Source organism: Antechinus flavipes, chromosome X, assembly GCF_016432865.1.
Source record: "Antechinus flavipes isolate AdamAnt ecotype Samford, QLD, Australia chromosome X, AdamAnt_v2, whole genome shotgun sequence".
Classification (NCBI taxonomy): Eukaryota; Metazoa; Chordata; class Mammalia; order Dasyuromorphia; family Dasyuridae; genus Antechinus; species Antechinus flavipes.
In genome coordinates this window covers 81,481,040-81,764,260 of record NC_067404.1, presented here as the reverse complement: position 1 = coordinate 81,764,260, position 283,221 = coordinate 81,481,040, and the positions used below count along the sequence as shown (strand labels likewise).

Genomic DNA, 283,221 nt, shown 5'->3' with positions numbered 1-283,221 from the left:
TGAGAGGAAGGGGGGGAAAAACTTGGAACACAAGGTTTTGCAAGGGTGAATGTTGAGAACTATTTTTGCATGGATTTTGAAAATAAAAAGCTATTATTTTAAAAAAATACTAAATCTTCCATGGGCAGAGAACAAACAAACAGAGTAGGGCTTCCATTGATTCTGTGACAGCTCAGAGTTACTCTGTAGCTTCTGTATTCGAAATCTGTTTGGTTAAGCAATTTTGGTGCCTCAGAGCTGCTACACAGTTGCTACCTAATAAATCCTTGTGGAATGAATGAATAAATGAATGAATGACTGAATGAGTCACTGATTGTCTCCTAAGCTCAGCTTTGAGCTTAGTATTCCCAACACTGCTTTTATAGGACTGTGCCATGTTTTTATATCCCTTCTGCATTCTCTGGGATCCAGGAGAAAATCTTGGTTATGAGGACTGGGTCTCTGAAGTGAGGGGTTTAGGGGGAGAAGGATGAGGAGGAATACAGGAGAAAGTTTGGGTGATGTAAAAGCAGATTGTAGCAATAAAAATAATTTTAAAATGCCTTGAATAAATGGATTAATGAATGGTGGGAAAACTTATTTATTGAGCACTTATTCCATGCTGAGTATTGGAGAGGATATAAATGTAAAAAACAAATATTCTGGTTTTTAATATTATATCCTAGTGGGGGAGTCGGTGCACAGTGGGGAGTGGTGGCCAGAAAGGAGCCCTTTGGTCTGGAAAGGAACGGTGAGTGGGGCAGAGGGTTACGGTAAATTGATACGTCCCATCCAGGGACAGTGGCAGAGTGGATATGATTATGACTGATCGTTCCAGGAAAATGGGGTAGGAAGGGAGAAGGAGAGGGTGCTATGGAGGAGGTTGCCATGGTTCTTGGAATTGATATGAGGCTTTTGCTGAAATAGCAATTAGGATATAAGCTTCATCTTTTGGGCGCCTGCACATCTCCTCCCTTTAAGAGCATCTGGTTGGACTTTGGGACAATCCAAAGCTTCCTCTGGGCCCTGCAGGCACTTGCATCTTCCCCAGTGAGTGCCACCTAGTGAGGAAAGGCTGCCGGAACATCATCTGTGGCTAACCTTAGACCCGTTGTTCCCTTTGCCCCTGGGAAGATGTCGCTGCCCTTCCTGTTACTGGGCAGCTTGGGATCGGGTCCAGGCTGGAGGTAACCAGTAAGAGGAGTTCGAGCCGTGGAATATATGGTGTTAGAGGTGGACTCGGCATCCTTGGAAATCGCGGGCCTGCCCCCTCATTTTACCAAGCTGGGATAAGAGCCCCTAGAGTTCTTCATTGAGTCCAGACTCGTCTCCCTTTTACAGAGATGGTAACCGAGCCCCAGAGCGAGGGGGCAATATTCTTTCTTGCTCGTTCACACCCGCTGACTTCCTCGTTGTGGTCTGGTCTGATAGATGTTGGACAAATGAGCTCGCTGGTCGCTGGCCACAGTAGAAGTCCGGGGTTCTTGGCTTTGATTAATACAGCAAATACCTCCCCGGTTCCTAAAGCTGCCTCTGGGTATGTGGGCTGGTGGTTGGCCCAGAGGTTCCAGAGAGGAAAAACGATCTGGCCTTTTTCCTCAAGGAGGGTGTGCGTGTGTGATACGATATGGGTCCAATTTATCTGTATTTGTATCCCAGCAGGAAGAACTCGAGTTGCCCAGTTCCCATATTCCATTCCTAGAAACCTCTCCATGTCCACAGCCATCTTCTGCTCATCCCTCCAGTCCCGGAGATCCTTGTGCTCGCCAAAGAGAACCCTTTCACCTTTCTCCCCTCCCATCTCCTCTAGGAGTGACCTCCATCAGTTAGCCCCACTTCCCTTGTGCATCTCACTTTCCTTCCCTTCTCTTATAGACGTTCTCAAGTCTTCACAATGTTGAACCTTCTCTCCAGGTCTGGCCATTAGAAACTGCCCTCTGTCTCATGTGGCTGATAGACTTTGATCTGGCCAGCCTTTAAATCTATCACCCCCTCTCCAGTCCTTCTTGCAGTTAGCCTTGCAGAAAGTCTTCTTCATTTGATGCCCTCGCTTTGTATTTCTTTCCTAACCCCACACAACCCAGCTTCCATGAACCAACAAGCACTCATTAAGCATCTGCTGTGTTCTGGGTACTTCGCTAGGGATCGGAGGTGCCAAGACAAACAAAATGGTCCCTGCCCAATAGAACTGGTGAATTATTGAACTGCTCTGGCAAAGGTCACTAAGTACCTCAGCCAGTGGCCTTTTTTCAGATCCTCTCTGACCCTTGGCAGCATTTGCCGAGATCGCCCATCCTCTCTCTCCCTTCTTTTCTTTTCCCTTGGCAGCCATGATGTTCTACCCTCCTGTTTTTCTCCCTTTCTGCCTTATGATGCTTTCTGTGTCTCCTCTGCCGGCTCACGGGCATCTCCCGAACCTCTGTCCTGGGTCCTCGAGATCTTATCTAGTCCCACTGGTATCGAATACTCCCAAATTACCATCTCCAGGACTGTCTTTTCTCCATTGCTTTTTCCTATATTTCCACGTGCCTACTTCGTCGGTCTCTGTTACAGGCCCCTCACACGTAAGCTCACTTTCCCTACAAAATCTGCTCCCGCCTAACTTCTCTTTGTGTTGTTGAAGCCATGATTCTCCCAGTTAACAAGCCTTGGGAACCAGTCCCTTGACTTCTCTCTTCTTCCTCCCACCTCTTCGAGTGGCCAAACCCGTTTATTTCTCTAGAACAGTGGTATCCAACTGAAATAGAAACAATGGTCATTAAGCCGCAACATAGAGACACCCACAGGTGGCATATTAGCTTAGAAAACCACGTAATGATATGATCTAGATTTTATTGTAATTTTATTTATTTCATTAAGTTTTCCCAGTGACATTTTCATCTGGTTTTGGCCCCTTACAGAAGGGGGCCCCAGTTCTGAGCCTTATGAGATCTGCCGACCATGTGCTCGACCCTACCTCTGGTCCCGATTGGTTAGGGGACCGTGAACAAGCTGTGGAATTGAAACCTTGGTTAGCCCATTTGTAAAACGGGAATCGTCGTACCTGTCCTAGGTACTCCCTCACGGGCCTCTGGAGAGACTTGAATGAGCTCATGTTTTAGGAGGACCTTTACAAATGTTAAAGCACTCTATAAATGTTGAGTGCTTTTCAGCCTCTTAAATCTGTCCTTTTTCAACTTCACCTTTAGAATCCTCAATTGGTGAATATTGATAAACATTTAGTAAGAAGCTACTGTGTGCCAGACACCGTGGGAAGCACCAGGGATACAAAAAGAGGCAAAAGGCAGTCCCTGCCCTCGAGGAGCTTATAATCTAATGGGAAAGATGGCATGCAAATAGATACAAGAAAAACCCTATACGGGATAAATAGGAAATCGGAAACAGAGGGAAAGTGCTAGAATGCAGCGAGCTTGGGGAGGGCTTCCTGGAGAATGAGGAACTTGAAATGGGAATTAAAGGAAGCCAGGGAGGTCTGTAGTCAGAGCAGAAGAGCAAGAGTGCTCCAGGCCTGGGGGACAGCCACAAAGAGTGGCCAGAGCCCAGAGGTGGAGGGGCTCATTCTGGAACTGGGCAGGAGACCGATGACGTGAGGGAATCAAAGAGTGGTGGCCAGGGAATGGGGGCAAGAAGAGGAGAAAGGGAAGGGGAGGAAGGAAATTGACTGCTAAAAGCACATCCTTCATATTCTCTGCTGTGGCCCAAGTCTTCCGGGGGTTTGTAGGGCAAACTGTCACCCAAGCCTCCCCATAGAATACTGGATGATTCCAAGACAGAAGTGCCCGGAGTTGTGCCATTCTGATGTTGAGAGTTTGTAAGTCCAGCCAGTTTTCCAGGGTGATAGCCTGTGTAAGAAACACTAGCCTGAAAAAGCTGTTCATTCATTCTGTCTCTCTGTCTCTCTTTTTCTCTCCGACTCTGTCTTTCTCTTTCTCTCCTACTCTCTTTCTCTTTCTCTCCGACTGTCTTTCTCTTTCTCTCCGACTCTCTCTTTCTCTTTCTCTCCGACTCTCTTTCTCTTTCTCTCCAACTCTCTGTCTTTCTCTTTCTCTCTGACACTGTCTCTCTCTCTCCTTTTGGGGGATGTCTATGGATGGCCTTGGAGAAGGAGAGAGGCTGCTGGCCTCTTGGGGGGGGGGGGTTCTGAACAGTAACTATTGCTTTCTTTTCCCCTACCTCCCTCATTGGGGTTTTGTTGTCCTTCAGTCATGTCGGACTCTTTGGGACCCCATTTGGGGTTTTGACATGGGTTCTTTTTCCTGTAATCTGCCATCTAGTCACGCCCTTTCCATCCGTGCACTCGTGTGGTTTAGTTTCTTGAACCCAGGAGCAGGACTTTCTATTTATTCCCTTCCAACATCATCTTGGTGGATTTGGCTCAGGATTCCAGTTGAACTAGCTTTGTATCCTGATTTATTCAAAGAATAAATGAAGCCCGTTTGTGTCGTGTCCATCCCAGATTGGGTACGTACACCAGAGACATCATTGCCCAACTCTTGGGTCAGAGGGCATCGGTCTGATACTGCCTATGGCTCCCATTCGCTATGTGGGCCAAAGTTTCCTCGTGTGTGAACTCGGAGAGCGACCGGCCTCGATGGCCCACCAAGTCCCTTCCAGATCTAGGTCTAGATGAGCTTTTGCCATCATCCAAATCGTTGATAAAAGGAGCAGGGACAGCATCATGGAGCCCTCCACCGGAGACCTCTGTCCACATTGTCAAAGGTCCATTATCCACGTTCTTTCCAGATGTGCTTATCCAACCACTTAGCCGCTGACCTCGATGGGCTCTTCTCCAGCTCACATCTGTCCGGCTCATCCACTAGGATATCGCTAGAGATTCTGTTAAACTCGGGTCGTGCTGGGCCTCCAGCTGATTGAAAGTGGAAGCTCCTCAAGGACAGAGACCATTTTGTCTCTTTTTGTTTTCTCTGATATAAATAAATAAAAATATATTTATAAATATATAATTATATAAGTAAATATAAATAAACTTAGCCCGGTGTCTGATACATAGTAGGTACTTAATAAATGCTTATTGGTGGATTGCGTGATTTATCAGTCCCTCCTTCCTTTCAAAATCAAAATAAAATTCGTGTGTCTTTGGCACTTTAAGGTTGACTGAGCATTTTCCTCATATGAGCTCTGTGACAGAGATGGTCTTAAGATATTTAACATGGATGGGACTGCCTGCCAGCTAGGGGAGGGGGTACGGGGAAGGAGGGGAAAAGTTGGAACAGAAGTGTTTGCAAGGGACAGTGTTGAAAAATTACCCATGCCTATGTTCTGTCAATAAAAAGCTATAATAATAATAATAATAATTTTTTTAAAAGATATATAAAGTAAAGCTCAGGCTGTGATACCCGTGGCCACACTGCTAGCAAGGTCACGAGATTTAGGGGTAAAAAGATACCCTGGAGATCACGAGACCTAGTGCTGGTGCTAGAAGGGACCATGGGGACCATTTAAGTCTAGCCCCTTACTTTACAGATTAGGAAACTGAGGCCTCTTGAGTTAAAGGGACTTGTTCAAATGACACAGCATCTCTCTTCCACTCATGGCAGGTACACACTCCTAGCAGAAACTCCTGCTGACATTTCTTCCCTCCACTTAGCCCTTTGTTACTGTCGGAGCTGACGCTCGAACCCAAGGTTTCTGACTACCATGAGTGCATTTTTCACTAGACGTAAAGGAAAGAAATAAGAGCGGCCTTAGTAGGTACTGGTAGATGCCCTCTGGTCTTGGTTCCAGTCAGACCCTCGATTTCTGGAGGCCAGAGACCTCGTCTTTGGAAGATGAAGTTGCCGCCACCGGCACCTCCTGTTCTTGTTAACTCTGCCCAAGCCTTTGGAGATGTTCCCCTTGGGCTCCCACTCCTTCCCAAGCTTCTGCCTCTCTCCCCGTCCCCACATTAGTGACCACGGCTCTCTCGGGTTTCCTTCCGGTTTGGTTCTCGAGCCCGGATCCCATGCCCACCTTTCCCCTCTCCTCAGCCCTTCTCTTTTCAACCTCTTCTTTATCCCTTTTGCAGCTGGCTCCGTTTCCTTTTGCATTTTGCTTAGGCTCCCGGGGCCCCTGAGCCTGGAGCTCAATAGGGTGTTTGAGGCACCGGGTGCGAGCCTCTGATTTTCCAGGTGAGGGGTCGGAGGCTCACTGGGCCAGGGGACTTGGCTAGACTCTCATGGGCAATGTGTGTGAGCTGGGCCTGGGCCCCAGCCCCTCTGACCCGCCCTTTCCCATGTACAGAGTTCTGCCTTCACGACTCTTATCTTGGGAAAATAACCATAAGCAAACCCAACCAAACAAGCTATTTCCTCACCCCCTCCTGAGTTCTAATCCAATTTCCTTTCTCCCTTTTGCTTCTAAGCTTGTCCAATAAGTGACCTCTGACCCCGATGACGGTTCCTTTCTCCCACTCCTCCTTCCCCCTCCATCTGGCCTCTCTTCCTGACCTTCTCAGTGGCCCCCTCCTCCCCAACGGAGGTGGTGGACTTGGCTTTTCCTCTGCAAAACCCTCCCATCTTGCTTGGGAGACGCCACCATTCCCTTCCTCGGAGGTCTCCGGCTGCTCGCTCTTTGTGCTGTGGGAGGCCTCTCCCTCCCTCCGGATCCTGAAGATGAACCCTCCCCGAGTCTTTTTCCTTTCTCTTCTGCTCTCCTGATAAACTCTCTGTCTCGTTTCTGAAGGACTCGCCACTCTGACTCCAGTGCAGTCCCCAATTCCCAACGGTCTGCTGGACAGCTCCTCCTGAATACTTTCCCATCACCTCCGACACCAAATTGCCCAGACCAGACCCATCTCCCTCTCCCGGATTTCCAGTTTTAACACTCGGGAGTTCACTTGGATTCTCTCTCCCTGCCCCTCAGCCAGTCCCTAAGATGGGGTGACGTTTCTTCTGCAGACTCAGATCCATTTCTTTCTTTCCGAACCTAGTTCTAGTCGTCATCGCTTCTTACCTAATTTAGGAACATTAGGAAAATTAGGAACGTGGGATGTTGGAGCTCTGATTTTGTAGAGAAGGAAACTGAGGCACAGAGAAAAAAGCCCTTGCCAAGTGAAGCAAAAATAACGGCCAAGCCCTCCTCCTTGGTTTCCCAGGCTCCAGTTTTATCCCTGCTCTAACCCACCGCACATATCCAACCAGACTCCTAATTAAAACATCACTTTTTTAAAAAATAGTTTTTTAGTTTTCTAAATACATACAAAGATAGTTTTCTTTGAAAAATCTGGGGTTCCAAATTTTCCCCTCTCTCTTTCCCTCTCCTCCCTTCCCTTGCAGGGAAGCAGGGAAGACACCACCTTTTCAAAAAGACTTAAAAACTTGCAGTTAAAATAGATTCAGCCAAAAGAGAAAAAGAAGGAAACTACAGGGTACGTCAGTGGCATTCATTAGCATTAGAATGTGGCTGTGGTGAAGGAAATGATGTAGAAAAATATGGAAAGACTTAAGAAGGAAGATGCTCGGGCAGCTAGGTGGCGCAGTGGATAGAGCACCAGCCCTGAAGTCAGGAGGACCTGAGTTCAAATCTGACCTCAGACACTTAACACTTCCTAGCTCTGTGACCCGGGGCCAGTCACTTAACCCCAATTGTGTCAGCAAAAAAAAAGAAAAGAAAAGAAAAGAAAAGAGAAAGAAAGAAGGATGATGTTATCTACCTTCAGAGTAATGGAGGAGAAGCAAGCATCTGTATACCCACGTCTATATGAATATATACATGTAGCTATGTATATGATTATAGATTTCTGTGTATATGTATGTGTATGTCCCTAGTTCTATGTATCTCCCTTCTCCGTGCCTCAGTACCCTTGAATTCCCCGGCCAATCTGAAGAGAAGCAAGAGAGGAAGGACGGGATTGAAAAACAAGTCAACTCGACGGGAATAAGAGCCTCCACTGCTCACCGCCCTGTAGCAGGTTTGGGGGGACAGCAGCATGTGGAAGTCACTGAACCCCCAACACACACACGTGCACACCACGAGCATCTTCAGGCACACACATGTGCACACGAGAGCACACACAAGCCCCCTTTACCCCTTGCGTTCCTGCCTGGCCTTTAAAGTACCTCCATTTAAGTCTAGTGTTAGCCTCTAAATCCCTGCCCCTGCCCCCCATGAGCATGACTCCGGCTTTCCCTCCGGCCTCACAGAGTGCCCACGGGAAGGGCCACCATGAGGCCTTTCCTGCTCCTCTCTCCTGGTGACGCTCTCTCCGGCGCAACAACTCTCATTTTGCTTTATCCATGCTGGCGCCTCCCTCCGTAGAGAGGAGGCACTCTCCCCTTTTCTGTGTCCCCATAGGAGGTATTTTTAGAAATCTCTGTTGACTTGAAGCAAAACCATGTGGGAAATGAGATTTCTTCTCCTGGTCCTAGGACAGACTGTGGCTTAGGAGAAGGCTGGCTTTAGAGTCCCAGACTCTGGATTTGAATCTCATTTCTCACTTGATCCAAGTTTCCTCCTCTGTGAAATGGGAGCATTGGGCTCCATGACCTCAGAGGGCCTATGCTCATCAACTTTGTGGGCCCCCACCTTGGGATACGCAGTTCGTGCTTAATTGGCATTTGTCAGGTGGCGGTTCCAAACGTCCACACGTGTGAACGGAGCTGGAAAAGATGGCGGCCCTTCCTGTGGAGGCCACGACCTTCCATTGGGCAATGAACTCCGCATCCCTAGCATGGGGCATTTCTCAGGATTGCTGGGGCCGGGAGCCCAGCCGCAGTGAGGCTGCAGTGGCCCAGTCCCTCTCCCAGCCTCCTTGTCCTTTGCCCGTCTCTCCCGGTGTCTGGCAGGAGCCACCGTGGCGGGGGCCAGCAATTTGGACCTTAGTGCAAATGCAAGTAAAGTCTGACTTGCCAAATAAGCAAAGGCGAATGCCGGCTTTTTGATCAATGGCCCTGCTGCTCCCGGGTGGCACCTGGGAACTTTGGCCAAGCAGGGGGTGAAAAAGTGTCCTCAGATGCCTCGGACACCAAGAGGCAGTTTGAATGGGGGAGGGGCTGGAAATCTCCCCTTTGGCAAGAAGGGACTTACCTCAGAGGTACCCCTTGGCAGAGGAGAGGTGGGCCTTCTTGCAGCTTTCTCCCTGGGTCTTCTCTGCAGTCAGTCAAATGGAAATTGCCAGCAGCCAATGAAGTGATTCAGTGAGCGTTGCTTCGCTCGGACCCTCGGATACCATTAGGGAGTGTCACGGTCGGCCCGTTAGACGGGCGGTCTCAGAGCAAGGGATGAACATCTAGCTACACCTGCCGTTACCCTGAGGACGCTCATTCACACGAGCTGTGTCAATTTCAAGTTCCCAGGAATACCCTGATCCCCGACGTCTCTCTGGGCTTGTTCCTTGCTCTGGAGCCCAGGTTAGAAGCATATTCTCATTCTCTTTGGGGCTGCTAGAGAGACCCCGTGGAGAAGTAGATAAGAGCTGGATTTAGAAAGACCCCGGCTCCCAAATACTAACTCAAGACTCCAACCAGCTGCCTGACCCCAGTCGGTTACACAACCTTGGTCAGCCTTAACTTTCTGACCTGTAAAAGGGGGCCGATCGTTAATCAGATCGTTGTGAGAAGCAAACGAGATGATATGTAGAAAGATATGTCTGCAAACCATGAAGATTGCGAATAATGACCGATACAGCCGGGAAATGGGAAACTGAGGAACAATTTGTACAACCAGTGTTTCTGATAAAGGCCTCGTTTCCAAAATATAGAGAGAATTGACTCAAATTTAGAAGAAATCAAGCCATTCGCCAATTGATAAATGGTCAAAGGATATGAACAGACCATTCTCAGATGAAGAAATTAAAGCCATTTCTACTCATATGAAAAAGTGCTCTAGATCACCATTGATCAGAGAAATGCAAATTAAGGCAACTCGAAGGTACCATTTCAGGGCTAAGATGACAGGAAAAGATGATAAACGTCAGAGGGGATGCGGGAAAACTGGAACACCGATGCATTGTCGGTGGAGTTGTGAATAGATCCAGCGATTCTGGACAGCAATATGGAACCGTGTCCAAAGAACTATTAAACTGAGTATACTTTTAGATCCAGTAGTCTCACTCCTGGGACTGTATCTCAAAGAGAGAGTAAAAGAGGGGAAAAGACCCATGTGTACAAAACCATTTGTGGCAGCCCTTTTTGTAATGGTGAGGAACTGGAAACTGAGGGGACGCCCCTCAGTTGGAGAATGGTTGGGTAAATGGTGGTATATGAATGTTATGGAATATTATTGTTCTGTAAGAAATGACCGGCAGGAGGATTTCAGAAAGGCCTGGGGAGACCGACAGGAACTGATGCTGAGGGAAGTGACTGTAGCCAGGAGATGATCGTACACGGCAACGACAAGATCATGAGGTGACTGACTGACGGACTTGGTTCTTTCCAACGATACGGTGATCTAAGACAATTCCGCTAGAGGGCCATATGGACTCCAGGATAAAATCCTGACTCTTCAGTCGGGCATGAGAAGCCTTTCCCGGTCGGGCCTCAGATGCCTCTCAGACTCGTTACACATTAATTCTCTTCACGCACTATGTGACATCCAGCCTGGCCTTGAACTCAACAATCCACCTCCTGCTGCTATGCCTTAAAGGTATATTTTGTGTCCTATGCCTGCGATGCCCTCCCACCCTCACCTCTGCCTCTCAGGATCCCTTGTTTGGTCATTTTCAGTTCCTTCTGACTCTTCACGACCCCACTTGGGGTTTTCTTGGTGGAGATACTGGAGTGTTCTGCCATCTCCTTCTCCAGATTACTTTACAGATGAGGAAACTGAGGCAAGCAGAGGGAAGTGACTTGCCCAGGGTCACATACCCAGTGTCTTGAGACCAGATTTGAACTTGGGGCTTCCTGACTCCAGGCCCAGGATTCTCTCACTGTAGCACCTTCTTATCTCCCCTCTACTCCCCTAAGCGGGGTGCCACCTTCAACAAGAAGTCTTTCCTGCTCCCCCTGGTTCAGGGGTTCTTCACCTGGGGTCTGGGCACTTGGTTTTCATTCTTTTGCTGATGGCATTAGTATATAAGTGGCTTCCTTTGTGCTCTTGCGTATGATTCTGAGAAGAGGGCCAGAGTTTGTTTAAGCAGAAGGCGAGCGAAGCCCTGGACCAGTCGCCAGTGGACCGGTCAACCTCCAAAATCACGCGTGTGCTTATTTATGTCAATCTCTACCACTTACTAATTGGGTGACCTCGGGTAAGTCACTAACACTCCACTTTCCTCCCTGTCAAATGAGGGAAGGAGGGAATTGAACTTAACCACCTTGAAAGTCCCTTTGGGCTCCAGATTCAGGATCCCATCTTGGGTTTCCCCGGGAGAGCGTAAGCCCTTTGAGCGCAGCCTTAAGAAGCAGCGGCGTTCAGGCCCTTCCCGCCCCGTCGCCCCCGCCGGCCGCCGGCCAGGAGGGTGGGCGGCCGAGGAAAGCCGCCTGCTCTCGGGATCCCGCCTCGCTTCTGGAGAAGATGGCAGGCCCCGAGTCGCAGCCTGTCTTCCATCTGGTTGACAGACGGGGCCACCGCCAGCCGACGGAATCAGCGGCCCCAGTCGACACCCTTCAGAGCTGTCAGCCTGCCAGGCTGCGTTACGAGGCACGGAACGGATGGGGGCCCTTCCTAGAAAAAGGCTCTCCTCTCGTGCTCCCGGCCCCTGCCAGCCTGTCCTGAAGGTGGAACCTAGAGGAGGAAAGGAAGGAAAAACGGCCCTCCCGGGATCACGTGGCAGGGGGACTCAGGCTGCCGGTAGCCGGGAAGGGGGATAGGAAGGCGGGGCTCCCGGGATCATGGAATCCGGATTGAGGTGCTCTGGCGTCTGTTTAACAGAGCAGAACATCAAGGCACAGTGTGTCCTACAGCACTAGGTGGTGGAGCTGAGATTGGAACCCGGGCCCAGACACGGTTTTTCTAGGGTACCATGTCCTCCCCCAAGCTCTGTGGGTAAACTCTCCCTTCGTCACTGTTGGATTTGGATTTCTTGGCTTTGCTCTAAAAAAGAATGAGAACGAGAACAAGAAGAGTTCCTTTTGAAACATTCCAACCTTGTCTCAGTTGATCCAAGGGGAGAAAAAGGGATTTGTTCTCCCAGAGACAGGCTGGGGGGGGGGGGGAGAGGGGGAGGAGAGCCTAGTCCAGGACCAGGAGTCTGAGGGAGGGAGAGAGCCCAGGGCTAGATCCCAAGTGGGACAGCCAGAGCAGCGGCCTAGAGCGGGGAAATTTAGAGGGCCCTGAAAGCACACAGGGAAGCAACTAAGTTTGTGATGGGAAGCTTCCTTTCTGGGTATGTCCTGTCTGCAGCGGGCAGGGAGTTTCTTTTTTGTCTTGTCCCGTGGTGCTGAGGGAGGGAGAGAGGGGCAGAGGAGGCTCCCCAGAAGCTCTCCCACCTGATGGCGGCTCCCAGTTCTCTCCCCATTGCTCTCTGCCCCGGACACCTCTTGCAAACGGAGGCTTTCTCCAAAGCTGTCAGACTCCTGTAGTATTTGGTTCCCCCATGAGCCTTGTCTTTGAACCCCTCCGTGAAAGGTCACTCGCTTACACTGGCCCTGGCCCTCCCCCTTTCCACGGATGGTTCTCCTCAGCCAGAATTAATGCCTACTCCCTGCACAAGGGCCTGGAGCCTCCCCCTCCTCTCCACCCCTCCAGAATCCCTCCCATGGAGCTCTCCCAGGGTACCGTGTTGTCGGGCCAGGAGTCGCCTTGCTTAGAGCTCTGGTGCCCTCCAAACCCCCGCCTGGACCTTAGTTTAACTAAGTACCAAACTTTGTTGTGTATACAGAGAAAACTGAAGGGGGTCTCAGAGGCCACTGAGTTCCACCTCATTTGTGTGTGGTTTTGTTTGTTTTTGCTGAGACAGTTGGGGTTAAGTGGCTTGCTAGGCGGTGTCAAGTGTCGGAGAAGATTTGAACTCGGGTCCTTCGGACTTCAGAGCTGGTGCCCTATCCACTGCACCACTTAGCTGCCCCTAAGATGCCCTTTTGAAACAAACTGACCTTATAATGGGAGCTTCAGGGTCTCCCAAGGTTGCCCCTGCCCCTACCAAGGCTGACGTCCCCCTAAGGAGCCCAGGTAGGAGTTCCCTTGTAGGCCGGGGATCTGGAGCATCAGCCCACATGTGGCCTCCGAGCCAGAAGAGCTTCTGACTGGGCTACCTGGTGCTTCCTGGCAGGCCGGGCACCTACATGAATCTTTCCTTAGAAAGCTCAGGGCTGCCTATCTCTGGCAACTGAGCCGCTTGAGAGGGACCCAGGGGAGCAGAGGGGTCCCGGGGCCCTTCCCAGGCCCGGCAGGATTGCTCCCCTGCATAATAGGGAGAGCACCCGGCCCCCCAGGAAGGCCTAAGGGAGTCGCCACTTCTCTCCAACGACTAACCTATGGATCAGCTTTGTCCAAAGCAATCTCTCCCCTAGGCAAACCGCCTCCTTCGGGGCTGGGTCTCTCACCCCCGCCCTGGCTCAGGGGCCCTCTCCCCGGCTCAGGGGCCCTCTCCCCATTGTCATTCAGCAGACAGCTCTCAGAACTCTAAGGTCGGCAGAGCTCCACCACTTGAGAGATGGGGCCCACAGCCATCATTAACCCCATTTTACAGATGAGAAAGGTTCATTAGAGCTAAAGTGCCCATGTCCCTGGCAGGACTTGGAAGCTGGTCTTTCACCGCGTGTTCCATTAGGTTGTGCTGCCTCTTCAATCATAGCTCATTAAAGCTCCCACATTTTACAGGGGAGGAAATTGAGTCTCAGGGAGGGGAAGAGTCTTGTCCAAGGTCACAGAGCAAGCTAATGTCATCATTATTTACCACTTCATTTGGCTGACTGCTTTCGGACTTGAATTTATTACGGTGCTCTCCAATAGAGAGCCGAGTAGGACCTTCGCCGCAATACCTCAGGGGCGCGTTTCCCAACCAGCGCCTGGCCGGCCCATCACCCACGGACATCTATCACAGCCCCCTCCCCTTGGAGGCACCAAGGCCCCCCCCCCCCGAATGCTCTCCCTGGAAGGAAAGAGATAGGATACAAAGCCAAAGCCTGTGCTTGGGTTTATGTACCGGAAGATTTTCCGACCTCTCTAAGGAGTGTGACCCCCATCTGCCAGGAGTACCAGTTCCGCCTCGGTCCTCCTGGGGCACCCAGAGCCTTCCCTCCACACGACGGACCCCGAGATCTGCCGAGTGGAAGCCCCCGCTGCCGCTCCCCTACGATAATGACGTTGCAATTGGCCCTGGGACATAAGCCCCCCTTTTGCACCCTGGAAACCTCCCGGTACCTAATAGGATATTCCCTCTGATCTTTCCAGTCCCGATTCTCCAGTTTTAGCTGCTCCCTTTGCTCTCGCAGGGACACCATAAAGATGAAGTGTTTTTCCCCCGGGCCGCCGAACCAGCCAGAAGTGAATAAGGAATTGGATTGCATCGAGTTTCCAATCTCTTCCTTCTTAATCCACTGCACCCCAGGGTCTTGCAGGGCAGTATATAAGAACTTGGCTGGAACAGCTCCAGGAGCCCCGCCATTCTTTCCCAGCCTTTGTCAGCGGCGGACTTAATTACATCTTTAATTAAATCAATGCACAGTCGCCTCCTTAGCTGGGCTGGGGGAGAGCGAGGGGGGTGCCTGTGCAAAAGCTCAGAAGGCCGCCCTCTTGGGGCAGGGGGGAAAAGCTGCCCGAAGGAGATACTGCTACAACCGCAAAGAGGGGTTGGGGGGGGGTCTGATCAAGTCCCCGGGGACCTACAGAAGCGGGTACCCCGCCCGCAGAGGGGGGAATGGGATCCGTATTTCTCTCGCCGGCATCCCCTTCCAGCGCCTCGGTGAGTGACGGCTGTGGCTGAGCGAGGAAAGAGTAGACAGGACCTAGGAGGGAAGGAATTAATGGCTGCAAAAGAGAAGGAGGAGGGGGAGGAGGGAATTAAAAAACCCAAGCAGGGGAGGAGGAGGAGGAGGAGAGGGAGGATGGGGAGCAGGGAGCTTGGGGGAGAGGCAGGAGGCAAGACCCCCAGGGCAGAAGGAAGCGGCGGCAGCCGTTCTAATGGTGATTTGCTGTCAAGACTGGCTGCCCAGTGATATAAGTAAATATTCTCCCAGACTATGTGGCGGGAGTATTAATAATTCATTCAGCGGGGATGGTTCCCAGGGATCTCTTTGCAGTGATTCAAATCTCAGGCAGGAAAGAATTGGATGTTAAGTGTTATGAATGGGGCCCGCTCCTGGAGATCATGGATTTCAGGAGTAAGCCGGGGAAGGAAGGCAGATGACTGCAGGAGAAGCCCTTCTCCTAAAGGGGCCGGGGAGGAAAGATGCGGAGGAGCTCGTTAGAAATGAGGCAGGGTGGAGAAAAACCATGGACGAGGGCCCAGCTGGGCCCTGGGACCTCAGCTATCGATCGAGCCGTCAGTCAGTCAATTAAAAGGTCTTTATTAAGTGCCTACTATGCAGACTCCGATTGAAACACCACCTCCCCTTCCAAGCCTCTCTCGGCCCCCTCTCCAGACTCCCCCCGCCACCCCATAATCACCTCCCTCCTCGGCCTCTGCCTTTTTATAGTTTGGGTCTTTCCTGATGCGCTCGTCAAATGTTAGTGCAGATCCTCGGCTCTAGGGACCGGAGGCTCATCGGGCCTGCCAGCTCCCTGAGGAGGGGCGGGATCCCGTCTCGGCTGACCCTTGAATTTATCCCAGAACCCTAGCCCAGTGCTCTGTGGGTATTGACACAGTGGCCAGAGCAGTGACTCAGAGTCCAAAGGACCGAAGTTTGCATCCCATCTTACTAGCTGCGTAACCGTGAGCATGTCTCGGCCTCAGTTTCCTCATCTGTTAACTGGGAGGATCACAATAGTCCCTACCTAACTGGCTTGTTGTAAAGATCAAATAATCTGTATGAAACCCAGTGCCGATCTTCAAGTTAAGTGCTATAAAACTGTCAGCCTTTACTGCCCACAGTAGGTGCTTAATCAGCTCTCCTGCACTCTAGTCCCACTTCGCTTTTCCAGAGGATGCCTCAAACTGAACTCATTCTTGCCCCGCCCCCGCACCGGCCCATTTTCCTGTTTTTTTGTGTCAGGGGTGTCCTCCCAGTCTGCCGGGTTCTCAACCTCCCCGTGATCCTCACCAGTTACTTGGAGCCGTCACCTTCCCTCCACTCACAGGCCGGCCCCTCTCCTAGACTATCACGGTAGCCTTTGAATTGGCCTCCGTGCCTCCAGTTTCTCTCCTCTCCAAGTGATCTTCCCTCTAGCCTGCATTGGCATTTTCCCCCATTCGAGAACTTCCAATGGCTCTCTTGTGTCTCTATCAAGGGACGAACTTCAGGCTCCTTCGTGACCTGCCTCCATTCTACCTTGCCCACCTTGTCACGTATCACCCCCTCCAGATGTTCTGGAATCCAGCCAAATTGCCCTTCTTACTGTTGTTCCCCATGGATGCTTCATCTCCCACCTCCACACCTTTGCACTGGCTGTCTTGTACGAATGCTCTCCCTTTTCACGTACTTTTGGGATCTTTGGGGTTGCCTCCAAGACTCCATTCAGGAGCCTCCTTTTTGCAGCAAGTTCTTCTTTCCCTCCCTCCCTCTCTCTCTCCTCCCTCGTATGTGCCTACCACGTGTTTTGGACATCCGATGATGGGATTCGATTTGGGAAGTGCTTAGTGCAGGACCCAGCACCTAAGAGGGGTTTAATAAATGAGCCAAGACCCATGAGATGAGAAATTAAAGAGGACGTTGTTCGGGGACATTCGTGCCATTGGAGCTCTGAGAAAGGAGATCTCGGTCTCTCCCCAGTTCATCTGTTGTTCTGTAGTTCCACTGCCATCTTTCCCTCATCACCAGATTATTGCTGTAGGGAGCTTGCCACTCCATCCATCCTGCGTGGCCCCAACAGTCCCAACTCCATCAGGCCACTCTCCAGCTCCAGCTCCTTCAATAACTCTGCTCCCCACCCAGCAAGTCTCTCTTTTATTAAAGCTTTTTATTTTCAAAACATAAGCGTGGATAATTTTTCACCATTAACCCTTGCAAAACCTTGTGTTCCATTTTCTCCCCCTCCACCCCTTCCCCTAGCTGGCAGGTAGTCCAGTATGTTAAACATGGTAAAAAACTATACGTTAAATCCAATCTATGTATACAGATTTCTACAATTATCTTGCCGTAGAAGGAAAATCAAATCAAAAAGGAAAAAAGGAGAGAGAAAATAAAATGCAAGCGAACAACAAGAGAGAGAGTGAGAATGTTCTGTTGTGGTCTGCCCTCAGTGCCCACAGGCCTCTCTCTGGGTGCAGATGGCTCTCTCCGTCACAAGATCATTGGAACTGGCCTTGTTGGAGAGACACACATCTATCAGAATGGATCATCATAGAGTCTTGTTGTTGAAGTCTATAATGATCTCCTGGTCCTGCTCACTTCCCTCAGTATCAGCTCCTGTCAGTCTCTCCAGGCCTCTCTGAAGTCCTCCTGCTGGTCGTTTCTTACAGAACAGGAATATTCCATAACATTCATCTCCCATCACTTATTCAGCCATTCTCTAACTGATGGGCGTCCCCTGGTTTCCAGTTTCTCCAGCAAATCTCTTTGAAAAATTTGTAGCAAGAGGTTTTTTTGTTTTTACATCTAACTCTACCCTAACCTGCATCTACATCGAATCCTCAATTTCTCCCTCTTCCTCCCCTCCCAGGGTAATTTCACTAACAAAATAAAGAGGATCAGAAAACAGCATCAAAACTAATATATCCCCCCTCGAATCCAACAATATATGTAATTTCCCACACAACTTCCCGCCTATGCAAAACAGTGACGAAAGGTGGCTTCTCACATCGCTTCTTCAGGATCGAGTTTCGATGAGTATTTATTGAGCACCTATTGTATATCTGGCATTGTGTTGTGACCATCATTCCCGCCCCCAATAATAGTAGATAGAAAATAATATATAAATTAAATGCAAAGATGGTTTGGGGGACAGGAATGCTAATCATTAGGGGGAGATGTCGGGAAAGGCGACACTTGAGCTAGATCTCAAATGGAACTAGAGTTCAAGGGGCAGAGGTGAGGAAGAAGTGCATTTCCAGCATGGGGGACGGCCTGTGCAAAAGCCTGGAGGCCCGAAATGAAATGTTGGCTCTATGGAGCAGTAAGAAGGTCAGTTTGCCCAGAATGTAGTAATGGGAAATATTTCTGGCAAAGGTGGCTTGGAGGGAGATTGTCAAGGGTTTTAAATGTCTATTTAAAATGCCCTTCAAATGAGAAGTTTGTATTTTCTTCCTAGAGGCCATAGGGGACCACTGAAGCTTCTGGAGTTAAACAGAATGGGATAAATGCTTGATGAATGAATGAATGAATGAATGAATGAATCTAGAAAAAGGTTCTGTGAGATCTTAGTACATAATGTCAGTTCTGACTCCGTTGGTGCCTCAGGAAATAGAGCCATTTACAAGTTGAGCCCCATGAAGTCTCAAGTCATCTGCCTGACTTTCAAGATCTTTTGTAATCTAGCCTGATCTGGCTTTTTTCTTCCAGTCACCCTCCACGCCACCCAGGCTGCTCTCTTCCCTGTTTCCCAAATACACTGTACCCTTTTTTACTGCCATTATTCCACTCCCATAGACGGCCTTCGCGTAACTAGAGTGTTGCGATCAGGACGTTGTCCCAGGGCAGCAAATTCGAAAGGGGACTAAAATTCAACACGTGCCTTCCTCCCTCACTGGGGAAGTCACTGTACTAAATAACTGCCCTTTCTGCTTGACTGAGTTTACCTTAATTCATTCTTGTCACATGATAGATTAGGACATTGACACGCTGGTGCAATCTCTAGCTCAGCAGATTAAAATCCTGCCGCTGGATGTGGTCGCGTTTGTGTCATTGCCCAAGGAGGCACAATCTCGCGGGCGTGCCCTGTCTGGGGGCCAGTCTGAAGGGCTACCATCTCCTTTGCTTGTGAATCTGCTTCCGTCCGTTTAGCTACGGACCTTTTGGCTTCTTTGGCCACGGGGCTGGCCCCGGCGTGGCAGCCTGTCTGGCCCTCCAACCCCCGGATCTTTTGTTACGAGCCCGGCTTCCTTGGTGCAATAAATGGTGTGAAGCCCGATGAGATCCTTCCTGGATTCCCTGTTCAGTTTCCAGCTTGACGAGAGCATTGTGCATTTTACTTCTGATTTTCTGTCATCTGCAAATTAGACTCAGGCATTTTTTAGAGCTAGAAAGGTCTTTAGAAGGTCAAGTTTACAGAGGAGGAAACTGAGGTTCGGAGAGGTCGAATGACCTAAGGTCATGAGGTAGTTGGTGACAGAGCCAAACTTTGAATCCTGAGCCTTTGACGCCAACTCCTGGGCTCTTCCCTCTTTATCCTGACCTTCTATCAGCTCCAGCCTTGAAACCGTGTGGATTACAATGAAAGGTGAGCACGTATAAAAAACAAACAAGTGAAAATCCAGAGGTGACCTAGCTGCCGGTTACAAGGGAACAGAGGCTAGAAATGGTTCTAAATTCTGGGATTGCTCTCACAGTTATTGTTGAGGCTCCCTTGATTCAAATTCTACTTCGAATGCATACCAGCTGTGTGACCCTGGGTAAGTCACTTCACCTTTAAAGGAGAAGCAGCTTATACCAGAGAGATCAGTCTTAGAGGGAGGAAGACCTGGCTTCAGGGAACGGTACTCTCACTGTGTGACCCCGGACAAGTCATTTAAGCCTCAGTTTTTCAGAAGGTTCTTATAGATTACAAGTGTGCAAGGGTCACCGTCTCCCATCCCAGGTCTGGAGGAAAAGGGAAATTAATCAATTGATGCAGGTGAGTCAGAGGATCAAGGAAGACTTCCTGGTAGAGAGGCCTTTGGGCAGAGCATTGGGAAGGCTTTTCATTGGAGGAAAAAAAGCCAGAATAAAGATATTGCGGCAGGATGACAAGCGTGGTATATGGCGTGATTTGAACTCGTTTCCAGATCTTGTCTAGCTTTGAAGTCTGAGCTGAGGAATTGAGCTGGGAAGTGGAACTGAGGCAGGAGGAGACTGAGCTAACATGTCCTCATGGGACTGGAGCACCTGAGGTTAAATTTCCATCCGTCATGAACTGTGTGACCTTGAGCAGGACCCTTGACCTCCCTATTTCTTCTGAAACACGCTTTGAGAGCCAGGACAGCCTTTGGGACCGACTGACCTCGGAGCCTCCCATCTCCAAGGTTAGGCTTGCCTTAGCCAAGTTCTCAGGGCCAGATTTTTGGCCGGTCCTTTCCCAGGGCCTCCCCTAGAACTGGTTGGAATCAGGCACTCTCCCCGGCTCCTTTCCCCGCTCTTACCGGTCACCGGAGGTCGTGCAGTGGTTAGGTTTCGTCCCCAGGCCCTGCCGCCGAGGATGCCCGTGACCAGATACCCCAAGGGACGTTTGCATTCGTGTGTGAACTGACATATGTCAAAATTGTGGGGGGGCCTGGGGGAGGACAGAGGATGGGGGGGTCCACATTGGAACCACCCCTTACTAGCGGTCAAATGAGAGGGGCTGGGCTAGGTGATCTCCCAGGGTCCTCCCAGGCTAGATCTGTGGCAGAAAAACTAATGGATCACTGGGGTCTGTGATTTTCTAATGGATTTTATTTTTAATGAAGAGTTTAAGAAAGGGGGCTGGCCCCCTGGGACGCCGCAGAGCTCTTAGAACCATGGACAGCTCCCGAAGCTCCTTCCACCTGGCTCGGGGCAGGCTACAGTCATTGACGTCCCTTCTAGTCTTGCTTATAAATATTTGTTGACTGGCTGGCTGGCTGATCTCGAGCAATTTTCTAGTCCCAAGGTGCCCCTCCTCCTCTTACCCAGCATGCTTCTGGGCCACCTCCCAGGCCTCCTCCCCTTCCCACCAGTCCCTGTGTGCTCAGGGACTGCAAACTCATCCTAATATTGACCCAAGCAAAACAGAATTAGGAAGGGAAACAGCTATAAAACAAATCATATTATGCATCTCCAGGCCAAACAAGAAGGATTTAGGGATTATCAGGAGTCCTGCTGCTCTGTCAGGGCAGATCAGCAAAGGGGGACTTGATTATCCAAAGGCAAGAATGGGGCACAAGACGAGAAGAGACTCTGATGCAATTTATGCGGAAAAGAAAAAAAAAGGCAGAATCTAACTGCTGATGTTTGTACTCTCCCTCCCTCCCTTCCTCTATTTTTCTGTCTCTCTCTGTCTGTGTCTCTCTGTCTCTGCCTCTGTCTCTCTTTCTGTCTCTGTCTCTGTGTCTGTCTCTCTTCCTCCTTCCCTCCCTTTTTTCCTCTGTGCTCCCTCTCCCTTTCTCACCCCTCCCTTCCTTGATCTTTTCTTTTCCTCCTCCCCTCTCCTTTCCTCTCTCCCTTCCTTCCCGTCTCTGCATCTGTCTCTGTGTACACACACACACACACACACACACACACACACACACACACCTCTGTCTCTCTGTCAAGAGAAAGCTACAGAAGAAATAGGGTCAGAGAGAGGGGGCGCCCCGGCCAGAAGAGAAGCCAAGAAGCCCGCTAGCCCATAGCCAGGTACGAGGCACAGGCACAGTGTGGAGTGAGATCCCAGGAATCGCAGGAAAAGCACATTGTGAAAGCTGGAGAACGTAAAAGAGCGCAAGGAAATGGAGAGGGGGAAGATGGACAAGATGATGTATGTTAGTCAGTGAGGAAGAGAAGGACTGAAACCCTGTGGGGCCCCTGCCTAACAGGAGAGGGCAAGTGAAGGCTGAGCCAGGGCCTAGGCTAGCTCAGCACACTGGGGCTTGGCCGGAGGCCTGCCCCCACACCTTTGCTCAGGCTGTGCCCCTTACCCAGAATGCCCTTCTGTGGAATTCTTGCTCCTTTGTTTTAGTTCTTCTCTCTCTAGGGCCTGGTACAGGGCCTGACCCTCAGTAGTTTAATAAAAGCTTGTTCTACCCCAGGTCTACCCCACCCCCACCCCAACACATGCCTTGTTGAACAAAGTGGAGCTCTGGGGTTGATCTCCAAAACTTTTCCCAGATCCCCAAGGCAGCCACTAGAAGAGTTGGCATCAGAACCATGCTCCTCTGCCTCTGAGCCCAGACTCTGTTTACCCCCCCACTGGGCTACGGCCTTCAGCGGCCTTTCCCATGGAGAGGCAGACTGCTGGACGTGGCACTGTGGTGCAGGGGGTGTTTCGCTGAGCCTTAGAGGAAGCCACATGGGAATGGAAGTAAATTCTGGGCTCCATCAAGGCAGAGGCCTTCCACCTCCCTTCCCTCCCCAACTTGGCGCAAACGCTCATTATTATCCGTCCCCTTGGTCGCAGGAGCCCGTCCGGTGCCCTGAGCCCTCGCCGGTGCCCTCTGCCTCTCCCTCTCTGGCTCTGTAAACGTTGGATTAGGCCATCTGTGTCTGTGTAGCTTCTTCTCAATCAAGTGGAAGCATGTGGAGGGTAGGGAGGCCCTTGATCACCCGCCATTTGTCCCCTAAGGGTCTCGTGTGTCCCCACTTGTTTGTGTGTCATCCCTCCCTTTGATGATGAGCTCCCCGAGGGCAGGGACGGCTCCGGCCCGGCTTCGTATCCCTGGCGCTTTATGCCCCGGTGCTTACCACGGCAGCCAGCACACAGTAGATGCTTAATCAATACTGGTTGGCCCAGCTTCGTTTTTGTGGCTGTTTCCTCGGTGCTTGGCACATAGGATGTACTTAATCAATGCTTATTAAATAAATCCAGAAGAGGGATGGCAGCGTGTCGGGCTCTCTTGGGCATTCTTACCACCTGACGTGGTGCTTCTGGGGATCTGCGGGTGGCGCCCATGATAGAGGGCAGCCACTAGACAGCGGGGGCTTGCTCAGGGTCTGTCAAACTTCAGGAAGGTGGGCAGAGAGCACGGAGAACAAAGGGACCTGGCAGAAGGAGGCCTGATATCAGCGGGGCCCCGAGAGGCAGGGAGCCACGGTGGCTCCTGAGGGCCTCTGACCTCCGCCTCTTTCTCCCCATCTCCTGCCGAGGCCCCGGACAGAGGGAGCGGTAGCAGGCCGACCAAGGCGGCAGAGACTGGCGACAGCATCTCGATCCGTGAGGGGTCAGGGACCAAAGGGCAGGGTGGCGATTGAGGGGCTGAGGGACTCGTCTGCTATCCAACCGGAGAATTAGAGGAAGAAAGACAGTGGCCTATGGGTGGGGCTCCAAGGAAGAGGCCAGAAGCAGTTTGTGGTCGGGTCAGAGATCAAAGCCATGGAGGGGGGCAAATGGAGAGTGCTCTGGTACAGTGCAGAGCGAGCTGGCTTTAGTGGCAGTGGCACCCCATTCAGCAGCTCCAGAGCTGAGCTTGAGCCGAGAGAGCATCTGGACCGACCTCTTCGTTTCGCCTGTGATAAGCCCTCAAATCTGCTATCATTGGAACCCAGATCTTCTGACACAAGCTCATTCCTCACCAGGAACCAGGGGAGGCTGGGACACGGAATCAATGACTGGGAAGAGGCCCAGAGTCGGAGGCCAGTCTCAGAGAAACAGACTGGAATAGGGATGGGGAGATTTGGAAGGGATGAGGGAGGCAGGGAAAAGGAACGGAGACAGGGAGGCCCATTACGGGAAGGGAGACCAGCACAACAGAAGACTGGTAAGGGCATGGCTTCGGGGCCTCGGAGCAGGCCTAGAATGTCAGGCCGAAGAATTGGGGATTTCTCTCGTGGCCATTGGAGAGCTGGTAGAGTTTCTTGGGGAGGGCAAGGCTGCGCTAAAAGCAGTGTTTTAGGAAGATTAATCTGGCAGCCGAGACAGGAAAGATTGGGCAGAGGATCCGTGGATGTGTCACCGCCAAGGCGCTGGGCCAACTCCTTCTGCCGGGGAGGGATGGCATCCTGGGAAGGGGAGGGCTGGCAAGGGGGGTCAGGAAGCAGGTGGGGGGAGATGGAGGCGAGGGAGCGTACTGGCCTCTTGGGATTGTTGGAAAGCGGCTCTTCTCCCACCTGGGGGTGGGCACAAGGCACCCCGAAGGAGAGCTGGGCGGGGGGCCTGGACCGGTTCCACTGGGAGAAGGGCAGTTCACGGGAAAATGGCAAAGGAGGGAGCACTTGGCCCTTTCTGTGTTCCTTTGCTCCCTCTCCCTTGCTCTTCAGCCCTTGGCCATTCATTCATTCATTCCCTTCCTGGTTGCCCCATGGTACCAAGTTAGCTTCTTTTAGCCCTCGTTCTGCTCACAGCTCGGGCCAGCCAGTACGATGGTCAGGGGAAGGAACAGATTCAGCCACTGGTCTGAACGAGGCAGGCCCTCTCCAGGCTCCGTCCGCTTTCTTGTTGGACCCCAGAGAGGCTCCTGCCTTGGTCTTCCTCCTTTTAAAAGCCTCGGCGTTTTTCAGGGCCTCCTGTGGGAGGCCACCATTGGTGTTCTCTGGCTCCCACTTACCTCATATTTTCTCTGCACATCTCTGGTGTTGGGGAGCATATGGTTTTCTCTTGGTAAACTGGGAACTCCTGAAATCTAAAAGTACTGGCCGTTACATCTCCTGTGCTCCAGGCCCATGCTAGGAACTGGGGTACAAAGACCAAAAACTGGAGCAGGCCCTACCCTTGAGGAGCGTCTGTTCCACAGAACTGGGAGTAAAAGCTGCCACACATATGTAGAGTGAGGGGGTGGGGAGAAGATCCAATAGGTGATCCTGAGCTTCAGCCTCCAAGGAGGGAGGGATTCCAAGACCTGGGGCCGGGAAGAGCATCCCAGGTAGGAGGGACAGCCCATGCAAAGGCACAGAGGTGGGAGATGGAACAAGGAATGTCTTTTTTTGTTATTTATTTATTCATTTATCATTTATTTATTGATTGATTGATTGATAAGGAATGACATTCGCAGGGAACAGGAAGTTGGCCAGCTTGGCTGGAACATGGTGTGAATGGGGGGGGGGGGAGATTGGAGTAATGATTCTCTAATCTGGAAAGTCAGGCTGGAGCCAGAGTGGGAAGGACTTTAAACACCAAAAAGACTTTGCCCTTTGACGCTTGAGGCAAAAATGGAGCCAGCCATTGAAGCTTCTTGGGCAGGAAAAGACCCCCTTCTCTCTGACTCCCTGCAACTGCTCCCTCCATCCTCTCTCAAGCACTGAGTCATTGTCCAAGGTGGGCCCGGGTCCTCCCCTGGGATAGACTGGAGCAGGGTCTTGCCTCCAGCTCCCTTCCACTGAGTCATCCGGAGCTCCTAAAGAATAGTCTTTGGTCATCCCTTCCCACTGCCCATGGCCCCGGCCAGTGCCCAGCACATCCCGGGCCCTGATTCAGCCCTCATTGATTGAGGTGTGCGACGGGAGGGGAAGTGACCACAGCAGGGAGGAGACAAGCTCCGAGTCATCAGCCTCTGCTGGCTGTCAACAAAGCGGGATGGAGGCAGAGGCGAGGCCCCGTCACCATGGCAACCTGCCAACAGGAACCCTGGGAGAAGTGCGTGGGTCTCCTGGCCCTTCTCCTGACCAATTTCCCACATTGAGGAGGCTTGAGGGAAGAAGGAGAGGGGCGGATTCCTCCTGTGCAGCAAGCTCACTACCTCCCCCCCCCCCGGCACTGTGCACCGCCTCCCACTCCCAGGAGGTGTTCCCTTGGGGGCTACCTGAGTCACTGCGGGGGATGAGTTTCCATGGCGAGGGTTGGCTTCCCTCAGCTCCATTAGGCTGGATTGTGGCCTCTTCTCGGGGCTGCTGCCTCAGTGGGCTGTTCTCTTAGGTCCGGGGGCCAGGCCAGGTCTACTGCTGGAGTGCTAAGGAGTACCTCAGGCCCTCCTCCTCCTCCTTGGGGTCCCCATCCCCGGGCCCACCAGCTCTCCCAGCCTCCCTTGAGACCCCACCCTGAGACACTTCTACTCCAAGAGCCGTTCAGGGCTTGAGGGATTGGGAGGGGGAGCTGGAGTGAGCAGGGCTTGGCTCCCCTGATGGTCCCAGGCCAGGGGCAGAGTCTCGGTGGTCCCCCCGGATCCATCATTGTGGAGATCAGCCGGGCTGATGGCCACTTGTGAGGAAGGTTTGGGGCTTTCCGGCCAGGCCGGGACAAAGCTGTTTGTCCTTGGATGGGGGGGGGTCACTGGGGGGGCCTATAGCTTTGACTCAGAAGGGCATTAACTTGGAGGGGCTCTTCACCACCCACTGCAGTGCCTTCCCTTCACCTCTCCGCCAGTAAGGGCGCCAGGGATTGGCTTAGAACTATGGGTATAGCTTCCGGCCCTGTCCCATCCGCAGCCCAGCAGTGGCCTCTGGGGCCCAATCCTTAAGTCCGTGACCTAACTCTGTTCCAAAGGTCGTTTCCAGGACCTGGTGGGCCCAGAGGACATGACCCTGTGACAGCCTTGGAGTTTTGGTAATACTCGTCTAACACTTGCCCCATCAAAGATTCCCGGAGGATCCCAAAGCGTCCCTGGCAGGAATCCTGTTTAAGATATCCTTCACGAGGGGACCTCTGGCCTCTGCTTAGAACCTTCTGAGGATGGGACGCTCCCAATGCCCCCGAAGATTCCCCTTCCTCGCCACACGTGTCCATCTGCATGGTACAGAGATTGGGCCTGGAGTCAGGAATGACCGAGTTAAGCTCCGATCTCGGATTCTAGTTGTGTTACCTTGGGCAAACGGTTGCCTCGGTTTTCTCACCTGCAAAATGGGGGATACAAATAGCACCCACCTCGCAAGGTTGTTGTGAAAATGAAATGAGATCCTGTGTTTAAAAGTGCTGGACGCATAGTAGGGCTATGTAAATGCTTATTCCTCTAGAGGGAAGCTTTCTATAGCATCCCTGCCATGTGGTCATTCATCCTCCACTCAGAGACCGGTAGTGATGGGCAGCTCATTATCTCCTAAGGCCACTCATCCCTTTGTTGCTCAGGCCACACTACCACAAAGTCCCTCTTTCCTTCTCATTTCCCATCATTCAAATGCCCTCTTCCACTATTTCCTCCTTCACCCCGTCTCCCATAAAGAGTTTGACCTTCTTCATCTGCACAAGTCGGGACACAGTACCTAGCACATAGTAGGTACTTAATAAATGTTCCAGGAGACTTCCATCATTTCTAGTCTCTCATTAAGGTTGCTTCTCTAATGCATATGAATGCAGCCTCAAAAAGCTACCACTGGATCCGTCCATCCGGATCCTCCTTTTTGTGGCTAAACCGGAGAAGACCAATTCCAAGAGATGCTACTTTCTCTGCTGTCCTTAACTTTCAGCCATTTGAGTCTATCCAAAGTTCCCAGGGATCTCCTCCCTGCCGAATCCAGGGGCCTTTTCCCAACCCTCATCCCTCTGGACCTCTCTGCAGCCTTCCACACGGCTCATCTCCCTCTTCTCCCTTGGTAGTTTCTAGGTTTCTGGGCCGCTGCTTAATTCCAGCTCTCCTTCTGCCTTTCTCAGTCTCCTTTGCTGAGATCTCGCTCCAGATCCCACACTTACTGTGAGCGTCCCAACAAAGCTCTTTTCCAGGCTCTTTTCTCTTTTCTCTTCCAGGCTCTCTTTTCTCTTCTCCAGGCTCTCTTCTCTTTTTTCTAATCTCTCTTTTCTCTTCTGGGCTCTCTTTTCTCTTCCAGGTTCCTTTCTCTCTGTTCTGGGCTCTCTTCTCTCTGTTCTGGGCTCTCTTCTCTCTGTTCCAGGCTCTCTTCTCTCTTTTTTTTGGGCTCTCTTCCCTCTTTTCCAGGCTCTCTTCTCTCTTTTCTGGGTTCTCTTTTCTTTTCCTTCAAGCCTCTCTGACTGGATGATTTTATTGGCTCCCTGCACTCTTTTACCATCTCTATGCTGATCATTCTCTGATCCATTTGCCCATTTTTATCCTTTCTCCTGACTTCCAACAACCTATTGGACATATCAAACTGGATGTCCCATGAACATCTTCGACGTAACGTGTCCCAAACTGAACTCACTATCTTTTTCCCAAACCCTGCTCCCTTCTTCCCAACTTTCCAATCGCAGTCGAGGGTACCACTACCTTCCCAGTTATTCTGGTGCCCAACTTGGGTGTCATCTTCAATGTCTCTGATCTACGGCCAAGTCCAGTCTCTCACAGAACCTCCCCGCCTTGAGTCTCTCCGTTTCTCTTCCCAGAGGACATCTCTGGACACATTACTCCCATCCAAAGAAACTCCAGTGGCTCCAGCTTCCATCAGCAGCCTCTTCTTCCCTTTCCAGTCTTTCCATATTCCTGATCACATACTCTGTGAACATTGTCATCATTCCCTTGTCTGTCCGGGTCCAACTCTTCTCGGCCTCATTTGGGGTTTTCTTGGTGGAGATGCTAGAATGGCCCCTTTGCCCTTTCCATCACCTAAATCTGGGCATTTGTCCTGACTGGAATTCTCTTCCTCTTTGTCTCCTCCTCCTGCTCTTCCTGGATCTCTTCAAGTACTAAATAAAATCCTATCTTCTACAAGAAGTTTTTTCCTATCTCCCATAATCTTAGTGCCTCCCTAGGTCAATATCTCCCATAAACCCGGCCCATAGTTTGTTTGTACGTAGCTGTTGCACGTTGTCCCTCCCACTGGATGGTATCCCCAACGCTCGGCACAGTACCTAGCACGTAGTAGGTACTTAATAGATGCTCATTGACCATTGACCATCGGAATACCATGAGAATATCACCTAGGTCATCCTGGACACGGGACTGCTCTCTAAGTGCTGCCCGAGGAAGTCGGGGTCATCGTGTCGCCCCATTGGTGCGTACAGAATCGGACGCTTCCCCGAAGTGCTGGCGAACCAAGTCTCCCCCTTCCTGAAGTTCTCATGTAATTGAGCTGTGGATGTTTGTTTTGGCCTTTCTGTTGATGCTGGTGACATTTCCACTTGTGACATTCAGCCCCTCCTCTCCAGAGCCTGCTAGATGTAGGTCCTTTTCATAAGATGACATCTCTTAGCTGTCCCCCTCTGCTCTGTGGGTTGGCCGGGATACTAACGGCCAATGGGGTTATGCTGTGGTTGAGCATCAGGGTGGGTCAGGTAGGTGGCCAGAGCATGCCGTGGACCTCTAGAAAGGTAATGCAGTTCAGTGGTTAGAGGATAGGGCCCAGAGTTGGGAGAGAGCTTCATTTGATCTCGCTTCAGATGCTTATTCGCTATAGAACCCTGGGTTAGTCCCTCCGACCTGTGGGAGCCCCACTCTCCTCATCTGGATTCCCGGCAGTGATCGCCTCTCAGTTGTTTGGAGCATCCGGGGAGATGATTGATGCATTTAAAGGGCTTTGCTGACCTTCAAGCCAAGCTCTGGTGGCAGAGCAGAGCCCATTTCAGTCCCCCATGGGGGTCCTGACAGGAAATGGGCTCAAGTGCTCTAACACAACATGAGAGCGGCAGTGCACACGTGTGTATGTGTGTGTGTGTGTGTGTGTGTGTGTGTGTGTGTGTAACAAACTGCACAGCTTTGGTTATTCCCTCCCTAGAAGCTACCTGGACTCCAGGAGAACAGGGCCAAGGAAATAGTCTGTCCATGCTGGGAGTTCCCTGCCCATTTGGTGTCGCAGACCCCTTTGGCAGTCTGCCGGAGCTCCAGGCCCCTTCTTGGAATCGTGGGTCTGGATGCGTACGAGAAAATCGATAAGATCACTTGAGGGAACACAATTATATTGAAATAGTTATCTGTCTGTTTATGTCTATCTGTCTGTCAGTCTAGTCATTTATCCATCCATCCATCCATTTGTCTATCAATCTATCTCCCGGTCCTTCTTTCTGTTTCTATCCATCTATCTATCTGTAGCTATCCATTTATCTGTCTGTCAATCTATCTACACGTTTGTCCATCTATATCTATTCATTTATCCAGCCATCTATCAATCCGTTAAACAGTATATCTTAGTGTCTCTCTACCTCTCTTGTGTCTGTCTGTCTCTCTCTCTCTCTCTCTCTCTCTCTCTTTCTCTCTCTGTATCTATCTCTTATCTCGCCATCTGTCTGTCTGCCTATCAATCTATCTACATGTCTGTCCATCTATATCTATTCATTTGTCTAGCCATCTGTCAATCTATTTACCAGTATGTCTTATGGTTTCTATCTACCTGTCTTGTCTCTCTGTATCCATCTGTATCTCTCCATCTGTCTGTCTGCCTGTCAGTCTATCTACAAGTCTGTTCATCTATATCTATTCATTTATCCAGCCATCTATCAATCCGTTTAACGGTATGTCTTATTGTTTCTATCTACCTTTCTTGTCTAGCTGTATCTATCTGTCATCTATCGTATCTCTCCATCTGTCTGTCTGTCAGTCTATCTCTATCTGTTTATTTACCACTCTGTCTTTCTGTTTCTATCTACTTCGCTGTCTGCCAATCTGTATCTATCCATCTGTCTACCTGCCTATCACTCTGTCTCCTGGTCCTTCTTTCTGTTTCTATCTCTATACCTGTCTATCCGTATCAGCTATCTATCTGTATCTTTATCTGTCTTTCTATCAGTCTATTTACCAGTCTGTATCTGTCTATCTGTATCATCTGTCTGTCTGTCTCTATATGTCTGTCTGTATCATTTATCTGTCTGTAGCAATCAATCATTTTTCAAGATCACAGATGCCAGAGCGAGAAGCCCCTGCTTAGTTAAGGGGCCTGTCCTTGAGCTAAGGTGACCCATGAGCCTCCATCCGAGGGAAGATTTGGGCTGCTGCCCCAGTGTGCCAGTGAAGGGGCACCTTCCTAGGCTCTTTTGGGGATTCAGGGCAGCTGGAGACAGGGAAGAGGGGAGGGAGAGGTGGACGGGCTGCTCTCTCTGAAAGGTATTGTGTAATTGGCCCAAGTTCCTCTACGCCTCCCCCTCCTGCTGCAACCAATTAAGGAAAGTGGATTCTGGCCTTGGCCAGGCTCCCCAGAAGCAGTGCTGGAATGCTGGGGACTCATCCCCCGGGCAGTGTTTCCTTCCTTCCCTGCGCTACTGTTGCATGGCTAAGCCTCCATTTCCCAGGCCTGCCTGCTGGGCTGGGTGCATGTTTCCCCTCCTCCGCCCACTCATTTCCACCTGCCGTCCCTAACTGTCCTTTGGTTGTCCACAAGCCAGATCTCGGCTGTCCCAAAGCCAGTCCTTCCTTCAACCAACACGGTCTCCTACTGTCTGATGGCCCGGCCCTTTTCTGGAATCTTGTGGGCCTGGAACTTTCCAGCCTTTAGACCTCCCGAGTCCTGCTGGTTGAGCCACCAAACCAGATTGGGGCGGCCCGAACGGGGCTCCAGATCTTTCTGGTAAATGTGGAGCTGCCCCGATGCAGGGACTTGAGGTGGAGGGGCTAGGATGGGGCTGTTGACTTGGTGCTCCCCAGAGACTCTCTGCTTGCAGTCTGATGCTTTGGAGCAAAGGGAGGATGCTGCCCTAAGACCCTCCCCTCTGCTCCCCCTTCCTCTTCCATCCCCAGAGAAGACACCCAGTCTTCCCTTTAACTTGCCAAAGAGAAAAAGAAAAGGCCAGTTGCCCAAAGGTGCCAGCAGTGGCAGCAAGACTCAAAGCCGTACAAGTGCCCACCTAAAGTCCCCAAAGTGCCTCAGGGTAGTCCGAATTTGCCAAGAAAGCCACCAAAGTGGCTCAGAGTGGTCCGAGGCCAGTGGCTGGTATCCTGTTGTCAGAGAAGCTTTCTCACTTGCCTGCACACAAAGCCTCATGGGAGGAGCTCAAAGGCCAGGGCTTTAAGTCCCCACTCCACTCGCCTCCTTCACCTGCCAAGCCCTCTGGCTCTCAGCCCTTGGGAGGGGCGTGAGCAGCTTCCAGCCCCATTTTGGGCTCCATTTCTTTCCCTCCCAAATAAGGGGTTTTCCAGATTCTCCCTGATGTCCAAGCTCTCTGAACACAAAACCTAGGATGTTTCGAAAGAATGCTTGTTACATGTTGGGGGCCCTGGGTTCTGATCCTGGCAGTCGTGAGAGCCTGGACAGGTGGACACTGCTCTCTGGCCCTCCATTTTCTTCTTTACAGAATGATGAGGTGAGCCAGGATGGGCTCAGAGGGCCCCAATTCCAACTCAAAATGCATCGCCCTAGGTCCCAAACCATAAAATCCAGCAAATTCCCAGGAGCAAAGGAGCTAAGGAGGGACAGCTGGCAGTGGGAAGGAGAAGATTCGGTTCCTAGCTTGTTGAAGTTAATAGACACCTTCCTAAATGAACTGTAAATAATTGAGTGTACAGTTACACGCGCGATCATTTTTTATCCCTGTTTGTGGATTTCATCGTCCGCTCTTCCCGATGCGTGCTCCGAGGATCAATTTTTGGAAGCAATTAAATAAATAAATGGGAGCCATCATTTCTCTTCCTCCCTTCAAGCCCTTCAAATGCTCCTGTGTGCTGAGGCTCTGATGGCTTGGCGGGCCCAGTCCCCGCCCCTCACCCCAGCATCATGCAAATGGATTCTGGCTGGCTGTGCCCTAGCTGGCTCCATTGGCATAGCTGGAGAGTGCAGCAAAAGGCTCAGACTTGGGGCCTGGTGGGGGGAGGCAGAGGAAGCAAAGGGGAGCCCAGGGAGGAGAGAGCCATCGTTCTTGGGGACCTCGAGTCCCCGCACGTGAAGGAGGCTCTCTGGTGGTTTGGGGTTCTTGGCAGATAGCTCGAGTGGGAACTGAATTTGCCAAGAAAGGCTTGGCAAGCCGCCCACCTGGGGCTCTTAGGAGCCCCAGGATCTTCCTTGTGCCATCATCTTTGGAGTGTCATTCATCAAGTCGGGCTGGGCCTTCAACTTCCTGGCATGATCTCCGTCTTTGTCCCTCATGCAAGGGCAAGGATGGAGAGGCAGTGGATTTGGAGTTAGGGGGCCTTGGTCTTAAGCCCGCCAGTGTGGAGCAGTGAAAGGAGCCCTGGCTTTGGGATCTGAGGACCTGGGCTCAAATTCTGAGTGACTTGAAGCAAGATCTTTCGTCTCTCTCTGCCTCGGTTTCCTCCTCTGTAAAATGAGAAGATGACCTCTAAGGTCCCTTAAATCTATGATACTGTGTACCTCTCTGTGTTTCCTCCTCTGTAAAATGAGAGGATGACCTCTGAGGTCTCTTTTAGCCTCTGGTTCAGTGGATGAGTTTGTGATTCATGTACAAGGTGTTACCAATACATCCACTTGATGAAGTTGGATTAAATTTAGACACCAACAAAAGCCAGTCACTCTGGCCCACATTGATTAGCCAACAGTGGGTCCCAAGTGGTCATCGATTGGGCCCTCATTGACTCAGAGTGAATATAAATAGCAATCATTTATTTTTCTTTTTAAAAAGTATTAATTATTTTAATATATGTTGCTTTATGAATCATGTTGGAAAAGTCAGAATAAGAGGGAAAAAACCATGGGAGAAAAAACAAACAGAAAAAAGACGTGAACATAGCATCTGTTGATTCCCATTCAATCTCCATTGTTCTTTTTTCTGGATGCAGATGGCGTTTTCTATCCAAAGTTTATTAGGATTGCCTTGGAAATCATTTCTTTTTGGCTAGAAAGCACGAGGGGCTTGCCCTCCCTGATTCATTGATTTATTTATTTATTCCTGACTAGGTGGAAGAGGCCATTCTCAGCTTCGTTTCTGACTTAGCCCTGATCACTGAATGGGTGTTGCCTCAGTCAAACGGACCCGTTGAAGACCTTTGCTTAAAAAGGCCGAGGGCTCCCACTGCATTCTGGACCATCTCCAGTCATCCTGATCTCTCTCTGGTCACTTTGAAAATGAAGGACAAATAATAACTGACTAGTTTAGGGCAAATAAGGCTTTGCCCTAGGACACCAAATGAAGGTGTGTGTGTGTGTGTGGAGGTATGCGTGATGGAAATACGACCTACTCCCACATGCTGAATCCAACCAGAGGACGAAGATCTCAACTGTTGACGAAGCTTCCTGAGAATAAAAGCCCGATGCACGAGATACCAGGGGTTCGTCAGGCTTGACACACGCTACTGGTGGGTACGCGGCGGTGGCAAATGTAAAGGTAGGGAACCTGCATCAATTGAATCAGTGCTGTGTCTTTGCTGAATAACTTCTCTATGCTATGGTTAAGACCTCCTTTTGGTCGATGTTATATGGCTACAAGTGTTTTGTTTGGTTCTGATCCTAGCCTTATATATACTAAGATGCAACTTGATTGAAGACTTTGGGCTTATTTTTTCCAAATCCCATGAACACTAGCAGGGTAGGTTTCCAAATAGCAGCTACTATACCTCCGGATCCTGGGGTTGCCTCTGAGGGGTTGAGAGAGAGAGGTCTGTCTTTTAAAATAAATTTTTATTGATCTTTGGGGTTTTTTATATTACCATAATTTCCTCCAGTATCCTTCCCTCTTCTCTACCAAAGAGCTATCCCATGTAAAAACATTTTTACGGATCAGAAAAAGAAGAGGAAAAAAATGAGCACAGATGATCAATACATTGAAAAAGTCTGAAAATATATGCAATGTTCCATATCCATTCATCTCCCACTTCTGCAAAAGGGATGGGGCAAGAAGATCTTCTCTATCTCTTCTCCCGCCAAGCTTGTTCTTTGTAATTTTGATGTATTCATTTTTGATTTTTTTTGTCCATTTTTTTTTCCATTGACACTGTTGTAATCATTGTGCGTCTCGTTTTCTTGGCTCTGCGCGGTTCCCTCTGAATTAGTTCATGGAGATCTTTCCATATTTCTCTGTAATCAACACTTTTCTAATATTTATATGATCATATATTAAATATATATTATATAATATAATCAGATATATAAAATATCATAAGTATTTATTCTTATATATACAATGTAACAAGAAATGATCATTTCTTTTTATATTTATATATACTATATTATATAATATAACAAATATATTATAATCATTTCTTATAATACTATAACATCATATCACATTCACATACATACTACAACTGGCCATCAATCCACGAAAGAATGTCGGCTATTTGCAGTCTCTTGATTTCACCAAAAGTGCTGCCATAAATATCTTGATCTATGTGGGGACTTTCTTCTCAGTGGCCTTCTGTCTCTAGGTCCAAGAGTGTGGACGTCTTAATCACTTTCCAAAACAGTTATCCGACTCCACAGTTCTATCAGCAACACACACTAAAGTGTCTGTCTTCCCGCAACCTTGTCAACGTGGTTTATTCCCATTCTTTTATCATCTCGATAGAGCTTTAGAGCAGGAGGTGAATCTTTAGGTTTGTTTTGATTGGCGTTTTTCTTATTTTTAAAGATCCGGAGCATTCTTTCATGTGACTGTTAATAGTTTGCAGTTCTTGTTTGGGGGGCTGTTGGAACGAGAAGCGTCTTTCTAATATCATGGGCTCACCCCCCCCCATTTTGAGCCATTCTTCCTCACATCAATCACCAGTTAGCATCCATCTTCTGCTGTTAATGGACCCCACAATTAATGGCCCAAGCTCATTTGGCCAATTATCATCAGTTTCCACTAAGTAAAACCGGCAAGACCGGTATGGCCATACCCCTGAATGGCACACACTCGTTCTCTGGGGAGAACGGATTCACATTTAAAATATTCACGTGGGCCCCACCAAGTCTGCTGCCTGATATGGATAGACAGAGTCACCACCTGGCTTGCCAAGATAGACGTCGTGGTGTCCATTTGCTGGCTCTGATTCGACCCGACTCCGCTCCCTGCCCTCCCCTGGTGCTTTCCCAATCTCTTCCAGCTCACAAACCCGGTCTGATTTGTCTCCAGAACTCCATCCCTAAAGGCAAGAAAGAATAGCCATAACAGAGCCAGGAGCACCAGAAAGATCGTGCCTTTATAGCTTCATGTCCACAGCGGGGAGAGGGTAGACTTTGCTTCCTCACTTGAACCCGGCCAGGCGGGAATAGAGAATGAGGCCGAACAGCTGTGTCTCGCTGCACGGTAAGCCAACTGGACGCAGTCGCAGAATACTTGCACATGCTACAAAGTCCAAGTCACAGAGCAAGGTCTTACGATAATTTATCATCGGGTGTTTCTGGAAACGGGCTCCCTGGCTTCCATGTGAGTGGGCGGCAGGCAGAGCATGCTGCTCGTTCTCCGAGGACGGGGCTCCCGCTGACCAGAGTCCACTCTTTTTGTTCAGTCTCACACGGTTTATTAACGTCCTGCTCAGTTCCACGGTCAGACCCGGCCCAGGATGGGGCAGGAACAAACTTGGCGATTCTTCCTTCTTCTGCTGTCCCCTTCATCCCCTATCAGCCTCTTCTTCCCTCCCAGCACTCTGGCTTCGGCTGAAACCGTTATCTCCAAAGTGACTCTCACCTGCCAAATCCAGCGGCCTTTCCTCAGACATCCTCATCCTTCATCTCTGCAGCCTTTGGCCCTGGCCATCACTCTTTCTTCCCTCTGGCTTTTCGGGACATCTTTCTCTTTGGTTCTCCTCCCACTTGGGTGGTTGATCCCGAGTCTCCTTTGCACTATCTTTGATCCAGGTCACTGATACGAACAGTATTTGGGCGGGGGGAAGTGTAAGAAAACTTTAAAAAGGAAGGCAGGTTATGAAGGACTTTCAATGGCAAACAGAGGGTTTTCTATTTCATCTTGGAAATGATAGGGAGCCCCTGGAGTTTACTGAGTTGGGGGAGCAGAGAGTAACAAGGTCAGACCTGTGCTTTAGAAAATTCACTTTGACATCTGAGGGAGGATGGACTGCAAAGGGGAGAGAATGCTGCCAGTCAGAAGAACCAGCAGCTATTGTGATGGTCGGGGGGTGAGGAGACGAGAGTCTGCGACAGGGGGATGGCAGTGTCAGGGGAGACAAGGGGATGTATGGAAGAGATGCTACAGATGAGATGATGGCACCATTTTTGGTGAACTCAGGACGGGGGGGATCATGGGCAACAGGAGAGGTGTCAGAAACCCAGAATGGGCCAATACCCCTATTTTCTAAAAGGTGGAAATCCATAAACTTTAGGACAAGTTCCAGAGTGAACAAAGTGGTTAAGGGAAAAGGACCCCAGTCCCAGAGTCTATAGATGAGACCAGGTATGGACAGAAGGCAGTGAGATGGTACAGTGGATAGAGCCTCAGGACAACCCGAGTTCAAAGCCAGTCTCAGATGCTTCTCTCAGCAAGTCACTTGATCCTGTATTTGCCTTAGTTTCCTCATCTGGAAAATGAGCCGGAGAAGGAAATGACAAACCATTTTAGAATCTCTGCCGAGAAAACCTCAACTGGGGTCACGGAGAATGGGATGTGACTGAAAAATGACTGAACGACAACAGACTGCTTTTCTAGGCTTCTGCTCTGAGATAGAAGTATCAGAGTCATATCTCTATGTGACAAAGACCCGAGGACTGTAGTGAGCCATTTGACAGCAGAAGGGATTTTGGGATTCGTTCACGGGCCAGTCGAAGCGCTTGTCCCACTGTGTTCATCGGCTCGAATCTAGAGGACTCTGATCATTTCTAGGAAGGCTGGGAACCAACCAGAGACATCCAGAGCTTGGGGACCAAGGCCGTGAAGATGTGTGGCAACCGAAGGAACCGGGACTACTTCCTTGGGAGGAAACACAATGGAAGCTTTCAGATATCTGAAAGTTGTCATGGGGCTTGCAGCTTAGCCTTGCTCTGATTGGCCTCTGCAAATGGACCCGGTCCAAATGACGAGACGTGCTGGCCTGGGGGCCAATATAAAGACGGTCTCTCTCGCAATCAGAGCTGTCCAATGAAAGATGAAGAGGATCACACTGTGAGTCTCCAGGCCTGTCACGGATGCCATGGAAGGGAGGCCGCAAGTGGAGGAGATTGAACTCTGTGACCTCTTTGAGCTCAGAAATTCTTAATTCTATATACCTCTTCATCCCCCTCTAATTAAACCTGCCTTTCTCAAGTGCCATCATTCAAGCGTAATTACAAAACCCGATAACAAGGTTTCCCAGCCTGGTTTATGGTCTCTCTGCAGTGAATGAGATGGGTGCCGATAGCTGGCCTCTCGCTCCTGGGCCCCCCTTTCACCAGCGGCCAAGGCGGAGGATGGGAGGTAGCAGACTACAGTAGAGAGAAAGCTAGATTTGCAGCCAAAAGACCCGAATTTGAATTCTGGATCTAGACTTTTTTATCGGGTGATACTGGGCCGTCACTGTCACCTCTGTGTACCTTCATTTCCCCATATAAAATGGGGGCTTGGCACAGACCAGTCTCAAGAAGGTTTTTTTTTTTAATCCAACTCCAGGTATAGAAGTCTATAAAATAAATATCCAAGTCAAGCATTTCCTGATAACAAATCATAATTTCAAGACCCCGCCCCATTTAGTTACATGACCCTATACGGGGTTGCGATCCATAGTTTAAGTTTTAGCCTAGGTGACACTGAGGTTCTGTGATCCCATGAGCCTCCAGAAGAAGGCAACAGAACAAAAGACCTTCTGATCCTCCAGAAGAGAAGATTTAAGGGGGTGTGAGAGCTCCCTTCCATCATCTGAAGGGCTGCCGTATAGAGGAGGGACCTGTTTTGTTCCGCCCGGCCCCAGTGGCAGGGGCGATGCCGTGCCGCGTTCCACTGCCATCTCGATTGGGTTGCCAGTCTAGTCAAGCCCCCAGATCTTTGAGGTAAACTATTGTCTAACCACATCACATCTATCTTTTACTTATGAACTTGATTTCTTGAATGTCCAGGACAGAAGAGGCTATTTTCTCTCCTGCCCCCTCCTCCCACTCCCCTTCCCTTCCTCCTCCTCTTCTTCTTCCTTGCCTTTTCTCTCCCTCTCTTTTCTGCTCCACACTTTAGCTTCCTGCAGCAAAAGATTGGGCATCCAGTGAGCATGATTCCAGCTGGGATAATAGATTCCAAGCTGGAACACCCCAAAAGCCTCCTTCTCTGCCCTCTTTGTTTTAGAGCGGAGGGAGTTGGGGTTCTGACCAGAAAAGAACAGTGGCTGAGAAGGGATTCTAGGCCAGGTCCTTTGAACCCGCAGGCAGGACTGTCCCACACTGAGTCTGGCTGTGCTCGTGGGGAACACGTTCTAGTCTCCATCTTGACTCCGTTACCTCCTGTGAGACTCTGAATGGGTCTGAACCTCCATAGGGGTCCTTCCCCTCCAAGAGTCGGGCTTTCCAGAGTCTTTGCAGCACTGATTGCTTGAGTGACAAGGCCGCGATATCCTTGGGAGTGAGGGTTCCTGGTCATAGGAATGATGACCTCCTCTTCTCGTAGCCCCCACGACCTAAGGAGAATGAGCCGGCAACCGAGTCTTGGTGTTTTTGACTCGTCCAGGACTGCCAGCTTGCTTGGCTATCCTATCTGAACCTTCTGGCCCTTCAAGGACAATAGGAGAGTGCTCCAGGATGCCCTTCCACTTTTGGTAAATCACCAGGCTTAAGGTCAACTTTACTGGAAGTAGGGGGTGTTTCTGATTGACCTCCACAGGACCTCTTCAGTCTTTGGGTTCCAGGACAAGGTGAAGACTCGGTCTGGAGGCAGAGGCCGCGGACTTGTGAGCCTCATGTTCTCGGCACGTGGTCCCCGCTGTCCCGTGATCTCCCTTCTTCAGCCCAGCAAGTTGGTCCCACATTTTCAAACCTGGCTGCTTCCCCTCCCCCAGCTCCTTTCCTGTGCCCAAGGAGCCAGAGAAGCTCTTCTCTTGGGAGGCCGATCGATGAGACTCCTCCTCATCACAGCATCGCCCCAGTGGCTCCTCTTGACGGACCTTAATATAGCACAGAGGAAAGTGAAAAGCCACCTCACACTGAGCAGAATGAGCGAACGGGGGAACCTGAAGAGAGCCGGAGCTGTGGAAGCTGCCACGGTGGAGGGAACCAGGCCAGATACTGGACCACGAATGTCATCCTTCTGCACCATCTCGGGCCGTGGGCTCCATGAGTCCTGGGTCCCCAGAACCTCTAACTGAGTGGGCCCTGAGTGAGACACGAATGCTTAAGGGGGAAGGGGAGATGATTTTGCGGGACCTCCACTTCAGTTCATGTCCAAGATCAGCCCTCGTTTCTCCTCAGCTCGGTTCTTGGACCCTCGAGTCATTCCAGTGGCCAAGCTCCAAGGGGCCCTCGGGCGCTCAGCCTTCTCAGTTTTTTGGTTTTCCACAAAGACTCTAGTGTCTCCAGATATGTCCGGCTGGATATCTTTTTCAAGTCTCTCTTTCCTCCTCTTGTGTGGAGGAAGAAGAAGAGCAGAGTCTCAAAAGTGATATGAGTGAGACGAGAGTGAAGAGAGCCATAGAAGGAGCCAGGAGCCGGAGATGACGAAGACAAGGGCTGATGGGCAAGCAGGCATCGTGGTGGAACGTCCTATGTGGGCACAAGTTGATTTGGGATGGTTTGAGGGAGCGCTGAGGGAGGTCAGGCATTGTGAGCATGGTTTCAAGTGGGGAGAGGAGAAAAAGAGATGACTGAGCACATTTTCTTTAGGAAGATCTAAGTCTCCCCTGTCACTCTTAGGGCTCTGCCCCACCCAGTCCCACTGGGTCGGCCCTTGGAGGGACTGGTCACAGAACTAGTTCTGGAAGGATCCCTGAGGTCACATGATCCAAGCTGTGGATTTTAGGAAGGAGGAATTTGACATTTAAAAGATGAAGGGACTTGGCCAAAGTCCTGCAGGTGGGGAATTGAGCTGGGATTGGAGCTGAGTCTCTGTCACCAAAATCGGGCTCTGTCCACTTCACCGCTTTGGTGGAAATGCCTTGTCCCCCTCCTTGGCCCATACCTTGCCAAACTCCTGGTAGACTTGGGGGAGGGGGACTGGCCTGAGATGATAGTTGTCTTGGTTAAATGCTGCTGAGAAAAGGAGAGGAAAAGAGGAAAGGAGGGAACTGGAGTCTGGAACCAAGAAGGGCAAACGGGGAGGCAGAGACAGAGCAGCTGACTTGATGGGTCCAGCAGCCCAGATCGGGGGAGATTAGAAGCCAGATCAGATAGAATGACAGAATGGTTCCTGATTCACAGGAATTTTGAGGACCGAGAATAAGAGAAGTCGGCTTTGGCCTAGCGTGGGGGAGGGCCAGCAGAGGCTGGTGAGCAAGCATTTCCAAGAGCCAGGCTGGCCTTCGAGTGGAAGGGCAGCCAGGGTCAGTAATGCTGGGACAAGGGCAACTGAATCGGGGACCTTCTGGGGTCCCTGTAGCTGTCTTTCAGGGAGCAAGAGACAAGGCTGGGAGTCAAAGAAGCCTGTTTTGGGTCCCATGACTGATTTCCCACTGGAAAGGCACCACTGAAAAGGGAGCTTGCAGAGCGGCCTTCTGGGAGGGGGGTTGCTCTGGTAGTGTGGCTGTGGGGTCTACAGTACTCCCATCCTTCATCTCCTTTTCCTCTTCCTCCCTTGGGGTCTAGAAGTTGCACTAGTGGGAAGGGTGGGTAGCACGCTAATTCTGGCCTAAGGTCTCGTCACTGTCTAGACAATTCCGATGGGCGTTTCTTTGCCCCACTTAGGCATTTAGTGGGTACCTGAAGGCTCTCCCTCCCTCCCTCCTGGGCCACTCTTGTCGGCCACTTTTGCTCCCGGCATCTGGAACCCACCTTGAGAGTACTTTGCCCTTTGCCCTTTCTATGTCAGAAGTCCTCCCGGGTCCTAGCATTTTGCCCCCATGGCAGGAGGAGCCCTCGGAGCTGGCCGGAGGTCCGGCCAGCGCCAGAGGGTGTGGAAAGGGCCCGATCCCAGAGACAAGCAGCTCCTCGAAGGCAGGACCGGCTCATCTGTGTCTCTCCAGCCACGGAGTCCAGCAGGGCTCTGGGCCCAGATCTTAACGCACGCTTGTTGGCAAATTCTGAAAGCTAGCCGTCTCTTGAGTTTGACAGGCTGTCATGGGGAAGAGGGATTAGCTGTGGTCAGCTGCAAATCAATAAACGGTTCTTGACTTGCCTCTATGGGTTGTGCTCAGATTGTTGGAGGGATTACCCATATCCATCAGTCCATCAATCAGTATTTATTAAGCACCTATTGTGCTCCAGGGGCTGGGCTGGGGGCTGGGGATGGGGTCCCTTTTCTCAAGTGGCTGGCGTCTACATGGATTTACAGATGAAGTAGCTGCAAATGTGTACGAGAGCAATCGGAGGCAATTTCGGGGTAGGGGAAGGCACTAGCAGTTGGGGAAGTCGAGCGGGCCTTCCCATAGGAAATGACATTTGGGTGAGCTTTGGAGGAAGCTAGAGATTCTGAGAGGGGGAGGAGGAGGGCGTTCCACAAATGGAAGACCACCTGGGCAAAGACACGGAGGTAGGAAATGGGGTCTCTCGTGTGAGCGGCAGCAAGCAGGACAGTGAGCTTGGCCGAACCGTGAAGAATATGAAGCGAGGGGCAGCTAGGTGGCACAGTGGATAAAGCACCAGCTCTGAAGTCAGGAGGGACCTGAGTTCAAATGCGACCTCTAACACCTAATACTTCTGGCTGTGTGACCCTGGGCAAGTTACTTCACCCCAATCGCCTCAGCAAAAAAAAAGAAGAAGAATATGAAGTGAGACAGAGTAAAACTGGAAAGCTAGTTTGGGGTAGGTTGAGAGAGACATGAAATGCCAAATGGAGAAGCTGGTGGTTCATCCTGGTGGCAAAAGGGAGTTTTTCAAGCAAGCGGGGGAGGCCTAAGCTCTAGGAAGATCACTTTGGCAAAGTGATCTTTGGCACCTGAGGTGAGGAGAAACCAGAGGCAGGGTGCCCGGGGTCAAGACTGTTGGAGTGAGGGAGGCAAGAGTACCTGCTAGGAGGAGGGCAGTGGGCCTGGAGGCAGAGGAGGGAGGGCACATTTTGCCTCGGTAGAAGGAAGAGCTTCCCGAGAGTTGCACCGCTGTGGCCTGGGCTGCTTTCGCTCATTACTGGCCTTCAGTCTATCGATGGCCCTTGGCTGGGGTAGGGGCCAAGACCTCCTTATCGGTCACAGGCCCAGCTGGGTTCCTACTGCTTCTGGGGAGCTTCTGGCTCTTCCCACGAGCCCCCGTCACCTCGTGTAGCTAGCCCTAGCCACCCTCTTTCCTTCTTTTCACCCTTCCTCCTCCTCTCCCCATGCGGGTCCTCTTCCATGGCTCTTTCACTCTTGTATTCATTCATCATCATCAGTTGGAATTTCGAATCAGGAATCCCATTAGCGTGGCAGTCTGGGGAAGCCAAACTCCCCATTATGGATGCCGGCCAAATGTCTCTGCAGGTGGCCGAGTGGGTTGGAACGGCGGCCTTGGCCCGCACCTGCCCGCTGCAGCCCTGAGTCTGGCACCGTGAGGGAGGCTTGCCCGGGTTCCCCCCGGCCTCGGGTCCCTGCCGGCCAGCGGAGCCGGCCTTTGACATTCCCAGAGTCGAGGGTGATGTTGGGGCCCCGAGTCCCTTTTCCTCACTTAAGCCCAAGGCAACTCTACCAACATTGAGCAGGTCCAAGGACCTGGACTGGACACAGGGAGGGGGGGATGGAAAAGGACGGTCTGCCACCGTTCCCAACAAAGGCACTTAGAGCCAAATTGAGGGACCACAGCATTTCAAATGAGAAGTAGGGAGTGATCAGAGAACCCCTGGCCAGGCCAGTGCCCTCAGAAACCATTTTACCTCATTTGACCAATGCCAAGTCAACAATAAGATGCCGAGCATTTACTATGTACCAGGCACTGGGGGTATAAACCAGGAGGAAATCCCAGTCTTGCCTTCAGGGAGCTCACAGCCTAGGATGGAGATGACGTGCAAATGAGAGCTCTTCAGGGCTGATGGGAGTTCACAGGGAGAAGGACTGGGAAAGGCCTCCCGGAGGTAGTGAGTAGAGCCTGCCGCCAAGGGGGCAGGAGGAATTAGGAGCGGGGTTGGCACTGGAGGATCCCAAAGCAATGCTGCACCGGGGTGCCAAACCCCAAGTCAGTGATGGGAAATCAGAAAGTCCTGCCTTACAGTCTCAGCTCAGCCAATCCCAAGGCTGGATTCCCAGCGTGGCTCCTCAGGCCCCCAGTAAATGCCACAAAGTTCTGTCAAAGTCCACCCCAGCTCCCTCAGAGGAGCAAATCTGGGTCACAAGGTCACACTGGTGCACTATCCACCAGGACCCGGGACAGGGGAGAGCTTTGCTGCCTCTTCGGCAGCCAGATGATTTGGGGGACAGTTCTGGGATTCTCCCAGGGTCCAGGAGGCTGCTCTAGCGCCTGTGCCAGACGGTAGCGAGATACAAGTGCGGCTCGTACGTTCTCCCAGACAGTGCTCACTCTGGCCTGGGGTGGGGCCGAGTTTTTTTAATTCACCAGGCACTTAATTTTCGTGTTTTATTTTTCAATTAAAAGCTATTAATTTTTTCTCTCTCCCACTCATCTGCTCCCTATTTAAAAGAAAAAACTGTGATGGAGATGACAATTATCATCCTGGACTGTCAGCCCTGAAAGTGAACTTAGACCATCTTGTCCAACTTCTTTACAGAGGAAGAAACTGAGATCCTGAGGCAAGGGGTCAATTAACCTGAAATCACACAAGTAGTAGAGGACAGAATGAGAGGGTGAACCAGGCTCCTGTTGGAAACCCAATATCGCTACCCAACACGAGCCCCTTCACCCGACAGACAGCCGGGCCAAAGGGCCTTGGGGGGAGTCCCCGTTCTGCCACCATTTCTCCCGTGACCTTGGACCGGTGATGTCGCTGGCCTGGGGCTCGGTTTTCTCACTTGGGAAACGAGGGGATGGGAGCAGGTGATGGCCAGACTCTCTTTTGGCTCCAAGCTTCTCCAATCAGTCAGCAGCTTGAGCTCCGGCCTGTATCCGAGGCAGGCAGAAGCAGCACATCTAGAATAGGGCGAGGCACCGAAAGGGGCCTCGAGTTGATCTGTGTTCCATTCACTTCACCTCCCTCCCAGAAGCTAGAAAGTGGGGGGGGAGAGAAATTAGCATTATTCCCAAAGAGAGAAGGTTCATTTAATCAGACCCCTTTCCTACTACAGATTTACCGAGGGTCCAGGCAAAGGAGGTCCCTGAAGTTGAGGACTTGGGAACCATTGTTTCTCACAAGGGCCTCTGGGAGGGAAAAACAGGGCTGCTTGACCGGCCCAATTAGAAAACATCTGGCATCAAGGACGGGGACTCGGAGCCGACCAGATGTCCCACACTGAGAAGCAGTACCCACTGACTTTGGCATCGAGATATCCAAGAGAGACCTTTGAGCTTGTGTGCCCGGGCCGGTCATTTTCCTTTCTAAGTTTCAATTCCCCATCTGCCACATGAGGAGCAGAGTACTTGCCTAAGTCACTAGACCAAAGCTAGAGTTAGAGTAGATAGTGTTTAGGAAGCTCAGAATGAGAAGCGATGTGGCCTAGTAGACAGAGTCCTGGACTTGGACCCGGGAAGAGTTGAATCCAAATCACATGTCGGACACTTAGAGCTCTGGGACGCTGGACAAGACACTTAAGCTCCGACTGCTTCAATTCCCTCACCTGTAAGGTGAGTGAGGGGGGTTGGATTTGATGGGCTCGAAGGACCCTTCCAGCTCTCCAGTCGCGATCCCATGAGTGTTAGCCATTAAAGGCCGGAGAGCTGGGTTCTCTCCCCGGTTCTACTACTTGACAAACCTGGGAATCTGAAAAATGGACTGGACTATTGATCTATAAACTAGGGAGAAAACATCTCTGTCCCGCCTGCGTCCTGGGCACAAGGGGGTGAGAAATTGGAACCCCAAGGCACTCGAGTTGGTGCTGCTCTTAGAATAGAGAGTGAAGAAATGCTGGGTCCCAGTTTGAATGCACAGCTCATCAAATTGGGTTCCATTAGCTGCAAGCCCATTTTCAAAAGTACATTGACAAACTGAAATGCATCAAGAAGAAAGTGATCGGTTTGGGGAGAGGAATGGAGACCGGGCAACATGAGTTTTGGTCAAATAAATTGGATATAGGAGCAGCTAGGTAGCGCAGTGGATAGCGCACCAGCCCTGAAGTCAGGAGGACCTGAGTTCAAATATGACCTCAGACACTTAACACTTCTTGGCTGGGTGACCCTGGGCAAGTTGCTTAACCCCAAATGCCTCAGGAAAAAAAAAGAAAAGAAACAGAAAAGAAATTGGATCTATCTTATGAGAAGAGAAGAGGGGGCAGGAGAACCAGAGATGGAGCTATGGTGATTTTGTTCAAGGACTGTCTTGAGGGGGTGAGATTAGCCTCGTTCATTGCACAGAATCAGGAGCAATTGAGGGGGGGGAGTTGGACAGAGTCCAGTGTAGAGCTTGCTAACAATCAGAGCTGCACTCAAGCAGAAAGGGCTCATTCCAGGCCTCCCCCCTTCAGGAACCTTTCAGCAAAAACTGAAGGACCATTTGTTGGAGACAATTCAAAGGGGGTTCTTGATTCTGTGCTTGGAACAAGTCTCTGCATCCGAAGGAGAACATAGAGCATGGAGAGGCTTGCAAAGCACTGCATACCCCAGCCCATCTGAGCCTCACAACAACCACGAGGCATAAGTGCAAGTCTTATTCCCTTTCTACGCATAGGTAAATTGAAGCTTAGAGAGGAGCAGTGACTTGGCCAGTGTCACCCAGCTAATGGGTGCATGAGGTGGGGTACGATGTCTGGGCCATCCCAGAATGCTTTACTTTAGCTCTTTGCTCCCCGCCGCTCAACCGTATGTCGCACTTTGTGTTGGCAATAAATTTAAGAGCACGCCGCTTTCTGCTAGTCACTGGCGCCAGAAGGAATGGGGCCGGGGGAAGGAGGGAGTAGGAGCAGGGACTTGGAGAAGACCCTAGTTATGAGGTACGGTTGACGAGGAGGAAGCCAGCTCTGCTCCCAACCGCCCCAGCTGAGACCCATTTGCTGGCAGTGTGTGTGCAGAAAGACTCAACTGGGATCTTCAAACTCTGCTATATCCCCTCTTTTTTTCTTTCCTAGAATTTTTTATTTTTATTTTTTAACAAAAATTTGCTTATTTTTAATTTTTAAATTTTTTTATTTTCTTTTTTTTTTTCTTTCCTGGGATTTCAAGCTGATTTGTTTATTATTTATTTATCTTATGTATTTGACTCAACCATCTCACTTTACAGATTTGGAAACTGAGGAGCAGGAAGGTAGAGCAATATCTGGCTCCAGATCACAGGAACTTGGTATTAGAGTTAGAAAGAACTTAGAGGCCACATAGTCCAACCTCCTAATTTTCTAGATGAAGAAATTGAGGCTCAGGGAGGTGGAGACGCTGACCTAATGTCACCCAGGTAAAAGGATTTGGATTGGAGTCCTCTGACTTGAAATTCATCACTTTTTCCGGGGAAGATCTGAGGTTTCAAGAGGAAGGAAACCTTAGAGATCATCCTTAACCCTTCCACCCTCTCTTTCGACAGGTGAGGAAATAGAGAAGGGAAGGGACTTGTGCAAGCTCACTTAACTCGGAAGCCCCAAACTGGGATTTCCAGACTAACTCCACATTGGGGGATTCACACCTCAGTTACTTGGAAAAGGAGAAGCTGCTGGGCCGGAGACAAGATATTAAAAGGCATTAAAAGGCCAGATCCAGCTGATACTGGGGGAGCGAGCATAAGGCTCAGATTTGGGGTCCGGGCTGCTGCCAGGGATCCCTCGGACTGGCTGCTGCATACAAAGTATCACATCAGACATCTGGGGACAAGGAGGACGTGTCACTGGCTCCAGTGAGCTGGTTTAAGGGCCCCCTCTCCTGAAGAAAGGCTGCACTGTTCTGACTGGTGTTCAGCGTAGGTTGATTATATCTACTCAGATTGAAATTGTGCTTGGGTGGATTTTTGGCCTCAGTCTCTGTCTTGTTCCATTAGAAAAAGCATCGATTATCCCAAATCCCGAATACCAAGCAGCCCGGTGGCTTCTAACATCTTAATTGGGGATCATGGCACCGTGGAGAGAGAGATTTCGAGCCAAAGGACTTGGGTTCCAATACTGATTCCCCCACTTAAAAACTCCATGTGTGACCAGTGGCCTCCTCTGTAAAATGGGAGAGACCTGAGCTATATTCCCCCTAAAGTATCTTCCACCTCAAATTGCATGAGACCTGCACCCAGGGGGAGGACTATGGGAACTGAGTGTGAATAGCAACATTGTATTTTCTTTCTTTTTTAAAAATTTGTTTATTTATTTACAAAGCAGGTGCATGGGTAATTTTTCAACACTGACCCTTACAAAGCCTTCTGGTTCAAATTTTTGCCTCCTTCCCCCCACTCCCTCCCCTAGATGGCACATAGTCCAATATATGTTAAATATGGTGAAATACATGTTAGATCCAATATATGTATACATATTTATACAGTTATCTGGTTGCACAAGAAAAATCGGATTTAGAAAGAAGGGAAAAATGACCTGAGAAGGAAAACAAAAATGCAAGCAAACAATAACAGAAAGAGTGCAAGTGCTATGTTGTGGTCCACACTCAGTTCCCACAGTCCTCTCTGTGGGTACAGACGGCTCTCTTCATCACTGAACAATTGGAACTGGTCTGAAACATCTCATTGTTGAAGAGGGCCACGTCCATCAGAATTGATCATCGTATAGTCTTGTTGCCGTGTACAATGACCTCCTGGTTCTGCTCACTTCCCTCAGCATCAGTTCCTGTAAGTCTCCCCAGGCCTCTCTGAAATCCTCCTGCCGATCGTTTTTCAGAACAATCATATTCCATAAGATTCATATCCCATCACTTACTCGGCCATTCCCCACCCCATGGGCAGCCACTCAGTTTCCAGTTTCTAGCCACTCCTAAAAGGATTGTCGCAAACATTCTTGCACATGTGGGTCCCTTTCCTTTCTTTAAGATCTCTGTGGGATATAAGCCCAGTGGAAACACTGATGGGTCAAAGGGTCTGCACAGTTTGATAGTCCTTTGGGCATAGTTCCAAATCGCTCTCCAGAATGGCTGGATCCGTCCACAACTCCACCAATAATGTGTCAGTGTTCCAGTTTTCCCACAATCCCTCCCACATGCGTCATTATCTTTCCCTTTCATCTTAGCCAATCGGACAGGTGTGTAGTGCTGTCTTCAAGTTGTCTTCATTGGCATTTCTCTGATCAATAGTGATTTAGAGCACATTTTCATATGACTAGAAATAGTTTCAATTTCTTCATCTGAAAATTGTCGGTTCATATCCTTTGACCATTTACCAATTGGAGACTGGCTTGAACTATTCTAAATTTGAGTTAATTCTCTCTACATATTTAGAAAGGAGGCCTTTATCAGATCCTTTGGATGTAAAAGTGTTTTCTCAGTTTATTGCTTCCCTTCTAATCTTGTCTGCATTGGTTTACAACATCATCTTTCACTCTTTTGTTGTTGTTTACTTGTATTTTGTTATCTTTCTCATTTTGTTTTTCCTTTTTGATTGCGTTTTTCTCTTGCGGCGTGATAATTGGGGAAATAGAGAGAGAAGAATTGCCCGTCTTCAATGTATATTGGATTGCTTGCCATCTAGGGCAAAAGTGGGGGAAGGGAGGAGGAAAAACTTTGGAACACAAGGTTTTGCAAGGGTGAATGTTGAAAACTCTCTCTGCATGTGTTTTGAAAAATAAAAAGCTTTAATAATAAAAAATGTATCAGGCCATGAAATTTACCCTCCCACACACATCACACACATCTGCTCGGACCATTTGCTTATTTGGATGCCTGACCCCATGCTAGGCTCTTCTGGGGGCGAGACCCAAGTTTACGGAGGATACTTTTCCTGCTCTTGGGAGTTTCCCATTTAGCTTGAGACAATGAGACACAGATGCTAATAATAGCTTCCGTGCCTCCCAGGGAAGGCAAGCAAGGGCTATCGCCCCCAAAGACTGCTACCCCTCGCTACAATGTCTCAATCGCTCGAACCCCGCCATCCGGCACCTAGAAAGCTTACTCCAACTGGGGCTTGGACTTCTTTCTGTTCTCTGCTTCTTTTCACCCAAGAAATTGTTCTGTGATCCCCAGGGATCAAATCAACCATTTAGTGATTTGAAAATCATAAAGAAATTGATTTTAATCAGATTTTGTTTTTTCAAGTCCATGCAAAGCCAGCTCTGAATGTTCACCTTTGCAAAAGCTTGGGCTCCCAAATTTTTCAGACCGAAGAAGGCATATTTAGGCCTCCTGTCAAGAGTTGGTGGGCCTGCTGGCTCAAGGGCTGCATGAAAGGATTTGGTCTAGGTGGGAAAAAGCTCTTACAGAGTCCGGGCCTGCCAACAGCTGAATAAGACAGACACCCAAGCAAGAGAGAGGGGCAAAGATGGCAAGACTCAGGAGGGGAGTGGGAAGCCAGGTGGGAATGGTTGGTTAAGTTCAGGAGCCGGTCATTTGCGTGCCTGCAGAGGGGAGGTCTACCTTCCAACTGCAGCTTGTGGGCAGCCAAATCCTGGCTCCCTGTCCGACTTTTCCTAGAGGTTTCTAGGCTTTGGTTTTCCAAGTTTCTAAAGACTTTTCCTTGAGGTTTCTACCTTTGGTTTTGTGGGTTTCTAGCCTTTGGTTTTGTGGGTTTCTGAAGACTTTTCCTAGAGGTTTCTGCCTTTGGTTTTGTGGGTTTCTAGCCTTTGGTTTTGTGGGTTTCTGAAGACTTTTCCTAGAGGTTTCTGCCTTTGGTTTTGTGGGTTTCTAGTCTTTGGGTTTGTGGGTTTGTAGCCTTTGGTTTTGTGGGTTTGTAGCCTTTGGTTTTGTGGGTTTCTGAAGACTTTTCCTAGGGGTTTCTACCTTTGATTTTGTGGGTTTCTAGTCTTTGGGTTTGTGGGTTTGTAGCCTTTGGTTTTGTGGGTTTCTGAAGACTTCCTAGAGGTTTTCTGGGTTTCTGAAGTATCTCCACGCCAACACTGGTGGCAGTTCTGTGCCACTGGTGCTGGTGGCCGTGGCTCTGGTGTCACGCAGCAAATGAAGCTGTTGAGGCTCCTTTGAAGGCCACCACTAGGTGTGTGGTGGCCAGATATGCCAGTTACCTTGGATACAGAAGGATTGCTGAAACACAGTCGAGGAATGGAGAACAGGAGAGAGAGAAGCCGGAGGTGTACAGGCAAGGGAAGTTTGGGGAAAGATGGAAGAAGGAAAGGAAAGAGTCCGGGAGGCTGGGGAAAAAGATAACCTCAGAGAGGTCCCGGAGCCATCCAGACAGCTGAGACAGAGCCGTGGGAAAAAGGGAAAAGAAATGGAGAGGAACACTAGAGGCAAAAGGAGAGTGAATAAAGTAAATGGAGAATTGGCTGTTGGCTAGCTGAGAGAAGGTATTGAGGTTATTTTCTCTGTCTTGAGGCCGGAGGGTCCAGCTGGGCCTCCCCCTGGCCAAGAAGGCCCAGCCCCGCCTCTGAGTCCCAGAGCTTCTAGCACACATTCAGAAGACTTAGGAGAACTTACTCCAGATAAAGGATAAAAACAAACTCCCAGCCTCCACCTCGTCCATACTGTTTTGCTCAAGCTACCCATACACCTGTTTATGAGGCAATTTACTGCAGCCTCTCCCCGGGGTGGAGGCCGAGGGTACTGCAGTGTCTGGGCTGCTCACCTGCTGCTGGATGGGCAGGGACACGTGTTCTGAGCGAAGAGAGGGCCGGGGAGGGGGGTGCATCCCCTGCACTGGCTCTCCAAGGCCAGCACCAAAAAGCTGTCAGAGAGGCTCTTCTTCATCTCCTCCTTCCCTTCTCACCTCTTACCTCTTCACCCTCTTGGTTTCCTCACTCCCTCTTCCCCCATACCCCTCACCCCTCAGCCCCTCTCACCTCCTTATTCCCTCCCTCTCTTTCCCCCTCTCCCCCTTGCCCCTCTTGCCCCTCATCGCCTTGGCCCTTTTCCCTACTCTGCTCCCCCTTGGGGGCCTGCCCCTCTACCCCAGGGAAGTCACCTGGATTGTTTAGTACCCTCCCAGGGTAGGGCGGGGGGAGGCTGCCGAGGGACCCCCAGGAGAAGGGGCAAGCAGTGCAGCCGTCCCATCCCCAAAGTGGCTTAGATTGCTTGGAAGGGAAGGAGGGAGGGAGCAAGCGAGCAGGCGGCGCCAGGCCAGTCTACCAGCCTACTGCTTGCCGGGCCCAGCCAGAGAGAGAAGGAAGGAGCATGAGAAGGGGGACGGGATAAAGAGAAAGGGGGGAGGGAAAGAGAGAGAGGAAGAGAGGAGGAGGGAGGAAGAGAGAGGAAGAGAGGAGGAGGGAGGGAGGGAGGGACAGAGGGAGAGTGAGAGAGGAGAGGAGAGAGAGGGAGGAAGGGAGAGAGGAAGGAAGGAAGAAAGGGAAAGGAGGGAGGGGAGAGAGAAGGGGAGAGAGAGAGAAGGGGAGAGAGAGAGAAGGAGAGAGAGAGAGAAAGAGAGAGAGAGAGAGAGAGAGAGAGAGAGAGAGAAGGAGAGCGAGAGAGGAGAGGGAGGGGAGAGGAGAGAAGAGAGGAGGAGAGGGGAGGGGACTACAAGCGCGGGCGTGAGCGCGCCAGCCTGTGGGGAGGGGGAAAGTTTGGCTGAGGCTCCTGGGGGCTGCTGCTTCAGCTAGCCCAGCGCGCCGTCGCCGCCAGAGCGCTCCTGGACTGCGCGCCCTCCGGACCTCCCTCCGAGGACAGTGCTCCAGAGCCCGAGGCCAGTGGCCGCCCGCAGCCACAACCGAGCCCAGTCGAGCCGAGCCCAGCCGAGGGAGCGGACCGGGGCTGCCTGCGCCTCGCGGCCAGCCGCAGGCCGGCTCCCCGACATGCGGCGCCGCCCGCCAGCTGCCCGGAGCCCCCGGGCCACTGACCCACCACCGTCCCCGGACAACGCCGCTGCCGACAGCCCGGCACCGTCGGGGAGAGGAGCCGAGGGAGGCGCGGTGGCCCGGCCGCACCCCGAGGTGGGACATGGGGTGAGCCAGCACGGCTGCGGAGGGGGCTGCGGCGGAGGCTGTGGGAGCGGGAGCTGGTGCGGGAGCCCTGGGAAGGAGCGGGGAGGGCGCGCTGGGCCTGGCCTCGAGCAAGCAGAGAGCAGTGCGCTGCGGCGACTGGGGACACGGAGTCCGGGCAGGCTTGGCAGGCAGGCGGCAGGAGCAACAAGTGCTCGAGCGAGCGCACCAGCCGGCCGGTGTGGGGGGCGCCGAGCTGCCGGTGTGTGGGGGAGGCGGTGATCTGCTGGGCTGGGAGAGGGGACCAGTGCCGGATGCTAAAGGTGTGTGGGGGGGGGGACCGGGGAAAGGCAGGGCGCGCCGGCTGGGAGCTCGGCTGGGCTACAGAGCTGAGATCAGAGATGGGAGGCGAGGGGACCGGAGAGTGGAGAGCGCCTCCAGGGAGCGCAAGAGACTGGAGGAGCTGAGAGCAGCGGGGCTGTCCCGGCTCTGCCCTGCACAGAGGCGGGTGCCTTAGCTCGGGGACCCACCTCCCTCTCCGGCTAGTGCCGCAGCGGCAGCACAAGCTGGGCTGGGCAGGGCCCCGGGCCGGAGAGCTAAAGCGGCAGCCGGCGGCAGCTCGGCTCCTCTAGGCGGCCAAGCTGGGAGGGAGCAAAACCAGGGGCCCCGGCTGCTTCTCGGGCTCCCCTTAGGGCCGCCTGCCCTCCTGGGTGCACGCCCGAGCCCCGGGGGGAGGCAGGAGGCAGGTGGTGGGCTCGGCTGGGCTCCCAAGCTCGTCTGTCTGTCTCTTTCTCTCTCTCTCTCTCCCTCTTTCCCTCTCTCCCTCTCTTCCTCTCTCCCTTTCTCCTTCTCTCCCCGTCTTTCTCCCTTTCTCCCTCTTTCCTTCTCTCGGTCTCTCCCTCCCTCTCTCTCGGTGTCTCTCGGTCTCCCTCTCTCTCGGTGTCTCTCGGTCTCCCTCTCTGTCGGTGTCTCTCGGTCTCCCTCTCTCTCGGTGTCTCTCGGTCTCCCTCTCTGTCTCTCTCTCTCTCACGCACACACACGCACTGCAGGAGCCGCGGACGCTCGTCTGCTGCCCGCCGCCTGGCCCGGCTGGGCCAGGTTCGGCGGCTTCTCTTTGATCGCGGCCGGCCGGGTTGGGGGAAAGGGACGGGACGGGTTCTGGGCGCCCACTGCCGCCTGGGCCAGGCTGCCACTCCTCGGGCTGCAGGATCTCCGGGCGGGCAGGTAAGCGCGCAGGCACGGGGCTGGGACTGAAAGCCGCCGGGGGCCCAGGCCGCAGGATGGCGTGGGGGCCGCCGACGGCCATCAGCGGGCTAGCTCCAAAGGCAGCCTGCTTTGGGGGCCGCTCGGTTGGGACCCCGCCCTCTCGAGCTCCCTCTCCGCAGTGTCATGGTCAGTATTTTGGCAGTTAGCCCTGAGAGGGGCAGGTGCTGGTTCAGGGCCAAGGGGGGAGCGGTGAGCCGAGGTGATTTAGGGGCTGAGATCTGCTGTTGTTACCTTTTACAAACCGTTTCTTATGCACTGGACTTAAGCCGAAGTCTCCGTGACATCTTTCTCTCCCCCTTACCCCCCCATCCCAGTGTGTCTGTCTGTCTGTGTCTGTCTGTCTGTCTCTCTCTCTCTCTCTTTCTCTCTCTCTCTCTCTCTCTCTCTCCCTCTCTTCCTCTCTCCCTCTCTCTCCCTCTCTCTCTCCCCCTCCCTTTCCCTCTCCCTCTCTCCCTCTCTCCCTCTTCCTGTCTTCCTTACGGTCCCCTCCCTCCCTCTGGGTCTCTCCTCCGTGTCTCTGTCTGGTCTCATCTGCATGTCTGTCTCTGGCTCTGTCCCCTCTCCCCCTTTCCCGACAGAAAGGGCTGGGGAGAATCTTGCTAGGGCGCCCGCTGCGCTCTCCCCCTCACACACCCAGACGTCCCCGCTCCCCCCTCCCCTGCTCGAAGCCCGTGAATCTTGGCCATCCCTATACCTGTAGAGCAGAATGCAGCTGAGCGGCGGCGGCGGCGGCGGCAGCGGCGGGGCGGGCGCAGGGGAGGCGAGGCAGACAGAAATGGAGCACTTCTTGCTTCCTGAGTCGCAATGAGGGAAGCTCGAGTTTGCAAAATAATCCCAGCCACAGGGAAGGGCCCGAGAGAGGCCGGCTCGAGCTAGTGGTCCCGCCGGGAGCGAGGGGGCAGAGGTTGGAGCGGCGAAATTGGCCCGCGATTCTTGGCGTGGGGCAAGAGGGAGGCTCGGCTCCCCAGCTCCAGTCCCCTGCAGGGGCCGCTTCCTGCCCAGCCCCTCTCCCCGGCGGAGCGGGAAGGCTGCGAGAGAGCCGCCGGCCGGCGGCGGCGGGGGCAAGGCTACCTAACGGGGGGCTCTGCTCTTGTCTTTTGCAAGGGTTGCATGAAGCTAGTGGGAGGGAGAAAAGCGGCTCAAGTCTCGGGAGCTCCCGGCCTGTGGCGCCCCTGAGCGAGGCCTGGGGACCATGGCCGAGCCGCCGCCACCTGGGGCCGCGGTGGCCGGGAAGTCCAGCGAGTCTGGCTCCGCACTGGACTTGGCCAGGCTGTCTCCGGCCGAGGGGCCGGGAGAGGAGTCCTCGGGCAGCGAGGGAGAGCGAGAAGGAAGCTCCCACAAGCTCGTCAGCAAAGTGTCCACATCGGGCCAGATGAGGAGCAAGGTAAGGGCATGGCTCGCTAGTCTCCTGTACGGGGCCGGGCCCTCGGACCCCGGCCTGGCCCCGGGCCCAGAGTTCGAGTCCTGCTTCCCTTCGCACTACAGCCAGGTGTTCATTTGATTTCCCCTCCCGAGATGGGCCGGCCTCTGGAGAGGACGGCTTAGACGGATGCTTCGGGGGCACTAGGATGCTTGGGAAGCGGCCGGGCACCTCCACCGAGGCTCCGGTTCGGGAGGCCAGCCGTGGCCGGCGCCTCTGCCACCTTGCATCTGGGTGGCCAGAGTCCCCTGCTTTCCAGCTTGGGGGAGGGGGGGGGCGGCGGCCGAAACACCGCCTCTTAGAGGTCTTTCTTAGACACAACAGGCATTGGAGGTGGGCAGTGGCCGCCAGGGCCTCGAAGATCGCAGCCCTCTTGCCCCTTCCGCCCAGGAAAGGAGCAGAGGGGCTTAGGTGGTGCTGGGAGCTGGCCCTCCGGGCTGGTGCAAATTAGACTGCCGACTCCTAGTGGAGGGCGGAGGGGCGGCCTGGGAGCCGAGCTCCTCGCCCTGGGCCTTGCGGCACTGTGATTGGGCTGAGGTCAGGTGCAGCCCGCGTGTGCTCCTGCGTGTGTGTATGGGAGAGACGGGCCCTCCCCCCCCAAACAGAGAGAGAAGTGGGGGGAGGCCGGTTTTCCGGTGGGTTAGCAGTCTATGAATGAGCCTGTCCGGGCCCCTCCCTTCTAAAATCTTCAGTTTCCAGGCAATGGACCAGGGTCCCCTACCTGGTGGCAAAAGGGACGAGTCCAAATGTGTGAATTGGTTTGGTTTTAGCCCTGATGTGACCCTCTAGGGGTTGATATTAAGTGAGCCACATTTGCCTGTCTCTGCTCAGCTTCTGTTGCAAATACGCTGGTGTCTCTGGGCCCTGAGATCCGACCTGCTAGGAAATCATTATAATTGTAGGACTGAGGAAAATGAGGTGAAAAAAAATCAGTGCCTCCCGGCTTTTCTCGGGGCTCGATTTGCACTTCCCCACTGACCAAGAACAAATCGGGAGCCCTTAGTGCTCCCTCACCTCCCCCCAAGCTCAGCCTTTCTCCTCTGCAGTTGGGGATGGACACACGCTGCCGCTGACACCTGGTTTGTCTGTTTCAGACCGTTTGATTGGAAGCTCCCCTGGGATAAGGACCTTGCCTTATGTGTCTCCTGCACGGTGCCTACCACAGTGCACGAGGGCATGCGCACGCACACACACATTGTTGGCTCCTACAATGTACAGATCATCCCCAGAAATGGAGACACATACTAAGCTGCCGGGTCTGAAGGAAGCTAGACGAGCCCCCCCCCTTCCTTGTCCCCCCTCCCTCATTTTTGGAAGCCCATCAGAGATGCAGAGTGAGAAGTAAATGCTCCTTTAAGTAGCCTGGGATCTATGGGCCCAGGGGGAAGTCCAGTAAATCTTTCCACTTTCAGAGTGGGTGTTAGAAGCATAATTAAGAAGTAAATTGAAAACTATTTTTAAAAAAATGGTCGGCAAGCATCCTTTTCCCATTCATTCCCGACAGCAGGCCGGCAATGATGCTTTTTTGTTTAGAGGGTAATAAATTCTTTTTCTAAGTGAACACAGCATCCGCAGTGCTATTAACAAGCACCAGAGCTGTTGATCCTAATACTTAACCTGTTGACGGTCGGGAAGAAATTGTCTCCTCTTCTCCCTCCCCCCAGCCCCTCTTCCTCCCGACTCCTCCTTCCCCCCCTTTCCTCCCTGTTCCTCCCCCCCCACTCCTTCCCTCCCTCCCCGGTAAGGTTCTAGTGCCTTCTGATTATTCTGGTGGACTGGGAGAGCTCTGGGGCTCTGGGGCTGGGCCCTCAGAGAAAGGAGAAGGGACTGTTTGGCTCCCTGGCTCTTGGCTCTCGTGTCTTTATTAAATGTAATCTATGACCTGCGTCTCTGCCGATCGGTAGCCCCCGAATGGGAAGCTAAGCTGTCCCCCCACGTCCCCCAATCCCCCGGGGGTCAGCAAGCAAACGACAGCTAATCAAATCCCCAAACTCTGACTCTGCTCAATCTGGCCATCTGTGTCTCACAAGGCTCCCATTTGTCCACAAACAATCTCTTGGCTGACATTTCATCAACGCTGATTTCCCCCAAACCAGGGATTGTTGATGCTATGGAGGCTGCCGAAGGGGGGGGAAGCGGGATGAGGTGGAAGCCAGCCCAGGTGGGAGAGTGCCCTGGGGAGGGGCGCCTCAGTTTCCCTGACTGTAAAGGTGACTCACACTACGTGGCCAATCTGTCCACCTCCCCGGGCCTTTTTGGGGAACAGACCCATATAGATGGGAGCTGATATTATTATTGATTCTTGCAGCTGAGTGGCTGGCGGTGGTGGTGGGGTGTCATTTACCCATTAATTTGAACAATTTCCTTGGATCTCTTTTATTCCCTCTCCTTTCTCAGATGAATAAAAGCAGATAAAATTAGCAATTGAGAGCCCTCGTTTAGAGGCGGCTCTCAATTAACCAGAGGGGCCTTATTGGTGACAAATGTTTAATCCCAGACCGGCTCCCTTTCTCCTCCCCCCCCCCCGCACCTCCCAGCCCCCACTTGAGCTGTGCTCAGTCAGGAAAGGCAAACTCATTAGTCTAAGCAAAACGGAATTAGGAAGGCAAATCTTCCAGGGGGAAAAAAAACAACAACAAAAACCCCACCAAGCATAGAGTGCTTTCCACGGCCCAAGAGAAATGATTTGGGGATTATCTGCATCACTGCTCCCCTCTATTACCACAGATAATTGAGAGTTGAGGATAAGCTAGCGAGCAGTGACTGTCTTTCCCACTGAAAGCCAGGGCCCCAGCCCGGGTGACTGTGGAGCTGATTCAATAATAGGGTGCCTAGACTGTCAGAGGATTCTGTTTGTTGGTATCCTTGATTGGTGAGACTGGGCTTGGATTTCAGAACGGGGGTGGGGGGGCACTCGAGAGAGATGTTCTATTGCCCAGTTCCCATGCTCCTTTCTGGTAGAATCCTAGGCAAGTCAGAGGGCACTATTGTGTGTGTGTGTGTGTGTGTGTGTGTGTGTGTGTGTGTGTGTGTGTGTGTGTGTGTCCTCTGTGAGTGTCTGTGTGAGTCGTGTGTTCTCTCTGAACAAGGGTCCTGTATCTGCATCCCATGAGTATGTCCGTGTGTATTGTGAGTGTGGGTTCTGTATGTATGAATGTCTACTGTGTGTGGATGAGTGTATCCTGCGTCTGGGTGTTGTGAGTCTGTTTCTGGCTGTGTGAGTGTCCCGTGTGTGTGTGTGTGTGTGTGTGTGTGTGTCTGTGCTGAATGTGTGTCCTATGTGGATGAGCGTATCCTGTGTCCGTGGGTGACCTGGGAGTGTGATCTCTAGGTTTGTGTGTCCTGTGTGTGTCACGAATGTGTGTTCTCTCTAGGTGTGTCCCGTGAGCGTGTGTGTATCCCGGGTGTCCTGTGGGTGTGGGATGAGCGTCCTCTGTTGTGTGTCTGTGGGTGTCGTGTGTGCTGTGTGTGTCCCATAGTGCGTGTGTGGGCCCCGTGTGTGCGTGTGCACACTGTGGAGGGGGTGAGCCCCATCTCTGGCCACCTGACCAGGGAAAATGCAGAGGCCCGAGCGGAAGGCCACCCTTTGGGGAGTGTCAGTTCCGAGCGAGGGCCCGCTTCACTTTGGGAGTTCTGGGCCCCCGCTCTGGGTACGTTTCAGATGGGATTGGATTTAGAAAAAGTTGATTGATGGACCCAGGCTCTTGTGTGTGCAGGGCAGGAGTGTGCATCCATAAACATGCATGCTGAGAACACATGCACACCCACACCCTGCACACATCCATCCATCTATCCATATGTGCAGTGCCATGCACATGCTCACACACACACACACACACACACACACACAGGTCTAGAGTGCAGCCTTTCCCAGGGACCAGAGCCACAATGCAGATGCAGCGCACGCCAAGTGGGGGCGTGGACACTGGGCGGCCGCGGGAGGCTCCCGCCGTCCACACCCACTGCTCCCAGCTCTCCCTCTGACCCTCGGGAGCCTCGCGGGCTCCGGCTCCTGCCTTTGCTCGTCATTGTCTCCCTTTGAATTTTGCGCACTGCGTGCAGAAGAGCGACAAAGCCGACCTGACCGAAATCCCCCTCCTGGCCCCTCCCCCCCTTCCCCAAAGGGGAGGCTCCTCAGAACCCCCCCTCCCCCCCAGGTCCCAGGGAGGTGGCCCGTCCCGGTCTGGGGCGCCATCTGGGTGAGCCTGGGGGGGGGGGGACGCTGAGTGTGAGTGAGGAAATTAACAGCAATTAAGGAGGCCGGGCTTTGCATTGATCCCGTTTGCACCGAGGCAGCGGCTGGGAAATGGGGCGCGTTAATCAAGTGGCTCGGATCAGATGGCGGCGGCCGGGCCCGAGCCAAGTGAGCCGCAATCTCGGCCGAGATCTTAATCTGGGCCTTGGGCGGAGGGCCGCGCTCCCTCCCGCCCCGCGCCGCTTTCCTATTCCAGAGGCGCAGCCACTTAAGCCTCTTTCGCTCCGGGAGAAGTGGTGGGTTTTTTCCCCAGCCAGACGCAGACAGGCAGCTTCCCTCAGGGCGGGGGCCTCGCTTTTCTCCCAGATTCTCTTTTCCCTCCTCTATGACACGCCCCCGATGGATGGGGGCTTAGCGGGCTCTTGCAAAGCGGGGAAACCGAGGCAGGGTGGCCCCGGGCTAGGGCAGTTTTATTGACAGGCAGGAGCCAGGTTTGCCTCCCCCACCCTTATCTGTTCCCCATCTAGCTAATATGAAGGTGGGAGGGCTCTCATTTCCTGCTGTGGGTTAGGGCTGGAGGCCTTATCTCCCGGCTCTGCTACCTGCCGCCACAGGGAGACCAAATCTGATGCTGCTGATCTCCCAGCCACCTCTGCTTCCAGGGGGAAGATGGGATTAGCGGTCTTTTCTGGATGGGGAAACTGAGGCACGAGAAATTCAGCCCTTCCGGCTTCAAGTGGGCACAGCGCAGGCATCCGGTGATAGAAGTAGAGGAGGGAAGGAAGGAAGGGGCAGCGAGCAAAAAGCCATGACCAAACAGAGGGGGCCAACCCTGCCAGCCCCCGGGCTCTCCTCCACGAAATATTTCCATCTTGCTCTTAATGGCCGCCATTTCTAGTGGGCTTTTAGATCATGTATCAGCCCACTTCAGGAAGGGCTCTTCCCCTTCCTATTTTCCGAATGAGCAAACCCAGCCCGATAGGGGTAGAATGACTTGCCCTGGATCACACGGCTAGGCTCTGTCAGACTCCCAGTCTGAGAATCCCTCTGGCTGAGAATCCCATCATGCATCTGCACACCTCAGAGCAGTGCAGGGAGTGTGGCCTGTGCTAGTCCGGACCGAACAGCACTGAATGGTTAGCTATACTGGGTTAAACAGCATGGCACAATGTCAGGACTGGAAAGGGTCTCAGAGGGTAACTGTTCTCTTTTCTGGAGGGGAAATGACTTGACCAGGGCCATTCTGGCAGGTTCTTGGTACCAAGGCTGCCGCTTGGAACTTTTTCCTCTACCTCCCTCCCTCCCTCTGGGCTCTGCTCTGTGCCCGGTACCTTTCTGAAAAGAGGGCAGCCCCAGCCCTAAGCTGGCCCGGCCTCGTGCTGCCTGGGAAGGGAGTGTGCTTTGGCTGAAGTCTCTCTCCCTGGAAACACATGGTCCAGTTGGAGAAGATGGACCGGGACCTGGGAAATTGATTAGTCTTTCCTGTGCCCTGTCCCTCCAGCTATTTCAGGAGGAAGCCGGTCTGTGTCTGTGGGCTCCAGAACAGTACGGTAATGGGGGGGGGTGGCTCCCTGGGGGCACGGCTCAGGGGACCCGGTTTGAATTTCACCTGCGTGCCACGCTGTTTGTGCTAGCTCCCTAGGCCCTCATCTCCACAATGGGACCATTTGACTCCAGATTCCCTAAAGTCCCTTCAAGCTCGCAGTCTCTGAGATTGAGGTTCTTATTCACAGGGATTGTAACAACTGCTGCCAAAAACCACTTTCCAGCGGAGAGGGCTTCATCATCTCACTGGAGCCTCCTGGAGTGGCTACTGTTGGTATTCCCATTTTGTAGAGGGAGAAATGGAGGTCCAGGTGAAATGACTCGCTCAGGATCACGGAGGGTTGAGGGTAGAGCCACGTCCAGGACACAGATAGGGTGCTGGGCCCCGATTCTGGAGGAGCCGGTCCAAATCCAGACTCGCTCAGGATTTCGAGCAAGATGTCGGCCTCTTTCGCTCATACTTTTCCCACGGGCAGGGAGCTCCCCGTGTGATGATGAATGGAAAGAGTGGCCAGTGTGGAAATGCCCTCTGATGGGCACTTTGGCAGCTGCTTTTCCCTTGCCCGAGGGCCCAAGGAAGTTTTCTGGCTTTTGTCTAAGTCTCCTCAAGTCCAAGCCTAGCCTTCAAGCCCCTCGGTTTGACTGTACCCAGCCAGAGAGAATGTGTCTCCATCTGGGGATGTCTCTAACCATCGTGTGGTCAGATAGGCGACATTTTATGCAAGTGCGCCCGATGTTGAGTGATTTTTGTCCTCTTGGGGGCGAGAGCAGCCCCCCGGTGCCCTGTAACCCCCTTTCCGTGACCCTACCCTTGACTCGAAACCAGAGCAGGTCACGTTAGTACCCGGCTGAGCCGGGAAGGGGACCAATGCCCAGGTGAGGGGTCCTCCAAAGGGCTACTCAAGAAGTAGCCGTATGGCTGGGGGCCCGGCCCCTCTGGGAGATGGTAGTCCAAAATGGTGGGGGCCAACATACGTCCCCTAGCTAGGCCGGCAGAATGTTGAAACCCTCAGAAAGTCCCATGGGCCTTTTGCACGGGGCCGAGGAGACTAGTGGTGAGTAGCAAAGTGGGGTGGGTGACCGGCCCGATTGGGGAACATTTGGGGAAGAGTCTCTTTGTTCTCATGCCCTCATTCGGCTCCGAGTGCTCGAGTGCCAGGCCCCGGTGACAGCTGGGGTTCTGGAGAAGCACACGGTCTGACCCTTCACCTCCTTGATCTCTCTCTGGGATCATTCAAACCAAAGAATCCTTTGTGTTTCTCTAGTGGTTTGGACCCAGAAAGACCTTTTTTTCAGTTTATCTCTGGTTGAGAATGGAAGGGCCGGTTTTTCTCTGCTATAACCACGAGGCTACCTGTCTGTTAACAGAACAGAGACGGGGAGGTCAAGGAGATGAATGGTAACAGATGGCACGTGCTCCTGCCACCCATGACCTAAAGGCCTGTCTTTTGCCGGGGCAGTAAGAGCTAGGGAAGGATGGGCAGCCCAGCCTGAACCACAGGAAAACAATTCTCTTGCCCTATAGACCCCAAGTCACTGCACAACTTAGGATTCGGTCACCCTCTTTCATTCGTTCATTCACTCACCTACCAAGCATTTCTTGAGCGCCTTCCGTAGGCCAGAAGCTGATGGGCCAAAACCCCAAAGAGCAAGAGCTACACTGCATATATGCACAAACATCGAGTCAGTACAAAGGAGTTTACGCCTCAGTATCCCTACTTGTAAAACACAGCTTCCAGAACTTCCCACCCAGGTTGCTCGGAAGTAGAACAACTTCTGGTAGGCGCTGTGTGGTCGGGGTGCCCGGAGAGCCTCTGGGCTGGACTCTGGTGGTGGCTGGCCCTCCCTGGTGACTTCTATTAGCAAGGTTCGTCCCTGGCAGGCGCCCCGAGGAGCCTTTCACTCTCTTTGCGCTGCATTTGTTGCTCTGCACAGATGCTATATTTAATCCCATCTCGGCGCGACAAGCTCTCTGGAGACTTCATTAGTGTCATTTCATTGTTGGATTTGGCCCTGACGCCTGCAGTTGGCTTCCCTCGCGTAATCAGACGCAGCCCGTGCCCCCCTGGGCCGTGAGCGTCTTCGGGGGGTCTGGTGACCCCTCCAGGAGGGTGGACTCCTGGACCGGCCTTACCGTTGATGACGAACGCCATTTTGGAAGTCTGTCTGCAGGGTGATGATAAGGGGGTGCTCGAATATCAAGGAGGGTCTGGAGAACATGGCAGGTGCCCTCTTTGTGAGCTCTAGGACTCGATCCTCATGACCCTCGGTTCTGATCTAAAAAGATCACGCATTGAATCGTCCAACCCCATCATCTGACGGAATAGGAAAAAGAGGATCCTTGCCTTACCCAATGTAGGTTCCAAACCCAGGTTCTGTGACATCAGAGAGGGCAGGCCACAGTTCATTTACTCCATTCCGCTCAACGTGATGAGGAGGCATTTCCTCACCAAGCTTGAGATACCGCAAACACACCTGGAGGTAGATCCAGCCAGGGTGGGAAAGACAGGGACTAGATAGAATTTCATCTCGGGATCAACCCTGGCCCTCTCAGGAACCCAGATGAGGTGGCTGGAGCACCCATGGCCAAGGGCCTCTGGCAGACCTCTGGTAGTTCAATTTAACAGCTAGGCTTGACCCACAGCATCTCATTTCTCAAGGTGGAGGGTCTCTGGTCCCCGTGCAGAGCCTGAAAATACATAGCCCCCAAAGAGAGTGCTATGGAGAGGTAGCGAGGGTGTTCCTATGAGGCTTGGAAAGTACTGGCTTGAGCAGAGCTACACGATGCTCTTGAGCTATGTGGGAATCCATCTTGTTGACGGCTTTATTTTTTTTAATCCGATTCAATTTTGTTCTTTTTCCAAATTCTGTCCCCTTCCCTGTTTCCCACCCATTGAGAATGCTCTGTGTGTGTGTATATATACATATATATTTTATATGATTATACATTTATATTTCAAAATGTACATATATAATATATAATTCATATATAAAAATAAATATAACTAATAACATATCTCTTTTTTCAAAATGAAAAACAAATTCCCTCATTAGCCATGTCCAAAAACAGAATGTGCCTCAGTCTGCCCTCTGAGCCCATCATCTCTCTAGATAGAGGTACACAACACGTTTCATCATGAGTGCTTTGAAGTGATGTTTGGTCATTGTGTTGCTCAGAAATCTTTCAATTATTTACAAGAGCCCTATTCTTATAAAAATTATTGGCCTGCTTCTGCTCATTTCACTTTGCCTCACTTCATGCAAGTCTTCCCAAGTTTCTTTGACACATTCCCTTCATCATTTCTTATAGCACAATATATCTTATATAATATATATTATAGCACAATAGTATTCCATCATAGATCTGAACTTGTTCAGCCATTCCCCAAATCATGTGCATTCCCTCAGTTTATGATTCTTAACTATTGTTTAAAAAAAAACTGCTGTAACTATTTTTGTCTATCTGGGTCCTTTTCCTCTTCTTTTGATCTCTTTGGGACTAGGCCTAGTAGTGGTATTGTTGGGTCAGAGGGTATATAGTTTAAGCTCTTTAGACATAGTTGAAAATTATTTTTGAGAATGGTTGGACTTGTCGATAATCCATTAATAATGCTTTGGTGTTTTCCCTTACCCTGTTTTCCTTAGCTTCTCTGGCATCTGTCATTTCCTTTCTCTGTCATCTTAGTCAATCTTATGGGTGTGAGGTAGTAGTAACTCAAAGTGACTCAATTACTCAGAATGGTTTTAATTGGCATTTCACTCATTATTAGTGATTTAAAGGATTGTTTGTTCCTATGGTTATTGATAGCTTGGATTTCTTCCTATGAAATCTACCAATTCATATCCTTTGACCATTTATCAACTGGGGAATGGTTTTGAGTTTTGCAAATTTGACTCAGTTCCCTATGTATTTTAGAAATGAGACCTTTATCTGAAAAACTTGATGTAAGGGTTTCTCCCCCTCCTCCCCACCTTAGTTTCCTGCTTTTCTTCTAATTATAGCTGTATTGCTTTTGTTTGTGCAAAACCTTTTTAATTTTATGTCATCAAAATTATCCATTTTACCTCCTATGTACCTTTTATTTAATCATGAACTATCCATACATCTGAGAGCTAATTTCTTTTATTCTCTCCTAATTTGCTTGTGATATCATCTTTTATATCTAAATCATGAACTCATTTGGAATTTATTTTGGTATATGTTGTGAGATCTATGCTGACAGAGGACTTTCTAGTTTTCTGAACCTTTTTTGGTGACTAGTAGCTGCAATCTTTGGGTTGATCAAACCCCAGGTTCCTGTGCTCATTTGCTTGTGTATACCTTGTGTACTTAATTGTCCTCCTGAGGAACGGCTCTAACCCAGTACCGAATTGTTTTGATGATTATAATTTTTAATATAGTGTGAGATCTGGTATTGCTAGTCCCCCTTTCTTATTTTTCCCCCCACCAGTTCCATTTAAGTTCTTGACCTTATGTTTCTCCAGATGAATATTGTTAGGATTGTTTTTGTTCTCTAAAGCATCTGGTAATTTGATTGGTACGGCACCGAATGAGTAAATTAATTTATGTAGCATTACCATTTCATTATATTGGTTTGAGATCCCCATGACCAATTAATATTCCTACATTTGTTTAGATGCGTATTTGTGTTTGCTCATTGTATTCATATAGTTTCTTTGTGTATCTTGTCAAGTAGACTCCTAAATATTTAATGCTGTCTGTAGTGTTTTAAATGGAATTTTTCTTGCTATTTCTGTCTGTTGGGTTTTGTTGGTAACATACAGAAATGCTGAGATTTGTGTGGGGTTTTTTTATATAATGTAATTTTTTATATACTGTAATTTTTAGTTAAATTGTTAACTGTTTCAATTAGATGTTACTTGTTTCCCTAAGTATGATCGTGTCATCTATAAAAGGTGATAGTTTAATTTCTCATTGTCTATGCCTATTCCTTCAATTTGTTTTTTTTTTTTGTCTTATTGCTAAAGCTGGTATTTCTAGAATAACATTGAATGAGAACGGTGATAATGAAGACACTTGCTTCGCTCTTGATATTACTGGAAAGGCTTCTACTCTTAGCCGCAGTACAGGTAATGGTTGCTCTTGGTTCTAGATAGCTACCATTTATTTGAAAGAAAGTTCCATTTATTCCCATCCCCTTTAGTGTTTTAAACAGGAATAAGTGTTGTATTTTGTCAACAGCTTCTGAATCTATTGAAATAATCATACAATTTTTGTGGTTTTGTCATAATATTTTTGATTCCATGATGATGACAATTTTCCTAATATCGAACAGGCTTTCCATTCCCGGTATAAATCCAGCCTGGTAAGTGTATGATCTGTGATACATTGCTGTCATTTCCTTGCTGATATTTTATTTAAAATGTCTGCATTGATTTTGGAAATTGGGGATTTGAGGAAATTGGTCGATAGTTTTCTTTTTCTCTTTTGACTCTCCCTGTTTTAGGTCTCAAGAGCCACATTTGTGTCATAGAAAAAAATTTGGTAGGATCTCTTCTTTATGTATTTTTTCAAGTTTATGCGGTAGATGAATGAATTGTTCTTTAAATGTTTATTAGAATTTGCTCCTATATTTATCTGGTCCTGGCTTGGTGCTGTTATTGTTTTGCTTTTCCCTTGGGGAGTTCATTTATTTTTTGTTCGATTTCTTTTTCAAAAGATTATTTAGATCTTCTATTTCCTGTTCTTGTCATCTGGGTAATTTACATTTTTGTGAAAATGCATCCACTTAATTTAGATCGTCAGCTCTATTGGTATATAGTTGGGACAAGATAGCAATCGTTGATAATTGCTTTTATTTCATCTTCACTGGCTGTGAATTTGCCTTTTTCATTTTTAATTCTGGCAATTTTTTCCCTTTTTAAAAATTAAATTTATCAATGATGTATCTATTTTATTGTATTTTTAAAAAACAGTTCCTACTTTTATTTATTAATTTAGTGCTTTTCTCACCTTCAATTTTGTTCATCTTTTTTTGGTTTTCAGAATTACTATTTCAGTGTTTAACTGGGGTTTTTAATATGTTATTTTTAATATGTTTTAATGTTATTTTTGGTTTCTTTCATGTGCCCAACTGATTGATCTGCTTTTTTTTCTCTTTTATTGATGTAAGCATTTAGACTCATGTATTGCTTTGATTGCATCCCACAAATTTTCTCCTTGTTGTCATGATTTTTAATGAACGTATTGATTGTTTCTATGATATGTTCATTGACCCATCTATTCTTCGGGATCTACTTAGTTTTCAATTAGTTTTTCATCTAAGTTTCAAAGACCCTTCGCTAAATATTTGTTTTATGGTCAGAAAAAGATGTAGTTAATATTTCTACTTTCCTACATTTGTTTATGATATTTTTACATCCTGATACATGGTCAATTTTTAGTGAAAGTGCCATGCACAGCTGAGAAATAGGTATCCCCCTTTCTATTTTCACTTGACATTCTCCAGAGATTTATCATCTATAGCTTTTCTAAAACTGTATTCATCTCCTGAATTTCTTTCTTGTTTATTTTATGGTTACTTATTTAGGTCTGAAAGGAGTCAATTGAGGTTCCCATTATTTTAGTTTTATTCTCTACTTCTTCCTGTAACTCATTTAACTTTTCCTTTAAAAATTTGGTATACATACATGCATACATACATACATACGTATGCACATGTGTGTGTATGTATATATATATATACATATATATATATATAAAGCACATACATATATACAAAGTTGGTATTCATTAGTTCATTCTTTGATACCTTTTAGAAAAATGTAATAAAAGTATCTCTTTAAATTAGATCTGTTTTTGCTTTTGCTTTGTCTGAGATCATGACTACCATTTCTGCCTCTTTTTTGAAACTTCAGCTGAAATATAAATTCTGCTCCAGCTATCTAACTCTTATTTGTAGCTTTCTTTTTCAAGCATGTTTCTTACAAGGAACATATTGCTGAATTCTGATTTCTAATCCATTGCATTTTCCTTTTCTATATTATGGATGAGTTCACCCCATTCCTATTCACAGTTATGATTGCTAGCTGTGTATTTCCCTCCATCCTGTTATCTCCTTTTTTTTTTTGACTCTGTCCCCTCCTTAAGAGATTATTTTGCTTCTGACCACTGCCACCCTTAGTCTACCCTCTTCTTCTCCCTCTTAACCCCTTTTCCTCCTTCCCTGTTGGGTAAGATGAATTTCAGTGTCCATTGATGTGTATGTATATCCTTCCCTTTTTGAACTAGTTCAGATTAGAGTGAGGCTGAAGTGTTGCCTGCTTCCTCTCTCCTCCCATTATATAAAAATTTTCCTTACATGCCCCATTTATGTGAGATAATTCTCCCCATTCTTCCTCCTCACCCCCACCCTTCACCCAATGCATTTCTCTTCCTTCCCTTCCATTCTTCTCTTGAGATCATCCAAACACAATCGAATCACACTCAGGCTTTTTACCTAATTAGATTCACTCTAAGACCCTGGGTGATAGAAAGTTCTGAGTGATTATAAGTATTATCTTCCCATATAAGAGTGTAAATAATTTAATCTTGCTTAATGCCTTATGATTTCTCACTCATGTTTACCTTTTTATTCTTCTCTTGAGTCCTGTGTTTAAATGTCAGATTATGTATTCAGCTCTGGTCTTTTCATCAGGAATGCTTGGAAGTCCTCTATTTGATTAAATAGCCATTTTCCCCCTGTGGCGTCATACTCAGTTTTCCTGAGTAGGTTGTAATCTTAGATCTTTTGTAACATATCTTACGCTTTATGGTTTTTTGTTTTTGTTTTTGTTTTTAGTGGCAGCTGCTAAATCTTATGTGAGTCCAACTGTAGCTCTGTGGTACTTGAATATTTCTTTTTGGCTGTTGAAAATATTTTTTCTTTGACCTTCTGGATTTTGGCTATAATATTCCTGCAAATTTTTATTTGGGGGTTTCTTTCAACAGATGAACTGTGGATTCTTTCCATTTTTACTTTGCCTTCTGGTTCTAAGATATCTGGGTAGTTTTCCCTTATAATTTCTTGCAATTTGATGTCTAGGCTTTTCATTGTTGTTAGCCGTGGTTTTCAGGTAGTCCAATGATTCTGAAATTATCTTCGTTTCTTTTTCAGGTCAGTTATTTTTCCGTGAGATATTTCACATTTCCTTCTTTATCCTTTTTTTACTTTGTTATTTGTTATATTTGTACTTTGTTATAAGGCTATTTCTCGATGTCTCATGGAATAGTTAGCTATCATTTGGCAGATTCTAATTTTTAAGAAGTTATTTTCTTCGAAGAGGTTTTGTACCTCTTTTAACTAAGTTATTAGTTCTCCTTCCCTAATTGCGCTCATTTCTTTTCCCATTTTTTCTTCTCCTGCTTTCATTTGATTTTTAAAATCTTTGTTTTACTTGGCTGAGAGAACGGTGGGAGGGGAAGCCACGGGAGGTTTGGACACAGCTCTAAATTGTTTCCCAGAGTGGCTGGAACAATGCTACCAATAGCAGCACATTAACGTGTCTGATTTCCTCACAACCTCTCCAACAATTGTCATTTTCCTCTCCAGTCTTATCAGCGTGAAGAGGAACCTCAGGGTAACTTTAATTTGTATTTTTCTAATTTTTAATGCTTTGGAGACTTTTTCCTGTAGCTCTTGAAAGCTTGGGTTGCTTCTTTTGGAACATGCTAGTTCAGAGCCTTTGACCACCTATCTACTGGGGAATGCCTCTTATTCTTGTAAGTTTGAATCCGTTCTTTAAGTATAGCAGGAATAAGATCCTTATTGGAGAAACTTGATGCAAAGGTTTTTTTTTTCCTGCACAGTGTTTTTCACATCCTTAACCAAGCTTCTCCCTGAAACAAAGGCTAGTCTTCTTAGCACCTATACTCTCTGACTCGTGCTATATGGCGACAAAGCACGGGATACAGTCATCACAAAAGCATCAGAATCGTAGATCACACAAAGGACGATCAATATATCTGAGGTGGGGGTAAATAGGATGTAGCATAGTAACACTGATGAATTGCATGCAAACAGTAGTATATGGTAGATCATTAGTGAACAGTGTCAGTCACAAGGGTGGCTGACCAGTCAGGCGGTAAGTGAAGGATAACAGTGGACTGCCTATGCACTCCCTTGGTAGCCATGGAAGGTTGAGAGGCCCAGAAGGAGTCCAGCATGCTGGGTGGAGCCCTGTGAAAAATGTGTGGGGAAAGACGGTCCTATTGTGAGTCACTTTGCCGGAGATAGCGTCCACATCCGTGAGATCCCAGATATGTTGAGACAAAAATTTCGTCTCATGTAGAGGGCTGAAACTCTCCAGTCATTACACTGAGGTCGGTTCAAGCACTTAGGGCTAATTACTGATTGGACAATACTCTATGGGCATATGCTTGGAAAATGGTCCTTCCCACTATCCTGTGCTGGCTCAATGATTGGTGTATACAGAGGATCGTAGGAGGGACGAGGGGTTGGAGTAAGACGAGCCAGACTCACTTTGGCCGTAGAGGAGGGAGAAGGCGGTGGTGGAGATTCTGCTTCCATCCTGTTCAATCCTGCATCTAAGGACCAAGAATAAAGCCTGAGGACTTTTGCTTATCCCGACTCTGGCTGATTCTGAGATATCCTGGGTGCTAGCGCGGTTGTCACAGTCTCATCACGTGTGACCCCTAGCTCTAGTCCATAGAGAGCTTTTTGGAGCCCAATACTGTCGCCGGGCACACTAGCTGATTCTCCCCTTTATGTATGTTATCCATTAATTAGACATGGAGCTACGTAGCCTTTGTCATGAATTAGCCGATAAAAAGCCATCCAACAGAACTGGGTCAAGGACACATCCCTGGGACCTCACTGAAGACCCCGCTTCAGGTAATGCTTCTCTTTGGGTTCAATTCTCCAACCATTCCTGGATTCTTTCAGGGCTTAGGATGTAGTTCATTCTGATTTCGTGATATGGGCTCATAGAGGAGAGAAGTAAGAGCATCTTTTTTTCCCCCACCTCTCTGGTACCATCTTTGTCCTTTCTCTCCCAGTTTGAAGATTATTCTTAATATAGCAAACAGAAACAAACTAAGAGGCTTAAACCTCTCCAATTTGAATTTGTACTGATCTGAAAAATGGGAATGCTAATAATAAACAAACAGAAAACAAAACGCGGGGTTCGGTAGTTTGAACTGCCATCTCATATCTGTTGTTCTCATCTACCTCAAATGAAGGTCCTACCCTTTCTTTCATCTCCCCCTCTTCTCCCTTTTTGTTGGCTTTAAGGCTCATCGCCAGACTGCTTGTTCTGGACTTTAGCAGCCGTCCATTGTTAGAATACGGGCTTTCTGAGAGCAGGGATCCTTTGATGCCTTTCTTTGTGTCTCCAGCTTGGCTCAATGGCTGGCCCATAGTAATGATAGTATGCTCCTTGGTGGAGTAACACTGTGCCTACAGGGCTTTGGGACCTTTGTATCCATCAGTGACTACCCGAGTTCGCTTTGCCCTTCCATAAATGTCTTGGAAAAATATTAGGGCATCCACACGGGGCTCTTTGGATAGCTCCTCTTTCTCAGCTTTTGGAATTATCCGGGCCCCATTCAGGCTTCTGAAGTGGAAATTTCTTTAGCAAAACTTTCTCCGTGGCTCTGATAAAACAGAACTCATTTGTTCAGAGAAGCATTTCCCCAAATCTGGCCTGCTTTCAAACCCCCTTTGGGTAGGAGTTAGCTTCCATGCTCACTTATGTCCAGCCAAAGGGGAACTAACTCATTCACGGGAAGAGAGTTGCAGGCTATCCCGTGTCCTAGATGGGGAATCCCAGTGAATTCTGCCATGACATGAAGGTAACTGGTCGGTGAAGTTGGGATACGAGATGTGTCCTGTACTAGGACTTGAGCTTAGGTCATTTCTTCATTGCAAAGGGCCATCCCCTCATACTTACACCTCGATGGAAGATGGAGGCTGAGAATGGAGAGGATGGAAAATGCAGGTAAAGAAGAGGAATGGAAGAAAAAGTCTTCTGGCTGTGAAATCAAATGCTAAGCAAGCCGTCGCCGAGCACCAGCCTTCTCTGTGGCTCAATTTCCCAGAGGAGCCCAGCCAGAGGAACACGTAGTATCGGTTACTCAATTGTTTAGTCATGTCCATCTCTTTGTAATTCCGTGTGGGGTTTTCTTGGCAGAGATACTGGAGTGGTCTGCCACTTTGTTCTCCATTGGGTTAAGGCAGACAGAGATTAGGTGACTTGCCCAGGGTCATACTGCTGATTAGTGTTTGTGACCAAGTCTTCCCCATTCCAGGTCTAGCTCTCTATCCACTGAGCCACCAAGCTGCCTCAAACATGTCATAAGTAAGGCCCTCAAGGTAACTGTGCCCCCTCGCAGCAGGATCCCTGCAGAAGAACTCACAGGACAATTACCCAGATACCCTAAGAAAAGCAGCTACAGCACATTCTGTACTAGTTCCAGTAATATAATTAAGTTCCTTTGGGCTAAGCTCTCCATCTCCCTTTTTCTTCAGACCCTGCCCATCTCTGGAACATATTCTGACTCAGAGTAATTATGGTTAAAGAGTCTTGGGAAGAGAGAGGACCTAGCCATGTGCTGGCATATGCTCGAGTTCGGTGACCCTGAGCGCCACTGTCTAGAGAGAGAACGGAGCAAACCCCCTCGCCCCCTCCTTCCTTCATTCCTTTCTGCATTTCTCATCATCTGGTCTGACTGTTTCGGTCCTGATGGCGTTCTAATATAGACTATTCAAAGACAGGCAGAGCCTGCTCTGGGAAAGAGCAGGAAGAAAAAAGGAAGGAAGGAAGGAAGGAAGAGAGGAAGGAGAGAGAAGGGGAAGGGAGGAGGGGAAAGAAGGAATGGGGAGAGAGAATAAGGAAGGGAAAGAGGGAGGGAGAGTATAAGGAAGAAAGGGAAGAAGGAAGGAAGGGAAGAGGAGGGAGGTGAAAAGGAAGGAAGGAGGGAGGGAGATGGGAAGAAAGGAAGAAAAGGAGGGAAGGTGGAAAGGAGGAGGAAGGAGGAAAGAAAGGAGGAGGGAGGGAGAAAGGAAGGAAGAGTTGTTTTCTGGATCCAAAATGACCAGTCTTTCCTCTGGAGAATGTAGCTCAGTGGTCAAACACGTCCTTTGATTCCATCCACCAGTTAGTTATTAAGGCATGTGCAAGGTACTCAGCTAGGTGAGGAGAATATAAAGACAATCCCTTCCCTTAAGGAGCCTACATTCTACTGGGGAGATAGTGTACTTTGCATACAGGAAACCTCAAGCTCTGTCCCCCAGCTCTCTGCTTTGAGAGAGGCAGCGTGGTCTGCTGGGAAGAGTATTGGACTTGAATGTGTCCTTATAACTGTCATTTCCTTGTCGTGTGAACTCGCTTAAACCTCTCCAATTTGACTTTGTACAGATCCGAAAAATGGGAATGCTAATAAGCGTCCCCCCTCCCTCACAGAGATTGTGTCATGATCATAGGAGACATAGAAATACGATCTATTCTTTTGAGGTTTTTTGCGTCTTGGAGGAAGGACTGAGTGGGAGGAAGTACAGAAAGAGTCAAGACTCCGGAAAGGTTCTCAAACTTGGGTTATCACATTATATCCAGGTTCTGAATCTATAATATATTATATAATACACATATAATATATAATATAAGAAAGGATACTTTCCTCCAGGCACAAATATCGTTAAAGCCTGTGCTTCTTTCCTTTTTGGAAGTCCAGCGGATCCCAGTCTGGAAGGAAAGAAACTAGCTTCCAGGATCATTTCTTTTGGCTCACCGGCATGGAAGCCACTGGGTCCGATATGGGTAGTGGAAAACTAACTGGATGAGAGCTTTTTCAGGTCACTTCCCTTTTTCGAGCCTCAGTTTATTTATTCCTCTGAAAAATAAAAGCTTGGACTAGATGGTTTCTAGGGTCCCTTTCAGTTTTAACAAGAACCATTGAGAAAACTCAAAAACAGGTGAGCAGAAATAAGGTTTAGATGGAGAACTTGTGCCGTATACCACGCTAAGCGCCAGTAGCTACTTAAGGTAAATATAAGAGGGCAGGTCACTTCATTCTAAAATCAGGGAAGAATGGAAGGAGGGACCTTTTGCAAAGATATTCCTTATCCCTCTGGCTTTGCTGTTCTACCATCTTACGATTCTATTTCGATTTGTGGCCGCCGTAATATGGCTGTTGAGAATTGTGCAATTCCACACTGTGACACTGTGTCTCTCCACAAGCCTTCTTCTCGCCCTCCCCTTGCCCCCAATCATTTTTCCCCGGGAGCGCTAAATGATACTTTGACAATCTCTCCGTGTTCTATAGCCAAATCTGCTTAGATCAGATCTGACTACCCTAGTTAGTATGGCTCGCGGGTGGCCTAGAGAAAGAGACCTGTACCGAAAGGGGACCCGCTAACAGTGTGCAGGAAAAAGGACATTCGAGCCCCCAGCTCCCGAGGAACCGAGGCGAATGTCGAATTGAAACATGAGGCGGCCGGAGTGTCCCGGGAGGCCGTCCGTTTGCCTTCTCCTTCTGAGCAATTCTTTGTTCAATCGTTTCTCAGTTGTCTCTGACCCCGTATGGGGTTTCCTTGGTAAAGATACTGCCATTTCCTTCGCCGGCTCATTTTTATAGATGAGGAAACTGAGGCAAACAGGGTAAAGTGACTTGGCCAGGGTCACATATCCAATAAATTGTCTGAAGCCGCATTTAAACTTGGGACTTGCTGACTAGAGGACCAGTGCTCTATCCACGGCAGTGCCACCTAGATACTACCCTTCTGGTTATAAATTTTAACCTGTTTTCTCCTGGGAAAATTAACTGATTGGGGCAGGAACCCAAGGACACTTGGTGAGGGAAAGAGTGGCTCACTTACCTAGCTGTTGGGGTCCAGGATCTAAATGAGAATCCACTCCAGTGCTTATTTTGGGGGAGGGGTTTCTTCACCCCTTAACCCCTGCCAGTTCCCTAACCCTGAAAATGGCCAAGTTAGCCTAGAGTCCTAAGTGCCCCCATCTGGGGCTTCCCAGCCAGTTTCTTCCTTCCCCATCTTCCCAGTTTTCCCCTCTTCTTTTGACTTCACTCCTAGTTCTGGCTCTTGCTGCCCATCATCCACATCCTTTCCTGTTAGTTTCATCTAAAGTAAGGACCGGGAAAGACCCACAGAGGTAGGAGGGTAGGGCGGTTAGAAGCTATTTCCATATTTGAAAGTCTGCCACATGGAAAACTAATTTGAATTGTAAACTAATAGATTGAAAGTTGGAGGGGTCCACCCCCTCCTCCCATTTTACAGATAAATGGACCGAGATAGGAAAAGAGTCACCTCGAGTCTTTTTGGAAGGGAAAGGGATGACCCAGCTGGTCTTATAACTATACCATCCTATGCCTCATTCCCCTTGGCCCCAGGGGGCACATCTGGTAGCAGTCGGTACAGGTTATAGATCTGAACTCAATGTAAGGGCAAGGCTGGCGGCAACCCTTGGAGGTATTGAGAGGCGCGGTGGGCGCCGGTGAGTTACCCTTAACGAAAAGCCCTCCAGTGGAAGCTGGGTGACCACCTGCCGGCCGCGTCCCATTCTGCCACGGCTCTCTTCCAATCTGGAGGTTCTGGAACTCGGCCTCCTCGGGCGGGACTTAGCCGGGGCTCAGGTGCCGAGACTCCAGCTTTCCATTTGTGACTCCATGCTTTTCGCCCCACTGGAGGAGAAAAGCTACCCAGCTTCTTGCAGCCTTAACTACACACAACCCACACGGTCTGGAGTGGCCTAGTTCCCAAGACCTGAGTTGTCAGCAGTTGCTGGCTGGCTCTCTGCCCGGTTTTAATAAGAATTAGCCCAGGTGGAGGCATCTAACATATTTGGGCTTTAAAGCTAATCTGTCTAGTACCCAAGAGAGGTGCTCCCCAGCTGCTAGGGCTGATGAGAAATCCTAGTGACTCCCCTGTCCTCGTCCCTCCCCTTCCCTTCCCCTTGGAGCTTCCCTCTGCCGGGCCGCCCATTACCCCCTTCCCCTGGGTCTGGCTCTTTCTCATTCTCTTCCCTCTGGTAATTCCCCATTCAGCAAGTGATGCCATGCGTTTCCCCTTGCAGCCCAAGGAGGAGCTAGTAGTGCTGGTGGAAAGGGCAGGCAAGTAGTGATGGAAGGGGGAGGAGTGGGTCCTGCCCCATGGCTTTCAGAAGGCCCGTGATGTTAGGAGGATGGAGAGGAGGAGCGGGAGAAAGTCTGGGGAACCAGTGGCTCTTGATTCTGGCAGCAACAAAAGCAAGGGCTGAGGCATGCTTGGGAGTCTGGGGAGGCTAGGCAGGTAGCATGTTGTTGAGGGGGGAATCATCCTATCCCCACTACCAGGACCTTTTGGAATTCATTATTTTCTTTCTTTTTTTCTTTCTCTCTCCTTTCCTTCCTTCCTTCCTTCCTTCCTTCCTTCCTTCCTCCTTCCTTCCTCCTTCCTTCCTTCCTTCCTCCCTTCCTTCCTTCCTTCCTCCCTTCCCTCCTTCTCTCCCTTCCTTCCTTCCTTCCTCCCCTCCCTCCCTCCCTCCCTTCTCTCCCTTCCTTCCTTCCTTCCTCCCCTTCCCTCCTTCCTTCCTTCCTTCCTTCCTTCCTTCCTTCCTTCCTTCCTTCCTTCCTTCTTTCCTTTCTTCCTGCCTCCCTTTCTGCCTCCTTCTTTCCTTTCCTCCTTCCTTCCTCCCTTCCTTCCTTCCTCTCTCCCTCCCTCCCTCCCTCCCTTCTCTCTCTTCCTTCCTTCCCTTCCTTTCCTCCCTCCCTCCCTCTCTCCCTCCCTCCCTCCCTTCCTTCCTTTCTCCCCTCCCTTCCCTCCTTCCTTCCTTCCTTCCTTCTTTCCTTTCTTCCTGCCTCCCTTTCTGCCTCCTTCTTTCCTTTCCTCTTTCCTCCTTCCTTCCTTCCTTCCTCCCTCCCTCCTTCCTTTCCTCCCTCCCTCCCTTCTCTCTCTTCCTTCCTTCCTTCCTTTCCTCCCTCCCTCCTTCCCTCTCTCCCTCCCTTCCTTCCTTCCTTCCTTCTTTCCTTCCTTCCTTCCTTCCTCCCTCCCTCCCTCCCTTCCTTCCTTTCTCCCCTCCCTTCCCTCCTTCCTTCCTTCCTTCCTTCCTTCCTCCCTCCCTCCTTCTCTCCCTTCCTTCCTTCCTTCCTCCCCTCCCTCCCTTCCTTCCTACTTTTCTTCCTTCCTTCCCTTCCTTCCCTCCCTTTCTTTCTTTCTTTCTTTGAGACAGTTGGGGTTAAGTGACTTGCCTAGGGTCACCCAGCTGGGAAGTAGTGGTAAGTGTCTGAGGATGGACACTTGAATTTAGGTCCTCCTGATTCCAGGGCCAGTGCTCTATCCACTGTGCGATCTAGCTGCCCTCCCCCCCTTGAACTTTTTCTGGAGCCCCATCCAAGGGCCAATCAGACTGTATCCTGGACCGGAGGCATCGGGCACACAACACTCCTCTGTGGCTTGAGCCAGATTCAGATGTCATTGGGAACTATTTCACCAAATAGAGCAAAATACTGTAAGATGGAGAGAGAATTGTATTTTTTCATTTAATCCCCATCCAGCCCACAAGGATTCTTCGGAACCCCTGTTTTGATTGAGTTTGAAGGAGGCTTCCCTGTTGTCAGGGCCAACGGGATCCTTCCCTTTCTTCAACAAATATTTGAGCAGGCAGCCTTGGAGCAGGCACTCGGAGTCTCCGGGGAAGGAAAAAGCCCTGTTGGAGAGCCTCCCCACTCTCGCCCACGGTGGGAGGGAGAGACCTGTTTATCTGGGCTTTCTCGGTGTGTCTCATTCTGGGGCAATGTCATCGCGAAGATTCTGTTCCAGTAGAAGTGGGAGCTTTGCGAGGAAAGGCACAGGAATGCAGTCTGGCTCCGTGCCCTTTCCAAAGCTGATGTCTGGAAGCCATTGCTAGGGGCATCTTGACCAGCCTCGCAGGTCACTTGCAGACAGATAGAGCCCAGAGCCCAGGAAATGTCAGGGACGAAGAGGATTTTTGATTAGAGGAATATTTGGACATTGAAATTGAATAGTTGGTTGCTCAGGGAGGGCTGGAGGCCCCTCCGGACCCACGAGCTCACTTCTTCATGCCTGCTCTCTGAAGGGCAGAGGAAGAACTGTGGGGAGTCAGAGCCACTGATTGCAGGCACAGAGGTCTGGGGGTCTTAGTTCCCTGCTAGGAGCCAGGACTGTCCCAAGCCCGGCTGCTGCAATGGGAGAGTACAGAGAGTACAAAGAATTCCGGACTCGGGGCCAAGAAGCTCTAGGCTCGTGTCTGGCCTCTTTTATTTACTAGCTCTGTGACCATGGGCAAGGCAGGGACTCTCACTGGATCACAGTTTCCTCATCTGTCATCTGGGAAGACTCATCCCTGTTGGAGCGATCTCAGGCCTGTGTCCAGGCTACAATGGGAGAGTATAGGAAAGTGTGGGAGAGCTGTCCATTGTGCTGATGAGTTCTCTGGCTAGATCCCTGGAGAAGGCACAGCTGGAGAACTAAGGAAACGCAGGCATGCACTGGAGGGGAAGGTGGTGGGGACCACTGGGCCTAGGGGATTCCTAGTGAGAGAACTCGAGCAGCACAAGGTAGCCACGGTGTACACCGGTGGCTCTCAAACTTTTGTTCTCAGTGTCTTCATGTTTTTAAAAAAAACTATCGAGGATCCGTTCAAAGTTTTTGTTCACGTGGGTTCTAGTTATAGCTATTTACTATATTAGAAATAAAAAATGAGTTTGAATTTGTAGACCCTCTGAAAGGGTTTCAGAGACCCCAACAATTCTTTGGACTACACTTTGAGGACCACTGGTCTACACCCTCTAGTTGTCGAAAGTCACGTAGGGCTCGGAGACTGGCTTGCTGCCCACTGTGCTTCGATGCCTCTCAGACACATGGAGCCAGATCTGGGATGGGGAGGTTCAAATAAGATAATGTTGGTCTCAGTCTGTGCTATTCACCTGACTCATACGGCCTCGCCCTCACGGTACGGAGCCAGTGGCTGAGCCATAGCTGCAGTGGGCCCACTCTTTCCAGTGGAGGAATCTGCCCATTGCAGACGCTGCCATCGCTGTCTTGTTGGTAGCCCGGGTTATCGTAGCAGGGACCTGCTGCTCCCAAAGCCTTGGTGAATTTCCCTTTCGTTGGCTAGGAAACCAGGAAGACCCCAGGGGGATTCAGAGACATTTCAAAGGACCCGTTGTCCTGTTGTCCCTACCCAGACGAGAACGGAGCGCTCCCTACCTCGGTGAACTTCTAGTCTATGTCGGGGAGACACCGGGTACAAAGATAATTAAGTGAAAAATGTAGACAAAACAAAGACAGAATCTGGGTGGGGGGAGCAGCTGTTGATTGGATGGTGCCCGATGGGTCTCACACGGGAGGTCGGGCAGAGAGGCAACAAACATAGACCAGGCCCTGTAATGGGGAATACAAAATGAGGCAAAACACAAAGGGCCCCTTGCCTTCGAGGAGCTCCCAGTCTGATGGGGGGAACATACAAACAAACGAGCTGTGGACGAGGCCGATGGCAGGCAAGGGGTGTTTAAACTTCCCGTTGAAGGAAACTCAGGATTCTGAGAGGCAGAGGTGAGGAAATGGGTACACTCCAGGTAAGGGGGTCTGCCGGTTCAAAGGCATGGAGCTGAGAGAGCCTGGGAAGGGCCCCAAAATGGCAGAACTGTGTGTTTGATCCCAGAGGCAATAGGGAGCCGCCGGAGCTTCTTGAGTAAGGGCAACTTGCTACTGTCAAACTTGGACTTTGGGGAGGATTGCTTGGCAGCAGGAAGTGTGTGGGCAGTTCTTAAAGAACTGCCCAAATCAATGCTCAGTCTTCCCTGACTAGGTGCTGTAACCCTCCAGGACTTCTTTGTTGTTGATTATGTGGAAGACTCCCCCAGCACAGACAAGGGGCCTGGCCCCTAAGCATTGTTTACGAATTGCTCATTGGTTGATTGATTGGCATCCTGTTTGACTCTAGCTGTCCCCTGACATCTCCTTCACATTGAGATTTTGTGATTCATCCCCCTTAATTCAAGATTTACCATTTTGATACCATTTCTCCCTCAGGAGGAAGGAGAGACCCAACTGCCTATGCTCCCAGACAACCTACAACCCAAAAGCCTTGGGGCCTGGGCTTTGTGTCCCCTGGCTCAGAGCAAGCTGAGCGGGAGGGGGTCGCACGGCAAGTGGGCTGCTTTCTTCTACTTCACAGAGAGCCATCTGAAGCTGGGCTCAGTCACATCTTGCCCTCACTAATTGCCATTACAATCTAAAATTGGTCTGCAGTTGATTGACCTTCCAAGTTGTTTCTTTCCAGAGCGATTGGGCAGTGAGAGGAAGCAGGCCTTGGCTAATCCACAAAGTGGCTAATCCTCTGGGAGGGCGGCAAACGAGTTTACAGGCAGGGCCCCCAATGTGTTCCTGGAAACCACATCATAAAGTGAATCCACCTAAAGCAGATTACACTTTCCCATAAGAACTGTGATAAATTGGGGGCTATGTTCCTGACCAAGGACTCGGCTTCAAATAAATCAGAGATATCATCAGCAAGATGTCATAAAAGCAAAGATAGAGGAACCAGCAACTCCTGGAATTATTGAAAACAGTCAAATTACCTCCTACGGCCTACCAAATGGGCCCAGAATGGACCAGAGGCCCAACGGGCATGCGAACTAGAGCAGTGGACCTCCATCATGTCCTCCGTCGAATCTCAACCGAACAGCCCCGGCTAATTCTAGGAGGTAGGCACTTAGTCTCTAAGGGATAAGAATAGAGGATTCCACGTTAAACTTGAGAAGGGCTTGGACACATGAGTTGGCTGATTTTGGCTTCTACCCTCCACAGTTTCTGGATGTGAGCGCTACCTTCCTACTGTCTTAGAAAAGTTACACTTGGAGGACTCGGGTCCCAGTGGCGGCCTTGCTCCTTCTCTTGAGCTTCCTCCTCAATTACACAAAGGTAGATGGGTAAATTTGCAGCCAACTTCCAATTCCGAATTCTGTGCTTCTCAATTTCCAAATCATTTTAATGACCTTAGAGCAGCCTCAGGCTGTTGTAGCAAGGGCTTAATGCGTGATCTTAGTTGACAAGAATGGGTTTTCCTACCGAAAAGCATGGGCAGAGACGTCGTACTTCTATTATTGTTGCTGTTCTTATCGTTTCTTTATGTTGTTGTTGTTAGTAATCGTAGTCGTCTGGGTCTGTGATTTCATTGGGGTACAGAAGGACAATAATGCTTCACATCTGTGGCATGTTTCTAGTCTGTGTCCAGGGTCACCATCCCAGCAGGGCCGTGATATGAGTCAGGTTGGAGGGTACCACAGGCTTTGGAGGCAGGAATAGCAATAGCCCGTGGATGATGCAGCAAACAGGAGCCTGAGTGGAGAATTGGCAAGGCTGCCCCTGCCACATACTTGGCCACGTGACCCCTTAGTCATTTGGCCTCCCAGTGCCCCCGGAAACTCTCTAACCCTCTGAGTCGCTGAGAAGGGATCAGTGTACACTTGGAGAGAGAGTTTCTTATGCCCCCGATATTATGGGTCTAGTCTCATCCCCTTACAGACTGGTCCTTTTCTCACTACTTTTCAGGAATTTTCACACCTTACCTTTAAGATTGACATTATTAGTAGGACTAGTAGCACTAGTATCCCTCCCTGTCACCAGTCACAGGTAGTATGCTTAGAAGACTCCCATTCTAATAATAATATTGAAAGTAAAAAAAACTATTGAACTAATAAATAAAACTGAAAAAAACAATAAAATGGATAAACCTTTGGTAAATCTGATTAGAAAAAGGAGAACGGAAAATCAAATTAGTAGTCCTAAAAATGAAAAGGGAGAACTTTCCACCAATGAAGAGGAAATTAAAGAAATAATAAAGAGTTACTTTGCCCAACTTTATGCCAACAAATTTGATAACCTAAGTGAAATGGATGACTACCTCCAAAAATATAGGCTTCCCAGATTATCAGAGGAGAAAGTAAATTGCTTAAATAGTCCCATTTCTTTTTCTTTTTTTTTTTTTGAGTTCAAATCAATCTTTATTTTTTTAATTAATTAATTAATTCATTTATTTTTTTAAATAAGTTTTTATTGATAGAACCCATGCCAGGGTAATTTTTTACAACATTATCCCTTGCACTCACTTCTGTTCCGATTTTTCCCCTCCCTCCCTTCATCCCCTGCCCCAGATGGCAAGCAGTCCTTTACATGTTGAATAGGTTGCAGTGAAATAGTCCCATTTCAGAAAAAGAAATAGAACAAGCTATTAATCAACTCCCTAAGAAAAAAATCCCCAGGACCAGATGGATTTGCATGTGAATTCTACCAAACATTTAAAGAACAATTAGCCCCAATGCTATATAAACTATTTGAAAAAATAGGGATTGAAGGAGTCCTACCAAACTCCTTTTACGACACAGACATGGCACTGATACCTAAACCAGGTAGGTTGAAAACAGAGAAAGAAAATTATGGACCAATCTCCCTAATGAATATTGATGCTAAAATCTTAAATAAGATATTAGCAAAAAGATGACAGAAAATCATCCCCAGGATCATACACCACGATCAAGTAGGATTTATACCAGGAATGCGGGGCTGGTTCAATATTAGGAAAACTATAAGTATAATTGGCCGTAGTAATGATCAAATTAACAAAAACCATATGATCATCTCAATAGATGCAGAAAAAGCATTTGAAAAAATCCAACATCCATTCCTATTAAAAAAAACACTTGAGAGGATAGGAATAAATGGACTTTTCTTAAAATAATCAGCAGCATCTATTTAAAACCAGCAGTAAGCATCATATGTAACGGGGACAAACTGCAACCATTCCCAATAAGATTCCCTTGAGTGAAACAAGGTTGCCCACTATCACTGTTACTATTTAATATTGTATTAGAAACACTAGCTTTGGCAATAAGAGTTGAGAAAGAGATTAAAGGAATAAGAATAGGCAATGAGGAAACCAAATTTGTCACTCTTTGCTGATGATATGGTGGTATGCTTAGAGAACTCCAGAGATTCTACTAAAAAGTTATCAGAAATAATCCACACCTTCAGCAAAGTTATAGGATACAAAATAAACCCACATAAGTCATCAGCTTTCTTATATATCACTAACAAACCCAACAGTTAGAGTTACAAAAAGAAATTCCATTTAAAGTAAACTACTGATAGTATAAAATATTTAGGAATCTATCTGCCAAGGGAAAATCAGAAACTTTATGAGCAAAACTATAAAACACTTGCCACCCAAATGAAGTCTGATCTAACCAACTGGAAAAATATTAAATGCTCTTGGATAGGGCGAACAAATATAATAAAGATGACAATACTCCCTAAATTAATCTATTTATTTAGCGCTATACCAATCAGACTCCCAAAAATCTATTTTAATGACCTAGAAAAAAAAACAACATAGTTCATATGGAAAAAACAAAAGGTCAAGAATTTCAAGGGAATTAATGAAAAAAAATCAAATGAAGGTGGCCTAGCTGTACCAGATCTAAAATTATATTATAAAGCAGCAGTTACCAAAACCATTTGGTATTGGCTAAGAAACAGACTAGTTGATCAGTGGAAGAGATTAGGTTCAAAAGACAAAACAGCCAATAACTTTAATAATCTAGTGTTTGACAAACCCAAAGACCCTAGTTTTGGGGATAAGAACTCACTATTTGACAAAAACTGCTGGGAAAATTGGAAACTAGTATGGTAGAAACTAGGCATGGACCCACACTTAACACCGTACACAAAGATAAGATCAAATTGGGTTCATGATCTAGGCATAAAAAATGAGATTATAAATAAGTTGGAAGAGCATAGGATAGTTTACCTCTCAGACCTGTGGAAGAGGAAGGAATTTATGACCAAAGAAGAATTAGAGATCACTATTGATCACAAAATAGAAAATTTTGATTATATCAAATTGAAAAGTTTTGTACAAAATTAATGCAGACAAGATTAGAAAGGAAGCAATAAACTGGGAAAACATTTTTATAGTTAAAAGTTCTGATAAAGGCTTCATTTCCAAAATAAAGAGAGAATTGACTCTAATTTATCAGAAATCAAGCCATTCTCCAATGGATAAATGGTCAAAGGATATGAACAGATAATTCTCAGACAAAGAAATTGAAACTATTTCTAGCCATATGAAAAGATGCTCCAAGTCATTATTAATCAGAGAAATGCAAATTAAGACAACTCTGAGATACCACTACACACCTGTCAGATTGGGTAGAATGACAGGGAAAGATAATGCAGAATGTTGGAGGGGATGTGGAAAAACAGGTTCACTAAAACATTGAATTGTGAATATATCCAGCCATTCTGGAGAGCAATCTGGAATTATGCTCAAAAAGTTATCAAACCACGCATCTCCTTTGATCCAGCAGTGTTTCTACTGGGCTTATACCCCAAAGAGATACTAAAGAAGGGAAAGGGACCTGTAGGTGCCAAAATGTTTGTGGCAGCCCTCTTTGTAGTGGGCAGAAACTGGAAACTGAGTGGATGCCCATCCATTGGAGAATGGCTGAATAAATTGTCGTATATGAATGTTATGGAATATTATTGTTCAGTAAGAAATGACCAACAGGATGATTTCAGAAAGGCCTGGAGAGACTGACATGAACTGATGCTGAGAGAAATGAGCCAGGACCAGGAGATCATTATATACTTCAACAACAATACTATAGGATGATCAATTCTGATATATCTGGCCATCTCCAGCAATGAGATGAACCAAATCAGTTCTAATAGAGCAGTAATGAACTGAACGAGCTACACCCAGCGAAAGAACTCTAGGAGATGGCTAGGAACCACTACATAGAATTCCCAATCCCTCCATTTTTGTCCGCTTGCACTTTTGATCTCCTTCACAGGCTAATAGTACACTATTTCAAAGTCCGATTCTTCTTGGACAGCAAAATAACTGTTTGGACATGTATACTTCTATTGTATTTAACATATACTTTAGCATATTTAACATGTATTGGTCAACCTGCCATCTGGGGGAGGGGATGGGGGAAGGAGGAGAAAAATTGGAACAAAAGGTTTGGCAGTTGTCAATGCTGTAAAATTACCCATGCAGATATCTTGTAAATAAAAAGCTATAATTTAAAAAAAAAAAAGAAGACTCCCATTCTAAGGTGTATGATGTCTCTACAGAGATTATACTCCCATTTTACCCATGAGGCCACCGAGGCTCACCCAACTAGGAAATAGTGGAGTAGAGTTTTTGTCCCTAAGCCTGTTAGAATTCTTACAAGGTGCTAAGTCAGTTATGTAAATTAGCATGGTACTTAACAGTTCTCTAGCTCACTAATATACTTAGTACTTATTAGAGTTCTACAAGATTCACACCTTTAAGAGAGCACATATAAGGAGGAGCCTCAGCCAGGATTCAGTCCGGGACATTCAGAAGTCAGAAAGGACAAGCCCACTCTCGGAGGCAGAGACAGATTCATTCCATTTTTCACCTTTGTACTGGCTGGAGGCTTTGGATTCAGAGACATTCAGAGGGAGCTAGAGACAGAAGCTAGCAGAGGCAAAGGACTAGAGGCAAGATCCAGAAGGCCTCCAGAAAACTAGCCAAGCCCCAAGTGAAGAAGATAAGATTTTGGAAGAAACAATAAAAGATTTAGACTTTAATCCCTGCTGCACTTGTGGTGATTACTGGCTGCCTTCAGAAGCCCCCCTAAGAAACCTGCTCCCAGAGAACTTTATATTTTAGAGAAGAATACTACATAAGCCCTTGCTTATCTCTCTCCCTACAAAGTCTTTTTTTCAGATCTTTCTTCTCCTCTTCTCAAGTCTCCCATACATCCCCTCCCCCTCTTTTATCTTACTGGGAAAATGGAGTCCATTCAAGTTCTTTTGTCTCTCCTGTTCTCTAAATCCCTCTACACCATTCCCCACCCTCTCCTTGTTTCCCATAGTAGTTCTAGCTTCTCACCAACACTCATACTACATGTATCTCTTCCTGCCTTTTGGTTCCCATTTTAACTACCAGAATCTTCCATGTCTCTGAAATCTCTGACTGACCTCTCCCTAGCAACTAGTTCACTCCCTACCGCCTTCAGATGTGCTCCCCGTCTCTCCCATCCTTGAAATGCCTGCATTAGTCTCTGCCACTTTCTCAATCTATTATCCTAAATTGTCCCTTTCTAGTATGACTTGAAAAGATTGTTGCACTCTTCTTCCATTTCCTGTTCTCTCTCCCTCAGTCCTCAACTCCTTATAATTTCCAATTTCATCACTCAGCTGACACTTTTCTCTTCAAAGTTACCAATGATCTCTCAGTTTCCAAATCAGATGGTCTTTTCTCAGTTCCATTCCCTCTCTCTTCGAAGAAAATCATTAGCTATTTTTCCATTAGCAAAATCTATCTCCCCTTCCACACAACTCCCATCCCCCCATCCCTTCCCCTTTCCCTATTGGAGAAAAGACAATGAAAATGAAAACTCTGGTACCAGATAGGCACGATTAAGCAAAACTAAATCCCATATTGGCCATGTCCAAAAACAGACTCCCTCTGCATCCTGTGGCCCTCATGTCTCTTTCAGATGGATAGCCTGCTTGCCATTGGTCTTCTGAATGACGGTCAGTCATTGCATTGCCCGGAGCTCTCGAATCGTCGTAAGCCATTTGTCCTTACGACGTTGTTGTTATTATAGAAATTGTCCTCCTTGTTCTCTTCACTTTACTCTGTATCAATTCATAGGCGGTTTCTCAAGTTTCTCTGACAGTGTCCCTTTCATCACGTCATAGACCACAAATAGTATTCTGTGACATTCACGTACCATAACAATCCCCCATTCCCTAATTGATGTGCTCCCCTATAGTCTCCAGTTCTTTGCCACTACAAATAGAGCTATTATGAATATTTTTCTATAGGTTTGTCCATTTTCCTCTGTCCTTCACTCCTTTGGTGTGATTATCACATTGGGTCAAAGGATTTACACAGGTTAGTGACTCTGTGAACATAGTTCCGAATGGCTTTCCCGAATGGCTGGGGCAATTTGCAGCTCCATTTAACAATACCTCAATGTGCCAGTTTGGCCAAAGACTCTAACATTTGTCTTTTTCTCTTTTTTGGTCATTTTTGCCAATTCAATATGAGATAGAGTTTTAACATTGCTTTTTATGTGTATTTTTCTAATTATTATTGATTTGGGCCTTTTTTTTTTTTTACATGTGGCTAATGTTAGGATTTTTTCCTTTCAAAACTGCCAATTTATATCTTTTGAGCATATGTCAGTTGGGGAATTATTCTCTTAAGTCTGAATTAGTTCTTTATATCTCTTGGAAATGAGGCTATTGGAAAAACTTGAAGCAAAGATTTTTGTCCAGTAACCTCCCTTTCTATTTTTAGCAGCATTGGGTTTGTTTGTACCAAAACTTTTATGTTATCTAATCCAGGCTGTTTTATCTTCTGGGATCCTCTGTATACCTTGTTTGGTATACACCTGTTCGTACTTTTGGAAGGTAATTTCCTTGTTCCTCTAATGTAGTTATTTTATTAACTCTTAGGTCTAAATCACATACCTACTTGGAGCTTACCTTGGTATATGTTGTTCTATACCTAGTTTCTGCTAGATTTCTTTCCAATTTTCTTGGATTTTTTTTTTGAATAGTGGGTTTCTATATTCCTATGCCAATAGCTAGGATCTTTGGATTTCCTAAACATGAGGCTATCGTGTATTTGCTCCTCTATGTTGCAAACCACTCGGCCACTTCTGTCTCTTACTACCAAATTTTTATGATGATTCCTGCTTTTGTAGGATAGTTCAAAATCTATTGCCAGCCCCACTTCCTTCTGACTTTCTCTCCATTATATCCTTTGGGATTCTTGACTTTTATTTTTCTGCAGATGAATTTTGTTATGTTTTCCAGTTCTAGAAAATAATCCTTTAGCAATTGGCTTGATATGAGTCTGCATAAATAAATGAATTTACGTAGTATTGTCATTTTATTCTAATAGCTTGGCCTACCCAGGAGCACTCACCCTTTTTCCAATTCTTTAGGTCGGCTTTATTTCTGGACAGAGCGTTTTGTCATTATATTCACATGGTTCCTGTGTGTGCGCGTGTGTGTCGATAAGTAGACTCCCAAGTATTTTATACATTCTGCAGTTATTCTAAGTGGACTTTATCTTTCAATCTGCTGGGATTTGTTGGTAATATAAAAATGCTGATGATTTACGTGGATTTATTGTGTAGTCTGCAACTTTTCTGCAGTTCGTTTTAATTAATTTTTCCTTGGACTCCCTAAGGTTCTGTAAGTGAACCATCGTATCACCTCTGTAAGCGAGCTAGCCTATTATCAATTCTAAGTGTTCCCAGCCTCTCTGCTCTATTGGACACCACCCTTCACACTCTCTGGATACCATCCCTTCTTCCCTCCTGGTTCATCTCCATGGTCTTGGAGTGCTCCTTCTCATTTTCCTCTGCTGGCTCATCATTTGCAGCACACCCCTAACTTGGGGTCTCCCCGAGGCAGACTCCCCCTTTCCACTCTCCCTCTTGACTCTCTCCTGGTAATTCGGTCAGATCTCGGCACTCGAAGTACACATTCGATGCAGATCTACAGGGTTTACAGACCCGGTCTTCCCTCAGTTTCAATCCCTCCCTCCCAGCTGCCTATTGGACATTTCACACGGGTTGTCTCTGAGCCATTCTAATCTCAATGCCTCCAGAATGGGGCTTCCCCAAAGCCTCCATCTTTCTGGTGAAGGCATCACCATCCCCCCAGTTTCCCTCAGCTCATAACCTTCCCATCCTCCTCAGCCCCTCCCTCTCCCTCTCCCCACATACACCGGCAGTTGCCTTTTCACAGAACAAGGGATTGCCCACTCTCTCTCCACTCCCACGCCCTCACCTCTCACCTGGATTATTGTAATGTCCTCCTACCTGATCTCCCTGACTCAAGTCTCTCCCCACTCTGGTGCATCCTACACACGGGGGCCAAGTCATTTTCCTTAAACACAGATCTGACCATGTGACTCACCTATTCAGGCAATTCCAGTGGCTTTTTCACTCTTGCTTCTAGGGAAAAAAACCCATAAACTCTTTTGTTTAGCTTTTCAATCCCTACCCAGTCTGACCCCAATCTATCTTTCCGACTCATGGGAAATTACGCCCCCTCCCAGACTCTCTGCTGCAGCTGGCCTTCTCTCTGCGCCTCACAGCGATGCTCCATCTCCCCTCTTTATGCCTTTTGGGATAGCCTCCCCCCACTTCCCAACCCCCCCCCGACCTTGATGCATCTCCCTCCCCACAGGTGCCTCCCTCCCAAACTATTCTGGCGGGGAGGCCATCGGCCCACATGGGCCAAAACAGCCCTTCCCACCCTAGATCTATGATGTCGTGAGCCCCCACACGCAGTGTGCCAGCCAGTACCCAGCACACAGTAGGTGCTTAACAAATTTTTATTGATTGCTTGCCACATCACAGGGGGTTGATTTAATATTCGTTCTCTGTAGCACCAAGCCTGCTCCTGTGGAAGTAAAGACTTGTGATCTGTCTGGGGCAGCAGTGTCAGAGAGAGTATGAACTCACTGTGTATTCCTGCCTGTGGGCTCACTGGGTGTAAGTTGGAAACAATCAGGGAGGGCTTCCTAGAGAAGGTGGATCTCTAGCAAAGTTTTGGAGGAGGAAAGATCTAGCAGGCAGCTGCAGATCATTCTTGCCATTCAATATTCAGATGCATGATGGGCTTTTTCTCTTTTATTATAATATATGAGGGAGGAAGGAGACCATGGTTTCTGTAGTACCCATTAGGTGCCAGGCAACGTGTTAAGCAGTTTGCAAATTTTATCTCATTCGATCCTCATGAGACGTAGATAGGGAGCTAGGGGGCTGTTAGCATCCCTGGTTTTCAGATGAAGAAACTAAGGAAGGCAGAGATGAAGTGACTTGTGCAGGGTCACATAGTTAGGCAGTATCTGAGGCCTAAATTGAAGTCCTGTCTTCTCAAATCCAGACCCAGCACCGCCAAGATGCCAAAATGGTGAGGGGTTTAGCGTTCTAAACAGGTGGGAGTGTGGATGAGTACAGAATGCTGGGCTGAGAGCTGGGCAACTTGGGCTTTAGTGTCCGGTTTGATCCCAAGTGACCGACTGATCTTTGCTGTGCCTCAGTTTCCCTCTTCTGCAAAGGTGCTGAGGTGCAGACTCTGTTGTAGTGCGGAAAGACTTGGGGCAGGGAGACTGAGGAAGAGACTAGGAAAGTAGGAAAGTGCAGAAATATGGATGGGTACAAGAGAAATTGGGGAGTCTTTGACCCAGCAGTGTTTCTACTGGGCCTGTATCCCAAAGAGATCTTAAAGGAGAGAAAAGGACCCTCGTGGGCCAAAATGTTTGCGGCAGTCCTGTTTGGAGTGGCCAGAAACTGGAAACTGAGTGGCTGCCCTTCAATTGGGGAATGGCTGAATAAGTGATGGGATAGGAGTGCTGTGGAACATTATTGTTCTGTGAGAAACGATCAGCAGGAGGATTTCAGAGAGGCCTGGGGAGACTTACACGAACTGATGCTGAGGGAAATGAGCAGGACCAGGAGAGCATTACACACAGTAACAACACGATTATGTGATGATCAATTTTGATGGATGTGGCTCTCTTCAACAAAGAGGTGATTCTGACCAGTTCCAGTGGTCTTGATGGAGAGAGCCATCTGCATCCTGAGAGAGGACTGGAGGTACCGAGTGGGAATCATAACATAGTATTTTCACTTCTTTTATTGTTGTTTGTAAGAATTTTATTTTCTTTCTCATTTTTTTTCCTTTTTGATCTGATTCTTCTTGTGCATCAAGATAATTGTATAACTATGCACGCCTGTGTTGGATTTGCATATATTTTACCATGTTTAGCATATATTGGATTACTTGCCATCTAGGGGAGGGGATGGGGGAAGGGGAAGAAATTGGAACACAAGGTTTTGCAAGCAAGGGTCAATGGTGAAAAATTATCCTTGCAGATGTTTTGGAGATAAAAAGCTTCAATAAAAAAGCGAGAGAGATTGGGGAGATATAAAGACTAAGACGTGGAAACGGGTTGCATTATGTGAAATGAATGACAGAAAGGAGTTAAAGGATGACATTGAGGTTGTAATCTTGAGAGACTGGAAGGAAATAGGAAATTACACCATTGTATTTATTTTTTTTCAGCTAACTAGCATTGCTTTTCACCCTAATCCTCCACACACTGAACAATAAAAAGAGGAAAAAAGCCCCCGGTGACGCCAAATCCAGAAATGTCTATTTCATCCTGTGCCCTGAGACCTTCTCCACCAGGAGGTAGGCAGAATATTGTGCCCTCTGCCCTCTGCAATGAATTGGGGTTGGTCATTATGGTGAGCAGAGATCTCGAGGCCTTCCAAGTTCTTTCTCTTTATGTGGTTATTGTATAAGTTGTTTTCCTGATTCTGTTCATTTCCCTCAGTATCGATTCATATGGGTCTTCCAGGTTTTTTCCAAAACTGGTGACTTAGTCCAGAAATAGAAACCTTTGGGGGCAGAGTAGATTGGAGAAGGAAGATGAGTTTTAGACATGTTGAGTTTGAGAGACTCATGGGACATTCAGGTGAAGGTGGCCTGTAGACAGTCAGTGATAAAGGATCCAAGCTCCGAAGAGAGAGTAGGGTTGGATGTGTAAATATCTGCAGGGCTGCTAGTTAAAACCCACGTGAACTGCAGAGAGAAGAAAAGACTTCAGGACAGAGGCTTGGGGGACTCCAACACTTTGGGAATGGGACAGTCTTCACAAAGAGAAGGTCATCAACAGTGTCAAAGGTTGTCGAGAGGTCAAGGATAACGAGGACAGAGGTATGGTCTTCCTTCTCATTTGGCCATCGGGATGTTATTGGTCTTTGTTATAAGGGGTGGTCTGTACATTAGAATAAGGGATGGTTTTCTGAGAGGGAAATTGAAGTGATGTAAAAGCCAAGGATATTAATAAAAAGGATTATTTGTAAAGACATCCTGAGGGACTTTGGAGAGGCAATTTCAGTTGACTGATAGAATTGGAAGCCAGATGGCAGCTTCAGGTTCGCTTGAGGGGTGAGTTGGCCTAGGCTGCCTCAGGAGGTGATGGAGTCTCCCTTCGTGGAGGCCTTCTGAGGACCGGCCCCTCTTTTACCTCAGGGATGCCCGCTGTAACCGATAGAAGCTTTGGTCAGAAGGTTGGACCAGACCCCTCAGGGGGACCCCAGCTCCGAGGGTGCCTCCGGCTCTGTCGCCTTCCTCTTACATCCCCGAGCCCCATCTCCCCTCTCAAAATGGAGGTCTTCAAAGTGACTGTTTCAGTGTGGCTTTTTGCTTGGGGAGTGACGTATTTCTAAAGCGTACGCAGGGCTGGCGATTTGTGGTTTTAAATGGGCTCGGACCCTTATCATCTGCCTTCTTTGTTCCTCCCGGCCGGGCCTGGTAGAATACGGATAAATCTCTCGACCTCTCCCTCCTTGTCTCCCCATCTGCAAACGGGGGAAGGCTCCCCACCAGCCAAGAAACTGGGCCATGTTCCCACTGAGCAAGTCACTTCATCTCTGAGCCTCTACTCCCTCATCTGTACAATGGGGCCAGTAATGCCAGGAGCACCTGCTCAGAGTGAGCCTCCTGAGGCTCCACTGAAGTTCTGTCTGTGTAGCTCTCTGCCTCCTTTAAAGCACTATGGAAATGCTTGTGATTGTCATTCTTAGCATGGGTCCTGGCACACAGGAGGTGCCTGATAAATGCTGATTGCTTGTCTGTGATTCCTGCCCTCCTCTCTTCACTGAAGGTGGGCTGTTTAAGGCAGGGGTTGTGGGAGATGGAGATGCTAGAATAGGTTGTGGGGGCTTCTTCCCCCAAGCATTGTGGGACTCTACATTTGTTAAGCAGCCAGCTCATTCAAGATCCCCTTGGGTTTGCCTCACTTAGCTTTTCAGGGACAGAAGCCAAGGCCTTGAGAGAAGGCCCGTGTCCTTCCCAGGGGGCATGGGCAGAGACCAAGTGGGAAGCCAGCTCCTGGTCACTCCGGATCAGGGATCACTTTTCCGGTGCCCCACTCTATAGGGAGGCAGGACCGTGGCCTTTGCCTCGGCCACCCAGCTGGCACAGGAGCCCAGGGTATCTGCCCCCCTCCCAGCTCAGCAGTTTTCTTAGGAGCCCAGAAGCATCAGAGCCAAGGCTCAAGTCCATGCTCCGCCATGTTGTCTCTGTATATGGAGAGGTACCTGGAGTGCCCACTGTGTGCCAGGCTCTGCCTCCCATCCCCAGAGCTACCCCGCCACATAGGTTTTCATCTTAGAAAACCTTAGCGGAGGCTCGTCTGGCCCTTGACGCACTTTTGTTGGTCAGGGGGTGGGCCCCTTGAAGAATGGCCCAGGTGACGAGCCTGTGTCAGCAGGCCCTGAGGGTTTCGAACAAGGCCTGATTGGCTCGGAGCTGGTATGGTTGCCCACCCCGGCCCCCCTACAGAATCAGGACTGCTCGGCCTGGCTTTTTTCCCTCTGTCTGTACCTCTTGTTCTGGGAACCGCATTAGCAAGTATGTGTTAACTGCGAAGAGACAAAGATTGCCATAGCACCGAGACGAGCGGGGAGCAAAAAAGGGCGCTTCGCAGAAACACGGCACCCGTGCCCTTCTCGTATTGCTCGCTTGGGCCTCCTTCCCCAGGCCCAGCAGGCAGCTGAAGGAAGACAATAGGAGCAGCTGCTGTTCCCCATCTGTAAGGACATGATGTACAGCAGCTTCCCAGAGCCTCATGGCAGGAAGCAGGGGCAGGAAGCATTAGCCCCGTAGGACAGAGAGGGAAACCGAGGCAGGGCCACATAGCAGAGGCACATCAAAGCTGGCCTCGGACTCGGGACTCCATAGTGGGTGATCGCTTGCCCCAGTCACTGTCTGTCCAGCCCAGTCCATCACTGAATAGACCAAGGCTGCTGTGGAACAATTTCTTTTCATCTCAGGGATGGAGAGGTGGCCTTTCGGAGTCAGGAGGTGGCTTGGTGCTGAGTGTGCCCATGGTCCTCCTCTGCAAATGCACACCTCTCAAAAACGGGCACGTGACTACAAATGGCCCCCGAGACAGAGCGGAAGAAGAGCAAGCCCCCGATTCCTTCAGCAGCAGCAGAGATGGCTGAGCTGCCAGCTGGGACTTGGGGCGCATGGAGAGGAAGCAGAGGATAGTTGGGTTCTGAGAAAACTCAGAGATTTCTAGCACCTTTGTCTCCCTGGGCCTCGGTTTCCACATCCACAGAATAGTACCCGGAGTTATTGGGGAGAAAAAGCATTGTCAAATAATCTCTGAGAGCCGCTATTGCGAGCGGCATCATGGGACAGGGAAAGGCTGCTCTATGGAGAGGCGAGGGAGCCAGGTTTAAATCCCAGTTTGTTGATGGCGATTGTAGATGCGTCATTTGTCTCTGGGCCTTTGTAAAATGAGGGCGTTGGGTCTGCTCAGATCTAAACCCCTGCCCTCGTATAGGACTCGGAAGCAGACTAGCACCCCTGGCCGCCCAGCACATACCAGGAACCCTCTGGGTACAGTGCATGCCCATGCAGATTGCTGGGCCGGACCCTCCAGATTAAGTAAGCTACTTGGATCGTGACCTTTGAGCTCCTCCAGTTCTACCTTCTGGGGGTCAAGACCAAGAGGCAGAGACAGAAGACACTTGGCCAGGATCGCACAGAGAATAAACAGTAATGGCCAAGTTAGTGTGGGAGCTCGCTTCCCCTGGCTCCAAATTCCTTCTCTTGCCACTGCGTCAAGATGCAATCCTCTTATCTCTGTAGACCCAGATTTAAAAATCAATGTACATGTTCTCTACTATTAAAGTGAATAAAAGCCAGAGCAAGGTGTCTATCAGGCTTCTGGGTAATCTGGCGAGAAAGGCCAGAAGCTAGAGGCTGGAGGAACCCTTTCTAGGTTCAGTAGCTCCTTCCATGAGTGGCATTTGGGTAGCCCCAGAGCGAGGTAGCCCCTGGCTGTGGGCCAGTGGGACCTGGGTTTAATTCTCATTTATGAAGGCTTCTGGTCCCATCTTCTCCACCTTACTTGAGCATCCACATGTGGCCCATCCTGCCACCGCTCCTGTGGTCTCTTAGCAGTGTCTCTCTCTGCCTCTGGAGTCCGGCTCCTCTTGGTCGGAGCCCTTGCCAGCCCTTAGCACTTCCTGTGTGACCTGGCAGCTGGCCTGGCGCACTGGGTGACTTCCACGGGCCAGCTCCTCTGCCTGGTGGCCCCTTCCTCCTACTCCAAGGGATGACTAGGAGCAGAATTCCCTTATGTCACCTTGTGCTTTGGCAGCGGTCCCCAAAGCAGTGGACCCCGCACGTATATACATGCATGTGCGTGTATACATGTGGCTGCAGGTGTTCCTTGTGTAAGTGGAACGGCTGCGGGCAGGCTGCTGGCACCTACGGGATTCTGGGCAAAACTGCCCACTGCTGCCTTTACCTCCCCTCTGTTTTCAGTTCGGCAACTCAGTATTGATCGAGTGCCTATCGGGTGCTAAGTGAAGTTCTATGACGGCAGGGGAGAATGCTGAGGCGAAGAATATACATATATATATATATATATATATATAGTATTTATATAATATATATAAATAGTATTTCATTTACTTATATATACAAATATATAAACAATATATATACTATATAAATAGATAATTTTATAAATATACATATATGTAAATAGTATTTTATATGTATATTGATAGGATTTTATATATATAAGCAGTATTTTATTTTTCAATATATGCAAAGATGGTTCTCAACATTTGCCTTTTTTATAATAGTTTTTATTTTCAAAATATACGTAAAACAGTTTGCAGCATTTACCCTTGCCGAACCTTTTGTTCCAAGTTTTCTTCCCTCGCTTCTCCCTACCCCTTCCCCTAGAGGCAAGTAATCCACGTTATGTTAAACATGTACCATTCTTTTATATGTAGTTCTACAATTATTGCATTGCACAAGAAAAAAACAGATGAAAAAGGGAAAAAAGGGGGGGAAAGCAAACAGGTGAAAATCCTACGTTGTGCCCCACACTCAATCCCCACAGTTCCATCTCCGGGTGCAGAGGGCTCTCTCCATCACGAGTCTGTTGGAATTGGCCTGAATCACCTCAATGTTGAGAAGAGTCCCATCCACCACATCACCACTGACCTTTGCAAAACCTTGGGTTTGTCATTTTTCTCCGTCTCCCCCCGCCCCAGACGGCAGACACTATGATGTAGTCTTCTTAAAATCATATTTCTATATTTGTCATGCTGTGTAAAAAAAATCTGTTCAAAAGGGGGAAGACATAAGAAAGGAGAGGAAGCAAAAAACAATCAAGAAGATGAAAATCCTCTGCTTTGACCCTTGTTCAGTCTCCATACTTCTCTCTCTGGATGGGGATGGCTTTTTCCATCATAAATCTATCAGAATTGCCCTGGATCACCTCCTTGTCGAGGAGGGCCACGTCCATCAGAATTGATCATCACATAGTATCGTTGTTGAGGTATATAATGATCTCCTGGTTCTGCTCATTTCCCTCAGCATCAGTTCATGTAAGTCTCTCCAAGCCTCTCTGTATTCATCCTGCTGGTCATTTCTTACAGAACAATAATATTCCATAACATTCATAGATCACAAGTTGCTCAGCCATTCTGCAGTTCATGGACAGCTACCCCATTTTCAATGCTTTACCATTACAAAAAGGGCTGCCACAAACATTGTGGCACATGTGGGCCCCTTTCCCTCCCTTAAGATCTCTTTGGGAGACACTCCCAGTAGTAACACCGCTGGGTCAAAGGGTAGGCACAGTTTGAGAGCCCTTTGGGGATAGTTCCACGTTGCTTAGAGATAAGTATATTATCCAGAGTTATTTTGCTAGATCAGACCAGGCAGTCCTGTGGCAGGGGTGCCAATACTTTTGAGCCGAAGCTTGAAGTTCCAAGAGGTAGAGGTAAGAAGGGAGAACATTCTAGGCCCGGGGGGCTGCGCAATCCCAGAGGTGTGAGATGGTCTGGGTGTCGGGGGGTCCGCAGCCATCCCCATCTGTGGCTGGAGTACGTGATGGGGAGTAACGTGAGACCCACCAAGTCAAGACTAGCTGGAGTCACTTAGGAAGGCCTTGAAACGCCTCCTGGAGGAGTTTGCATTTTAGAAGGCCATGGGGAGACGCAGAAGGGCTCTGAGCAAGCACGAGGTACGGTTACGGCTCTGGTTTGGCAGTCGCGTGGAGCGGAGAGCGGATTGGAGAATGGTGAGACTGGGGGTGGCTTTAGAAGGGAAGGACAAAACTGTCACTAGAATAAGTGTTTCCCTCTTACATTGTGCTTCCCTCTGTCCCACTGGGAAGAGAATATGAGGGTTGTTGTTTCCTATTATACCTTTAAGGAAACTGAGGCTATAGCAACTTCCCCAGGATCCTAACAGTGAGTACCTGATGCAGGACTGAATGCCATGTCTTCCAACTGTAAGCGTGCTGTCCTGTGCACTCTAGGGCAAGGGAATGATGGGATAGTCTCATCCTGGGAAAGAGCACCTAGCTTGAAAGCAAAGGACCTGGGTTCAGATCCCAGCTTTCCATTGGCTCTCTGTGTGGTCTTGGGCAAGTCATTGCCCCCATTCCCCTTTTCTTCCTGAAAATTTTTTACATTTTCCTGGGACACTCTTCTTCCATCTAAAGGCCCAACCCCCTCCTTCTGCATGGCAGAGCCCAGGGGTAATTCTCTGCCAGTGGCTGAGTTAGAGAGAATACAGCTGGGTACCCCAACTGGCACCTCTGGCTGCATTTGTGTCTCTTAGCAGCCACGGGGACGTTGATTGAGCAAGAGGAATATGGGAGGGGGCCTGTTGTAAACTACCTCGCCCCGCCCCCACGCCAGGCCCCCGGCTTCTGTCGCGCCGTGTATGGATGTACGTTTTCCTTTTGCCAGCCTGTGCGCCACCATCCCCGGGCAGTAATGTTTCTGTGTGGGAGGATGGCTTTGTGTGTGGTTCAGCCTTTTAAGGGGACTTAGAGGCCACTCATGCTTAGGAGACTTAACAGTGCTGTGGCTTTCTGAAGGGTTGCCCAGCTCCAGCTGTCCCTGGTTGGGCCGGGCGCATCGGGAGAGGGCCAGATCCGTCGGGATGTGCAGCCTGGAGGACTCTGGGAAGGTAACGCCACGTGTGCATCCATCTGTCTGTCCATCTGTCTGTCCATTCTGAAGTTAGAGTAGAGGAGGATGGCCGAGCCAAACCCCAGCTCCTCCTGGCCCTCTCGGAAGGGCCCATACCCCGGCCTCACTGCCAGGGGCCGGGAGCGAGTCGAGGGCAGTGCTGGCTGAAGCCAGCATCTCCCCTCTCTCTCGATAGACAGATGGGATCCCATGCTGTCCAGCTAGGCCCTTGGGGGGAGGGGGCAGCAGTTGGAACCTTCGAGGGAGCAGAGAAAGGACCGGCCCAATGGCATGCGACTAATACAGGGCCGAGCGAAATCTGAACCCAGAGCCTTGGGCCCCAAACTGTGGAGGTTTCTTCTGTCAATTTGCTGATGGCAAAACTTAAGGATTTGAAGCCCCTGAGCTCACCAAGATGCCGTTCTGCCAAACAGTTGGGTTTGGGGTGAGCAAAGCTTCAGGGGTCACTCGGGTTAGGGGGCTCTCCGAGGGGTCACCTGGCACGAGGGCCATAACAAGGCCAGGGCAGCCCTTAGAGAGGGCGAACAGAGGACTGGCAAGGAGGGGCTGGCGTTGTGGAGGAGGGAGCCCAGGCCCTCCCTGTGGCACTTTCTTTGGGCTCACCAGGGGAGTGACTTAATGTTGTGGTGCCCAAGGGACAGACAAGCTGTCCATCTGTACTCGATGAGGGCATTTTCACGCTGGGAGTTCCCCACATGGCTGCTATCACAAGTTCAAACTTTGTGTGTGTGTGTGTGTGTGTGTGTGTCCGTCCGTGTCTATGAGAGACAGAAAAAGAGAGGAGGGGAAGGGGTGAGAGTGTGTGTGTTTGGTGTGGGGGGCCATATATGTGATTCAGAGAGGGAGTGGGTATTTGTATGGTGTGTGTGAGCATGAGTGTGTATGAGTGTGCTTGGAGCTGCCTAGTACGTGAATCTAGTGTAACAATATATGTGAGTGGGTCTGTGTGTGCGAGTCTGGATAATGTGTGAGTGGGTGTGACTGGGAGTCAATCTGGACAGTGTGTAAGAATTTGTGTGTGAGTGAATCTGTGTTGGGTTTGTCGTGTGTGTGTGTGTGTGTGTGTGTGTGTGTGTGTGTGTGAATGTCAATTATTCTGTACTGTGTGTGTGTGACTGAACCTGCATAGTGTGTGAGTGTGGTGGGTAGGGGGCTTCTTGTAGCTTCTTGTAATGCGCTCTTTCCCTCTGTGTATGTCTCTGTCTGTCTGTTTCTCTGTCCCTCCCTTTCTTCCTCCCTCTCTTCTCTGTCTCCCTCCCCTACTTTGCTCTCCCTCCCTTTGCCCTCTCTCCTCCTTTCTCTCTCTCCTTCCCTCACTTTTGCCTTCCTCTCTCCTCCCTTTCCCTTTCGTCCCTCCCTCCCTTTTTCTTTTCTCCCTCCATCCCTTTCCCTTTTCTCTCTCCCTCACTCTCCCTTTGCTCTCCCTCCCTTTCCCTTTCCTCTCTCCCTCTCTCCTCCCTTTCCTCTCTCCTCCCTTTCCCTTTATTCCCTTCTTCCCTTTCCCTTTCCTCCTCCCTCTCTTTCCCTTTCCTCTCTCTTCACTCCTCCCTTTCCTCTCCCTCCCTTTCCCTTTCCTCTCTCCCTCCCCCCTCCCTTCTCTCTCTTTCCTTCCCTCCCTCCAACCTTTCCTCTCTCCCTCGCTCCTCCCTTTCCTCTCTCCTCCCTTTCCCTTTCCTCTCTCTCCCTTTCCCTTTCCTTTCTCCTTCCCTTCTCCCTTCTCTCTCCTTTCCTCCCTCCTCCTTTTCCTTTCTCCCTTTCTCCTTCCCTCCCTCCTCCCTCACCTCTCTCCTCCCTCTTCCCTTCTCTCTCCTTCTCTCCCTCCTGTCTCTTCTTTCCTTCCTACTCCTTTCTCTCTCTGCTTCCCTCGCTCCTTCCTTCCCTCTCTCCTCCCTTTCCCTTCCCTCCCTCCTCCCTTTGCTCCCTCCCTCCCTCCTCACTTTCCTCTCTCCTCCCTTTCCCATTCCTCCCTCCCTCTTCTCTTTCCTCTCTCCTCTCTGTCCTTCCCTCCCTCCCTCCCTCCCTCCCTCCCTGTCCCTCAGCATCTCCAACAGTAAATACCTTGTGTCTGCCTAACGTATTTCCCATGATTACGGATCCAGCTCCCGGATCCAGCTCCCGGATCCGTGGGTCTCAGAGCCATGATATAGAATATTGTCTCTCCAGTCATAATCATGCACAAGTTCCACTTTTCATTGACCCCCGCCCCCCCCAAGCTCTCAGGGACGCGAAGCCGCCGTCAAGGCCCTCCCCTGCGGCATTTCCCCCAAGTGCCGTACTGCACACGTCAAAACGTGAGACACATTGCTGCCATTGCTGGGTGGCTAATGTCCTCTACGTGGGACATAATTTATTTCATTGTTCTGGGCACTAACCCCCCCGTAAATCCCATTTGGGGGACTATTTGTGGCTTTTCTGCCTAAATATAGCAGCAGCACAAAAAACCCAAACGGCGTCTCTGACGTCCGAGGGCTTAATCCCCCAGTGCTGGGAGGGGGAGAGGTTGGACCCTCGCAGCCTGTGGGTCTCTGGGCGGGGGGGGGGGGGTCCAAGGCCTACAGCTCCTGTAGATCCCCATGGGGAACAGGGCTACCTCTCGTCAAGCGATCTCCCTGTCTGTATCAATGAGGCTCGGCCGGAGCCCAAAGGTGCTTCAGCCCGCTCCCCCGCCGGCATCCCTGGTTGATAGGCTGAATCATGGTTCACGGTGCCAACTGTTCCCCCAGCATGCTCTGGGATGTAATAGAAGATGCTATTCCTAGAAATCAGGTTGCTGCTGATGGGGTTGAGTTACCTCCCTGGAGGGGCTTGTCATTTCCTGTGATTCCCACCCCTAGTGGGAAGAGGCCGGGCCTCCCGGTGTGAGTGTGAGAGAGAGCACTTGGGCACCGGCATATTTGGAGGGTGGTCACCCGCACGGCCCTCTCCCTGCCCCCGACTGGCGGGCCAGCTCCAGGTTTTGGTGCTGCCCAATGGGTCCCGCTTTGGCTTTGGTCTGTTTGCACGGGGGCAGAGGTCAGGGTGGAAGGTGTTGATAGAGTCATTTAAAATGGCAAGGGCAGCGTTTGGGTACCAATCTCAATACCGGCCACCACAGGGTAGGGGTGCTGGGGGTGGTGATAGGTGTGCACACCTCCTGGTTTTCTGTCTTGTACACTGTTGAACAGAGTGAATTCTCTGCTCTATTGTAGCACTCCCTTAGGGCAAGGAGCCAGGTTTCCACCTGAGTAGGGCGGTCATGTCCTCCACCCATGCAGATCGCAGCCCTTCTTCCCCCAAAAGCCCAGTATTTACTTCCTTGAGAAGCTGATGAGGACCCATGGGATGCCCTTGGCCCAGCGGGAAGCTTAGCTGAGTCGGGCCGTGGAACGACCCTCAAGGCCCTTTGATCTTGGTAGAAGCTGCCGGGCTCCCAAGTCACTTCCACAGGCAAGGAAGACTTTGGTGGAGTTAGAGACCCAGAGGCCGGGAAGGCGAGCCACAGGAAACCAGTTGGATCAGACTTGGAGTGAGAAAGCCTTGACTTTTCATCCCCTCTTTGAGAAATACTTAGCTGTGTGTCCCTGAGTAAGTCATTTCTGTAAGAACCAGGCAACTTCCTGGGAGCCACTGACAGTCTGCCTCCACGGTGGGAGTTCCCCCACAGAGTGTCCAGTCCTTCACATGCATGTGCAATATACATCCCCTAGCCTGGGATTCCAAAACAGTCCTGCTAGCCCGTCCTCCCCATTAGGAGCTGCACTGCCCTAGAGAAGCTAAGGGGGGATGGGGTGAGGGGACAGGAGGTTGGCCGCTCCCCTCCCCCCTGGATGCAGAGCCCTGAATTGTAGCCTCGGCTCCGGAGGGAAGCCCTCTTTGAATGAGAAAGATAATTGGGTGTTTGGGTTCCAGCTGCCCCCGCCCCCCCCTGCCCTCCCCAGGAGCTCCACTGCGGGAGACAGGCCAAGAAAATAAGGAATGATTAAATGGGTCACCAATGGACTTCCTTGCCTTCACTGCTGAGTGAAAGGACAAGGTAGGACAGCGGGAGCCGGAGAGCAAGGGATTTGCCGGGGCTCAACGCAAAGGCTTGTCTTTGGTTCGAAAGTCAAATCCGGCCAGGGCCGAGGGCCGAGGGCCGAGGGCTGAAGACCAGGTCCAGGGTGCGAGACCAAGCCCGGGGCCAAAGACCGGCCGAGAAGTAATTCCACGGTAGACTGTAAGTTCCTACAGGCCCCGCGTGGCTGCGGGGCTGCTGCCTGAGAGCCGGCTGCCCAATGGTGGGCACAGCACTCGAGGGAGAAGCTGCTGGCTGTCCAGGTTGGGGGGGCACCCGGTGACGGAGCTCAAAGCCAGTTATCTGAACATCAGGGGAGAGGCAAGGGCATTTAGCCCGAGGAGCTGTCCCGATTGTGGGAGTCCTGCTTGGTCCTAGAGGGCAGAACACCCCGAGCCGGGGGCTGCATTAGAGGTACTGCGGGTTCTGGGTTTGAATGTTCTGGCCAACAATGAGTTCCTTCCAGCGAGGCCCAAGGGCAGGCCTTGGTTGAGAGTCATTGGAGGATCCCTTGTGGAGGGGGGAGGCAGAAGAAGTCTCCTTTCCGGGGAGCTGGGAGTGGGACTTGGAGCGGAGGCAGCAGGGGACTGGCCTCCAGTCTCTAGGCTCCTCGGATCCAGGCCTTACCACTGGGAGCTGGAAAGGACTGAGACCCAAGGCATCTCATGTGGGGATGGCGGCTCCCAGGTTTTTAAAACTCCTTAAAGGGAGCCGGCAAGAGCCAGCAGAGGTAACCTGAGCTGAGAGGGTGCCCAGGGTGGGCCGTGCACCTGGGGGAGGGCCAGCATGCCAATCCTTCTGTGCCTGCCTTTGGAACTCGGGCTTGGGGATGGGGTGGGCGAGGGCAGCCGCCCTGCTCCGGGGAGCTTGGGTAATGACGCCTGCTCCCTTCTTGGCTCTGCAGCCTCCGCGAAAGGAGAAGCGAGGCAGAGTGTGCAGAGTGTGCGGACTCCTCGGGAGAAAAGTGCCAGATAATTCGGGGTTTTATTCTAGGCCAGGGAGCTGCCCTGTGATTACCAGCACTCTCCGGGCCTCACTGGCTGGCAACTCCCCCTCCCCCTACCTACTCTGCTGCCCTCGCCCACCACTCAACGCACCCCCTCCTCTCCTCCTCCTATTCACTCACCCGCCCTGCCTGCTGCTGATGGGGGAGGGGGGCTGAGCTCAATGTGGGGCGGGGGGAGAGAAGGCCCCTGCAGGGATGCTGAACTGTACACCTGTGTGTGGGGATGTGTGCCTGCTTGTGTGTGTGTGTGTGTGTGTGTGTGTGTGTGTGTGTGTGACAGAGAGAGAAGAGAGAGGGAAGAGGAGAGAGAGGGGAGATAGAGAAGAGAGGAGAAAGAAAAGAGAGAAAGAGGATATAGAAAAGAGAGAGAAAAGATAGATGAGAAAGAAAAGAGAGAGAAGAGAGAGAGGAGAAAGAAAAGAGAGAGGAAAAGAAAGAGAGGAGAAAGAAAAGAGAGAAAGAGGATATAGAGAAGAGAGAGAAAAGAGAGATGAGAAAGAAAAGAGAGAGAATAGAGAGAGAAAAGAGAGAGAACAGAGAGAGAGAAGAGAGGAGAAAAAAGAGGGAAGAGAGAAAAAGAAAGAAAAGAGAGGAATGAGAAAAGAGAGAGAGGAAAGAGGGGAGGAAGAGAGTAAGAGGAAAAGAGAGAGAGAGAGGTAGAGAAGGAGAGAGAGAGAAGGAGGGGGAGACAGACAGAGAAGAGGGAGGGGAGAGAGAGAAAATTAAAGAAGAAAGAAACGAGGGAGAGGGAGAGAGAAAAACAAGAGGGAAAGAGAGAGAGAGAAAACAAGAGAGAGAAAAATGAGGGAGAGAGAGAGAGAAAACAAGAGAGAGAAAAGCGAGGGGGAGAGAGAAAAAACAAGACAGAAAGAAGCGAGAGAGAAAAACAAGAGAAAAAGAAAGAGAAAAATGAGAGAGAAAACAAGAGAGGAAAAACAAGAGAGAGAGAGAAAGGAGAAAAAGAAAAAAGAGAGGAAAATGAAAGAGAGAAAGAAAAAACAAGAGATAGAAAAATGAGAGAGAGAAAAGAGAGAAAAAACAAGAGATAGAAAAATGAGAGAGAGAGAAAAGAGAAAAAACAAGAGATAGAAAAATGAGAGAGAGAGAAAAAACAAGAGAGAGAAAAGAGAGAAAAAACAAGAGAGAGAAAAACAAGAGAGAAAAGAGAGAAAAAACAAGAGAGAGAAAAGAGAGAAAAAACAAGAGAGAAAAGAGAGAAAAAACAAGAGATAGAAAAACAAGAGAGAAAAGAGAGAGAAAAACAAGAGAGAAAAACGAGAGAGAGAGAAAAGAGAGAGAAAAAACAAGAGAGAAAAACGAGAGAGAGAGAAAAGAGAGAGAAAAAAAAAAGAGAGAAAAACGAGAGAGAGAAAAAAGAGAGAGAAAAAACAAGAGAGAAAAACGAGAGAGAGAAAAAACAAGAGAGAAAAACGAGAGAGAGAGAAAAGAGAGAGAAAAAACAAGAGAGAAAAACGAGAGAGAGAGAAAAGAGAGAGAAAAAACAAGAGAGAAAAACGAGAGAGAGAGAAAAGAGAGAGAAAAAACAAGAGAGAAAAACGAGAGAGAGAAAAGAGAGAGAAAAAACAAGAGAGAAAAACGAGAGAGAGAAAAGAGAGAGAGAAAACAAGAGAGAAAAACGAGAGAGAGAGAAAAGAGAAAAAACAAGAGAGAAAAACGAGAGAGAAGAGAGAGAAAAACGAGAGAGAAAAAACAAAAGAGAAAAACGAGAGAGAAAAGAGAGAAAAAACAAGAGAGAAAAACGAGAGAGAGAGAAAAGAGAGAAAAACGAGAGAGAGAGAGAAAAGAGAGAGAAAAAACAAGAGAGAAAAATGAGAGAGAGAAAAAAACAGAAAATGAGAGAGAGAAAAACGAGAGAAGAAACAAGAGAGAAAAACAAATGAAAAAGAAAGAAAAACGAGAGAGAAACGAGAGAAAAACAAGAGGGAAAAAAACGAGAGAGAAAAACAAGAGAGAAAAAGAAAAAAGACAGAAACGAGAGAGAGAAAAAAGAGAAAAACGAGAGACAGAGGAGAGAAAAAACAAGAGAGAGAAATAAGACACAAATGAGAGAGAGAGAGAGAGAGAGAGAGAGAGAGAGAGAGAGAGAGAGAGAGAAAGAGACAAACAAGAGAGAGACAAAGAAGAGGGAGAGAGGGGAAGAAAGAAAAAACAAAAGAGAGAAGAAACCAGAGACAAGAGGGAGAGAGAGGGAAAAAAAACAAGGGGGGGGAAGAGAAAAAACAAGAGAGAGAGAGAGAGATAAACAAGAGAGAGAAAGAGAGAGAAAAACGAGAGAGAGAGAAACAATAGAGAGAAACAACTGAGAGAAACAAGAGAGAGAGAGGGAAAACAGGAAAGAGACAAAAACAAAAGAAAGAGAAAAAACAAGAGAGAAAAGGAAAAAGAGAAATGAGAGAAAGAGAAAGAAAAGACAGAAACAAGAGTGAAAGAGAAAGAAAAAACAGAGAGAGAGAGACAAACAAGAGGGAGAGTGAGGAAAAAATCAAGAGGGGAAAAAAGAGAGAAAAAAACAGAGAGAGAGAGAGAGAGAGAGAGAGAGAGAGAGAGAGAGAGAGAGAGAGAGAGAGAAAACAAGAGGGAAAAAAGAGAGAAAAATGAGAGAAACAAGAGAGAAATGAGAGAGAGAGACAAGAGAGGGAAATGAGAGAGAGAGACAAACGAGAGGGAAACAAGAGAGAGACAGAGACAGACAAGAGAGAGACAAACAAGAGAGAAAGAGAGAGACAAGAGACAAGCGAGAGAGAGAGAAAAAAACAAGAGTGAGAGACAAGAGAGACAAATGAGAGAGAGAGAAAAACAAGAGTGAGAGACAACTGAGAGAGAGAAAGGGAGGGAGAGGGAGGGAGGGAGGGAGAAAGAGAAAAAATGAGAGAGAAAGAGAGAAAAAAGAGATCAAAAAATGAGAAATAAGAAACAAGAAAGAGAAAAAACAAGAGAGACAAATAAGAGAGAAAAAAGAAACACGCACAGAGAGAGAGAACTAAGAGGGAGAGAGAAAAAAGAGAGAAAGAGAGAGAAAAAACAAGAGAGAAAAATGAGAGAACAAAAAAGAGAGAAACGAGAGAGCAAAACAAACAAGAGGGAGAAACGAGAGAGACAGACAAGGGAGAAACGAGAGAGACAGACAAGAGAGAAACGAGAGAGAGAGAAATGAGAGAGAGGGAGAGAGAGAGAGAGAGAAATGCTACAAATGAGAGACAAATGAGAAAGAGAGAGAGACAAACAAGAGGGAAACAAGAAAGAAAGAAAAACAAAAGAGAGAGACAAAAAGTCAAATGAGAGAAAGAGACAAACACACAGAGAAAAACGAGGGAGAGAGAAAAACAAGAGAGAGAGAGAAACGAGAGAAGAAGAGAGAGAAAAATAAGAGAGAGAGAAACGAGAGAAAAACTAGAGAGAGATAGAAACAAGAGAAAAAACGAGAGAAAGAGAAAAATTAAAGAGAAAAAATGAGAGAAAAATGCAAGAGTAAAACAAGAGAGAAAAACTAGAGAGAGAGAAAAACTTGAGAAAGAGAGAGAAAAACTAGAGAGAGAAAAAACAAGAGAGAGAAATGAGAGAAAAATAAGGGAGACAAACAAAAGAGAGAAAAACAAGAAAGAGAAAGAGAAAAACAGAGAGGGAGAGAAATACAAGAGAGAGAGAGAGAAAAACAGAGTCAAACAAGAGAGAGAGAGAGAGAGAAAAAAGAGAGAAAAATAAGAGAGAGAGAGAGAAAAACAAATGAGAGAGGAAGCGAGAGAAAAAACAAGAGGAAAAACAAGAGGGAGAGAGAGAGAAAAATGAGAGAGGGAGAAACGAGAGAGAGAGAGAGAAACGAGAGAAGAGAGGAAAACGAGAGTGAGAGAAAAATGAGAGAGGGAGAAACAAGAGAGAGAGAGAAAACAAGAGGGAGAGAAAAACAAGAGAGAGAGAAAAATGAGAGAGGGAGAAACAAGAGAGAGAAAGAGAGAACAACAAAAGAGAGAGAAAAATAAGAGAGAAGAGAAAGAAAAATGAGAGAGGGAGAGAGAGAAAAATGAGAGAGGGAGAAACGAGAGAGAAAGAGAGAGAGAAACAAAGAGGGAGAGAAAAACAAGAGAGAAGAGAGAAAAAAGAGAGAGAGAAAAATGAGAGAGGGAGAGAGAGAGAAATGAGAGAGGGAGAAACAAGAGAGAGAGAGAGAACAACAAAAGAGAGAGAAAAATAAGAGAAGAGAGAGAAAAATGAGAGAGGGAGAGAGAGAGAAATGAGAGGGAGAAAGAGAGAACAACAAAAGAGTGAATCAAGAGAGAAAGAGAGAGAAAAACAAGTGAGAGAGAAAAAACAAGAGAGAGAGAGAGAGAGAGAGAGAAACGAGTGAGAGAAAAATGAGAGATGGAGAAACAAGAGGGAGAGAGAGAAAAATGAGAGGGAGAAACAAGAGAGAAAGATAGAGAACAACAAAAGAGAGAAACAAGAGAGAGAGAAAAACAAGAGAGAAGAGAGAAAAATGAGAGAGGGAGAAACAAGAGAGAGAAAGATAGGGAACAACAAAAGAGAGAGAGAATTAAGAGAGAGAGAGAGAAAAACAAGAGAGAGAGAGAAAAAACGAGAGAGGGAGAGAAAAATGAGAGAGGGAGAAAAAAGGAAGAGAGAAATGAAAGAGAAACAGAGAGAGAGAGAGAGAGAGAGTGTGTGTGTGTGTGTGTGTGTGTGTGTGTGTGTGTGTGTGTGTGTGTGTGTGTGTGTGTGTGTAAAGAGAGACAGAAACAGGGAGTGAGCTAATTCCAGGCCTAGCCAGTCCTTTCTTTCTCTTCCCCTAATGATTGAGGAAAGGGCCCTGGGGGGGGGGCGTTGCTGTAGGATGGAAAGCTGGCCCCCATCACCACCTGGCTGGTTCCCCACAGTCCCTTGCACTTCTCTGTGCCTGAGTTTCCTCCTCAGTAAAATGGAGACCCTACTGGTAGCATTGCCTGCCACATTGGGGAGAGGCTTGAGAACCCTGCAATCCCATGTAAGTGGGGAGCTTGTTGACTCACCTGATAGGAAGCTCACTGGCCTGGCCCTCGGGAGCCCCGATTTTCAGTCCCTGTACTTCCCTGGTACCTGTTCAGGGAAGTCACTTCCCTTTCTGCACCCCCCCCCAAAATTTTCTCATTCCCTGTATCCCAAAGTCTTGGTTGTTAGTAAAATCTGAGGGGGACAATGGAGGCAAAGCCACATTGGGGCTCAGACCACCTCCAGTCGTCCTTTCTGTTCTCGTGCTGCTGGCAGGGGTGCCACTGTACCCGTGGGTGTGCCCCAGAAGCCAATGGCGGTCCCTTGGGAGCCGGAGGCCAGGCTGTCCACTTACTAAACAGCTGCTTGTTGACTCATACCTCTGGAGGAGAAGGAAGGGAGATTGGGGGAAAAAATTTTGATTTGGAGCCAGGGGTCCTGGGTTCTGGGTTCAAATTTTGGCTTCAACAGTTTCTTTCTGTGTGACCAGGAGTGGGGATTGTGGGATGGCAGTTGGAAAAGCTTCTTAGCACTGCCACCCTACTTAAGTGCCCTCACCCTTCTGTGCCTCAGGGACCTCCACATGGAACAGAAGATGGGTATGTGGAATCAGATCTGACTTTGAATTCTCCTGATACTTAACTCTGGGCAAATGGTTCAGTGCCTCAGTTTTTCTGGGAAATGAAGGATTTGGACTCCCCCTTCTGATCCCATTCTGATTCTGACCCAGTGCCCTTTGACCTCAGGTCCTTCTGGCTCCAGGGTTGATGCAGGATAGATCAGTCTGGGGACCCCTTTGCATCTCATGCCATCAAAAGGAAACAGTGTCATCCTGGACCTTGGACCACGGCCATGAAGGACTCTTAGGAAAGTCAACGTGGCCCAATGGAAGCTGGGGCTAGGTGTCCTGGAGGCAGAGAGGAGGCTATAGAACAAGCTGTGAGATTTGGGGTTCATTCTGTTCAGTTTCCATCATGTAAATTGGGTTCTCCGGGGCTAAAAATAACCAGGTGGTTCACGGGCAGGTTGGATCTCCCCTGCTGTGCCGGTGCGGGGGGACGGGGTGCTGTGGCCAGGGTCGTTGATAGTCCTGATTGGTTGGACCTGGCCACCTCTCCAGAAAACTATTTGAAACTTTCCGGAGATTCCCAGCTCCCCCTGGGCTCTGTAATTACCAGGTAGCCCCTGGCGTGGATGGACTTGGTTCGTGTGGCAGCTTCCTTCCCCTAAATGGTAGCCCCGGGGAGAAATGGGGACAAGCCTCCTGTGATCTCCCACCAGCAAAACCTATCTCTAGTCCCTCCTGGCCAGAAAGAAGAGAGAGATAGGGTAGGAAGTGCCTTCCTTGTCCTTAGCACTTCAGTATGGAAATTTCTCAGCCCCATGGGCAGGGGGATGGACTAGTTGACCTTGAGGGCCATTCCAACCATCCGAATCCCTAAAAGGTGAAAGGAGGAACAGCACCACAAGGGGGCTTTGTCAGAGTGGAGCAAGAGAGGAAGCAGCTGAGGAATCCCCGGAGGCAAGGGCCACGGGAGGCCGCAGGGCTGGCACCCTGCATTTGGGAATGGGAAATGGCCTCAAGTTTGACCCCCACTTGATAGTGTTTGAGTTTTTGAGTCTAATGATCCATTGGATGTTGGCTGCAGCCGTTCTTGCCCCTTGGATATTCCAGGGATAAATAGCTTGGAGGCTACTGCCCTCAGGGAAAGGGGAGGAGGGTCCCTGGCCTTCATCATGGCCTTGGAGTCTGAGCCTCCGGACTCCTTAGAGCTGTGCTTGACTGCCCCCAAATTCAGCTGGCACTTTTCAGAATCTGTGCTTGCTGTTTAAGGTGAACTAAAGAACCCTGAATGTAAAACAAATCAATGAATTAGAGCAAGGTTTAAGGAAATACAAACAGCCAGTGGCCAGCAGGTGCTTGGGACTCAGCTGGGCTAGGTGGTGACAAATGGGGCCCGACTCCACGGCCGGGCTTGATGCTTCCGTAGGGGTGGAAGATGGGCGCTGCGAGGGGCGTTGCTCATTTTTTGGTGGGATGTAATGGAGACAAGAAGGCTGGGTGACTTGGGAGAGCTCAGATGTGCATCTGGGAAGGGCCCCCTTAGCCTGAAGCCAGCGCCAGCTACTCTGCTCTCTACTTGATCCCAGTCTTTGTTCTGTATCTCTCTTCCCTTTGGTGGCTCAACTTGTAGGGAGGCTTTCCTTGCTGGCTCTGTTCCTTAACCTCTTGCCATCTGCTTGTGACCCTTACCCCCCACTCCCCTGGAACTGCTTCCTCAACAGTGACCTTTCTCTTGCCAAACCTGTTCTCCCCCTCCATGTTCTTTAGGCAGTGAAGGATTTGGGTGCCCGCCTCCCTCCCCATGCTCCTTTCACTGCCTCCTGTTTTCTCTCATTAAGGGTCCATCCCCTCCCCTGGATTCACTTCTGGGTGGGTGACCCCCAAATCCGGAGCTCTGCTGCCAGTATTTTCCCCAAGAGCCAGTGCCAAGTCCCCAGCTCAACCCCTATGGCCACTCCTGCTTTCTGCCCCAGGCAGTGAGTGCAGCCCATCCCTCAGCACACAGCAGATACTTAGAAAATGGCTGCTGTTGGGGGAATTAAAGCAGCTCCATTTTCCTGCAGGTTTAGAGTCACCAAGCCATCTCCAGCCCAGGCTTCCCTGCCATCTTGGTTAGATGGCACAGCTTGTCAGTCTTCCCACACACATCCTGTCCTCGTAACTCACCCTGCCGTGAGCCCAGGGAAGGACTTTGCCATCCTTAGCTTGGCCTGGGCACCCACTAAGGTCTCCCTGCCCCCCGCCGGCGTCTCCCTCCCAGCAGGCCTTCACGTGGCCACCAAATGGATCTTCCCAAGTCCACCTTCCCCTGGATCCCTGACCCCTCTACAGTAAGATACCCAGACCTGCAGCCTTATTTCACATGACTCCTTGAAGCACTCAACCTCTGGAGCCCCCCTCCCAAGTGATAGAGGAAGAGGTGTGGGGTTTGCCTGAGAGGATCCTAGTCCAAATCCTTGTGCCTCTGATTACATGGGTGATGTTGACAAGACACTTGGCCTCTCTGGGGTTCGGTTTCCCCATCCGTAAAAGTGAGGGTTAGATGGATTCTCCCATTAAGTTGCTCCCTCAGTGGCGAGGGCCTTTACCACTCAGCAACCTTGTCTGCCTCCCAGGCCCAGCTCAGGTGGGGCAGCCTTCCCCCATCTTCCCCAGCGAAGCGTCTGCTCCCTCCATGCTTGGCCCGACCCCTTCGGCAGGCTCTCCTTTTGAACTACTCTCCCCTCCCTCGCGGCGTGCTTAGTCTTGCCTTGTTGGATGTCATCTCTTTGAGGGCGAGCCTGGCGCTCGTCTCTTTAGCCCGGCACCAACACACACGGCCATGCATGTGGATGGCACCGAATGTCTGTCTCGAATCAAAGGTCTTTGGGTCCGCTCCCCCACCTTGCTCTGTGTGCATGGGCTCTGGGGCTTCGGGGTAGCTTCAAGCTCTCTTCAGCCAATGGGAAAAGGGGCTCTCGCTGCCTGCTTACATGTCCTTTGCCCGTTCTCAGGCCCTGCTTCTATCTTGCCTCTTGTGGCTAAGCGGAAAGGGAGGGAAGCTTCAGAGGGTCAAAGGATCAGATCCTTGGAGCTGGGATGGCACCCTTTAAAGGTCATTTAAAAGAGGAAACTGAAAGCTTTTTGCATCCCCTCCTGCCCGGCAGGACTTGGCAGAGACCTTACAGCTGGTTAAGTGGCCCGGGCCTTGGGTGCCCAAGCCAACATTCTTGCCACCATGGGATGCTCCCAGGGCGTATCGTTCTAGAATTAATTTCTTTTGCCTCTTTCAGAATGGGCTTTTCTTCAAGCTCCCGGGCCCCTTGCTGATGAGTGCCTTGAACCTTGTCGCCCAGTGTCCAGTTTGTCTTCCCCTCGCTATCCCCGGTGGCTCTGTAACCGTCACCGTGCTTCTGCTGCCCGCTTGCCACCCATTCCACCCGTTTTCCCAAAGGGTCTTTGCTTCCACCCTCACGGCCGCTGCTTCTCCAGCTGGTATTCATAGGATGCCAGACAAAAGCACTCGGAGGCCTTGGATGAACCTGCCAAAGCGGGCTACCCCTAAGGCAGCTTTTCACAAAGGGGACCGCTTAAACCCCAAACAAATTGGGTGTCTCGCCTGTAAGCCCTGTCTCCTTTCCTGATGAGCCCAGTTCATCAGTCAGTGGGAAGGAGAGATTAGCTGGGCTTCTGGGGGCTGATCCCAAGAGAGACTTTGTAAGCTGCCTCCAGAGTGTCAGGCAGAGAAGGCTGCCAGCCACAAGAAGAGTCCAGCTCATCCCGAGTCTTTGCTCACACCTCTCGAGGCTCCCCCAGTGGCCAGAATCCCAGCCCTGACTGGTCAGGAAGGGACGCAAAAGGCCAGGACCCACGTTGCTCCCAAATCCCCACCAGGCAGTCACCATCTGGCCTTCGCTCAGAAGCTGGTGTGACCCCAGGTGGCTTTCTAAGCATTCAGGTGCCCCACCGTGGTTCTGCCCCGGCAGCAGCGCATTGGCTCTTTGGCAGGGCCCGGCACCTGGACCGTAGAACTTCCAGGTTGCTCAGGGGTACTGCAGGCTTGTGACCCACTAAGAGAGCATCTTGTGCTCAGGTTGCCCCCCCTGAACTCCTTCCTCTGTTTTGCAGCAATCTTCGTTCCCGGACACAGGACGCAAGTCAGAGCCCATTCTTTGGAAGAAGCTTAGTGCCTGGCCGGCCAACTTGAAACAGACTAATTACAGGCCGTTCGTACTGGTATGCTTTGGTCTTCCCTTGCTGATGCTTCATCCCGATAGTGATTTTGTGTAGTCCTATTATCCCTAGTCGATACAGGATCCCGAGGGGCTCATAAAACAATGCTCCTTGGCGCTGGGGAGCACCGGAGGCCACCAGCCCCTTTGGTCCCTGCTTCTATTTCCACTATTCCATTTCCATTGCCATTGCCATTGCCATTGCCATTGGTTGAGTTCCCTTCAGAGTATATCTTCTCACCGCTTGTTGGATAAAGGCTTCCCGTTGGTCATATTAGTAGTTAAATGAACGCTTGCATACGCTCTAAAACCCATTTTGTGAAGCCCCTCTGCTCCTTTTTCTGACACTGGGGGAAGAAAAGGGGGTACCGTGGATCCAGGAGCCATTTTGGGTTTTGTGGGTCACTGTGGCCCAAGAATGCTTTCTTTGTAGGCAGCCTGCTGGGGATGGATCTTTCCATTCTTGGCTAGGCTCGGCCTCACGTGGCAGACAGTCGGCCTCCCATATGGGAGGCCATATGTTTTCAGCTCGGGAGGACCAACCGGAGCTGATGGTCCACTGGCATGGAACCACTCACAAATGGGTAGCTTTTGTGGGACCTTGCCGTACTCATGAAAGGGGGGTCAATCAATAAACCAGCCCCTGCAGAAGAGAAGAACAAAAAAGATTCAGAGTCTGATCGACTCCTTGAGACCAAAGCAACACTGACCTTAATTTTCAGTGACTTGGGTGCAAAGGTGGTTAGTGGGTAGGGGAGTGAAAAATACATTGGAAAATATGGCTCACAATTAAGAAACTAAAGGGGGCAAGCACTAATAGGCATATTCTAATGCTCCCACCCATGGGACCTAACTTGTGTCAGAGATTTAGAGCTGGAAAGAAGAGACCTCAGAAGCCATCTTTCTCCATGAAGAATCACCAAGAGAGAGATGTGGTGAGTCCTAGACAATATTCTCCCTGAAACGAAACTCTCCGTGGAAGTGGCAAGAAGCAGCATGGGAATCATTTCCACTTACCAAAAGGAGTGCGGTCCGCTCACTGATGAGAATAAAGCTCCAAATCAGTAGTAAATGAAGAGAAAGGATACAGATAGAAAAGAAGGCTCCGGCTGCAATTATAACAGGGCCAGTCAGACCTATTTAAACAAGCTGTTGACTCTTAAAAATGGGAAATGGATGAACGTGAAGACATTGGCTCAAATTATCTCTATTTCTCAAGAGAAGTTAAATTGATATCGAACGGTCACCACTAAGAGACCAAAAGGGCACGGAAACTGACTTCAGCCAGCAAACATTTGCTCTCTGAACAAAACAGACATAGCAACCCAAGGCGTTGTTGCTTTAGAGCCCAAGCTGTTGTGCAAAACACTGAGGAAGAGGAGGACTATGGAAGGTCATCACTTCACAAGAACAGAGAGAAGTAATAAAAGCAACACAGGGAAGCAGAAAGCTAGGTCAGATCTTCTCAAGAAGCGGGTCTCTTTAACCCTCCCCGGTAGAGATGGAGTTGGAAGGACAGACAGGCAATCAAATGGGCCTTTCTCTTGCTTTTCCTGTCAAAGCCAATGAGAATCCAGGTGTGCTTTGGAAGGAAACAGAGCTGAGGTTGAGAAAGCCTCACCTAAGAGAGAGAAGTCTGCCTTGGAGGAAGCATGACTGTAAGGGCAATGAGTGAGTTGCAATATATTTTAGAGAGGAGAGATTTTCAAACGACTGCAAACCTGGCCCAAAAAAAGGCAGCTAAGAGGAAGAGACCGCCTCCCAAGCCATGTGCCCACTCCTCACCAGGCTTATTGTTGATTACAAAAAGGTATGTCAGTGAACCAAAGCACTTCCTTTAACCCAGCCCTTCAACCCGGAGACAAGCAAGTCAGCTTCAAAATGAAGGTGCTGATTTTATTTAATATATTTAAAGTAAACAATGAAATGTCCAGAATGGAAATGTGTTTTTTCATGAGTCATCCTCTTTTTCTGCCCTTTATTGTATATGGGGGTGCTGTCTGTTGGGGTTTCATCGAGGTAGAAATGATCATCAATAAAAATTAATTTTTTAAAAAGCAAGATTTCTTTCATGTGCCTGTTAAAGTCCTGTTGTATTCCCTGATGGCCTCCACCAGAGCAGCACATTAAGTATATCCACGAGAGATATATTTGTCAGGGAAGACTCACGTTTGCTGCAGGTTTCACCCGTGTCACGGAAGATGTCTCGTGGAGAGTCCAAATAAAGAGATTCTTTGAGAGAGAAGGAACCTCTGTCGTCTGCTTCCACTTCCAGATGTATCAAGCTCCACAATTCAATCTGCTTCCACTCTCAATACATGAATGACCCATTTCCTTTTCCGGTCTTTTTCACGTCTGGGCATGTATCTACATACACGAGCTGCACTGACAAGAATACTCATCGCTGAGCTCCCAGATCCATAGATCCACCGATAGCAATGTGTTCAAGTGTGTCCAGGGCTCCTGGGAGCCAGTTCCCGCTGGGGCTAAGCATGATAAGCTCATGTCTCCTAGCTTCCGATGGGAAAATGGGCCTGGAAACTATCGAACACCGCCATTGCACACCAAGTGCCCAGTGGACACTCACTGTCCGGAGAACACTTAAAACATTGGGATTTTTGAGCTCAGTTTTGATATCTCTGAACCCAGTCACCCATCTTCTGGGGATGTTTGCCTGAGCTAGGCTGGCACTTTCATGCTAGCTAGAAATCTAAGGTGTCCCGCATTCAGGTCCCACTCTGTGCCAGGTTCTGGACCACACGCTGGCAATGCAGAGACAAGACCTGGAAAGGCCCTGCTCTTAAAGAACATCCATTCTACTAGCACACGAAATATGTTCACAGAGAAACAAATATAGGGTAGAGGCAAAATAATTGGGCAGTGATGGAGTGATCATATTAAGCAAGAGCAAGCAGGAGAGGCCTCTTGAAGGAGAAACCACCTGAACCAAAACTTGGAGGAAACCGTGGGGATCCAAGGAACAGCCGGGAGCACAGAGCAGTCTGGGCAGGGAGAGAAGCGGGACATCCACTGCCGCTAACAGCCCGCGGGCCGCTGGGGCTGGAGTGTGGAGTGCGTGAAGGGGAATCCTGGGTAATTGGCCAGAAAAGATTGGTTAGGAAGGGTTTGAAATGTCAAATCGAGGAGCCTGTTATCTTAATCTAAACGAAGAGGGAAGTAGCAAAGCTCACTCGGGCCTGTATTTTGGCAGCAGAATGGAGGGCGATCTGCAGCAGGAAGGCCTGAGGCCGGCTGAATGGGTCAGAGGCCGCAACAGGTGCCCAGCAGAGCTGATGGCAGCTCGGTTAAGGGTGGAGCACGTGGATTGGAAGGGTATCAGGGAGGGAGAATGAATGGGTCCCGGCAAGGGGTCGCTTGTATGGGTGGAAGGGGAGTGAGAAGTTGAGAACCAGGTAGAGTGGAGAGCTAGGTGACTAGGAGGATGGCGTGGCATTCGCCAGGGCTGAGGATGGGCACAGCCTTGGCAGAACCGCCAAAAAAGGAGACTGAGAATACCTTTGGTGCTGTTGGATCCCCCAACCCCTCCTTTCCTGAGCCACCCGTCCCTTTCACTGGATCGTTCACTTGTTCTTTAAGGGTGATTGGTTTGGCTCCAACTCTAAGGTGGTCAATTGATTGAGAAACGTTTATTAAGTACCTACCACGTACCAGACACTGTGCGAAGTACTGGGGCTAAAAAAAAGACAGAAAACAACTCAGGGAGTAAAGGTTCCCTGGCTCCCAAGGAGGTCCCCAGGGGTTCTGGGTAGCTGAACCCATTGGAACCCCACATGTGACACTCACAGACATAGTCTGCCTCACGAGGTGATGAGCTCTCTGTTGCTAGAAATGTTCAAGCGCAGATGACCATATGTTGATGTCATAGAGGGGCCTTTTGTATCAGGCAGGGGACTGGCCTCTGTGACCTCCAAAGTCCCATCTGGCTCTGAGGTTCTCTAACACTCTTACACAATGCCTGTTTCTGTGTGGACTGTGGGTGGTCTGTAGGTCCATATATATGTTTCTGTGTCAGGGTGGCTAAAGACAGGGTTTGCCCTCCGGGAGTTTATATGCTCCATTGGCGGGAGCGGGCGTGAGGATCTGCGGCCCACCTTCGGGCCTCTTATTATCTGCCTAAAAGTCTCGGTGGGAAGAGGCGTGTGTAGCCGGGTCGGCTGAATCCGTTCAGACCGCCTGGACCCCTGACATTCACCCCCCGCAGGCCCCTCCCCGAGCTGCCCTCCACCGTCTGCTTTGGGCCCATCACTTTTCGGGCTCCAGGTGACAGTTTTTCCCCAGATGACAATTATTTTCCCAGTCAATGATCTTTCCCCGTCGCTTCTCCCTCCCTGCTCGGCCGAGGCTGTCTTCTGACTGGCAACTTAGAAGAGTAAAGAGCGCCCACTGATTCGAGAACCTCGGGAGCCAATGAAATCAAGGCTGCTGAGATTGTGCTGGGACCGGTGGGAATTCCCTGTGTCAGTAGTGGACAAATGAGCATCTTTGGCTGTCCTCTGCTCTGCACTGCCTGCTCCCCCCCCCCCCCCGCAGCGGCTCCAAAGGCAGCGCCTCCTTCCCCCCTTTGCAGATAGAATTGGGATTCCAGGGAATTCTAGCGTGCCCTCCCTCCCTCTCTCTGCACCCCCCCTCTCTCTGTCTCTCTCTGTCTATCTTTTTCTTTGTGTCTGTATGTCTATGTCTCTAGCCTTCTCCTTCTCTATCTCTCTTTCTGTGTCTCTATGTCCCTGTCTCTCTCTGTCTCTTTCTGTCTCTCTATCTGTTTCTTTGTATCTCTGTGACTCTGAGACTCTGAGCCTCCCATTCCCAAAAGGGGAGCAAATATCACCAATTGTCTTTTCTGAGGAGATCAGGTCAGGTCAACTCTCATTTCTTTTGTCCCCTTTTCTGACACTGAAACATGCCCAAAAATGTCTTTTTGTCTCTGTGTCTGTCTCTCTTAGTGTATCTTTCTCTGTCTCTGTTTCTCTTTCTCTCTGTGTCTCTTTCTCTGTGTTTCTCTGTCTCTCTCTGACCATTGTCCTTCTCCCTTCTTCCCTCCTTTCCTCTTTGCCCCTCCCACACCCTGTCTCTGTCTCTCTCCCCTCTGCCCTCAGCCCATTCTCACTTTCCCAGGGTCCCCTTCTGCTTAAGTATGAGGTAATCGGCGGGCTGGCTGGCAGTGACCAGCGGGTTCAGATCTGGCCGGTGGGCATTAAGGTTGGGTGGCTGCAGTTTGTGTCTGAGACCCAATGAGGCTTCTCCCCAGGTGTTTGCCCGTGGGGAGAAGCTGCTGATCTACCTCCCATTTCCCCAAAGGCAGACACAACCTGATGGTGTTTTTCCAGTTTTCTCCCCCAATATGTGGCTGTACACGTGGCTGTACACGAGGATGTACACGTGGATGTACGGGTGGCTAAGGGGCCCAGCTCAGTGGGGGCCCTGTGGGTCAAAGCGCCTTCCTCGTTGCCCCTCCCGGGGGCTAGTGAATAGGGCAGTCTTCAGAGGCCCCTCCCCAGTGAAGGTCCCCTGTGTGGGCCTCAGTTTCTTCCTCTGTAATATGAAGAAGTCAGAGTAGCCGGCATCCGAGCCCCTTTCAGGGATCCTCTTTCCATCCTCCCACCGTGGTGTCAGTTTCTCGTCGTCGGGTTGGCCCAAAGGCTTAGAAGGGTTCTGAGTCTCACTCATCCTTCAGGGACCAGCATGATGTGGCTTTCAGAAATGGCAGAAATAACAAAAGATGAAGGATTGCATCAGGATCCCTGCCCCCATCCCCATAAAAGCTAGGGGTGGGAGAATGGTATTCTGCCCCCAAGGCCCATAATCACCAGGAAACAGGTGCAGTTCTCCCGTCCCCAGAGGCTTAGGAAGTACTTTCCCCTCAAGGTCATCTCTGCCATCTGGGTCCCATTATTCTCCCCATTTTACAGATGAGGAAGTTTGGACTTGAGGTGATTTAGCCAAAGGCACCCGAGGCAGGGTTAATGCCTGGGGGTTCCTGGGTGCAAGGCCCATGTCCTTTTAGATTCTTTGTGATTGCCTTCCATCTGAGGAGGATAGCACAGAAACTAGAAAGGGGACAGGACTTAGATGCTGGCAGCAAATGTTGATTATATCTTGAGGTAGTGAGCTTCCTGTCATCAGAAGGACTGGAGAGAGAATTTAGGTATTGGGTCAGGGTTAAAACTAGATGACCTCAGGGCTTCTTGCTCCCTCTCAGGATTGAGGATTCTCTGATCTGCCCGCTTGTCTGTCTGTGGGATGCAAGATCTCTGCTGTGGCCAGACTAGCTCCCGGCAGCCATTTTGTTGGCTCAGAGACGTTTTCCTAATCTCTGCCCCTGACTTGCAGGTGCCTTCCCCTTCTCAGACGTCAGTTCCCCCTCTCTAAGGTGACCATACGGGCTCTGATCGGGCTCCCTTCCACTTCTAGTCTCCTGGGCCTCTCGAATAATAACACTCCTGTTGGAGGCCTATGTCCTGAATAATCCTCCAAACTCCCAGTACTTAGCCCAGAGAACCTGGACTCCCTTGGCCCGTTTCCTTGTCCCTGGGAAGTGAGGGCCTCAGGTCCTCCTGAGATCCTCCACCACCACGAGGTGGGCACGGGGTCCACACGTTCCGGCTCCGTCCGTCTGCTACTGGGTAGGCGACTCTGGGCCAAGTTCAGAGGGCCTAAAGACAAGTGGCTCCTTTGGGGAGCTTCCACTCTGCTCCATCCGCGATGGAGGAAGGAGCTCCAGAGGGTGAGCAGTCAGTCACTGCTGGGCAAAGACGGGAGCAGGGACACCCGCAGACCCTTCACGCAGACCTCAGAGAGTCAGGGGTGGGGGGTGAGGGCCGGGCGGGAGCAAGGACGGACAGCAAAGGCCTTGCTTTGTCATGTTCGGGTCAGTGAGTCAGGCTGGGACGCTGGATAAGATAACGAAATCCATGGCCTCTCTGATCTGAGCCGCCGTGAAGACTGAGGCCCAAAATAACCCCGTATCTTTCCGGCAAGGGACCCTGTGTGGTTGCCAAACTTCCTTCTCGAAGCCTCCTCTCAGTCTTCCTGCCCAGGCTGAGCCTTTGATGCTCCTTGCTCTGGGCCTCCTGATGCCGAGTTTTGCTTCCCCCAAAGGCCTCGAAGAGGATCCCCCCCCCCGTGCCCACATCAAGCTGTGAGTCCCCATTGGGTGCCCATTTGAACGCCCCTTTCCCCGAACGCCGTGGCCTCTTTTCCCATCCTGGCCCAAACATCACAGGGATGGCTCTCTTGGGCCTATTGCCCTCAATGAGCCATTCAGAGTCACTTTTCCTGGTCTTGTCCAGTGAGCCTATAAATTCTTTGGAGCTTCCTCTTTTGGGGGCCAGCAGTGCATTCTGGGAATCGAAGGAGGAGGCAGGATGTCCAGGACTAGGGAGGTCACGGTCTCTATGGGCCCCGCCCTTCTCGGACCTCACCAGGGGGCCACACTTGACAAAGGTCATCGGTTACATCCAGAGGAGGACAGCCAGAATGGTGAGAAAAGGAGTCCCAGGGGAGCCATACTAGAGGGATTCCAACATTTCTGAGGAGGGGGAGTCCATTGATTGTGCTGTGTCTTAGAGGGGACAGAAGAACTAGGAGGAAGTGGGGGGCGCTTTTGCAACTCTTAGACCTGGTATGAAGTGGGAAGTTGGACCAACTGTCTTGGGAGGTAGTGAGCTCCCTGTGACAAGAGGCAGGGAGCCTGGCTGCCCACTTGCGAGAATGTTGTCCAGGGGCTTTTTGGCCAGGTGCGTGGTGGGCACATGTCGCCTCTTAGCCAAGACTGGGCTATTCAGGCACAGCTGGGGCTGCCGAGTGGCTCGATAGGGCATGGAGCGGCTGCTTTTTGGCCGGGTGAGGGTGTTGTCGTGGAGAACAAACGCTGCTTCCTCATGTAGAAAAGGCCCCTGCCTGGCTCGGTTCTCTCAAGAGCAGCCCCCCAGTTTGTGTCAGGGCGTCTCATTGGGCACTCGCTACAGCAAAGCCACAGCGTAGCAACTGTTCCAAATCTCTTATCTCTTGTTACACCTTCCGTGGCTCCCTGGCACCCCTCATCTTCTCATATCTCCCCCAAAAAACTGAAGCCATTCACTGAACACTCCCTCCTCTCTCCGCCTCCCCATCCCCCATCATTCACACATCTCCTGTTATCTCCTCCTAAACCCCGACCCACATAAAGAGGGGCCCTTCTCCTCGCCAGGACAAAGCTCCTCAGCTGCAGAAGGATCCCATCTCCTCCTGTCTCCTCCAAGGGATCGCCCCGCCGTCACCCCCACTCTCATCTATCTCCAGTCTGTCCCCAGACGTAGCCGAGCCCCCCCCCCTCACTTGGTCCAACCATCTGCGATAGCTGTCGGCCTGTATCCTTCCGCCTCCACTAGGCATCTCTGCCTCCTCCCTCCTCCCTCTCTTCTTAAGTCTCTCTGGCCTGGGTGCCCCCCAAAGCCTCTCCGAAGTCACCTGCGAGTGCCCCGTTGGCAGACCCAATGGCCTTTCACTCGGCTCTCATCTTCCCTGGCCCGTCGGCGCCTTCGGTCTCTGTCCAGCAACCTCTCCTCTTAGATTCTCGCTCCTGCTCCTTTTCGTGACCCCAGATTGTCTCCTAGGTTATGTTGACTAACTCTGGGTGTCCTTCAAGGCTCTGCCTTGGGCCCTCTTCTCTTCCCTGTACTTTGTTGTGTCATGGGCTTCTTTGGCAGTTTCTCAAAACTTATGGGCTCTTTCTAAGGAAAAAGGTTTAAAACATTTTTAAAAGGTGTTCAGTAAAATACAGAGAACACAGAGAAGGCCAGCAGGCCTAGAGGGGAAAGTTTTGGTCCCCCCAGCATCTCTCTGGCCCCTGCTTGATACACTGTCACCAGATGAGCTGCCCCCCTCCCCATTTGGGACTCCCAAAGCTTTACATGGAGACCTCCTCTACCCCATGCTGGCCAGTTTCATTTGGGGGCATCTCAGACTCCACAGGGCTCCCCCAATCCCTCCTGCAGAACTTTCCCATTACTGTTGAGTCACTGCCATCTTCCCAATCAGCTCCCACTGTGACCAAGGCCTGTCATTTCTGCCTTCATAACATCACTCATCCAGGGAGTCCCAGAAATCTTAGCGTACTTTTATAAGAGACTCTCCTCTGCCACCGTCACCACCCTAGGGTGAGCCCTCATCACTTCGCACCTTGATTTCTGCAACGGGAGGATTCAAACTGGGTCTTCCTGATTCGGACTCAGCGTTGTACCCACTGTGCCCCCCAGGCCACCCTTAGTGGACCCACAGAGGCAGGTGGGGTGTGGAGGGAGCCACGTGGCAATAGAGACAATGAGTCAGAGCTTGGGCCTTTGGAGGGCAGCCCTGCTAGCCACCTCGGAGGTGAGCTCCTCAGTCCTTTGTGACCAAACCCCCCAACAAAGCAGCTCCAGAAGGATCCTGTCTCTTAGCCCTTTGCAATCTGTCTTCCGAGCTCATCCTCGCACCCAAACCACCCTCTCTAAAGTTACCCATGATCTCTTAGATTCCTAAATGCAAAGGCCTTTCCTGCACCCCCATTCTCCATGGCCTCTCTGTGGCTCATACCCTCCTCTAGGATCCTCTCTTCTGTCTAGGTTTTCAGGACCCCCCCTCCGCTCCCCTCTATCCTTGCCACCCACTCGTGCTCAGTCTCCCTTGCTGGACCCCCTTGCAGATCATATCTCTAACCCCAGCTTTCCCTCAGGGTTCTGTCCTGGGCCTTCTTCCTTTCTTCATCTCTACTTTCTGACACAGCGACCTCCTTGATTCTGTGGAGTCCCTTCCCTATTACTATTGAGGGCATTTCCATCCTCCCCATGCTTCAGGCTTCCAGCCTATGAGGCACCCTAGACTCCTGTGTCTCTCTCACCCTGCCCCAGGTCGGATATCCAAGATCTAGATCCAAGGCCTGTCCATTCCATCTTTGGGACATTTCTCGAACATGCCCCCTTTTCTCCTCTGACCTCAGGCCCAGATTGTCATGACAGCTACCGAGGGTGGGGGTGGGTCTGCCTGTCTCCACGCTCAGCCCCTCTTCCACTCGACAGCTGGAATGATTTCCCAAATCCAAAGGTTTGACCATGTCTCCCCCCCCCCTTTAAAAATCCCAGTGTGCAGAGCCGAACAGTTCTCTTGTTGCACAGGAAGAATTGGATTCAGAAGCTAAAAATAACCCGGGAAGAAAAACAAAAATGCAAACAGTTTACACTCATTTCCCAGTATTCCTTCTCTGGGTGTAGCTGATTCTGTCCATCATTGATCAATTGGAACTGAATTAGATCTTCTCTTTGTCGAAGAAACCCACTTCCGTCAGAATACAGCCTCATACCATATGATCTCCTGGTTCTGCTCATTTCACTCAGCATCAGTTCGTGTAAGTCTCTCCAAGCCTTTCTGAAATCCTCCTGCTGGTCATTTCTTACAGAACAATAATATTCCATCACATTCATATACCACAATTTACCCAACCATTCTCCAATGGATGGGCATCCATTCACTTTCCAGTTTCTAGCCACTACAAACAGGGCCGCCACAAACATTTTGGCACATACAGGTCCCTTTCCCTTCTTTAGTATTTCTTTGGGGTATAAGCCCAATAGAAACACTGCTGGATCAAAGGGGATGCACAATTTGATAACTTTTTGGGTATAATTCCAGATTGCTCTCCAGAATGGTTGGATTCGTTCACAACTCCACCAACAATGCATCAGTGTCCCAGTTTTCCTCTTAGCCAATCTGACAGTTGTGTAGTGGTATCTCAGAGTTGTCTTAATTTGCATTTCTCTGATCAATAGTGATTTGGAACACTCTTTGATATGAGTGGAAATAGTTTCAATTTCATCATCTGAAAATTGTTCATATCCTTTGACCATTTATCAATTGGAGAATGGCTTGATTTCTTATAAATTAGAGTCAATTCTCTAGATATTTTGAAATGAGGCCTTTATCAGAACCTTTAACTGTAAAAATGTTTCCCCAGTGTATTACTTCGCTTCTAATCTTGTCTGCATTAGTTTTGTTTGTACAAAAGCTTTTTAACTTAATGTAATCAAAATTCTCTATTTTGGGATCAATAATGAGCTCTAGTTCTTCTTTGTTCACAAATTCCTTCCTTCTCCACAAGTCTGAGAGGTAAACTATCCTATGTTCTTCTAATTTATGTATAATCTCGTTCTTTATGCCTAAATCATGGACCCATTTTGATCTTATCTTGTCATATGGTGTTAAGTGTGGGTCTATACCTAGTTTCTGCCATACTAATTTCCAGTTTTCCCAGCATTTTTTGTCAAATAATGAATTCTTATCCCAAAAGTTGGGATCTTTGGGTTTGTCAAACACTAGATTGCTGTAGTCATTGACTATTTTGTGCTGTGAACCTAACTATTCCACTGATCAACTAATCTATTTCTTAGCCAATACCAAATGGTTTTGGTGACCGCTGCTTTATAATATAGTTTTAGATCTGGTACAGCTAGGCCACATTCATTTGATTTTTTTTTTCATTTATTCCCTTGGAATTCTCAACCTTTTGTTCTTCCATATGGATTTTGTTGTTATTTTTTCTAGGTCATTCAAATAGTTTCCTGGGAGTCTGATTGGTATAGCACTAAATAAATGGATTAGTTTAGGGAGTATTGTCATCTTTATTATATTCGCTTGGCCTATCCAAGAGCACTTAATGTTTTTCCAATTATTTAAATCTGACTTTGTGTGGAAAGTGTTTTGTAATTTTGCTCATATAATTCCTGACTTTCCTTTGGTAGATAGATTCCCAAGTATTTTATGCTATTGACAGTTATTTTGAATGGAATTTCTTTGTATCTCTTGTTGTTGGATTTTGTTGGTGATGTATAAAAATTTTATTTTATTTTTGTGGATTTATTTTGTATCCTGCTTCTTTTTGTTAAAATTGTGAATTATTTCTAATAGCTTTTTAGTAGCATCTCTGGGGTTCTCTAGGTATACCATCATATCATCTGCAGAAAGTGATCATTTGGTTTCCTCATTACCTACTCTAATTCCTTTAAGCTCTTTCTTGACTCTTATTGCAGAGGCTAGTGTTTCTAATACGATATTGAATAATGATGATGATAGTGGGCAACCTTGCTTCCCTCCAGATCTTAATGGGAAAAGTTCCAGTTTATCCACATTAGATATGATGCTTACTGATGGTTTTAAATAGATGCTCTTGACTATTTTAAGGAAAAGTCCATTTATTCCTATACACTCAAGTGTTTTTATTAGGAATGGATGTTGGATTTTATCAGATGCTTTTTCTGCATCTATTGAGATGATCATATGGTTTTTGTTAATTTGGTTATTGATATAGTCAATTATGCTAATAGTTTTCCTAATATTGAACCAGCCCTGCATTCCTGGTATAAATCCTACTTGGTCATAGTGTATTATCCTGGGGATGATTTTCTGTAATCTTTTTGCTAATTATTTAAGATTGCTATTTATTTAAGATTTTTAGCATCAATATTCATTAGGGAGATTGGTCTATAATTTTCTTTCTCGGTTTTCAACCTACCTGGTTTAGGTATCAGTACCATGTCTGTGTCATAAAAGGAATTTGGTAGGACTCCTTCATTCCCTATTTTTTTCAAATAGTTTATATAGCATTGGGGCTAATTGTTCTTTAAATGTTTGGTAGAATTCACATGTAAATCCATCTGGTCCAGGGGATTTTTTCTTAGAGAGTTGATTAATAACTTGTTCTATTTCTTTTTCTAAGATGGGACTGTTTAACCAATTTACTTTTTCCTCTGTTAATCTGGGCAAGCTATATTTTTAAAGGTATTCTTCCATTTCATTTAAGGTATCGAATTTATTGGCCTACAGCTGGGCAAAGTAATTATTGCTAATTATTACTCCAATTTCCTCTTCATTAGTGCCGAGTTCTCCTTTTTCATTTTTAAGACTAACAATTTGATTTTCCTCTTTCTTTTTTTAAAACAGATTTACTAAGGGTTTATCTATTTTGTTGGTTTTTTCATAGAACCAACTCTTAGTTTTACTAATTAATTCAATAGTTCTTTTTACTTTCAATTTTATTAATCTCGCTTTTTATTTTTAGAATTTCAAGTTTAGTGTTTGACTGGGGGGTTTTAATGTGTTTCTTTTCTAGCATTTTTAGTTGCAAGCCCAATTCATTGACCTTCTCTTTCTCTATTTTATGCAAGTAGGCCTCTAGAGATATAAAATTTCCCCTTATTACCACTTTGGCTGCATCTCACACGTTTTGATATGACATCTCATTATTGTCATTTTCTTGGGTGAAGTTATTATGTCTATGATTTGCTGTTTCACCCAATCATTCTTTAGTATGAGATTATTTAGTTTTCAATTATTTTTTGGTTTATTTTCCCCTGGCTTTTTATTGAATGTAATTTTCATTGCATCATGGTCTGAAAAGGATGCATTTACTATTTCTGCATTATTGCATTTGAATTTGAGGTTTTTAATGTCCTAATATATGGTCAGTTTTTGTATAGGTTCCATGAACTGCTGAAAAGAAAGTGTACTCCTTTCTGTCTCCATTTCGTTTTCTCCAGAGATCTATCCTATCTAACTTTTCTAGTATTCTATTTACCTCTTTGACTTTTTTCTTACTTATTTTGTGGTTTGATTTATCTAATTCTGAGAGTACAAGGTTGAGATCTCCCACTATTATAGTTTTGTCTGCTATTTCTTCTTGCAGCTCTCTTAATTTCTCTTTTAAGAATTTAGATGCTACCCCACTTGGTGCATATATGTTTAATATAGATAGTGCTTCATTATCCATGCTACCCTTTAGCAAGATATAGTGCCCTTCCTTATCTCTTTTAATTAGTTCAATTTTTGCTTTTGCTTGATCTGAGATCAGGATGGCTACCCCTGCTTTTTTTATTTCACCTGAAGCATGGTAGATTTTGCTCCAACCTTTTTCCTTTAACCTGCATGTATCTCCCCGCTTCAGGTGTGTTTCCTGTAAACAACATTATGGTAGGATTCTGGCTTTTAATCCATTCTGCTAAACATTTCCTGTTTATGGGGGAGTTTACCCCGTTCACATTTATGGTTAAAATTACCAATTCTGTATTACTTGCCATCTTGTTAACCCCTGCTTGTGCTTTTCTTCTTTCCTTCCCCTTTACCCCTCTCCCAACACTTGCATCTCACAGCCCTCCCTTTTTAGTATCCCTCCCCCCATCTTAGAGTTCCTCCCCCATCTTACCCCTTTTCTTCACAATTTCTGTGTTCCCTTCCTCTTAGCTTACTCCTTCCCTTTTCACTTTTCTCCTCCCACTTTTCAATAAGGTGGGAGAACTTTCACCATAAATCGAGTATGTCTAATATTTTTCTCTTTAAGCCAATTTTGATGAGAGTAAGATACACATTACGTTCATCCCCCCTACATTCTTTCTCTCAGATATAATAGGTTTCCTTTGCCTCTTTGTGAGATGTAGTACCCCCACTTTACCCTTTTTCTGGTACAATTTCCTTTCCACCTCTAGTTTCTAGAACAAAGTATACATGTGTTCTTTATATATCTCTATAGCAGATATATAGTTCCCAAGATTTCTTTTTTAGGTTTCTCTTGAGTTCTATATTTGTAGATGAAATTTTTTGTTTAGTTCTGGTTTTTTTTTATCAGAAATAGATGAAATTCACTTATTTCGTTGAATGTCATCTCCTCTCTCTTTTAAGACCTTACTTCATACCTTCCTTGCCTTTTTCCATCTTCTTCACTTCCTGTCATCACCACCCCTCAAACACTCCCCAGAGCTTCTACTTTTTGCTACTTTGGCAAGGGCCAAGCAAAGAAATGCTTTGTCCTGAGGGTGCCTGAAGGCCAAATGCAGGGTGGGAGGAAGTTGGGGGAATTCTGGGCTTCCAGAGAACAGTGCATCACAGGGTTGTTTTCAGTAGCTTTGCTCCCCTCGGGCTCAAGAAATGTTTAGTTGTCTCCATATGCTGAAGGATTTCTACAGCAGAAAAAGAAGAGAAATGAGGTGGCGAGCTGTTGGAGTTTTTCTGTTAAGAGAACTGGGCTCAGGAGAACTTGGGATGGTCTCAACTGGCTTTTTAAAGCTTACCCAGTCTTCTGCCAATGATAGGTGAGATGTGAAACCTCAGAGTTGTTTCAACTTGCATTTCTCCTTTTGGAGATCTTTTTGGAGCTCTTTCACACAGTTGGCGATACTTTGTATTTCTTCTTCTGAAACTGTATTGTGCGGCACTTGTTTTTGTGTACTTGTCTCACTTCTATATATAAAAGATAGATATCTTAGCAGAGATATTGGCTGAGATTTTTCCTCCGATCGATAATTTTTCTTATTGTAGCTACATTGATTTTTTTTTTGTTCATGGACAAAAAGTCTTTTCATTTTATGAAACTAAAAATGTCTATTTTATCTTGTTCCGGTAGAAGGAAGGAGGGATTTGGAATCAGAGGGTCTGAGTGCCATTTGAGGCTAGTTACCCCAGCTCTCTGGGCTTTGGTGCCTTCATCTGAAAAATGATACAACTCCCGAACCCTCTTCTAGCTCTAGCACCCATCTCTATCTATAAACCAAGTCCAGATGGGGATGGGGAGCCTGTACCAGGAGTTTGCTTCCCTCCACCTGCACAAGCAATGGTAGGAGGAGGGGGAACTTCAGTCCTAATCACTGATGGCACACCAGGGTTTCCTCCTTTACCTTGGCTTACGCTTCTGAGGGCTGGGGAGCCACTCCGTGCCACTGGTTCCATTCCTATGAAGTCCCAGTCTCCCTTAGCAGCTCTGAAATTCCTCTCTCTCATCCCCATCTCCTTTTCTCCTGTGTCCACTGCTCCACTTGCTCTAAATCATCTTCATTTATACCATAATCACGGGCGGTCCATCTCTTCCTCATCTTCCTTTCCATTGCCTCTGCTGTTCTCTCATTCTCTTCTCTTCACTCTTGTCCAATTCAAGCCCACACTGCCTTCCACTCTTAACTCTCTCCCCCTTCACCATATTGTCTCAGGCGGGCCCTTGCCGGTGCATGGCGATCCTTTGGCTCTTACCTGATCGATGGCATCATGCTTCCTGTAGCTATTTCCCCCAATCCCTTGCTCCTCTAGCACTCTCAGCAGACCGCCCCCTTTCTCTTGGTGGAGGTCTTCACCTTCTACATACCCGAGACATTTGAGGCCCTGTGTCATGATTCTTCCACTTCCCCCATGCCTTGAAACTTCTATAGTGCTTCCTGCGCCCTATTTCTTTGCTCGGTCTCCAAGAAGAAGACGGGTCTTCTTGTCAAAGCTAACAAAGACTTGTGTTCAAATCCCAGCATGATTATTAGATGAGCCTCACATTTCCTCAGGCATAAAATGGGTCCGATGATATTCTCTCTCAAGTTTGATAAGACGACATGTCCCCAAGGTTTTAGGGTGGTTTTCAGCTTTCTGAAATCCACCCTAAGATTTTGGGGACACCCCGTATACTCCAAGCACCCTTTTAACAGTTGTTGGTTATTGCTTTCTTCCTCGAACCTGGCCTGTAGCTATTTTTTCAGGGAGCTCGCTCCCTCTCTATTTGCTTATCTCACACCTTCCAACCCCCTCCTCCATCCTCTGGCTCCATCACTGCCAGAAATGCCCAGGCCTTTGCAGCCTTCCGCTGGCCCTGCCGTCCCCTCAGAATACCACCCTTTATCCCTTGCCGAGTGCCTAGGGAGTCACACCTGTTCTCTTCTGTCCGACCTTCACCCCTCCCTTCTCGATCCCTTGCTGTCAGACTTCCAGTCTTCTCACCCAATGCAGAGTGAGTCTGTCCCTGCCAGACCCAATGGCCTTTGCTTAGTCATCACCCTCTCTGGGGGGAGTGGCTAAGGGACGCTGCAGTGAATAGAGCACTGGTCCTGGAATCGGGAAGACCTGAAGTCACATGTGGCCTCAGAGACTCTGGTCAAGTCACGTTACTCCAGTTGCCTTGGTTTCCTCATCTGTAAAATGAGCTGGAGAAGGCAACGGCCGACCACGCCAGTATCTTTGCCAAGAAAACCCCAAACTTGAGGAATCTGTTGAACGACACCCACTTTGCACTCTGGGCAAGAGGGCACCCTCTCCCCTTACACGCTTTCCTCCATCGGCCCTAGAGCCCCTTGCCCCTTTGTTTTTGTCCTCCCTATTTGACAGCTCTCCCTCCACCACCCGTGTTGGGCCATTATTGAGCTTCCAGTCCCTGGGGCTGGCTGTTTGCCTGAGGTTCTCTTCCACCCCTTCCCCCCACTGTTTTCCCCGAATCATTTCGCTTGTTCCCTGCACGTGATGCCTGGATCTGCTGTCCCACACAGTCAACCTCCCCCCACCCCGGCATCTCCACCTGGAGGTCCCGGTGGATCCCCAATTCAGCTCCCCCAAAACAGCCGCTCTTTCTGGCCTTCCAGCCTGACTTCCCCAGTTGTGCCAAGGGTATCGCCATCCTTGCAAGGCCTCTGGAATTGAAACACTGGATCACCCCTCATCCTTCATTCACCGCCACATGCCATTGGCTGTCAAGTCCTGTCCGTTCTGCCTCCTCCTGACTTACATCTCAGCCTTTCCTCCGCTCCCACTCCCATCACCGGCCCCCAAGGTGGGGCCCTTGTCACCCCTTGCCTGGAATATTGTGATTTCCTCCTAACTGGTCCTGCCTTGCTCCTCCTCTCCATCCCCCCTACGCTGCCAAAATAGCTTTCCTAAGGCGTAGGACTCATTGGGTCACTCTCCCCCTCAAAATCTGTCAGTGGCTCCCTATCGCTTGTAAGACAAAATGGCCAGTGCTTCTCATTGCTTCTGGCTCTCTGGAGCCATTCTCCATCCTTCTGTTTCTCATCACTTCTCTCTTGGGGTCCAGGGCTCAGCCGGACTGGGCCAGGAGCTGTTTCCTGAGCCCCCAGGGCCACCCCCTCCCTTCTCCCACTCCTCTTGGGCCTGTCCCCACGATGGCACAAAGAGAAGGCCGAGTTCCTCGTCGCTGCTAAGACTGCGGCCGGGGGCTTCACACGGATGGCTTGAGCTGGGGGGGCAAGACCCTGAATCCAGGCCCACAGAAGGGCTCCAGGTCCCCTTCAGTGAGGGCAACAGATGCAGTGGCAGTCGCTGAAGCACCCAGCCCCGGGGTGCCCGGGCCCAAATCGGAGTCCAGGGTGGGTACTGAGGCCCAGAGAGGCTGTTCGGAGCTAGTTGGGACCCAGCTCTCCCCACTTCCAGTCAAGCTGCTGCTCAGAGATGGGGGCGACCTCTCCCTCCAGCCCTGTGGAGATTTTCCTCCTGCAGGTCTCCTAATGATTCTCATCTGAAAATCCCCAGATGTGCACGGGGATGCTGGGAATGGCAGGTCTGGAGACCTTCTAAGAGCCTCGGTCTATCTTTGTCAGAGTTGGGCGGCTGGGGGAAACTAAGATGGTTTCTGATTCTTCAGAGAGCTTCAAAATAAGGTGGGTCAGGATGGCCAGGATAATGCTACCCATTTTGCAGAGGACCAAACTGAGGCCGTAAGAGGTCACAGAGCCAGGATAAGGGCCTTCCACAGCTGGGCTGCCAAGTACTGCAGAGCCACAAGCTTTCCATTCAAGTCAGCAGAGCCTTGGGAGGTGCCCAACCGCACCTTGGTTTCCCCTTTAGCAGAATGTCCATCTGATGGCCATCTTGGAAAAACCAGCCTGAGGTGCCTGTGCCGGAGGGCCGAGGCGGGCTCTTACCTTAGCCGGGAGGTCCTTGGGGGCCCTGACCGCCACAGTCTTGGGGCTTCTGCAGTGTCGTTGCCCGGACATGGCAGCACGAGACCCGGCCGCTTCACGGCCGGACCCAGCTGGCCCCAAGGGAAGGAAACCCTCGTGCTTTATTCCTGGGGAGGAAGTTAATAGCACAAGGCCTCTGGAAGCTCAGGCCCTGTACGGCGGTCCAGTCCCACGTCCTGCCCCCCCCAGCTGTCGGCAGCATCTCTCTGAAATTTGGAAGAGTTTTCCCAATGGTGTCTCGGGGGACCCTCACACAAGCTCGTGAGGCAGTTATGATGGGTGTTCTTCTACCCATTTCTCTGATGAGATGGCTAGGACCTTGGCCCCAGTCACCCCGCTAAGAAGTATCAGGGGAGGGATGGAAAGCCAGGTTTTCCGTGTCTCCAGGGCCCCTGTACTTCCCATTATGTCATGCTGGAAGTTATTGCTTTTATGTCATCCAGCCTTTGCTTAAAGACAGGACATCCAGTACTGGGCCCTCACTGGTGAGTCAGCAAATGTTTCTTAAGCTCTGGGCAGAGAGGCCTATGGATAGTGTGATGACGTCCAAGCCAACCAGGAACAAAAGGATGCGAAGGACAGCAGGGGCCCTTTGTGCCCACAGAGAGCAGCAGGGGTCCTGGGCACCCCTGGAGAGTAGCAGGGGCCCTTTGTGCTTCTGAAGGACTTTGAAAACTCCATCTCAGCATTAGCTAAGTTCTGTTGTACAGACCCTGTTAAAGTGTTCCCAATTTGGGACTCAGCCACGTGAACTTCTTAGGGCCCACACTCCCAGCGCCAGCCCCAAGGCCCACATGGGGCGAGGCCCACATTGGGCTCATCTGTCATTCCCCTGTGAAGGCTCTGCCAGAGGTGGAGGCTGGGGGTCTCCGGGACGTAGATGCGGCTCAAGGCTCTGCTGCTCATGTTCTCATCGAAGCAGTTTGCTTGGCTTCTGTCTGCTCTCAGACATCGTGTCCCAGATCTCCCTGCTTTCTCCTGTTGCCTCCCACTGGTTGATTCCCGAGCATCTCAAACCCAGCACGTGATCTTTTCCCCCAGACCCTGCCCTTTTCCCCACTTTCCTTTCACTGCCAAGGGCAGTAGCAGCCTCCAAGCGGCCTGGGTTTGATGCCTTCCATCTCTTGTCCCGGGGAGCACGGCTCACTTCCTCATTTCCCCCTTTGCGACTGAGTTTTTCGTGATCACGGGCCCCTCCCTGTTACCTCTGGAAGCAAATAGAGAAGCTTCTAGTGGGCGCTGAAAGCCCGCTCGCCACCTTCTCGGTCTTCAGCCACTCGATTCCCTTCCTCATACTGGACGATCTAGAAACCTCGGCCTTTGCCTTGGCCCCCATACCCAGCATGCTCTGCTCCTCGCCCCTGCCTCATATTCAAGATTTGGCTCCAATTCTGTCCTATTCAGGAAGTCTCTGCTGGTCTCCTAGATGCTCCTGTCACTTCCTAGTACTGTACCTAGCATACAGTAGGAGCTTAATAAGTGCTTCTTGACAAACTCTGAGAATCTGGCCCCCACCTTCTGTAAGACGCCGAAGGGCAGAGATGTTTCCTGTAGGGCTGTGGGTACGGTGCCCCATCCCTAAGCTGAGCTGAGCCAGGCCTTCCTGGGGCTTGGGGCCGAGGGTTTTGGGCCCCGAACCCTGCTGGGTGCCCCCTCGGGCCACACCGTGGTTAGGTAGCAGATATGCAGAGCTGTGTGCCAAATGGTGAATCACAGCCCTTCCATATTCCCCGATCTTACAGGGAAACTCGTGGGGTGGGTATGCCGGTGGGCCGAGTACCTTTCCTTCGGCCTTTCTTCAAACCTGGATGGCCAGTCTTTCCCTTCCATCCTCCTGAGCCCCAGTATCCTCACGTGTGTGCAACCATGGTCATTGTAGACATACATGATGTGGCCGAGGGCTTGGCTCACCATCCGGCCTCAGGCAACCGCAGCCATGGTGCTCTAGTGCCCTGATGCCAGGGAAGGAGAAAAGTTGGATTTTACTCTTGGGGTGCCCGTCTGTGTGGGAAAATCTTAGGATGAGGAGGGGGTTTACCCTGTCGGGCAAAGGAGGCTGGCTGCCACTGAGGCAGCATCCTGGGGCCTCCTGTTTCTTTGGGTGTGGCTGGGGAGGTTTGCATAGGAAAGCCAGCTCTTAGGTTGGCTTGGCCCCCAGCTCTGATCTGATCTGGCTAGCCCAGGGTCACAGGGTCATGGGCTCGTGGGCTGAAAGGCATCTTGGGGCTACAGAAAAAGAAACTGAGGCTCACTGTGGGGATCGCCCAGCTTATCACATCATATTTGACTTTGAGGGGATCCAAACCTTTCATCCCCACCCTTTGTTCAGGGGTGGAGATTTAGGCCTAGAGAGATTTAGGGCAATTGTGCCAGGAGCGGAACACTAGATGTGATCCCCTCAGGAGGAAACCGAGGCCTCCAGAGAAGGAAGGGCTTGCGTAAGGTCACTCAGCTGGGCAGTAATGTGACACATCCAGAATTGGAATCCAGGTTCTGTGTGCTGCCCAAACCAAGATGGCCATGCCCCTTGAGGTCCTGCCTGCCATCTGCAGGTGGGTTGAAGGATGGGAGAGGAGAAGGCGAGTTAGAAGGTGGCAGAGCTGCCTGGAGGAAGCCATGAATGGTTCTCACCTCCGGGCCTCCCTCCACGTCCAGTTTGGCTCGTAGTACGTGGTATTGCCCAGGGAAGGCTGCTCACTCACCGGTTGCCAAATGGCCCCCGGCTGCATCCGTGGTCCCGCACCTCGCCCCGTGTCCCAGCTGGCCCGTGGACCCCGTGTGCGCCTTCCTCGGAGTTGGGGATGAGCCCCGGCAGGGAGACGCTCTGGCGGCTGTGCCGGGACCAGACAGGAGGGCTGACAGGCTAGTTAGTGGCATAAATATTCACGAGGATGGACTTGTCAATTTCATCTCGGTTCGATCTCCAGCGGTGGCAGGGGGCGCCGGCTCTGCCGTCGGGAGCCACGGTCGCCTTCAATCACCCTGAACCCGAGCGAAGATTCTGAGAAGGAAACAGAAGCCGGGTCAGAAGACACAAGACTCCCATCAGGTTTCTGTGCCATCCTTCTTTGGATGTTCCTGTTCTGTTGCAGCTCCCAGAGTCTCAGGGGCTGGGATGATGGGGGGGGGCGGCCTCCGCATCAGTTCCCATAGCCCCAGAGGTCTCCCGGCCTAACTTGCAACTTGTGCCCAGGCGGGGGGCAGGGGTGTCACAGGCAGACCTCACCTTCCAGGCAGTTACTCTGGCCCAAGGCCTCTGGCCAGCTCCCTGGCTTCTCCCCCTCCCCCCATCCTGTCAGGCCCTGGCCTGAAGCTCTCCCACCACCCAGACCCACTGCTGAAAGGAAGGAGGGAGAGAAGATGGCCGTCTCTTGGATGGCATTGATGTGCTCAGAAGCTGACTTGGCGGGGAGTAGGGAAGGGGTGTCCTGGGAAGGGGAGCACAGGGGAGGGTGAGATGGCCACCTGCTGGGGAGCCATTGTCAAAAACATCCCTAGGAAGGGGATGCCGGGATGGTCCTTTAGGCTCGTCTCAAGCCCACCTCAAACAGCCCAATCCCAAGGAAGCTGAAGACGCCACATCCACAGAGCCCAGAGGAAGGCCAGTGGACAGGGGCGCCCTGTGGGCAGCCCATCCCCTGACCTCCCTTCCCCAGTTGTGACCCAAGGCTTGCAGGTAGGACCAGAGATCCCTTTGTTTTGAATGTTCGCTGACCTCAAGGTGGCTCGTGGAACTGCCCAAGGAGGTGGCCTCTGACTTGGTCCTGCTGCCCCCAGGTGCCCCCCAAGCCATCCTGGCCCTTGCTTGAGCCTTATGACTTGGCTTGAATATCTGAACCCTGGGGGTCTTAGTCAGCCCTGAACTTAGGGTTTTCTGGGAAGGGAAAGCATGAGCATGTGCCTGTGCTTTTGAAATGGGATCATCAGGTTGAGTGACACTCAGGGGCCCTGGGAAGGCTGGGTCAGGGCATCTGGGACTTGGGCCGGAAGATGGAGGCTGGAGGCTACTGGCGTCTGCTTCAGAAGGCAGCTCAGGGGACTTTCACAGTGGGACGTTTCCGAGCCCAAGACTGGTGCCTGGCTTCAGCCTAACCCAGGGGCCAGGAGGAGGGAGGAACGGGCCAAAAGGGAACGCCGGGCTACAACATACAGTAGAGGGCCAAGCCCAAGGTTCATCCGGGACTCAGGCCCAGGACTCCTGCTTTGTGGCCTTCTGAAAGGTCTTTTGTGATAGACCGTGGGCTCGGCCCTCATCACACCCCTCAACCCTCTGCAGACACATAAAAGGAGCAACCCTCCCAGCTAGTGGGAACCTCACAGGTACAAGTCACTGAATCCCTGAGTTAGAAGGAAGCTTCCCCCCAAGAACCCCTTTAACAGCACACAATCACATGGTTAGCCAGCCTGTGCTTGGAGAGCTTTAGCCCTTTAGTGTATTTGCAGAGAGTATGTGGAGGAGGGGACTAAGGCAAGGGGATACGAGGTAGGCTGGTCCCACCAGGCAAGGATGGAGAGACTTTGCAGGCTCGGATTGCCCTTGCTGTGCCCATAAACAGGGCAAATGCTTCCTCGTCCCATCTAGAGGCCTTGGATCTAAGGCCTCCTCAGAACCCTGGTCATTTGGGATAGTGGGTGGCCCATTTCTGGATGGCAGCAATGAGCATCCTGGCATAACAAGGTGACCGGCCTTCCCCAACCACCCCCGGCCCTTCCCGCTGCCCTTTTGGTGCCAGAAAGAAACAATTTGGAGAGGAGCCCGGGAAGACCAATTGAGCAGATTAGGGAAATGGAGGCGCTGACTTATGAGGAAAGATGACATAAACTAAATATAGCCACTTTGGCCATACTGGCGGATGGACACCAAGCAACCCCTGCCAAGCTGGGGGAAGGGAAAATGGGGAGAGCATCAGGGAAAATGAGCAGCACCCTAAGGTGGAGGGGTCGGCACGCACAGGAGGCGGCAGCATTCTAAAACCCTGACTGGCAGCTTGTCCAAGTAAGGCCGTGGCTTGGCAAGACAAGCTGCCCTCTACATAGGGCCTGGTGTGCGGCCGTGAGGGTTGGGCCACCGCCCTTGGCATTCGGGTCATTTGACAAGCATTTAGTTGGCGCCTAGCATGTGCCAGGCCCATTGCCTCCCTCTGTTTGCCGACAGCCGTCACGTCTCCCTGAGCTGTCTCTTCTTTGAGCCACTCTACATTGGCGGGGTTTCCAGACTAGATCTGGATGTGGAGAACCTGCTTTCAGAGCCTTTCTCTGACACTTTACCTGTGGGTCCCTCCTTTTCTCTGTGCCTTAGTTTCCCCCTCTATACCATGGAGATGGTGGCTACCTCAACCTCCACAACTCTTAGAAAGGTGCTGGAAGCACTTGTCCCACTCTTCTTCCTCCTCTGTCCCACCCTTCTTGCCTTCAGGCTGCCTTCCTGAGCTCAGGACATGGGAGGGGGAAGTGGGGGAGATAGCTTGGGAGCACCCCACTTTCTCTGTCTCAACTTCTCTGGCCCCGCCGGCTCCCTTCCCTTTTCTAGGCCAGGTCTCGGTTGGCAGTCCTGGGTCACTGGCCGCTTCCACACTCAGCCGCTCATCTCCCTGGGCTGTGAAGGAGGATGGTGACTCGGCCCCAGGGTCTCCTCCTCTCTGGAACCTGGCACGCCCGGGGTGCCGCCTCAAGCTCCGGCCCCCCACGGCTCGCCCTCTGCTCCATTCCTTTTGTCCACTTGAGCTTGTGTGGAGCTTGCTTTGTGTGCACCTAGTTGTGTGTTGCCCCACAATAGAATGTAAGCTCACTGAGGGCAGGGGACTGGCTTTCGAGCCCCTGGCATAGCGCCTGGCATGTAACGGGCAAGATGTTGTTTGGGTGGGGCTCAGAGTGGGATTCTTTTGCCCTCTCCTCCCTGTGACCCATGATGTGTGTGTGTGTGTATTCTTGTCCATTGTACTCGGGCCCCTTCCTAGGCTAGTTGGGGCAACTTAGCTCACTTTCCAGTAACGGAGAGAACTTGCCCCTGCCCGGAAGACCCAAGTGAAATGGAGGCTTCGGGAGAGCCAGGTATAGGGTAGAGGAGATTGTGGGACAATTGGGGCCAGCCCAGGACTGAGCAGTGTCAACCATGTGACAGGAATAGCTGCCATTTTCCCCCTCTGCTCCCCCTCTTTTCTCTCCTTGGGCCTGTACTGTGCCAACCCCCACTTTTTCTCTGCAGTCTGTTCCCCCTTTGCACCCCCTTATTATCAGACAATTTGGGTAAACCATTGCGATCAGGCCGAGTGGATGATGGCACTCTTACGATAGTTTGCCGTTGTTGATGGAGCTTTCCTTGGTTTCCTTCTTGCCTCCCCCCACCGCCAGAAGGGGTCCCTGTCCCTTACTCTGGTGGCCTCTGACTGGTCTCTCTGTCCATCTGTCATGTCCACGGGCATCTTTTGTCTCTGCAGCGAGGGTGTTGCCAAGGGTTGTGTTGAATACACCCTTGCTATCTCTTAGCCCGTGTCAAGGGTGAGTAGCTGAAACTCTAAGGGCCCACTCAGTTCCCAGGATGCCCCTGGCCTCCCAACAGCTACCCTGGGACTGACCTTGTTGGAGTCAGGGGAGCAAGACATGATGTGTTTCCTTTCTGTGTCATGGGCCTCCATTTGGGGCCCAAAAGTCTTCCATTCTTCCTTATGTCCCCTACACGTGCTTATGTTCCTCAGGAGTCATTTGGGGCTCTTTCCAGACTCTAGAAAGGGGGCCTTGGCCATACCCCGTTTTCCAGGCCCACGGGGCCGAGTTTGGCTTGACTAGGGAGGAACAGTGAGTTTCCTAAACCTGTTCCTCTTTCCTAACAGCCCCTAAGGCTTCTGGGGGCCCGCAAGCCATTTGTGGGGCTGGAAGTTGAGAGAAGGGGCTTGGAGTTGGGAGGTGAGGGGACAGTGAAACAATTGGGCTCAGTGCTACTACCAGGAACAAACTCCTTGGGGCCCCTTCACCTTCCTCTGGGTACCATTATCTTCTGGGTCTTTGGATGAGCCTTTATTCAAGCTGTCTCTCTGGTCGGGGGGAGGGGAGGAACTCTGCTCTGCCAGCCCCCCCCAGGCTTGGTCCACCTGGATGACCCACGTTTGTCATCTCTGCCCTACAGAAAAGTGTGAAAGAAGGCCTTTTACTGAAACAGACCAGCTCCTTCCAGCGATGGAAGCGGAGATACGTCCGGATTCGTGGAAAGACACTGTACTACGCCAAAGACTCCAAGGTATGGCCGGGGCAGTCCCTGCTTTTCCTTCCCCTCCTCCCTCTCCACCCCCTCCTGTGTTTATCCTGAATCCTGCCATCCGATGGCGAGGGCCCCAGAAGGGGCCCTTCTAGCTTCCCTCCCTGCCTTCCCTTGGTAGGCTCCATCTGGACTCCAGGGGCACAGAACCAAAGCCAAATACTCGCCCCTTATTGCAGAAAGAACAGGACCATGAGGTCTGGGCCTTAGACCTTATTGGCGTAGGGGATTCCCAGTAGGGAAATCCTCTCTAATGTTGTGCACATTGGCCACTGTTGTGCCCCCTGGGCCTGTTCTGGGTTGTCCGGAGCACCCAGCCCCTGGATAGCAGACCTTGGGGCATCTCAGCTCCAGGGCAGGCCCCTCTATTTATTCATTCATCTCACAGATGAGCATTTCATGGGCCTTGAACAATGCTCTAGCAAGGTGCGCTGTTCCAAGCCATCACCCCCTGTCACCTTCTGAGGCTGCTCAGACCTTGGGAGGGTTTTGGCAGCCGGCTCTCCCTGCTGGGTGGCTCCCTCTCCCCTGTAACATCTGCAGACGGCCCTGTCCCAGCAGCCTTCAAGTCCAAGGCTTGCCCCGGTTGCCGCCTCACATTGAGCTTGAAGTACGCTCAGACCTTGGGATCGTTGAAGTTGGCCCCTTTCCTGGCCGGTGCCCGCCAGTGGGCATTGTTCCCTTGGGCCGGCAAGTTCCCCCTTTGTAGATATGTCCCATTTAGAGGTTTGGCAATATGAGTTCAGCACTCAAAGCCACTCAGTGTCAGTATCGTGTCCCCGGGTCCCTGCCTCCTCTGAGCCGGCTCCCGAGGGGAACGCGAACTATGCTTTGGAGGGCCCTGGAGTGGGGGACGTGAGATGGGCACGAACACCATGGGCCGTGGTCTGATCAGCTGCGCCTTCATGTGGCTGCCAACTTGGAGCTTTGCATGGCTCCATCTGAAACCCTGTGATGGTGGAAAAGTGAAGGTCCATTCAGAGACAGGGAGGCTTCCTGGCACAGGGGACATGAGGCCAGCCTGGCAGAGAGGAGGGGAGAGGGCACTGCAGATGTGGGGGTGAGGGGGAGGGGACATAGCCCAGGAAAAAGCCCAGAGGTGGGAAGGGGACATGGACCAGAGCAGGGCTAGCTGTGTGGCGGCCACTGGGCCGCTCGGGCATGGCCGTCGTGCCCGGGGCTTCTAAAGGCTGGCAGATTCAGTGTGCTGAGCCCCAGGGAGCCTTTTACCAGCTTGTGGGCATGGCAGGGATTTGAGAAAAGCAGTTTGAGAAGGATTAACTTAGCTGAATGTGGCCAGACTGGAGGAAGGGGGTTGAGGCTGGAGGCAGGGATGCCGATTAGGAGCTGAGGGGGGAGGTGATACTGCCCCTGGGGGAGGGACTGAAGGGGATGGATGAGAAATGGTGCAGCAAGGGTCTTGGAGACTTGGTGAGTGACGGGTGGTAGGGGGGCTACATGGCACAGCAGCCTCTGAGGAGCAGAGCCAGGAAAGTGAGGAGGTCAGCAGGGGGCAGGCAGGGAGCGGGGGGAGCAGTCTGCTGAGCTTGGTTCGGCCCATGCTGGGCTAGAAATGAAGGTGAGCCACGTAGGCCCAGAGGCTTCGGCAGCCTGGGATCTGCCCTGTGCCAGGCCCGGCGCTTCCCACTCCCCAGGCCTCGGAGCAGCCGGGGCCTGCTTCCAACAGCAACTTTGTAAAGCCTTTGCCAGGCATTTGGGGTTTCCCCCCATGCGGCCCTCCCCGTCTCCTGCCTGAATCCTGGGCCACAGCCGCCCAAAGCCAGTGGCCCCGCCTGGATGCCCCCAATGACTCTTCCCGGCTTCCCTGTGGCCTTTTTGTCTATTTAAAACTTCTTCACCCTTTAAGACCAAGAACTGTCCAACCCAGCTCTGCTTCTGTCAATGTTGGGCAGCTGAGGTGCCCTGGGGGTACTCCCCAGTTTTCCCCATGGCCTGTGGGCTCTGGGAGCAGAGGCTTGGGCTTGGTGTCCCATGAATACTGCTTATCCCCTCTGTGGGGTGGCAGGCTGGCTTCTCCAGGCCCCCTAAGGACTCTAAGGGCTCGGGGCCATTATCTTGCCAGCCAAGGCAAGGGGCACATGGGGCCAAGTCCATCTCTGCTCTGTCGTTCTGGGGTCGTGGAGGACTTTGAGGAAGGAGGGAGCTGTTTGGCAGCAGCCAACGCCTAGTTTGGGAACTCCACACTGAAGGACAGTGGTTCCTGGTGGCCGCCCCCTATCCGTGCGCTACTAGGGGCAGGGGAAGGGGGAGGTGCCGGCCCGCCAGCGGCTTGGGGCCTCACTGAGCGAACATGTTCTTGTTCTGCCCTTCCAGTCCCTGATCTTTGATGAGGTCGATCTTACCGAAGCCAGTGTAGCTGAGACCAGTACCAAAAACATCAACAACAGCTTTACGGTGAGTGGGGCCAGTCCCCTAAGGCCAAGGGGATGTCGAGGCCGGGCGGGGGGCCGCTAGGGCCAGGGGGGGCACGTGTGTGTACAAGGGCACTGCCAAAAATCCTGCAGAGGAGGCCCCCCGATCCCCAACCCCACTGTGCCTTGTGAGCCCACTGCTAGAAAATGGTGTCATCCATGTCTGTGGTCCACCTGGTGAGAAAGGAAGCCTGACGGGAAGGGGTGGCCTAGTGGCAGATTTTTTGCTCACATTCGGTCCATTTCAATTTCAATTCTTTATTGAAATGACATCAGTGGGATGTATGAAGATGGTGATCCTGAGCTATAGGAAAATGGGCATGGGTGTGAGGAGGCCCCTCAGGAGATGCATTGTGGGATCTCAGTGTTGGGAAAGACCCAGGACAGAAAGCGTCAGAGGGAGGCCTCTCCTCACCCCCTGACTCCAGTCAAACTGTCCAAGAGCCAAGCTGGGGCTTTGTTGACCCAGCCTTGGGAAGCTAGAGCCCATCGCCTGGCAGATGTGCCCCAGCACTGCCTGTTAGCTCTGCTCCGGGATGGGCTAACCACTGTGCATGCCCGCTCCAAGGTATCAGAGGAATCAGCATCTGTCTGACTTCCTTCCATCCCGGGCAGCAGAAGGCTGTGGTGACTCAGGCCTTTGGAGTGAGGTCATGGGCATGGCAGCTGAGGTGGCAGGTAAGGGGTGCTAGAGGCCCTGTGCCCCTTCCCAGCCCCTGCTGGGCAGGTCCTTATCTTCTTCCCATCAGCGGGAGGCCCAGGGGGGCTTTTCTGGCATCCTCTGAGTGGCTCTGAGCTGGCACTACGACCCTATAAATATGCACATACGACCCTCAGCGGCCAGACGACAGCAAACTGGGCCTGGGGGGTTTGGGACGGGCACCTCCATGCTTGCTGGATCACAGCCCCCTGCTGCCTCGGGTCCTCGAGCAGGCCAGGGCAGAGGTGGTGTTACAGGAGCCTCTTGGGAGGGCCAGGGTGCCCACTCCCCCGGTTGCCAGTTCCCTGGGAGCTCTAGGGTCACAGAGATGTAAAGACCTTCCGGCTTCTCCCATAGGTGATTACCCCGTTCCGAAAGCTCATTCTGTGTGCGGAGAACCGGAAGGAGATGGAAGATTGGATGGGAGCCCTGAAGGCTGTCCAGAAGTGGGCAGCTAATGAGGTAAGGGAGCCAAGGGCAGCGGGGGCAGCATCAGGCAGCGGTGGGCAACGGTGAGCAGTGGTGGGCAGTGGCAGCCACTCTGGGGACTGATCTCTGACAGTGCCGACCAGAAAATAAGGAGCTGGGGAGAGTGGTAGAGGTGGCAGGGGGGCTCCCCGTGACCCAGGTCAGCCATGGGCACATCCGTGACCCCGGCCAAGGGACTGCTCACAAAGCTCATGAGAGGCCCTCATTGGCAACTCCAGCCACCCAGGCAGGGGTGATAAGGCAGTGGTGGGCAGGGCTCTGTCCCTTTCTCCCCGACTGGTCTCTACGGGACAGAAAGGTGGACTTTGAGAGCTGGCCAAGGAGTGGGCCCAGCCGTGCCCAGAGCTAGTGGGACTTGGGCATCTTTGGAGCTTGGGTGCCCCCAGGATCAGAGGACTGGGACTGGATCAGCTTGGCCCCAAGGCTGTTGAGGCCCACAGAGGGGAAGGGGCAGGCCTGGGGTCTCCCAGCTAGGAAGGCTTCCCAGTTCAGTCTCCCATGGGTGAGGACAGTCTGGGGAAATGGAGGCAGCCTATAGCAGGAGGTGGTCGCCTGGCTCTGCCTTTGTGGTGGAGGGGCTGGGAGTTAGGCAGAGAGTGTTCCTACCCAGACCAGGGGCCTCCGCAGTGGGCAGTTCTGCCTCCCCTAGGTCTTAGGTGGAGTCCCTTCTCTTCACACCCCACAATTTGGGCTCTTATCACCTCTAGGTCATTTTGATGGGCTCTTCTATACCCTGGCCAAATAATGGCCCTTGAGGCTGGGCACTGGGGCACTAGCCCCAGAAGTTTCTGGGAGTCCCTCTTGCCACCGGGACAAAGTCCCAACCCCTCTGGGGGGCGTGGAGAGCCTTTTGCAGGCCAGAACTGGTTAGCTAGCTCCTGATGCCATCTTCCCTTCCGTGGATGTGACACATCCATTGGACCTCCTGACCCTTCAGAACTTGGCTCAGGTGGCGCTGAGGAAGGGTGGCCTTTGCTAAGCCCCTGAAGTAGTGCCTGGGGGCTTTCCCAGGGAGTATGGGGGGCACACAGTCTGTCTGGCTGGGGCAGGGCAGCTCCTTGGAGAGGCCTAGGGCAGGGTGGTCCCACCGTCCAGTCTGTGGACTCACTTTGGAGGCTCAGGAGCACTGGTGTGGGAGCGGGCTTGGGTGGCATTCAGTCTGAGGAAGCCCTGGTCTCCTCTCAGGCCTCGTGTGGCCAAGGGAGTGCCCCGTGCTGCGAGCAGACGCCCGGAATGGGCAGGAGTCATCCTCCCTCTAAGCTCAGTGACACTGTGGCTGTCTTGAAGGGTGCCCAGCAAGGCCCATCCATCCCGTGCTGAGAGCGGGGCCCTATCGTTCCCCAGTGGGCAGGGCCCCACGCCAGGAGGCCCGAGCCCTCAGCACCAGGTTTTCACTGGCGAGTGTGGGCTTTGCCACCAGAGCCCCGCTGACGGGCCCAAGTTTGGGTGAGCGGCTCCCTGGCTCTGGGCCTGAAGCTCTGCATTGGGGCTGGCGGCCTCCCATCCTACAAACGCCTCTTACCCTAAGGAACTGTAAAGTGAGACAAGGGAGGGAAATGGGGGATCCAGAAGGCTCTGAGGGAAGGAGGGAGGGACTGCTTTAGGGTGGGGGGCAGGAGAACAAAGGGGCATCAGTGCTGGGACCAGCCAGGGGCCTTTAGGAGACTCAGAGTCGGGAGAGGAGGCGGAGGCAGACGAGGGAAGCAGGCTGGCTGTGGCCCCAGCTTCTGACGGCCCCAGGAGGGGAAGAGAAGGAACTCATGGGCAACCCTGGCCCAGCCTAAGGGCAGAGACCCAGAGGCCAAGGAGCGGACCAGCCTTCCCAACATCCCTCTGGCTCTTTCTCTTTCTCTCCATATCTCTCTCTCCCTCCATCACTGCCTCTGTCCCTCTCCTTCCCTCCATCTCTGTCACTCTCTTTCCCTAAATCTCTATCTCCGTCTCTCCTTCCCTTCATCGCTCTGTCTCCCTCCATCTGTCTCGATGTCTCTTTCCCTCCATTTCCTCTTTTCCTACATCTCTTTCTGTCTCTTTCCCTCTGTCTTTTTATCTTTCCCTCCATCTCTCTCTCTCCCTCCATCTTGCTCTCTTTCTCTTTTCCCTCCATCTCTGTCTCTCTCTTTACCTCCATCCCTCTCTAACTCTCACTCTGTGCCTCCAACTCTCTCTATCTCTTTCTCTCCATCTCTCTTTTTCTCTGTATCACTTTCCCTCTCTGTCTTTGCCTCCCTTTCTCTCCATCTTTTTCTCTCTCCTTCCCTCCATCTCTTTCTCTCTTTACTTCCATTTCTTTTTCTGTCTTTTTCTTTTCCCTCCATCTCTCCCTGTCTCTCTTGTTCCTTCCATCTTTCTCTGTTCCAATCTCCCTCCCTCCATCTCTCTCTGTCTCTATTTCCCTCTATATCTCTCTTTCTCTATCACTTTCCTTCCATCTCTTTGTCTCTTTCTATCTCTTTCTGTCTCTCTCTTTACCTCCATCTGTCTCTGTCTCTCACTCTGAGCCTCCATCTCTCTCTCTTTCCCATCTCTCTTTTTCTCTGTATCCCTATCCCTCTCTGTCTCTCTCTCTCTCCATCTTTTTCTCTCCATCTCTTTCTCTTTACCTCCATTTCTTTCTTTATCTCTCTCTCTTTTCCCTCTATCTCTCTCTGTCACTTTCTTTCCCTAAATCTGTCTCTGTCTCTCTCTTTCCCTCCATCTCTCTCTCCTTCCCTCCATCTCTGTCTCTGACTCTTTCCCTCCATCTCTTCTTTTCTCTCTATCTCTTTTCCCTCTGTGTCTCTGTCTGTCTTTCCCTCCGTCTCTCTCTCTCTGTTTCCCTCCATCTCTCTCTCCCTCCATCTCTCTCTGTCTTTCTTTCCCTCCAACTATTCCTCTCTACTTTCTTCCAACTTTCTGTCTCTTTTCCCTCAATCCCTCTGTCTGTCTCTTTTCCCTCTATCTCTCTGTCTCTTTAACTCTATCTCTGTCTCTCATTCTGTGCCTTCATCTCTATCCTTCTTTCCCTCTCTTTCTCTCTCCTCCCCTCCATCTCTCTCTACCTCCTTTTCTCTCTTTATCTCTCTTTTCCCTCCATCTGTCTCTCTCTCTTTCCCTCCATCTCTTTGTCTCTCTTTCCCTTCATGTCCCTCTGTCTCTGTCTCTCTTTCCCTCAATCTCTGCTTGTCTCTCTTTCCTTCCATCTCTCTCTTTCTCTCTCTCTCTCTTGCCCTCCATCTCTCTCATCTCTCTTTCCCTCCATCTCTCTCTTTCCGTCTCTCTCCGTCTCTCTTTCCCTCCATCTCTGCTTGTCTCTCTTTCCCTCCTTCTCTCTCTCCTTTCCTCCATCTTTCTCTGTCTTTCCATCTCTTTCTGAATCTCTCACTTTCCCTCCATCTCTTTCTTTGTCTCTCTCCTTCCATCTCTATCTCTGTCCTTCCATCTCTCTGTGTGTCTCTTTCCTTCCATCGCTCTTTCTGTTTCCCTTTCCCTATATCTTTTTCTGTCCTGTCTCTTTCTCTTTCCTTTATTTCTGACTCTCGCTTTCCCTCCATTTCTCTCTGTCTCTATTTCCCTTCACCTCTCTCTTTACCTCTCTTTCCCTCCACTTTTATCTCTGTCTCGTTCTTTCCCTCCATCTCCCTCTTTCTTTGTCACTTTCACTCCATTTGTCTCTCTGTCTCTCTTTTGTTTCCTCTCTCTTTCTCTGTCACTCTATCTTTCCCTCCATCTCTCTCTGTCTCTTTCCCTTTTTCTCTCTTTTTCTTCATGTCTCTCTTTCCCTACATCTCTCTCTGTGTACCTCCATCTCTCTCTGTCTCTGTCTCCCTCTCTTTCCCTCCATCCCTCTCTCTGTCTCTCTCTTTTCCTCCATCTCTATCTCTGTCTCTCTCTCCATCTCTTTCTTTCCCTCCATTTCTCACTTTTGCTTTCTCTCTCTTTCCCTCCATCTCTGTCTCTCTCTTCCTCCATTTCTCTCTCTGTCTCTTTCTCCCTGCACTTCTATCTCTCCTTCTCTCCATCTCGCTGTATCTCTCTCTTTTCCTCCATCTTTATCTCTATCTTTCTTTCTTTCCATGTCTCTCTGTCTCTGCTTCTTTCCCTCCATTTCTCGTTTTTGCTTTCTCTCTCTTTCCCTCCATCTCTCTCTGTGTCTCTCTTTCCTTCTATCGCTCTTTGTCTCCCTTTCCCTATATCTCTTTCTGTCCTGTGTCTTTTTCTTTCCTTTATCTCTCTCTGACTCTCTCGCTTTCCCTCCATTTCTCTCTCTGTCTCTATTTCCCTTCATCTCTCTCTCTTTCTCTCGCTCTGTCTCTTTCTTCCATCTCACTCTCTCTCTCCTTCCCTTCATCTCTCTTTCCCTCCACTTTTATCTCTGTCTTGTTCTTTCCCTCGATCTCTCTCTTTGTCACTCTGTCTTTCACTCCATTTGTCTCCCTGTCTTTCTCTCTTCCCCTTCATCTCTCTTTCTCTGTCACTCTGTCTCTCTCCATCTCTCTCTCTGTCTCTTTTTCCTTCTATCTCTCTGTCTCTTTTTCCTTCTATCTCTCTGTCTCTTTTTCTTCATGTGTCTCTCTTTCCCTACTTCTCTCTCTGTGTACCCCTATATCTATCTATCTCTGTCTCTCTCTTTTTACCTCTATATCTGTCTCTGTCTCTTTCCCTCCAGCTCTCTTGTCTCTTTCTTTCCCTCCATCTCTCTGTCTTCCTCTCTTTCCCTCCATCTCTGTCTCCCTTTCCATCTCTCTCTTTTTCTCTCTCTGATTCACTTTCTGTCCATCTCTCTGTCTCTATCTCTTTTTCTTCCATCTCTGTCTTTCCATCTCTTTTTGTCTCCCTCTTTTCCTTCATTCTCTCTCTGTCTCTCCCCCCCCCACCATATCTATCTGTCTCTCTGTTCCTCTCTCTCTTCTTCCCTCCCTCCTTTTCTCTCTCTCACTCGATCTCTCTCTCTTTCCCTTTTTCTCTTTATCTCTATATGTCTGTGCCTCTTTTTCTTTCTGTTTCCCTCCCTCCCTTGTCCCCTTCTCCCCCTTCTCTCCCTTCTTCCCCCCCCCCAGTCTCCTGGCTTCAAACAGCCTCCGTAATCTCCTGTCCTGCCTCGGCCTTCCTCTCCTGCATCCTCCTCCTCCTTCCCCAGCCCCAAGGGGTCCCTGTGGACCCGTGTTCATCACTGGCACAAGCAACCACCCCCCTTGTCCCTCCACACCCCTCTCCCTCTCCCGGATAAATTAAGGCTCTTCCTGCGAATCATCTCCTTTTGTTTTGGCACAAAAGGGCACCAGGGGTCTCCAGGAGCTAATTGGGAGCCACGGGTGCCGGGCTGGGGAAGGTACAGGCAAAGGCGGCGGCGGATACGCGCCTGCCTCATTCTAGCGCCCATTCCGTCTCAGTTCCTCCCATCAGCTCCATGTAACACCCCACCCCCCAGGCCCGGAAAAAAAACCAGTTTGCGGTCCGCCGGCGGTCCCGGCGGCCCCCTGTGGAGCTGCTCCACTGGCCTGAATCTATTTGAGAGCACGCGCCAGCTGGCGGTGAACCGGAGCTCTGTCGGCACCTCAGCAGCAACCAGCTGTGGGCCAAGAGCACCGTGTGCCCCTCTCTGGGCCCGAGCCGGCCCTTCTCGCCCCCGCCCACAGCTGGCCCTCTCGTGGTTCGCTCCTCCGGAAAAGACTGGGCAGGTGGCCCATTTCCGAGCTCTCGGGTGGGTCCGGGGGGAGGCCCAGGCCTCCCCGACTCCAGCGTTCTTCCCGCTGCATTTCACTTGCTTAGCTGCTCTCTCTGTGAAGCAGATGAGTGAGCCTGGTGGTCAGTGCAAAGGAGTCTAAAAGAGGCAGCCATTACTGGGACCTGGGCTGGCTGGGGTGGGGAAGGAAAGCGAAGGCTTTGCAGGTGACCCAGATGCAGGCCGGTCTTTCCTGTGGTGCAGTGGGGGGGGGGGGGGGGTGCGGATAGAAGAGCCCCCTGTGATGACTTAGAAATGAACAGTCCTGGAAAGGAGGAGGTCTGGGGCGCTGGGAGACACCTCCCAAGTCTTCCAGTCCAATCCCTTGGTTTCACAGACACAGAAACTGAGGTCCAAGCAAGGGAAATAACCTGCTGAGGGTCACGGAGGTCAGAGACCAGATTTGGAGCCGGGCTGCACTGCAGCCCAACTGTCTCAAGAACAGAGACGAGCAAGGCTCTTGAGAAGAGGCAGATGGTGGGGAGGGGACACTGAGCACTGGAGAGACCACAGCAGAGACTTCTTGTAGTGGAGGGACAGGAAAGAACCTGGGGGCATATTGTGGAGGGCGTTGAATGCCAGGATAAGGACTTGGGACTTTGGCCTGAAGGCAGAGGGCGACGGGGCCCAAAGGGGCATTTGGGGCAGCCAAACGAGCCTGCACGCTTCGATCTCACTGAGCAAACGGCTTCGGTCGGCGTCAGGGGTCCGGGAGCCCAGGAGTCGGTCCTCCCGCCTCATCCTGAGTCACGGCCCAACATGGACCAGCCGGGAGGAAGGGATGCCAGGAGACGGTGCCCATGGCCTCGGTCTAAGAGGAGGTCACGGGGTCTCCGAGTTGGCTTTCTTCTACGGCTCGTTGGCTTAGCTTGCCTCCCTTGGCCGGCCTCGCTTTGTGGACGCAGCCCCGCCTGTATCATCTGCCTCCTCTATCTTTGTCATTCTTTCTGGCCATGGAGGCAGGAAGCTCTGGGTCCAAATCCTTTCTAATTGTGGGTGGAGCTCTGTGCCTCAGTTTCCCCATCTGTAAGATGGAGTTTGTAGGACCTAGACTAGCTCTGCCATGGGACGGTTGTGAGGGTCAAAGCAGATGATGGCTTCAGAGTCCTTTGTGGGAGAGAAACACCTTTTTGGGTCCAAGTTAAACAAGCACCAGTCCCCAAAACCCCGTCATGCTGGGGGCCGGGGCCGGTGTCAGGGGGCAGAGGTCAGAGCTCCCGGGAATGCCAAGAGACGGAGCGGCTAGGGCAGAGGGTGCGCGGTTGGGAGGCCCCGGGTGTAAATCTGGCCTTGGACGCTTACTGGGAGTGGGACCGTGGACCAGCTGGTGCATCTGTGCCTTTGTTTCCTCATCTGCAAAACAGAAGGAAAGGGATGGACTTGGTGGCAGTTAAGATTTCTGGCCTGGCAGAGGGAGATTGGTGGGTGCTGGGCCCCGTGCTCCCTCTTCCCCCACCCCCTGCCGAGTGCCCGGCCCTGGGCTCGGCGACACCGCAGGAAAGGCAAGAGAAACGACCCAGGGATCTTGGCCCGGAAGGGACCTCGGCCGCTCCCCAGGCGCACAGTGTCCAGTTCCCATGGCAATGACCCCCTCTGCCTCTCGGGTGACTGGAAAGACCACAGAGTCCCATTATCTAGCCTGGGTCGTATTTTGATTTTCTTGAACCTTTGCCAGTGACGTTTTAATCAGGCTCAGCACTCGTTTTCTGGACTTCTGGCTTGCCATCTCTGGCCTAGGCCAAGCCCTTTGTTGTGCAGGTGGAGAAACCGAGGCCAGCTCAGGGAAGTCACCATAGAAGGTCACACATTCAAACGATTCCAACTCGAATCGCACCTATGATTGGGCTCTCTCTCCCTCAAGGGGAAGACTGAGTCTCTGGTCTCAGCAGTTCAAAGCCCTGGTCTTTATTATTCAATTACCAGACACTGTGGAGGTCAATTTGAAATGGTTCTGACTGGGTCCCCTCCGGGCCACGAGCTGGGACTTTGAGGAGCCCTTGGAGGGGCCCGGGAGGATCATTTGAAGCAACTGGGAATTTTGAGGCTATAGAAGGCCCGGGAGGGAGAGGGGCTTCTGTGCCAAGAATGCAAGTTTTGCAAAGTGCCCCCAGCCTCCCTCACCTCGTTCGATCCTCTTATTCATCCTGGGAGGATGCTTATCTTTTATTCCCATTCTACAGATGGAAAATTAAGGCTGAGGAAGTAAAATGACTTGCCCAGGCTCACACAGCCCAAGGCTACTCCCCACGCTAACACTTCAGGCCCAGCCTCAGGTCTTGTGGGAGGAGTTTTTGTCGCTCCTGAGCCTCTCTCTCCCAGGTTCCCTTGGGACTCTCCGGTCACCTCTTCTCCCTGGGCCAGTCTCACTGTCAGTCTTGATGTCTCAGACTTTGAATCAGGGCCTTCCCGAGCAGCTCTGGGAATACTCCCATTTTTCCAGGTCCTTCTTGTCAGACCACGCTCGGAAAGCTAAATGACCCGGCTCGTCTTCTCCGGGCCAGTGCACTGGGTGGTCTCTTGGGTGTGGGGGGTCCAAGTACCTCTCCCCGCCTGTTCCCATGACCCCCGTGGAAATGGAAAGAGGTCACTGGGAACTGCGTCAATGGCTCCCTATCTCCTGGGTTCCTCCAGGAGGCGGAGCACCAAGCCACAAAGGAGGACATGTGTGCTGCAGTGGGAGGTGTGACTTGCCTGAGGCGAGTCCTCCTGCAGGTGAGGCTGGCCAGAATGAGCTCTGATCTGGTGACCTCTGACACCTTCATCCGTAAAACGGTCACCACTCTTACATAGCTATTAGCTTAACCTGTCTGTCTCCCTGGGAGGCCGAGAGGCTCAGTGGTTGTACAGCTTGTGTAAGCCTTCCAGGCCGGAGAAACAAAAGCTGTTTGGTATGTGTGGCTGAAGGGCAGATCACTTCCAACAAGCTGGTGTGGCCAGAGACCGGAGGCCGGGGGGTCGAGTCAGGATGACCTGAGTGTAATTTCACAACAGCTGAGCGGAGTCGGGGCAGATGTTGTCACAGTAGCCCAGCTGGGAGACAGGGAGGGTACAGAGTCAGAGGAGGGAAGGGGGCATCCCCAGGCTGGCCCCAGGGTCTCAGGAGTACCCTGTACATGGAGCACCGTGAAGGTTCAAATGAAAGGTAGAAGCCTCGGATTGGTCGCGAGGAAAACGGGAGGAGGGTGAAGGCCCGAGCCATTTGGACAGGGACCGGTACCCCAGGAGGCAATAGGATTTGGGAAGAACAGTGGGTGGGCACAGAGCATCATGGGAGAGCTGTGGTCCGGGCTCGTGGCTCTGGAAATCACCATGGAACAGGAAGCCTCGAAGCCCATGTACCAAGCAGAAGTTCTTAACTGGAGCTCTGAGAGATGTCAGGGCAGGGGTCGGGAACTTGGATGGGAAGACCCCCTTCCCCTTCCATTTTCTTTGGTTTCCCCCTCTGAGTCCATTTGACCCATCACTCCTCTGCGACAGCCAGCATGCCCGCCGTGACCCGCCGTGGGCCCAGTGGCGCCCGCTCAGCCTTTCCCACACCCATGGGGCCTTCTTCTTTTCCAGCATTTTCAGCTGACATCCGACCACTTCTCCAGCACCCACAACTGGTACACGTGCTCGCACGCACGCCCCACCTTCTGCAACGTCTGCCGGGAATCCCTCTCCGGGGTCACTTCCCACGGCCTGTCCTGCGAAGGTACCCGGGGCCTAGGAAGTCAGGGTGAAGCAGAGGCTCTGGCCAGCGTCCAGAAGGGACAGAGCCCCAGTTCTTGCCTGCAGGTGCAGCCAAGACAGGGGATGGGGGGGGCGACAGTCCCAGGCCCTGGGGAACAGAACGCTCCCTTTTCTGGTCTCACCCAAAGAGACCCCTGGAGGACACTGGGGTTAGGCCAGTTAGAATCCTGGGTGGAGGATGTCCCGCCCGTCCCACCCACCTCCCCTGCTCACGTACTCTCTGGCTTCTCCCGTAGTGTGTAAGTTCAAAGTTCACAAACGGTGTGCTGTGCGAGCCAGCGCCACCTGCAAATGGACCACCCTGGCCACCATAGGCAATGACATCATTGAGGACGAAGATGGCGTAAGTACAGGCAGTGGCCTCTGCCTCCTTGGTGGGAAATCATCCCGAGCCCCCCAGCCTGACCTGGGGTCCCCACGACCTCCTCTTTTCCCATCATGGCCACCTCCTGGTGAGATCCACGTAGTAGGGTCCCGGTCTCCACCTCTTGCCCAGCTCCCCTGCCCTGCTTAGGCTTGGTGAAGGCCCACCCCCTCCCTCGCCCGGCATCCTCAGGTCCACGTTGGTTTTCCTGCACAGGTGGCCATGCCCCATCAGTGGCTGGAGGGGAACCTGCCCGTCAATGCCCGCTGTGCCTCGTGTGACCGCATGTGTGGCAGCGTCCGGAGGCTCCAGGATTACAAATGCCTCTGGTGCAAGGCCATTGTAAGGCTCAATTTCGTCGTCCTGGGGGGTGGGTAGCATGTGGGTGCAGAACAGCCCTGGGGCTCTTTGGACAATCCCCCCACCCCGGCTCAATGGGGTTGCCAGGCTCCGGGTCAGAGGTTGAGCTGGAGAGCAAGATGGGACAATGGAGGCCCACGGTCAGACCGGATTCAAATCCAAGTCCTCAGACTGTGAAGTCAGCAGTGTTTTCCCTGCCCCAGAGCTGGATCAAACCTTTCTAGGCCCGGGGTGGGGAGAAATGGCATCCGGGGGCCCAGAGCTTCCACGTGGCACTCCCACCTTGGCCAGATGTCCACTTTCCCCCTGGACCTTGGAGACTTCCAAAAGCAAATTTATTGGTGACACTGCTGGACAGAGGCAACAAGACCTGAGTGTCAATGTCATGTCACTTGGTCTTTAACCCTTCCTGGGTGCCCAGGTACATGACCCCAGGTGAGGCACTTGACCTCTGGGAGACCATTTCTTTTTCTGTAAAAAGGGGACAGCCTGTTTCCCAGAGTCACTGTCCACAGTGAGGAGAGATAAGTGCTTTGTGCCGTGACCGGGGAGGACATCCCCGCCGTGGCCCAAAGACCACCGGACCCCTTAGTTGTAGGGGAACCTGCTCCTGGCAAAACTCCCCCAGCCTTCCCTGGTCCTGTCTCTCTCTGGGTCCCCTGTCTGTGTCTATGTGTGTCTCATTCTGTATCTTTGTGTTTCTGTCTCTGTATCTCTCTCTGTGTCCCTCCCTCTCTGTGTCTATCTCTCTTTCTCTGTATCACTGCATTTGTCTCTCTGTCTCTGTCTCTGTGTGTCTATCTGTCTCCTTATCATTATCATCGCCCTCATTCCAGATTCACGGCACCTGCAGAGACCAGTTTTCCAAGAAGTGCCCCCTGGGCCAGTACCGCGTGTCCATTCTGCCACCGACAGTTCTGAACTGCATGGACTCAGATGGTGAGTAGCCCAGTGGGCTTTTTTCTGATCAGGAAGGCCAGAGATGGGGGGGGGGACTTCTGGACAGAGAGCAGCACAAATACTGAGTGCCCCTAAGGCCCCTGATGTTGCCAGTCCTGTTGAAGAAGTGCCTCAGTTTCCCTACAATTCTTGATTAAGAGAGCTGTGGCCACTTGTAGAAGTCTGACTGGAAAGATGATACCCAGCCCTCAAGCACAAGAGAAACCAGAGCGGGTCCTTTCGAAGGCCACCCACCTCCCCGCCTTCCCCGGGGATCCTTGTCTGGGCAGGGAGGAGGGTGAGCAGCCCCTAGGGGGGCTCTCGTTCCCTCCCGTGGCCACTCAGGCCGGGGGCAGCGGGCCCGGCTCCCTTCCCGGCAGTCCCTGGAGGGTCGTTTGTAATTTAGCCGATTTGGCTGTCGCCCTGGCAGTTCCCAGACAGAAGAGCGTGTTGATGGATTTCTGGTGAACCCGGGCTGTCGCTCGGGTGTCCTGTCTACGTCCATGGAGACCGAGTCTTTCCCTGTTTAAGAAAGACAAGTTTGGCCCAACTAGGGAGACCCACAGCAAGCACAAGCAACTCGCCCCAGAGCCCGAATTGAGGCTCTTGGAAAACTGGCGCCAGTGACCAAAACCGGCCCAACCCCAGGCAACCCGGGCAGGGGCTGGACCTTTAGCCACCTCATCCACATTTAGCGAGTGCCTACTGTGTGCCGGGTGCTGGGTTGGCCAACTTGGGCCAGGCCCGGGCCAGGCCCTGGCCATGTCTTATCAGAAGTGAGGGCCTAGCTCAAAATCCAGACAGGTGCCGCCTGAATCAGGTTAGGTGTCCCGATAGTCAAGTGAGCTCCACTGAGTCAGAGGTTCTGGGTCCGAGGGCCTGCCTGAGCAACCTTCCCCTGCAGGGCCATGTTGACCTCGCGGGGATCAGTGTGAAGGCTTCCACTTGGGAGCCAGTCCTTCCCTCAGAGGTGATTCCTGGGAAAAACACAGGGCTTCTTCCTGGAAAAGAGTCAATTTAGGGAGGTTTTTTAAAGTTCCTACTGTGTGCTAGGGGCACCCAGAAGTGCTACTGTGTCCCTACTTTGTGCTGCGGAGCAGAGCACTCCAGGGGGGCCTGGAAGCTAAGGAGGCTGTAGCCTGAAACAAGGCCGGGGGGTGTGACCCGGGTGAGGTCATCAGGGATCTTCAACGGATGACGTGGTGGGGAGAGAAGCCAGACTACTGGGAATGGAGGCGAGGGGAGAGGAGACAGGAGAGGCAGAGGTAGAAGGGGAGAGGGGGAGAGCTAGAGGGAAGTGGGAAGAGATGGACAGGGCTGGGGGAGAGAGAGAGAGGGAGAGACACATAGAAGGAGAAAGAGGGAGGAAGGGAGAGACTGGGATCTAAAGGAGAGCCAGGGCCCAAGGCAGCCATTTTTCTTTATTTTGCTGTTCCTTATGATTTTGTGATGGGGCACGGAGCATGTCTGGAGGCAGATGAGAAGAGGAGCCTGCAGGGGAGCGGGAGGGGGGATTTCTGGAGGCTCCTCCCTCCCGTAGCCCCGCCTCCCGTGCTCTCTGGCTCCATCTGGCCCTGCTGCTCTCCAAGTGCTCCAGCTTCCTTCTGTGCTCTCTGCTGCTCTCCTTGCTTCTGCCTCCTCCCTGTTCCCCTGCTCCCGCATTGCTCATTACTTGGGGGGGGGGAGGGAGAAGGAGGGGCACAATTAACCAGAGCAGAAATACTTGTTCAAGCCCCCCAAGAAAAAGCTGTGTTATTATTGTTATTGTTATTTGAAAGCCATCTACTGGCCAATGACAAGCTAGGACCAAGCTGAAGCCCGAACCCCCCCCTCCAACCTTCCCCCCCACTCCCCCACCCCTGTCCCCCTGCTCACGTAGCTCCCTGTCTCTCCCCCTTGGTCCCTTCTGGCCAGCTTGGCCTCTCGGGACTCCCACAGGGAGAGAGCAGCTCCTTGCCTCTGAACTCGCCCCCACCCTGAGGACCCCTCACAGTAATGGTCCTGGCCAGAGGACAGAGCAGGGGGAGGGAGGTGGGGGGGGGCCAGGAAGCCGGGATTCCAGCAGACCCCAAAGCCTGCTGGGAAATGAGGGCTACCCCAGGGAACACCGGCATCCACACCCACTTTCAGTGGCAGGCAGGGCCCTTGCCCACCCCACCCCCAGGCCTGTTCTAGACCACCCGGATGCGTCCTCATGCAGAGCTCCTTCCTGAGCCCGGGATCGCCCCCCCAGAGCCTTGAGTGCTCGGGGACCCACACACGTGTGTCCACAGGTGTGATGACCCCCTCCTCCAAGGGCCCGCTCGGCTGTCCGTGGTGCTGGGGTCTCTGACACCTCCCAGACCAGGAACCAGATCTCCACCCTTGTCCAGGAAGTGGGCAGGAGAGCTGAGGATGAGACTGGGTGGCCGGATGGGTAGGGCCAAGAGGTGTGCCAGCAGGGGGAAGGGATGGCCATGGGATTGGGAGGGGGGAGGTCAACTAAGTGACTACAAGCTGGGGTTGAAATTCATTTGTCTCCACCCAAAGGAGTCTCCTCTGTTCTCCCAGCCCAGGAACTTTCCTAAGCTAAGTTCTGGAAGCCCTGCTTCACCCCTTGGCCCACATCTGGTGCCTCAGGGACCACGAGGCCCTGCTTCCACCTCCCTCCCAGAGGGCTCAGATTCGGGCCTGACCTGACAAATACGGACGCCCCAGCCAGGGTGGGCCATTCGGTAGCTGCTCAAACGGCCTCCTCCCTGGTGTTCCTCACATTGGGGGACCCCGGGCTCCTGGGAAACCCTCATGACCCAGAGGAGCTACTTCTAATAATGGGCTTTCTGACCCTACAGAGGTGGGGTCAGGGAACCTGGCCTGGAAGAGAGGCTCCTATTCATGGCTCCCCACCCCCTCCCAGCCTCTGCAAGGGTGGCTCACCCTAATGGGTGCCCACAGCATACCCAGATAGTTTAAAATGGTATCTTTTCCCAACAGGCATGTCCATATGAGCTCCACAGCCCTTTTTCCCATGCTCCCTTGCTTCATGCTAGCCTTTTTCTGTCTTCTCGTGTTCTTTCCCGCTCTGCTTTTTTGGTCGGTAGCGTCATCCGGCCCTTCATCGAGCCTTTCACCATTTGCTGCCGTAAGGGAATTGCTCCAGGCTGGGCTGGGCCCACTGGAGCTGCCCGCTTGCCCTGTGAGTTACCTGGTGCCCTTGTTGACTCCTGACCCTTTTGGGCCTCTGTGGCACTGGGTCTCCTCCGTCTTATCCTTATGAGCACATTGGATTCTTTTACCCAGGTTCCTCCTTCAGCCCCCTCCTACCCAAGGGGGTGGGGTCGGCCCAGCAGGGTCCCCCTCAAGGGCTGCCTTCCCTCCTTCACTAGCAATGTCTCATGGCTGCCCTAGGCTGCCCGGGGCTTGGGACTAGGGGTATGGAGTTTGAGATTAGGGGCTAAGGGCCAGGGGTCTGGGGCTTGGGCACAGCAGCTGGTTGACTTGTGTTTTCCAGTCAAACACTTGCTGTTATCAGAGTTCCATGGTGAGCACTAGTAGCTACAAACACAGTCCACAAGTTTTTATTAAGCACCTACTGTATGCCAAGCCCTGTGCTAAGTGCTGGGAAGGTGAAGAGAGGCAAAAGACAATCCCCGTTCTCCGAGAACCAATAATTAGTGGGGGGAAGGATGAGATCTTAGCTGGGATTGAAGCCAGTAGGCAGGGATGAGGAGGAGCCCTCTTCTGGCTGTGAAGGACAGCCAGGGAGGCTGCCGGGAGTGGAGGCTGGGGTCCCAGGATTTCAGGAGATGAGAAGGCTAGAAGGGAAGGAAAGATCCAAGGTTAGAAAGGTCTTTGGATATCAGAAAGAAGATTTTTGTATTTAATTGTGAAGGTACTAGGGAGCCCTGGAGTCTGAGAAGGAGGTGACACGGTCAGCCCGGGGCTTCTGGGAAACGGCCATCACGGATTGTAGTGGGGAGAGACGGGGGGCAGAGGGGCAGCCCCCTCCCCAGCAGCTATTACAATCATCCGGGGGGTTGAGAGTCTGCACCAGGGTGGGGGCCACGTCGGGGCAGAGCAGGGGGCATGTTCCAGAGATGTTACAAAAGTGCAATCTACAGGCCTCGGCACCAGGTCACGCACGTGGGAGATGGGCTTTGAGTCTGTACGGAGGCTAGAGGCTGGGGACCTTGGGAGGATGCCGACGTTCTAGACAGTCAGAGGAAGCTTGGAAGGGGGAGACGGGGGAGAGTGAGTGACTTCTGCTTTGGCCACGTTATTCAGATGTCCACTGGACTTTGAGTGATCAGAGCAGGACGGATCGATTTCCGAATCGTCAGCATAGAGATGGTCAACTCCACAGAGCTGAGATCACCCAGTGAAGCCCAATAGAGGGAGAAAAGAAGGGGGCCCGGGACTGGGACCCGGGAGATGCTGGGGGGGAGGGGCACATCCTGGCTGAAGATCCAGAAAAGAAGGATGAGGAGAAGCAGAGGTGGAGGAGGCCCACGGTTCTCGCTCGCCACTCGCCTCTCGCCTGCTCCTGGCGGTGCTCTAGACCGAGGCTTTTCACTCTTGCAGGGTTCTGGAAGGCCTCCTGCCCCGGTGCCTGCTCCAGCCCTCTGCTCGCCTTTGTCAATTCCAAGAGCGGCGACAACCAAGGGGTTCGCTTCCTCCGGAAATTCAAGCAGTTCCTGAACCCGGCACAAGTGTTCGACCTGATGAACGGGGGCCCTCACCTGGGGTAGGTGAACTGGGCCGTGGGCCGGAGGCTTCCTCCCTGTAGCCATTTGCAGCTGGGGCTGAGGAGGCAACAGGACTCCAGGCCCCCTCCCTCCCTTCTCCCCATCATGAAACTAGAAGGGCCCTAGGAGGTGGTCTGGGCCCATCCTCATTTTACAGATTAGAAGACTGAGGCCAGTCAAGGACTTTCTTTGTCACGCAGCTAATTTACAGTAGAAGAGGGATGGGAGGAAGCTCTTGTCACTCCTTAGATGTCACTGCATCCGATGGCCTTGTTAGACAGAGAAGGAAACTGAGGAAGCAGAATAGGAGCTTGGGCGCCTTGGTCCCAAGACTCACTGGCTTCCTCCTGGGAGGCAGGCCTGGGGCCATGCCACTGAGGAGGCTCACACAGATTTCCAGAGTTCCATCTCCCTGCCCTGCCCGTGGCAGCATTGCCCGTGGCACTCCCGCCAGGTGGTCCCAGGTGCTCTGGGTGGCTTCCCAGTCCAGCCCAGATTTGGGCCTCCCCAGCTGAAAGCCCTGGGCCCCTCGGCCCTCCTTCCCGGGAACAACGTCCTTGGTAGGAAGGGAACGGGCCGTCACAGTTCCCTGCTGAGGATGAGGGGAGTGGAGTAGAATGGCCCAGGGAAGGCGTGGCCCCCAAGGCACTCAGAGGCCTGGGGACAGAAAGCAGGGTTGGCTAGGCCAGGCCACCAGCGGCCCCCAGTTCTCCCCCTGCCCAGTGCCCACCTCCCATCGGCTGAGGGCCCCCTGGGCTTATTTGAGGCAGTCGGCCCCTCAGGATTTCTTCCCAGCTGGACCAAGAAGGCCAGCCTTAGACCCTTCCATAAAGGGAAGAGGCCAGCACCTCCCTCCAGGGTGAAGTGCCACGTAAACCTCAGAGTGCCCTGGGGACAGCAGCTCCTCATCTGTGCCAGGCCCCTCTCCCCATGCTTCAGTGCCCCATCACGACTGCCACTGAGCTGCCCGGGACCCTGGCACCACCTTTGTTGCTCCCGAGGCAGGCCTGGGAGCCCCTTGTCGGGATGGGGAGCCCAGGAGCAGCCAGTGGCCAAGGTTGTTGTTTTGCAGTGGGGGGAGGCGGTTTGCCCACCTCCCGCTCCTCACCTGAGTTTCTCTCCTATCCCTGCCCCCCCCAGGCTCCGCCTGTTCCAGAGATTCTCCACCTTCCGGATCCTAGTGTGTGGTGGAGATGGCAGCGTGGGCTGGGTTCTCTCTGAAATTGACACTCTTGGATTACACAAACAGGTGAGCGTGGGCATGGTGCCTGCTTGGCATGCAGGGAGGGGCAAAGCTTGGGGGCCGGAGCCTGGGCCCGGGCCCCTCGGGTGCAGTAGTGCCACAGTTTGGGGTTGGAAGTGAGTGTCTGCCCCGCACCGGCCCGTCTCCTCTCCAGTAGAATTGGCCTCCCGCCTTTATGTGGCACTGACCCAACCTGTGTGCTGCCATCCCAGGCCCACTGTTGGGCCCCCGCTGGGTCAGCCAGCCAAGGGCACGAGAAGTTGGTGGGAGGGTCAGATGGTAGCCCTCTTGGCTTTACCTGCCAAAAAGAAGCCCCAAAATGGGAAACTGAGGGAGAAAAAGGTGGAGAAACTCCAGAGACAGCGGCCTCCGGGACAGTGAGCTCGCCTTCCCACCCTGGTCACTGGGCAGCCCGGGCCCAAGTCAGTTGAGGTAGCTGTGTTGCCCGCCCACCATCTGGGTAGGAACTTAAGTGATGGCAGTTCCCGGGCACTTGAGGAACACACGACCCCTCCCGTCCAGGCCCGAGTCGGGCCGCCCACACGATGCCTCCTTTCCGTTGCAGTGCCAGCTTGGGGTCCTGCCCCTAGGGACGGGCAATGACCTGGCCCGCGTGCTGGGCTGGGGAAGCCTGTGTGATGATGACACTCAGCTCCTGCAGATTCTGGAGAAGATGGAGCGGGCCACAACCAAGATGCTGGACAGGTCTGTGGCCGTGGCGCCCCCCACCTGGGGACCGTGAGTGGCGGTTCCCTCTCCTCCCCGGCCGGGCGGCCACGCTGGGAGAGGCGGGAGCTTCAGTGCACCCTCCAGCCCTTATCCCATGGGTTCTAAATCATTTCTGCCTGAGCTCTCACAAGGGCAGAGGAGCCTCACTAGACCCTCGGGGTGCTGGAAGCAGTGGGCAACTTGTAGCTCGAGCCCAGGAGCGGTGTTGGGGCTGGGGTGGAACAGGGAGCCTCCTTGCCTTGGTTGCCTCTGCAGATCCCTCCCCATTGAGATAGTGGCACCTTGTGTCCTCCGGGACCAGTGGAAGGCAAAGTGACCCCCGGCCCGGGGTCACCAGCCAGTTGAGTCCCTTTCCCCCCACCCTCACTCCTGCCCCATTCCTTAGGCTTTCCCTTTGCCATCTGTTGCCCATGTCTCTTGTGGCCTTCCCAGGCCTAGTGAATTGTGGGAGACAGAGTCCAGGTGTGTGGGCCAGCCCCACAGACCCAGCAAAGGGCTGTGCGCATGGGGCCGGCCCTTCCTCGCCGAGGTGGCTCTCGGGGTGGCCATGCTAACGGCCGTTTCTGCCTTCCCCGCAGGTGGAGCGTCCTGACCTGGGAGGCCCCCGGGGGAGTGCTGACCCGTAGGGCCGGACAGGTGAGCTTGGTCCCACGGCTGCCCCTCTTTCTTTGAGCCCAAGAAGGAAGGCTGGGGGGGAGATGGGTCTGGCTGCTGTCTGTGCCCAGGGAGAGGGTCTGGGCCAGCCTGGGTGTCCATGGCCACTGTGGCGGGGAGAGACTCCTCTGCCTCCTGAGTGGAGCGGGCCCCATAGCCTCCAGCCTGGGAACAGCTTCTGAGGATTGGGGGACCTTCTTTTTTCCTGGCCCAGTGGACAGGAAGGAGGGCCCCGGAGAAGTCAATGATTAAGTTTGCTGTTCCTCCACGATTCCTCCCAGGGGCCGTTCCCCTGGGAATCTGCCCCCGATGGAGCGTTCCCCCCTCAGGGCAGCTCTGGGACCTCTGAGGCTGGGCCAAGGCAGATGCTGGGCCAAGAGGCAGAGCTGGGGGCCGGCCTTGGCTCCGGGATGTGCGGGCAAGGCCGAGGAGGATGTGGCAGAGCGGGGCTAATGGGCTCGGGGGAAGAGCGGTCACAGCCGGTAACCCAAGCACGGCTAACTGCCGGAGCTAAATACTGGGCCACGGCCAAGGCCTCGGGCACCTGGAGACATGGGAAAGATGCCCCCATGGAGTATTGTGTGTGGAGAGAGGCAGGTGGGGAAAGAGCAAGGGTTCCCAGGGTCCCGTGATATCTCAGAGCCACCCCTCATCTTCCAGGAAAGGAAACCGAGGCTCAGGGTGGGTCAGGAACTTTTGCTTAAGGCCACACAGAATTTGGAGTTGAGATGTTAGAACGTTTGAGATGGGAGAAGCCTCTGAAGTGAGCTAATCCACACCTCTCCTGTTGTGGGTGAGGGCAAGGGACTAATCCAAGGTGTGTGACCAGGTCCTCCGACTCCCAATCCTGACCTGGGTGTGTGGCCTCAGTTTCTTCCTCTGTGAAATTGAGACAATCAGACTGGATGCTCCTGGTCTCTCTAGTTAGGGTGTTGTGTGGTTTTCTGAAGGCCTGTGGCCTGGCATAGCCCAGTGGGGTGCATGAAGATGACGGGAAGGAGCTCTGCCCCCACTGGCCTGGAGAGTGCCCAATTGGTCGGTCTGTAAAGCTTGGTGCAGGGGGCATTTGCATGTGTCTACACACGTGTGAGCACCTGTCTGGTAGGGAAAGCGTGTGTATGTTGGGTCACACGTGTGTACCCAGCAGAAGTCGTCTGTCCGTGTCCTGTGCCCAATGGATGTGTATATCTGTGTCCTGAGTGCTCTCGTTACACAAAGCATATCAAGGTGACGTGTGTGAGCTTCCGTACATGTGAACAATAAGCCCCAGACCCCCCATACCCCGTGTGCCTCCATTAATTAGTCACAAACACATATGCACATGTACAGGTGGTGCCTCCTCTGAGCTGGCCTGAAATCCACCCCCCATTCAGGCTTCTTTTCTGGGCCAGAGCGTGGATATAAACCAATCAGGAGACAGTGGAAGAGGGAGCCGGGTCTGAGGGCATAGAAGGCCTGCCCAGAAGTTGCCAGCCCAGGAATCCCCGGCTGAGGCCAGGCTCCCGGACAGCCTCCTGCCAAGTTCCTGCCCCCGTGCCCAGCTTAGAGGGAACAGCCACTCACCTTCCTGAGACTCAGCAATGGGTGAGGGCTGAGAGGAGCCCCAGATGGGCAAGAGGGAGCTGCGAGGCCCTCTGCTGGAGGCCACAGGCCCTGGTGCTTCCTGCTGAGGCTGATGGAGCCAAACACGATGTTGCCCCATAATGCCATGTCAGCCGGCTTTCTGAGCAGCGACCTCGATGAGTTTGTGGTTGAAGCTGGCAGGGCCAGGGGGAGGACCACAGAGAAGAAGTGGGAGGCAGAAGGTCCCCGCCTGACCTTGCCACCCCTGGCCGATCCTGTGACTTGCACATGGTGCAAGAAGACAAGGTTTCCCGGCTCGTGGCGCTTGGGCCGGAGGGGCAGGGATGGGCTGTGGTGTGCTCGGGATGACGACCGGAGCTGGCTCGCCACCAGCACACCCACTGTGACCCTACATAGCTGCACAAACCAGGCACGTGTGGGCAAGCTCGAGGAGGATGTGGCAGAGCGGGGCTAATGGGCTCAGGGGAAGAGCATTCACGGCCAGTAACTCAAGCATGGCTAACTGCCGGGGCTAACTACTGGGGCCACGGCCAAGGCCTCGGGCACCTGGAGACATGGGAAAGATGCCCCTGTGGAGTGTTGTGTGTGGGGAGAGGCAGGTGGGGAAAGAGCAAGGTGGTGGGGACACCCCACACAGGCAGCGCACTGCAGCTAGACACAGGCTCCCATAGGTATCCAAGCATGCCAACTGCTGCACCCCACAACCGTGAATGCCAGGCTTCTGCTCCCACTCCCGTCGGCACTCCAGGGACACGTTCATGTGTGAGCCCATAGGACGAGGCGGGACCCTCGGGGCTCACGCCGGGCCGCGGTGTCGGCCAAACCCAGGAGGATGGAAGTCACAAGGAAGAGGTGTCAAGGCTGATGTTAGGGCCCAGTCAAGCTTTCACACATGAGATGGGAAGGCTTGGGTAGAAGAACACCCAGGGGACATGATTGTTGCACCAAGCTCTGACCCCCCCCCTTGAGGCATTGACTTACTTCTGGGCACTATAGTTCAAGAAGGTCAAGCTAAGCTGCACAGTGTCCTGGGCAGGGCAGCCAGGCTGGAGCAAACCCCCAAATCCACCTACCGGGAGGTCAGACAAAAGGAACTGGGCCGGTTTGTCCTGGAGAAGAGCAGACCAGAGGAGGGCATGGAAGCCTGAAGGGCGGCCACAAGGTGGAGGGATGAGGCTCCTTCTCTTTGGTCCCGGACAGCAGAATCGCCAGCGGGTCAAAGTCAAAGGGAGGACAGACATCCCATGGAATCACTCCCCAGGACATGCCACACACCCGTGCCCACGTGTACCAGCCTTCCATCCGTACCAGCACACACCTGACACTCTGGCTCATGGCAACAAAGGAGGGGCGATGCGGCGCTCTCCCCTGCCGGCACTACGTGGCAGAGCACATGTTGGGGACTGGCCGGGCCTGGCTGCTGCCTCCTCCTCCTCTTCCTCTCCTTCCCTTTCCTTCCATCCCTGGGGCTCCGTCCTTTGGCCTCCCTTCCCTTCTCTCCTATCCCCCCCTCAGCCTCTGGCCCCTCCTTCCCATGGGGCTACGTTATCCCCAGCTCCCTTGAGGGCCCCATGGCGTGCTATGGGCCACTTTCTGACAGGCCCTGGTCCTATCTGTTACAGTGCACCCCGGTGAGCAACAGAACTGACATGCTGATTCGGGAGCTGGAGATGGAGCCCCCGGCCGCCACAGGCTACCTGGAGAGCGCCCCGCTGGCCGCCCCGGCCGCCGAGGAAGAGGATGAGGGCGACGAGGATGACTTTGAAGGGGGAGCCGTGGGGGGCGTCCCCGCGGAGGTCTGCCAGCCCTCCAGCCTGGTGCCCCCAGCCTTCAGATCCAAGGACCAGATGGTGCTGAGAGCTAACAGCCTGAAGAAAGCCTTGAGGCAGATCATTGAGCAGTCAGAACAAGGTAAGGGGCCTGGGCCTGGGAGCTGGGCTACAAACCCAGTTAAAACAGCGCAGGGAGAAGAACAAGGATAGGGCCATGCCCTGTGGCACACGGGGGGAGGGGGGCAGGCAGGTCCCAGGGTAGACAGAAAGAGGCAGGAGCCAGGCATGCAGCTTGGACCGTGCCACAGAGGGTCTGGGCAGTGTCGCACTGAACACGCGCTTGTGAATTCACCGACCCTCTCATGGTGTGTTCAGACTTGGCGAGGTCACATGTGTGGGGAAGGATGGGTAGAGCCGAGCAGAAGGCCCGGGGCTCGACTGTTGGGGCTCCCAAGGGCCCCGCCAGCCAGCTCGGTGACCTCCGGGAGGAGCCTGGCAACCACCCTGTAGACGAGAGGGACAAATGCCAGCTTGCACTGACCCCCAGGTGGCCCGGCCCCCAAACCCAGCTCCTCTCAGTGGCAGAAGGAAAGGAACCGAGGGCGCAGAAGGCAGTGAGGGTCCTGCCCCAGCCCAGCCCGCCCCCATTTGCTTTTGTTCACCATGGCTCCGAGTCCCAGAACTTGGGCTTCCACAGGAGATGCTGAAAGGTCATCCAGCAGAGCTCTCAGTACCCTGACCACTAACTCGCCATCCCTCTCCCCCCTTTTTGGAGCCTCCGGGCTATAAGGTGCCATCACCTGAGAAGGGCCTCGGGGCCATTGGGGTACCCTGGCAGCCACTGGGAAGGGGTCAGAACCGCTTAGCTGCTCAGTCCGTTTAGACATATCTACTTCCTCTGTGACCTGACAATTCAGCAGCAGAGAGCACAGTCACCTTGGCTTGGTCCTGGGTGGCCCATTTAGGAAGAAGAGGCGTACCATTACAAATAGGACTTGCCCAGACTTAACCATTGCCAGCTAACAGCCCATTCAGGGCATCTCCCCAAGCTGTCCACCATCCCCCTGCAGGAGCAGACAGAGAGTGTACCCCAAGCATTCCCCCCGCAATGCTCTGGGATTACCGGTCCCTTGACCCAAAGGTGGCCCAACAGCAGTTAGCAGAGTTGGGCGGGGAAATGAAACGAGGGTGCGAATGATGAAAGGGCCGTACCAGGAGAGCCCGGTGCACAATGAGCCAATCAAAGCCCTGAGCGGCTACGTGTTTTTGGCCAGATTCCCGCCGAGACACCTTGTCATCCACCGCGTCGTCCGTCTTTCTGGACCAACCCGATGACTCGAGCTCGAGCAACTTTGCCGAGGAGCCCGTCACCATGTGAGTACGGGTGCGACATCGTGCTCTTGCCAGCCATTCCCGGGCGAGAACTCGTCCACGTGCCGTGGCCTCTTCTGCTTCTCACAGAAAAGTGAGGGGGCTTCCAGAGGCCAGAGGTGCCGCCAGGCAGGAGGTTCCATGCCCCACTCCATCATTCATCTCCCCCACCCCACCCCCTGAGTCACTTCTGTGCCCAGGCCAAAGGCAGAGATGGCCGGGGCCGTTCCCACGGCCACTGACAGCCAAGGTGGCCTGCCTTTGCAACCGGTACGGGGCTTGGCTGGGGCAGTGGCCTGGGTGGCCTCCAGTCTTGCTCTGATCTGCAGGATCCTGGCTTTCCACCTGTGAATCAAACAAGATACTGCTCTCAGCATATGCTGTGACAGTAGGAGGCTCAGGCTCCTGGAGGCCGTCTCCTTCATTTCACAGATGAGGAAACAGGCTCCCGTAGCAGGCACGAGGCTGGAGACCCAGGGAGAACTCTGTTTTACAGCCTTCTCGCCATAATTGTCCCCACATGTGTGTTCGAAAATGTCACCACCACGTCCAGAGGAAAACCTGCCCACCTAGTGGGCCCAATGAGCCCCTCTGCCTATGACCCGGTCACATGAGAATGGGCATCTCTGCGGAGGATCCCACTAGGCACTCCTGCTCAAGGGTCTCAGAGTGGAAACGACTTGCTCTAGAGCTGGAAGGGACTTACAGAGGCCCAAGAAAGATGTAGCGCTTGCCCAGAGTGCCAGAGGGAAAAGTGGTAGAGCCACAATCGGGGCCTGGGGCCCAGGACTCCCCAGCCACCCATCTTTCCCTCCCATATAACAGATGATCAAGGCATCTTTTCAGCAGGATCCCCAAGTGCAACTTAGGACTACCCCCAACGGCAGCACCCCACTCTGTGGGCTAACCCAAGAGTTGTTCTTGGGGTCCGATCTCATCCAGTGCCAGTGGCCGAGCTCCTCCTCCCCCTTACACGAATGTATTACAGGGCGATGGCATGTGCGTCCTGAGCCCGGCAGGTCCCCGGGCAACGCCAGCTGTTGCGGAGGGCGATGGCGGCAATGGCCACCGCCCGGCGCCCTCTGTGCTAACCTCCATACGTCTGTCGATTTTAGCCAATTCTCGGAAAAGTGCGTGATGAATAACTACTTCGGCATCGGTCTGGATGCAAAGATTTCTCTGGAGTTTAACAACAAAAGGGATGAACACCCCAAGAAATGCAGGTATGGAAAGGGGAAGCTCCTCTGTACCCCCACAATCTGTGCTCGCACCCTTGTTGAGCTCCTTTCCCAGAGGCCCTTTGGCAGGGCCTTTGGGAGCCACCCGGCCAGGGAGCGCCCTGGATGACAAAGCAGGGGCCAGCTGGGAGACTGCCCCTGAAGGCACAAGCGAGCGCACACACTCCACAAATCTCCCTGTGGGAAAGCTCCAATTGTTCAGAATTGCTCCATCTGTTACTCTCTGGGCCCAAAACCCCCTTCCCATCAGACAGGCCTTCCAATACTGAAGAATGTAATGACTGCACCCCGTTCCTCCCCCCCTGGCCCCAAGCTTCTCTCCTCCAGACAGCACACCTGCTTCCTTCAGCCAGTCTTATGGATGGCCCGGCTCTGCCCTCCATGATCTGGGTTTCCCTCTTGGGGGTCTGTCCCTGGATCCACAGAGCAGGTCAAAGACCCCCAATTCCCAGACATGCACCCCAAATGTGGAGGGCCATCATCCCAGGGCCAAGAAGGAAGCGGAGCTGGGACAGACGGCAGCATGTCTGCAGTGACCCCAGTGACATGCAGCTTGTAGAAAACCATGCACTGACCCTCGGGGGGTTCCTGTATCCCCATTCCGGGGACTGGCCAGATGAAACGAGCCCAGTGCCACCCTGGCTCCGGGATGGCTCAGCATGGGCACGTGAGCCTCGGTTCACTTGGGCTCCCAAACCTACAGGGCCAAGGGGGCCACTCATTTTCCTCCTGTGTCTGCTTGGGCCTTTCTTGTTCATTTCCCCAAAGCTAGTCTTGGGGTTGAGAATAAGCCTGGGGGGACGTGCTACATCCCTGTGATGTGCTTCAGCCTTGGCGCCCTTCTCCGGGATCCAGCGGCTAAAAGGAAACTTGTGCGTGCTGTTTGGACCGGGTGCTTGGGGCCGGAGCTGAGGGCCTGATTTTGGGGCCCCAGTTCCCAAAGCTACCACCCCAAACCAGGATGGCACTTGGAAGCATTTCCTGCTCCCATACTTTCTCACGACTGGCAGCCATGCCGATCCAACCCCTCAGCCCCATCTTTGGCACTTTGGGCCCCTTCGCGGCCTCCAGCAGAAGCCTCAGCTGCCCTGGGGCAGGACCCAAGAGACCGCTCTCATTGCCCCCTTTTCCCCACAGTACCCACATGTTGCTTAAGTGATCCCACAGGAACCTCTGGCTTTAGATGCCGAGTCCCTTTCCACAACAAGGACACAGCTACTGTCCCCTTCCACCTCCTCTCTAGCTCCAAAGGGGGGGAAGGTTAATGAGAGATTGGCTGCCATGGACGGAGCTGATGGAGGAACTTGGGTGCGGTGCCCGCAGTCGCCCCCCTCAAAACACGTCCCCTGGCCCTCTGGGCCATGGCACAGATCCTGCCTGCTGGCGGCTAACCTCGCCCGCTGCACCTGGCTTGGCTCAGTGCCGGCCGTGCCCTCAGGCAGACTTACAAGGAAAAGCTCCCTGCCTTTCTCCAAGGGCCTGCACGGGCTGTGCCCATCTTTCCCCTTGAGGAAGCCAGGGATCAGTGCCCAGACACCCACCTGCCAGCGGGGCTGCCTCACCTGTCCATGGCAGGGTGGTGGGTGTTCTAAACAGAAAGGCTACGTGACTTACTCCTCCTTCTCCTCCCCCGCAGCCCGCCCCAGAGCCATTCACTTGTGAAGAAGAGATCCCCGAGTCTGTGGCCTCTGTGGCTGTGGCCTATGGGCCGACAGAGCCCTAGGCTCCCGGATCGGGGGCGGCAGGAGAACAGGTCATGGCGGTGGGGGGGTCTGTGGAGCCTGGAGGAGCCCAGGTCTTCCCGAATCACCCTCAGTGCTCTGAAAATGCACTAGGAGGAGGGACCGTGGCTAAGAGGAGGTTCCCCTGGCCCAGTGAGAAGGTGCCAAAAGACAGGGCTTAGATAAGGCATTGGGTAAATCGGGAAGAGCTGGGACTGACTCCCCGGGGCCAAGTGAGCCTCCGAGAAGAGGCCCGGCCCCAGAAGAAGGGATGGTCCCATCTGGCATCCAGTTTCCTGAGAGAGGAGAACTGGTAAGGACTAGAACCCCTGAAAGTTAGGGAGGGACAAGCGATAGAACAGAAGCCAAAGACTGAAGCAAGCTGGCAGGGACGTGAGATAGGGATGAAAGCTCTGACTCCATGGGGAGATGATCATAGCCCCCCCATTTCCTCCAATTCCATATCTGCTAGGGACTTGTCCAGGGTCCCCCACAGGTGTTGCCAAGGCAGCTTCCCCTGCCTCACGCTCACTGCCTTGACCCCCACGGCCCAGCTTCTTGCCACCGGCCCTCTCGCGTGACCGGGGACCTGATTTCTAAGCTCCCTTGGGCTGCTGGGCCCCTAGTCTGAGCACTAGCCCCAAGCGGTTCACGACGGGAGAGCCGCCTCCTGCCCGGCCCCCTGTGCCCAAGCTGTCAGTGTACACTCCCGTGGCTTTCTACAAACACTGTTTCCATATGGAGTTGTTCCAGGCATTCCATGAGAGTGCCAGAGACACAAGTCATTCTCGATTGCGGGGCCTCAGGTGGGAAACCCAGAGAGGGCAGAGGCCCAGGTCTGTTGCCACCCGTGGAGGACCAAGGGCCTGGCTCAGGTTCCAGAGCCTCTGGCTCGGTGGTGGCGACTTTCTCCCAGGGCTCCCCATGGCCCGGCAGGTTCCGGTGCGTCCCTTCCTTCTCTGGAAATTGTTCTCCCGCCTCATTGTTTTTCCTCTGTGCTCCCACCTGCAGCAGCCGCACCAAGAACATGATGTGGTACGGGGTGCTGGGAACCAAGGAACTCCTGCAGCGAACCTACAAGAACCTGGAGCAGCGGGTGCAGCTGGAGGTCAGTGGCGGAAGGACCCTCCGAGGTGTCCCCTCGCTCCTTTGCCCTTTCCCCCTCAAGCTCCCGGTAGCCACTGGACCAGACCCTTGCCACTGTTGGCGCTGGGTGGCTGGGGAACAAGTGGGGCAGGAAGAAGTCTCGGGGGCCGAAGGCAGACGCCCCTCTGTTCGTTTTAAAGAGGGGGAGACCTAGTCCCATGGTTGGACTCCATTCAAAACATTGTGTTCGACGGCACGTTGCCATGAAAGGAGGAAGGGCCACCCACTAGGAAGTACCCCAGGGTCAGATTCAAGGCTCCCTCCGTTGTCTTTGCCTTTCCAAGTCCCACTGCGACAGTCAGCTTTTCTCTGGACTGCTCCCCCTTGTGGTGAACAATGGCACTGCCTCAGAATTCCCTCAAACGAACCTACCTCTAGATCATAGGATCCTAGAATGTGAGGGCCCATGGAGACCTTGGCGGCCATTGAGTCCAATACCCTCATTTGACAGGTGAGAAGAGATGCCCAAAGCAGGTCATACAGCCAGTAGGCGAGGTTAGACTCGAGCCCTGGACTGCTCAGCTGGGAAAGGGCTCCATTGACCATGGCCCGCTGTCTCATGTTCAATTTCCTCAGTCACCCTCGAGCTGGTGGTCCTAAATAGAGCTAGAAGGGATGGGTGGCCACCCCCACCAACTCCTTTGTTTGCCCCAAAATAAGACTGAGGCGGCTAAGGGTAGCCAGGGCGTTCTTCCCGGGTAGAGGAGGAAACCTCGAGGGAAAGAGAATGGCCTACGCTCCCCCAGGCTCCAGGAATGGGAAGGTTCCTTGGGGAGCCCATCGGCCCCCCGTTCGCGTGCCTCGAGGCGCAAGGTCCAGGGTTGGAGCCCCTCCCCTCCAGATCCTCTCTGTGCTTCTTCTAGTGTGACGGGGAAGTCATGGCCTTGCCGAGTCTGCAGGGAATTGCCGTGCTCAACATCCCCAGCTATGCAGGGGGCATCAACTTCTGGGGCGGAACCAAGGAAGACAACGTAAGCTGCTCCTCGGCCACGAGGGGGAAAGGGGAAGAGGGCCCCTCCCAGGGCAGAATGGGAGTCGCCCAAAGGCTGGGTCCCGCTCCCGGCCCAGCTTGGGTTCTGACCAATGGCCCAGACCCGCCCAGAGCAGGGTTCACTGAGCTGGCTGACGGGGCCCCTGCGGGGTCATGGGGATTGGGGAACAGACCGGCTAGGCTGAGTACCCGTGGCCCGGGAAATCATCTCCCTCCGCCCATCACAGTGAATGCAGCGCAGGCAAGCGAAGGTGCCGGGGGCCTAATCTGCCCCACCGGGGACTGGGGAAATGGACACTTAGGCTCCACAGCCTCCTCTTTCCGTGACCCCCAATCAAGTCCCTGGGCAAATGCTCCTCAGTAAAACTGGTTTTCCAGTACATGGCCCTGGAATCTCTGAGTTTTGAGGGACCCCTCTGTCAGATAGCCCCCTCATTTCCTAGGATGTGGCACCTAGGGAAGAAGCCCTCAATGTCACTAGGACAAAGGCTAGCGAGGGAGATGGGGCTGATGGAAAGGGCCAGAAACGGCCTTCGTCCTGGGCCCAGCTCCCAGTCCCGTCTCTCGGGCGGGCCGTTCGGGGAGGTAGGCGACCTTGCCACTGTTCCCCTACAGAACTTTGGAGCGCCTTCTTTTGACGACAAGAAGCTGGAGGTGGTGGCAGTGTTTGGCAGCATCCAAATGGCTGTGTCCCGAGTGATTAACCTTCAACATCACCGCATTGCCCAGGTAGGCAGCTGGGGGGGTGGGGGGAAGAGGGGCTGGGCAGGGGCCCAGTGGCCAGACCAGGACCTCCAGGGAACTCACCAGGCCTTGGAACGAGGGCATACACACTGATAGTGTGATAGTGGGGCTCGGAATAATAAAGCCTGGGGACTCTAGGTTCCCCTGGGCTAGGCCAGAAGCATTAGATGAGCATTTAGTATGGTTCAGGTGCTGGGTGCAGCCCCGTCTGGGCTGTCCTCCCGACCTCCAGCTGGGAAGCCTTTGGCCTATGAACCATGCTTACTTCTGAAGGTCCTCAGCTGACCCGGGCAGCACTTCTGGCCAGATTAGGCCTCTAGACAGTGGAGCTATGCTGGCAGGGGCTCCTGGGTCCTGAGCCAGGGGCCTTCCTTCTCATCTCTGGGTCTCTCTGTTGCCTTGCCAGTGCCGTGTGGTCAAGATCACCATCTGTGGTGACGAGGGGGTCCCCGTGCAAGTGGATGGAGAGGCCTGGGTCCAGCCCCCGGGTATCATCAAGATTCAGCACAAGAACAGAGCCCAGATGCTGACCAGAGACCGGGTAAGAAGTCGATACTTTCTTAATAACACTTAGAGCAAAAGGACTTTCTGTGCGATTTACTTTCCAAATACAATCCCATCTTTCTCATCCTTTTAATTCCCACTTTTCTGTCTCGTAAGTTTGTTAGCGTACAGCATGAATAAATACTGGTGTGGAGGAATGGTGTGGGCACAGAGCAGCATTCCCATTAGGGATCAAAGTTTGGAAGCGATTGGTCTCTACTGCAGCTGAAATCTTAGAAACAAGGGGACGGGCCCCTAAGCGGTGGGAGATGCCACCCGTCGTGACAGCCGTGTGCAAAATAAGCTAATGCTAAAGTCACGCTAATAGCAACGGAGAGCGTGACCAAAGAAATTGATGGGAGCATAGACAAAAACAATCTCGGAGTCCCTTCGGGGGCGCCAGCCTGGCCTGGCCAACTTCAGTGACCCTTTGGGGCTTTGCTATAGTGAGATAGAAGATTAGTGATTTTTCCTACTCTTTTCCCTCTTCCCCCCCAATCTGACTGTGGCACACAGTTCCTCTGTGCCCTAGTAGGAGGTTTGTGAGTTGCAGAGGGGCACCCTCCCCCCTAAAAAAAAAATCATTACCTGGTAACCAGCCCTCTACTGGTGAGTTTTTCCAATGAGATCAATGATTTGATAGGATGGCTAGGTGGAGCAGTGGAGAGTGCCAGAATGGTTTTCCACCCACATCTGTCTAAGGATCCATGGGAAACAACCTTTTACATTTGATCCTGAGTCTGGGGGGAATGGAACCCCAAAGTCTAACCCCTGGATGCTCGAGTTTTACTTGGAGAGCACTTGTACAGGAGGACAGGGAGCACACAGCAAAGGAGCGACCGGCTCCTCTCTGAATTGTCTTTCTTTGCCATCGTCCTCATCTCCAGGCTTTCGAGAGTACCCTCAAGTCATGGGAAGATAAGCAGAAAGGGGAAAGCTACCGATCAGTCCGACCCCGGCTCAACTCCCAGCAGTCCATGGAGTACCTCACCGAGGACGAATACAGACTGTTGCAGCGCTTCGCCCGTTCTGCCGACATCCTCATCACCAGGTGAAGTGGCTGCTCTTTGAGAGAGACCCGGGACCGAGGAGGAGAGGCAGGAGGGCAAAGATTAGGGGACAGGGAATAACCTCAATTGGAAGTCCCAAAACCTAGCTTAAAGTCCTAGCTGGGCTACTAATTGACTCGGTGAGGTGAAACCAAGTCCCTTCCCATCTTGGGACCTCATGGTTCTATAGGAGATAAGTCCAGGGCTCCCAGCTGGACCCACATTTGCGATCCCATCATCTTAGAAGATCCCAAGGATAGCTTTCAGTCAGAAAAGCCTGTAACTGCCTTCTAGTGTGGGAAAAATAGCCTCCCTGCCTCCCTTTCCTCTTTCCCATCTCTCGTCCTCTTCCTTCCTTTCTCTCCTTACCTCCTCCCTTTTCTTCCTCTTCTCCTTGCCACCACATTCTCCTCTCCCTCCCTTTCACCTTCTCTCATGATCTTCCCTCTTTCACCTTCCTTCTATTCCTTCCCTCTCTTTCTTCCTTTCACCTCCCTTCAACTTTTCTCTCCTTTCCTCCTTTCTTTGCTCTCTTCGTTCCGTTCCCTCCATCCGTTCTTTTTGTTCCATTCTTTTTCTTTCACCTTACTTCTCTTCCCTCACCTTCCTACTTTCTTCTGTTCCTTTCTTTCCTTTCCTCTTTCCCTTTCACCTTACTTCTAGTTTCTTTTCTTCTTCCCTTTAATCTTCATTTTTTCCAGCCCCTCCACCTTCCTCCTTTTCTACTTCATTCCCTTCTTCACTCTGTGCCATCTTTTCTTGCTTTTACCTTTCTTCCTCTCCTTTTTCCCTTCCATCTTTCCTCCCTTCTGTTCCCTCCCTCCTTCTTCTTCCTTCCTTTGCTCCCTCTCTCCTTCTGCTCCTCTTTCATCCTGTCCCTCCCTCTCCTTTTCCTCTTCCTCCTTCTGTTCCTTCTTTCACCTTACTACTTCTCTTCCCTCCCTCCTTTCTTTCTTCCCTCTCCCCTTCTTTCTTCTTTCCCTCCTTTCCCTCCCCCTTTTTCATCTTCCTCCTGTTCCCTTCTCCTCTTTGCCAACTTCTTTTCTCCAACTCCCTGCTTGCTTCCTCCCTCTTTCCTTTTATTTTCTTTCTGTTCCTTCTTTCTTCCTCCCTCTTCTCCTCTTTCCTTCTTCCTTTGCCCCCATCTCTTTCCTTATTCACCTTCCTTCTGTGCCCTCACTCCCTCCTTCTTCTCTTTCCTTTCCTACCTCTTTCATCATTCTCTTTTCTTCTCTTCTTTCCCCTTCCTTCTTCTGTTTCCTGCTTCTTCATCCTTTTCCTCCTAATTGCCTTTCACCTCTTTCTTTCCTTCCTTCCTCCTCTTTCCTCCCTCAGTATTTTTTAACCTTACTTCTTCTGTTCCCTCCCAATTCTCTTCCCTCCTTTCCTCCCTCTTTCCTTTCACCATACTTCTTGTTTCCTCCTTCATACCTTCCTTCTTCCCTCACTCCCTTTCCTTTTTTTATTCTCTGTCCCTGTCACCTTCCTTTCTTCTTTCTTTATTCCCTCCCTACCCCTTTCCTCCTGCATTTCTTTCCTGTCCTTCCTCCCTGACACCTTTCTACCTCTTGCCTCCTTTTCACTTTCTTTCCTATTCTTCAGTTCTACCTCCCTCTCCCTCTCATCTACCTTCCTTCTTCTGGTCCCGCCCTCTTTGCTTTCACCTTCCTTTTCTCTCTCCTTCCTCCTTCTCTTCTTTCATCTTCTTTTTTCTTTTCCCTCCCTCCCATCTTCTCTTCTTTCCTTTTACCTTCCTTCTATTGCATCCTTTTTCTTCCTTCCTTTGCTCCATTTCCTCTTTCACATTTCTTCTTCTGTTCCTTCCTTTCTTCCTTCCTTTGCTCTCATTTTCTTTCATCTTACTCCTTTGCCCCCATCTCTTTCCTTTCACCATCCTTCTCTTCTTTCCTGCGTCCTCCCTCTCGCTTTCCTCTTTCCCCTTGCTTCTTCCTCCTTCCTTTGTTCTCTCATTCCCTTTCACCTTCTTTCCTCCTCCTCCTTTCTGTTCCCTCCTTTCTTTGCTCTCTCCATTTTCTCCTTGTCCCTTTCATCTTACTTCTGTTCCCTCACTACCTCCTTCTTTTTCCTTCCTTCTGTTCCCTCTTTCCTTTACTCTCTCATTCCCTTTCATCTTACTTCTTTCCTCCCTCCTTTTTTATCTTCCTTCTGTTCCATCCTTTTTCTTCCTTCTTCCACCTTCCTCCTTTTCTGCTTCATTCCCTCCTTCACTTCCCTTACACCTTCCTTTTCCTCATTCCTTCTCTCCGTAGTCTACTCCCTGCCTGCCACTTTTCTTCTTCTCACTCCGTCTTTTTCCTCTCCCTCCTTTCCTGTCCTCCCTCCCTCTTTTTTTTCTGACACCGTTCTACCTCTCTTGCCTCCTTTTCATTTTCTTTCCCATTCTTCTACCTTCCTTCTTCTGTTCCTTCTCTATCACCTTCCTTCTGCTCCCTCCTCCTCCTTTCTCCTTTCTACCTTCTTTTACCTTACTTCTTTTACCTTCTCTTCTCTTTCCTCTCTGGCATCTCTTTCAACTCCCTTCTGTTCCTTCCTTCCTTTACTCTCTCCTTCCCTGCTTTTTCCCTTTCATCTTATTCTCTTCCCTCCTTCCTTTTTCCTTCTCTTCTTTCTTTCCTCTGTCCTCCCTCTCTCCTTCTCCTCTTTCCTTTCATTTTCCTTCTGTTCCTTCTTTCTTTTTGCTTTCCTTTTTCACCTTCCTTTTATTTCCTCCCTCTTTTCACCTTCTTACTCCTTCCCTCTCTTTTTCTCTCTTCTTTCCTGTGTCCTCCCTCTTTCCCCCTTCACTTTAGTTCTTCTGTTTCCTGTCAGCCTCCCGCTCTCCTTCCCTTCTTTTCTAGTCTCTCCTCCTCTCTCCTTCCCTCTTTCCTTTCACTTTATTTCTTCTATTCTCTCCCTTTTTTCTGTTCTTTTCTTTGCTCTCTCCTTCCTTTCATCTTACTTCTGTTCCCTCCTTCTTTTCTTTCTCTCCTTTCCTCCCTCTTTTCACCTTACTTTTTCTGTTCCCTCCCTTTTTCAAAACTTCATCTCTTCTTTCTCCTTTCAGCTCTCTCCTCTTCTTTCCTTCCTTTCCATACCATCTTCTTTCCTTCCTTTCACCTTCCTTCCTCTCCTTTTGGAGATGGAGGGGGCTCCATCCTTCCCTATCATGTTCCTTTCCTCCCTTACACCTTCCTTTTCCTCATTCCTTCTCTCCGTAGTCTACTCCCTGCCTGCCACTTTTCTTCTTCTCACTCCGTCTTTTTCCTCTCCCTCCTTTCCTGTCCTCCCTCCCTCTTTCTTTCCTGACACCGTTCTACCTCTCTTGCCTCCTTTTCATTTTCTTTCCCATTCTTCTACCTTCCTTCTTCTGTTCCTTCTCTATCACCTTCCTTCTGCTCCCTCCTCCTCCTTCCTCCCTCCTTCTTTCTCCTTTCTACCTATATAGGAGAGTATATATTCCTTTCACCTTCCTTATCTTTTCTTCCTCCTTCCTTTCCCCCTCTTTCATCTTACACCTTCCTTCTTCTGTTCCCTCCCTCTGCTCTCTCATTTTCTTTCATCTTACTTTTGTTCCCTTTCTCCTTCCCTTCCACCTTCTTTCCTCCTTCACACCATACCAGTTTTTCCTTTCTTCCTCTGCTTTTTTCCCCTTTGTTCTTTCCTATCACATGCCTTTCTTCCCTCACTCCCTCCCCTTCCTTTCTCTTCCCACTTTTCACTTTCTTTCCTGTTGTTCCTCCCTGACACCTTTCTACCTCTTGCCTCCTTTGCACTTTCTTTCTTCTTCTTCAGTCCTACCTCCCTTCTTGTTTCCTCTTACTTCTTTTTCTTTTTATGTTCCTTCCCTCCCCCTTCTTTCTTCTCTTTCCTCCTTCACATTATTCTGTTCTTTCACCTTGCTTCTGTTCTTTCCTTCCCTTTTTTCAGTTCCCTCCTGTCTTTACTTCCTCTTTTGCTTGCCACCTTCTTCTCCTCTCCAACTCCCTGCTTGCTTCCTCTCTGCTCTCCTTACAATCTTCCTCTCCTTGAGTTAACACTAGGATTCCAACACTTTTTTTGTTCCTTCTACCTCCTTCCTCCCACCTTTTATCTCCTCTTTTCTTTTCCTCCTTCCTTTCTTTCACCTTCCTTCTCCCATTTCTTCCCTCTTTCACCACCATTCTTTCTTCTCCTTTTTCCTTTCACCTGTTCCCTCTCTCCTTTCTTCTCTTCTCTTTCATCTTCCTTCTTCTATTCCCTCCCTCCCACTTATCTTTCCTTTCCTCCCTTGCCTCTTTCAACTTTCTTCTCTTTTCTTCATCTCCCTTTCCTCTTTCACTTTTTTCCTACCTCCTTCATCTTCCTTCTGTTCCCTTTCTACCTTCTTTTCTTCTTCCCTTTGTCCTCCCCCCTTTCCTATCCTCTTTATGTTCCTTCTTTGCTCTCCCCTTCCCTTTCACTTACTTCTGTTACCTCCCTCTCACTTTCCTCTTTGCTTTGTCTCCTCTTTCACCTTCTTCTGTTCCCTGCCTCCCTTCTTCCTTTCCTTACTTTTTTTTACCTCTCTCCTTCTCATCTTTCATTTCACCATCTTCCTTCCCTTTCACCTTCTATTTTTCTCTCCCTCCTTCTTTTCTTCTCTTCTTTCCTCCCTTTCTCCCTCTTTCCCTTGCCCTTTTTTCCTTCCCTTTCCTTACTTCTTTAACCTCTTCTCTTTTTTTCCCCCTCCTCTTTCCTTTCCCCCTCCTTCCTCTTTGCTCTTCCTCGTTCATCTTGTTTCTTCCTTCCCTCATTTTCTTCTTTCTCTCCTTTCCATTAACCTAATTTCTTCTGTCCCCTCCTCCTTCCTTTGCTCTCTCCTCATTCATCTTCCTTCCCTTCTCTTCTTTTTCTTCTTTCCTTTTGCTGCTTCTGCTTTTGCCTTACTGCTGTTCTCTCCCTTCTTCTTTTTCTTCACTCTCCTTTCCCCTTCCTTCTGTTCCCTCCTTATTCACTCCTTTCCTCCTCCGCCTATCTTGTTTTTTTCCTCCTTCCTTTGCTCTCTTTCACCTTCCTTTGCTCTCTCCTTTCACTTTACTTCTGTTCCCTTCTTCCTCTCTCCCTTTAATCTTACTTCTTCTGTTCCCTCCTTCCCTTTCTTTCCTCCCTCTATCTTTCTTTCATCTTCCTTCTTCTGCTCTCTTTCTCCCACTGGGGAGAGGGAGAGGGAAGGGGAGGGGAGGGAGAGGGAGGGGAGGGGAGGAGAGGGAAAGGGAGGGAAAGGGAGGGGAGGGGAGGAGAGGGAAAGGGAGGGGAGGGGAGGAGAGGGGAAGGAGGGGAGGGAGGAAGAGGGCGGAAGGAGGGGAGGGGAGGGAAGGGGAAGGAGGGGAGGGGAGGAGAGGGGAGGAGGGGAGGGAGTGGAGGAGAAGGGAAGGAGGGGAGGGGTGGAGAGGGGTTGGTGGGGAGGGGAGGAGGAGGGGAAGGAGGGGGAAGAAGGGGAGGGAGTGGGAAGGGGAGGGGAGTGGGAGAGGGAAGAGGGTGGGGAGGGGAGGAGAGGGGAAGGAGGGGGTGGGGAGGGAGAGGGAAGAGGGAGTTTCGTTGCTCGGTTCAGGAGGGGCCTGGGCGTGAGAGGGCCGGCCTTGGTCGTTTCTGCTGGTTGTCCTTCGGGAGTTGCCTTTCTTCTTTTCCGTCGGGGCGGGGCTTTCTCTTTTCCTGCGGGGCTTTTCTTGTGCGTCTTTCCTGCGGGGGGTCTCTTTCTTTCCTTGCTTGTTCCTTTCCGGTCCTTTCTTGTCTCTACACACTCCTCAGCCCCACCAAACCCCCCCACCCCCCCCTCCCACCCACCCCCACCTCCCCCCCCACCCACCCCCACACACCCCCCCACCCACCCACCCCCACCCACCCCACCCACCCACCACCCCCCCCCCAACCCCACCCCACCACCCCTCCTCCCACCCACCCCCCCCACCTCCCCCCACCCTCCCACCCACCCCCCCCTACCCCCCACCCAGACCACCCCACCCCCCCCCCTCCCCCCCTCCCAACCCCCCCACCCTACCCCACCCAACCCCCTCCCCCCCCACCCCTACCCACCCCCACCCAACCCCACCCATCCACCCCCCCAACCCCCCCACCCAACCACCCACCCAACCCACCCCACCCAACCAAACCCACCCCCACCTCCCCACTCCCACCCATACCCAACCCTCCCAACCACCCACCAACACCCACCCCCTCCCACCCTCCCTACTCCACACCCCCCACCCCCCACCCACCCCAAACCACCCATCCCCCACCCCCATCCTCCCCTCCCACCCACCACCCACCCCCAACCACCCTTCCCCCATCCCACCCACCTCCCACCCCCACCCAGCCCACCCACCCAACCACCCACCCAACCACCCTCCCCCTCCCACCCAACCACCCACCCAACCTCCCACCCCCACCCAACCTCCACCCACCCCCACCGCCCCCCCTCCCCAACCACCCTCCCCCTCCCAACCCTCCCTCCCCCCCTCCCAACCTCCCTCCCCCTCCCTACCTCCACTCCCTCTCCCTCCCCCCTCCCCCATCCTCCCTCCCACCCCCTTCCCCCTCCCTCCCCCCCTCCCTCCCCCACCCTTCCTCCCTCCCTTTCCTCCCCTCCTCTCTTCCCCAGTGGGAGGAAGAGAGAAGAAGGAAGGTGAAAGAAAGATAGAGGGAGGAAAGGAAAGAGAAAAAAGTGAGACTAGAAGGAAGGTGAAAGGAAAGAAAAGGAGGGATTGAGGGAACAGAAGGGAGAGGAAAGTAGACAAGATAGAGATTGAAGTAATAGAAGAAGTTAGGTGAATGAGGGAGGAAAGGAGAGAAGAGAAGGAAGGTGAGAGGAAAGAGGAGGAAGGAGGAAACAGAAAAAGGAAGGGGCAAGGGGAAGAAGAGTGGGAGGGAAGAAGTAGGAGGAGAGTGAAAAAGAACAGAAGGGAGAGAAAAGTAGATAAGATAGAGGGATTGAGGTAATAGAAGAAGTTAGGTGAACGAGATGGAGGAAAGGAGAGAAGGCAAAAGCAGAAACAAGAAGAAAAAGAAGAGAAGGGAAGGAAGATGAATGAGGAGAGAGCAAAGGAAGGAGGAAGAAGGGGACAGAAGAAATTAGGTTAATGGGAAGGAGAGAAAGAAGAGAATGAGCGAAGGAATAAACAGAAAATGAACAAGGAGAGAACAAAGGAAGGAGGAAGGAGGGTGAAGGAAGTAGAAGGAGGATGAAGAAGGGAGAGAAAGTAGGCAAGATAGAGGGATTGAGATAATAGAAGAAGTTAGGTGAATGAGAAGGAGGGAACAGCAGTAAGGCAAAAGCAGAAGCAAGAGGAAAGAAGAAAAAGAAGAGAAGGGAAAGAACAAGGAAACTGAAAGAGGAAAGGAAGGAAAGAAGAGGAGAGGTAAAGAAGAAAGGGAAGGGAAAAAGGCAAGAACAGAAGGAAGGTGAAAGGAAAGAGGAGGAGGGAGGAAACAGGAAAGAAGAGAAGAAGGAAAAAAGGGAAAGGAAACAGAAGGGAGAGGAAAGTAGACAAGATAGAGGGATTTAGGTAATAGAAGAAGTTAGGTGAATGAGAGGGAGGAAACAGAAGGAAGGGGAGAATAGCAGTAAGGCAAAAGCAGAAGAAGCAAGAGGAAAGGAGAAGAGAAGGAAGATGAATGAGGAGAGAGCAGAGGAGGGGGGGGACAGAAAAAAATTAGGTTAATGGGAAGGAGAGAAAGAAGAGAATGAGGGAAGGAAGAAACAGAAGATGAACAAGGAGAGAGGAAAGAGGATGAGGTAAAGAACAAGGAAACGAGAAGAGATAAAAGAAGGAAAGGAAGATGAATGAGGAGAGAGCGAAGGAAGAAACAGGGGAAAGAAGAGGAGAGGTAAAGAAGGAAAGGGAAGGAGAAAAGGACAAGAACAGAAGGAAGGTGAAAGGAAAGAGGAGGAGGAGGAAGAGGGAGGAAGTAGGAGGAGGAGAATGAAAAAGGGAACAGAAGGGAGAGAAAAGTAGACAAGATAGAGGGATTGAGGTAATAGAAGAAGTTAGGTAAATGAGAGGAGGGAGGGAACCAAAGGAAGGCAAAAGCAGAAAAAGAAGAGAAGGGAAGGAAGATGAATGAGGAGAGAGCAAAGGAAGGAGGAAGAAGGAAGGGACAGAAGAAATTAGGTTAATGGATAAGAGAGAAAGAAGAGAATGAGGGAAGGAAGAAACAGAAGATGAACGAGGAGAGAGCAGAGGAAGAAGGGTGAAGGGAAAGAGAGGGAGGACACAGGAAAGAAGAGAAGAAGGAACAAAGGGAAAGGAGAAGACTGGGAGGGAGGAAGTAGAAGGAGGATGAAAAATGGAGAAAGGGAACAGAAGGGAGAGGAAAGTAGACAAGATAAAGGGATTGAGGTAATAGAAGAAGTTAGGTGAATGAGAGGGAGCAAAGGAGAGAAGGAAGGAGGGAGGGAACCGAAGGAAGGGGAAACAGGGGAGGAAAGGAGAGGGAAGAAAAAGATGAGAAGGAAAAAGGGAAAGGAAACAGAAGGGGAGGAAGTAGACAAGATAGAGGGATTGAGGTAATAGAAGTTAGGTGAATGAGAGGGAGGAGAGAAGAGAAGGAAGGGGAGAATAGCAGTAAAGCAAAAGCAGAAGCAGCAAGAGGAAAGAGGGGACAGAAGAAATTAGGTTAATGGGAAGGAGAAAAAGACAAGGAAGGTGAAAGAAAACAGGAGGAGGAGGGAGGAGGAAACAGAAAAAGGAAGGGGCAAGGGAAAGAGAGGGAGGATACAGGAAAGAAGAGAAGGAAAAAGGGAGAGGAAAGTAGACAAGATAGAGGGGTTGAGGTAATAGAAGAAGTTAGGTGAATGAGAGGGAGCAAAGGAGAGAAGGAAGGAGGGAGGGAACCGAAGGAAGGGGAAACAGGGGAGGAAAGGAGAGGGAAGAAAAAGATGAGAAGGAAAAAGGGAAAGGAAACAGAAGGGAGAGCAAAGTAGACAAGATAGAGGGATTGAGGTAATAGAAGTTAGGTGAATGAGAGGGAGGAGAGAAGAGAAGGAAGGGGAGAATAGCAGTAAAGCAAAAGCAGAAGCAGCAAGAGGAAAGAGGGGACAGAAGAAATTAGGTTAATGGGAAGGAGAAAAAGACAAGGAAGGTGAAAGAAAACAGGAGGAGGAGGGAGGAGGAAACAGAAAAAGGAAGGGGCAAGGGAAGAGAGGGAGGATACAGGAAAGAAGAGAAGGAAAAAGGGAGAGGAAAGTAGACAAGATAGAGGGGTTGAGGTAATAGAAGAAGCAAGAGGAAGAGAAGGGAAAGAAGAGAATGAGGGAAGGAAGGAAGAAACAGAAGATTAACGAGGAAAGAGGAGGAGGGAAAGAACAAGGAAACTGAAAGAGAGAAGGAAGGTGAAGAAGAGGGAGGAAAGGAGAGCGAAGAAAAGAAGGAGGGAGAGAACAGCAGTAAGGCAAAAGCAGGAGAAAAGTGCAAGAACAGAAGGAAGGTGAAGGGAAAGAGAGGGAGGACACAGGAAAGAAGAGAAAGGAGAAGAGTGGGAGGAAGGAAGTACTACCTTTCTTACCTGTTCACTTTTCTTTCCTCTTCTTCAGTCCTGTGTCCCTTCTACCTTTATCTCCCTCCTTCCCAGCTTCATCTCTTTCCCTCCCAGCCACTTTTTTCTCTTGTTTTCTTCCACCTTCTTTCTCCATCTTTTTCATCTTTTACCTTTCTCCCCTCTTTCCTCCTACCTTTTTGCTGCCATCTTCCTTTCTCTTCTCTCTTCCTTTCCTTCCCTCTTCCCTATCTTCTTTCCTCCCACCTCTCTTCCTTCCCATCTTCCTCTTACCTTTCCTCTCCTCCTTTTCACCTTTTCTCTCCTGTCCGTCACCTTTTCTCTCCCTCCACCACTTTTCTTCCCTCATTACTGTTCTTTTTCTTCTCCACCTCCCTGCTTCCTTCATCTTTTATTTCACCTTCATTTTCTCCATCTTTTCCCTCCCACTTTCATTTCCTATCTTCCTCTTCTCCCCACCCCCTCCCTTCACTCTCTCCCACTTTTCTCTTGTGCAACTTTCCTTCCTTTCATCTTCCGTTCTAACCTCCCTTCCTTTTCTCCTTCCCACCTTCATCTTCTCTCCTGTTTCCTTCCCTCCTTTTCATTTTTCTTCCTTCCTTTCCTTCCTATCATTCTACCTCTCCACCACCTTCCTCTACTCTCCTATCTTCCCTTTCCTTGTCCTCCCTTTTCTTCTTTGCTCTCCTGTCCGTTACCTTTGTTCTCCCTCCCTCCCTGCTACTTTTCTACCTCTCTACCACTTTACTGCCTCTTCTCCCTTCCCTTCCTCATTTCTTCCTCTCCTCCCTTTCAATTTCCTTTCCCTTCTCCCTCTCATCCCTCTCTCTTTCATCTTTCCTTCCTCTTCTCCCTCCCAACCTTTCTTCCCTCCTCCTTTCCTGCCACCTTGCTTCCCTTCTCTTCTCTCCCTCCTTAGTCTCCTCCTTCCCTCCTTCTTTGGGCCTGTTTCCTCCTCTGTACTATAAGGTGGCTGGGTCTTTCCAGCCCCTTAACCCTTTGTTTGGAAAACCTTTCTTCTTGGCCATCTGAATTTGGGGTGGCTTCAGCCTACATGAGATCCTATTTGGTAGCTGGTATTTGCGCCAACTCATCTGACCTCCTTTAGTCTTCCAAGATATGTACATACACGTGCACACATATATTCACACCTACATGTACACACAAATGTAGGAAGTGCTAGGTCAGTTCCTTTGAGAGAGGGGCTTGGGGCATTGAGGATTCAAAGTTCCAAGTTGTTCTCCTACATTAGTGGAGGGAGCTTCCACACCAGGAAGTTCCTAGCATCAGTGAAACATGTGGTGCAGGCTTCTTGTTGGAGGCCTGGCATTTGCACACCCTTTGGGGAAATGTCTCCCTCTTCAGATATGTACTGTGTTCACAGATGCCACCCAGTACCCGCCCTTTCAGCTGCCCTGATGGGGGAATGGCCACTATGGGCAGAGAAAGGTGGGAGCTCTCTTGCTTAGTGGCCCCATTGTCTCTACCTGCTTTTCTGCTGAGAAAAGCCCAAGTCAGTTGTTAAAGAGTTGGCCCTGGCACGTGAGTGGCCAGGGAAGGGCACCTTGGCTTTCTAAAGGTTCAGGGGCTTGGCTTTTGTCGACTGCTTGCGTTCGGTGTCTCTGTCTGCTTACACAGCACTGTTGAGAGTCCCCTCTGTGTCCAATAAAGTTCAAATGTTCTGCAGATCACTACCATCTGGGCAAGGGGAGCCATCATTCCGGTGCCCCTCTACCTCTGGGAAGGGGCGGACACAAGGGTCTCACAGACCCCTGCCACAGGCTTGGAGTAAAGCTAAGGGTCACATGTTGTAACCCCCTATCCGGCCACCCGCATCACCGGTGGCCTTTACCCCCGACTCCCTAAGACACAGGGCAACTGATGAGGCCTCGCCAGCACATGGCAGAGATGGAGCTTTTTCTCTAAGGGGGAAAGTCAAATTCCCCCTTTTGTGCGACTGCATGTCACGACCTGATGTTGGGACACCAGCGCTTGCGTGGCACAGATGGTTGGTGTGAGACTTGATCTTCAGGCCCGGACAAGGATACAGTCTCCCCTCTAGAAGCACCTAGAAGCACCACAACACCCGTGTCCTTAGTTCTCGATTCTGCATCTGAGACCCGGCCGGCCGTACCTATATCCTTCAAAACACTTCACTAGGATACGTAAGTTTTGTGCGTGGGTTGTCTTTTCGTTCCTCTGCTGCACCGGCAGACTTACCATATAACCACCCATTCGGACAACATTCGCTACTCGATGGGGAATGGACCGGAGCATCTCGTCACTTCTCCGGTCTCAGAAAATCATCCCCTTAAACCCAGAACATCTGACACGGCAAGCAAGGTGGTTTTATGGTAACTTGCCCCCCAGAGTGAAAGACAAACCCGGGTTCGGTAATGGGAATTCCCCCCCTTGACTTTTGGTTGGCATTTTAATTGCGTGGCTCCCATCCAAAGCTTGCTGTTGTCTGTTATGCATAAAAGTGGTGGGGCATAAGCAGGAGTGGACTTCTGGGAGATGACCCTCAGCAACTGGTAGATGCCGAAGGGGAACAACCTGGGGGTCCTCTGGAACGAGGCCAAGACCATCCACCAAGGGCCTTTGTATCCAGGATGTAAGAATTGACCTCGAGACTCACCCTTATCTATCAGTTGCCCGAGTAGGTCTGATTCTGGGGGACTGCCACCTGTTAGGGGATAGTCACCATCCTTAGAGGGACGATCCATCAACCCTGTAACTGACTTGTAAATCGGGGGACCCTTTGGACTGGGACTATTGCTCCGGCAAGAACCCCATGCCTGCCTCGATTAGATCCTGTTAGAAATAATAAATCGGGGGACCCTTTGGGCTAGGACTTACCGCAAGGTCGGGAACCCTGTGCCCACCCCGAGAGATCCTGAGGGCCCAGGGAGAGTAGCATTAAGCCACCGCCAACCAAGAGAACAAGGGAAGGGCCCCTGTTGGGCTGAACCTAGCACAGGGAAGCACTGAGATGAACGTGGGGGCCTCTTAGTTCAGACCTCCCTTTCCCCCAGCAGCACATGAGATGAGAAAAGAAAGGGAGGACCCTCAGAACAGGTGTGCCAATCATCCCCAGTGCCCACCTGGGATGGTGCCTGCCCTCTGAGCGGACAGCTCGGGGCATGGTCACATGTTCCTCCACCAGGACATGGCACTTGAGTCAGAGGCCCTGCCTCTCCTGAAGAACAAGTCAGGGATCCTAGGAGGTGGCCTTTTCTGGGCTCTTCTCCACAGGGTGTGGAGGCAATGAGGTCGAGACCTTAAGGGACAATGTGCCTCCTCCTGGGAAACAAGTCCAGATAGGCACCATCCAAGTTCCCACAGGCTCAGTAGTTTCACTGGCTGTCCTCAGTTTTTGTGGCAAAGATCAGAGCTGTGGTGGCCAGTAGAGGGCAACCCAGCTCCTAAGCTGGGGACACCCAGGAAACCAATGGAGAAGGCTGGGGGCTTGACTCCCCCCCCTCCCCTGTCCTCCTTCCCCTTCCAGCGTAGGACACCCCATCCAGCACCCAGTTTTCTTCTGCTTTTCCCCCTTGACAGGCCAGGTCCCTGGCCAGGCAACACTACCAAGGAGCCCCTGAGGAGGACGTGTTAAACTCTAGTTTAAGCTCCTCGGGTCACTCCAAAACCAAACTACTCAACTGGTACTGAGCTGCCCATCAGCATCCTTGACCTTGGACCTATCGCAGCCGTGACCAAGGGGGCCCCAGTGACACCATTCTGAATGTGATGATGGTTCAGGATGTGGCTTCCCCGGAGCCCATGCCCTTTTACATGGCTCAGTGATGCCTGGCGCCGCCTCCCCCCCACCCGCCAGTGCGGTGTCGCTGAGAGTTGCCCGTGGCTTCTCTCAGGAGTGTAGCATGGCCCGCTTTCTTTCTCATGTCATGTTGTATCCCAAGGACACGGTCATCTCTAGGATCCCAAGTGAGGATCTGTCTCACCTCTCCTCCTGACTTGGTTACAGGATCCGAGAAGTGGCCAAGATCCACAAGGCCATAGAACAGGAGCTAGCCCACTCGGTGAACGGCTGTGCCTCGGCCCTGACCGAAGTGCTGCCCAGCAAACGCAGCGGCAGCAGCCCCGAGGTGAGGTGGGGATGGGAGCGATGCCGGCCAGGGAGGAGAGGACTGGGGCTTGGTTGAGGGCAGGGTAGGCACTTGCATGCGTGTACACACAAGCACACACACACACAGCCAAAGGGTAAGCAACTCTGAGGAACAAAGGTCCAGGACCAGCCTGCGCCTCAGAAGCAGATGGACTTCCTACCAATTGCCAATCCTGCAAGGGACAAGGGACACACTTGTAGGCCTCTAACAACACCTTCAGTGCTCAAAAAGCTAACTCCTGGGCTGGACCCAAGACTCCCATGCTATGGGCTGGCAATGTCTAGTCCAGAGGATCCAGTTGAAAGAAATGGTTTAGTTGATGGGGTGAAGGGGGGGGGGAGAACCCTTGGGCTTCCACTCAGCCCAAAGGCCTAGAGTGCCTTCCATTTTGACATGATCAATTGAGTCAGTAACCCAGGTCCTGAACTTGCTCAGTGACTCTTGATACCAAGGGGAGCTCAGGGCAAAGCTCCTTCCTGGGAGGGAGGCAAAGAGAAGAGCCAAATTGGGCCAGATGGCAGACTAGCCTCACTCCCTGGTCACCCCGCCAGCTCCTTTCAGTCCTTGGGATGCCACGTTTCCTGACTTTTCTCTCTACCTCCACCCCTTGCAGAGCCTGAGCAGAAACTCGGCTGTGGAAGTTTCAATTAGTGTGAAAGCCTTGTACAACGAAGCTAGAGCTTACGTGGAAGGGAAGCTGGTGAGTAGAGAGGATGGGCAGTGGAGAAGTTGGCAGCAATTAGGAGAGACAAAGGTCAGGGTGTGATACAGTTGAAAGTTCAAGTTCAATCTCACAATTAGAGCGTCCTAGTTCTGGAGCTAGGAAGGATCTCAGAGGCCCTTGTTTTCCAAGGGAAGAAATCAAGGAGGCCTATAAAGGAGAAAGTCACACAGGCAGGCAGAGCTGTTTTTACAACACAGCTCCTCTGACTCCAAAGCCAGGGCTTAGCCAGGCAACAAGTAGGGTTCCAACAATGCCAGTGATGGGGCCGTGGTACAGCCCCACATAAGGGAGAACAGAAAAATGCCCTGTGTAAAGTATTAGGTCAATTCTGCCATGGCCCTGCCCTCCTAGAATCCCCTCCAGAGATTACGCTTCAGACACCAACATCCTTCCCAGGCAACAAACACGACAGCAGCAGAGGCAGAGAGATGGAAGGTCATAGAAGGCAAGAATATAAGTGTGGAGATCCTAGCAAAGTGTCCCCCAAGAGATGGTGTGACCTAGAACAGAGCTGAGATTTGACCTCAAACCCTTGGGCTTTCCTTTGCACCACAGGGAGGGTAGGGGTGGGGGCCCAGGACTTGACTCTCCACCCAACTCTTCCAGTTTTGCCAAGGACCAGCCTGGCACCCAAGAGAGGGGAAGGAAAGCGAAAGGTGGGAAGAACCTCAGAGGCAGCCAGCCACACCCTATCCATACTGTGATTCCCAACCCCGGCTCCCATTACAACAAGCCCTCACCTGAAGGGGAGCCCCTCCTCTGTGGCAGCTTGAGCTCAGGAACAAGGGCTAGAAGAAAGGGGACAGTTCTCTTTGTTAGCAAGTTCATCCTGAAATCTGGCCTGAACCTGCTCCTCTACAACTCCCCCCCCAAAAAACTCCTACTGCTGCCTTGGGGACCAAATGAATCTAGACTAGTCCCTTCTCAAGACAAAACATCCTTTAGGATCTTGAAAACAACGAATAAGATTTCTTCTCTTGTTCCAAATCTTGTCTTCCTCATGTGGTGTGAACTTCAACATCCTGGCAGCCCTCCTCAGGCTGCGGTCTCCAGACCTGGATGGGTGGGGGCAAAGGAGAGCATTGCCATCACCTCCCTGGTACCTACCAGAGGGACCTCACTGTCTCACTCCATGTCTGTGTAACCAAACAGTTGGAGAGAGCAACATTTCAGGGGCCATCTCCTGGGGCAGAGGATCCAGCTATTTAGATACAGCTGGAACAATTCCTTGCATCTCCAGCTTTGCTTGGGGACCTTTTTCCCCGGGGCTGCCAAGTTCGCTATGTCTCTGCCTGACTCCCTAAGGTCCTCCAATAATCCCAGGCTTCTCCAGGTCTGCTCATCCTACCAGTCTTTCAGTCGCTGATGTTTTATGCTACTGGCTTTCCTAATCACCCATCCATGTAACCTAGCAGCCCATCAAGTTCCCACCCGGGGGTCCAACTAAAAGTGGATCCCAGGCCAAGGAGATAAGAGGCCTCAGGCCAGTGCCATCACTACCCATCTGTTCCATCTACTTGATAGTCCCAGGAACACAAATCTCCTGATACGTGCTGGCCATTCAGGGCTTAGCTCTTCTGGAGTGGATGTGATCCCAGGGCCAGAGAGAGTAGTCATCAAGGATCTGGATTTAGGAGGCAGAATATGCCATGACTTCCATTAGTAGACGGGCCTGGGACCAGCTAGGTCTGGAGGGACTATCCTAGGGCCCCTTCAGATCTCAGCATCCATATGAGAAATTGGGGAACACTCTAAACAGCATTCAGGTAAAAGACAAGCCCTGGCACGGATGGCAAAAGACCTTGGATTTCAGAAACAGGCCATGGCTGTGAACCCCCCAGATCTGTGACAGAAACTGTTCAACATTAGGCTCTGAGCTTCAGTGTCTGGACAATGACAGCAGTAGATTCAGTGACCTCTAATCCTAAAGCCGAGATCCTTTCAAGCACTAAATCTAATGTAGTCCCTCTGCTTTTTGAGCCTAAAACCCTCGCCAAATATTTCCAGCTCAGAAGAGAGGATCACAACTGTTCTGTTCCCTGGTGTAGGGCTGATGGTATTTGACAGTGAGAGCCAAAGCAGAGCCTTAAAAGTTGCCTGGTGGCCCTATGCCACTCTGCTTGAGAAGCAGGACATGGGTCCAGCTCCTCTCTAGCCATCTCTCTAGGTCCCGTCTGCCATGGCACGTTACCTCAAAATGTGTAGCGGAGAACACAGAGCCTCGGACCTCCAAGTTGCCACAAGCTCATTCCATCTACCTTCCATCCCTACAGCAGCTGGACAGCCCCCGGCGGGAGGAGGGGCTGCAGGTTGCCTTAGCCAATGTCAGCCAGGAGCTGGAGAAAGTGTCTGAAATCCATTGGATGGCACCCATCCTCAATGCTGTCACTGAAGAGGTGAGTGTTCCTTCTTGACGGAGCCCCAAAAGAACAGGGTGACTGAAAGCTGTGGGGCTTCCTTCACTTTATCTTCATTCACTGGATGCTGGGGATGGAGGGATAGCAGGGGCTGAAACTCTCATAATCAGCTAACACCTATTAACCACCTACTGTGTGCCAGGCACTATGCTAAATTAGCACACTCTGGAGTTTGTCTTGTCAGTGCAGAGAGGGCCTTTCTGAGAAGGGGTGTTGGAGTCTAGCTGTCCCCCAAGTCTAAGTGGAAAGGAGGAGGAAAAGCACAGGTACTTTTTTGGTCCCACTCTCTCAGCTGTTTCCAAACTTCCTTCCCTTCACCCCAACCTTGGCCCTTTGACTTTATCTAAGAGACAGGAATAGTGCAAACTCTGGGGGTAACTAAACCGAGATGGATGGCAGATGGCTACAGGCACATCATGGACATATGATGATTTTTGAAAATTGTGTCACCAAATTGGAAAATAGTTCATTTGGGGACCAAATCATAGACACTACAAGTTAAAAGGGCCCTTCTTCTGATGCTGTCAAGTTCTACCCATTCTCAAGCAAAAATCCCCTCTGAAATCTTCCCCCCACCCCACTCCAAGGGTCAGCCACCTTCGACTTGGAGTCACCCAATGATGAAGAGCCCCCTTAGCTCCTGAGGGAGAATGATCAGGCCACTCAAGGATATCTGTCCTTGTAAAGGACTCTGCTTTGCAGCTGGCCTAAATCTGCCTCCTTGCAACTTGCTGTCATTCCTGCTACCTCTCCCTCCATTGCTCCTGGTTCAGCCCCTAGGGGCCAAGCACAGCAGATCTGATGATAACCTGTCGGAAGCCAGCTCCCCCTCCCCCCCCCCAATCCCCCAGCCTTCTCTGGGCTCTCACCTGTTCCTTCAAGTGATGCTTAGCTGACAGCACTGCATTCAGAGTCAGAAGCTTTGCCACTTAACAGTCCTGAGCAAAGGCCTTCCTGTCACTGACTTCTCCATCCCTTAGGGCCACTTCCAGCTCCACAGTGGCCATGGTCAGCCTCCTCTGGAGGCACTCCAGCTTCTTAATGTCCTTCCCGAAATGTGGCCAAGCCCCTGCAGGTGGGCACCTGTTTCTTTCTCTTGGTATTAAACCAGCAGGCCCCAGGACAAACAAGCCTTAATCTTTCTTACACAGTCTCTGTCCAAGGAGGCCATGTTGCTCTGCGCAGCTTCCTGGTCCCTCTGCTGTTCCATGTGCTAATGGAGATGAACTCAGTAAAAGGCCAGAGGAGGAAAGAGGGGCAAAGCTGCCCAAACCCAACATTCACAGAATGATGGATTCCTAAAGGAGGAAGGGAGTGACTTCAGATGCCACTGATGGCAATCTGAAGGAGGACACAACAGACCGGCATGTGGCCTCAGCTTCCCAAGAGGACATGGCCACTGGCTCAGCAGCCCAGGACATTTTGAGGCAGTCCTCAGAGTTGGGAACTTTGTCCTGACTTCAAACCTGAGTCTGCCTCTTGTCCCCCGAAAGGACAGCAAGGCAGTAGAAAATGAAGCAGCCCCCAAAAGGAGTGACCTTAGTAGAAATATCAGCAGAAAGTGCCAACACTGGGATGCCCATCTGGCAGTATAGCCAAAGACTACAGCTACCTTTTTAATATGGACCAACATCCTGCTTCTTGATTCTCACCACTACATGACCTTGAGAAATGTCAATTCCATGGGCAGGCCCCAATTTCTCCATCTATAGAATGAGGGGCTTGGACTGGATGGCCTCTCGGTGCCAACATAGGACAGTCCAAAACATTTTAGAGCATAAGCAGATCTTGGGGCAGTTGGCTTTGGCCCAAGCCCTTGCCAGCCTCTTGAGAAGGTACAAAAACCAACCTTCTTGTGTTTCTCTGGTCCAGGAGAGCTTGGGACACGCTAGCAAGGGCAGCTTCAGGTTGCGCCTGAACATCTCCAGAGGAAAGAAAAGCAAGTCCCACAAGGTCAAATGGAGCAGTTCTGTCTCAGGTAAGTCCCTTTGCCACAATTGCAGGGATGGAGTTAGTGTTCCTGAGGCTGAGCTCTAGAGACACACAGTGCTGGCAAGAAAGAGGGAAGAGATAGTCATTGTTCCCTGTCCTCCAAATGTGCAGACAAGATGAAGCAAGTTCAAAAGGTGCCATCTTGGACAGCTCCAAGGGATCCCAGAACTGTCACGAGGGCTTGGGGGAACATGGAAGTTCTGTCTCTTCTCTTGACTTTCTCAGCAAGACAGGAGGCCGCAGGGCAGGTTTCCCTTGGAGCTGACTCGTCAACCTGCTGAAAGAAATCTATTCAGAAAGCCGCCAATTATTTCTCCGCTCTGCCCAACGCTGTTCCCCTCAGGCCAAAATATGGCTAAAGAGCCATCCTTAGATACCTCTCCTAGTCAAACCTGGCTTCCTCCCTGTGCCTGGAGCAAGACAATCTTCTAATCCTGACAGGCAGATTTGCTTTTGTAGGCTCAAAACAGAGCCAAGTGGGGCTTGCTCACTTGCACACTCGTGTGCACTCTCTCTCTCTGGGCCTTCCAAATTTAATTTTCCCAGGAACTCAAAGTGTCTCTGCCCTTCAGCTGGGTTTCTTTCTTCCCGTTTTGGACCTGCCCAGGAAGTAAAGAGGAAGGGCAGGGGGAGACTTTCAGCCTCAGCATTCCAGTGCCATCTTGACTGATGAGGAGAGAGAAAGCCTTAGCCCAGGTGCTAAGAGCCCATGACCATCCTTGCCAAAGCCTGTCTGTGTGAGTGCTACTCCTCCCTGAGCAGGGAAGAACAAAGATCAGGAGAGGAGGCTAGAAGGTGAGAGGCAGAAGGCTGGCCTAGCATGGAAGAGGCTGGGGGAGCTCACCCTCTAGTCTGGCCAGTGTCCTGAGGGGTTGGGCTCCAAGTGACCTTTTTATGCTTCTTTAAATTGTCACTAGTTGGTAACAGAGAGATACTTGAATTATCCTGTTGGCTCCTTCACCTAAAACCTTTTTGACAAAAACTTGTGGCCAGGCTACCCATCAAGGAGATCTGAAGGCAGATCCTATGGTGCCCTTTCTCTGCCCTCCAAGCTTCCTTTCCTCTCTACCTCTTCCTTCTCCCCCTCCCCCATCTCTCTCCACCCATCTCTCTGTGTTTATCTCTCTCCTCCTCTCTCTCCCTTCCTCTCTTTTTTTTTTTTTCTGTACCCATTAACCACATAGGCTGGGCCAAGATTTCAAGCAAACAAATGAAATCAGGATAGGGCATAGACAAGAAGAGGCCTTTCTGAGCTCTTGAGGTCTGTGGCTATATGGGTAGGTGGGGAAGTGCCCCCTCACTAAGCCCAGAGCTCATCACCCAGAGATAACTGGGGCCCTCACAGAGCACAGGAGTGGAGGCAGGGATTACAGCATCCTCCCCTCCAAATACTTTCAAGCCAGGCCAGAAGATAGACCATCAGGAGCCAGAGGAAGCCTGGCTACCTAGGGGAACCCCTTTGCTTCTGTGTCACTTTTTCTTTTGACCACCATTCAAGGGGGAACATGGCCAAGGTCTGAACAGGCCTTTGGTCATGGACCGTTTCCTTGGCCTGTAGGGATCCTCATGCAAACAAATGGCTAGGAATTCCAAGGGATGGTCAGTCTGTTGGTCCTTTTATAGTGGAGGCAGTTGGGAGAGCACTGATGCAGCAGGGATCCACCCCGCATAAAAATGACCAAGAATTCCTCCAGTTCTGGGACTAGCTCTGGGAAGGCTGGGAGGGACACACAGGGGGAACTTCTCTTGCTTCTTTCCCTTTCCTGGGTCTCCCCAGCTGTTCCTGAACTCTAGCATGGCCATTTCAGGAATCTCTCTGCTTGTCTACTGCCATTCGCACTTTCTCCCCTATCTCCTTGCCTCTGAGCTCCAGCCAATTGTGCAAATGTGATGTGCCCACTGCACACAAGTTATTTTCCTGCCAGGACATTTTTTTTTTTGATAACTCATTCTTGATGTTCTTACCTTGAGGTTATCTTTGACTTAGATGGTGGCCAAGTCTGAACCACTGTCAGAAGGAACAAGCAAAATTCCCAATAAGGCACACACTAGAGACAGTCACTCAGAGAATGGCCAGAGCCCCAAATTCTTGGGTTCTGGCAGCACTTAGACATTTGATGGCAAAGCCGGAGCCAAGCACCAGTGATCTGAGGATTGCAACTTTCAGGCTGCCGAGACATCTGATAAGACTTCAGGATGTGAACAGCTATGGTCGGTCACAGCTGCCAGTTTTCTTGGACCCTTCCTGATATGTGTCTGCCAAAGACAGTAAAGAGTACAGTGTTTCTTTAAATGAGGCTGTGGGGAAAAAAAAAATGAGGCTGTGGAGAAACTCTAGACAGCCTGGCCCCCCTGAAAGAGGGAGGTCCAGAAACAGCTTCAGCATTATAAAATCCATCTCCCTAGAGATTTCCTGAAGAATGGGCCCAGGAAGTTCATTTGCTTTAGGCCCCTAACCCTATTCTCCAAGCTTGTGGAGTGACCGACTGAACTACATGCCCCGAACTGCCAAGAGCTCGCCTATTGTCCCACTAAAGTGGTGGCCAAGCTGCGTTCCCTGCTTTAGCCTATCTCTTTTATTGCCCACAAGGCCAATTGGTGACTGCCAGAACCGGCTTGTTTGCCACTTAATTCTTTAGCCCTGACAGCTGTGTGAGGGAGACAGGATCCCTACCCTTAAAGGTATGGGAGAAAGGAAAAAATCCAACCAGCATCCAAGCCAATTCCATCAGTGTACACTGTGCCTATGCTGTGGGGACCACCAGGTATAAAAGAGAAAAGCCACTTCACTCTCCTCAAAGAGTCATGTAATTTGAACAAGCCCTTATCCATAGGACAAAGCTCAGGCCTTTGGGCCACCCTAGGACTTGATGGTTTCTGATGCATCAAGAAACCTCTCTAAGTCTAAGCTTGCTGCCGCTGCTGCCGCTACTGCCGCTGCCGCTGCTGCTGCTGCTGCTGTCTGCCAGCACCTCTTACCAACTTGTTCTGATTCCTCCTCTCGGTCTACCTATGCTTCGCTTACCTTCTCTGTGTGTGTATTTCTCTTTCTCTGCACATATTGCTCTTGGTCCCTTCTCACTGTTCTTCTCAATAAGTTGGTCATCTGTCATTTTCCTTTTTGCTAGTGGACAAATGGGGCCCTGAGGAAGTGGCTTCTTGGCTGGACGCACTTGGTTTAGGGGAGTACAAAGACATTTTTACTCGCCATGAAATCCAGGGCTCAGAGCTGATCCTGCTGGAGAGACGAGATTTGAAGGTATTCACAAATGCCCCCGTTTTCCAGAAATGGTAGCTATCCCATTGGCATCCACGCTGGCCACAAGTGGCATAGCCTTGGCATGATCCCCTGGCCAAACTGACCTTGCTTTTGTCCTTCTTTCCTTGCCAAGATTTGGTAAGAACCAAGAAGCCCCTCGGCTCTGTCACAGAAAGGGAAAAGCGCTAGCTGGAGGACTCAGGTAGCTGGATCCTCATCCCAATAAAGGCTTTTGTCTTCCTGCAGCAGGAGGGAGGGGGCCACAGATAGGGATTCTACCTGTTCTTATCATCACCAGCTTTACCTCACCCTCAAGGAGTTTCTCTGTCCTTGAATCTAGTCCTCTTGCTCTTACAATGCTTTGTAATGGGCTCTGAATTTCCATCTGTTTCTACCTGCTAAGCAATCACCAGAGATGTCCATCCACAGCCCCCCTCTTCCACTCTTGGCCTCGTTCTGCATATGAAACATTTCTCACCTGACCATCGTAAACATACTCACTAGTAGCAAACACAGATGAGAAAACCAAGGGACCAGGTGGAGCCACCAAGTCAGTGAGCAAGCCTAAGCCCTTTCTCTGAGCTGTTCCCATGAGGCAAAAGCATGAGAATATAATGGGAACCTTGGCCCTAAAAACCTCACTCAAAAGTGATGGAGAGCCTCAAACAGAAGTAAATGGGGCTAACCTGGCAGACAGGTAGCCTAGCACAGCAGACAGGTAACGTAGCACAGGTAGCACCTAACCCTACCTCAGGTCCAAGATGTCACAGGGCTTGGGAATGAGCTGAGCCAGCCTTCCAGGTAAAGTACAAAAATGATTGTGACTAGAGACAAGAAGGAAGGACTGCTGATCCAAAGACAGTGTCCTTCTCCAGCCTCACCCAAGGACTCCAATAACTGCCTCCCTCACCCCCTGGCCCAGAACCGACCACAGCCACCTCTCCCTATTCCATAGAGCACGCTGCATATCCCAGAACTCCTTTGTAGCACGCAGCAGACATCTGAGAGCTCAGCCCAATGAGGTTTGGTCCCAGGCACTTTCATCTGATGGCTCAGCCGCTACCAACTGGGTTTTTGGCATGGTGGGGAAGCCATAAGTTCAACAGGGCCCACTCAATTGGGTAGCTGTCAGCAAGCTAACTTCTTTTTTCTTTCCCTCCCTCCCATAAAGGATTTAGGGATCAGAAAGGTTGGCCACGTGAAGAAGATCCTTCAAGGAATTAAAGACATCAGCCAGGACCAGTAAAATGCCGAAGGAGCTTGGAACTCCTGACCCAAAGCCACCTTGTAGGCTGATGACAACCACACCGATGATGACAATGACGATGACTCTATACCCATATAATGATTGCGGACTCAATTATTCCAGAACAGACATGGACCCTCAGTAGGGCTGTCAGACAATCCTTTCTACTAACGTGATGTTCTCAACTTTATCAGGTTTCCTTAGAGGTTTACATTTCCATATTGGCCAAAGATTGTTGGATGGAGTTGTTCTTCAGTTCTCCCTCTCTGTGCTTCTTGACTGGCTCTGGTTAAATGAGTTAAGCTTCTGTATATACCTGGGATCTAGAAGAATGGCCTTCTTTGAGTGCTTTGGAAATAGTGTTTTTCCCTGATGGGTCAGGGTCACCTGGCAGATTTTGTGACTTGGGATTCTGAAATGTCTTTAACCTTCCCTTTAGAGTCAATTACTAAAGGAAGGTGGAAGGAGAGGATTTGTGCCATGGAGGATGGGAACTAGGTCCTAGGGGCTTCTCTCCTAGCCTTAATTACATGGCTGCACCCTTTATTATCCCTGAGTTGAGCCCCCATCAGTGGCCTAAGCTTAATTGTGCTACCTTGACCCCCTCTGGAGACTCACCACGCATGTCAAAAACTATGCCTTTCTTGTAGATGTGACTTGCAGACTCTGCAAGTAGTCTATGCTGCCTGTGTGCGTGTATATACGTACATATATGTATTATATGTGTATATATATATATATGTATATGTATATATATATGTGCTTGGCAGGGAGTAGGGTGGGTGGGAGGGAAATGGGGGGTATGTGTGTGTGTTTGTGTCTGCGTGCATGCTTGTGAATAGCCTTGATCAGGTACCCGATGGGCCATTTAGAGTCCAGTGCTGATTGTAGGTGAATGGCCCACTCTGCCCACTGCTGCTCATCACTAGTAACTTGATAGAGTCTCCAGAAACTTTAAGAACCCCCGCTGCCTTGACCCAAGCTTGCATGCTGTCCGCCAGTGCTTTGCTTGCATTCTGGCTGGCTTTTTGAGCCAAAAAGAGTCATTCACCCTTGTGCTGCTGTATAGATTATGAAAAGATAGAGATAGCTAGATGGAGAGATGTATATATTTTTTTAAGAACTGAAAACACAACTCGGTTTCTAAGGCTCCTGATAAAGTTCTTCTGTAACTTACTGCCATGCCCAGGAACCTCAGACTTCTGGGCATCCCCTTCAATGTTCCTACTTCTGACATAGTCGCGGTGTCTGATCCATCCTTGTGGAGCCTTCAAAGCCGCCACTAAGACTGATGTCCAGGCTGCTTCTGTTCCACTCTCCAAGTTCTAAGCCAGGCCCTGGACAGGGGAGCATAAAGGTCAAAGCTATTTGTGCTGGACTGTACATCAGTTAGGACCTGCTCCCTTCCCCTTCCCTCCTCCCGCTCCTAACTCTCCTCCCTTTCCCTCCTCCTCCTCCTCCTCCCAATTCTTCCCCCTTACCTTCCTTTTTCCCTCCTCCTCCTCCTCCTCCCCCAATTCTTCCCCCTTACCTTCCTTTTTCCCTCCTCCTCCTCCTCCTCCTCCTCCCAACTCTTCCCTCTTCCTCCTCCCCTCATTTACTTCTTATTTTCCTCCCTTGCCTCTTTATTCCTTTCCATTTCCTCCCCTCCCCGCTCACACTCCTCTCCTCTCCAACCAACATGCCTTGAAGTCTGGGATCCAAGAACTCTCGTGGGTCTCTACCCTCAAGGCTAGGATGGGTACCATCCCAAGAAGCCCATCCTGAATTTCCCAGACTAGCTGCTGGGATGGTTCTAGATCACCTGAGAGTTGCTAGGCTGTTTCCCTCTTGCTGGCTTTCACAGCAAAGAGAGACTATCAGAGCAGCACCTCTGCAGCCCAGTGCACCTCTGCATTGGAGTTTGAGGTCACACAGCAACAACAGGTGACTCGGAGCCTCCATGAATGGAGCACCTCTCTACCTTCTAATGAAGAACAAAACCAAAATCCCACTTGTGCCCAACCCTAAAATTGCTTGGGATTTTGTTGTTTGGAAGGTAAATCTGGCCGGGCCCTAGCATCTAGAGGGGAGATGCTCCAAGGCCCCATGAAACAAGCCCTAGAATGTCCACAAATTTCTCTCCCCTCTGCCCCCAAACCAATTGAGACCTTTGGCTGGGAGCTAGAAAGATGGCCTCTCCATACCTCAAGACGAAGGCAGAGCTCTTCCCTGTGTCTCTTTCTGTGGCTGGATCGTTGGGGTACATCAGATCAGAATCCCAGTCCTGGACATGTTTCCAACTTGAAAACGGGGAGCTCAAAACAGCAAATGGGGGGGAAAGTCCCTCATGCCGTCTTGTCTAGTTGTGATGCCAAAAAATAGCTCTAGCCATAAATCTAAAGAAGAAAGAATTGTAAATAGATGAAAGAAAATATTTAAAATTTTATTTAAGCACCTACAGCATTAATTTATTTGTCCCCGAGATGCGCCATCTCAGAGATTTTTGCTTTGACTGCCCCCCCCCTCTCCTAGGCTCCTCTGGGGCTAAAAGCCTTTTCCCTTTATTGACGCCCCTACCTCCAGGGCCAAGCTGCCCATGTCCCCGGCACGGACATGCGTGCATACACATGTGCACACATGTCCATGCAGAGGCAAACGCATGGAGAGGCCAGTAGGCCAGGGCCACCGTTGATCTTGGGAGTCTAGGCAGAGTTGGGATTCTTTTGTTGCTTTTCCCCCCCAGTGGTGGCCACACTGAATGTAGCTCTTTCATTTTGTTCAGATTGCTAATATAGATGCTAGCTTTGTGCTGTGCTATTGTTGATCTAGCCAGTAACCACATCCCCAAACCCTTGGCCCTCCAGAATCCTCTATTCTTCCTTCTCCAAGTCAGAATGGAGCTGGCCTGGCTGCAGGCCAAGCACAGAGAAAGCCTCATGCTAGAGTGGGAATCACCACTGATGGGAAGGAACGGGGAAGGAGGGCCCTGAGCAGGTGCTGCTTGCTAGCTCAGTTTCCATTGCCTTTTCCTCCTGCCCTGATATTCAGCCAGTCCTCCTGGCAGGTTCAGGGTGCCAAGGAAAGGAACCTGCTGAGCACCTGCTCACCTGGACCAGCCCAGTGCTTGGAACAAAGCAAGATCGGCTCCCTCCTTCACAGGGGCTGCCCTTGGGCCCCAGGAGTGATTTAGCCCCTCGGGCCTCGCTGAAGCAGTGCTGTAATATAATTGCTTGGGCAATGGTACCAGGCCCTCACCATCCATCTCCATCTTTATCACCTTCAGAGACACCATTTCAGGCAAATAAGGGGTGGGTTACTTCATGGGGTGATTGTTCCTATGTATTCTTGATGTAATTCCCTGAGCTGCTTCTCAGCAGTGTGGAAGGACAGGTGGCCTTGATCTTGTAGGATTGGGACTGGGGAGGAGATGTCATCCACAAATGACAAACTTGCAGAGGCCCAACTTTTCTCTAAACTAAGAAGCCCCATTTGTGTAGGCAAAAGGACTGGGCAGGGATTGAAGAGTTGAAGATTTATGTACACTGTTCCCCCTCGGTTTCATTACAAGTTGTGGTATTATAAGTGAGGTCAGTAAGTGATGAGATCAGAGGTTGAGAAAAGATTAGCTGCTCAAGGCTCCAAAAAGCCTCTAGAGAGGGTCTCTGGCTGCCTCTGAGCACTAGGATCACCAGGTTGGGGACAACCATGGGAGCCAGGGCAGCTGCCGGCTTCCTACATGAGTAAGCTTACAAGTTAGCCACGCCACAGTAAAAGCAGTGATGAGAAATGGTCAACAGTATGGAACTCACTTGCCTACCCCAATCTGCGACCTTCTCCCTAAGAACTGCTGTGCTTAATGTACTCGGTGAAATCGCAATCGTTCCTCTGTATTTGTCTGCTGACCTGTAATCTCTGTTGGTTTCCGTTGCTTTGGGGGGTTTTCGTTTGTTTGCTTGTTTATTTTCAAAGGCTTCTGTTCAGCAGCAGAGCCCGGACTGGAGGGAGGAAGCTGGATGGTGAAGTGGCAAAGAGAATACCAAAAGTCAAATAAAATTATGTCCACAAATCCACACCAGCCCCTCCTCCCCAATGTAACATCAGTCCAGAATTTAAACAAAGTTGCGCTTGTGTTTCAGGCCACTAATAAATGGTTAAACATACAGTCTCGGGTTTTTTGTGAGTTATTTCGAGGGCAATCAATCATGGATTCCAAGCTCCTGTAGAGAGACATAGCAAGCTCTCCTCTTCAAGGACATTGACCTAATGAGTATGCTACCTGCTGCTCTCCACTGCTGCTGTACCCATGGCTGCTCTGGGGGAAATCACTCTCAATATGGGTTGTTTTGTGAAAGTCACTTACAAGCATTATTAATGTCTTTTGGCTTTAGATACGGCAACTTCTGGACATACACGACTACCACCTAAGAAAAAATTTCCTTGTAACAAGGAAAAAACATCTGACACAATGACAGTATCTGCCACATTCTGTACCTGTAATCACCCCAAACCCGCTCCACTAACTTGTACTTCCCTTTTCTCCCAAGCCCAGAGTGGTGGCTGTACTTACCTCAGTTCAGCTTCCTTGTTGTATTCTTTTTCCCCCCATATTATTATATCTGTAGGTGTAGATTTCTTTTTTTACACACACTGAATTGCTGGGGTTTGTTATCTTATTCATTCTGCTTTTTATGGGCTCAGAAAAGTCATTAGAATTGGCAACTTTTTTTACTTCCTATCTTTTCCATTACTGAGCCCAGTACATCCCCCATCCTCCTATCTGTGAACCCACATGGAGACCCGAATCATCGGAAAACCACCACCACCCTACTTTTTTTTAAAATGTGATGGGAAGCAGGACTTTTGGAACTCATCATTCCCCTCCAAAGAAGTCTGTGATAAGGCTTTACCCTACCCAGGAACATGCTTTCTGCCATGGTTCATGCCAGGAACAATGGCACTCCATTGTATTCTCTTCTGTAGAAGAGAACCAGCTTCCTATCATCATCGACATCCTTCCACTATTCTTAAGCAACTTCCCCAGAGCCCCACCATACCCCTTCAAAACACCAAAGAAATCAGCATTCCTTCTCTATTCACACCCAAGCCAGATTGAAATACCAGCTCTAGATTCCCTCCCTCTTGCCCCTCCTGTGTCATTTCCTCCTCCCTCCTTCATCCAGATTAACTTGTAAAGGAATATTATAATTTACTTGTTCCTGTTCTTGTTTTATCTCTTTAAGCTTCCCTTCTCCCTAAAAATTGAGTGTTAGCTTCTGAATCTCACTTTCTTAATAACTGTTTTGGACTAAGACCTAAACAATAACCTTGTCCCATATCAGCATGAGATAAATATACTTATTTACCAGTTAGTTATCAAGAAGAAACTTTCTTGTCCATCTCTAGATTCTTTTGATGAATTCCAATTTGCAATTCTTTTGTTGAAAATCCAGCTTTTTTTTTCCTGACTGAGATCAGCCTGCAGGATATTATTTTGGGATACTTACCCCTCTCCTTTATATTACACAGTAGTTATATTCTTTAAGTCAAGTTCCACTGCTAAAAAGTAGTCACAAGTTATTGGAATTTGGGCCTAAGACTATAAAAACAACTAGAGTACTGTTCTTCAAACTTCTTTATTAAATTTCAAATAAATTTTTAAGCCAAAACATATAATAAAACATAAATAGTGACAATAAAAGGCCAGTGCACAGAACCTAGATGGAAGGGGGCTACAAAAAAAAAAAAAAAAAGCCATAGTACAGGTGTCTATCTTCCTCATTCCTAGGGCAATTAAAGGGCTTGGTGAAGGGGAGCACACAGAGGCAAGATCTATACTGGCTTGCAGCAAAGTAGGTAGAAGCTGGTTGAGAGGCAACAGCCCCAGTCCTTTTAATATGGAAGGGGGAAGAAGGGCACAGGGATGCTTTGGTGGACAACTACAGAAACATCCACACCCCTCTTTTCTAACACAGCTTCTCTCAATACCCTCCATTGTGGCTTTGGAAGCCAAAGAACAGAGTAGGGCCTGGGAAGCAGATGCTTCAATTGTACATAAATGCACGCCTCCTATCAGCCACGAGGTTAATATAGGACCACCAATGAAACAGTACCAAACTAACTTCCTCTTTTGATGAATCATGGCTTTACTGCTGTCATTTCCAAGCCTCTGGCCTCAAGCCCAGCCTAATTCTTTAGCCACTCATGGTACATTAGCACCTCTAGCAGAGAGAGGTAGAAAAAGACAAAGGAAATCGGCCAAATTAGCACAGAATCTCCATTACTTTGAAGCTACTCTTTCCCAAGTTTTCTCATCTTCGAGAATGGGAGAATGACCTGTCTCGCCCTGCCAACACCACTGGGATTTTGAGGCAGTGGCACAATTTGAATTTTCATCTCTAATCCCTGCCCGCTATGGATACAGAGGGATGGCCGTGGCACAGATTTTCTTTTCTAGCCATTAAAGCTAGATATCAGCAGAAGACACAGATCAGTTCAAAGTGTTAATCAACACTTGCCACAATTTAAAGGCCTCCACAAACACCTCTGACCAATGCATTAGTGACATCACATACAAACAAATAAAAGGGAACAGAAAAAACAAACACATTGCCAATTCATAGGCAGACTGAGAAAGGATGTTTTGCGCTGCCCTCCCCAACCTGCTCTTTACTCAGTTTCCTGAACTACCAACTCTAGGAATTCCTTCTAGCTACTAAAAGCAAAACTATAGAAAAAAAAAAAAAAGGAGAATAGTTGCTTATAGAATATATAAAATAAGGAGCTAAAGATTGTTCTGCAGAACACAGAAAAGCACCAGGTAAAGCACAGGGTATCATGCGCACTGCTGGCTGCTCCAACTCTTAAGCCCATTTATTGGGCATGGGAAGCTCTCTCAGGTAAGGGCTAGAAGGCACCCTTGAACTTGATATCCAAGTAACAATACTTCTCTCCTTGAACAGTGACTAGAGAATTTTAGAAGAGAGCTTGAGGTAGAAAAGGAGAAACTAGAAAAGGACAGGCTGTGGGGACAACTACCAGCAGGGAAGGAATTACTGCCTTATGCCAGCAGCCCTTGGCATATTCCCTCCAAGGGAGGGTAGGAGGCTGTCATTTTCTCCCCTGGAGAATAAGAGGGAAGACACTTGATAAAATTTTATTTAGTTTCTAATCAAAACATCGGAACTATTTCTTCTTCAAAGGTTTTGGGGTTTTTTGTTTTCCTTAAAATAACATGAGTTTGAACAGAAAGAAAGGGACAGATACACTGACAAGAAGGCAAAGATAGGACAAAATATTTACAATCTATTTACAAGGCTAGACTTGGCCTCCCCATGAGTCCTTGCTTTGTTTTTCAGACAGAGTTCTTCAGAATCTCCTCCAGCTCCAGCATATCCAAAGTAGGAGTTTTAGCAACTTCAAAGAATATTCTGTAAGAATTGGGGGAGGGGAAGGGAGAAGGCAGTTCAGAAATCACCAAAGATATTTTAAATCTACTTTTTCCAGCATTTTGTCAGACTTCTTGTTAACATTTGTTGTAAAGTCTCCCAAATCAAATATGAAAGGCTTTGGTACATGGAGAGAGTTTAAATTATACCTAGTTCTCACCACCACATGGCACATTTAAAAAAAAGAGATCATGGACTAGGGCAGAAAGAAATCAAACATAAAAGGGCAGAAATAAGCATCCCTTTTCAGGCTATAACACAAAAATAATAATGAAGTAAAGAGAAATCAAAGGTACAGGCCTAAATGGAAGTTTCTGGTCAAAGGATAAATCACAGAAACAAAATTATTCTAAAGAGGATAATTCATTTCTATGAAAGACACTATAAAAAGTAGAGACAGGACAGGGCGCTTCTTTAATATGACCCAAAGTCTCTCAAAGCAAAAGCTCTGCAATGGAGAAACACAAACTTTCCAACAAACATGAGCAAAGCAAGAATGTCCCATTCTCACCATTATGTAGCAGTTCTGAAAACACAAGCTATAGTTACAACCTAAGAAAAACACAAGGTAATATTATTGACAAAAAGAGAAGAAAAACATTTGCAAGTGGCAAAATATTTTATACTAAGAAAACTCAAAAGAAACAGCAAAGAGACTAATAATCAAAGACAAATAACAGTAAAGTAGCAGAGTAGAAAACAAACTGACAAAAAGTTATCATTTCTAGCAGACTATCAACCAAAAAATCAAGGTATACATGACATACAAAAATTTAAATTGTAAAATTCTTTATAAAAATAAAGGAGTCAAAAAATGAGAGATTCACTGTTCATAATTAGGTCGAGTCTAAAACACCTTAATTTTAATTAATTTTAAGATTTATTCCTCTACCAATTCAACATTCAAGGAGGTATAGTGCAAAACTTGAGAAAAACATCAAAATTTACTTGGAGGAACAGAAGATCTCAAATCTCAACAGAAATAATAGATTAAAAAAGAGGAATGAAGGGAATTTCCAGATTTCAAACTATACTGTAAAGAACAATAATAATCCAAAATACTTTTTGGATTTCAAAAAAAGTTTGGGGAAGGGGTAAAGAAAAAAGTAAATCAGGGTATCAGATTAGATAAGACCCAGATAAAATCAAACATAATAGCTCAGTGTTCAATAAAAGCCAAACCACAAATTATATGGGGAAGAACATCTTATTTGATCAGAACTAGTGGAAAACCAGAAATGTTTCCTCAACTTTAGAGCACCATAAACCACCAATAGCTCCAAAGAGATAAGACACTCAAGCTCCATATAAAATCACATCACTTAAAAATTCATCAACAGAAGAGAGGTATCTTTTTTCCTCATTTATAAAATAAGGATAGGGTTATTGTGAGGAACAAAAGAAATAAGCACTTAGCACAGCACCTGGCACATAGTAGGCACTTAATACCATGTTGACTGATTGATGATATATGCAAAAGAATTTGTTGCTAACCTTAAAGTATCATATTTTAGCTGCTACTTACTGCTATTGCTAAACAACATGCAAGCATATAGAGACAAATAAAAAACACCAAGGAAGGTAACCAGAAAAAGAAGAGAGACTTGATTGCAGAAAAAAAAATGGTATCTTCAGAAAGCTCCAATAAAAGTATAACATCAAGACACACATAAACATGTAAGAACAAGAGTCATTCTCCACAAAACAGTCAAAAAATAAGAACAATTATTTCTCAAAAGAAAATATCAACTATCCTATGGAAGAATGCTCTGAACCACTAATTATGAGAGAAATGCAGATTGAAAACTGAGGTTTCACCTTATACCCAACCAACTGGCAAATATGATGCAAGACAGCAAAAGCAGACACATATTGATACTATCCAGCTGGTGAAGCCATGAGTTAGTCCAACAGAGCCAGAAGTCACTATGGTGGTCTGAAATTTGTTTCAGACAACGTACTCTAGACCCCAAACAAAGAATACCAAAAGGATGACCTAATCTATGTGCCCATGTACATACATACATACACATACATACACACACACACACACACACTCTTTGTGGAAGCAAAAAGTCTAAAAACAAAATGAGCAGCCACTGATCAGGAGATGGCTTAAGTTCTACGAATATTGTGGAACATGATTGTCCTATAAGAAATGACAACTGAAGATTTCAAAGCACCATGGGTTTTTAAACTGTATGAACTGATACAAAGAAAAGATAATTGAACCAAAAAGGAGACACACACACACACACACACACACACACACACACGTAGTAAATGAAAATGCTGACATACTGGAAGACGGATTAATTAAAATGACCCATCTTGATCCCAAGGGAAAAACAATAACATATGCCTCCTTCCTCTCCATAAAGAGATGAATAAATAGTATGGGACATTCCATCTAAAATTAGCAATAGTTGCTTTGGTTGGAGGATTCAATAATTATTTATTAATGTTGGAAAATTGAATAAAGAGGCCCCAATGAGCATGAAGGTCTTGCCTTCCCTTCTGGGAAGGCCTAAGAGAGGAAGGCTTTTACTGTATTCCTTTTAAGGAAACCATCATGTCCACGTAACAGACTTTGAAGGTAGTATCCAAAACTATAAAAACCCTAAGCTCCCTTCACTGTCTACTCTAGCAGTTAATAATCAGAAAAGAAAATTTAAAAGGAATAATATCTGGAAGCCAGAAGCTACTAGTATTCTTCAAGTCAGAAAAGTTACAACTTTTGGTCTTCAAAGCCTTTTCCAAAGGATCAACCCTTTTCCAAGCAGAGAACCCAGCTTCTTACTTGTGAGAGTATTTGGTCCGCACGGCCTTGAGTTTATCTTGGGGCTGGTAAGTCAACAGGAAATTGAGTCTCTTGACCAAGGAGAAGAGATCTGTGCTCCGGTATCCACTGTAACTTTCTAATGAAGGAGTCTAAAGTAAGGAAGAAATGTAGTCTTTGTGAGCCCAAGAATGTGGATGTGACCTTTCATGAGCCATACCAGGAAGACTGAATTTGAGGGATATTGCCTGCCCCATATTCTAATCCCTTTATTCTGTGTCCCAAAGGCCTTCCCTATAGTGATGGGCAGTTGTGCCAATTATCATGCACACCACTTTAAACCTCTTCCGAGTCCTTCCACTCTCCATCAGCCTCCTAGATTGCAAATTGAATTCCCTCTAGGTTTATTTTGTTGCCTTCTGCCCGACTCAATGCTCCCATACAAATGCTTACCCAGTTTCCAAGATTCTTCATCTTGAGGGCCAAGAAGAAAGAGCTAGCAGCCAACCTTGAGGCCCTCTCCTGGACAAAGTCATATTCCTGCAGAGTCAACTCACAGATGAACCTGGCCAAAGTCAGGACCTCCATGTCGACATGAGCACACTAGAAGTGGGACCAATAAGAGAAAGTGTCACACTTAAGGAAATACATTAATTAGATAGAGCATGTCTAAAACAAAGTGATGAAGAGTTTACTCAAAACAATGTCATAGAAAGATACAGAAAGGCTGATTAAAGAAACTGAAGACATTTAGCCTGCAGAAGGTAAAGCTTGAGGTGCCAAGAAAGGTGGGGGGAACTATTTTTTCCAGTCTTTTAAGTACTGAAGGGTTGTCATGTGGAAGAGGGCTCAAGGAATCCAACCAGGAAGAAGAGAGAGAAATTACTGAGAGGGAGATCTTAGCTCAGTAAAGGAGCCCACTTCCTACCAATTTGAGATATCCAAAAGTGTACTGGGCCACCCAGAAATGGGGAACATTCTCCCTGAACAAAGGTCTACGAGCACTCTAGGAAAGCATTGTCAGGGATGATGTAGGGAATTCATATTCTCATGAGGTTTGTCCTAGAGAGTCTCCAAGATCCCTTACATCTGAAATTCTGTTCCCACAAGTCAGTTCCAACAAGGACCACCTTTCCTTCTCAGTTTCTCCTTGCCTGAGCTCTTTTCCCCAGGGCCTAAGACTGTAATTTGGCAATCTAAAGATAGCTTCCAGGTTATAATGCACAGAATGTTTGTAGAGTGGCAATGGCCATAGACAAAATTACCCAAAAGACTACCTTGCTCCCTTCTCTACAGCCCCATAGTACTTGTATTGCCTTCTGAATAATAATAGTTAACATTTATATACCTATTTTAAGACTTGCAAAATGCCTTGCAGATATTTCATTTTATCCTCTCAGGAACCCTTGGAGAAGGATGTATTATCTCCATTTAATAGATGAGGAAACTGAGGCAGATAGAGATTAAGTAATTTGTTCAGGGCCACACAGCTATTAAGTATGTGAAGTAGATTTGAATTCAGGTCTTCTCGATTCCAGGTATAGTGATCTATCTAATATATCACCTAGCTAGTTTCCCCACCTAGGACACTCTCGTAAAATGTTGTCATGTCCCGACTTAGGAAGTTTGGAAAAGAAGACTCTTAAAACTTCCCTTCATCCCATGCTAGAAGACTCAACTAGGGTAGAGAGAGGCCCATGGGAATTACTATCTCTCACCTTGGCAAATCTGCGCAGGAAACGATAAGCAATAGGAATATTAATATCAAACTTGAGTGTGTGGAGGATATTTATTTCCATGCAGAGAATCTCCTCTCGCTGATAAGCATCATCACAAATATATAGGAAATCATCTATGCAGGGTGGGCAGCGTTCCTAAAGGCAAAGTTAAAAGAGAGTTACATAGGAATAAGATAGCACCTATACCCTTAAATCAAGGTGCCCAAAAGAATGAGGAGAGGGATAGGAGAGAAAAAATCCCTCATTCTTGGCACAAGTCTTCACATCAAGTCTGAAAACCACTTGCTGACCTGAAAGACTCGTTAGAAACAAACACCTTTTGAGGTGCCTTAGAATAAGCTATTATCTACTATATGAAGATCAATTCTGATGGACATGGCCCTCTTCAACAATGAGATGAGCCAAATCAGTTCCAATAGAGCAGTAATGAACTGAACCAGCTACACCCAGGGAAAGAACTCTGGGAGATGACTATGAACCACTACATAGAATTCCCAATCCCTCTATTTTTGTCTGCCTGCATTTTGGATTTCCTTCACAGGCTAATTATACACTATTTCAAAGTCCAATTCTTTTTGTACAGTAAAATAACTGTTTGGACATGTATACTTATATTGTATTTAACCTATACTTCAACATATTTAACATGTATTGGTCAACCTGCCATCTAAGGGAAGGGGTGGAGGGAAGGAGGGGAAAAGTTGGAACAAAAGGTCTTGCAATCGTCAGTGCTGAAAAATTACCCATGCATATATCTTGTAAATAAAAAGCTATAATAAAAAAAGAATAAGGTATTATCTCTTATTCCAAAGCCAGAGAATGTCTTATGCCTGATTGAAAAAAAGGGTCAGAGAAGAATGAGCCAAGAGCCTTGGTCACTGCCCAAAAACCGTCAAGGCTGGCTCTCAGAGAGAAAAGGCAACTGCTTTATCAAGAAGGAACCAAGGGAAAACAAAGCCTAGGCCTAGTAGGGAACATAAGACACCATATGCTGCCCCTCTGAACTCACTTTCATTTCATCTGTGCTACTTCAAATCACTGTGAACAAGAGGAAAAAAGAGAAAGTCTCTGGCACTTTTTCCCTGACTAGAGTAAAATCCCTGACGTCCTATGTAGGAAGACACACATGATGGCAGCAAGCCTGCATTGGACTCATTCTACTTACACTTCCATGCCTATGATTTACATCCCCACCCCTCTGACCTCTCCCAAGGAGGGAGTGTTGAAGGAGGTTGAAGATACCTAGGAAATGGAGAAAATTCCAACCCTTACTCCACTCTGCTAAAGCAGCTTAATATTAGAGCAGCCTGGGCAAGGCAGATACAATTTGATGAGGCATTCATTCAGATTTCTCTACTCCTGGGTAAGAAATGGTTTACATGATGCTTCTCTCAAGATTTTGTGATCATAACCAGGGACTCACCTCAAATTTTGATGCAATCAGGATAGCAGTGGATCCAATTAGTTGTAATTTGTCTCTCAAGCATACCATTTGCATCAAATAGTGATCCACCAACTTCACTGCCAAGTAGAGGGTCTCATGGGTCAGCTCAAAGTTCTCCTGCAAAAGGAGACAGCACATGCCATATCTAAGCAGTCTGTTTCTGGCTGCTTTTAGCTTCCTACTACCAGTGGGTGTACACATACTCAGAGGGGGCAGGGCTACAAGTCAGAAATCAGACAGGGCTACAAGTCAGAAATCAGACAAGGCTACAGTTCCTGAATAAGAAAGGGTCGAGACAAAAACCTGGGAAAACAAGCAGAAACAGGAAGCCCTTTCCCTGGCAGGTTCGTCCCAGGGAACCCACCCCCAAGAGTACCTCTAGCTATAGCTAATAAAAGCCTACATCTAGGCAACAGTCAGCCAAGGGTTATAGTTATCTATCTCAGTGCTACAAAAAGGAAACTTTGGGTTGTTAAAAAGAACAAGACACAACTCCTCCCTGTCACAAAGCCCACAGCTCATGGTCCAATGGCACTCATTTCTTCTGGGAAAAGCTGCCATAACTCCAGGCCATAAAAAAAGAGCGGGGGCCATCAGCTTCTAATGATTCCAAGAAGCCCTGAACATTTCATACTGTCTTTTACCCTAACCTTGCCAGCAGCTATGCCAGGAGAGAGTGATAACATGAACAATGGAAAGAAACAACACGATCATAGTTTATACCTGTGAGTCTAGCAGCCCACAGCCCCTTCTACCTGGGGCTCTTCCCTTCAAGTTCTCTCTCCTTCAAGGCTTAACTTCAGTCTTATCTCTTCAGTGAGGTTGGTTCAACCATCTCAGACCACAATAATTCCATGTATGCCCCAATTCTATACAACAATCACATGTTGCCTTGTATTTAATTTTTTTCCCATTTCTCTCATCTTCTCTCTAATTAGTTTTAAGTCCCTTGAGGGTAGAGCATTCCTCTATACCAAAGAAGCTGTGGCTAAAAAGTTCATCACCCCACAACCAACCCAAGGATAAACTCTCTGAGTTTAACTTGGCTAGTTCTTGGGAAACAGACAGTCTTGTCAGTGGGCCTAGCTTGGGAGAACCTGCTCTAGGCTTCAGAACTCAGGGTTATCGCTATACCACAATGAGGCAATGGAGTAATAGCACTAGAAAAATAACCCAAACAGGACACTTTGCAGAGACAAGGAAGCATATATCACTACGGCATCAAAGGACCGAGGGAGTCTCCACTCCGTCATTTTCTTTATGGCCTTAGGCAAGTGAGCTTTTAAGCCTTAATTTCATAATCCATAGTTGGAAATAACTACCATGCTCTCGACTTAAGAACTCAAGGATCAAATGAGAATAGAAAAGACATAAAATTCTATTTCTTTTACTCTATCAAACTACTATGCTACCTTTCCCACCCAAAGCGCAGAGGCCTTCTGCCAAAGACACTGTTTGGTAGAGCTAGATTTTAGGAGCCTAAGGAAGACTCTATCCTCCAAACTCTCTTCCCTACAGAAATGGAAATCCCTCTAGATTCATCACACCAATCCCCAATCAGACATTTTTTGTGAAAAAAGGACCCTAAAATGGAAAGTGCCAAGAATAGATTTTAAGAAGTCTAGAAGAGAAGGCATGTAAACAAGGATGGGCTAGGCCTGCTACCTAGCTCTTCCTCCTAAGGCAAGGAACAACTGGCTTCTCTTTGAAACATCTTACCACAAACCTCCCTGCCAGAAGCTGGCACACTCACCTGTACCTCCACCATCCAATCCACCAAAATGGCTCGCATCTCCTTGCTGATGTCATGCTGCTTGACCATGTAGTTTGAGATTGGGAAGAACTCCTGATAGTCAAGAGGAACAAAGATGAATGAAACAAGGGTGAAGGGATCTGTCAAAATCAGAGTAGTCAAACCATACAGCTGCTACCTCCCTCTTCCTTCCTGAATCCAGGTGCTACCTGAACAGCCCTTAGTTCTTGAACCCATGCTCATGAAGGGTATGGTACATGCAGAATCAGTGGTAAGAGAACATGAGATAATGCTTTATGAAAGCATAATTTCCAAGGAAAGATATCTCCACTAAGAGACCAACGGAAACCAAAGAAAGCTAAGGTCTCAAGTCCCTGCACAATCATGCCAGTGGATCAGGGTTGGAAGACCAATAACGGAAACTTCCACACAGCAGCTTTTTTGGCTCATTCAGTTACATGTACAAAGAGAAGACGAGCAGCTCATTCTCCCCTCTTTGCCAGAATTCTAGCTGGAAGCATAGTCAAGATCTATCTGTCCCAATGGCAGAGACAGATGAAAACTGGAAGCAGATAATAAAAATTAGTTAACTTTTTCAAGAAAATTCTGTGTGCTAGCATCATACCAAGAATGGGGATACAAAGAAAAGCAAAAAGTCTCTGCTCTCAAAGAGTTCACTTTCTGTCAGAGAAGCCAACACGCAAACGATGTATACACACAAGATCATGACAGGATAATGGAGATAATCTCAGACAGGAGGAAGAAAAAAGGCTTCTGGGCAAGACTTCAGTTGAGACCTTAATGAGGAAGAAGAAAATTCTAGGACACACAGAGAAAAGGCTTAGAGTTGGGAAGCAGTATTGTTTATGTGAGGACCAGCCAGGAGGCCAGGGGGACTGGGTCATAAAGTATGTGGAAGAAGATTAGCAAGGCAGGAAGAAGCCAGGTAGACAAGAGCAGCAAAAGCCAAACAGAAAGGGGACATGGCCCGATAGGTACTTAAGGAAAATCTATTTGACACAAAGTAGAAAGCTGGATGGAGTTGGGAGAGATTTGCTGTATTACAACAGAAAGTCAAAAGGATTTAGAAACTGATTAGATATGGGGAGGTGAGAATGAGGAGTTGCAGAAGACACTTAGGTATCCAGTATGAATAACTGGGAGAAAAGTAATGCCCTTGACAATAATAGGGAAATTAGCAAGAAGAGAGGGTTTGGAAAGAAAAATACTGAATTCAATTTTGGACAGTGTGAATTTAAGATGTCTAATGGTAACATCCAGCTCCGGATGTCAAACAGGCAGTTAGAAATGTAAGACTGAAGGTCAGGAGAAAAAATAGGAATGGAAAAATATATCAGTGAATCATCTATACAGATTATGATGAAAATAACAACAATAATAATAAGTAACATTTATATAAGGCTTACTATTGCTGCCTTACAATAATCATTTCGTTTGATCCTCACAACCCTGAAAGGTAAGTGCTATGTTATTGTGCCCATTTTACAAATGGGGAAATGGAGGCAAACCAAGATTAACAGGCGCCAAAGCTAATAAGGAAGCTGGATCAGAACACAGGGTTTCCTGACTCCAGGCCCAGCACATTATCCACTGTAACACCTTGCTGTCAGATATGATAGCAGGATCCAGGAAAGCTAATGAGACTAAACGAAAGAGCAAAGAGGGAGAAGGGAAGAAGGCCTGAAAGAGAGCTTTAGGAACATCCACAATTTGTGGGTACAACCTCGAAGATGATCCAGGAAAGGAATTTTCTACATATACTTCAAAGAAAACAACATACAGGAATGGACCAAATGACAAAATAGATGGGACAATCCAGTTGTCTTCTTCTTAAGCCAGACATGAAAGAGATTTACAAAAGCGAAAAAGAATGCTACTCTTCTCATTTTTTTCTTCTAGAAATATAGTTGTTTTCCCCTATAAAATGTTATTACATAACTTAAAATTGTCTTGAAAACAAAAAGAAGAAATTGTGACCAAGGTAGAAGGAGAACCAGGAGAGAGCAATGTCAAATAAGCCTGAGAGACAATGTCAAAGGCTGCAAAGAAATCAAGAAGAGAACTGAGAAAAGGTCATTAAACTTAAAAGTAAGAGATAGTAACTTTGGAGAGTGCACTTTCAGCAGAATGATGAGGCTGGAAGAAGCCAGACTACAGAGAGTCAAGAAGAGAGAAAAAAAATGAGACACCAGTTGTAGCATGCCCTCTGGAGTTCAGTCACAAAAGGGACTAAAAGATGTGGCAACAGCTAGCAGGAATGGAAGGGTTCAAGGATGGGGATGACAAGGGTACGTTTGGAACACTAGTAGACACAGATTGTAAATTAGTGAGAGTGGGGATGACAGAAGGGGAAATCTTCTGGAGAAAATGGGATAGCATGGGATCATTTGTCCACATAGAGGAAAATCTCCCTTACCAGAAGGGTCACCTCCTTTTGTGAGGCAGGAATCCTAAGGATTCTGTGTGTCCTTTATGAAAGCATAATTTCCAAGGAAAGATGTCTCCACTAAGAGATCGTCTTCAGCTTTTCTAGTTTCGTTCGTAGGCATCTGCTGGAGTCACCAGAAGGCTCCATCAGGAAGAGATAGCTCTCAGGGGAGACTTATAAATGTACCACCTATCGCCCTTCTGCTAAGATATTTCAAAAAGCCTAAGGAGGAGAGAGTTGTAAAAGATCTCAGTAATGGAAGAGGAAGAAAAAAGAAGGCTCTCAGCAGTCTTAAATTTTTCAGGAAGACATGAGATAATTCTTAGTTGAGAGGATAGGAAGGAAGGGAGCCATGGGAGCTTTTGATTAAGAATGAAAATGTTTAGGAAAGGTGTTATGGTGAATGGAACAGTCAATCAGAAAAGTGTAAAAGAGTTGCCTTGCCACGGTGAGGGCCTAGTTGAGATTATGAAACATAAATCTGTAGCGGACCGAGTTGGCATGGTTTCATTATTTTTTCATTCAGTATCATATATATAATTAGGAGAGAGGACAGTAGGGGAGTGAAATGATTCAGAGCTGAGGCTTGATAGGGCAATATCAGCAATAGAATGAGGGAGCAAGAGCCTCAAAAGTAGAAGACATCATGGAGCTGAACAAGTTCACCAAGGGCTCAAGACTGGAAAGGAAGGGGAGCAGAGCCTAACAAGGGCTGAAGTGATAGCTTGGGAAAGAACTGAGGGGTCGAGGGATGAGAGGGCACAGTAAAGATGGACAACAGAGTTAGGAGTTACAAAGCAGAGGAAAAAGTAGAATAACAGCAGATTTTGATCAGATAAAAGAATCACACCGTTAAAGATCCATGAACAAACTGGCAGAAGAAAAAAAAATTCTAACATCTAAAATATCTAATTATCAGGCAAAAGTCAAAAGAAATTATTTTATACAAATGGAGGGAATTTGCCCACAGCAAAGAACAAATTTTCTACAGTAGTCCCAAAAATGAGGTCTAGAACTTGGTCCTCAAACTATATAGCTAGTTTCTTTTCTTGGCCCTGTCTCCTTGATTCTACAGATAATGATTTTATGGATCCTCCAAAGTTTTCAACATCTTCAACTTATAGGCTTGATAGGAGACATGGAACAGTAGTTAAAAAACAAGAAAGAGCTAATACTCCCCCCATTCTATAACCAGGTTCTTGAACCCCCTGCATACAACATACCTCTCTCTCTCTCATGTACGTGAAGATTTCCTTGGCATATTCTGTGTTGGCGTATGGGTCGTCTTCAGCTTTTCTAGTTTCGTTCGTAGGCATCTGCTGGAGTCACCAGAAGGCTCCATCAGGAAGAGATAGCTCTCAGGGGAAACTTATAAATGTACCACCTATCCCCCTTCTGCTAAGATATTTCAAAAAGCCTAAGCCCTTACTAGCTTCAAAGCTGAACTCCTCTGAAACATGGGCTAGATCACAAAATACTGCTCTGCATACTTAAGAGAGGTTTCTATATTTGAACTGCTCAGAGAACTCCCCCTTGGGCATTCCTGCTGTACCACACAAGAGATGGACAGTTCTTTCAGGGAAAACATACCAGTACAGGATGCTTTGATGCTGCTGGGTCTTCTTACCAACAGATAAGTCTATCCGGTGGAATTTGTGCCCGAGAACCCCATCTGTCTCTTCTCTGTCTCTCTAGGTTGCGTGCTAGAGTTCAGTATATACTTTTTGGTGGCACCAAATGCATTTTCTAACTGGCTTCTTTTTTCTCAGCTCGAGTCTCCTCCCACCTTCTAAATCTTCTCTGAAGCTGGTCTACCTATATGATGACTTCCCTTACTCCTGCTTGCCAAATCCTAGCCCTCCAATTCATAGTTCAAGGTCTACCTTCTCTAAAAGTCTTTTCCCTTCATCCTCTACCAATATTCGAGCGGTAGTACAGGTAAGTGCTCCTTGATCTTAAGCTAACTGATCATTAATCTGTTCTTGCTGTTTAAATCCGATTGGACTCTGTATTCCCGTAGGGAAAAGAAACCTAAACTCAAACCTAAAACTAAAGTATTTAATATCATTCAGTGAATAAATACTTATTGAACATTTATTAATAAGCAATGATCCACAGGTGGCCTGATTTGGGGGCAAATTTGTACCAAAAGACAAGGAACATGATCTGCTGAGCCCAGATCTTTAGGAGCCCCTCCCAAAAGAAATCAGTACTTCATCCACCTGGTTGTGAAGAGATTCAGAAGTAATACTTCTCTGGCTAAGAGTAAACAAAAATCTCCCAGAGCTCCATGCTTGCTTTTCTGAGACATTTCATGGATCCTATGAATTTCAGCCAGTCAAAGAATAAGAAAAAAGGAGACATGGGGAAAGAAGAGTACCTTGCTTGGTCCTGGTTCTTCTGCAGCTGAGGGCCCCTCAACACTGGGTTCTTCCTCCTCAACAAGGATGGCCTCTTCTTTGACAATGGGTTCAGAGCTGACAGAGGCTTCCTCTGGAAGGGATTTGAGACCATACCTGTGGAAGAAACTAGACTTAGGACAAACTGTTTCAGGAGCCTTGGCTACCGTCTCATTGGGAAAAAGCATGAAAAGGGATTTCAGATATTGTTTCTTAGGGAACCTGACTGGGAAAAGGGTCTTGGCCTCAAAGCACAAACAGAACTTCTGAGCCCCATCCCTATCCCCATGGTCATTATGCTAAATAAACAGGCCAGCAACACAATGGGCAGGCTCTGACAAAGAGCTGTACATTTTTCATAATTTTTATTTCTCCACACATTCTGTGATTACCCATAGCAGAGGAGACATGATAGGCAGCAGAAAATGCCTTGGATCTAGATAAGGATTCTTTTTGTACAAAACAAAAAAGGAGCTAATGGGATCTAGACCAAAAGCAAAAGATGCCAAGCTTTCTCTGGTCATGAGCTTCAAAGCCGGAATTCCGGGCTGGCAACAGAGACTGAGTTTAGAAATCTCAACATAAAAATAGTAATTGAGAAAGAAAGAAGATACTGAAGAGATTCAAGGAACCTTGTTTGCTAAGTCAACCTGGAAGATTAGAGCTGCAATGTGCCGAGAAATCCTCATCAGACCAGATAGAAAGACAGTTTCCCTAATAGAGACTTGTATATAATAGAGAATTAAACAGTGTATTGAGCTGAAAAGCCAGGCAGAACCCTTAATCTAGAGGTTAATGCCAGATCAGGTTCTTAGCCAATCCACACAGAGAGTTGAACAGTTAATTTGGTCTGAACTGCCCAGCAGACAACATGGACTAGAAAAGATTGAAATCAGATCGTGGTGCAGGAGGCCAAGAATATGATTATAGATATAAACTAAACAGCAATATATTCCCTTCAGGCGAAATGTTAATGGCCAGGTCAGAAGAATAAAGCAACCAAGATCAAGTTAAATAGAAGTTGGAGGGGTGAAGGGAAGGGAAAGAAGAATCACTAATCTGATTGGGCAAAGTGGCTGGCCATCAGAACAGTTCCAAGTCCTTTCATACATCAAAGTTTTTAGATAAAGATAGAGACCAAGAACAAGAATGGTTAGGGCCAGTGAAGGAAGGATTACTTTCTAACAAGAAAGATCCATCTTCTCTCAGAAGGTAGGAGTGGCAAACCTTTGATTACTTCCTGCAAACTTTCTGAAAGATCAAAATTGCCACAAACCAGCCATGAAAATGGGTCAGTGAATTCCTAAGAGGTAAGCACAAAGCCCTTTTCTTGATTTCCAAAGCAAGACTTCTCTACAACTCCACTCAAAACTATCAGCTTGGGCATAGTTTGAACTTCAGCTAACATAGTACCTACAGTTAACATCACCAACTTACTAACCCACTTCTGCAACGAAGAAAGGATGTCACCCCCTGAACTTCTAGTTAGTACAGGGCTTTTCTTACTTACTTTTTTGAGTTTTTGCAGAAATCATGAGCCACTGCACTCCTAAGTACCTTCTTAGCAGTACCCTTGACTGCCACCTTCTTGGACTGTTTAGGATGATTCTGGTGAGCCTGGAAAAGCAAATGAACAGAACTACTGCAGTTCTAGTAGCAAAACCACTCCTCCCCAGGAAAGTCTGACATTCAGTAAAAAGGTACAAGTAACACTAGTTAGAAAATATATCTTTATCACATCAAGGTATCTGATTGGCTACCAAGTTTGGGGTAGTATCCTGGATCCTTGACTTTTATTTAACCTAGTGGCCAAAATGAAGGAGGGAATGAAATCCCCACTTATATCACAAAAGGAAAAAAGAGATTCCTATGACCTACTTATGAGGTTAATTAATTAAACCACACAAGTGTACCTGGATATAGGTTCTAGTTCCTTCTCTTCTGGTTTGAGAATATTTACTATTCAAGTCATATTACCCCACTGTCCAGGCTGGGCTAATAAAGCACAAGGTAGAGAATCTCAGCAGGTCACATCAGGCTGATTGAAAACTACTAATTTTTAAATTAAAACACTTCTTATACTAGCAAAACCAAAAACTGACCAAATTGCTATGGTTAAATCAAGTTAAAGGAAAAAGAGAGGATGATAGGCTGTAGGGAACTCATATGTAACACCACCTTGAGGGATAAAAGAAACAGATTCATATTTTCCCAAATGCTGAACAATATGTTACCTACCTAGACATCACCAAGATAGATTCCTAAAGTTCTGGTCTGATAACTGTTCCTCCCTGCCCTTCTCAATTACACCAGAACCAAAAAGACATCCACAGATGGGGCACTGCTGATGTCCCAGAACTGCAAAGCTGCCTCTGGGAGCTTCTTTTATGAGAAGGAATCTTATGTGATCCGACCTAGCTGAAGCCCCTAGGTTCCTCCTACTCTACATGTCTGTTCAGAAATCATAAAGGGACTGGGGATTTCTCAGACTGTCCCAGAAGGAGAACTGATATAACAGCTAGAGAGGCTACATTTCTCAGGCTAATTGTGCACAAACTTCTCCCTGCTAAAGTACCTGAAACCTGTACTCTGAGCATCCCTTAATCATTTTGTTTGTATCACAGATACCTTTGGCAGTAGCCTGGTAAAGCCTATATAACTTTCTCAGAATTAAAATAGGACTATCAGAATATTTCTTTAAAATATCTTCATGGACCCCAAGTTAAGAACCCCTGCCTACTCTGAGATACCACTACACACCTGTCAGATTGGCTAAGATGACGGGGAAAAATAATGATGAATGTTGGAGGGGATGCGGGAAAACTGAAATACTGATGCATTGTTGGTGGAGTTATAAATGAATCCAACCATTCTGGAGAGCAATCTGGAATTATGCCCAGAAAGTTATCAAACTGTGCATACCCTTTGACCCAGCAGTGTTACTTCTGGGCTCATATCCCAAAGAAATACTAAAGAAGGGAAAGGGACCTGTAGGTGCCAAAATGTTTGTGGCAGCCCTGTTTGTAGTGGCTAGAAACTGGAAATTGAATGGATGCCCATCCATTGGAGAATGGCTGGGTAAACTGTGGTATAGGAATGTTATGGGATATTATTGTTCTGTAAGAAATGACCAGCAGGATGAATACAGAGAGGCTTGGAGAGACTTACAGGAACTGATGCTGAATGAAATGAGCAGAACCAGGAGATCATTATTATACTTCGACAACGATATTGTATGAGGATGTATTCTGATGGAAGTGGATTTCTTTGACAAAGAGACCTAACTCAGTTTCAATTGATAAATGATGGATAAAAGCAGCTACACCCAAAGAAAGAACACTGGGAAACGAATGTGAACTATTTGCATTTTTGTTCTTCTTCCCGGGTTATTTTTACCTTCTGAATCCAATTCTCCCTGTGCAACAAAAGAACTGTTTGGTTCTGCAAACATATATTGTATCTAGGATATACTGCAACATATCTAACATATATAGGACTGCTTGCCATCTAGGGGAGGGGGTGGAGGGAGGGAGGGGTAAAATCGGAACAGAAGCGAGTGCAAGGGATAATGTAAAAAAATTACCCTGGCATAGATTCTGTCAATATAAAGTTATTATAAAATAAAATATTTTTTAAAAAAAAACCCTGCCTTAGGGAGATGTCAAATGTTACAATATCAGCTTAGGAGTTCTACTTAACTGGAAGCAACTAAACTAATTCCTGTGCCCTTGGAAGGGATTATCCAGTTCCTGCCTTGTGATAATGGTGTTATTTATTATCCAGTGTGTGCACTGACAACTGAACCTAAAGATCTCTATCAACTAGCCCAAGTTGGAGATGCATTATTATCTACCTGATAAGCCAACATGGGGACTTAAAGGAAGGACTATAGAAGAGACAAAATATTACTCCAATCTCCTCCCACCAAAATACCTTAAATTTCAATCTAAGGAAAGGTCACTCAGAGCCCTGAATCTGGTTCAACTCCATAGGCACACAAAGACTCTGCTAACATTTTGCTCAAGGCCTAGGTGCAAATTCCAAGTCCCAGAGTCAAGTGCAAAGCTATCCAAGCTAGACAGCAAATAAGTTCCAGCTGTCATGTGGAACCCAGAGCTCATTAGCCATCATTTGGTTAGAAGACACTGACAAGTCAAAACAAAACCAAGCTACTCACATTGGTGAGATCTCCAAAAGCTGGTCGCTTTTTGGCTACTCCCTGTGGTGAAGATGGTGATTTCTTTGCCTGGCTATTTTCCTCCTGTTAGAAAAGAAGATGTGTATAATAATGTCTGAGGACAGCTAGTTAGGAGATCCATGTTCAGTTGACACATCAGAAACACTTAACATAAAAAAGCAAGGCTCAAGTACATATAGCCACACCCAAAGGAAGCAGTCACTGGTCATGGGGACATGCAGTTAGAATCCAACAACCAGAGGCCCTAGTCAAAAACTACTCGGAATAAAGGGAAATTGCCTTTGATGTTTTTCCCCCATTTATTTTTATCTTCTAGTCTCCTGATATCAGTTTCCATATGCTTTGCTGGGTCTAGATTCCTTCCTTCCCTCCCTCCCTCCCTTCTGGCAGGTCTACCACAGGTAGATTATCTGATTAAAATAATTCTGAATAAGTCATAAGTAACAGATCTAACACTTACAAGGTAAGCAATAGATGACATAATAGAATACTTTACAAGCCACCAGGTGCTATATAAATGCAACTTGATGAGAATGTTTAATGTGAGGCACAATGGGATAATATTTGTTTAAAAAAAAAAAGCCCTTAGCACAGAGCCTGGCACATAAGAGGTACTACATAAATGCTATTTTAATAATAATAATATTATAGTATATTTAAGTCAAATCTTTTAATGAAGGGATCACATAAGCTCCAAAAGAGATCAATGATAGAGAAGTCCAATATATACCAAAATATTTTAGGAAGATTCTTAGAAACCACAAAGACCTGAGGGAAAGGTGAGTGGCCACTGATTGGGAGATAGCTAAACATATTGTGGCATATGAATATAATGGAATATTAGTGCACTGTTGAAAATGACAAATAGGGGGAATTCAGAGATACATGGGGGGAAAGGGTATGCAAATATTTGTGTTATCAGAATCCAGGTTACCCACAACAAGCAAAGTTTCACAGTTTTCACAATCAAACACTTCCTTCCATTTTAACACAAAGGAGACTAACTTGCAGGTGCATACTGGTACATATGCCATATCAGACAAAGTTACTATATTGGTTTGGTTTTAGCTAAATTGTTCTTTGTTATAAGAGATAATTGGATTTGTGTTTTGTGTAGTTATTAGAAATTAGTATTTAAAAGCCTTTATTGGGAGGGGGAGTCTGGGTAGTGATGAAGATGCCAAAATTAATAATAATAATAATAGCAGCTATTTATTTATTTATATATAGGAGTGCTTACTGCATGCAAGGCACTGTGCTAAATGCTTTACAATTATTCTCTCATTCGATCCTCACAACAACCTTAGAAGATAGATGCTATTTTACAGATAAGGAAACTGAGGCAAGTAGAGATTAAGTGACTTGCCGAAGGTCACACAGCTAGTAAATGTTTGGAGCTGAATTTTAATTCTGTCTTCCTGATCTTCAGCACTATCCATGGGGCTACTTAAGCTGGGTCAACTGAACATTTAAAAACGCATAGAAGATGCAAGGATGTTCAGAGGGATACAAATAAGGAGGAAAATTCTGGAACATTGTTAAATTTATTATATACTTATATGGTAATAGATTCATGGTTTTATATATAATTCTCTTTTTTCTGTCCTTCTTTACATGTAAACTAATAGCTGAAGTTTGTCAAGCTCATAAAAAAGACATTATTTTTTTTAAAAGTGACCAATCTAAAAAACAAAAAGCATGAATAAAACACCTATTTCATTTTTAATAAAACCCATACACATACACTTTGTGGGGAGGGATATGCATGTTATCAATGAACAGATTCGAGTAGAGAAAGAAAAACAAAACAAGTATCGGTAAGAACGACTTGTTCCTAGCTAACTAACCTTGTTCCCTTCTTGGCTTTCCATGGCTCTAACTGCATCACTTCTAGTATTCTCCATGGGCTGAATTTTGGTGAATCGGGATCCCTTGCCACGGGAAGGTCTGGAGTTCCGAGGCATTGGCATCTTCCACAATTTCAGCAGTTGTTCTCCTACAGCACTGCAATCAAAAAGGCACAGCATCCTTTAGCAGACGATCTGGAGACCCCTGGAAACAGTCATCACTAAGCTAAAAGATCCCAGCTCTACCTTGAGAATGTATTATTATCCCTGGACACCAGGGCATCCATATATATGGATGCTCAGTTATGGCCTTCAGTACTGAGTCCAGAAACAATTTCAAAGGCAGATTTTCATCTGCCCTAGAAAGAAGATTGATGATTTAATTATTTTGAAGGGACTGCATAAGAACTCACATTAGCAACACACACTGATATTATCTAGAAGCAATCTCACTTTTATCAGACTGCGTCTGCTTCTAAACAGCAGTGTTGAATGGGTAACACAGCACTTAAATTTTTTATTCCAAAAAGTAAAGGAAACAAACTGTTAAACCAAGTCATTGTCATCAATACTTGAAATCTAGCTTATTTTGCTTCAGAATTTCTCTACCCCTCCCCTTTATTACCGTCCTTAATCTCCCTTGGAAACCATTTATAGATCATCAGACTATTTGAAAACCCAGAGTTAACTATATACCATGTTAGATTGGAAAAGTCCTTTCCCTTCAGCTGACGACAGTAAAAGGAAACTCCAACTCACTAAAGCTCATCTTTATGACAAAGAAGGCACTTAACAGAGATGCTGCTGCCAGATCTCCAAATTATTTCCAGGAGAAATGCAGCCAAGAAAATGTTTATCTTTTAGAGGGAGAGGGAGGACAGACCCAACCCCCCACCCATCATCTCCTAGGCTTTGAACCTGAACCCCCCACCTGCAGAGGACAGCACTGGTCTGCCCTCACAGCTACAGAAACATTTTCCTTTAGGTTCTTGTCCTATGAAGCCCATAGAACCTGGCAAGACTAATTATCCAAGCTTACCTGTCAGATCTTGGAGAAGGAAGAAATTTACAACCAAAGATGAACTATAGAACATTATGAAATGCAAAATGGATAACCTTGATTACATTAAAAAGATTTTGCACAAACAATTCAGCCAAGATTATAAGGGAAGCAGAAAGCTGGGAAACAATTTTTATAGTCAATGTTTCTGATAAAGGTCTCATTTCTCAAATGCATTTTCATAACTTTGATTCAGTTCTGTACATAAGTCATTCCCCAGTTGCTCAGTGGTCAAAGGATATGAACAATTTTCAGATGAAAAAATTAAAGCCATCTAGAGGGATATATGAAAAAAATGTTCTAAATCACTAATGATTAGAGAAATGCTAATTAAAACTCTGAGGTACCATTGCACATTTATAATGATTGGCTAAGATGACAGAAAAAGATGATGGAAGGGACATAGGAAAACTGGAGAATGAATGCATTGCTGGTGGAGTTGCGAAGTGATCCAGCCATTCTGGAGAATAACTTAGAAGTATGCTCAAAGAATATCAAACTGTGCATACCCTTTGATCCAGCAGTGTCACTGTATCCCAAAGAGATCATAAAAGAGGGGAAAGAACCCATAGGTGCAAAAATGCAAAAAATTATACACACACACACACAGTCCCAGGACAAGAAGGAACACTAGTACATGTGCTACATTTGTGGCCACAGGGAAGTGGGAACTCTAATTTACAGTTCCAGAGTGGGGGGGGGGGGAGGGGGAGAAAGTGCTTGTGGTAACTCACAAATCAGGAAAGCAATGATCACCCCTCTTCCTTAGATCATACTACCTTGAAACTATAAATAAAGAACCTGCCCACAGAATGTTACTGTGGTGACATGGAAGATCAAGACAAATGAAAAAGCAAACTAAGTCAAAACAACTACATGCCAACCTCAAAAAAATTAGTCACAGGCCCAAAAGAATCCTGAAGAGCTCAGAAAGGATTTTAAAAATCAAATTAGAGTAGTAGAGGAAAACCTGAGGAAAGAAATGACAGTGATACAAGAAAATCATGAAAAGAATCATTCAGCACTTTGGTAAAAAGCACAAAAATTCACTGAAGAAAAGAACTCCTTAAAAAGTAGAATTGGACAAACAGAAAGAGGTATAAAGTCTCACTCGAGAAAATAATTCCTTAAATATTAGAATTGGGCAAATGAAAATTAATATTTCCATGAGACATCATGAAACAATAAAACAAAATTAAAAGAATGAAAAAAAATTCAAGAAAATGTGACTCACTGGAAAAACAACTGACTTGGAAAATAGATCCAAGAGAAAATTCTAAGAATTATTAGACTATCTGAAAACCAAACAGATGTTGTATTTCAAGAAATTATCAAGGAACACTGCCAAAAAACCAGAAGATAAAATAAAAATTTAAAGAATCCACCGATTAACTTCTGAAAATAATGTCTAAACAAAAACTCCCAGAAATATAGTCAAATTCCAGAGTTTCCAAGTCAGAGAGAAAACACTACAAGCCCCCAGAAAGAAACAATTCAAATTAATGGAGCCACAGTCAAGATCAAACCAGAAGTAGCAGCTTCCACATTAAGTAATCAAAGCACTTGAAATAATGATATTCCAGAAGGCAAAGGAGCTAGGGTCATAATCAAAAATAACCTACCCAACAAAACTGAGTATAAGCCTTCAGAGGGAAAAGTAGACATTTAATTAAATAGAGAACTCAGAGCTAAATAGAAAATTGAAATTCCATAGAAAAGCCTCAAGAAAAGTATAAAAGGATAAACACAAAAGTGAAATCATAAGAGATTCAAAAAAGTTAAACTGTTTGAATTCCTATATGAAAAGACGATACTTGTGTGTCTGGGTGTGTGAGTGTGAATGAACTGACAGAATGATTTCAAAAAATAAAATTAAGGGATTAGAAAGAGGAATGCATTAGAACAAGGAAAAGATAGAATAGGATAAATTACCTCACCTAAAAGAGGCTGAAAAGGAAGAGCTTTCACAATGGAGGGGAAGAAGGAAAAGGTATTGCTGGACAATACTTAAAACTTATTCTCATATGGAATTGGCTCAAAAGAGAATATACAAAACTCCATTTGGTTTTTTGGAATCTATTTTGTCCTACAGGGAAGTAGGAGAGGATTCCTGATAACAGAAGTGGAGAGAAGGTCATAGGAAAAAAAAAAAAAAAACATTTTTGAGGAGGGATAGAGGAAAAGGAGAAAGAGAGGAAAACAAAAGCAAAAAATAGGATGGAGGAGAATAGTAATCAAAACTAAGAATATGGGGGCAGCAGCTACTTGGCACAGTGGATAAAGCACCATCCATGAAGTAAGGAGGACTAGAGTTCAAATTTGGTCTCAGACACTTAACACTTCCTAACTGTATGATCCTGGGCAAGTCACTTAACCCCAATTGCCTCAGTCAAACAAAACAAAACAAAATCTCAGAATATAAAAAACTCATTCATAAAATTAAAGCAGATAGCAAACTAGATTAAAAAACAGAATAAGACAATATGTTGTTTACAAGAAACACACCTGAAAGGGACAGGGACACACACACACACACACACACACACACTAAAAAGAAACTGTAGCAGAATCTATTACGTTTTAGCTGATTGTAACAATTATGATCTCAAAGCAAAAGCAAAGACAGAATTAGTTAAAAGAGATAATTCATGGAAACTACATTTTATGCTAAAAAGTACAATGAAGTAATACCAATACTAAACATAAATACATCAAATGGTATATAGCATCCAAATTCTTAAAGAAAAATGAGTTGCAGAAAGAAATAGTAAAACTAAACTAGTAGGGGACTTCAAATTTCCCCTCTCAGAACCAGATCAATCTAACCAAAAAGTAAAAAGAAAAGAGTGAAGGAGATGAATAAAATTTCACAGAAGTTAGATATGCTAGACCACAAGAAAATTGAATGGGAATAGAAAGAAATATATCTTTAACATGGCACCTATGCAAAACTGCCGTGTCTTAGGGCATAAAAATCTCACAGAAAAATGGATAAAAGCAGATATTTAATATATAATTCTTTTCAAATAATAATTCAACAGAAGTTACATTCAATAAATGTTTACTATATTCAATATTCAATAAATGTTTAAAATTTAATTGTAAAACAAATCATCTAATCCTAAAGAATAACCTCAAACAACAAAGCAAAGAAACATCAATAATTTCATTAAAGAGAGCAGCAAGATAACAGACCAAAATTTATGGGATGCAGCAAAATAGTACTTAGGAGGAAACATATATCTATCTTTAAATCAACAAAATAGAAAAAGAACAGACTGAAGAGTAACTAATTTTTTTTTAAATAACAAATTTAAAAACCTCAATTAAACACCAAATTGGAAATCCTGACTATCAAAGGAGAAAATAACAAAAATGAAAAAAGATCCATGGTTTTATGGGGATGGGGGGAGACACTAAGTTAAAATCAATGATTAATTTGGTTTAAAAAAAATCATCAATGTCAAAAATAAAAAGGGCGAATTCATCACCAAAAAAAAATGAAATTAAAGTAATTATTAGGACCTATTTTGTGCAATCATACACTAATAACTGATAATCTATGTGAAATGGATGAATATTTGCAAAAATGTAAATTGCATAGATTAAAAGGAGAGGAAATAGAATATTTAAATAACTCTATTTTGAAAAAAGAAATTGAACAAGCCATAAATGAGTTCTCAAAGAAAAAATCTCCAGGGCCAAATGGATTCAAAAGTGAATTTCACCAAAAATTTAGAGAGTAATCAATTATAAAACTACTATTTGGACAAATAAAATAATAAAATTATAATAATAAATTTTTATTTTCTCTCCCCTCCAAATACCCAGTGTACTCTGTGTGGGGAGGGGAAGGAAGGGAAGGAAAAACAAAATCCTGACAAAAAATAAAAAAATAAAAAGCAATGCAATTTCAAATACTGAGGGACTGAATAATTAGATTCGAATCTTTATCAGGTTTTTAAAAATAACAACAGCATAAATTCAAAAGGTTGGAATGGAGAGAACTAGAAAAAACTGCTAGGATGGCATGTCAACCCCTAAAGGACATGGTATGAAGCTTCAGAAGTCAAAAGGCTAGACAAATAAGGGTCACTCCATTGATCCTTTACTATTCTAAGTCATTCAGCTGGCCTCCAGACTATGACAGCCCTGGCCAAGTTTGGGACAATTACACTCTCCACTCCAAGAATGGTCAAGGGTCAGAGAAAAAAAAAAATAGGCCAAGATCTAAAACCCTTCACTCTCAAAAGCAGCTAGGAAAGGAAAAGTAGGAGCTACCAACAAGCCAAAGATACTCAAAGTAAGAGCACACACACACACAAAAAAAAGGTAACAGTAACAACCACCAATAAATAAAAATAACCTCCCAAAAATCAACCAAAAAGTTGACATTTTGACAGTTTTGAAGTTCCCAAAAGGAGATACCTTGGATATCTCGCAATTCCAACAATCATTTTAGAAGAAGAAAATGAAACTCCAATAGGTGAAGTATAACTTTAAAATAATGTTGAGGGGGCAACTTTCCTGGGTTCTCTTTACATTACAGTGAGAAGCCAGACTTCTCTTTATATACCAAGGATCTCCAACTTCAGTGAGCTTGACTACTGTGAGGAGTGATTGTGCATAATGCCCAAATGAGTGGGAAAAACAGATAAAGGGGGAGAGGGGAACTAAGGAAAACTGAAAAGGGGGTAAAGAACCACAAAAATAAAGGAAGATAAAGTAGAACAGGGTGAAGAGAGTAGTAGGAGAGGATGAATGGGGTAAAGTAAGAACATAAATAGAGGAGAAAATGGAAGTAAAGCAGAAGTGAGATAAATAAAGGGTAATGAATGAAAGGCAGGAGAGTTGAGGTAAAATGGAATAAAGATAGGGAGTCTAAGAAAATATAGGATAAAAAGATGGGAGAGTTAAGATGAAAATGGGATGACGAGAAAGGGAGATGAGCTCTAAATGAGGTGAAGCAAAAAAATAAATAAATAAAGTAAGTTCAGGCAAAAAAAATGGGGTAAAAAAGAAGAGGAAATGAGGGAGAAAGGGGACAGAAGGCATGGAGGGTTGAGATTTTAAAAAAGGAAGAGTAACTGTGAGCTGAAGTAAATGGGATAAAGAGAATGGGAGAGTCGATTTCAAAAGGATATAAAAAAGAGTTGAGATCAAAATAAGGTAAGACAAGAAGAGACAATGCAAAAAAATAATAATAATAATAATAAAGTGAAGAGAGGATCAAGGAAAAAACAGCAAAGATAAAGTAGCAGAGGTGAAAAGTGGTTGAAGAAAAAAGAGAGAAGAAATAAAATTAGGGTAAAGTGAAAAAGGAGTGTTGAAATAAAAATGAAGTGAAAAAAGAAAAGTGGAGTTGAGGTAAAAATGGGGAAAGAATAATAAGAAACTAACAAAAATAGAGGAAATGGATTTGAATTAGGGGAATGAGATAAAAAGATGGGGATACAGGTTAAAAATTAGATGAAGGAAAGCAGAGCTCAAGTAAACATGAGGTAAAGAAAAACTGGGAAACTGAGGTAAAATGGGGTAAAGGAAAAAAGGCTAACAGGAAAAACTGCAAGAAAGGAAAGCTGCAATATATCTGAAGTAAAGAGTAGGAGAGCTAAAGTAAAAAGTAAAGTGTAAAGAGGAGAGCTGGGGCAAAAATTAGATGAAAAAGAGAGCTGGGATAAAAATGGTAAAATAAAAGGAACTGAGATAAAAAGGGAAGAAAAACAGAAGGGAAGTTAATGTAAAAGTAGGGTTAAAAAGAAACAATGTAGACAAAAAATAGGATGAAAGAAGGGGAGCAGAGGTAAAATAGAGTAAAGAAAAGGAGAGCTCAAGTAAAAATGGGGAAAGAAGGCGAGGTAAAAGTGGGAGGAAATGAGAAATTGAGGTAAAGAGGGGGAAAGCAGGGGGCATTGAGGTAAAAGTGGGAAGACAGGGGAACTGTCATAAAATTATTAGGAAAAAAGGGAGAGTTGAGGTAAAAGTGAAATCTGAGGTATAAGTGGGGACAAAGGATGGAGAGCTGAGGTAAAGGTGGAGGAAAAAGAGGAGGAATTGAGGTAAAAGTAGCTGGAACTCAAGTAAAAGTAGGTAGAAGTGAAGAACAGATCAGATAAATAGGTGAAGATAGGAAAGGAAGTGAAAGTAAAAAGTGCGTTAAGGAAAAGAAGAAATTGAGATTAAAATGGGACCCCCTCATCTCACCCTCTCCCTGCTATGGCTTTGTGCCTCTAGGCACTAAGGTAAAAGTGAGAATAAAAAGAGGAGCTGATATTAATGCAGAGAGAAAAGAAGAGGAATACAGATTGAAGTAGAAGCAGAAGAAAAATTGGGGGGACAAGGATGGGGAGCTGAGGCAAAAAGTGAGTAGAATAAAGGGAAGGTGAGGTAAATCATGAAAAGAGAAGAAAATCTGGGGTAAAAGTAGAAGGGGGGACCTGGGGAGCTGAGGTAAAAGTGGAAGGGGAAAATGGGGAGCTATGTCAAAATTGGGGGAAAGGTAAAGTTGAGGGGAAAAGGAGAGCTCAGGTAAATGGGGGAAAGAGGAAAGCTGTGGAAAAAGTGGAAGGAAAAAGGAGGGGCTTAGTTAAAAGTGGGGACAAAGGAAGGGGAACTGAGGTAAAAATTGGGTGGAAAAGGAGGGGAGCTGAGGTAAAATTGGGTGGAAAATGAGGGGAGCTGAGGTAAAATTGGGTGGAAAAGGAGGGGAGCTGAGATAAAATTGGGTGGAAAAGGAAAGGAGCTGAGATAAAATTGGGTGGAAAAGGAAGGGAGTTGAGGTAAAATTGGGTGGAAAAGGAGGGGAGCTGAGGTAAAATTGAAAGGAAAAAGAGGGAGCTGAGGTACAAGTGAAAGCTGAGGTAAAATTCGGGACAAAGAAACAGGAAGAGGGGTAAAATTGGTGGGGAACAAGGCATGCTGAGGTAAAACTGGAAGGAAAAAAGGAAAGCTTTGTTAAAAGTGGAGGGAAAGGAAGAGGAACTGAGATAAAATGGAGGGGGGAAAAGGGAGTGTTGAAGTAAAAGTGAAAGCTAAGGTAAAATTGGAGATAAAGGAATGGGAGCTGAGGTAAAATTGGGGAGAAATGAGGTGAGGTAAAATTGAGGGGAAAAGAAGACAACCCTAGGTAAAAGTGGGGGGAAAGGATATTTGGTAAAAAGTAGAGGAAAAAAGAAAGAGAGTTGAGGTAAACTGGGGAAAGAAAGAGCTGGGTGTTTAAAAAAAGTGCAGGGGGGAAATGGGGAGCTGAGGTAAAAGTGGGAGGAAAATAAGGGGAGCTAAGGTAAAAGTGGTTGGGAAAAAGGGAGTGTTGGGGTAGCCAGAGCACCAGCCCTGAAGTCAGGAGAACCTGAGTTCAAATTTGGCCTCAGAATACTTCCAACACTTTCTAGCTGTGTGGCCCTGTGCAAAAGTCACTTAACCGAAAAGGAGAGGGAGAGGGAAAAGAAGAGGGAGAGGGAGAGGGAAAGGGAGGACAGACAGAAAGAAAAAGAAAGAAGGAAAAGAAAAAGAAAAAAGGAGTGTTGAGGTGAAAGTGAAAGCTATGGTAAAATTGGGGACAAAGGGGAGCTGAGGTAAAATTGGGGGGAAGGTAAGCTGAGATAAAACTGGGGGAACAAGAAGGGGAGCTGAGGTAAAATTGGGGGGAAGGTAAGCTGAGATAAAACTGGGGGACAAGAAGGGGAGCTGAGGTAAATCAGGGAAAAAAGGGGAGCTGAAGTAAATCAGGGAAAGAAAGGGAACTGAGTTAAAAGTAGAGGGGGAAAATGGGGAGCTGAGGTAAAATTGGAAAGAAAAAAGGAAGTGAGAAAATTGAGGGGAAAAGGAGAACTCAGGTAAAATTGGGGAAAGAGGAGAGGTGAGGTAAAAGTGGAAGGAAAAAGGGAGAGCTTAGTTAAGTGGGGACAAAGGAAGAGGAGCTGATATAAAAATAAGGGAAAGGAGCGGAGGTAAAACTGAAGAGAAATGAGGAGCGGAGGTAAAACTGAAGAGAAATGAGGAGCGGAGGTAAAACTGAAGAGAAATGAGGAGCGGAGGTAAAACTGGGTGGAAAAGAAGAGGAGTTGACGTAGAAATGAAACCTGAGGTAAAATTGAGGACAAAGGAAAGGGAGATGAGATAAAATTGTAGAGGAAAGAAGAGCAGATTAGGTAAAAGTAGGAAGGAAAAGGATGGGAACTAAGGTAAAAGTGGAAATGGGAGCTGCCATAAAATTGTAAGGAAAAAAGGGAAAGTTGAGGTAAAAGTAAAAGATGAAGTAAAATTACAAAGGGAAGAAGGTGAATTGAGGGGAAAAGTGGAGGGAAAACAAGGGGAGCTAAGGTAAAAGTATAAGGAAAAAAGGGAGAGTTGGGGTAAATGTGAAAGCTGAGTTAAATTAGGGACAAAAAAGCAGAGTTGAGGTAAAATGGGCAAAGAGGAGAAATTGAGGTAAAAGTGGGGAAGAAAGGATGGGAGAGGAGGTAAAAGTGGAAGGGGAGGTAAAGGTGGGGGGAAAAGGGTAGTTGAGGTAAAAGTGCAAGAAAAAAAGAGAATCACAGGAAAAGTGAAATCTGAGATAAAATCAAGGACAAATGAAGGGGAGCTGAGGTAAAAGTAGCTAGAAAAGAAAGGGAGCTCAAGTAAAAGCGGGTAAAAGTGAAGAACAGATAAATATCCGAAGAAAGGAAAGGAAGCTAAAGAGTGCGTTAAGGAAAGAAAGAAACAGATTAAAACGGGACCACTCATATCTCACCCGAAATTTCAATCTTCCAGCGCCTCTTCCTGCTATGTGCCTGGGCCATAGGGCGTCGTCCCAAGCTATGGCTTCACGCCTCTAAGCCTGGGACGCCTGGTTTCGGAGGAGCACGGCGCCCCTAGGCCGAGGACTAGCCTCAGGGAGCACAGACAGCCTCACTGGGCAGCAGCCTGCTTTGAGGACACAGTGTGCAGGCAAGGGGCGGGGCTTAATAAAGGTACTCGTGGGGGCGTGGCTTCAGACTCCTCCTCCGGGACTGGGTCATTTGGGACTAAAACAGGCTACCATATACATGGGAGAGGGGTCCAGCAGAGGAAGGCAGCTGACCCGTGGGTACCATGGGGCATTTTCTTCTGCTGGTTGGGGGAAAGTAAACTGGATACCAAACCCCTGGGACAAGAACTCACTTTCACAAAAATTACTGGGGAAACTGCAAAATAATATGTCAGAAACTCACCATTGACCTAGATCTCAAACCCCATACCAAAATACCCTCAAAATTGATACATAATTTGGGCCTAAATGGAGGACACCATGAGCAAATTAAGAGAACAAAGGATACTTTACCTATCAAACCTTTGGAGAAGACTGGTATTGATGACCAAAGAAGAATTAGAGAACATGATGAAATACAAAATGGACAACTCTGATTCCATTAAATGAAAAAGTCTTTGCAAAAACAAAACCAATACTGAAAAGATTAAGAGGAAACCGCAAAGCTGGAAAAAATATATTACAGACACTGTTTCTGATAAGTCTCATGTCCAAAATGTGTCAAACAGCACCAACTTTATAAGACTACAAGTCAAAGGTCAAAGGTAAGGTAAAAGTGAGGATAAAAAGAAAAGGAGTTAATGTTAAAGAAAAAGAGAACACAGACAGAAATAGAAGCAGAGGAAAAATTGGGGGAAATGGAGGGGAGCAGAGGCAAAAGTGGGGGAGAGGAGAGGCAAAAGTGGGGGAGAAGAGAGGCAAAAGTGGGGGAGAAGAGAGGCAAAAGTGGGGGAAAGGAGAGGCAAAAGTGGGGGAAAGGAGAGGCAAAAGTGGGGGAAAGGAGAGGCAAAAGTGGGGGAAAGGGAAGGGAAGCAGAGGCAAAAGTGAGGGAAAGGGAGCTGAGGAAAAGTGGAAAAGCTTAGTTAAAAGTAGAGGGAAAGGAAGGGGAGTGGAAGTAAAAGGGGAAGGAGAAAAAAGGAGTGTTGAGGTAACAGTAAAAGCTAAGGCAAAACTGGGAAGATATGAGGAGGTGAGCTAAAATTGAGGGGAAAAGAAGACCTCAGGTCAAAATGGAAGAGAAAGGACTTGTGGTAAAAGTACATGTGGGGGGGGGGGAAGTAGTTGAGGTAAATCTGGGAAAGAGAAGGAAAGCTCAGATAAAAGAGAGAAAAAGGGCAAATTAAGGCAAAAGTAGAAAAGAAAGGATGGGAAATGAGGTAAAATTGGGGAGAAATGAGGAGGCGAGGTAAAATTGAGGGGAAAAGAAGAACTCAAGTAAATTGGGGGAAAAGGAGAGCTGAGGTAAAAGTAGAGGGTTTCCCCTCTTAGTTAAAAGTGGGGACAAAGGAAGTGAACTGAGGCAAAACTGGGGGAAAGAAGAGAGGAAGTAAAAGTGGAGGAAAGAAGAGCTGAGGTAAAACTGGGGGAAGAAGAAAGGAAGTAAAAGTGGAGGAAAGAAGAGCTGAGGTAAAAGTGGAGGAAAGAAGAGCTGAGGTAAAAGTGGAGGAAAGAAGAGCTGAGGTAAAAGTGGAGGAAAGAAGAGCTGAGGTAAAACTGAGGGAAAGAAGAGCTGAGGTAAAACTGAGGGAAAGAAGAGCTGAGGTAAAACTGAGGGAAAGAAGAGCTGAGGTAAAAGTGAGGGAAAAGAAGGGGAACTGGGGTAAAAGTGGGTAGAAAAAAAGGAGTATTGGGGCTGCTAGGTGGCGCAGTGAATAGAGCACCAGCCCTGAAAAGCTGAGGCAAAAGCCGGGGAGGGGGGGCGTGGAGCTGAGGCAAAAGCCGAAGTGGGGGGGCCACGGAGCTGAGGCAAAAGCCGAAGTGGCGGGGCCACGGAGCTGAGGCAAAAGCCGAAGTGGGGGGGCCGTGGAGCTGAGGCAAAAGCCGAAGTGGGGGGGCCGTGGAGCTGAGGCAAAAGCCGAAGTGGGGGGGCCGTGGAGCTGAGGCAAAAGCCGAGGGGGGGGGCCGCGGAGCTGAGGCAAAAGCCGAGGGGGGGGGCCGCGGAGCTGAGGCAAAAGCCGAGGGGGGGGAGGGGGGGCATGGAGCTGAGGCAAAAGCGGGGGGGGGGGGGGGGGGGGGCATGGAGCTGAGGCAAAAGCGGGGGGGGGGGGGGCGCGAAGCTGAGGCAAAAGGGGGGGAGGAGCGCAGAGCTGAGGCAAAAGCTGAGGGGGGGGGCCGCGGAGCTGAAGCAAAAGCCGAAGTGGGGGGGCCGCGGAGCTGAGGCAAAAGCCGAGGGAGGGGAGGGGGGGCGTGGAGCTGAGGCAAAAGCCGAGGGGGAGGGGGGGCGTGGAGCTGAGGCAAAAGCCGAGGGGGGGGACCAGGGAGCAGTCTTCTTTCCCCCAGTTTTGTCTCAGCTCCTCATTTTCCCCAGTTTTACCTCAGCTCTTCTTTTCCCCAGGTTTGTCTCAGCTTCTCATTTCCCTTCAATTTTACCTCAGTTTCTTTCCCTCATTTTTATCTCAGCTCCCTTTTCTTTGTCCTCACTTTTGAGCTGAGGTAAAAGGGGAGGGGAGAACTGGGGAGCTGTGTTAAAACTGGGGGAAAGAACTTCACACCTGTCAGATTGGCTAGAATGACAGGGAAAGAATGCAGAAGGTTGGAGGGGATGTGGGAAAACAGGGGCACTGATACATTGTTGGTGGAATTGTGAACACATCTAGCCATTCTGGAGAGCAATTTGGAACTATGCTCAAAAAGTTATCAAACTGTGCATACCCTTTGATCCAGCAGTTACTTCTGGGCTTATACCCCAAAGAGATCCTAAAGAAGGGAAAGGGACCTGTATGTGCCAAAATGTTTGTGGCGGCCCTGTTTGTAGTGGTTAGAAGCTGGAAAATGAATGGATGCCCAGCAATTGGAGAATGGCTGGGTAAATTGTGGTATATGAATGTTATGGAATATTATTGTTCTGTAAGAAATGACCAGCAGGATGAATACAGAGAGGACTGGCGAGACTTACAGGAACTGATACTGAGTGAAATGAGCAGGACCAGGAGATCATTATAGACTTCAATAACAATACTGTATGATGATCAATTTTGAAGTGGATTTCTTTGACAAAGAACTAACTCGTTTCAATTGATCAAGGATGGACAGAAGCAGCTACACCCAAAGAAAGAACACTGGGAAATGAATGTAAACTGTTTGGATTTTTGTTTTTCTTCCAGGATTATTTATACCTTTTGAATCCAATTCTTCCTGTGCAACAAGAGAACTTCGGTTCTGCACACACATATTGTATCTAGGATATACTGTAACCTATTTAACATGTATAGGACTGCTTGCCATCTGGGGGAGGGGGTGAAGGGAGGGAGGGGAAAAGTCGGAACAGAAGTGAGTGCAAGGGATAATGTTGTAAAAAAGTTACCCAGGCATGGGCTCTGTCAATAAAAAAGTTATAAAAAAAAAAAAAACTGGGGGAAAGAGAAGGGGAGCTGAGGTAAATCAGGGAAAAGGGGGAGCCAAGGTAAAAGTAGAGAAGAAAAAAGGGTGAGATAAGGCAAAAGGCAGGGGTAAGATAGGAGATTAAGTAAAAATGGAAGTTGAGGTAAAATTTTGGGAAAAAAAGAAGGGGATCTGGGGTAAAAGTGGTGAAAAAGGCAAAGTGAAGTAAAAAGTGAATAGGTTACTGATGCAGGAGTTGGAGGGAAAAGATGGGAGCCAAGAAAAAAGTGGAAGCTGAGGTAAAAGTGAGGGGAAAAGAAAGGGAGCTGAAGTAAAAGTGGGTAGAACACAAGGGGAATTTGAAGCAAAACTGGGGAGAAAAAATGAAGCTGATGTAAAAGTAGGGGAAAGAAATCGGAGCTAAAATACAGGTGGGAGGAAAGAAGGGGAGCTGACAAAAATGGGGGGGCAAAGAGTAGGAACTAAAGTAGAAGTGGGGGAAAGAAGGAGAGGTGAAGTAAAATTAAATGGAAATAAAGGGACCTAAGGTAAAAGTGAGGAAAAAAGAAGAGGAGCGGATATTAAAGTAGAGAAAAAAGGAGAACTGAGATTAAAGTAGAAGTTGAGGTAAAATTGGGGATAAAGGATAAAAAGAGAGGGAGATAAAAGTAAGAACAAACCCAGGAACCATAACAACACAAGTACACAACAATTTTCACACGACATCAGATCTAAACAACTGCAAAAATATCAACTGCATACGGGAAGACCAAACTAATATAATAAATATGACCATTCTATCAAAACTGATCTACTTGGTTCAGTGCCATACCAATCAAACTGCCAAAAAATGTTGTAGAGCTAGAAAAAAATAATAAAATTCAGGTCAAGAATATCTAGGGAATCAATACACACACCATGGGCGTGCGTGCGTGCGAGCGCGCACGCACGCACACACACACACACACACACACACACACACAGCAGTGTCCTAGGAGCAACGGACCAAAAAAATCTATTATAAAGCAGCAATCACCAAAAACATTTGCTACTACTTAAGAATAGTGTGGCAGATAAGTGGGATAGGTTAGATACACATAACACTTAATCAATTACTATAGCAATCTACTATTTGATAAACCCCATTGCTCTAGGATATGATAAAACCCAAAATTCTGGGATAAGAACTCACTATTTCACAAAAATTATTAGGAAAAGTACAAAATAAAACATCAGAAACTCAAGATAGACCTACATCTCGAACCCCATACCAAAATAAGCTTAAAATAGATACATAATTTGGGCATAAAGGGAAGATACCATGAGTAAATTAAGCAAGCAAGGGATAGTTTACCTATTAGATCTTTGGAGAAGGCAGAAATTGATGACCAAAGAAGAATTAGAGAACATGATGAAATACAAAATGGACGACTCTGATTCCATTAAATTAAAAAGGTTTTTTGCCCAAACAAAACCAATACAGCAAAGATTAAGAGGGAAGCAAAAAGCTGGGAAAAAATTATTATAGCCACTGATTCTGATAAAAGCTTCATTTCTAAAATATGTGTCAAACTGTGTCAAATTTATAAGAATACAAATCCCCAACTGATAGTCAGATATGAACAATTTTCAGATAAAGATATTAAAGTCATCTATAATCATATGAAAAAATGCTCTAAATCACTTTTGATTAGAGAAATGCAAATTAAAATTCTGACATACTACCTCAAACCTCTCAAATTGATGATGACAGAAAAAGATAAAAGATAAATGTTGGAGGGGATGTGGGATAACTTGGGCATTGATGCATAGCTGGTGGAGTTGTGAAATAATCCAACCATTCTGGAAAGCAATTTGAAACTAGGCCCAAAGGGCTAACAAACTGTGTATCCCCTTTGACCTAGCAGTGCCATTACTGGATCTGTATCCCAAGGAAATCATAAAAGAAGGAAAAGGACCCACATTGTGAAAACGTGTGTAGCAGAGGTAAAAGTGGAGGGAAAAGGGGAGAATTAAGGCAAAAGTGGTAGGAACAAATGGGAGATGAGGTAAAAATGAAAAGTGAGGTAAAAGTGGGAACAAAAAAAAGGGGAGATGAGATTAAAAATGGGGGAAAGCTGAGGTAAAATTGGGGGGAAAGGAGGAGCTGAAGTAAAATTGGGGAGAAAAGGAGGGGGAGTTAAGGCAAAAGTGGGGGAAACAGATGGGAAATGAAGGAAAGTGGGGACAAAGGAAGGAGAGCTTAGAGAAAATGGGGGAAAGAAGCTGAAATAAAATTGGGGGGAAATGAGAAGCTAAGGTAAAATTGGGGGGAAAAGAAGGGGAGCTGAGGTAAAAGTGGAAGGAAAAAGGGAGTGTTAAGGTAAAAATGAAAGCTGAGGTAAAATTAGGGACAAAGGAAGGGGAGCTGAGGTAAAATGAGGGAAGAAGGTAAGCTGAGAGAAAAGTGGAGGGAAAAAGATGGGAGCTAAGATAAAAGAAATGGGAGCTGCCATAAAATTATAAGGAAAAAAAGGAGAGTTGAGGTACAAGAAAAAACTGAGGTAAAATTAGGAAAGGAAGGGAAGCTGAGGAACAAGAAGGGGAGCTAAGGGACAAGCGTAAGGAAAAAGGAAGAGTTGAGGTAAAAGTGAAATCTCACATAAAAGTAGGGACAAAGGATGGGGAGAGGAGGTAAAAGTGGGGGGAAAGAGAAGGAAGTGAGGTAAAAGTGGCTAGAAAAGAAAGGGAGCTCAAGTAAAAGTGGTGGAAGTGAACAGATAAGATAAAAATCTGAAGAAAGAAAAAAACTAAAGTAAAAAGTGCGTTAAGGAAAGGAAGAAACAGATTAAAATGGGACCCCTCATCTCACCTGCAATTTCAATCTTCTAGCGCCTCTCTCTGCTACGCTGCCTGGGCCCTGGGGTTTCTTCTCAAGCTACTCTAGCTACTTCGCGCCTCTAGGCCTGGGACGCCTGGTTTTAGAAGAGCACGGCGCCCCTAGGCCGAGGACTAGCTTTAGGGAAGCACAGCCAGCCTCACTGGACAGCAGCCTGCTTTGAGGGCACTGACAGTTCAGGCAAGGGGTGGGGCTTAATAACGGTACGCGTGGGGGCGTGGCTTCAGATTCGTCCACCGGGATTGGGTCTTTTGGCACTAGGATAGGCTACTCTATGCCTGGGGGGAGGGGAACAGCGGAGAAAAGCAGCTGTCCCTTAGGTACCACGGGGCGGTATCTCATGCTAGTTGGGGATGAGTCAACTGGAAAATGGGGGACGTGGGCTTGGCTACCCGATACAAGTAGCGTTTCGGGCAGCGGGGCGGACCACCAGACAGTGGAGTGGTTTTTTTTTTTATGGCTATTAGGAGGCGGAGCCTCGTGGAACACGGGGAAGTTGCTGTTTTTGAAAGCCTAGGGGCGGACCTCGTGCTCCACTTGGGCTGTGGGAAGGGTGGTCGAAATGGTTCGCAGGGGGCCACGTGCCCTGAGGCCACTGGAAAGAGCTTTAATAGGTTAAGGGTTCTGCACTAAGAGCTTCAAGGGTTTGGGGGGGCGGCCTCATTTCCCGTAGGAGCGCCTCCAGATGCTCCCGGGGGCGGGGTCTCGCGTCCAGCCAGGGCCGGGTATTTGTTGGGGGGCTTCTGGAGGCGGCGCCTCACCGCAGCTGGGGAGCCTGGAGTCGTGGGGCACGGGTTCCCGGAGGTCCGCGCACCAGAAAGGGGACCCCAGGACTCGGGGCGGGGGCACAGGTGCGTGGGCTCCTGGGCAACTGGCTGCCTGGGCCCGGCTCACACGCAGCAATTGCCAGCAGCAGAATCTCAAGGTGCTGACTCCCCTACGCAGCCAGTCCCTTCCCTCTCCTCTCCTCTCCTCCCCAGTCGTCCCGGCCGCCTTACCTGCCCAAGGCTCCGGCTCCCCTGCGCTGCGATATTCACTACCAGCCAGGGCAGTTGCCCCTCCGTAACTCGGCTAGGAACCCACAGTGTGCCGAGCACCACAGGACGCTCAGGAACCAATTTTGAAAACTGCCACAGGAGAAAAGATACTATCCTTGATTGGTCCTTGGCTAGCCAATCCGCGTGCCAGCCCCGCAGTACTGTTGTCTGAGCCCAGGCGGAGCCTCTGGGCTTTTTAAAATCGAGCCCAGCAGCCAATGGAGAAGCAGCGTGTTGCCGCAAGGGGCGTGCCCACCGAGCTTGCCGGGGCTCGAGTCATCACGTGAAGGCGGGGCACAGTGGGCGGTGTCGAGCATGGCCACGGGGGCGGAGCGTTATTTAAATAACCCGCTTACAGACTTTGGGGGGGAGTTGGTTCCTAGAGCCCTTCGAGTCGGGGTTAGAGCTAGGAAGCGGCTCTGCGGCTTTATCAGCCGCGGGACGGTTTGTGCTTAGAAGGCTGGGATGCCCCATTGTTCCGCTACGCTGAGCCCTTGGTATGGGGCTCCCCCGTCTTGCCCTCGCGTTTCGGACGGAACCCGAAACTTTCCAGCCTCTTTCTGGAGTATTCTTTTGTCCATTCTCATCAATCGCGCCAAGGCGCTCTTTACAAGCATCTTGTTTGGTTCTCACAACCCTAGGAGTTTAGGTGCTATATTATCTCCATTTGAGAGATGAAAAAACTGAGGTAGTAGATTCGTTAAATGACTTAACCAGAGTCACACTGGTCTGTGTCTGGAGGAAGTAGGATAAGCCTCTGGTGTGGCCCTAAAATGTTAAAAGAGCTGACTAACCAAGTCCCTGACCTTCTCTGGAATTCAATGCTCATCAATAGAAATTTGTTCCACTTCTGCTCCCCTTTCACCCAGGAAATTTTTACATGACCTCAGGGATATAGGGATATAAAATAGGTATGCAAATTAAACATTTACCGATAATCATAATTGTGTTATGTTCAGTTATTCAGTTATGAAACCCCAAATGGGGTTCTCTTGTGAAGTTTAGGAAGCTGGTAACTACATAACCTCTAAGAACTCTCCCATCTTTAGCATTCTGTGATTCTGTGTATAGTTTTGAAAAGCCTCCAGAACGCATATTCCTTTGTATTCCTCCCACAGTCTTATTTCCCCCATTAATCATTCCTTTGGTTTAAAATTGACGGTACCTATGAGAAAATTTATTTCACAGGAAACTGAGTCAGTCAGGCGTTGGAACATTCTGAAGAACTTTTTTTTCAGGTCTGAGATGAGACCCAGAACAGGTGTTTTGGGTATATACCTTCTCACTAAATACCCCCAAGGAAAAGATAACTACTTATCAGGGCTATTTTCGTGGGGATTCTGGGACAGACACAACTTGGTCTCAGATGGTCTCCACTTTTGAGTATTTGTATGTATCCAGATATTCTGCAGCATCTGCAGTGTGGACAGAGACTGCCTGGATCTCTCTAAGAATAAGGGCCCATGCCATACTGGAAATGTTAATGGGGGCTTCTTGAAGTTAGCAATTCCAGGGACCTCTCAGCTGGGATCTTAAAGACAGGTCATTTGGTTTGGTTTGCTGGACTTCCAAAGGAAATTCTAAACTCCAAAACCATTCCTTTGAAAAGAAGCTTCTGAATTCCATGGGCAAACAAATCTTATTTCTAAAATCAGCTTTAAGTGCTGAAAAGTACACCAGCTGTTTCCTAGGGAAAGAAAGGCAAAGACTATTCCCTGCCCTGGACTTTAATGGGAGAGACAACTCATAGGAAACTATATGTATAAGAGATATGGAAAATGTAGGTAGAAATTCAGGAAAGGGACCAGCAGCGAGAGGGACCCAGAGAGATGGTCTTCACTAGAAGGGATTTAAGGAACTATATGAACACAATTACAAAACACTTTTCACACAAAATCAAATCTAAATAACTGGAAAAATATCAATTGTTTATGGGTAGGCCAAACTAAAATAATAAAAATGACACTACCACCTAGATGAATTTACTGATTCAGTGCCACGCCAATCAAACTACCAAAAATGATTTTTGTAGAGCTAGAAAATAATCATAAAATTCACCTGGAAGAACAAAAGGTCAGGAATATCAAGGGAATTAATGAAAAACTACAAAGGAGGGTGACCTAAGCATACTGGGTCAAAAAACATATTATAAAGCGACAAACATCAAAACATTTGGTACTAGCTAAGAAATGGAGTGATGAATCACTGGAATAGCTTAGACACAACAGGCAATGACTATAGTAATCTACTGTTTGATAAACCCAGAGACTCTAGCTTCTAGAATAAGAACTTACTAGTGGACAAAATCTGCTGGGAAAATTGGAAAATAATGGGGCAGAAACGAGGCATAGATTAACATCTTACACCATACACCAAGAGAAAGTCAAAATGGGTGATACCATAAGCAATTTGGGAGAGTGATTTACCTGTCACATCTATGGAAAAGTAAAGAATTTATGACCAACCAAGAAATATTCATTATGAAAAGCAAAAAGGAACACTTTGATTACATTAAAAAGGTTTTGCACAAACAAAACCAAGGCAGCCAATAATAGGAAGGATATAGAAATTTGGGAAACGATTTTTACATTTCTGGTAAAGGCCTCATTTCTAAAATATATATAGAACTAAGTCAAATTTATAAGAATACAAATCATTCCCTAGTTGATATATGGTCAAAGGATATGAACAGGCAGTTGTCAGATGAAGATATTAAAGCTATATATAATCATATGAAAAAATGTTCCAAATCACTATTGATTAGAGAAATGCAAATGAAAACTCTGAGGTACCACCTCACATCTATAATATTGGCTAACATAAAGAAAATTATAAATGGACAAGATGTGGCAAAATCGAAACACCAATACCATTTGTTGATGGAGTTGTGAACTGATCTAATCATCTTGCGGAACAATTTGGAACTGTGCCCAAAAGGATATATATTTGTATGTCCTTTGACCCAGCAACACCATATACAAGGTCTGTATCTCAAGGGGATCATAAAAATGAAAAAGGACCCACACATACAAAAATGTTTATAGCAGCTTTTTTTGTGGTGGCAAAGAATTGGAAATTGAGGGGATGCTCATCAATTGAGGAATGGATGAACAAGTTGTAGTATAGGAATGGAATGGAATACTACTGTATTATAAGAGCCAACGGATTTCAGAAAAAACCTGGAAAGACTTACATGAACTGATGCTGAGTGAAGAGAACAGAACCCCTATACACAGTAACAGCAAAATTATAGAATGACCAACTGGGATAGACTTAGCTCTTCTCATCTATACAATGATCTAAGAGTATTCCAAAAGGACTATTCTATCATTTTGCTCATGATGGAAAAATGCTATCTACATCCAGAGAAAGAACTATGGAATTTGAATGCAGATCCAAAGCATAGTGTTTTCACTTTTCTTTTCTGGTGATTTTCCCCTTTTGTTCTGATTCTTCTCTCACAACATGACCAATGTGGATGTATCTTGGAGAAAGGGGGAAGAAGAAAAAATTTGAAACTCAAAATCTTATAAAAGTGAATACTGAAAACTATATTTACTTGAAATTAGAAAAAATAAAATATTAAGTGGTGAGGGGGGTGGGGAATTTAGGGGAATTTGAGCTGTCTTAAAGGGAGCCAGGGAAACTAGGAAGTATAGATGAGGAGAGAGAGCATTCTGGGAAGGGAAGTTGGAGGAAGGGAAGGGAAGGGAAGGGAGGGAGGGAGGGAGGAAGGAAGGAAGGAAGGAAGGAAGGAAGGAAGGAAGGAAGGAAGGAAGGAAGGAAGGAAGGAAGGAAGGAAGGAAGGAAGGAAGGAAAGAGGGGAGGAGGGAAGGAAGGAAAGAGGGGAGGAGGGAAGGAAGGAAAAAGGGGAGGAGGGAAGGAGAGAAGAAGGGGAGGAGGGAGGAAGGAATTTCGCCAATAAAAAAAACATTTTTAAAAAAAAACAGATTTCCAAGTGCTTCTATTCTCATTCTCTTAGGCAGCTGGATGGTGCTCTGGTGAGAATGCTAGACTTGAAAGCTGGAATTTGGCATTAACTGCTTTCCAATAATGGCTTTTATATAGTGCTTTAACAGTTTTAAAAGACTTTACAAATACTATCTCATTTCATCCTCACAAAATCCTAAAATCCAGGTGCTATTATCCCCATTTTACAGTTTAATTAAGCAAGCTTGATGTTAGGTGAAGTGACTTGCCCAGGGTAACACAGCAGTGTCTGAAGCTGGATTTGAGCTTGAATCTTCCTGATTCCAGGTCATTCTTGGGTAGGTCATTTATCTTGCTAGCCTTAGTTTCCTCATCTGTAAAAATGGAGATACCTACCTCCTAGGACTTCTGTGAAGAACAAATGAGATAATCTATGTAGCGTTTTCAAACATTAAAGTGATATATTCCAAACCTTAAAGTGACATTACAGAACTTTTTTTTCCCCTTTTTCTCTTTGCTCCCCTGGCCTTATTCCCATCCCTTGTTCTATCATCCCACTTTTGGAAAAATGGAAAAAACCCAAAGCTCTTGCAACAACTACATAAATTCAAACAAATTCCTACATCGGCTGAGGCTGAAAGCATGTTTTATTCTGCATCCTGAGTTGCTCACTATTCTAGTGAGAGGTTGGGGCAAATTTCATCAGCTCTGGGGAATGGTTGGTCCCTAAATTCATCAGCATTCTCCAGTCTTTTCAAGTTATCTTTACCGTGTTGTATAAATGGTTCTCCTGGTCCTGCTTGCTTCACTCCACATCACTTCATATACATCTTCCCAGATTTCTGGGATATTATTTCTATCATTTTTGGTGGCTTTAAAATTTACAAATGAATTACATCTCTTATCTCATTTGATCCTCACAGTAATACTATGAGGTAGGTGGTGTTATTATCCCTGTTTTACAAATGAAAAAACTGAGGCTCAGGAGCCAGATGGTTTGCCCAAGTTCATGCATATTGTCTGAGATAGTCAAACTGTCTTCCTAACCACAAGCCCACCCTTCCATCTACTCCCCTGGTATAAGATTCCATTTTACACATATACGGTCATTTCTTCGCCTTTCTCTGATTTGTGTCTAGTTCTTTGCCATTATAAAAATAAGCTGCTAGATCTTTATACCTAGAGGTACTTTTCTTCCTCCTGTGCCCTTGCTCTAGGTTACTTTTTAGTTAGAACTAACAGTAGACCACATAGTGAGGCTGCTGGCTCAGAGGCTGTTGTCCAGAATGCCTGGACAGATGTGGTAAATGTAGGCCCAGTTCCTCACAGCCCCTCTGATTGGCATTTACCCTCTCTTAGGTCATCTGTGCCAATCTGACAGGGGTGAGGGGGAACTCCAGGATTGGGCTAATTTTCATTTTTCTAATTAGCAGTGATTTGAAGCAACTTCTCCATCCTGGTTATTAATAGTTTGGGTTCCTTGCTTTGAAACTCATATTTCTGGACTGTTCAGAAATACTGGAGAATTCAGGTGTTTCTAATTTACCAGGCGGCCAATGTCTCCCCAGTTAGACTGTGGTGGGGCCTCTCCTTGGTTTCTCTCCTTTTTAATGTCATTCATTCATTCATTCAAGTGTGTCATATGTACGAGGCATCGTGTGAGATGCTAGGGATCCTGGGATTAAGAATGGTGCGGCTGTTTTACTTACATTTTCTCCCTTATGTTTTTCTGCAGTGGATTTGGGTGCAAACACCAAGGAGCCTAATCCAAGAATGGCAGTGATGGAGGCTAAGCAGAGAGCTAGACAAAAGGCTGTTTTTTTTTTTTGGGGGGGGGGGTATCCTTAGAGCTGGAGGTATTTGAGAAGCTTGTGTGTATAATAAAAAGGACCCTGGAGCTGGACCTGGAAGAAAAGGACTCCCCACAGAGGAGAAGAGCAGCTTGGACATGGGGCTGCCTCAACACATACACATTGGTGGAAGAAGTGTTAGGATGGGGACTTTCTATTTGATGTCACACACATTAGAATGAAAGAGAGAATTAGAATGAAGGCCACATCTGAGCTTTGAGAACACTTCATTCTCTGAGGATAAAAAGGAGGAGGAAATGGAGGCAGGGAGAAAGGAGGGAGCTGTTACAGTAGTGCAGGTGAGAGGTAATGGAGTCTGGCCTCCTGTTTGTTTTTCACTAGCTGATTAAGAATTTGAAGGTGGGAACATAGCATTTGCACTCTTTCTGTTGTTGTTTGCTTGCATTTTTGTTTTTCTTTTCAAGTTATTTTTACCTTCTAAGTCGGAGTTTTCTTGTGCAGCGAGATAACATAACTATGTATACATATATTGTATTTAACATATATTTTAACATGTTTAACATGTATGGGACTACCTGCTATCTATGGCAAGGGGTGGGGGGGAAGGAGGGGAAAAGTTGGAACAGAAGGTTTTGCAAGGGTTAGTGCTGAAAAATTACCCATGCGTATGTTTTGTCAATAAAAAGCTATAAAAAAAAAAAGCAAAGAGAAAAAAAAAGAATTTGATGGTAGGGCTGGGTCTCAGCCTCCTTGTCTGCCTCTGGTGACTGACAGTTGGGAGCCAGCCAGTAATTCAGAGCTAGACCATGAGTCAGTTTACAACTGAAGCCACCAGATGGGGCAAGAACACAGGAGCCTTGGCCCTTCTCAGAAGGGGACCTGGGGACCTGGCGCCTTTTCTTGTTCTGACCACCTCTTTCCCTCTTGGACACTCAAGACCCTGCTCTGCTGGAGGCCAGGTGGTTTCTGGAGTACTGGCAGGTAGGAGCAACGAGGGAACCCCCACTCTCAGACGTGCCATGCACCAGGAAACAGTGCCCCTCCTGGAGCCTTCTGGTACAAGAGAATCTATTAAAGGGCAAGTACAAACAACGGCGGAGACCAAGCTTTATAGAGGCATCTGGGAGGCTGAGGGAAGGGGGAGACTGCTTTCCAGACATGAGGTACAGAGAGCAAACAGGCTGCTTTGGTTGGTACACATTGGGTAAGAGGTGGTAGTGATGGGAAATCAGGCTGGAAACAGAAGTGGAAGCCTGGCTGAGAAGGGCCTTAAAAGCCAGGCTGAGGGGCCGGCATGGTCATGTGGTCTTAGATGCCACAGGGAGCCACCGAAGGATGTTGAATGTTACTCCACCATAGAAAAGTTTACTCAGAACAAGATAATTGTATATATATATATATATTGGATTTAACATATACTTTAACATGTATGGAAGTACCTCCCATCTAGGGGAGAGGGGGGAGAGAAGAAGGGGAAAAGGTGGAACAGAAGTGTTTGCAAGGGTCAATGCTGAAAAATTACCCATGCATATGTTTTGTATATAAAAAGCTATTTAAAAAAAAGTTTACTCAGATATCGGGCCATGATCTACACATGAGTGAGACCCTCCCCAAATCGAGGTCTAGGAGCCCACAAAGGACGTTCCTTTTGTTCAAAGGGAGCTTCATTTTCTTGAAATGAGCAGAGTTCTGGTCTGCTTGGTGTTGCTTTAGGTGATAAGGATTTATAATCCAGTTAGAAAAACTCCCAGCACTGGGTTAATCTCTCAGAAGAGAAGGAAGCTTCTAAAGCAGAGAACAAAGATGAACAGAGGCACCGAGGCCAGAAAAGGGCCATTTCTGCTAATGCCACTTGGATGGCGGCCCCATTTTAGGCCCCAACTTCACCAGGACAACAGGAGCCACTTCATTTCTTAGCTTGGTAGCCCAGACCCTTGCCCGTGGGAGACACCGAATGACTTCTTTTTGCGTTGGATTTCAACACAGCCTTAAGATTGACAAAGTCCTTTCCCAGCAAGTACCCATGTTATGGCTGAACAAAGCAATATTCAGAGAGGGGCAGACAGTCAGCCAGCAAGAGGCAGAGGTAGAATCCGAAGCCAGATAGCGTCCCAGCAGGACCTTTCTCTAGTCACCCCGATTAAATTCTTGTCGTTCTTTTCGCAAGTCCAGGTTACATCCTAGCCATGTTTAAAGGCCCTCGGGCTCCCATGCTATCTCCTCAGTGAAGCCTTTCCCCCCATACTGCCCACATAGAACCTTTCCTCCCATACTAATGCCAACTGTTTTCATAGCCTTTATGGGATATTCACATGAATCTGGACATTACATCTGTATATATGTACTGTAGAAATATCCATTATGTCCCTCACCCAGACATCCAAGGGCCCTGGGACCTCACCTCCTTCATCTCTTTGCTTACTGCAGCAGCCACAGAAGCCCAGAAGAGGTGCTCTTTGAAAGTTTGGAGTGTGGCAGTTATTAGCCCTAGAAACTTAGAATTCCAGGGTGATGGTGTCCCAGGAAAATTCAAAGAGAGACGAGGATTGGGAGACAGATGGAAGGTGTTCAAGACATGCTTCCCCTTTTTATAACCCTTGTGACTTTGAGAAAGGCACAGACCTCCACCTGGGCCTTAGTTTCCCCATTTGTCAAATGCGAGGTTTGCACTAGAAGTCTCTGAGGTTCCATTCTATTTCCAGTGATCCTGGAAAAGCAGGCTGAAGGTCCGCCCTATTGATAAAAGGAATCAACTGTGGCCATAGACTAGAAACTGAAATGGAAATGTTCTCCAGAGACAGTCCACCCTCCCCAGGAGGTAGGTGTCCCAGCCTCGGAGTTGCTGCCTTCACCTTTGGGGAAGAGGTCTAAAAAGCACAAAGGACATTCCAGTCTCAGAAAAAATGGTTCAATCCACTTGACTCTCTCCCCTTCCACCCACTGGATTAAGCCAGTTTTTCTTCCATCATATCGACTTGACCTGTTTGGCCATTTCTCCAGCCTCCCTCACCCCCAGACCTTGGGTTGGCCAACTCTCTCCCATGTTCGTGACTTTGTTTCACTTCACTGGGTGTCGGCTTTCTGTTTGGTAAAGTATAGAACTTGGTGAAGCTGAAAATCTGGAGGAAAGGCGTTTCTGAAGGGCCTGCTCTGGGCCTCGCAAGGACTGTGTAGAGCCCTGAGGCCTACACAAGGAAAAAAGCCAGACAATCCCAGCTCTCACAAAGTTCCCATTCTAATTGGGGCAGACCACCCAGACAGAAAGATGGAAATGGGCAGGGGTCGCTGGGGTGCGACTGCCAAGCAGACAGTAACGTAGCTTCTTCCCTGTCGTTTCCACTGACGCCCCATTCTCTTGTGACATTGGGCTACTTTAGCGTGGGTCAAAGAGTTTGAGGGTAGCTACTGAAGTGGGTAGCACCCTCAGGGAAACCTCACAGGTTTCCCTCTCCTCAGGGTGGCTTTGGGAACAGACCAGAAGCAAGGCTAATAGTCCAGGGGCTCTGCTGTGCCAGATTCTCAGTCTTGCCAATTCTGTGGGTGACTGTTGACAATTAGAATAAGTGTTGGGGGGAAGAGGGCTTGGCAAATCCCTCCTCCACAAGGATTATCTCTTTCCTAGCTCACTTTAAGGATTTGGCTAGGGGTTCCCCTGTAAGATGTTTGGGCAATACTCTGGAAGGAGAGGGCGGTCACTGCTCTTACCAGGACTTTTGGGCTCATGATGACCATCAGCCCTCTTTCTAGCTCAGTCCTACTTCTTGGGATGTTGTCCAGAGGCAGATTGAACCTGGATTTCAAGAGATGGGCCCTAACCAGGAGAGCTGCACCAAAAGGGGATGATCTGCCTTAGGAGGAGGAGGAGCTATGTTTCTCACCCGCCTTTAATTTTATCTTTAGAGAAAAGGATGATCAAATCAGAGTGGAGGGTCAGGGGCTGTAGATGGAGATCAGGCAGGTCCCTCGACACCATGAGAATCTGCGATTCTGTGACATTAACTCAAATGAGAGACGAGCCAAGAACATTTGTCAGTCAGTCGGTCCGTCTGGTCGGTCGGTCAGTCACAAACATTTTATTAAGTGCCTTAAAGCCATGTTGAGTGCTGGGGTTCCAAAGGTAAAAGACAGACCATGCTCTTAAGGAGCTAACGATCTGATGGGGTTAGACCACATACAAAAGGAAGTGGAAGGGGTGGGGCAGAGAAGGTCCATGCAGGGACATCATGTAGACATCTGGTGGAAGGTGGTAGGGTGAGAAAGGAGATGGCTGGCCTGCGGGCCCTCCTTCACTGGAGCTTCTGGAAAGCGATATCTTCACCCTCTAAAACCAGGGTGCCCGGGGTGCCAGAGGAAGTCATGTTACAGAGCTGACGTGATCTTGCAGGATGATAAAAAGCTTTCTTGGGCATGATGGAGAAGTCTGGAGGGCCGCAGCCCGAGGAGAAATCAAGACATGGCTAGCCTGAGCTCTCCGCCGAGCATTTTGCTACCTGGTCGCTTGCTGCTCAAAACAGCTGTTGCGGATGTGGACCTTGCCTGGGGTCACCGGGCTGGGTCACCCTGCGTATTTAGACAGTCTGGACTGGAGGGCAGAAGCAGACCTGTGGACTTCAGTGTTCAATGATGCTGGTGGCAAACCAAAGGGGGCTCACAGGCTCAGGGGTTCAGACCTTGCTTGTTCAGGCCCGAGCCCTCAGTCACTAGACAGGACCTGGCAGATTACTAGGGGACAGCCCACAGTGAGCACACAAAGTGAGGTTAAGCAGCCCAGGGCAGAGAGCAGGGGTTTCTCCAAATAGTAAACACTGGATTCACTTTAATTTCTCTACTAGTTATCAGTAGCCAAAACTTAGTATACCTGTGAATTCACAAAAGTACAGAATCTTCCAGGGGACAGGGGACAGGCAACTCTTGAGTTCTTCCAATCCCAGCTTACCCTGCAGTGTGATTAATTGTCAACAATTCAACTCAAATCAATTCAACTGAACAAATTTTATGAAGTGTCTGCTACCAGATGCCAGCAGGCCCTGACTTGGGCCCAAGCAGGTAGAAGAAGCCTGGACCTGAAATCATCCTGGTACAGGGAGATTCCTCAGACTGTCTAGGAGGCTGATTGCTCCCCAAGGCACCTTTTTCAATCTGGGAGAGTCCTTATTATTAGGCTCCCTCCCATAGATGACTTCCCCAACACTCCCTGAAGATGAGGAGTCCAAGTGTTCCCCCCCTTCCACACGAGCTCCTCTGTTACTATTGCTCCTCCTTTCCCCTTCTCTCTTCCTAAAGCCACAATGTTCAGCCTGAAAAATAGAAATATGTTACCCTGATTGCACATGCAGAACCTAGATCAGATTGCCTGCTGTCTTGGGGAGGGAGATAGGGAGAAAAAATTGGGGGACCCAAAATCTTACAAAACTGAAGATTGAAAAGTGTCTTTACATGTAATTGGAAAAACAAAATCCTATTAAGTGGAGAAAAAAAGGAAGCCGAGTAGCTACAGCTCTAGGCCTTTGCCCATGATGCCCACTCCACATGGACGGGGCATTCTCGACCTCCTTCGATCAGCCCAGTTCAGTCACATTTGTGTTTAAAAGGCCACCTCCCGTGCCCTTTCCTGTCTGAAACCTTTTCAAATTTCACCACCAACTAATTCCTCTTCTGGATGAAGGCTTAAGAGAACTCTCCCATAAATGAACTATCAGGTGTGGGTAATCCCGAAACCATTGTGTGTCCTCCAGGCCTCCCAAGGGCCCAAAACCTACCTTCCTCCTTTATGCCCCATAGCAGCCACAGCAGCACCTCAGAGGAAGGACTCATCACTCGATGACTGGTATCCACAGTTAGTGGCTCTGGAAGCCTGGCATTCTAGGGTTCTATTGTTCTAGTAGAATACAAAAACAAAGAGAACCCTTTGGTTGGGGGTTGGGGGGGTTTAATAATCAAATTTGGCTTCCCCCTTTTATTCCTTCTGACTTTAGGAGGGGTATACAACCTGCCACCTGGGACTCGGTCCCCTCTGTGAAATGAAAGATCTGTACTACCTCATTCTACTCTCAATCAGTGATTCTCTGGAAAGGTAGCTAGGAAGCGTCGGGCCTATTGCAAAGAGATAGGGCCCCTCTTCGAGGGTCCTGCCTTCACCTTTGCAGATCTCAAAAAGCTCTACCGTAGTCCACTCAGTCACAGGAGAAATGACCGAGTTCACCTGAATTTCCCTTCCCATTCTCCCAGCTAGTTGAAAGACATTTGTCGCTTAACACCATGTGTCCTGCCGAGCTCAGGGCCATCCTGCTCCCTGCTGAGCGTCTCGGGCCTCCCTCCCCCAGCCACTTCCCTTCTCGTCCCCCTCCATATACACCTGCCCCTTTGCCAGCTGCGATCCTAGCTTCCAGAAATGGGGAACCTCTGGGTAGTTTACCCCGTCTGAAGCAGGAGCTTCTCTGTCTTCCAGAAGCCAACCTCCCCTTTCTTAGTCTTTAGAATGATACGATGGGGGATCACAGACAGAACCAGTATCACAGCCTGGCCTCCACTTCTGGCCTTCTGGGCTTCTCGTGAACTGTGGCTGCCTATTTGGGGAACAGGGGTTGATCTTTCCCAAGCCGCAGCCTCAGTTGCTCTGCTTAGAATGGTTCATTTGACCTTTCTCAGCCTGTCTGCCCCCCACCCCCACCCCCCACACCTCGTGACGTCCCATTGTGTTGCTCTGCTCCTTGCTCTCCTGGGCTAAGGCAGCCAGGAGAGCACTTCCTGGGACTGTTTCCAGGGGGCATAGAAGGATAGAAGGTGCTGAAGGTTGGTGAGTCCAGTCCTGGATAATTCAAATCTTCCCTCCAGGGCAAAATTCGCCAATTTGGAGTTTCAAGCATCTCAACTAGATCCTCCCCCAACTGGCACCCCCTAGCCTCAGCCCACCCCATGTCCAGTTGAACAGACTGCCCCAGTTGAGTGCCCGCTCTACCTTCTTGCTGCCATGTTCTGTGAGCTTGAAATTCTCTCTGCCCATCTTACAGTCTTACTGAATTCCGCGATGAACCTTTATGGCTCGCTTCAGGTGCCGTGGGTTCTGGTGTATGGTGCCCCTCACAAATCTTTTATACAGCCTCAGTCTCCCCTGCCTTAATATCGTCATAATAGCTGCATCATCTCCTTCTAAAGGAGTCTTCTAGCCATACATGGTGCTTGGGCAAACCTCCCTTCAAACCCCACACTTGTCAGCCATTGTTACGGTAGCCCTTTCCTCATATGGTCAGGAAGGAAGCAAGCATTTATTAAATGACTACTGTATGCATTCACTGTGCTAAGTGCTTTTTACTAATATTATCTCATGTCATCTTGCCAACAACCCTGGGAGGTTAGATGCTATTATTATCCCTGTTTTACAGTTGGGGAAACTGAGGCAGGAAGAGGTGAAGTGATTTTCCCATGGTCACACGGCTCCTCTCCTTTGTGTATCCTTATGTTGTAGCCAGCCTTAACCGCAACATAAGGTTTCCTACCTCTGGGCCTTTGTCCATGCTGTCCAATCCATCTGGAACACACTTCAGCACCATCGTGCAAATGCAGTCTTACCTGTGTTTAAAGGACCACGGTCACATGCCGTCTCTTCCATGATGCCTTTCTGGATTTCACCAACTAGACTTTTCCCCTGTCTTGTATCAAAGCAGCTTTTCACCCACGCTGTAGAGAATTGCCGCCTGATGCTGGGTATTAGTACCACCATGCGTCTGTGCATAAAACCAATATGTTTCTAGAACAACAGGATTGGGGACCAGGTTTCTGCAGCCCAGCTACCTGGCTGCCCACCCGGTGCTTTGCTGAAGCCCGGGACAAGACCTTGTGGTCTTGTACTGGAAGGCGGAAACAGACTGTGGAATTCAGTGCCCACTCGGGGTGGGTCGGGCCTCAGAAGCTCAGGAACCAACCACCGGACAAGAAATAAGTGGGTACTAGGGAGCCAGCCGTGGTGAGGCCTATGAGCTCAGGCAGCCCTGGGCAGAGAGCAGGGAGTCCCCGAGTGTTATCAACTTTATTTCTCTGGCCACAGTCACCAATGAGCTTTCCTCTGTGATAGTTCTGCTGGGCCCAAAGCAGCAGAGCAAGTTTGGAGGCCAGGCCCCTTCTCCCCTCAAAGCCAGCCCCTGTCCCTTCATGCATTGCTCTAAGGTCTGACCAGACTGCCCAATATGGTTTCTCTTACCTCTGGGCTTTTGTCCACGCTGCCCACCCCATGTGGTATTCCCAAACCTCTAGGCAGCCTGATTCCATCCCAATCATATCACAGGAGGTACTCGAGAGTCAGCAAATTACTGGATGTCATGTCAGAGGGGGACAGTGGCCCTGGATGCCTAGCATTCTGGGGTGCTGGGGTCCTGCTGGAGTACCAAGAAGGCTAGGCCTTGGGAGGCAGAGGAGAGATTTCAAATCCTGCCTTTTTCTATGCAATTCTGCTGATTTAGGAAAAGCCATGGATCTTCTACTGGGCCTCAGTTTCACCCTCTGTAAAATAAAAGGTTTGTCATTTCTGAGGTCCCACCTGGCCCTAAATCCATAACCCCCCAAAAAGCCAGCTGGAAGGGCCTGACCTGTTAAAAAGGCAATTAAATGGGTCTTGACGTCGACAACAAGAGAAGCGGGTCCGGTCTGTGGGAGAGAGATTTTGAACACGAGAGGATGGGAGTCAGCCAATTGGGAGCTGGCCGTGACCACGGCTGCCTTCCCATTTCTGGTTCTGATAAAGATACCAAGTGCTGCCCAGTCATTGAAATTCCCTGCACAGAATTCATTTATTTGGGCTTCCCAGGGCCCCTGTTCCAAGCCGCAGGCCTCTCTTGACCACTTCCCATTCCTCTGGTCCTCATCCAAGCCCCATCCTCTTTGTCCTCCTCCCGCAGCTCCCCAGGAGGTAAAGAAAGTCTCGGGGAGGGCTGTCATACAGGAAACAGGGCTGGCCTCTCTTCCTTGGTGGCCCTGCCTCCAATCAGCACACTCTACCGACTCCCGATTAGGTCCAGGTTCGAAGATAATGTCTTTACTTGAAGGCTCTCCTCACTTGGCCCCTTGCTCCCCTTGGGGTCTCCTTCCACTTACTCTATAATTCGGTGATGCTGCTGTCCATCGTTCCTTACCCAGGATCCTCGCTGCATATCTCCTGCTGCCCTCCCTGCCAGGACCGCACGCTCCCTGCCAGAGTGTGCTCTCCCTCCTCATCTCAGCCTCCTCACTTCAATGGCCTCCTTCCTTAAAGTCCAACTTTCCCCAAGAAGCCTTTGGGGCTCCTCCAGAAACTTTAGCACCTTCCCTCCAAGAACATCATCTGTTTAATGAACATGGATAAATCTGATCATGCAGTCTCCCCAGGGAGAATGTAAGATCCTTAAGGGGCAGGGCAAGTGTTTTGCCATCCTTTGTATCTCCAGCCTCCCCCCCATCCCCAGTGCTTCACACAGTGCCTGGCACATAATAGGGACCTTAATAAAGCTTGTTGATTTGACTTGATTCACTGGCCCCACTGATCCTCTTGTGAACTCTGGGTGCCCCCTTGTGGGATGTAACCCAATGTTTTCCAAACTATCTAGCTCCTCTTAATACAGGAGACCCCAAAACAACATCTCTTCTCTCTTGACCAGTCAGTTTCCCAACTGAGAAATGTACTGTGTTGACCTACTGTGCGTCTCTGCTCCTCGCTCTCCAGGGTTCGGGCAGCCCCTAAGACCTCCACCTGGATAGTCTTCCAGTAGGCCTAGAAGGAAGGAAGATGCCAGAGGATGGAGGGTTCGATCCTGGGAATCTCGATCCTAAACCCGTCTCCTCTCTCAAGTGCAAGTTCAGTGCATTTCTGCTGCTTGAAGGAGCTTAACAAGAGCCAGCAGAGCCACATCGACAAGCTTTTACTAAACACCTCCTCTGTGCTGGGCACTGGGTTAAGCTCGGGCTGCAAAGAAAAACAACGTGCAGTCCACGACCCCCCAACAACATCTAATGGGGGACAGAATTTGAAAACAACTCTGAGCGAATAAGATGGCCACAGGAGAAATGGGGGACAGTCTCAGAAGGAAGGCATTAGTATATGGAGATTGGGAAAGGCTTTTGGAGAAGGAGGGTCTTTAGCTAGAACTTGAAGGAAAACCAGAGAAACCAGGAAGCTGAGATGAGAACAGAGAGCCTTCCAGGCACAGGGGACAGCCAGAGCAGATGCCCGGAGTCAGGAGATGGAGCGGCTTATTTGGGGGACAGCCAGGAGGCTGGTCTTACCGGATTGAAGACTACATAAGGATGTATCTGGCAGAGCACCTGCCAAGGTAGGAAGAGGTCAGTTTATGACAGGTTTAAAAAGGACCTTGAAGGCCAGAGGATTTTGGATTTGACCCCGAGAGGTCACAGGGACCCCCTGGAGTTTCTTGAGTATGGGGAGTGACATGACCAAGTTGGGCAGATTCATTTGACAACTGAGTAAAGGACGGACCTCATTCTAGGCTTGTTTCCCAGCATTCCCCTCAACATATGGTAAGCACTTAGGGCAATCTAGGTCAGAGGGCACAAGCCATCCCCAGCTCTAATAAGTCATTTCCCTTCATTTCAATTCATTAAGCATTTATTAAGTATGAGGCCGGTTCACGGCACTGCCAGAGGTGTTACCAAGCCAGAAAAAAAAGAAAGCAGCCGGAACAGTCTGGGCTTGTGGTTGGCCTGGGCCAGGCTTTCCTCCACTGCAGAGTGCCCTTTCAGACTGCCCTTAGTGTTAAGGCTCAGCCCAAATGCACCCCTCTCCATCATTCTGGACCCCTAGAACTAAGGAGGCTGAGTATTCTCCATCTTCTGTCAGCCCTTTTGGTAAGATAGTGCCTCAGTCCTTTCATCTCAAGCCAAGAGCCTGCACTTCAGCTCCAAATCCTTTCTCCTCTTCCTTATGCTATTTATGCCCCGTCGTGTTCTCATGTTCCTTTTGTTCTAGCCAGACTGGACTATGGACAGTTCCCTGAGTATACAATATGGTTTCCTGCCTCTGGACCTTTGTCCACGCTATCCCTCACCCTACCCCCAACCCTGCCTCCTTCTCTCTCAGCCCCACCTGCAGCAGCAGCAACCCTAAGGAGGCAATTTAGAAGATCTAGAGTGACAGGAACCTGGAAGCCAGACGTTCTAGGATGTTTGGATCCTGGGGGGTTACAAAATGGGCTGGGGATTGGGAGTCAGAAGATATACAGTCAAATCTTGTTTCCCCTTTTTATAATCCTTGTGGCTTTGGGAAGACACAGAGCTCTACCTGTGCCTCAGTTTTCTCATTTGTCAAATGCAAGGTTTGTTACTGGAAGACCTCTGAGGTCCCCCTTGGTTCTAAATCTGTAAATCATAGAAAAGCAAATTGGAAGTATCTGCCCTGTTAAAAAGGAAATTAAATGGGTCTTGTTACCAAGAATAGGAAATTCAGTGAACATTTTCTTTAAAGATGGTCAGGTCGTTGGGAGAAAAAGATTTGAACAAAAAGGATGGAGCTAGCCGCTGGGAAGTCCAGGAAGGGGGCCCTGCCTTATCCTTTGTGGGCAACAAAACCACCAGCTGCAGCCCATTCTTGCTGGCTCTAGCTCCATTCACTTGCCTTGACCTTTTTAGACTTTTAGCTAGCTGGGCTTTTGGACCACGGCACACCCAGGAGCCCCCTGGTTTAAATCCTTCTCCATGGGGAGAAAGTCTCGTTCCTAGGAGTACACACACCATGCACAGCCCTCCCTCTAGCAAAAAGCTTTCCCTGTACTCCAGTGTCTCTGTGTCTTCTCTCTTACACCATCCCCCTTGCCCCGTCTACACCTTGTCTGGACAGTGTTGTTTCCATGTGTCTCCTGTTTGAACTGTGTGGAATTCAGGGCCCACCGGTGCTGTTTCTCCCTAGAGGGGATTCACAGCTCATGGTAAGCCTACAAAGGCAGTGAGATTGGGCAACTTGGGGCAGAGAGCAGGGCTTTCTCCAAATGGTAAACCCTGAATTTCTCTACTAGTTAGCCCAGACTGAATGGGATTGTGAGCTCCCAGAAGAACAGAATCTTCTGTGGGGAAGGGGCCAAACAACTCTGAGTCCTTCAATCAATCCCAGCTTTCACATTGAGCTCCTCGGCTACGCCCACAGTGCCATTTAGTTCAATCAGGTTCAATTCAACAAGTGATTATGATGGGCCAATATGACAACCAGGCCATGTCCATAAGTGATAGGCTTACACAAAGCCCCAAGCCAAACCATCCTGGCTTGAACCTGCCTGAGCCAGAGAGCTCCCAATAATCCTGTGCTTGTCAGAGAACCCCCTTGGCCTCTCCCACCTCTTGGGGACAGCCCCAAATGCTCTTCTCTGACACTTTGACCAGAATAAAGGGGACCAAATATGCTACTTTTTCCACCTGCCACCCCTTCCAATATGAGAGCACCTCAGTTCTCTCATTGTGGGCCTGGAGCCTCCAGTCTGGCTCCCAAATCTCCCTCCCCTAACCTTACTCTATTCCCTTCCATGGCCCTCATGTTCTGGTCAGCCCTGACTATGCCATACACTTTCTCAGCATCTTTGCCCATGCTGCCCAATGTATCCATCTGGAGGATATTTGACCACCTAGTGAATCCAAATCAGTGCTCTCCATGTCTACCCGGTGGCAGTCAGCAGCCATTTCCTCCGTGAATTCTTTCCTTCCTCTTCACTAATGCAACTGTTTTCACAAACTGTAAAGAATTTTCACATTATCCTAGGTCTTGCTACCTTATCGGTATGGACCAGATCACCGTCATATCTGTCACCCCACCCCCAAGGACTAAAGACCCTGCATCCAAATCTCTCTCATCACCCTGAGCAGCAACAGCAGCCCCAAGGAGGTGTAATGCTTGGCTGCCCACTTCTGCTGCTTTAAGGAACACTTCTGCTACTTGAAGGCTCACTCCTGCAGCTTAGTTGCCAACTTCCGCTTTTTTAAGGCCCACTTCTGCTACTTGGCTACCGACTACCTCTATTTTAAGGCTCACTTCTGCTGCTTGGTTGCCCACTTCCAATGCTTTAATTAGCGGAAGTGGGCCTTAACTACCCAATTCCATTGCTTTAAGGCTCACTTCTACTGCTTGGCTACCCACTTCTGCTGCATTAAGGCACACTTCTACTGCTTTAAGGCCCAATTCTGCTGCTTTAAGGCTCACTCCTACAGCTTAGCTATCCACTTCCATTGCTTTAAGGCTCACTTCTGCTGCTTGGCTACCCACTTCCATTGCTTTAAGACCCACTTCCTCTGTTTTAAGGCTCAATTCTGCTGCTTGGTTGCCCACTTCCGCTGCTTGGTTGCCCACTTCCGCTGCTTTAAGGCCCACTTCCGCTGCTTTAAGGCCCACTCCTGCAGCTGGGCTACCCACTTCCAATGCTGTAAGGCTCACTTGTGCTGCCTGGCTGTGCACTTCCGCTGCTTGGCTGTCCACTTTCACTGCTTTAAGGCTCACTTCTACTGCTTGGCTGCCCACTTCTGCTGCTTTAAGGCTCACTTCTACTGCTTGGCTGACCACTTCTGCTGTTTTAAGGCCCACTTCCGTTGCTTTAAGGATCACTTCCGCTGCTTAGCTACCCACTTTCATTGCTTTAAAGCTCACTCCTGCAGCTTGGCTGCCCACTTGCGCTGCTGTAAGGCCCACTTCCTGTGTTTTAAGGCTCACTTCCGCTGCTTTAAGGCCCACTTCCGCTGCTTTAAGGATCACTTCCGCTGCTTAACTACCCACTTTCATTGCTTGAAAGCTCACTCCTGCAGCTTGGCTGCCCACTTCCACTGCTTTAAGGCCCATTTCCGCTGCTTAACTACCCACTTCCATTGCTTTAAGGCTCACTTCTGCTGCTTGGCTGCTCACTTCTACTACTTTAAGGCCCACTTCTGCTGCTTTAAGGCTCACTCCTGCAGCTTAGCTATCCACTTCCATTGCTTGGCTGTCCACTTCCTCTGTTTTAAGTCTCACTCCTGCTGCTTGGATACCCATTTCCACTGCTTTAAGGCTCACTCCTGCTGCTTGGATGCCCACTTCCACTGCTTTAAGGCCCACTTCCGCTGTTTAAGGCCCACTTCCGCTGCTTAATTACCCACTTCCATTGCTTTAAGGCTCACTCCTGTAGCTTGGCGGCTCACTTCTGCTGCATTAAGGCCCACTTCCACTGCTTTAAGGATCACTTCTGCTGCTTAACTACCCACTTCCACTGCTTTAAGGCCCATTTCCGCTGCTTAACTACCCACTTCCATTGCTTTAAGTCTCACTCCTGCTGCTTGGATGCCCATTTCCACTGCTTTAAGGCTCACTCCTGCTGCTTGGTTGCCCACTTCCGCTGCTTTAAGGCCCACTCCTGCAGCTTGGCTACCCACTTCCAATGCTGTAAGGCTCACTTGTGCTGCCTGGCTGTGCACTTCCGCTGCTTGGCTGTCCACTTTCACTGCTTTAAGGCTCACTTCTACTGCTTGGCTGTCCACTTTCACTGCTTTAAGGCTCACTTCTACTGCTTGGCTGACCACTTCTGCTGTTTTAAGGCCCACTTCTGTTGCTTTAAGGATCACTTCTGCTGCTTAACTACCCACTTTAATTGCTTTAAGGCTCACTCCTGCAGCTTGGGTACCCGCTTCTGCTGCTTGGATGCCCACTTCTGCTGTTTTAAGGCCCACTTCTGTTGCTTTAAGGATCACTTCTGCTGCTTAACTACCCACTTTAATTGCTTTAAGGCTCACTCCTTCAGCTTGGGTACCCGCTTCTGCTGCTTGGCTGCCCACTTCCTTTGTTTTAAGGCTCACTTCTGCTGCTTGGATGCCCACTTCTGCTGTTTTAAGGCCCACTTCCGCTACTTTAAGGCCCACTTCCGCTGCTTTAAGGCCCACTTCTGTTGCTTTAAGGATCACTTCTGCTGCTTAACTACCCACTTTAATTGCTTTAAGGCTCACTCCTTCAGCTTGGGTACCCGCTTCTGCTGCTTGGCTGCCCACTTCCTTTGTTTTAAGGCTCACTTCTGCTGCTTGGATGCCCACTTCTGCTGTTTTAAGGCCCACTTCTGTTGCTTTAAGGATCACTTCCGCTGCTTAGCTACCCACTTTCATTGCTTGAAAGCTCTCTCCTGCAGCTTGGCTGCCCACTTCCACTGCTTTAAGGCTCACTCCTGCTGCTTGGATGCCCACTTCCACTGCTTTAAGGCTCACTTCTGCTGCTTGGCTGCCCATTCCCACTGTTTAAGACACATTTCTGTTGCTTAACTACCCACTTCCTTTGCTTTAAGCCTCACTTCTGCTGCTTGGCTACCCACTTCCGCTACTTTAAGGCCCATTTCCAATGCTTTAAGGCCCACTTCCGCTGCTTTAAGGCTCACTCCTGCAGCTTGGGTACCCGCTTCTGCTGCTTGGCTGCTCACTTCCACTACTTTAAGGCCCACTTCCGCTGCTTTAAGGCCCACTTCTGCTGCTTGGATGCCCACTTCCAATGCTTTAAGGCTCACTCCTGCTGCTTGGATGCCCACTTCCACTACTTTAAGGCCCACTTCTGCTTCTTGGATGCCCACTTCCAATGCTTTAAGGCCCACTTCCGCTGCTTTAAGGCCCACTTCCGCTGCTTTAAGGATCACTTCCGCTACTTAACTACCCACTTTCATTGCTTTAAAGCTCACTCCTGCAGCTTGGCTGCCCACTTGAACTGCTGTTAAGGCCCACTTCCTGTGTTTTAAGACTCACTTCCGCTGCTTTAAGGATCACTTCCGCTGCTTAGCTACCCACTTTCATTGCTTTAAAGCTCACTCCTGCAGCTTGGCTGCCCACTTGAACTGCTGTAAGGCCACTTCCTGTGTTTTAAGGCCCACTTCCGCTGCTTTAAGGATCACTTCCGCTGCTTAGCTACCCACTTTCATTGCTTGAAAGCTCTCTCCTGCAGCTTGGCTGCCCACTTCCGCTGCTTTAAGGCTCACTCCTGCTGCTTGGATGCCCACTTCCACTGCTTTAAGGCTCACTTCTGCTGCTTGGCTGCCCATTCCCACTGTTTAAGACCCATTTCTGTTGCTTAACTACCCACTTCCTTTGCTTTAAGCCTCACTTCTGCTGCTTGGCTACCCACTTCCGCTACTTTAAGGCCCATTTCCAATGCTTTAAGGCCCACTTCCGCTGCTTTAAGGCTCACTCCTGCAGCTTGGGTACCCGCTTCTGCTGCTTGGCTGCTCACTTCCACTACTTTAAGGCCCACTTCTGCTGCTTTAAGGCCCACTTCTGCTGCTTGGATGCCCACTTCCAATGCTTTAAGGCTCACTCCTGCTGCTTGGATGCCCACTTCCACTACTTTAAGGCCCACTTCTGCTTCTTGGATGCCCACTTCCAATGCTTTAAGGCCCACTTCCGCTGCTTTAAGGCCCACTTCCGCTGCTTTAAGGATCACTTCCGCTACTTAACTACCCACTTTCATTGCTTTAAAGCTCACTCCTGCAGCTTGGCTGCCCACTTGAACTGCTGTAAGGCCACTTCCTGTGTTTTAAGACTCACTTCCGCTGCTTAGCTACCCACTTTCATTGCTTGAAAGCTCTCTCCTGCAGCTTGGCTGCCCACTTCCACTGCTTTAAGGCTCACTCCTGCTGCTTGGATGCCCACTTCCACTGCTTTAAGGCTCACTTCTGCTGCTTGGCTGCCCATTCCCACTGTTTAAGACCCATTTCTGTTGCTTAACTACCCACTTCCTTTGTTTTAAGGCTCACTTCTGCTGCTTGGATGCCCACTTCTGCTGTTTTAAGGCCCACTTCCGCTGCTTTAAGGATCACTTCCACTACTTAACTACCCACTTTCATTGCTTTAAAGCTCATTCCTGCAGCTTGGCTGCCCACTTGAACTGCTGTAAGGCCCACTTCCTGTGTTTTAAGACTCACTTCCGCTGCTTTAAGGATCACTTCCGCTGCTTAGCTACCCACTTTCATTGCTTTAAAGCTCACTCCTGCAGCTTGGCTGCCCACTTCCACTGCTTTAAGGCTCACTCCTGCTGCTTGGATGCCCACTTCCACTGCTTTAAGGCTCACTTCTGCTGCTTGGCTGCCCATTCCCACTGTTTAAGACCCATTTCTGTTGCTTAACTACCCACTTCCTTTGTTTTAAGGCTCACTTCTGCTGCTTGGATGCCCACTTCTGCTGTTTTAAGGCCCACTTCCGCTGCTTTAAGGATCACTTCCACTACTTTAAGGCCCACTTCCGCTGCTTTAAGACTCACTTCCGCTGCTTTAAGGCTCACTCCTGCAGCTTGGCTGCCCACTTGAACTGCTGTAAGGCCCACTTCCTGTGTTTTAAGACTCACTTCCGCTGCTTTAAGGATCACTTCCGCTGCTTAGCTACCCACTTTCATTGCTTTAAAGCTCACTCCTGCAGCTTGGCTGCCCACTTGAACTGCTGTAAGGCCCACTTCCTGTGTTTTAAGACTCACTTCCGCTGCTTTAAGGATCACTTCCGCTGCTTAGCTACCCACTTTCATTGCTTGAAAGCTCTCTCCTGCAGCTTGGCTGCCCACTTCCACTGCTTTAAGGCTCACTCCTGCTGCTTGGATGCCCACTTCCACTGCTTTATGGCTCACTTCTGCTGCTTGGCTGCCCATTCCCACTGTTTAAGACCCACTTCTGTTGCTTAACTACCCACTTCCTTTGCTTTAAGCCTCACTTCTGCTGCTTGGCTACCCACTTCCGCTACTTTAAGGCCCATTTCCAATGCTTTAAGGCCCACTTCCGCTGCTTTAAGGCTCACTCCTGCAGCTTGGGTACCCGCTTCTGCTGCTTGGCTGCTCACTTCCGCTACTTTAAGGCCCATTTCCGCTGCTTTAAGGCCCACTCCTGCTGCTTGTCTGCCCATTTCCACTGCTTTAAGGCTCACTCCTGCAGCTTGGGTACCCGCTTCTGCTGCTTGGCTGCCCACTTCCTCTGTTTTCAGGCTCACTTCTGCTGCTTGGATGCCCACTTCCGCTACTTTAAGGCCCATTTCCAATGCTTTAAGGCCCACTTCCGCTGCTTTAAGGCTCACTCCTGCAGCTTGGGTACCCGCTTCTGCTGCTTGGCTACCCACTTCCGCTACTTTAAGGCCCATTTCCAATGCTTTAAGGCCCACTTCCGCTGCTTTAAGACTCACTCCTGCAGCTTGGGTACCCGCTTCTGCTGCTTGGCTGCCCACTTCCTCTGTTTTCAGGCTCACTTCTGTTGCTTGGATGCCCACTTCCGCTACTTTAAGGCCCATTTCCAATGCTTTAAGGCCCACTTCCGCTGCTTTAAGGCTCACTCCTGCAGCTTGGGTACCCGCTTCTGCTGCTTGGCTACCCACTTCCGCTACTTTAAGGCCCATTTCCAATGCTTTAAGGCCCACTTCCGCTGCTTTAAGGCTCACTCCTGCTGCTTGGATGCCCACTTCCACTGCTTTATGGTTCACTTCTGCTGCTTGGCTGCCCATTCCCACTGTTTAAGACCCATTTCTGTTGCTTAACTACCCACTTCCTTTGCTTTAAGCCTCACTTCTGCTGCTTGGCTACCCACTTCCGCTACTTTAAGGCCCATTTCCAATGCTTTAAGGCCCACTTCCGCTGCTTTAAGGCTCACTCCTGCAGCTTGGGTACCCGCTTCTGCTGCTTGGCTACCCACTTCCGCTACTTTAAGGCCCATTTCCAATGCTTTAAGGCCCACTTCCGCTGCTTTAAGACTCACTCCTGCAGCTTGGGTACCCGCTTCTGCTGCTTGGCTGCTCACTTCCGCTACTTTAAGGCCCACTTCCGCTGCTTTAAGGCCCACTCCTGCAGCTTGGCTACCCACTTCCATTGCTTGGCTGTCCACTTTCTCTGTTTTAAGGCTCACTCCTGCAGCTTGGCTGCCCACTTCCGCTGCTTTAAGGCTCACTCCTGCAGCTTGGATGCCCACTTCCACTGCTTTAAGGCTCACTCCTGCTGCTTGTCTGCCCATTTTCACTGCTTTAAGGCTCACTCCTGCAGCTTGGGTACCCGCTTCTGCTGCTTGGCTGCTCACTTCCACTACTTTAAGGCCCACTTCCGCTGCTTTAAGGCCCACTCTTGCAGCTTGGCTACCCACTTCTGCTGCTTAACTACCCACTTCCTCTGTTTTAAGGCTCACTCCTGTACCTTGCCTACCCACTTCCGCTGCTTAGCTGCCCCCTTCCTCTGTTTTAAGGCTCACTTCTGCTGCTTGGATGCCCACTTCTGCTGCTTTAAGGCCCACTTTTGCTTTAAAGGTTACTTTTGCAGCTTGGCTGCTACTTCCTCTGTTTTAAGGCTCACTTCTGCTGCTTGGATGCCCACTTCTGCTGCTTGGATGCCCACTTTTGCTTTAAAGGTTACTTTTGCAGCTTGGCTGCTACTTCCTCTGTTTTAAGGCTCACTTCTGCTGCTTGGATGCCCACTTCTGCTGCTTTAAGGCCCACTTTTACTTTAAAGATTACTTTTGCAGCTTGGCTGCCCACTTCTGCTGCTCTAAGTTCCCCCTTCCCCCTTTCACCACCCAGGCTTAGTTTCTCCAGCTTCTAAACTGCCAGAATAGTTTCTATAGTACCTCCTCATGGCATTGTTCCAACGGTCCAATGAAACCTTCTGTATAAAGGGCTGGGCGCGCCTTCCCGAGCATAGTCTCTGTCAGCCTCATTGCAGCCCTCTCCTTATTTGTCCACATGTCTGGGTAGCCAGCACAGTGCCGAGCCCTGGAGATACAAACAGCAAGGAAGATGATCCCTATTCTCAAGGTGCCCCCTTTTCAGAGGGAAACAATGTCTCTCTCTAGGCTGTCTGGAATGTCTTCGCTTCACAAGGCAGAGAAGAATGGGCAGGGAGCAGAGGGTGAGGGGGCAGCTGCCAAGCAGGTGGTAAGGCACCTTCTCTCCTGGCATTTCCAGGGCCAAGGCCCTGGCTTTTTCTGATGCTGAGCCACTTGAAGGAATCAAGAACTTTGGGTGAGAGCTTTTTTAAGTGGCCCCTTTAGAGACAGTTTCTAATCAGGAGCTATCTGTGTTCTTTGAGCAGAGGTTGTCTGACCACATATAGGGGAGGTAGAGAAGAGATTCTCAAGCAGGTCCAGAGTGGACTAGGGACCCTTACCACTCAGATGTAACTGGGTGCCAGGCACGTGAGCCCAGTACTGGAACAAGCCAGGGATATGACCAGCATTCTGTGGCCTGACTGCCTAACTAACTTGAGGCAGCCATCTAACTTCCGGCTTTGCTGAGGTTCCGGGCAGCTGCTCTAGGAGACCCTATGTTTTCAGAAAATTTGGATGGAGGGACAGAAACAGACCTGTGGGATTCAGTGCCCCCCAGTGTTGGTTCTTGATCAGAGGGAGCTCACAGGCTCAGGGATTCAGCCCCTTCTTGAGGCAAAACTGATCACTTGGGAACAGAGCACCAAGGCAGTGAGGTTGGGCAACTCTGGGAAGAGAGCAGGAGCTTCCCTATAGGAAATAAGCATTGAATTCAGCTTAATTTCTCTTGCTAGTTACCAGTAGCCACAGAGTGAGTGGACCTGTGAGCTCACAGAAGTCTAGAATCTTCCAGGGAAAGGGAACAGGCACCTCTGAGATCCCCTAATCCCAGCTTCCCCTGCTAGTTATCCATCTATCTGCTGGAGTCCTGACAGTTCAAGTCAAAACAGTTAAATTCAACAAGCATTTGAAGGTGTCGGTCTGGTGGCAGGCCAGGTTTTAGGCACTTAAAGCTATACTGAGACAAAAAGCAGCTTCTGCTTGTCCTTGGCACTAATATAGCCCTTTTTCCAGGCTTTACAGGACTTTGATAGTCTAGATTCTAGATATCACCCCCGTGTAATAGCCAGGCTATTATGTCCATCACCCTACATGGAAAGGCGGAGCCCTGTCTCCTCCTGAACAGCAGCATCCCGGAGTTGTTGCTTGTCCACAGGATGACAGTGACCTTGGAAGCCCAGTATTGTAGGGGTCACAACACAGTGTGAAGAGAGCTAGGGTCTAGGAGTCAAATGGGGGAGCATTTAAGTCCCACTTCTGTCCCTTACAACCTGTTTCATCTTAGGAAAATCCTTTCTTCTGTTTGGGTCTGTTTTCTCCCCCCCCAAAAGAACTTTGTTGGATCTCTAGCCCTAAATCCATCTCTTAGGCAATCCTGGAAGCATGCATCCTCGAAGATTTTAACCTGGGGCACTTAGGAAGAGCATGAACACAACTATAAATAAAAATAGACAGTCTGATTCATAGGAGAGAGGGCTTTGAACACAAGGATGAGCGTGTTCAACCACCAAGTGATGAGGCTTGGGGCAGAACGGTGTGTGTGTGGGGGGGGGGGGCTGCCTTCCTTTTTTAAGCTCTAAAAACACCAGCAGCCCCATCACAGGACAAATGGCTCGGCGCCCTTGGAGTTTCCTTTATAGACTTTCAGCTTGCTGGACTTCTCCCTGATTACTGAAGGCCCCTAACCTTTGATCTGGAAGCTTGGGGCAGGGTGTCCTGAACTCTTACACTGGGAATAGGGAGCACTCATATATGGCATACAGCTGTTTTGTCCTAGAGAACAACTGTCTCTTGAGAGCAGGGCTTTTGTCCCTTTTGGCTAGATCCCCTGGCACACAATGGTTTGCTGTACTCCCTTAGTAAAAGCAGTCTAGTGAGGGATCGATTCAGACCTGACCCTTTATCAGCCTATGCCCCTGTGATAAGTGGGAAACAGAGAACAGGATCTACATCATGGCTTCTTAACTTGGAGCCTGGGATTTGCTTTAACACGTGGACGATAACGATCCTTCGGTGTAATCCAAAGTACATCATGTGATATGATTTCAAAGCATGATTCTGAGAAAGGGGCCAGAGGTTTCACCATCATCTGGCCCAACGGGGCCAGAACACAAAAAGGGTGTGAAAAGCCCTTCTCCAGAGAATAATTTGGTCCAAGAACAGCAGCCCGTGTGGAGCAATGGGAAGTCTTCCACAAAGAGAGAGCCAGATGTTGTACAGGGGGAAGGGAGAAAATGGAAACAGGTGGGCATCAGGGAAGCACTTCCTACTCTGAATGAGAAAATGTTTCAGTTTTTTGTTTTGAATGACAGGAAGCTGGGAATCATTGAGTTGATTTGCTATTGACTTTACTCTTAAGAACCATTGCCTTGGGAGTAGCGGGAGCCATATGGGAAAGAGGAAGGGAGAGGGAAGAATAATCAATCTGGAATGATTTCTCAGGAAATGAAAACGGAAATATATCAATGTAGGACAAAATGTGCCTCGGGCAACTTGCTACAGGGCCTAGAAGGGGATCTAAATGCCTCCAAGAGATTTCACGGACTCCTTTGAATTTCACCGGCCTGGAAAGTTCTGCCAGGCCTGTCCTTCCTAATGGACCCGACCTTGCTGTGATTTTGAACGACAATCATGGCGATAAATAATAAATTCTTTCAATTACACCAAATAGTAATTAATGTCTTATCTCTGTACTGCCTGAGCTCTGTGACCTCATCATGACTCACCTGAAAGCCAGCCACTCAGGGCAGCCAGAATATTAGGGCCAACTCCCTGGCTTTGTGGGGTCACCAGTCCCCATGGAAACAGATGATGCTGGTCGCTTAAATTGCAGCTCCAGCTGAGTGCCGAGGCATTCGGGGAGTATGGAGAGCTAAAGAAGGAAGCAACATCTCCTCAGTCTGGCAAGGTCATCTCAGCGCCAAATCACCATTCATACATTCTCCAGTCTCAAGCACCGTACCACCCTGCTACTGCAAAGGTAGAAAAAGTTCAGTTGAGCTGGGTTGGGGAGTTTTCCCCCTCAAGTTCCCCCCCCCTGCAGAGGGGGGAAGTTAGGGTTAGAACTGAATTATTCCCCCAATTCCCAAACTCATAGTCCCAGAATCTTCATTTCTACAAAGGATTTCTCCAATTCCCACAAAAATTGGATCCAAAGTTCCCCCTCCCACTTTGATTTATTAGTTTTATAGCCCAGGCAGGGAAGGGAATTCTGAAGTGGGGGGGGGGGGGTAGGGGTGGTGGAACTCTTTTACTGGCTCAGCCCAGGGAGGGAAGGGAATTCTGAAGTGGGGGGGTAGAATTCTTTTAACTGGCTCAGTCCAGGGAGGGAAGGGAATTCTGAAGTGGGGGGGTGGAATTCTTTTAACTGTCTCAGCCCAGGGAGGGAAGGGAATTCTGAAGTGGGGGGGTAGAATTCTTTTAACTGGCTCAGCCCAGGGAGGGAAGGGAATTCTGAAGGGGGGGGTGGAATTCTTTTAACTGTCTCAGTCCAGGGAGGGAAGGGAATTCTGAAGTGGGGGGGGTGGAATTCTTTTAACTGTCTCAGTCCAGGGAGGGAAGGGAATTCTGAAGTGGGGGGGTGGAATTCTTTTAACTGTCTCAGTCCAGGGAGGGAAGGGGATTCTGAAGTGGGGGGGGGGGTAGAATTCTTTTAACTGGCTCAGCCCAGGGAGAGAAGGGAATTCTGAAGTGGGGGGGAGAATTATTTTAACTGTCTCAGACCAGGGAGGGAAGGGAATTCTTTTAACTGTCTCAGCCCAGGGGGAGGGGAATTCTGAAGTGTGGGGGGGAGAATTATTTTAACTGTCTCAGACCAGGGAGGGAGGGGAATTCTGAAGGGGGGGGAGAATTATTTTAACTGTCTCAGACCAGGGAGGGAAGGGGATTCTTTTAACTGTTTCAGCCCAAGGAGCGAAGAGAATTCTGAAGTGGGGGGGGGGGTGTTGGAATTCTTTAAACTGGCTCAGCCCAGGGAGGGAAGGGAATTCTGAAGTTGGGGGGGGGGGGATTCTTTTATTGGCTCAGTCCAGGGAGGGAAGAGAATTCAAAAGTTGGGGGGGAATTCTTTTATTGGCTCAGCCCAGGGAGGGAAAGGGAATTCAGAAGTTGGGGGGGGATTCTTTTATTGGCTCAGCCCAGGGAGGGAAAGGGAATTCAAATGTGGAGGGGGGGAATTCTTTTATTGGCTCAGTCCAAGGAGGGAAAGGAAATTCAGAAGGGGGGGGGGCTTTTATTGGCTCATCCCAGGGAGGGAAAGGGAATTCAGAAGTGTGGGGGGGATTTTATTGGCTCAGTCCAAGAAGGGAAAGAAAATTCAGAAGTGTGGGGGGGGGGGGATTCTGTTATGGTTCAGCCCAGGAAGGGAAAGGGAATTGAATTTTTAGGTATGGGAAGGGAGCCCTTTGAATATAGATTTGAGGTCTTTGAGGATAGTTTGTGTCTCTTTACCTCCCTCTCCCCCAAAAAACAACTAATCTCATAAATTTGGTAACTATTGAAGTGTGGCCTGGACCTAAATTTAGGATCTGGTAGCTCAGAGAAAATTCCTATACAAAGTAACTTTTGGGGGGGGATAGAGCTGCTGGTGTTCTTAGCCACCAAAGTTAATGGTTAATGGCTGAAAAGGCATCAAACTCCTTTTCGAGTTGGGATATAGCCTCCAGCTCTGAAATTTGGTAGAATCTGCTGCTGGTGTTTTTAGCCACTAAAGTTAATGGTTAAATGGCTGCAAAAGTATATCAATGACTCTTTCAAGTTGGTAGTAATGGCCCACGGTCCTGAAATTTGATACCATCTCCTCTCCCAAAAGTGTTGGGAACTGGAGTTGATCTGACTACACTTACACTTTTCCCCTCACCCAAAGGGTGGTGGAAAGCTGAATAGTAGAAGGGGGAAGTAAAGAAAACAAAAGAAAAAAATAGTACAAAATATTAGGGCTGACCAGAAAAATGGGCCCCCAGATTCCCTTGATTTGATGAAGAGCTATTTTCATATAAAAAGATGAGCCTGAGCTATGTGCTGGCCCCGCCCAGTTTTGAGCTCAGCACAAGCCCATTGGTGACTGAGGCTGATGACACCTCAGGGTGTCTGTGATGCAACAGAGGGTGATGACCAGCCCCTGGTAACAAGAGTGGTGAGGGGAGCCCTGGCTAGGTCAGTTGCACTCAGACCGCCGGACGGGAGGGACATCTAGCTGTAAGGTGCCCAAGAACTCGGCACTGCCCACTACCATCTAAGGGGCCCAGCTTCCTTTCTGGGTTACCAAGCTTCAATACAGACTATCAAGGTAATAGTTTTCTTTTATTATTCTATTTTTTATCTTTTTTTTACCTGATTTCTTTTTTTTTTAATTTTTGGGTTTTTGTGGGGATATTTCTAGATCAGTTCCTATAAAGTGAATCTATAATAACTACTTTTCAATCTCAAGTTACTGAAGCTCTCCCTAGGGATGAGAGGAGGGATTTTTTCCCCTTTTTCGAAAGTATAGTCAAATCCCTTGTGTTTTGGGGGTGGTCTGTTTTCCCAAGTTATCTGAGACACTAATATAGTTTTGTTAATAATTTCAACATCGTATATCAGAGGGTTCCCCTCAACCCCCCAAGTATTTGGGAGTGGGGGGTACTAAGATATTCCCAAACTGGTAATCAGAATCCCCCACCCCCTACTTGCTTCTTAAAATAGTAAGAGATAGGAAAAGGTTGAGGTTTTTGTTAATAATAATAAAAAAAAGTAAAAAGTCTGTTTAACCTGCTTAATTCTAAATTTCAAGTACTGGTTAAGTACCTGATTCAATGGTTAACCCCCACCCCCCACCCCCAAATAATTTCAGAACATTCTCTCCCCTACTTTTCCATTTGTTTCATTTCAGATGTCTGATGATATTGACTGGTTACATAGCCGCAGAGGGGTCTGCAAGGTTGATCTCTACAGCCCAACAGGACAACAAGATCAGGATCGAAAAGTGGTGAGAAGATCTAAGCTCCCCCAAAATGGGGGACACACATAATCCTAGCATGCTCAGTGACAGTTTGGGAGCCTCAGGCTTGTAACCCCCAAAACATACTGGCTCATTCTGGCAAAGTCACCCACAAACATTAGTCTCAGCTTTGAAACCACTTCCAAACCAGGAAAATTTGTCATATAACATGGGGAGAAGGAAAAGGAAGGGTAGAAGGGAAAAGAAATTGAAGAAATTTTAGGGAAATTTTAAAAATTTAATAAAAATGGGAGGGGGAGGGGGAGGAGAGGGGAAACAGAGCAGTTGCCTGGCAACCAAATTCCATGACCTCACACAAGCCATGATGTAACAGTATCCCCCCTCACCTAGGCAACTGTCAACTGGCTCGGCTCAACTGTAACTCTCACAGGGCCATGATGTCACAAAGGGAGCCATGGAGTTAAGAGTCCAGAGGATCTGGCTTTGAATCCCAGCCCCAGCTCTAGCACTAAAGGGCTGTGGAACCTTAGGGAAAGATATGGCAGCTTCTCCCTGCCTTTAGTTCTCTCATTTAATTCCTTAGACAAGGCTAAGTTTACAAAAAAGTTTCCTTTTAAGGATTTTATACTCAGAAATACAGATCCTTTTCACTCTTACCTTGCCTTTCCAAAGTTAAGATTACATTTACCCCAACAATCATTCACACAATTTGGTCAACAACAAGCCAACATGAGACACAGTAACATAATGATAGGCCTTCCCCAATGAAAGCCAGCTTCTCTGATGAACTTTCATTTTTCCATAGGGCATCCTAAGAAACCCCTCATATTAATTAAAGAAACCTCCTCCTATTAATACCTAAAAAAACCTCCTATTAATAAAGAAACCTCCTCATATTAACTAAAGAAAGTCTCCATTAATAACTAAAGAAACCTAATATTAATAACTAGCTTGCATTTCTATGTAGTTCCAAACAGTTTATAAATATATAACCCCATCATAGAACAGTTTTCATATGGTCTTTGAAAGAAGGTAGTTGAGGAAGATTTGGTTGAAGTTGAGGGTGGAACATATACAGATTACACTGAGTTTGTTCCTAAAGATCATCCCAAATCCTGCCATTTTTGACCCTTGCTCTTGGCAAAGGTATAATGGTAGGACAAAGACAAGGTGAGGACAAAGACAAGGAGGAGAGATGATCTGGAGAAACACAACTCAGTGAAGAACTTCACAAAGATCCCAGCACACAATGACAAACACACCCAGGGAATGACAAGTCCTCCCTTAGACTCCTACAATAAGAAAAATCAGGCCCACTCTTTCCTCTTCCCCAAATGGAAGATAAGAGCTTTCCAGTAGAGGCAAAAGAAAAGGGAATAATGGAAGAAGAGAATGTGTGACCCATCTCCCCCTTGGGTTCTAAAGACAACTCGACATGGCTGACGCCCCTTTGGTGCCAGACATTAACACCCCTGTGGTGGCTAGACATTAACCCTGTCCTCCTGTTTCCTGATTCTCTTAGATTTGCTTCGTCGATGTATCAACTCTCAATGTAGAGGACAAAGACAAGGTGAGTAATTTAGATTTGACAAGTCACCAGCTCACTAAGGGTCTAGAATGAGAAGATATTCTCTGAATGAGGAGATGGAAGCCCTAAGTCATTTGGTCTCTTCATTAGAGAGGCTTTTCTTCCTCATCCTTCTCCAGTTTGGATTTTTTTAACACAGGGGCACTGTTGTTTTAATACGGGGCACTGCTTTTTAACACAGGGGCACTGCTTTTTTAACACAGGGGCACTGCTTTTTTAACACAGGGGCACTGCTTTTTAACACAGGGGCACTGCTTTTTTAACACAGGGGCACTGCTTTTTAGGAAAAGGAGAGCAATTTTAGTATCATTCTATCCCTACGCAGTCATGTGCCTTTCTACCCCATGGATGGGCACTGACCGGAAGGAAAACACAATCAGCCTGTTCATATTCTGTGTCCCTTGTGTGTGTCTAGGAATGGGGTGGGGGGAGGGCTTTTGGATTAGAGAGCATTGTTGGCAATATCGCCCCCCCTTTGAAAAACTCCATCTCTTTATTGTCCACAACAGGAAGGAGGACCTAGTTCAGAGGGGGAACTGGACCTGGAGAGTTTGGAAGAGAAGGAAATAATTGTCATCAAGGACACAGAGAAATTGGATCAGTCCAAGGTAAGTGCCTAAACACTGAATGGAGCCATCTTCCACCCCCACCCCTCCATTCCTGGAGTGACTCCAGTAGCCAACCAATCATATTCAAGGGAAATGCCTACAATTTACATAACTGTCACTCTAGAACTTTGAATATGCAAATTATTTAGCGGCATAACTTATAACCACAACAGACTCTGCTGATGTCATAGTGGCAGTCATTGCAAAGCAGCCCTCAGTTCTTAGGTGCTGCCCAGAGGCCCCCTCAGAGCTTGAGTTCAAAGTTTATACAGACTGAGTTCACTTGGGATGTGTAGGGAGGGAGAGAAGTGGAGTCTCAAAAGTCTCACTTTGGGAATATGTTCTTTCTATCCAAGAGTTCCCCCTATATATCTAGGTCTTCCTAGTTACCTTTTCTAACTGAACCCGGCCATTGTAGTAATTAAGGATAACCCTTGAGCGACACATGCCCACGCTTCATACACAGGACAGATTCTGAGAGAGCCCACAATGGTCCAGCAGCCCCGGCTGTTGGGCCTTGCTTCTCAGGTTCTATCCGGAACTCAATAGAAAGCTTCCTCCCTGTTCCAACCTCTCCCTCAGCCACCTTTGGAGAGAGGCAGGAAGTAGCCTATGGACCAAGGAAACAATTTGACTCGGGCTGGGGTGGGGAAAGGCTATGAATTTTTTAGAGAGAAAAGCACGTACGCACATGGGACACACACACTCACCGAGTAGTTCAGGTTACACCAGCTTGGGTTTCCTTCCCATAATACACAGAATAATTGATACCATGGATTCCTTCCTCCATTGGGTGTACACCAGATAACTGGACTCCCCGTCATGTGGAGGAGGTTACAAGCTATTTCTTCGTAAACAGCATTAAAAGTATTCAAGAACTATGGGGAAAAGTTGGCTATTGTACACATGTATGATCTAACTTTTCTCCATAATTCTTGAATATACATGACAATAGCGCACGCACACACACACACACACACACACACACACACACACACACCAGGGGATAGAATGGACCCAGTACTGGAACCTGAGGCAGAAATCCCAGCCTCAGGATCATACTTGGCTATTTTACTAACAGCAGGTCTGAGCTCAGTTCCTAATCTATTCATTTTTAACTTGACAGACCCCTAAAAAGATGGGGGTGGGGAACTCTTCGAGCTCCAAATATTAGGATTCTGGGATTCATGTTCACATCCACTGGCAGCTAATATACCCCCACGTACACACCCCATAGCCACACATTATACATCAACATAGACACAAGTTGTCATATGTTCAGCTCACCGCACATTGGCACATATCCTCTGCTTCATTGGCAAACACACCAACATATAACATCACACCTCCAGTTTGGGCCATACCCCGTCCCATTACTCTCCATCACATGGCAGCATGTGTCCACAGCCTACCTCAATCCAAAAGGTGCCCGTTAGAACCCGCCTTGGCTCCGCAAAGGTATATATGAGGTGTGCCACCTGACCTGACCCCACAGAGATGATAGGGAAAGCGGAGCCTCCCCTATTTGTGACTGACCGGATGTGTTCCCCCCCCTCCTTCCTTCCTTTCTTAGACCGAAGGATCCGTGTGCCTTTTCAAACAAGCACCCTCGGACCCCATCAGCGTCCTTAATTGGCTCCTCAACGATCTCCAAAAATATGCTCTCGGCTTCCAGCATGCTCTGAGCCCCTCATCCTCAAGCTGTAAGCACAAAGTTGGGGACCTCGAAGGTGGGTACCGTAGTCACCCCAACAAAGACAACTGCTACAGCGTCTACGCTGATGAACTGAGCATGGACTACGTAGCAAACAACCCCCACAATTTGCGTCTGGAGATGGCCGCAGCCAAGAACACCAACAACAACCAGAGTCCTTCAAGTCCCCCAGCGAAATCACCCAGCACGCAGCGAGCAGTCATATCTCCCGACGGAGAGTGTTCCATGGATGACCTCTCCTTCTACGTCAACCGACTGTCGTCCCTTGTGATCCAGATGGCTCGCAAGGAGATCAAGGAAAAGCTCGAAGGAGGAAGCAAATGCTTGCACCATTCCATCTACGCCTCCGCTGGGGACAAAGGCAAGAACAGCCCCCGAAGCGCAGTCAGCAAGATTGCCTCCGAGATGGCCCACGACGCAGTAGAGGTGACTTCAGCTGAAATGAGAGGCCCTGGAGACCTTGATCATAAGGACCGAAAGACCTTCTTATACAGCGAATTATCCAATAAATCAAAAGGAGGGGACAAACAGATGTGCCAGAGAGACAGTAAAGAATTCGCTGATTCTATCAGCAAAGGCCTGATGGTCTACGCCAACCAGGTGGCCTCTGACATGATGGTATCTGTCATGAAGACCTTGAAAGTCCACAGCTCTGGCAAGCCCATCCCAGCCTGCGTTGTATTGAAGAGAGTCCTGCTGAAGCACACTAAAGAGATCGTGTCTGACTTAATTGATTCTTGCATGAAGAACTTACATAACATCACTGGTGTACTAATGACCGACTCTGACTTTGTCTCAGCTGTAAAGAGAAATCTGTTCAACCACGGCAAACAGAATGCCGCCGATATCATGGAAGCGATGCTCAAACGCTTAGTCAGTGCCCTTCTTGGGGAGAAAAAAGAAACAAAATCCCAGAGTCTGGCCTACGCCTCCTTGAAAGCCGGAACCCATGATGCTAAGAACAAGAATCAGAGCCTTGAGTTCTCTGCCATGAAAGCCGAAATGATGAAGGGAGGCGGGAAAGACAAAGGAAAAATGAAGCCCGACCAGTGTAAGTCCCTGACCAGTGCTGAAAAGGTCAGCGAGCACATCCTCAAAGAGAGCCTCACCATGTGGAACCAGAAGCAGGGTGGCGGTCAGACCAAGATGCACGGCAAAGTGGGCGCCTGCCGGGAAGACAAGAGGGAGAAGATCAGCCCTTCCACCGATTCCTTGGCCAAGGACCTGATCGTCTCCGCCCTCATGTTAATCCAATACCATCTGACTCAGCAGGCCAAGGGAAAGGATGCGCTAGAAGAACCAGAGCAGCCCGGATGCTACATGGCCCAGGGCACCCATTACGAGAAATCCGGCAGTGGTCAGAGCACCAAGGCGCTCTCCATGAAACATCTGGAATCTCGAGGCAGCGGCCAACACGCCGGTCCCTCGACCACATCGTGTACGCCGAAAGAGCTGGACACCCAAAAACTAGACATGTCCAACATAGTGCTGATGCTTATCCAGAAACTCCTGAGCGAGAGTCCGTTCAGCTTAGACGAGCAGTGCGAGTCGGGCGAGAGCAAACGGGCGGAATCCAAGTCCAAAGTCTCCACTTCCACGTCAAAGAGGTCCGAGAGGTGCGAGGAGCACTTCCAAGACCATCAGGAGTTCGACTTCATCAGTGGGATGAAGCAAGTGAACCGACAGTTCGTGGACCAGCTGGTCGAATCCGTAATGAAGCTGTGCCTCATCATGGCCAAATATAGCAACAACGGGGCGGGCCTCGCTGAGCTGGAGGAACAACAAGGCCTCAACCACTCACCCAGCTTCCGGGCCAGCAATTCCAGGTGTGCTCAAGATGCTATGATGTCTCATTCTTATCACGATAACCCCGGGCCTGAAGTCATTGTCAACAACCAATCTTCTACTAGCAACCTGCAGAAGCAGCTCCAAGCGGTCCTCCAGTGGATTGCCGCGTCGCAGTTCAATGTCCCCATGCTCTATTTCATGGGAGATGAGGATGGTCAGCTCGAGAAGGTGAGTGGCTGGGGGGAAATGGCTGGGGGGGGAGGGCTGGGTACCCCCTGAGGGACTGCCAAGTGGGGGGAATGGTTGGGGGAGGAGGGCTGACCCCTGGGGGACTGCCAAGTAAGGGGGGGGAAGGGCTGGGGGGAGGCCACTAGCAGCTCTTGGAGAATTCTAAGATGGGGGGAGAGGGGGCGGATCCTGGCTCTTAGAGACTAAGTTAGGGAGGAGCTCTCAAGGTTCTTACTGTCGAGTGGGGGGGGGCAGCTCACGGCTCTTAGAGAATTCTAATGGGGGGCAGGGGCTCTCCCAGCTCTTCGAGACTAAGTGGGAGGGGGCTCGTGGCTCTTAAATTCTTAAGCATATTTAAGTGGGGGGGGTGGCTCATGGCTCTGGAGAATTCTAAGGGGAGGCAGCGGCTCCCGGCTCTTAGAGACTAAGTGGTAGGGGGCTCGTGGCTCTTATTCTTAAGCTTATTTAAGTGGGGGGTGGCTCATGGCTCTGGAGAATTCTAAGTGGGGGGCGTCTCATGGTTCTTACAGACCTAAGTGGCGGGGAGGCTTACGGCTCTAAGTGGGGGGCTCGGCTCTCTGAGGCTCTTAGAGAATGCTAAACCAGCCCTGCCCGGGTGGGCCCCCAGGAAGGGGGAGAAGGCTCCCGGCTCTTAGAGCAAGGTGAGCATGAAAAATAAGGAAGGCTTGGGGGGGAGGGGGCAGGGACAAAGGAGGGGGGCTCTCCAGAAGGGAGGGCTCACGCTTTTAGAAAATGCTAAGCCAGTCCTGGAGGGGCTGGCCCCCCAGGGAAGGAAGGAAGGGCTCACTAAGCTTAGAGAAGGATGGGGAGGCGACTCTCTGCTCTTACTAAGCCAGCCCTGAGGGGCCATCCCAGGAAGAAAGAGGGGGGTGGGAGGGGAGAGCTCCCAGCTCTTAGAGAATGTAAGGGGAGAGGATGGTTCATGGCTCTTGGAGAATTCTAAATGGGGAGGGGCGGCTCGACTCTTAAAACTACTAAGTTGGGGAGGGGGGGAGTTGGTGCTAGGCTCTTAGAGAATGCTAAGCCAGCCCTAATGAGGGAACCCAAGGGAGGGGCGGGGCTCACATGGGGGAGTGGCTCATGGCTGTTAGAGAATTCTAAGGGGGGGTGCGGCTCACGGCTCTTAGACTGCTCAATGGGGGGATGCTCAAGTCTCTTGAGACCGAAGTTGGGGGAACATCTCTAGAGAATGCTAAGGGGGGGACCCCAGGAAAAGAGGAAGGGGCAGGGAGGGAGCTCCCGGCTCTTACAGAATGTAAGTTGAAGGGGCGGCTCACGGCTCTTGGAGAATTCTAAGTGGGGGGTGGCTCACGACTCTTGGAAACCTAAGTGGGGGAGGGGGTCGGCTCTAGGCTCTTAGAGAATGTTAAGCCAGCCCTAAGGGGAGACCCTCAAAAAAGAGGGGGCAGGGGGAGGGCTCACAGCTCTTAGAGAATGTAAGTTGGAGGGGGCTGCTCATGGTTCTTGGAAAATTCTGTGAGGGGGGTGCGGCTCATGACTTTTAGATTCTAAGTGGGGGGGGCAGCTCAGCTCTTGGAAAATTCTAAGTGGGGGCAGCTCACAACTGAATTCTAAGTGGGGGGCAGCTGAAGGCTCTTGGAGAATTCTAAGTGGGGGGGGGGGAGCGGCTCCTAGCTATTCTAAAGGGGGGCATGGGGCCAGAAGGCCTCGGAAGCAGACTCATTGGAAAGTTAGAAAGCGCTGGATCCATCCAGCTTTCCATGTCTGCCCTTAGGAGGGGACTTCAGTGACGTGGTGATCCCAGCCCTTCTCGGGTGTGGTGTGCGGCCCAGTTTCAACCAAACCGTGTCCGTTGTTTCTGCAGCTTCCTGAAGTGTCAGCCAAGGCTGCTGAGAAAGGGTACAGCGTTGGAGATCTTCTCCAAGAGGTCATGAAGTTTGCCAAAGAAAGACAACTCGATGAAGCAGTCGGGAACATGGCTAGAAAGCAACTGCTGGACTGGCTGCTCGCTAACCTGTGAGCCCACTCCATCGAATCCTCTCCGTTATACTCCCGCCACCAGCGCGTTCTGTCCCAGCTGGAGTGTCACACACTCCATCCAATATGGTAGTAAACGCACGTTTTCGCGATGGTATTGAATGACACAACGAGTGATTGTACCACGAATGACATTGAATGGCCAACGAGCTGGGCACAAGACGAATAAAACACACGCCTCAGATAAAAAATAACCAAAAAAAAAAAAAAAAAAAACCAAACTCTTGTGTCTTCTTTTAGCCTTTGCCTTAGCCAAAGTGGGGGGGGGAGTAGTAAGGGGCGGGGGGCAAGGGTGCAGGAGAGCCAGCTGAACCTGCTGTTGTAAGCCCACTCTCTCCATCTAATCCCCCCCCCCACTACACTCCCTCCACCAGAGTGTTTCTGTCCTACCCGGAATGCCCGGCATGATTCGAAATGTTCGACATGTTGGGTTAACAACACGAATAAAAACAAGTCTCAAAAAACCCTCAAAAACTTGTCTTCTGTCTTGTTTTTTACTTTGCGTGAGGTGGGGTGGGGGAGATTGGGTGGGAGGGTCCACAACAGATTTGATTTAGCTTGGGAGGCAGAGAATTGGGAAGGGGTGGAGGAAAATCTTAACAGTGGAGGAGGGGAGGGCATAAACAGAGGGCTTGAAGAGCCTGAGCTTTGACCTAGGGGGGGCAGACAATTGGGTATGGGGGGGTGAAGAGCCACAGCTTTGACTTTGGGAGGAAGAGAATGGGGGTAGAGAGCCACAGCTTTGACTTAGGGGTGCAGTGGTGGATAGAGGTGAGCTTGACAAAAGCCAGTGGGAATGAGAGGATAAAGAACTTTAAATTGGCCCAGTGGGGGTGGACTACAGCAACAGATTTGACTTTCAGTGGAGGGGAAAGATGGGAATACAGGACCACTGCTTTAACTTAGGGGGGACATACATGGGATGTGGAGAGCTACAGCTTTGATATACTCAAGGGTGGGCACAGAATTGACAAGGGGGTAGAGTAAAGCCACCAATGTGACATAGCCGGGCAGAGAACTGCATGGGGATGGAGAGCCACCAGTGCAACAGCCTGTTCTGGAAAGGGCAGTGAGCCTAATTCTTTGGGGCCCCTTCTGCCTCCTCCACTCTGACATACACTGGGGGGTAGTCTGGCTTTGGAGGACTTGGGGGAGGGAACTGCTACAAATAGCTAAAGAACTGAGGGTCTCCCCAACTCAGACTCAGGGTGAAATTCAAATAAAAAAAATTAGACCATTGTGCTAGTGGGGAGGGATGATTATGTCACATGATCACCGAACCTTCATGTAGTTTCTGAACAGTTTTAAGGGACAAACACTCGAGTCAGCCGCCCTCCTACCCCCCAAGTGGCCAAGGAGATGAGCCAAGACCCCCTGGCCGGGTGAACAGGGGAGACAAAGGTGACGCCATCGAAGCCAGAAGTGGCTTTCCAGGGAAGGAGAGTACTAAGCTCCGCTGGGCCCCGGCCCCATGTCCCCAGACCAAGTGCTGATGGCCTGGGAGCCTTGGGAGAGGCCTGTGGGCTTCAGAGCAGGATAGAGGGTCCCCCATGGCACTCATCCCCCCAAAGTTTATTGCAAATGTGGGGCCACATCTGATGGGTCTGCCTCCTACTGTCCAAATGTGGAAATCTGGTTATAATCATCTCCATATGCAATTCTACCCCACCCCCACCCTAAGCTCCTAACTGTCACACCAATGACCTCACAACCAGCAGAACCTTGGAATTCCATAGTTTTCCTGGCAACGTATGGTACACACTAGGAACCATTCTCCTCACTGCTCCTGACTGCCAGGCAGTGCCTACTCTCCCAGGTGCCACTTCTCTCTTCCTCTTCTTCCTGCCCCTCTCCTTTCTACCAGGCTTCAGGCTTCAGGCTTCAGGCATCCACTTCACTCTCTTTTAAGGTATTTTTTTTACTTCTTCGTAGGCAGGTATCTCCTCTCCCCTTCCCGCCCCACCCCTCCCCCAGAGAGCTCCCAGAGAGCCTGGACTCTCCCCGGACAGACCCTCAACCTTCCTAGAGGCCATTCCTCCCCTGTAACCTGCCACTGTGCCAGCAGGGGGTGCCCTTCTGCTTCCGGAAAACCCCCAGGGCAGCCAGGGCTGGTCGCAGCGCATCAATGACTGGTCCCGGGGCGGTTTGTTTTTCAGTTCTGGAGTGTTTATGGCACAACACCACTGAGGATACAACATTTTTGAAGAAGGGAACGAAGTGGTCCTTCTGGTTGCTTCCTCAGGTGAGAGAACATGGTGGGGGTCCCTCGTTAGCCTAAGGGGCCGTGGATTTCAGGACTGGCGGGCACCTCAGAGACTGGACAGGGGGAAAGGGCCCCCAGAGCCGGGAGGGGATTTTCGGCACGGTCACAGACCTAGGAAGTGGCAGAAATCCAGGGACGGAGCCTTGTACTGCGCTCGGCCCAATGTCACATCCCAGATAGGAAGTGACCCGACTGTAGAGGGAGCAGCCCCCAGGGGGCCCAGGGAGAGGCAGAAGCCTGGGCCCTTCAAGTCAGGAGATCCGCCCAAGGGCGGCAGCTGGGGACAGCTGGGAAGGCCACAGCTGGCTGGGGGCAGGGGTCGCCGGAGCACCCGGGCCAAAGCCTCTCCTCGGCCCGGGGGATCACTCTGGGGTCTGGCCCGACAGCTGACAGAGGGGCCCCAGCGGGAGGGAGCGTCCGGAGGCTCTGGACCGCTCTGAGATATGCAACTTTTTGGGTACAGAAGCAGTTGGAGAACAAACACAGTCTGAACAGCAGCAGTGCCCGCGGGGATCTTGAAGACCATGAAGGTTACCCCAACACCACAGCCACCAATCCAACGCCGCGCAGACATGAGGAGGAGGAGAAACAGGAGACCTAGAGAAGGAAAGCAGACCACAGTCAACCAGTAAGTAGGAGTGAGCGAGAGTCCTCCCCCCTTCTCTAGGCCAGGCCTCCCCCCACCGCCCGAGGCCCAACCTCCTCACCACTAGTTGTCCCAAGAGGGTTTTGAACATATTCCATTGCGAGCCATTATCCACGAGGTAGATTGAAGCAAGTAACAGTGTTTGTTCCCAGGGGGAAAGCGCCTCAACATATGTGGGGCAAGACGGGGAAAGTTGGAAGTTCCTTCCTGGAACGTTAAACATACTGTTAATATTAGCGGTTTAAAAAGAAGTGACCTGAGGGATTGTGGGAGAGAGGAAATCTAAAACCATCTTCTATGTGGTTCTGAAAATCAGAACTGGGGAATGGGGACAGGAAATGACAGAGATGGAGGGACACTGCCAAGAACTGCCCCGTGGAGGGATAGGATGTCTCTGGAGCAAGGGGGGTCAGAAGGATCCAAAAGCCTCCACAGGCACTGGAGAGATCTGGTGACCTGAGGATTTGTTTTAAAAATTCAATGGCCACCCAAAAAAAATGGGTATTTTTTAATTTATGAACATGGATAAGTAGAAAAAATATTTTAAAAGAAATTAACGCTTAAATCAATGCTTAAAAAATAAAATTTAAACAAAGAAAAGCTCAATGGACAGCAAAATGGGAGGGGTTCCTCAGGTAAAGGGCAAAGAGGCCTCCCCACCCACATACTTCTAATGACCAGCACAGGAGGACAGGGTCTCTCACCAGGACAAAACTACTGGGAAAGAGGGCCCCAAAACAGGGACGGGGACTCCTGTGCAGCACTGAAGGGAAAACTCCCTCAAGCAATAGGTCTCTTCTCTAGCAGGGGGAGACTTTTAGGGAAAAAACAAGGGTCAGGCACAGGGAAACAGTATTGGGGGAAAAACCCTCAGCTCTACAGGAGGGGGTTCTCGATACTAAGCCAGTTCTCATCTACAATTTGAGGTTCCAGAGCATCACAACTCAAAATTTACCCTATATTCATCTTCATAGGTCTCCCTCAGACAAATGGATTGGAAAACCAAGGAAACAATCAATAGAGCAGGTAATCCGCTATAGTCAAAGAAGCTAACTGACACTTGGCTTGAGGAATGTGGTAAGTGAAGCAGCCCAGCAGGGGTTCTCCCTCTCAAGCTAGGTTTTAGCCATTGTGGTGGGTGTGGGAAGGAATCTGGAGAGACAAGACCAAGGGTCATAGGGTGCCTTGGTGGCCTTCATCCCACAGCAGGGGGTCCTCCTCCAAAGACAGCTCCAGGACATGGTGAGTGATTTCTGTGTAGCCCTAAATGCAGCCCTCCCTAAAACCCTTCTCCCAAGATGAGCACAGGGAGACACTTAGGGAAATACTGGGGCTCCTCCTTAGGGAAACAGCATTGGGAAAGGGAGACTTAGAGAGAAATACTGCACTC

At 49.2% G+C, this 283,221-nt stretch overlaps 3 protein-coding genes across 6 annotated transcripts; 2 read left to right on the top strand and 1 right to left on the bottom strand.

Annotated features, from left to right (window-relative positions):
- Positions 1–54,866: 54,866 nt before the first annotated feature.
- On the top strand, positions 54,867–189,773 carry DGKK (diacylglycerol kinase kappa). The gene is made up of 25 exons (XM_051969184.1): positions 54,867–55,058; positions 138,589–138,699; positions 141,052–141,132; positions 142,207–142,311; positions 151,604–151,736; positions 152,011–152,117; positions 152,355–152,480; positions 153,335–153,437; positions 157,998–158,160; positions 159,302–159,410; positions 159,970–160,109; positions 160,712–160,769; positions 161,069–161,361; positions 162,438–162,807; positions 163,994–164,282; positions 165,418–165,517; positions 166,630–166,737; positions 169,485–169,581; positions 170,483–170,590; positions 171,226–171,339; positions 171,761–171,895; positions 172,785–172,948; positions 186,445–186,565; positions 187,200–187,286; positions 189,584–189,773. The coding sequence occupies exons 1-25, from the start codon at positions 54,867–54,869 to the stop codon at positions 189,722–189,724; spliced, it is 3,555 nt and encodes a 1,184-aa protein (XP_051825144.1). The 3' UTR covers positions 189,725–189,773.
- Positions 189,774–201,823: 12,050 nt separating this feature from the next.
- On the bottom strand, positions 201,824–239,638 carry CCNB3 (cyclin B3). 2 transcript variants are annotated; one of them, XM_051968649.1, is made up of 12 exons: positions 239,527–239,638; positions 222,260–222,416; positions 220,392–220,475; positions 217,725–217,831; positions 216,196–216,331; positions 215,039–215,134; positions 211,367–211,459; positions 209,593–209,730; positions 208,149–208,304; positions 206,884–207,033; positions 206,452–206,582; positions 201,824–203,633 (listed from the first exon to the last, which is right to left on the bottom strand). In XM_051968649.1, exons 2-12 carry the CDS (start codon positions 222,380–222,382, stop codon positions 203,558–203,560), a joined length of 1,290 nt encoding a protein of 429 aa, XP_051824609.1. In that variant the 5' UTR covers positions 222,383–222,416; positions 239,527–239,638; the 3' UTR covers positions 201,824–203,557. The 2 variants fall into 2 exon arrangements, with proteins under 2 accessions (XP_051824609.1, XP_051824610.1); XM_051968650.1 differs by having other exon boundaries at positions 215,039–215,131.
- Positions 239,639–267,882: 28,244 nt separating this feature from the next.
- AKAP4 (A-kinase anchoring protein 4) lies at positions 267,883–279,396 on the top strand. 3 transcript variants are annotated; one of them, XM_051968391.1, is made up of 7 exons: positions 267,883–268,019; positions 270,123–270,326; positions 270,909–271,001; positions 272,500–272,547; positions 273,075–273,173; positions 274,747–276,903; positions 278,750–279,396. In XM_051968391.1, exons 3-7 carry the CDS (start codon positions 270,909–270,911, stop codon positions 278,903–278,905), a joined length of 2,553 nt encoding a protein of 850 aa, XP_051824351.1. In that variant the 5' UTR covers positions 267,883–268,019; positions 270,123–270,326; the 3' UTR covers positions 278,906–279,396. The 3 variants fall into 3 exon arrangements, with proteins under 3 accessions (XP_051824351.1, XP_051824348.1, XP_051824350.1); XM_051968388.1 differs by having other exon boundaries at positions 270,909–271,004; XM_051968390.1 differs by lacking the exon at positions 270,123–270,326 and having other exon boundaries at positions 270,909–271,004.
- The last annotated feature ends 3,825 nt before the right edge of the window (positions 279,397–283,221 follow it).

Excerpts from the sequence above, each read along its gene's own strand:
- DGKK (XM_051969184.1), top strand. The coding sequence starts at position 54,867 with ATGGCCGAGCCGCCGCCACCTGGGGCCGCGGTGGCCGGGAAGTCCAGC. Across the intron at positions 171,896-172,784 it reads AGATGCTGACCAGAGACCGG|GCTTTCGAGAGTACCCTCAA; the intron begins GTAAGAAGTCGA and ends CCTCATCTCCAG. Across the intron at positions 172,949-186,444 it reads GCCGACATCCTCATCACCAG|GATCCGAGAAGTGGCCAAGA; the intron begins GTGAAGTGGCTG and ends ACTTGGTTACAG.
- CCNB3 (XM_051968649.1), bottom strand. The coding sequence starts at position 222,382 with ATGCCAATGCCTCGGAACTCCAGACCTTCCCGTGGCAAGGGATCCCGA. Across the intron at positions 216,332-217,724 it reads TTCTGCAAAAACTCAAAAAA|GTATGGTCTCAAATCCCTTC; the intron begins GTAAGTAAGAAA and ends TTTCTTCCACAG. Across the intron at positions 206,583-206,883 it reads TGAAGAATCTTGGAAACTGG|ACTCCTTCATTAGAAAGTTA; the intron begins GTAAGCATTTGT and ends TCCTTACTTTAG.
- AKAP4 (XM_051968390.1), top strand. The coding sequence starts at position 270,909 with ATGTCTGATGATATTGACTGGTTACATAGCCGCAGAGGGGTCTGCAAG. Across the intron at positions 273,174-274,746 it reads AGAAATTGGATCAGTCCAAG|ACCGAAGGATCCGTGTGCCT; the intron begins GTAAGTGCCTAA and ends TTCCTTTCTTAG. Across the intron at positions 276,904-278,749 it reads AGGATGGTCAGCTCGAGAAG|CTTCCTGAAGTGTCAGCCAA; the intron begins GTGAGTGGCTGG and ends TTGTTTCTGCAG.